Source organism: Anolis sagrei, chromosome 2, assembly GCF_037176765.1.
Source record: "Anolis sagrei isolate rAnoSag1 chromosome 2, rAnoSag1.mat, whole genome shotgun sequence".
Classification (NCBI taxonomy): domain Eukaryota; kingdom Metazoa; phylum Chordata; class Lepidosauria; order Squamata; family Dactyloidae; genus Anolis; species Anolis sagrei.
Window position 1 is genome coordinate 221,270,874 of NC_090022.1, and position 288,358 is coordinate 221,559,231.

A 288,358-nucleotide genomic window follows, 5' to 3' on the forward strand; every position below is an offset into this window, starting at 1 on the left:
GCAAGCGCTGCCTCTTTCAGATGTCCTCTCGCCAGAGTCTCTGACGGGCAGTGACCTTGGTGAAAAGCTGCTGCGTTACTGTGACAACATCAACACCATGTTCCTGTTCTCAGGGGGTGCAACAGATGTCTGCATTATACAGTAGCCTCTGTATAATGATGTATCTAAACAAATGATGTGTCCCCAGGCTGTTCTTTCTAAAGCAACAACACAGGTTCAGCTCATCGGCCTAACTCTTCTTACTGAGTAAAAATTATCTTGCCTGATCTCTGTACTTCATAACTTTTGCAGATCTTGATCTCTTGGCTTGGAAATAACTTATATGGTGAACGTGGGCAGATACTATACAATAACCAGCAAAGAGTGCAGAGTTCAGTTTCTGAAAAATTCATCCTAATTCATAATCTAGTGTAGACATCATGCGCTTTCTTGATATTGGGGAATCTGAGGTGATAGGCTCAAAAATAACCCTCAGTTGGGGTGATTCCACGATAAATATAGCAGCGTACCAGAAGTAAACTTCATAACCAGCAGAAACTTACATGAGGCAAGCTGGGATAGGCTTCTATTCTCCAGGATGGCTTAGGATTGCAGAGTCAGAACTTTAGGTTCAAACATATTTATTGAAGTAAAAGTAATACATTCTTGATAGAAAAGGTCTTGGAGTTCACTAGCTTACAAGTCTCATCTTCTAAAGGAGGTAAAAGGTAAATAGTAAATCCATGCAGCTACATTTTGCCTTTATCCAGGCAAAATGTAGCTGCATGGATTTACTATTATCCTTATAGGTAGAAAGAAGGGCAGAAGTCTGAAAATGGTGGAGACCACATAGTCAACCCAGGGGAGTTTATACTTAAGAGGAAGTTCCCTCGCAGAATTCCACTCCTACGTCATCAAAAAGGGAGGAGACAGTGGATAGCAGAGAAGAGGAAAGACAAAGTATTAAAAAACTAAAATTATAACAGTAAATAAAAAACAAAACTCAAGCACAGGGAAACTCCAGAGAAAAAACAATGTCATGTATCATGTTCTGCAGTTGATGGTGGTTGGTGGTGGTAGGCCTAGCAGTTGGCGATGGAAGGCTTAATGTAAGTCTTAGTTCTAAAGGGTTGAGTAACCTGGACGTAAGAGTTCATGGGTGAAAGCAATTAAGGGTGGGGGTATGCAAGAGATGGTTTGCAGCTGGGTGTTTCTGGATATAAGGAGCTAGCTTTGGGACTGATCTTCAGGAGAAAAGTATTTGTCTAATCTTGGTGCTAGATGCTGCTGGTTTTCCCCCGGGTTTGTGGATTTTTTGGTGTCATGACCTGTCTCCTGAACCTTTGGAATCCGGGGACCTTGAATCTTTGGACTGGCTTTTGACTACGGTATAGACTCTTGATCCCTGGACTTTGCTGATTGAACTCTCAGCGTTTGACCATTGGACTGGACCTTTTGACTTATCTTGAACCTGCAACTGTTTTTGTTTTATATTCTGTGGCTGAGTGCAATCTTCATGTTTTAGATCTTGGACTATTAAAGCAGCCAGAAAGTAAGTGCTGTTTTAATTAAATTGCTTGAAACAAACTGGGTATTGGTTTGGTTCATCTCTACCTGAATAAGGCAGAGCCCTTGCATCATGACAAACAATCAGGAACAGCTAATCACCTCTCAACTAAGAATTCCCCCAGGCAGTAAAAAGGCACACCTAAAAACTGTCAGGCCATCAAATGCTAATCAAGTTGGCCAGTTGAAACATTCACACCTAGTTCCAACAGATAAGAATTCTTTCTCCCACCTTGGACCTTCCACAGATATATAAACCCAATTTTCCTAGCTTCCAACAGACCTCACAGCCTCTGAGGATGCCAGCCATAGATGCAGGCAAAACGTCAAGAGAGAATGCTTCTAGGACATGGCCATACAGCCCGAAAAATCTACAACAACCCAGTGATTCCAGCCATGAAAGCCTTCAACAAAACCTTTAAGGAAACCTGCATAGGAATGTGGGGAAAATAATCCCTCATCTTAGCCCTGTCTCTAGCCTAGCTACTCATTGAGGACTGGAAACTTGATGACACTTGGGAATATTCCCCACATAATCCAAATAATGAGCCAGAATAACGTAGTGGTTGGAGTATTGGTCTAGGACTCTGGAAACAGGGTTCAAATTACCGCTTGACCATGGTAACCCTTTGAGTGACCTTGGACATGTCTCATTCTCTCAGTTTCAGAGGAGAACAAAACTTGCGGATAAAACCCTGTGAGCAGATCATACTAAGCCAAAAATTATTTGAAAGCACCCAACAACAGCAAAGCAAATAAATGTCCTTATATGTAATCTGTGTGGATTTCATTATCAGAGTGTTAGTATAATGTTAACAGGAACTGCAATTTCCTTTGTAGCCTTTTTAATTATATTTTATAATGCAATTTGTCAAATATGGTCGTGAAGAAAATAAATCAATTCCCAGATGAAAGAGGATGAAACTGGATAATCTTTTAAAACATATTTGCATAGTACACTCGGAGACACGTTAGCTATTATTGGTCATGGTTTATAATACAGGGTTAGTCAAAATGAATAGGCCAATAAGAAAATTAATTGTAGCCGAATTGGCCTATTCATTTTGACTAACCCTGTACTGCTATTTAGAGCAGTGATCCATGAACTGCTCCCTGTCCACAAGCCATTGGTTTTTATTCTGTGCCAAGTTTTCAGGGGGGAAAACAGCAGCAGTCAAAGGGCACAAATAAGTTACCTGTCCTGGGCACACTGAAAAAAATAGCCTGCTAGTCTGCCTAAATATTCTAAAAGCATCAGATCTCATCTGCTAAATGCTAAATACATGTATCTTGTTGAAAGACTATGCTTAAATCATGTCACATACACCGTACAGTTAAATTACTTTCTGAAATGGAACTAATGTGTATACAAACATGTTCTAAATTAATTACAGAAATTGAACAAATGTATATGCAAGTATTTCTTAAACGATTGTCTGAACTCATTCCTGTATGCATGAATGTATATATGAATGTAATATCCGTCTAGTATTCTAAAGGCCTCAGATCCTTTCTAATCTTGGAAAGTAAGCATAGAGCCATGGCAGCGCAATGGGTTAAACTCTTGTGTTGCTGACCTGAAGGTTGGAAATTCAAATCCGCAGAACGGGATGAGCTCCTACTGTTAGCCCTGCCAACCTAACAGTTTGAAAACATGCAAATGTAAGTAGATCAGTAGGTACTGCTTCGGCAGGAAAAGGCAAAAAGACACTCCAAGCAGTCATGCTGGCCACACGATTAGGAGGTGTCTGTGGACGCAGGCTCCTCGGCTTGGAAATGGAGAAAGAGCACCTCCCCCAGAGCTGGAGAGGAGCACTGCCTCTAGAGCCAGAAATGAAAGGAGAAGCCTTTGTCTTTGTGTATTTGTATCTCATTGTATGTTATTGTAAACAAGGCATTGAATGTTTACCTTTGTCTGTTTATATACTGTAATCCACTCTGAGTCCTCTCAGGGGGGATAAGGGCGAAATATAAACTACTTCTTCTTCTTCTTCTTCTTCTTCTTCTTCTTCTTCTTCTTCTTCTTATTATTATTATTATTATTATTATTATTATTATCAACACAACAAGATTAGTAACCAGCAAAGAAGATCACTATGCTGGCTGTTGTATTGGATCACATGCAGACACTTCCCAAGTGTCTAGGAGTGTGTGATGTGTCAGCGAATAATGTGTGCAGATCCGAGTAGGAAGGCCTTTTGCAGCTGACAGATGGTAATTTTGTCAGCAGAGGCGGCCCTAGGTAATTTTCAATGGTAAGCAAACAGTATTTTGCCCGCCCCAACCAATCACTGATATATATTTTCTGTTCGTCATGGGAGTTCTGTGTGCCATATTTAGTTCAATTCCATCATAGGTAGAGTTCAGAATGCTCTTTAATTATAGGTGAACTATGCATCCCAGTAACTACAACTCGCATATGTCAAGGTCTATTTTCCCCCAAGAGCGCCTCAAAAGCGCCCCTGGGCAAAATCAACTATACTGCACATGCTTACTTTGCATAATGGATTGAGCCACCCCTACTTGTCAGCGCCTGTTGTGTTTAAGTGCGGGCCAAGGTCTTTAGGCACTGAACCCAGTATGCCGATCACCACTGGGACCACCTTTATTGGCTTGTGCCAGAGTCTTTATTATTATTATTATTATTATTATTATTATTATTATTATTATTGCCAGCCCTGGTTGGATGGGAGACAATCAGCAAATTATATCTTGTACAAGCTATACATTGTTCCAACAGAGAGAACTGGGGGGGGGGGGGGGGGGACTTCTGAGTATTTCTTGCCTAAGAAAATTCCTTAAAAATGCAAGGAGTCACCTTAGTGTCTTGAAGGCAAACATTTCCACAACAGATAGGTAAAAAAAAACCCACACTGATTTGTAATACGGATGCCATCCTGAATTCCTCCTTCCTTCCATGCATCATTGCTTTATAAATAATGTCTGAGAGAGTAATTGGTGGTGGTGTCTAAAAGATATGACCATTGTAATTCTACAGCTCTTGTTTGGTTGCATTAGAAAGTAGTTAACAAGTAAATCCATAGTTCTCTAACAAGTGGCTCACAACAGATACAACAAGTGCCTACAGTATGAGAAGACTTGGCCTTTCATTTTCTGATTTGGATGTACAATGTGGCTGGTTGATTAAGTAATGCATATTGTTCTCCTACTGACAAAAGATTCAGCGTATATGTGTGTGTGTGTGTGTGTGTGTGTGTGTATGTATGTATATATATATATATATATATATATATATATATATATATATATATAATTTCCTGCATTTATAGTGCCATCTTGGGATGAATCTACACTATAAAATGAATGAAGTTTGACACCATTTTAATCGTCATGGCTCAGTGTTATGAAATCCTGAGAGTTGCTCACAACTTTTACAGAGTTGTGAGCATTCTCTCTCAAAGAGACGTGGTGCCTCACCAAACTACAGACTCCAGGATTAGACCGTAGCATTAAACCATGGCATATAATGTGGTGTCAAACCACTTCAATTCTACAGTGTAGACGCACCCTCAGTAGGCCATAAAAGGTTATTTGGATTCTTCTTTCTTTCTTTAACAGAAGTTTCCCATGCCCATAAAGAATGCAGTGTTTTTCCATCTTGACATTCAATATTTGAAAAAAATCTCTCACAAGAGATTCAGCTGGGTAATACATTTTTAAAACCATGATGTGACTATGACGCTTTTGAGGCATTAGCCATTCCTCCAACCACTTAAGCAGCAAATCTGTGCCCTGTTACGTACACGTCAACATTTATTTTAAAACTAAAAATATCACAGGAAATCCATTTGAAATTGAAAACTGATATTTTTAGAAAGCACTTCTAGGTTTGGCAGCCTTCAGCAACACTTTGCTTACACACATCTTTATTATTGTGATGTATTTAAGCTCAGAGCATTTTAATAATTTATGCATGAGTTTTCAATGGCTTAGAAAAGGAAGGTGCATCCTTCTTACAAGTCTGGCTAAAGCAACAAGAAAACGATACAAGTTAAGTGCATGCTGATTTTGTTTGTGAACATTCCCCAATGCATTCTCTTAGGCGTAAGTTCATCTAATTTCTAATTAAAATAACTTGTCCTATATATTCATACAAAAAATAGATCTGTGTACATTCACTGGGGCTTGTATCTCAGAATGCATAAGCCCACCAAATGATACAGAATTGCACTTAGGATTGGGTGGGATATTGTCTCATAAAAGGCTTAGCAGTGACCCAATTATCCCAAGTGCCTATGTGAGTAGCAGCTCAAAGGTCAGGTCCTAAGACTAATAAATAAACAGATGAACTCATACATCATAAAGAACAGAGGAAGGCCAACAAAGCAGCCTCTTTCTTTTTGACTCAGTCCTTTCATTTAGAAGCTTCCAGCAAGTGACAGCTCTAGTGGGTGGAACTGAAAAGGAAATCAATGGTAATATTCCCTCTATAGAAGCTTCAGGATGTGAAGGCGTTGCAGAAGGGGGGAGCGGGAGCAGATGTTCCTGAGATAAGCAGTGTGGACCGAGGAATATACACTTAATTAATTGTGAATTGCCGAGGGTTGCTTGATTGCTTTGGACCTAGCATTTGCCTCTCCATTATACATGAAGACATGAAGCTGCATTATACAGAGACAAACCATTGCCAATTGTTATTTATTTTATCTGGTTTCCCCAGATTTAAGATGGATGAGGAAACTTGGAAATTTGTGACTGTTCCAATCAGCTCCAGGCAGCATGACTGATGGTCAGAGATGCTATTGTAGTGGTGTTTTCCCACTAATGATCAGGTTTCATCTCTACCACCATAAACTTGTAACTCTGTCTTAGGACCTCATGAAATGGGCAAAATTGTCCATCCAATGAAAATTCAACTTCACTTGAGACATGGAACCCGCCAGCTCCCATCACATGACGCCCATCTACTTCCGACAGGGCTTCATGCCTCAAGTGAAGTTAAAGTGTCGATAGCATTCATGTAGAATCACTATTTGTTTCTGCTTGTTTGAATCAGAAGCCCCCATACCTGTTTTCCAGTGCCTCCTGAAAAAGGGCTCACTGCCAAATGGGGTTTTTGTTCAGCATCCAAAAACCCCCGTTTTTTCTGGCCCATTGACAGCAACAGGGTTAAAAAAGCACACATTATTGGGGAGGGGGGGAGGGACTTCCCACAGGATCCTCTTCCATATCCTTCACTAAGACCTGGATTTAAAAAAGCATCAGAGTTACCATTCTTTCTGAATCCGTTCCCCTTTGTAGAGGAGGAGACTGGATTTAATGCTTCTTAAAGCTGTTCTACTCTAGAGGGCTTGGCTTTAAGGGTCCTGCAGTGCCGGGTCCATCTCCCTGAGAGATAGGCTGAGGAAAGAAGGATGGGAGAGCTCCTTGGCCCTTGGCTCTGTGCACTTAGCCTTGCCCCCCCCCCTTCTGCCAACGTGAGCTGGAAGCCTGGCTGTTGCTGCTACAAATGTTTTCCATGTTGGTGGTGGTGGAGGAGGAGGCCAGACCTGGAAGGGTTAAAGATACCCCTTTTTCTGGGATTATTTGTCCTTATCCTTGATTAAGAACTGGATTTTTAAAAAAGCATCAGAGTTAGGATACCACTCTTTCTGGATCCTTTACTTTTTGTTTATAGAGGAGACTGGGTTTAATGCTTCTTAAAGCTGTTTCTACTCTAGAGGAGAGGCAGATGGACCTATTTTCTCTCAACAGCACCAGAAGCCACTCAGTTTTCCAAGAGGCATTTCATTGTTTCTGCAAGTTACAGCTTAATGGAATCTTGCTCCCTTTTCTTGAGGCGCAGACTCTTCTCAGATTTGCTTTCTTCAGTTATTTCAACTGTAGTCTGACTGCTGATCACAGGCTACTTCACTCAGTCCTATGCCTCCATTCTGGGCTCTTCTAATGCAGAGTCACTCCCTGAGATCTTTATAGTTAGAGGCCCAGTGATCTCCTCCCCCTCCCCCAGCTCCGGACACCACCTTTTATACATCAAAGAACCCAAATTGCAAGCTTCCCACCCCATGTGAGGACATCCTCTACTAGTTAAAATCCATTGAATGTTGACCACTCTACCAATCAGTGAGGCATAGTTTAGGTCATCTCTAATCATAAAGATGTTCAAACAAGAACTGGCCTGCAAATCTCAATCTCACAGATAAATTGTAACAAAAACTCATATCTGTGTAATGTAGCCCTTAGATCTGTGCTTCCAAAACTTTGACCCATCAGGTGTTTGGGACTTGAACTCCAGAATGTCCCAAACCTGCTTAACAAACAGTCAGGAATGTTGAAAGTGGAAGTTCAAAACATATGGAGGGCAAATGTTTGGGAACCACCGGTTTAGACTTCAGTTCAAAATGCCTACCATTAGATGGAAAGGCACAAGAACATTCTCCACAAGTTGATTATTGGATTGTAATTGTATGTCACAAATGTAAAGAAAAGGAAAAAAAAGGGCAATAACCTGGAGAAATAGTCTCTAATGCTTCTTTAAGTTGAACTTGCTTTAAAAATCAGTTTAGTTTTGGGCACTGCAACCTGATATTTTAAAAATGTAACCAGAGGTAACTAAGGGGGTCTGAACCCACATTTTAAAATGTGCCATTTTTGCAATTTGGTTGATTTGTTGTCACTGATCATCGGCCACACATCACTTAGTATATACATTTGAAACTCAGTAAATATGAGATATTTTAGCAAGTGTCAGAGAAACTTGCCAGCAATTCGTCTGATGCATGTCAAGGCTGGTGCTTGCGAATGACTGTTTCTCAGGTTTCCCTCTCTTTAAAAAGACCTCTTTCATGATACAATAAGAATAAAACAGCCCTGTATCCCTTAATTGTATGTCTGAAATCATGGACTGCTTGGTTGTGATTAATTCAATGGAACACTGATGACAGAATGACAATACAGTTCTAATTACAGCATGACGTGGCAGAATCATATTGTAGCCGGGGGGGATTTTTAGTGCTGCACATTTATTGAACAAATCCGGCTATCATATCAACATTAGCAAGGAATTTAAATACAGTTGCTATATGCTTTTTAAAATTAGGTTTGTACATATTTCAACCAAATATCTGAAACTACAAGTTGAACATACTTTATCTTCTTATTATTCAGCATTTTGACTTATCCAATGTTCTGCCGGCCTGTTTATGTTGGATAAGCGAGACTTTACTGTAACTGAATTTTGTGTTTAGACTTGGGTCTCCAGGATATATTATTATTATGTATGTGTGTGTAAAGACAGTTATTCCACCTTGTGGAAATTCAATTTAATCTTGTTTTCAAATTAGAAGGTATTTTAATACAATGTAACTTGGCCTGGGACAGAGATGAATTAAAAATAAATATGGAAAAACACCAGTGGAAATGTTAGGAGGCAATAGCTTCAATGGAAGAAAATCAGTTTCTTTCTTGCATCAACCAGACTCTTATCCATTTAAATGCTAGCATGATTTGAGATCTGGATTATACAGCAAAGTACCAAAGGAGTCCTATTGACCACTTTTTGTGGTGGCATCAAGTAAGCAGTAGAAATAATCAGTCGCAAAGACAGAGATTTCAAGCAGCAAATGGAAAGTGGGTACTGTTCCATTATCCGGGTGGAGAACACAACGGGGCCGAGACAGAGAAGGATAGTCCATTTTAGTGGGGGTGGGGGTGGTGGTGGTGGTGAAGGAGTTAAACCATTTCCCCCATTTTCCTGTCCCCCCCCCCATGTTGTTGTTGTTGTTGTTGTTGTTGTTGTCAAAACAACCATTGTTTATGACATGGGAAGGGGAGTGGGAATAACCAGCAAAAATGGGGAAAATTGTTATCTTCCTTCAACTCCCTCTCCATAAAATGGACTACCCTTCTCTACCTAGGCCCACTTTTGGAGTCCACCTAGATAATGGAACAGTACCAGAAACTGTATCTACATTGCAGAATTATAGCCATGTGTACATTAACTGCTATGACTCAACACTATGGATTTCTGGAATGTCTAGTTTTGTAATATATTTATCTTTCTCTGTCAGAGAGCTCTGGTGCCAGAAGAAACTACAAATGCCATGATTCAATAGGATGGCTCTATGACAATTAAAGTAGTGTCAAAATGCTATAACCGTGCAGTGTGGATGGGCTCTTAGAAGCACATGATCCACTGCAGCTACCAGGATATTGCCTAAGTGAAATGGCTCATGGTAGGTCCAGCCATGCTAGGTTCTTGTCCTTTGTGAAGTAATTTCTATATGTGCACAAGATGAATATAAAACATCTAAAAGTTAGACTTGTTCAATTGCCAGAGTTGAAAAAAACAAGGAAAAGCTTTAAAATGTTAAAATTGTCTCTTGATTGTCTTTCCTCTTTGCTTTGTAGAAAAAAGGCAACTTCTGAGAACATCGCCTACCTGTTAATAAATAACTCCACAGGTTGTACCTTTCTGTTTGGGAACTTAACATAATATTTATTTATTTATTTCCAACATTTCTACCCTGCCGACAACATACAAAACACATTACAACAACATTATGCAAGAGATAAAACATTAGATTAAAATACATTAAAACATTATTATTCGTCATATAGCCAAATCCAGAGACCAACGACTCGTCCAAAGCCTTTCCTTGTCAGAGTTCAAACACTGTGAATACTGGTTGTTTGAGCAGGCATTTGATTAGGCAGTGTAATGAATATAGGAACACGGAATAACAGATGATGAGATTGGATCTTGATTCTACTGATGAGACCCTAATGATTTGTTATATTGATGCTTAATTGTTTATTATGCTACTGTTTTAACTGTCCCTTAACTGTTTTTATGATGTTTAGCATTGAATTTTTGCTATTGTTAACCGCTTTGAGTCGCCTAAGGGCTGAGAAAAGCGGTATATAAATGAAGTAAATAAATAAATACTGCCAAACCTACTGTCCGATTTAATGCACACGAAAGACCGCAATGCATTTGTATCACAGTTTCCAGGATTTGCAATAGGGCTGACTTTAAAAGGCAACACATGTCTGACTGTCCCTTGAGGAAATGAATGCAGAATTACCTGCAAAGTGTCTGACTTTCAACAATTGCAATTTCGCCACTTAGGATGGGGTTTATTGGTGTTGTGTCTGCAAACTAGATCGTATCTAATGTCCCACCATTAGGCCTATGCATATCCATGCCTCAACAATCTGCTTGATTCGTGCATGAATGTGCAAGAATGCCATTCCAGAAATCATTTACTAGGCAGACTGTAACTCCTTTCTTACTATATTTAACAGAACCTTGTCAAGACTTTCCATCCCCAAGGATCTGGCCTCTCATAATAGTTTATAATGAGCTCTTATTACAGTAATTAGTCAGAGTTGCAACTCAGCATAGGTCCAAGAATGCATATAATATTGTTCCTGAGTTATCGAAGTCGCAGAATGGGGAGAGAGCCCTCTAGGTTATCACCATCTATGTTATTTTCAAAGACTATAATTTTGGAGGTTTTATTAATAAGAGTGTTTTTCTCCTGCTTCACAGGATCTAGTGGGCTACTAGAAAGAAAAAACAAAACAGACTCTGTGATAATGATGGGTATGTGAGTTGTAAAAAAATATTTACAGTAGAGGTGGGGAATCTTTGGCCCTCCAGTTATTTTGGTCCAAATTCCCACAATCCATTAGTCAATTCATCTGGGATTTCTACCAGTATAGCGTTATTCCCATCTACCCCAGTGCCCTACCACAAACTGATCTGGAAACCTAACTGAAGGGGCTGGGTAGGGAGAAGGGAAAACTAAGAAGTGACATTATAGCTTTTTAAAAATATCTGAAATGATGTCATGCAGAAGATGGGGCCAGTTTGTTTTCTGTTGCTCCTGAACAAGTAGATTCAAATTTAAAGAAAACAGATTTTATTTAAACATTAAATGTAAGATACACCTGCCAGTGGAACAGAGTGCCTCTGAGAGGGTGGTGGACCATTTTGGAGGCCTTTAAATAGAGGTGCAGTTTAGTAACAGCAGTGCAATATGATATACAAGTGAAGTATTTTGGATTTTTTCAGATATTGGAATACCTGTACATAGGTGTATAATGATATATCTCGGAGATGGGACCCAAGTCTAAACACAAAATTCATTTATGTTAGACATATTCCAAATTGAAGGTAATTTTATAACTAATATTTTTGATATATTTAATAATAGAGGTTGGATGTGCACCTTTCAGAAGTGGATTAGTTGTGCATTTCTGTATGGCAGGAAGCTGGAAAAGCCGACCTTTGTGGTCCTTTCTAACTCTGAGAGTTTGTGGCCTCATCTACACTTCCATACAATGCAGTTTGATAATGGAATTTGACTGCGTTGAACTGTGTTATGTGGCAGTGTGGATGAGGCCCAAGACCCACAATGTTTCAAGACCAGGATTTGTAGTACAGGAAGCTGGGTTTTTGGGCTCAATAAGTGATGCCAAAGGAAAAACTGTTCCAACCGTAGAATATAACAATGCCTTCTATACCTCCGATACTGCCTGCTAACAGCGGAGTTAGTGAGACATTCTGAGTTTGCCTCTTAACCATCATCATCTCTAGAGCTAGGCAGAGGTGAAATAAGTCTTCTCATTTGAGAAACATCATGGGCTGCCAGGAGGTAGGCATCAAAACAATACCAAGGTGCAGAGCTACACCTTTGGAGATCCCTGTGATTTCATGGGTTTCTATTTGGAAATGTTTGATTTATGAGTTGTACATTAGAATGTGAGTCAAGGGGTTGTTGGGGGGGGGGGGAGGAGATAATGCTGATTGGTGGGATGGTTAAATGACATTTGGAAATGCAAGTTTGAGTTGAGTGTTCAGTTAGGCTACAGTTTGAGAAGACTGCAGCTAGGAAAATTTGAAAGGGGTTTTGAGTTAGATTAGGGTTGGATTGACAGACGAAAGTTTGAGTTGAGTGGCTAGTAAGGGTCTGAGTTAATCTGAGATCAATGTGAGAGTATATGTGAGGTCCTTTAAATGTAATAAATAATCTGTTGCATTATATTTAACTTTTGTGAAAAAATATTATTTTTATACACCTTTGTCCTCTGGAACCACTGTCTATCTTGTGAGCTTTAATTCAGACAAGGTGTCTCTGATGGCAGTATTGAACACAGAGGGTTGATATCTATTAAGGACAGAAATTACAGAAACTCTCATAGGTTTCTTGAGGGAAATGGGATGGTCTCCAAAAAACTGGTTTCACAGGTGGGATAGGAAGAAGTCCTTACATGATGACAGAAGTGGTGATTATGGAAAGAAGTCTTTACATTTGATGGGTGAAAAGGTAGAGATCACATTTTGTGATCACAGGAGTGGAATAATGGGTGGAACCCTCATATAAAGGGTTGGAGAACTCTCATGTTTGGTGGCATCTTGGTAGGATATAAGATGGAATCTCTACACTCCCCCAGATAAATAAGTCCCTCACATAATTTTTAAAGGGGGCAAAGCTATGGAAACTAGTTTTATTACTATTACAGAGAATAACTATGTGGAGTTAGCAGAGACAATAGTACTAGGCCTCTGAACAGCAGGCACTGGAGATAAACAACAGAATACTGCTTTTGTGCTTATTTATCAACTTCTTTGACATGCCTAGCCTCCCTATCTCTCCGTATACAGTCACTCTTGACCTTCAAGAACTGCTCGATTTGTTTTGCCTTGAGATCTACTACCCTCCTTTTCCTTCTATTTTTCTCCTTCACCTGCCCTTTCTTCATGCTACTCTAGTTAATTCAGTGATACATTCCCAGGCTTCTAGGATTTCTAGTAATATTTATTTACAGTCTTTTTAACTCGGGGGGGGGGGGGGGGCTTAAAGCGGTTTACAACATACTAATGGCAAAATTCAATGCCACATACATGTAAAAAATCATAGTAATAAAACAATAATATATAACTATGGATTAGAATAACTAAAACCATTAAACATAAGGCATAAACAATATTTAAACATTAAGACAAAGCATTAAAGCATCCTAGTAGAAACATTAAAATCACATGATCCAAAATCATAAACCGTAGCTGTTACAATTGTTATTGCATTTTTCCCCTAATTATTCTTTGCACTGTATTACTTTACTGGCCAAAGGCTTGGTCCTACAGTCATGTCTTTGTTTTCTTTCTGAAGACCAGGAGGGAGGGAACTGATTTAATTTGACGAGAGAGAGAGTTCCAGATCTGAAGAGCCACCATTGAAAAGGCCCTGTCTCTCATCCCCACCAACCGTATTTGCGAAGGAGGCAGGATCAAGAGCAGGACCTCCTCAGAAGATCTTAACCTCTGTGATGATTCATAGAGGGAGATACATTCAGACAGGTAACTTGCAAGTTTCCCAAGCTCTAGGAATAGAGTGCTTTTGCTGTGATCGAAGTATTGCAAATACCCAATGTCTGTTGGAGCCGAGAGCATTTCTCACACAGAAGGAATCAGTAAGCTCTCTAAACCTGTTCTTTTATTGGACGTTGGATCTACCCACCCCAAGTTTTTCTCCCCCTTGCCATGATTTTTTTCCTGGGAAACAGTTCACTGCTATGCTTTCTCCTTTAGGTCATCTTAACCCTCTTTGTTGGTTTGTACACAAATTCAATGGATATATGGAGATGCCAGAACACAAGCTATTCTGAAATGTAGATGTAACACATTAGACGTAGTAATGTTACTGAGCTACCAGCACATTCCTTAAAAGCACACAGAAAGAAAATGAGAGAGGGAAATAAGTAACTCTTCAATGCAGCGTGTAACAAAATGTTCTAAATTCTACATATCAGATTTCCTCATTAGTTGGTCCAATAAATGAATTGCTGTTTTGTGGATTGTAGATTTTGTTGTATTTTTATGAACATAGTAGTCTGAACATATTCCATTCAGTATCTTCCAGCAAAAGGACACAAGTTGGGGAAGGAATCAATAAGTCTGACAACTCGTGACTGCTTTGTTTTTGAGTAACTAAAGTATTTTTAACAACATTCTGTACTATTCACACAACTAGTTTAAACAAGACTGCTGTTATATGCACAACGTACTTGCAAACATTTTAACATCACGATGCCTTTTTTCAGTGTCAAAGGCATTTCTTTGTGGCTATTGACCGCTTCTATCTCTCTGGTTTCAGCTATCATTATTTAAAAATAAAATATCTTTTTCTATTATTCTCCAGAGCTTTAAGATTCAAGAGCAAGTAGAGCGTTGATGGCTTCACTCCAAGCTGCTGAAAGATCTGCAACCTCTGAAGCAAGCAACATCAGCTTATAATGATTGTACGACTGTTCTCCCTGCCAATTCCTCTCATTCTTCTTGTACTGTCTTCTGGGAAAGATGCCACCTTATTTTCAAATGAAGGATTGTATGTGTTAAACGAAGGAACACTAAATTCACAGGGAACGTTTCCAGGCTCTTTCAATACCTGAATGAAGACTGTTCAGCTATTATCAAAGGTGACCCTGGAACAGGGATTCAATTTGGCTTTGTGATTTCCTTCCTTGTTTGTACTGTAGCATTCAGAGGAGGCCTGAAAGGTTATGTTTGTTGTGCATGTGTCCCTGTACCCTCAGAACTACTGGGAATTTTAGACTCTGAGAGCAGAAAGGGTTTTTTTTTTTAAAGGATGTCTGAACTTTTACTATGATTTATTCAGATATTTGAGTCAGCTGTCAAGAAAGGCAGACCAAGCACAGTATTGTAAATAGTTGGAATAAAATCTCAGATGTTCACATCACTATTAGTTCTCCTGTCCCTCATGAAAAGAAGTCAACTAAATATACGGTAACCTGTTGTGAACTAAAATAGGGGATTACTTCAGATTCAGAAAAATCATAAATCAAATGAACTGATTAGGAGATAGCAAAATCAAAACAGACTTGGTAAATGCCTCACCAATGGGGATATTAATAACTTTTTGGGTTTTTTCCCCCTACTGACTAATAGATTTTAACATGAGATGTAATTTCCCCTTGTTTAAACAAGTTAAAACAATGGGTTTTAGAACATTGTAATTTGTTGGGGGAGTGTCTTTAATTTATTCAATTCATTTTAATTTGTTGGAAGGCCCTTCCTCTGGTATCTTCAGGAATACAGAAATGCCCAAACAGTTGATCTTTTTCTTGATTTCTATAGTATAATATACAATATGTACTGTTAATTTAAAGAAGTACATTCTCTTCCTCTAGAGTCAGAACAATGCCTGTTCTTTACTCTTTTCCTCAATGACTTTAAATAAGCGCCACTGTTCTTTAACTTAGAAAGGATTGTGCAATCCTGAGAGAGAACGGAAAACCACAAGTTCATTGTTTTCCCCTGCAAACCAAGATTTCAAAGGGACTTGCCTAAAACAGGGCTTAGGTAGTGTGTCCTCAGCAAAAATTTATAGAAGCATTGATTGAACTGGTGCCCTTCATTCAGTGTAAGTTGGGAATGATAATTTGATTTAACCCTTATTTCTTATCTCCATTGTGCACTAGAATGACTGCATTCCTTTCTTCAGGAAGCTTCACATCCTTTGAGGCAAGCTTACCATCAAGAGGTCTTTGAGGGTGAGAACATTCCCCTCTCAAGCATCTTCCTTTTTTCCACATAAGAACTGATATATGTGCCAAAGTAAATATGAGAATCTAAAATAAACAGCCTTTTGTTTTTATTCCTGTCCACCTTGCAAATGCTAGGATCAGGGACTTTTAAAAGTCTAATTTACCTTCTTAACATTTTAAACAGAAAAAGAAGACAAACACTCTCAAATATTTGGCTGTAAGCTTCCAGTGGCAATATATGAACATTATGTACAATAACTAATATTAAGCTCTTGATGATGTCCTATAAGAGAAGTTCTTGTACAGAGTGTTCCTCTTCAACAGCACATTTCACTGCTATAAGAATGCAATAAAGCTATTGTTTAATATAATGACTGATCCAATTTTAGTTCTTTGTGGGTGTCCACCCAAACAAGTGAAACATTTCACTTCCTACTATCATCACAAACATCCAAACATACAAAATGTCTACAATAGTTTCATTTGCTATGAATTCATCTGAGAGTCCATATGGTGTAATGGTTTGAGTGTTGGCCTAGGGCAGTGGTTCTCAACCTGTGGGTCTCAAGGTGTTTTGGCCTACACATCCCAGAAATCCCAGCCAGTTTACCAGCTGTTAAGATTTCTGGGAGTTGAAGGCCAAAACATCTGGGTACTCACAGGTTGAGAACCACTGTCCTAGGGAAACCAGGCTTTTAGACATGAAAACCATGGCCATGGACAAGTTACACTCTCTCTGCCTGTGAACAATTATTTACAATAAACCCCTATGATGGGATTCCTCAGGCTGTTGTAAGTTGGAAATGACTCAAAGGCACACAACAGCAGCCAGTTTCTCTGTATCTGACTTGGGAATAACTGCATTCCCATGTTTGTCAAATTTGACTTGCAAAGAGTTACGCATCTTTAAAAATATCTGAAATATTAATTTTAAATTTTGTATAGAAGCAGCAGGGTTTCAGGAGGAAATTGGGTGAATTTCAGGGTGGGTATGAGCATCCAAACCAAGAGGGCTCAGGTGTTGCTCTCCAATTATCTAGAACTTAAAGATATGATACCATTTCTTACCTAGTTAGGATGCCTGCATTGAGCTCCTATCATTATAGAAGTTTCCTATATTGAAAAGCATTTCTGTCCAAATGTGTAAGTTAAAAGACTGAACAAAACTTGGATTTTTTTTGCCTGTTCGGGAGGAAATGCCTTAGAATCCTAGGAAGAGGAAAAAGTGATCACTTCAGCCTGTGGAGGTGATGATAAGATGGCAAAATGGACTTTAGTATTCTCCCAACACTGCTTCTGGGCAGAGGAAGGCCTTCTGGGGTTCATGCTACAGGGACTTCTTTCCCTCTATCTCATTGCCAGACTTGGAAGGCACTGAACAGGCTGTGCTCTGGCACCACGAGATGCAGAGCCAAACTTAAGAAATGACCACAAAGTGGAGTCCACGACATGCAAGTGTGGAGAGGAGCAAACCACAAAACACCTATTACAATGCAGTCTGAGCCCTGCCACATCCACTATGGAGGACCTTCTTATAGCAACACCAGAAGTACTCCAAGTGGCCAGTTTCTGGTAAAATAACATTTGGTATAATAGCAAGTTTTTAAAATGTTGTGTTCTTTAAACACATTATAACTGTATCCTTGGTTCGCTTCTGATACGATAAATATAAATTGCCAGATAATGTGGAATCATGACTTCCATGAGCCGGAATGTATGGGCTTGCATTTCACCTACACCCTCATTCTCCCAGCAGCCATTCACTGCTTTTGCCAATGGGAAACATTTTAATGTTGGGTAGGGTAGTAGGAGTGGCCAGAAAAAATCCCATTTTACCTTTCAACAGAAGCTAATAATGTGCTCTACCCAAATACAAGGAAGTTGGATGTGGCACCTGACTCAACCCATTATCTTGCATCTACCTGCTTAGGACTTCTTGTTGTTTGGTAGAGTGTTTGAAAAAGGACTGTGAAGGAATGGAATGTAGGTGAAGTGGTAACAATTTTTTGACCCAGAAGGTAAACATCATGATCTGGTGGGCAATAATACATGGAAAAATTCATTTTAAAACTAATGATAGATCTGCTCTCTTTCCCCATGCTGGATATGTTGAATTGTGTTGTATCTTACCTTCATTTGTTATCCATTCTTTCCCAAGATATTTTTTTTAAAAAAAATGAACAAAGTGAATGACAGCAACATTGAAGGGAACTAGAAGATGTGGCAAAGAAATGGGCAAGTCAAGCTTTATTTTTGAATGTATTCAATGTAATGAAGCTTTATTAATGCTGAGGTAGAGATAATGAAGTACGGTTTTTCCATCTGTGGTTATACCTACTGCTGACACTGGTAACTCTGGTGATATTATTTCTTTATTGCATTTTATGCCACCGTTTTCCCACAAGAAAGGTAAGGGCTTAACTGCCAGCCAAAGCTGCTAGGTCAGGGATTATGTGCAAAATTTCATCCACTGCCTATTTCGACATAGCAGATGTTGTCTGAAAACACACGCAGTTGTCTTTCTTTTCTCTCTAACCTGAGATTTCCCACAGTTAATTGTAAAAAACAAATATTGTATGAACAGCCAAGGTAAAAAGGAGAGGGAACAAAGTGGTGTGCTACCTTTTATACTACTCAACGTTCTTGTTTTAATTTTTATCCTTGAGGGTACTCCAACAATCTTTAGTGATAAAGGGCTAAAGTAAAAAAAAAAAAAAGAAAGAAACACAGAAGCAAGGTTGTGCCAAATCCTCACTAGATGAGTAGGTTGTATGAAACTGACTCATTGTTTGGCTTGTCAGGATTTGAAAGCAGCTTTATTTAAAGGTATGCCACTTTGAAAGGGCTTCTGTTGGCTTTTTATTTAATTGGCATATTTAGTTTTCTAGTTCAATCCAGATGCTGAGTACAAGTTGAACACTGAAGCAACCTCCGAAGGCCACAACTGCATTGATATCAGAAGACAAGAGTGACTTAGTTGACTGCTGCTGGCCAACAAACTATTATGTATATTGTCACACCACTGAAATGCATGACTTTGAAGGAGCTGGGGGTGGCCACTGCCAACGGAGCTCTAGTGTGGGCTGATCCATGAGGTCACAAAGAGTCAGAATTGACTGAATGAATAAACAACAAACTGAAATGCAGTTACATAATAGCTACATAGTATACCGCCGAACCACTTGAAAGGAATTGCTAGAACTTTAGATTTTTCTGCACTACCCTTTGGAAGACCATAAGGTTTTCCTTAGTACCATTTTTAATGTGATAACTTTAGAGGAGAAGTAGGCAATTTGTGATCCATTGTATATTGAACTGAACTCCCACATCTCTTCGACATTAGCTAGGCTGGCTTAGAGTTGATGGGGAGGTGAAGTCCAATTATATCCAGACTGCCATACATTGTTCACCCTGCTTTAAAAGTGTAAAAGGAAGTCTAAATTTAAGACCAGTCAACAATTTGTCCAGAACAGATATCTGCTGGTAGATAAAGGAATATATATATAGACATTGAAGCTGATTAATGATACTTTAAAGCCTGGCAGTAGAAGATGGGTTTGTGGGAAAGTTCTGTGAAAAATTAACTGCTCTGTATCCCTACGGAAAGGTGAAACTAAATTATTAGTTAGATTTAATAGAAACACAAATGCTGTAAATTATAGTTATAGGAAGACTTTACTGTAAATAATGGTACCATCAAGTCTTGTGTTTCTTGTAAAAATTGAGATGCCTCAAGCAAGGTAAGAGCAATTTTTTTAATAGAGAGAAATCCATCATCTAGTCCTGAGATGCAACCAGCCACGTTTCAGAGTATCTGAAATATGACAGCCACATTGTGTGTGGACCTATAGTAGGCCTGAAGGCAATGACAACATATCATAGCCAAGCATTTTCATATACACAAAGACCAGGCTGTATTCTGGTCTTTGTGTATATTCTTAGCTTCCAGGTGCTAATAATAATAATAATAATAATAATAATAATATGCTTGGGAAGGGTTCAGCTTGTGATTTTGTTACACGAAATCCATCATATATATCTTTTGCTTGTCATACTGCATTTTTGTGTCAGGATAATAATAATAATAATAATAATAATAATAATAATAATCTTATATCCCACCACCATCTCCTCGAAGGGAGTGGGGCAGCTTACAGATGGCACAAAATGCCTAAAAGCAAACATAAAAATGAAGCACAATATAAAATATAATAAAATAAAGCACATACGCATATAAAAACATCAACTCAGACTCAATAAAACTGAAATCATCAGCCTGTGCCAGTAAGCTGCTGTAAACATGGCCAAGCTGTAAACAACAGGAATGAAATAAGTACAAGCTGCAACAATGGAGAGAGGGTATAGGATAAAGGGCAAGGATGTGCGACTACTGCAGAGAACAACTAGGGACTAAGCATTCTCAGAAGCTTGTTTGAAAAGCCATGTCTTCAAATCCCTATGAAAGGAGGACAGTATCAGGGCCTGTCTAATCTGCCTGGGAAATGCATTCCAAAGCCATGGGGCCACCACTGAGAAGGCCCTCTCCCTCATCCCCACCAACCACACTTGTGATGGTGGTGGGACCGAGAGGAGAGCCTCCCCATGCATACTTAGCTCAGAATAATCTTCACATTGGACAATAATCACAACATAAATTGTCTAGTTTATTTTATTTCCTTCTTCTGGAGACACATGGTTTGAAAAACAAAAAGATGAGCATAGTAGGATCTAATTGGAAAAACAAAAAATATTTTTTATTAATATAGTCTCCCCCCTCCCAACTCAACCCCAGATTTTAGGAACAATATTAACAATTAAGTGCAAAATTTCCCACTAGCCCTTCCACCCTCCAAAATTGGAACATTTCACATTACTATATACAGCCTTATGTACAAGTCTATAGAGTGAATAGCCTTACCCCTGGATGTCAAGCTGGGCTGTATGAATCAAGTAGGAAAAATACCAGTCAAGCTACCAGGAAGCCAACTCCATATTTCAAAAATGAAAAGAACCACAGTGCCAGTTTTAAATAGTAAAATATAATAACAATTATAAAAATAATACATTCCGACAAGAATGAGAGTGCTTCCACATCTATGGCAGACCAACTGCACAATAAAAATCTTACCTGCAAGCATCAGTTCTCAGTAGTCTGTAAACATAATTTAGGCAGTTTAGGTACTGTCTGAATTTGAATATTCCTATGTAGCCCTGCTATTCTTTAGATCTCTATAGCTGAAGCAGATTTAAATATTACACATTGATTTCTCATCTTTATGTAAATTGTTCCTATGTTTGCATGAAAAAAAAGCTCTTACAAGGTCCACTGCAGTAAGATTCTCATCAAGAGATAAGATTGCTTTCTTTAAGTAATTGTTGGAATTATGCAGATTCATAAGTATCCTACTGCTTTCAATTTTTGTGTGCGTAACTTTGCCTAGAACATTTTTCCCTTTTCTAGTTGTAAATGTTGATATCCATTGATTGGTACAAATCCATGAGTTTGCCGAAGGAATTCTGGATTGATTTGCAATCTTTCTAAAAATCACAGAGCATGTTTCAATAATATTCAAAAATACCCACACAACTGATATGGACTATTGTATGAATTTAGGGAAAATATGGAGAGCTTTTCTTTCATATTCAAATGTCCATGTCAATATTTCAAATAAAAATATTTCTTCTCTTGGAGTCTCTGCTTCTTGAATCTAACACAGGCAGCTTTTTTGACACAATGTGACCATTAGAATTGTGGGAAATCCCTACTTGGCACATTTTTTTTCCCCATATCTTCACATATTTGACCCATAGCAAGGGGGTTCATTCTTAGGAGATTGTTCTTAAGCGCTTTGTGGAGGCAGATTTTCAGACTTCCGAAAGCTAGAATTACGGAAAGAATCCCTGAAATGAAAAATTAAAAATAAACAAACCCATGAATGAAAATTATTGGATGTGCCCTGAAATAAAATGTCCACTCTCCACAATACTGCAATTGTACAACATAGGAGATATGGTGAAGAAAAACATGCTATGTCTTGCTCTTTGGTTAATTCTATAATATGTGGTTCAGATAACTACTTATTACCACTTGTATTACTTATCACACATGCATTGCTACATGACAACTGCTGCATAAACATATATTTATAGATAGAAGCGTATGTGTCTATCTTTTTTTATATGGACAGGTTGAGGAATAACTTGTTGTAAAGCATTTTGCCTGTTAAAAAACATTAAGGTATTGTCGAAGGCTTTCATGGCCAGAATCACTCAGTTCTTGAGGGTTTTTTCGGGCTATATGGCCATGTTCTAGAGGCATTTCTCCTGACGTTTCGCCTGCATCTATGGCAAGCATCCTCAGAGGTGAGATCTGACCTCTGAGGATGCTTGCCATAGATGCAGGCGAAACGTCAGGAGAAATGCCTCTAGAACATGGCCATATAGCCCGAAAAAACCCACAAGAACTGAACATTAAGGTAGCGTTCAATATTGGATAACAGAAGGTATTGCCTATAAGAAAATCCCAATGTTAAGAATGTGAAAGCCTAGATGATGAGTGTTGTGCTATCAATAAGCCAAGACAATTAAAACAGAATGGATCTAGCCCAGTGGTTCTCAACTTGTGCGTCCCCAGATGTTTTGGCCTTCAACTCCCAGAAATCCTAACAGCTAGTAAACTGGCTGGGCTTTCTGGGAGTTGTAGGCCAAAACACCTGGGGACCCACAGGTTGAGAATCACTGAGTTCTAACTGGACTCAGGAAGAATAACTCTTTTGTCTTGTTGAAATTGAAATTCACTCAAATTCAAAATTCTTGTTGAAATTCACTCAAATTCAAAATTTGTGTATTTTCTCTGTGAATCTTAAGCTTAATTCCTTATTCAAGGGGTGAAAGAGTTATACCATTTGAAGAGAAACCAGAGTAAACTCTTTATTCAAGACTCATTTCATAATTTGCTACTTTAAATATTTAAAGTTGGTTATTTAAAAACTTAATCTCTCCCCTATTCAGTGCTATAGTGTAGGTAAAGGTTTCCCCTGACACTAAGTCTGACTCTGGGGGGGTGGTGCTCATCTCCATTTTTAAGCCAAAGAGCTGGCGTTGTCCATAGATGCCTCCAAGGTCATGTGGCCAGCATGACTGCATGGAGCACTGTTACCTTTCTGCAGAAGTGGTACCTATTAATCTACTCACATTTGCATGTTTTCCAACTGTTAGGTTGGCAGAAGCTGGGGCTAACAGTGGGAGCTCACCCTGTTCCCCGAATCTGAACTGCCAACCTTTTGGTCAGCAAGTTCAGCAGCTCAGCCATTTAACCCACTGTGCCACCAGGGGGCCTATGTAGTACTATAGTTTGGGCTTGAGCGTCAAAATTATACCTTCCATATGACAGTTTTTGGGGGACAACAAAGCAGGAAAAATGTCCAAGGTACCATTTATATATCTTAAATGAAGAACAGCTTGGTGTAGAATCCTGCCATGGTTTGTTTTCAGTACCATGGCTATTAACAGGGATTGTGCTATTTCACAGTAGAAAATTAGAGGTTGGTAGGTACGACTCACCATGAATGATCGCTTGAATTTACTGTATGAGTCATCTACTCTCATTGATTTTCCTCTTGTATCTGATCAAGGCAGGATTTCAAAGTTCTAACTCCACTTGCTCTTAGATCAATGATAAACCCTTGCCACAGATGTTTTATTAGATTTATTACTCAAAGTAGGTAAGTTTGTAGAAAACCATTTCATTTTAATATCCCGGGTGTGGGCAGATTACTCATAACATATGAAAAATGCAAGTTTTAATTCAGTTTACCAACATAATTTTTGAAGTGCTGTTTTCCAAAGTCTTAAGATAAGAGGAAACAAACAGGACACGGCACTGTTAGGACCTCTTGCCACTCTGCATCTATCCTGCCATCTACTGAAAATGTTTTTTATTTTGAATTCTCATCAGAAGCAGACAAGTCCACCTGAAATGGTCCCAGCAAGTTGTTCAATTATTCAAATACTTCCTGGTTTAATGACTATTCCCCTTGGTTGATCTTGTGTCTGCTCAAGTAATCTGCTTGAATATTTAATATTCCCTTCAAAAGCTCCATAGAGATTGCATTTACTGCCCAGGTGAATATTCTGTTCATTTCTCTGATTAGCACTGAGGAACATGAAACTCTCCTTGGTGACATGATGCAATTTGACTGCCATGTTGTCTGTGTTCACTTGTACATTCTGGTCCTTTATTAATTTTGAAAATCCTACCAGAGGCACTGATAAAATTATACAATTTCACTTTTAAAGATGTAAAGATTTTAGATGTAGCTCTGAAGTCTTTTAGTATTGAATGGTGTCTCGCATCCCAGGTCTATGAGGTCTTCAGGCACTGATAATTCAACATTTTGGGGGCTTGGCTTCTTTAAAATGTAATCGTTATCTGAAGGCTTATTATCATCCTGGCTCGTACTTTGCTTATTCTCTCAACCCAATACTATAAGTACAATTTTAGGGGATTTAAAAAAAAAAACCAGAATCTCAAATAATCTGCCAGAATTTCTCTATGTTTATCACCTTACAGTTGCTTGTCTTAATCATTAACCTGTACGTTATACAAATCTTCCCCTTCATAAATGAAATGTTCCTCCTTTGAATTTTTGGGGAACAATGAAGCAGGAAAAATGTCCAAGGTACCATCTATATTTCTTTTCCCTATTTTTATTTACTTAACCTCTTCTGTTTTTCAAGCAGTTCCTCTTCTTTTCCCTTGGGTCTTACGGCCTCTTCCACCTTATCTAGTCTTGTATTCATCTCGGCTTGTTGTTTTTACTATCAGCCCTTCTGTTATTTATAGAAATAACATTGTTTTTCAATACTGGTTATGACTCTTGATCAGAAACTCACTGAGAGGTGTCCAGCTGCCTATGTGATTTGAGAAATATGGAGAGCAGAACCATTTCAGATAGCGAGAGTGACACAGGTTCCACAAGGATTTTTTTAAGTGATCTGAGAAAGAGTGAACATTTTCAATAGAAAAGCCTTTTGGTCTCCTATCTTAATCAGCTGGCAAAAGGGAGAAACCCAGGAGTGTAGATTGCTCAGGCACTCACCCAGAGATTCCCAAGTGCTATTGTACATTGGATTACGACTATTTGAATTTGAGTTGATATAGACAATTGTGTCAGCTTTCAGAAACTCACTTCCATAATATTCCTGGATTGAACTTTATTCTATAGTGTCATTCTGTTTTTGTCATATAAAATGTTTTACCTTGAGATGTCAATTTTCACAATGGGCTTATACAGCTCTGGAATTTTCCTCTCAATCATTGGCCTGAGATTTTCTTTCAACTTGTTATAGTTCTTTTTGAGTTCTTGCTGGTATTCTCTTTGGTCGGCAGTAATTAGGCGCTTGTTTTTCTCTACAGCTTCACCGCACCTGTTCCCAAATCAGGAAGGAAAAATTGGTTTTCAGGCCATATTTATCTTGGAATAACTCTAAGCTATAAAATGGGTCTGGGAGCTTTTGATGGCACTACTCAGAAGGAGAAAATAGAAGATTGGAGACAATACCGTGGTGTTTTTTTTTTTTTTTTTACTGCTTGGTGTGAGAGAATTGGCCGTCTGCAAGGACATTGCCCAGGGGATGCATGAGGTTTTACCATCCTGTGAGGGAGGCTTCTCTCATGGGACTGACATAAGGAGCTCAACCACTCTCTCCGGATTCAAACTGCTGACCTGTCAGTAAGCAGACCTGCCAGCACAAAGGTTTGACCCATTGCACCACCAGGGGCTCATATTGTGCTTATTTTGTTTTTGTGTATGTGTCTGTGCTTTCAGGTCACCTGTGGATTAATGACAACCCCATTAATTTTATTGGATTTTCATAGGAAATGAATATTCAGAGGTATTTCTACCAGTTCCTTCCTCTGAAATATAGCTCACTGAAATTGGTATTTGTTTGAGGTTTCCCAACCAGGTACTAAGCAGGGCCACTTCCTGGAATTTGGTGCCTTTCGGATATTTAGATTCATATTTTATTCATATATTTATATTATATCCCACGTTTCCTCTAAGAATGGACTTCAAAGTGGCTTTGAAACAAATAAAACAAAAATAACTAAACCAGATAATGAATATAAGGATTACATAATAAAACAACTTCAAAACACAGCAAAAGAAGAAAGCAGTCAAAAGCCCCTTTTCACAGCATGTGAGGTCAGGTGTCCAAGGGCTGCCTGAAGGAAAAGGTCACTGCCTGCTGGTACAAAGAGAACAATCAGCTATATGGAAGAATTCCAGATCTGGAAGTGGCCACCAATGGCCTTTTGTGGTCACTGCTTTGGAAACAGCCTGACACCATTCTCACGAACGACTGCACAATAATACAGTAGAGATCCTATGATCTGTGTGGGCTTCCAAATAGCAAAGACTTCCTGGTCAGGCATGTTCTGAGTGTTGGTGCAGTGTTAACCAGTATAACTCTTTTTGCTTTTGCTTACCTCATTATGAACTCTTTGAAGCATAACCTCAGCTTGTTGTGATGCCGATAAAGTTTTGGATCTTCTGGAATTTCAGCCAGGAACACTTGGGCTACCTCTAGTGGCCCCTTATGAGAAAAAATGTAACGGTGCTTTAGAGCAGGGTTGCCCAAGAATTGTTTTAGGTATACACACATAAAATAAGTATAAAAAATCAAACATTTTTGGTAAGAAATCAGCATTTGCAAGACTTGCTAAGCAGGCTGATTTTCCATTTTGTGAAGCACAGCTAAAGCAATTTCTGCAGAGTCCACTGTAAACAGTGCACATATGTAAATGGGAATCTTTTACCATTGCCAGATTTTTCAGGACCCCAACACTGTGCTAAGGGGACCCCATTTAGGGTCAGGACTCACAGTTTAAGAAGCAATGCATTAGATAAAGTATGTTTCTTCGGGAAAGAAAGATTGAAGGTCAGAAATCGCCTCTGCTTACACAATCAGAAAAACTGAACTCATAACCCAAGAAAGCAGAAATGTAGAAGACAGAACCAACCATGCATGCCGGTTGCAACAGAAGAGAGTAGGATAAGATTTTAGTGGACCACTAGTTAACATGAGGAATCAATTAATAAATGACAACAGTCTTTTGAAAGTGATGTGCTTTGGATAAAAAACTGAAATCAGATTTCAACAAAACAGCAGACCAACAAGCCTGTTGGGACCTAAGAAAATATTGAGCTGGCATGTCATGTTGACTAATTCTTGTGATTTGATGCAAATGTACAAATGTACTGTTAGGCAGAGTTGAGATGATTGTCTCAGACTTAATATGAAGGCAGTATGGTGTTGGAAAAGAGAGTTGTGTACCATATCCTGTGTCCCCTAAACCAGCCTGGTGCCTTCAGGTATGATGGATGATGGTATCTTATTGCCAATACATGTTGAGCATTTCTTAAATGCTTGGAGCCAGAAGTGTTTTGGAATACTCTGTATGTATATACAGGCAGTAATAGAATTATAGAATCATAAAAGTTGAAAGAGACCTTGTGGGCCATCCCGTCCAGACCCCTGCCAAGAAGCAGGAAAATTGCATTCAAAGCATCCCCACATATGGTCATCCAGCCTCTGTTCGAAAGCCGCCAAAGAAGGAGCCTCCATCACACACCGGGGCAGAGAGTTCCACTGCTGAACAGTTCTCAGAGTCAGGAAGTTCTTCCTAATGTTCAGGGGGAATTGCCTTTCCTGTTGTTTGAAGCTACTGTTCCGCCTCCTAGTCTCCAGGGCAGCAGAAAAGAAGCTTACTCCCTATGACTTCCTCTCACATATTTATACATGGCTATATCATGTCTCCTCTCAGCCTTCTCTTCTTCAGGCTAAACATGCCCAGCTCTTGAAGATGCTCCTTACAGGGCTTGTTCTCCAGACCCTTGATCATTTTAGTTGCCCGTCTCTGGACACATTCCAGCTTGTCCAGTCCCCAAGGTATGTTCTAAAGTTTGTTCTAAAGTTTAATTTGTATGCAAGTCAGAACATATAAATTTTAAGTGTAACTCCAGTGAGAGATATACATACACACACACACACACATACACACACACACACACTTTGGATACAACAGGGGTTAACACCCATATGGTGTTTCCTTTGCTGTCTGTGCCCTTGTTCAGAAGTTTTCACCTCACTTTGTGTCCCCGTGATAATTGGATTTCGAAAAATGTGGCATGTTGTGGAAGCAAGGAGTGGTGACAAAGTTTCAGTGGAGACCCCTTTTCCTCATGATAACTCTTTCAGGAGTGAATTTCCCTTCCAAGGGGTAGATTTCTCTCACTTCCTTTTGACTCACCCCCGTTCTTAACTATGAGTACTTTTGTATGTCCAATGTTTATAATTCAGGGACTGCCTGTAATGAGATATCTTGAAGATAGGACCCAAGTCTAATGAAATTTACTGGTGCTTCCTATGCAACTTATGCACCTAAGTAATTTCATACCACATGTTTAATGACTTTGTGAATAAAATATTTGTTTTCAGGATAATTTAGAATTGTGTGTATGCATGCATGAGCACCATTTTAATATTTTGACAACAAAATTGAGTAAAGATCAAAAGAAAAATCAACTGTCCTGGAAAAGCAACTTTATTCTCTCATGAATCCCTGTATACTTACCTGATTTACTGTGGCTCCCACAGAGCCTTGAAGAACCATCTGGAGCATTTTGGCATCTGGAGGCACCTGGTTGGTGGCAACAGCTAGTTCCAGAGTTTTCTTCTGCATGTCTTCAATAGCTACTTCTATTGGCATCAAAACAAACTGAAACCACAGAAAGATAGGCATTTTGTAACTCATCTACAAAGAAAAAATCTTTCTCACATATTGCTGACATGAGGAAAGTGGACTGTTTTCATGTAGTAACACCAAGAATGGACAACATGAATGTCATTCATGCGGCCTTTTGCCACTTGATAGAAAATCAGCCAAAGTGTGAAAAAGGGAATGTAAAGGTAAAGGTTTCCCCTTGACATTAAGTCTAGTCGAGTCTGACTCTAGGGGAAGGTGCTCATCTCCATTTCTAAGCCAAATAGCTGGTGTTTTCTGTAAACATCTCCTAGGTCATGTGGCCAACATGACTGCATGGAGCACCTTTATCTTCCTGCTGAAGCGGTACCTATTGATTGACACACATTTGCATGTTTTCAAACTGCTAGGTTGGCAGAAGCTGGAGCTAACAATGGGAGCTCACCCTGTCCTGCAGACTCAAACTGCTGACCTTCCAGTCAGCAAGTTCTGCAGCTTAGTGGTTTATCCCGCTGTGCCACCATGGCCTCCATGAAAAAGGGAATTTATTTTATTTTATTTCATATCAAAAGCATTGCATAAACTAATCCCACTCACCATGCAATGTAAGACAAAAATGAGGGGAAATGAGATGAAGAAAAGTGCCTAACTAGATGAACAAGCCCACCAGTAAATCAGGAATAGAGTGTCCTCGTGCCATTTATAAGAACAACAATCTCTATATTTTGTAACTCAGTTTTGGCGATTAATATTCATTCTGACCAATTTATATTCATTTTGTTCACTGCATGACCCCCTGAAGTCCTGCTTGACTGCCACACATTCTGATTGTCACTTCAGAAGCATGCATTACCTCCTCCTTTTGAATGACATTGATTCTTGTTTTGATGTAGGGAAAAGCATGCATGGTGGTCAAAATGGTCTTCCTCTTATACTGCTCACTCAGTTCTCCTCGCGGGCGTCCATCCCGCGTGAAGGGGGTGGTGTACATAAATCGCCGGAGATTGAAGTTCTTCTCAAAGTGAGTTACTCTATCTTTCATCTCATAGTCATCAAAATAAGGTTCCACAAAGGTAATTTGTATGTAAGCCTAGAGAAAAGGGAAAAGAAACAACTCTCATTTCTTTAAAAAAAAAAAAAAACCTAAATATGAATAAATTTAAGAACACAGCATTCAGAAACCTTTGACTGTTGCCAGTCTTTTCATAATTGTGAAAGCTGATGTCCAAAACACCTGGAGGGCCAAAGTTTGCCCATGCCTGATTATATAGTAAAGACCAGTACTCAAAGCATGGAAAAGTTAGGTTTTTGAAAATGGCACAAAGGATTTCTCAGCCAGCATGGTACTAGCAATACTAACTGGGAGAATCTAGGCGTTAGCATCCAAACGTTATCATTTTGAAGCTGAAGTCTGTATATCTCAGCTTTTTGGAAATAGTATTGAAAATAGCTGTGAGAATTAGCCTTGAGAAGGCTGCTCAGTGAGGACAGAGTTGACTGCACATGAATCAAATGCAGTGAGAGGATGTGTCGACAGAAAGCTTTTGAGGAAAAATATTGAAAGAATTCCAGGTTAAATATCACAAAAGAAGCATTTATCTGTTTAATACTTCTGTTGAAGACATGCAGAAGTAATACATATAGTTGGAATTACACAATTTTACCAGTGTATATAATTAATTCCAGGTGCGGTTTGCAAAATTTAAGATTTCTCAGTTGAAAGTTTCAAATTCCATGCAGCAAATGCCTGACATACCTTACTGGGATCTAGTTTGCTCTTGTCTACTGGAGTGGAATCTTTAATTACTGTAACACGATCCTCCCCAAAGCACTGCCCATAAAACCCCTGAAAAGAAAACAAAATTAGGTGAACAGTGTTGTTTTTTTAACCAGCTTTATAAAAAACAGACAATGAATCAGCTCTAGAGCTGTGATAAGATGATGAGATAACCAGTTTACTACAAGTAAATTCCTGTTGCCACAATGTAAAAGGTCTCACCGAAATGTTAAAAATTTCCAATCCAATTCTATTCAACGTCATCAAAGGTAAGTCCTAGTTGAGTCTCTTCACTAGTGTGTATAAAGAGACCAAACAAATATACAGGGGGCTGCAGCTTTCATGCGTGTACAGAGCTGAATTGAGAATTGAATGAGACATCATTTTACTATTATGGCTTTTTATTCTAACATGGTTTGCTACCCCCTCAAAATCTGCACCAGTTTACAGCTAGAGAGCCATAGTTGCCCTCCCTTTAGTTCAATGTTTCTTAAACTATGCTCCTCCAGGTGTTTTGGACATCTGATCCCAGAAATTCAAGTCAGTTTACCAGCTGTTAGGAACTGTGGGGGCTGAAATCCAAAACAGCTGGCGGAGAAGAGTATGAGAAACACTGCTTCAGTTTGCAATTGAAAGACGTCTATTATTATTACCATCACCACCACCATCATCATTATTATACCCTTTTTTTCATGCCAGGAGCGACTTGAGAAACTGCAAGTCGCTTCTGGTGTGGGAGAATTGGCCATCTACAAGGACATTCCCCAGAGGATGCCTGGATGTTTGGATGTTTGACCATCCTTGTGGGAGGCTTCTCTCATGTGCCAGCATGGGAAGCTGGTGCTGACAGAGGGAGCTCATCTGTGCTCTTCCTGGATTTGAACTTGTGACCTGTTGGTATTCAGTCACCGGGGACTCCATCATTATACCCTGCTTCTTCAGGATCTAACTTGACTGTCCCCCTCCCCCCGCCCTTATCTAGAATACCCTCTTATCTAGCAATTCAAAATAGCTGAAGGTCTAAATACTCTAAAGGCACTGATATACTACCTTGTTTGGAAGATAAGCAGAGACAGATCAGCCCTGGTTAGTACTTAGATGAGAAACTGCCAAGAGTCATCAAGTGATGGTAGGCTATATTTCAGAGGTACTAAGAGGTTGCCATAAGTCAACACATGAAACATATACAGCATGGTGAATTATGAAACTGGAGGTCCCTGGTTGGATCTTGTCTCAGCTACAAACATTTTGACCTCAGGCAAGCCACAGTGTCAGGCAACTCATTAGTAATATCAGTTATTAGTGCTTACATTTTGTAAGAATGATTGAAATAATGTACATGAATGTATGCTTTGAATATGCATGCACTGGTGTATATGCTTCGAAAATGTGTACCTTGTAGTTATTTTCACTTGTGGCGACCCTATCACAGGGTTTTCTTGGCAAGATTTGTTTACAAGTGCTTTCTCATGGATCTCCTTTGAGGCTGAGAGAATGCATGACTCAAGGACATCCATCTAGTTAGTTTCCATAACTGAATAGCATCTTGGTCTCTAGAATTCTAGTCCAATGTGCAAATCTGTAGCCAGAAATGCAGATAGGTAATAGTATGCTGGCTCATGATAATGTATTACTAAGTTGCCATTTTTTGCAATTGGTGTCACCAAAGCAAAAAAGAAAAACTGTACATAATACAAGCAAGTGTACTAACTATATCATCATTTTGAGATTAATAGTTGCAAAAACACCACCCACATTTAGCATATTACTTGGACCTTTTTAAAACCTAAGGTTGAAGCACTTCCAGCAGCTGATAACACCTTTGAAGAATTCACAGATATTCTCTCTACCATGGACTATCTATCTAATGTAGGTCTGTGAAGGGGAGGGGGAAAATAGCTTCTTGCAATGACATTTTTGGGGTCCCACAGAAGACCCTGGGTTCTAGAGCGTACTGAACCATGTGCTCAACTTGCCCACTGGATCAAGAAACTTCATACTCTTTTTCCACAATAACCTGCTACTATGCCTCTGAGTCACATTCCTAAAGATGTTTTATGTACGCATGAAAGTCAGAGTTAGGAAGGACCTGACATCCATTGTGACCAAAACAATTCAGGTATTTACATTAACAAATATATTTATTTCTGGAACATAATTATAACAAGAAATATTTTGAAAGCACAAATGGAAGCAGAGGTGTCTTTATATTAAGACTCTTACACTTCACTCCTGCTTCTTGCCACCAGCAGAGTCTTTTCACTCCACTTTGACTTTCACTAGCCAGAAATGCAGATATGTAATCATCATGTGGCTGTGAGAAAGTGATGAGAGATCTACAGAAATGACAGAGCTGGGTGATTTCCAATTTCTAGTCACATGGGGATGCTTTTATTTGCAATCTATCATGTTAATCTGATAAGTTTATTTGTTGTTATTTATCTGTGTGATCTCTATGTGAATCTCAGAGATTTCATATAAATCACTCCTTCCTTAATGCTATTATTCTGCCAGTATTTCTTATGATTTATTTACTTATTTCATTTATATACTGCTTTTCTCACCCCTGGGGGGACTCAGAGCGGTTCACAACATTATCAGTTGCAATATTCAGTGCCTCACATGTATAAAACATCACATATCAAACTGACAACATATAGCAATAGATTAAAACTACTACAACAATCACAGACACAACATAAAACATTTAAATCCTGCATCGATCCCAGGATGTCTTTAGCTACTTCCATATTTCTGACATTCACTGAATGCCTGCTTGAATAACCAAGTCTTAAGTTGTTTCCTAAATGCTAAGATGGTGGGGGTGATCTAATCTCGCTGGGGAGGAAGTTCCCCAGACGAGGAGCCACCACTGAGAACGCCCTCTCTCTCATCCCCACCGATCGCATCTGTGAAGGCAACAGGACCAAGAGCAGGACCTCCCCAGCTGATCTTAGTATTCTAGCTGGGTCATAAAGGAAGATGTGTTCGGACAGGCAAGCTGGATCGGAACCATTTAGGGATTTATAGGCCAAAGCCAGCACTTTGAATTTTGCTCAGTAGCAGACTGGCAGCCAGTGGAGCTAACACAACAGAGGAGTTGTATGCTCCCTGTAAGCCGCTCTGGTGAGCAACCTGGCTGTAGCCTGTTGGACTACTTGAAGTTTCTGAACAGATTTATAACAGAAGTGCAATCACTTACCTCCAGTCTGTGAGAAATCTCTGGAAGTTTGGTAATGGCTGGTTCCTTATAAACAAATTCCTGTTCATCTAAATCTCCAAATATGGCTCCATAGAAACCAACGCGGAAGTAGGTGCCAAACATTCTCTTTTGACCCTGGTTGATAAATATGAAAGGATATAATTCCTCATATATATATACATATGCACACAACACACACACACACACAGCCATTTTTGTTCGGGGATAAAATTCGCTTTAGCGGTCATTATTATTTGTTCCATAAAGCAGTTGTATTTATTTCGAAATAAATGCTGCATCCCAGAACAGTTTCAGAGGAGGGTTTATCATGCTAGCAGTTAAAGGGCACCTTGCTGTTATTCCATTTTGCTCTTCTTAATGGGTTTTCCAAGCTAAGAAAAAAAGGCAGAAGAATTAGTGGACTAATAACAGAGGGTTAAGATAGAAGGCCCATGTTGTCTAAAAGCCTTCTAAAATCTTGGTAAGAAACCAAGGTGACATTGTGATGAAAGTTTATACTGGAGTAGCCTTAACTAGAAGTGAATGAATTTAAAGAAAAGAAACCAGAAACTGAATCCATAGATTGAAGTTTTCAAGTAACATGAAGGATCTTTTAAATATCTCAAGAACAATAGTTCTTGAAGAGCAAACAATGGAAGCAAGCACTATCAAAAAATAATCTGACCTCCTACACACAAGTGCATAACTCTGCTCCAAAGGAGTGTGCAAATGAGAATTTCCCAAGATATTATTATTTATTTATATTGCCCCTCATGCCCTAAGCTGGGATTTCAAAGCTGCTCACAAGAATTAAAACAAATTAAGACACTAAACCAACTACAGACAAAGCAGTATCAGTAAAATATAATAAAACAATTGATGTAATTAAAATAAAATTAAAACAAATACATTGAAAATTAAAAAGGACACTACATAATTTAATTTTTAATGTATGTATTTTAATTTTCTTTTCATTATATTAATATTTTGTATAAAAAGCACACTACACTATTGGGAGTCCCTGGAGGAGCGGTGGGTTAAACCCTTGTGCTGGCAGGACTGCTGACCAAAAGGTCGGCGGTTCGAATCCGAGGAGTGAGGTGAGTTCCCATCTGTCAGCTCCTGCTTCTCATTCGAGGACATGAAAATAGCCTCCCACAGGATGGTAAAACATCCGTGCATCCCATGGGCAACATCCTTGCAGATGGCCAATCCTTTCACACCAGAAGTGACTTGCAGTTTCTCAAGTCGCTCCTGACACGAAAAAAACCCCCACGCTATTAAATTTCCTTTTCTTATAAACAATTCAAAATCAAAACCGGGTGACGGGAGGAGAGCAAGTGGAATACTAGTCTAACTCTCATATGTACACGCTCTTCCAGTTTAATTATGGCAAGGGGAGATTGCTTTGGATTTAAAGCTATTGTTGTACCACAACTCTCATATGCTCTCAGCACTGGTTATATTGGATGGAACTAATGGGAGTTGCATTCTAACTATATGTGGAGGGCCACAAGTTGACTGGTTTTGTCTTATCTGAAGAAGAAGTGGTTCATAAATGTATGGGATCTCCTATTCTTGTGAAGCATTCTCTTAACTTGTAGAAGCCAACAGGAGAACTTCAGCATAAACATAACTCTATTAAGATACTTAGAATCCGCCTCTAGTGTGTAAATATTTTTTTCAATTTTTGAGAGAGCCAAGTGCCTTATGTCTTAATGAAGTCCTACATAAAATAGCTGGTAACAGGAATGCATTACATTACACTGCAACCAGTACCTAAACTACACCATGGACTCAGCAAATGAGAGTCCAAAAGTGGCAGGCTAAAACCTGGAACCGCAATCCATGGCTGATACTGGGTGACTTGGAAGGCGCTGAACAGACCACACTCTGGCACCATGAGATGCAGAGACAACCTTAAGAAATGGGCCACAAAGTGGAGTCCATAACATGCGAGTGTGGAGAAGAGCAAGCCACAGACTACCTATTACAATGCAGTCTGAGCCCTGCCACGTGCAGAATGGAGAACCTTCTCACAGTGACACCAGAGGCACTCCAAGTGGCCAGCTACTGGTCAAAGGACATTTAGTATAAGGCCAAGATTTTAACTTTGTGTTTTTAAATACATTACAACTATATCCTCAATTCCCTAAATAAATGGGCTCCAAGTTGAATGGAGAAAGCAAAGAGAGCTATCTTGTATGGCAATTAATCTCATTTTTACAATGAATAAACAAACTGCATCCTAACAAGGTAAGAGTGAAAAGTACCTTATTTATTATGTTTTCAAAGGCCTTCTGAAGTTTACTGTGAGTTGAAGAAAGCTTCCTGAAATCTCGATTTGCTTCTAAGATGGGAATGACAATCTTGTAGACCTCGTTGACAGTTTCACTCAAACCTCCCTTAAATGAAGTAAATCAAGGTGAAAATGGGCATCAATTCCTCAACCATTCATCACAGAAAATAACAAAGTTTTAGTACTTGTCATATGCTAGCATATTGGGACATGTTTGATATTTACAAATAAAAATAAATCATTTTAGGAGTGTGGTGACATCCAAACACTTTTAATTGTTTTAGCCATTAGATCTGACAACATTCATTATGCTATTTAGGCACAAATATGAACAGTGCCATCAAGTCATCTGTTAGATTATACTGATCTCATATATTTCACAGGGTTTTCTTAAGCAAGGAATTCTGAGGTAGCTAGTCATTGCCTTCCTCTGAAATATAGCCTACACCACCTAATATTTAATTGTAAGCTACTTTGAGTCTCCTTTGGAAGAGATAAAGTGGAGGATAAATAACAACAACAACACTGTTCTGCCATCCAAGTTCTAACTAGGGCTGATCCTACTTCACTTCTATTATTAGATAAGATCTGGTACTTCAATATATTTAGGCCCTGATAATAATGTTTCATGTTTTATTTAATAAAATGTGTTCAATCACACCTCTTTATTTAGACTGCCTTCTCCAAACATCAAGAGAAGAAACGATTTAGGTTTTATTAGAAGCTGAATATCAGTGAGAGGTAGAAAAGTACATTGTGGTATTATTTTAAGTGTCCTTAGGAGGAGAGGGTATTGCAAAACAGTCCTTTACACTTCTGTGGTAAACACAGCAGTAAGTGAAGAGGATTTCTTATACTGAAGTGACAGCATAAATAGTTGAAAAAGAAGGGAAGAAAAAAAGGATTATAGCAGCATATTTTAAAATTTGCATGAACTTTTGTGGCTATTAACCCACTTTTTCAGATGCAATATGAGGTGTATCGGACAAAGAGAATTAATATATGTGAAAATCATGCAAAAATAAAAACCAGTTAGTCTTCAAGGTGCTGGTACATTCCTTTTCTTACCCTCCCTCCTTTTTATGCTGCAAGAAATTAAAACTACTAAAACAGCAGATTAGACGTATCTATTTTGTTTACTGGTGGGAATCACAAATTTCCAAAGTGTCATCCCCTCCCCCCATCCCAAACTGCACTGGATTATACACGTTCTTGCACATTTAATGGTTTTAGGGGAAAATGTTACAGAACTCTGTTCATGCAAAATACATTGCTATTACTGATGGCAATTACAAAATATGAGCTTTTCCATTTCAAACTGCTGTCAAAATATGACAATGGTTGATAATTTCTGCAACAGGTTATCCAGATATGTTGGAACACTCTTTCTTCTCAAGGAAGACAATCCCTGTAGAGACTTAAATCTTTCTGGATATTCTGATTTTCCACTGCTCAGATTGTTTTTAATTTATTGGGAGTTCAAAGAAATTTCTCCTTACAAATAAAATAATTGGCCATCAGAGTTTGTGGCGCACAATGCATGGGATGTCTACTGTGGCTCCATGTTTTCACTACCCATTCATTAAGCCATGGTCTTTTAAACCATTGCAAACAATTCAAGCAGACAGAATAAATCAGTCTTGGCATAGTAGTTCCCAAACTTTGGGTCTCTAAGGATTTTAGATTTCAAATTCCAGAAAGCCCAGGTAGCTTGTCCAATGGTCGGGAATTCTGAGAGCTGAGTCCAAAACACCTGGAGGACCATAGTTTGGGGACCATTGTTCTAGAGCAGTGGTTCTCAACCTGTGGGTCCCCAGGTGTTTTGGTCTACAACTCCCAGAAATCCCAGCCAGTTTACCAGCTGTTAGGATTTCTGGGAGTTGAAGGTCAAAATGTTGGGAAACATAGTCCTAGAGTGAAACATCAACAGCTTTTATGTTTTAATACTGGTGGGAATTTTAGTTTATAGTACTACTCACAGTGCTAAAAAGCTCTGCAGCTTGTTCCAAGAGTCCCACCAATCCGTTCTCTGAGAAATACCTTCCTGAACATACTCCATCTTCATCTGGAGACAGAACATCATCTGAAACAGCAGACTCTTCTAGTACGTTGGAGGAAATATTCTAAAAGACAGAAAAATGGTGTGCCTGAGACAAAATTTAGCCACATCCATTCAAATATTTAGTTCCTGACTCCAGTGTGCCACCTTACAAGCCATTAGTGGTTCTAGAACAATGGTTCTCAGCCTGTGGGTTCTCAAATGTTTTGGTCTTCAACTCCCAGAAATACTAGCTGGTAAAAACTATCTTCCACTTTGTGCAACTGTAGAACAGAACAAACAACTCTGCATATGTATGCTTGTCCACAATGCCCTGCCGCATGCACAGAGGAATAATTGTTTAAAGCTACAGACGATGCAGTTGCTGTTGCCCATTTTTGCTCAAAAAATATTTAATTGCTTGCGTTCCCTCTATTTTAGCAGTTTTATTCTTATTTATGCAATCCTTTAGACATGAAATAAATACATTGTCCATAATTAAACCTGTAATTACACAATGATGGTACATGTATCTCTTCACAAATATGCACAGAGAACACTCTATCTTAATTTTCAGTTTTAGCCAATTATATGAGGTTATAGTATACACCCAGAGGCGGCCCTATGTAATTTTCAACGGTAAGCAAACAGTATTTTGGTGCCCCCCGCCCCCAACCAATCACTGATATATATTTTCTGTTCATCGTGGGATTTCTGTGTGCCATATTTAGTTCAGTTCCATCATTGGTGGAGTTCAGAATGCTCTTTGATTGTAGGTGAACTATACATCCCAGTAACTACAACTCACATATGTCAAGGTCTGTTTCCCCCAAGAGCGCCTCAAGAGCGCCCCTAGGCAACATCAACTAGACTGCAAATGCTTACTTTGCGTAATGGGTTGAGCCGCCCCTGTGTACACCTATGTTTTTCTTAGATGACTTTAAACCAGATTGTCTCAATTTTTAAAATTATTAAGAGGTAAACTCTGATAACATAATATTCTGCCCTATATCCATAGCAAAATTATACAGTCCCCTAAAGCAGAACTTTAGGGGAATGTTTGAAAATATTATTGAAGTCAAAATGTGAATTGATTTGCAGAAAGGGGATCTATTATCATACTTATCCCTTAAGTAATGTGAAGTCTAAATTCCACCTTAAAAAAATAAGTTAATAAGCAACACTGATTTTTTTAATAAGCAGAGAGACTTGAAAGTTTGTCCATTACTCATCTGCCATAAAACCTGTTATTGCTTCGGAGTCTGGTTTGAAAACATGTACAGGCAACATTGTTTTGGTGAGACAAGCTTATGCAAATGCTAAAATATTTCAGAATGACTTTAAGAACCTGGAATTTTTTCCCTTTCATATGAAGCAAAGCCATCTTCTAATAGCCTGAAGGAAGATTACACACCATATTATGACAGGAAGCAAGCAACACAGAGGACTGTTGGCATACCTCAACAGTAGGGTGTAGGAATGTGTACGGCAGGCCTGCAAGATCAGTATTGAGATTTTGCAGTAGACTTGTGCTTGAGAAAATGGCTCTTTCTCAACCCCCCATCCCCATCTATAAACTAGACTTGCCTAATAATGCCTAATGGGAGGAAAAAGACAAATCTGTTGAAGACATATTATTTAGTCATGTAAGTTCTTTCCTGTGGTTGGATGTGCCATAGCCTAGAGAACAATTCTCACTTTAGTAAGAACTACTCTGTGTCTCTTCCTGCCCTGTTTCACTTGCAGCCTGCTTCTCAGCTGCCTGCTCTTGACCTCTGTTGCAATGGTTTTTAACCCATCAGCCTAGCCAAACCTGTGAGCACCCTTAGGCTTCTTCAGCACAGCTGTATAAACTCTAGATTATCTACTTTGAAGTGGATTATATGGCAGTGTGGACTCAGATAACCCAGTTCAAAGCAGATATTGTGGGATTTTCTGCCTTGATATTCTGGGCCATATGGCTGTGTGGAAGGGCCCCTAGGACCCTTCTACACTGCCATATGGCCCAGAATATCAAGGCAGAAAATCCCACAATATCTGCCTTAAACTCGATTAACTGAGTCTACACTGCCATGTAATCCACTTCAAAGTAGATAATCTGGATTTTATACAGCTGTGTAGACTGGCCCTTAGTGTTCATCTAGCTTAAAGGAGATGCTACTCTAAAGCTGCTAAGAAAGGGCCTGTGTTACGTACAGAAAGCTGCTCTTACCTGAAAGCTGACACTACCAACAGGCAGGTAATTGTGGTCCTCCAGCATGCTCAGGTACTCTGCAACTAGAGCAGCAGCATGAACAAGGCACATGGCAGCCTCTGTGTAGCATTTCCGCTTGGCGTGCTTCTCCGCCATGTTCTGCAGCCAAGTAAGTCTTAAGTCAGGTGAGGTTTGATATCCTTTAGCTATTCTAAAAATAGAAACAAGGTGAAATGTCAATTGATTTGCTTTAGAGTTTATATAAGCAGGTCTGCCTCTTCGGCAGAAATGCTACATCTCTGTTTTAAGTTTGCATTCAAACCCGTTGTTATCATATTGCTTTCCTCACTAGCAAACCAATGTCCAGCTAGATTTAAAGGTATACCATACACAGACAGACAGACAGACAGACAGACAGACAGACAATTATTAACCCCAGAGGTCCATCCTGGAAGTCACAGTTCTGTAAAATTGACTGAAAATATCTGAAAACAAATTTTGCCTTTTTAAATTTAAGCCCCTGGATTCATTGTCAGAAGTCAAGATGCAGAACTTATTTAAATCTGTCATGAATATACTGTATGCCCTTAATGTTGTTATTATTAACTGTCATCGAATCGGTTTTGACTATGACAGCCCTATGAATGAGCTATTCTTCAAGTTCCCTTATTGTATACCGCTATGCTCAGGTCTTCCTAGCTCACCGTTGTCGCTTCTTTGATTGAGTCTCTCCACCTGTAATGTGGTCTTCCTCTTTTCCTAATACCTTCTATCTTGCCATGCCTTACTGTAATTTCTGATGAGATGCCTTCTCGTGATAAGACCAAAATACAACAGTCTCAGTTCAGTCATCTTGGCTTCCATGGATAGTCCAGATTTTATTTGCTCTAGGACAGTGGTTCTCAACCTGTGGGTCCCCAGATGTTTTGGCCTTCAACTCCCAGAAATCCTAACAGCTGGTAAGCTGGCTGGGATTTCTGGGAGTTGTAGGCCAAAACACCTGAGGACCCACAAGGTGAGCACCACTGCTCTAGGATCCATTTATTTGTGTTTTTAGCTGTCCATGGTATCCATAGAATTCTTCTTTAGCACCACATTCCAAATGATTTCATTTTCTTCCTCTCAACTTCCTTCACCATCCACTCACATGGAAAACAATTTAAAACCATAGTGATTCTGGCATATTCATTTTAAATTATTCAAAAAATAATAAATATTTCAACCTGTACATTAGATCCATGAGCATTTCTGGGTCTTCCTGAAACTCTCGCATTTTTACTGTATCTGACAATATGCTGTTCAAATTACACAACAGCTCTTCTACCTACATTAAAAGAAAGAAGAACATTTCTTTAGACATTTCTCTGAATAGTTTTAATGAATGGAAAACTGAGAAGAGGAGCACAAAGGAAACAATGTATTGTGTTATAATTAAGACCTCAGTGGTAATATTCAGGATGGAATTCCATGTTCAATTTTGGAACACAACAAGAGTCACTGGGTTAACATCATTATATCATACAATAATTTCTGAAGTGTCCCATTATGCCTTTAAAAATGATGTGGTGACTTTTTTTGTGTCAGGAGCAACTTGAGAAACTGTAAGTCACTTCTGGTGTGAGAGATTTGGCTATCTGCAAGGATGTTGCCCAGGGGATGCCTGGATATTTTACTATCCCATGGAAGGCTTTTCTCATGTCCCTGCATGGGAAACTGGAGCTCATAGACAGAAACTCACCCCACTCCCTGGATTCGAACCGCTGATCTTTCAGTCAGCAGTCCAGCTGGCACAAAGGTTAAACCCATTGCACCACCTGAGTATTTTTGGGTCTTCCTGAAACCCAGAAATACTCTGGGTTTCAGGGGCTCTGGTGTGATCACTATCTACTGGGGGCACAATGACCTACTTTGAGGTACAAGGATTGCTTATTCATTCATTGAGTTCGGACTATCATATCCCGGAATATGAATCACCAGCAATTACACTAACTTGAACCTATCATGGGTTTTCTGGAGCTGACAGTTTGTGACTTGCCCAAGCAGGCCCATAGCCAGGATTTTGATTTGGGGGGGGGGGGGGGGCTGAGTTTGATTCGGGGGGGGGCCCCTGAGGATCTACCCTAGCAAACCTTTTGTATTGTTATACCAATACCCCCATGTATATGGGATATATTGAGCATGTGATCAGATCATGGTATGAATAAACATAACAGTTTAAATAATGTACCAGTAAGGCCTTCTCTCGGACCACCCTGAGAATTTCGGGGGGGGGGGTGAAGCCCCAAATGCGCCCCCCCCCCTCGACTACATGCCTGTGCCCAAGGTTACCCAATGGGTTTCCATGGCCAAGTGGGGAATTGAACCCTGGTCTCCATAATCCATTACTCAAACCACTCTATCATGCTGAGCTGTTACACTGTGTTTTGTTTTGTTTTCTGTTTGTGTGTGAGCCCACATTATTTCATTTTTGTCCCAAAACTATCTAGATATGTGAATGCTTCTTGAAACAACAGGGTATCTTACCTGTGCTGGGAACAGAGTTGGTTGCATATCTGTATCTTCCTCTCCATATGCCAAAATGGTTCGTAGAGACTTTCTGAGATATTCCTCATTAAAATCAGATGCTTTACCAACCAGTGAAGCCAGTGACATCGTCACTTGCATTTTCACTCTTGCAAAGTTCTTTTGGAAAACAGAAAAAAGGATTATGCAAATCAAGAGTACCAAAATCCCATCAGCAGTAGATTGTTGTTCTGTTTCATAAGGATCACCGCTCCCACATTTTTATTATTGGCTTAGGCACAATTTGTTATAATCACCTTTAGAATTCAAAAAGCAGGACTGAAATCCTATGCATGCCTACATGGGTGTAAATCCCACTGAAATTGATTTATCATCCTTTCAGATAAGCATGGGATGACATACACATTATCCAAGTACACAATAAATGTAGTAGAACATTTCCCTTGGTTTTATGGGAACTGACTCTCATTGACATTATATCGAGTTTCTTAAAAGGAACCTATATTAGCCATAGGAAAACATTGACAAAAATGATACTATTTACATGTCATATAATCTCAATTCAAAGATTATGCCATTACTTTCCCCATCTATATTTTTTCTAAGTATAAATGCCAAATTAATAATTCTTGAAGGTTTCTATACAAATCATTTTACATGTACATAGTTCCATATTCTAGGACCGAGAGTTACAAATTTTGTACAAGAAGGGGATATATCAATGTTGATCGCACCCTAAGAATACATGATATTCCCCAAACCATATCAGTTATTATGTGGGAACAGAACTTGAAAATCTATGTATTTTAATGATAATTACCATAGATACTCAAGTATAAGCCGGGTTTTTCAGCCCTTTTTTAAGGCTGAAAAAGTCCCCCCTCAGCTTAAACTCAAGTCAAAGTTATTCATTATTTTACTCTGTTGTTATTATTATTAGTATTATTATTACATTTATTTTTACTATATTTATTGTTATTACTACATTTACATTATTTTGCTCTATTATTATTACATTTATTATTTTACTTTATTATTGTTATTATTACATTTATTATTTCACTCTATTATTATTTTTATTACATTTATTATTTTACTCTATAGTTATTGGAAGGAAATGTAACAACATTTATATTGAAGGTTAGAATAATGGTTTAATCAGAGTTGGACAGTCTTATCTTAAACTAGCCGTCCCCTGCCACGCGTTGCTGTGGCCCAGTCTGTGTATATGGGTTTTGTGTGTGTATATTTGTGAATATGTGTATATATGTGGTTTTGCACATGCATTGTAATGTATTTTTACTTTTTGGCTTTTTAAGTCTCTTCTGCTGTGTTTTTCAGTGTTTTAGGAATGATGGTCACTTGTTGCCCTGATAGGTATATTGTGTCCAAATTTGGTGTCAATTTGGCCTGTGGTTTTTTGAGTTATGTTAATCCCACAAACAAACATTACATTTTTATTTATATAGATTACTGTTTTATGTAAATATTCAAAAACATGTAACCTACTGATGCTTCAATTAATGTAATTTTATTGTTATCTATTTTATTTTAAAATTTACCACTAGCTGCTGCATTTCCCACCCTCAGCTTATACTCAAGTCAATACGTCTTCCCAGTTTTTGTGCTAAAATTAGGTGATTCGGCCAATATTCAGGTTAGCTTATACTCGAGTATATATAGTAATACAATGATGTATTAAACCTATCTATAACTGAGACCCAGAGCATCATGAACTTGGCACTGCTCAGATTTCAGCATTATCAATAGATGCATGCATTATCAAAAGCAACTTTCTATGGCCTCTCAAGAGAACATGAGAAGGTCATTTCCAACAGAGTGGAAAGAATGTCTGCAAACCAGAAGTTGTTACATCAGATAGAGACCATAAAAGTCAGAGATAATACTGCAAGTCAGTAAGTCAAGTCATAGAACTATACTTTAGGCTTCAATTATAGTATCTAATGTTAATATCGACTATCTCACATTGGTGGAACTGAAGCTGTATCTCATTAGGAGGTAAAGGGTGGCACAAGACTGGATCCGAGTGGCATCAATGCTACTGCTGCAGTGCTGCAGGACTCTCTGGCAGAGATCAGCACACTGCTCCACTTCCTCTTCAAACAGCAAATCTCCAAACTGAAGGAAAACAGAGGGGAAATGTAATATAGGGCACCTCAAAGTAAATGTCTTCTAGCATTGCTAAAACAAAGGACATTTTGGAAGTTTTGAAATGTCATTTCATTTTCTTTTTTAGGAAGAAAAAAAAGTCAGGGCCTAAGTATTTTAAAAACATCAGATCCCATCTGATCTTGGAAGCTCTGCAGGATTAGCCCTAGTTAGTACTTGTATGGGAGGCTGACAATGAATATCTCTCCTGTAGGCTATATTTCAAAGGAAGGAAATGGCAAAACCATCCCTAGGAAAACCATTCATTAGGTTGTTATAAGTCCACAGGCAAAGTGAACAAATATATACACACAAGACAAAAAGCAAGAAGAAGCCTTGGAAAAACATAGGAGAGTTAAAAATGGAGGACATCATCATCTAGACTCCTTCCCGCATAAAACACTATGATTGAAAGAAACAACAAAATCCCATGGCAGCAAATGTAAACAATCTGGACTGTTTTGATAGATAAAATGGAGGAAAGGCAATACAAATGCAGTTGTTTGTTTTCATATTGTTTTTCCTCCAAATTTCAATCACTGAAGTTTTCTCGCCCACTTTCTACCTGCTATCTGAACATGTGACCAAGAAAAAGCAACTTAGTAAAACAGGAAGATATTTTTTTAGATCAGCATAGTGCAAAAGGTACTTTTCAGCTACCCTCTCCACCATGTTGAATATATTTACATAAATCTTATTTTCCATGCTTTTGAATGGATGCACTTGTAGGTCCACAATTCAATATTTTAATTGTTTAGAGAAAGGAAAAGGAATAAAGATTAAGGAAGTCAAAGACACTAGAAACAGATCGCAAGGAACTGCCTATGGTGCAGTAGCCAGGAACGTCAAGAAATACTTCACTTAAGGGTCAGTGAGAAGCCTGTCCATATATATTCTGGCATGTTTCTCAAATCATAAAAAATAGATGCTGAAGTTCATAATATCTGAAGGCCAACAGGATGAAAAAGACTGAAGTACCACATATGTGTGAAGTATTCTGAAATGATGATGTTAAATTTAAGTTGAACTGGCCAATTAAACATGAGCAAGATGTTCCTAGGAAGACTTTCGGTGCTCATATTCTCCTGCTAAATTTACTCTGTTGCTGCTTTTAATTTCCTCCATTTCATTCTCGTTAGAGGACTGAAACATTTTCCTTAATTCCACTTTCTATTCCTTCTCAGAAACAAGCTGCAATTAACTGAATAGACTCAACTTTTGTTTTCGTCCTCTCAGAGATTTGTGTATAATCTTTAGCTTTCTTTTCTCCTCTCTGCTCCATTTCTCTCACTACCTTTCTATTTAGTTCTAATTATTTTCTGAATAAAAGGACTGTCGGGGAACAGGATTCACCATGTGTGGTTGGCACAGCAGGAAAGAAAAAAACAACAACCCCATAACTTTGTGCCTGGTTGGTCTGTCAAAGGGGGATTAGCCTATCAGTACATGGCTTATTCCTCTTGTGCCATTCTGAGAATGGTTCACCAAATTGTCTCGGCCATTTGAAATCATACATGTGGATCCAAGATTTTTGCATGGGCTGTTGCAGATGGATGGCACTACAATATTCAGTGCTCATGGGAATGGATTTTTTGACTTGACATTGCATCTTTCAAAAAACCTAACAAGAACAAATGCTTACCTTGATAATAAGTGCTCGAAGAGTAGCAAAGCAATGCATCAGGTAGGTTGTGCTCTGATCACAAGTCAGAGAATTGACAAGGACTTTCAGCACACCCCCCAAGATGTTATCTCTGCAATCCATAGCTGAGGTTGCCTACATAAGAGATAAAGAGTGTTTGTCAGAGCCTTTCACAATTATTTTAAACTAAGTTTATTCCACAATTAGGGAACCTCTAGCTCAAGCATGGGGAAACTTTGGCTCTCCAGGCATTTTGGACTTCAATTCCCACAATTCCTAACAGTCTACCCGCTGAAGTTTGCCCATACATGCTTTAGGTTGCAGATCAAACTCATCCTGACTTGGTTTTGGCCACAGCACTTTCCCCTCCCTGAAGCCAACAATCAAGGCTGGCCATACTGTTAGACTGTATGAGGCCACTCATGCAGCACTTGCTGGGGATCACAAGTCGCAGCCTCCTGGCTGTTCCCAAAAATCTCTTCTACTGTCCACTACTGTTACAAGAGAGAAAAGGCATTTCCATAGCCCACATAACCTGTTCTGGACTCATGAACAACAAAAAAAGGTATAGTGAACTTTGTTATCTTACCACTAATACAAAGGTAAAGGTTTCCCCTGACATTAAGTCTAGTCATGTCTGACTCTGGGGGGTGATGCTCATCTCAATTTCTAAGATGAAGAGCCGATGTTGTCCATAGACACCTGCAAGGTCAAGTGGCTGGCATGACTCCATGGAGCACCATTACTTTCCCGCAGAAGCGGTACCCATTGATGTACTCACATTTGCATGTTTTAGAACTGCTAGGTTGGTAGAAGCTGGGCCTAAGAGCGGGAGCTCACCCCACTCCCCGTTTTCGAACCGTCAACCTTTCAGTCAGCAAGTTCAGCAGCTCAGCAGTTTAACCTGCTGCACCACAAGAAGGACCTTCTTACCACCAATATTAAATCAATATTCAACCCACTAGTCCGGTCAATTTCAGAGGACTAGGGAAGGAGAATCATTTTGTCCTTTGCAACTCCAGGAAGACTATGCAGAATAACTATGGATGCACAAAATCATATAAGCTGTTCAAGATTTGTACACCAGTCAGCACCTCATTCCTAGAAATATTCTCACTCACATTTTGTTTGGTGCTGTTTTCACCAGAGTGAACAAAATATAGCTATTAACAAACACTGTAAAGAAAAACAATTTTAAAACTAGCCTAACTAATATGACTTGGCTCAAATGCTTGGGAATTGCAGCTGCATGAGGCGACTGAAAGTTCGATTGCACTGCCCTAAATGCCACACAAAATTACAATCATGAATTTCTGGAGTAAGATTATTTCAATCAATGTATAGGTAATGCAGTCACTGCTGCCAGAGTTATGATAACTGAACCACAAGGAAGCAATTTAGCATGTGCCTCCTGATACTGGAAAAACAATTGAAATGCATTTCTAAATATGTAAACCTATGAATTCGAACACTGTGCAATGCAATAAAAACAAAGGAAGAAAGAAACAACAATTTCTTCACTTTTCATGGGTGGAGAAACTCACACATAGCCAGTTAAGGCAGTTTCTCACCTGGATGATGTTTTCTAGCATATCCAGAACAATCAGATTAGCTTCCGTAGCTAGGTTCCCATTAACCAGAGCTTCTTGATCTATTTCAGCTTTTGTCCTGTGAAAGTAGCAGATCATGTTAACAAACATCCATGGATCAGATAATGAAACAAGTTATTTAATTAAAGTAGCAATTGTCAGAAACAGGATCCTAAACCTGGAATATGAAACTTTAAATTATTGTCAGAGATACTGTTTCTTTGACAATAAACTGATCCATCGGGTTGTTGTAGGTTTTTTTGGGCTATATGGCCATGTTATAGAGACATCCTCTCCTGATGTATCACCTGCATCTATGGCAAGCATCCTCAGAGGTAGTGAGGTAGCAATCCACGAAAGCCTTCAACAATAAACTGATCCATCGTTCGGAAGGTTCAATCATGGTTTAATGGAGCTGTGGTGGACTGCTGACCTAAAAGTCAGCGGTTAGAATCCACAAGACCGGGTGAGCTCCCATCTGTCAGCTCCAGCTTCCCATGTGGGGACATAAGAGAAGCTTCCCAGGATGGTAACACATCCAGACATCCACTGGGCAACATCCTTGCAGATGGCCAATTCTCTCACACCAGAAGCAACTTGCAGTTTAGCCAGCTGTTTCTGACATTAAAAAAAAACATGGTTTAGGGTAATGTCTGAATTGAGAAGCTTTGTATGCACAAGGAACTATGATCTTTACTCTGAAATTGGTTGGAAAGCCTGGTTTATGCTAACTATGATTTGGCAATATGTCGAGGCTTGTCAAATCATTTGCAGGTGGAAAAATAAAAGCAATGCAATATAATACCTTTTAATAGCAGACTTGATCTACATCATAAATAGAGGTTTATATCAAGTTCTTTAAAGATAAAAGCCCTCAAAGAAGGCAGAAAATACAGATTGCAAGCAGGTCAATAAAAACATAACAATTTCACAATTAAATGCAAAACAGAGAAGAGTTAAAGAAATTGTAGCAAGATAATTAAAACAGGGTGCAAGGTCTTAAAAATCTACTGAACCGAAGTCTGGACATATTGAGCATACAAGTAGAAAGAAGCCATGAGGCTCTGCCTCATCTCCCAACAAATCATGCTCCCAACAAATCATGAACAAAACCTATGGCCATTGATGATGACTGTAAGAAATAAATAAATCAACAAATTGTTTGTTTGTTTGTAGTACCTTTCATCTGATGCTCTGAATAAGGAATGACGAAGCTGTGCCTAACTACTCTCCTTTTCCTCCTAGGTCACAACATATTATAGTGTATTATTGTGCATTGTCTCATACTATTTTTGTGGTCTGTTGTTAGCTGTGGCTTGGCATTGTCTCACATGTATCTTATTCCTACCCTATCCTTCTCTTTATTGGTCTGATTTTATTAAAGATGTTTCTCAAAAGACAAGAAAAAAGAAAGAGACAAAGATGACAGTGCCTTCATTCAGGGAGGAAGCTACTTTCTGCAGATTGAGGCCCCATCTACACTGACATATTAAAATCCAGATTATCTGCTTTGAACTGAATTATATGGCAGTGTAGACTCATATAATCCAAATTATTTGCTTTGATAATAAAGGTAAAGGTTTCCCCTTGATGTTAAGTCTAGTCGTGTCCAACTCTGGGGTGTGGTGCTCATCTCCATTTCAAAGCAGAAGAGCTGGCATTATCCACAGACATCTCCTGGGTCTGACTGGGGCGTGGTGCTCATCTCCATTTCTAAGGTGAAGAGGCGATGTTGTCTATAGACACCTCCAAGGTCATGTGGCTGGCATGACTCCATGGAGTGCTGTTACCTTCCCATCAAAGCGGTACCTATTGATCTACTCACATTTGCATGTATTCAAACTGCTAGGGTAGCAGAAGCTAGACCTGACAGCGGGAGCTCACCCCACTCTCTGGATTCGAACTGCCATTCTTTTGGTCAGCAAGATCACCAGCTCAGCGTTTAACCTGCTGCACCATCAGGTCTGAGAAAATATCACAGAAGGGAAACCCTCATGATGAGGAAAACCAAGTCCAGATCAGGGTTTGTTTGTTTTTTTACCATGCCAGTCACAAATGAGACAGATGTTCCTGAGGCAACTTGCCCTAAGCATAAGTTGAATGGCTTAAGTTACTATTTCTGCATAATGAGACTTTGAATCTAAGTAACTTGCTGTGCAAGATTGCAAAAGTAATACATTAACCCAAAGCTTCCTTTAGTGTCCTGTTCATATGTCACGGGCATTTACCAGCCCCATTTCACAGGCTTGTACTGCTGAAAGATAAGCTGTTGTTTAGCAGCTGCAGCTGCATGAAATATTAGATATCAGCCCTGGGCCCCAACAGGTTGAAGGAGGGAAAATCCCTCTTTCATAACAATGATTAAGGGACTAGAAAAAGTGTTCTGTAGTAGGTAGTTTCTCCCTAAGCACACACTAACCAAGCTGTTGATGGAAATGAGGAAAGACTTCACTGCCTTGTTCTATCCCATCATGCTGGCTCTCACAGAACTACAGACTATAGCTGAGGCAGGTATATTTTTATTGTATGCTTCAATAAAAATATATATTTATATTTAAAGATGCCATTCACAAAGTAGGGAGAATTCTGCTGAGAGTAAGAAGACGCGAAAGATGTGAAGTATTTCAAAACCACAATTATAAAATTGCTCTGTGAAAGTTATTTGTGCATCTGTCCATGATGCTCTAAGGATTGTGTTTCCTAGTTTGGTACATAGCATGAAACTAGATGGCCCCTGAGAAAGAAAGAAAAAAACAATTCTGGAAAAAGATGATATAAATTCATTAAATTACTCACTTATCTAGCCTCTCATTCGCTTGCCGCCAGTGTGTCTGCTCTTTCTTCCATCGTAGATTCTCATTCAACCCTGGGAACCGCTCATTCCCTGTAAGGGCAATGAATATAAGTCAAATTGAAACTTTAATATCAACAGTTCTCCAGAGATATGCATTTTTGCAAGAGGCTACCTCCAATGTGGTGGTAGCAAGGAAAAATGTATCTTTTTACATACAAAGTAAAAAAAAGCACATTTGATATGGAATCACTGGAGTATGACTGAGGGAAACACTATGTCCCAAAGAACAAGGAGGCGTAGATTGGCCCAGAGCCAAGGAGGGAAGCCAACCTAAATGGAAAAGACAGATTGGAGGTGGAGAAAGGAACGAGGTGCAAATGTCCAGATATAGGGGAAGTGTAAGACCCGATCGCACATTTCCCTCTTAATGAGAGAAAGTGCAGATCCATTTCCTTCAAGTCACCTTCTCCCTCCAAGCTGATGGTTGGTGGCTAACATCAGCCCCAGACCAAAGTGTCTGACTACGCAGCCCTGGAGCCTTTATAAACAACCGAGACAAGTAATAGGAGCTTGAGACCATAAACCAACCCATAGGAAAGATCAAATTCAGAAACACAGACAATGATCAAGCCAACTTTCTGGAACTTTACTGAATGAAAGAAAATGATTTGTTTGCCTAAAGAATGGGTTGTTCAATATTAATTAAATCAGGAATTAGGGGCATGATCTAGAAGTTTTAACAAAATAGCTTTTATTAATGACTAGCCATCCCCTGCCACGCACTGCTGTGGCCTGTGTATATGCGTTTTGTGTGTGTATGTATGTGTATATGTGTATATATGTGGTTTCGCACATGCGTTGTAATGTATTTTTTTTGGCTTTTTAAGTCTCTTCCACTATGTTTTCCGGTGTTTTAATGAGTGACGGTCACTCGTTGGCCTGATAGGTGTATTGTGTCCAAATTTGGTGTCAATGCGCCCATTGGTTTTTGAGTTATGTTAATCCCACAAAGGAACATTACATTTTTATTTATATAGATTTCTGAACTTATGGTGAGGAAGAAAAGTCTAGGTAGATTCAGTGCATCATCTGATACTCTCTTCTGTCATACTTTCCATAAACAAATGTCCTTTTTCCATCTATTATAAGGGACTAGGTTTGACCAAAGTTAAACTGTTCTTCGTGGTTCTGATTTATACCCAAAAAATAGAATCTACCACTTTCTTTGAAGTTAATTTCTTCAATAACAACAGCAAAAAACTCTTCTCACAGAAACCCACTCTTCATTCTGTGGGCTCAAGCAAACTGAAACGAAATGTGGTATTTTTGCTAACATAATTATTTCCATTAATGAAACTGGGAGGAAAAACAACCTGTTTTGCTGAAGTTTTCCTGAAACACCTTCAAATTCTTGGCTTAGCTCAAGATGATAAGAGGAAAAAAGCTCATATGATGTGAGATTCTACCTATCTGCAAAACAAATGTCTGGGCCACCTTCCACAGATCATCTCTTTTGCTCTGTGAATGTACTTCTGTTACTGACATTTTTTGTCCCTTGACTTCTGTCTTTCCTTCAAGTGTCATCACTCCATGCCATTATAGCATCATAACAATGCATTTGCCCTGCTTCACCTCAGCCTTATTGCATTATATTTTTGTTCTCCGGGGTTGCAGGGTTGTTGAAAACATGGTATTTCTTGATGCCAGAAATAATCTGTTAGGGCCCCTCTTTCCTGCAATAATTCAGTAAGTAATTTGGGATGGATGTTTCATAGTGCTTTCTTGTGCAAATCATTGATTCCAGGGTGCAGTGTGTATGTTCATAAACCAGAATGAATTCCCAGCTATATATTCTTTGCTCCACCATTTTTGTCTGATTATCCTTAAGTGAATGGTAACATTGGAAGTGTGAATTTTCTGAGATCAATACAGTTCTTATCTATCCCTCCCCCAGTAGTACATTGATCCTATTTGGGCTTCCTCCAATTACTAGTCCTATACTACTTAGTAAGGTAAGGAGAATTGTACTACATGGCAAGAGTCTGTGACATGCTTCTCTTCCTCTCCAGTGTTGCTTCTATCTTTAGAACAGGATGGTTGCAAAGAAAGAAAGGATACCGGGGGTTCTTCCCCATGATCTCTTACTTTTGATTTCACCAAGTAGGATCGAATTCACATACTTATAAAGGTCACATCACCAAGAATTATATCAAAACTCTATTTTTTCCAAATAATCCCCATATACTACCTGACCCCCATAGTGATATTATTCACTGAGTTAAATAGCAGTGGCAGCTGTCCACAGGTATGGCAGTAATTTACAATAATACCTGCTGGAAAGTCCCCAAAGCCCTTTGGACAACTATTCAACACCGTCATTAAAAATATGGCTCCTATCACTTTCAATTATTTCTTCAGAGAGGTCTTGCTCTCAGAGTTGTTTTAGTTGCTCTGGAAAACTGGGCTTTGCTTCTTTTTTCATTACAACTTCTCCATGGTTCCACTGACAACAATGAGAATAAATAGCAAAGAACACACCAGTAGGCATCCTGCAGCGCTTCATCATTTCGCCTCTGGCTCCCTCTCCTCTTAATAAAGCCTCTTCTAGCCGTGCTTTTACATCTCTTGACTTCTGGAGGGCTTGAGTGCTGACTTTATCAGAGCTTTGCTTGCCCTGTGCAAACAAATAAGGGTTAAAGTCAATTACTCAAATATTAAAATGTAGACATCTGTTTAGTACGCCATTTTCAAATAACCTGTCACAAATGCTCTTGCTACGTCTGAATTAGAGAAAACTCATTACACTGGCCGACACACATTTTGGTGCTTCAAATGTTTGACATGTTTCTTGGTATATGTGATCCTCTGATTTCAAAAACGGCACCAGTCTAACCCTATCAGCTCTAGGTTTTAAGATACAGGACATATGCCATCTACCTGTTGTCATCTGCCTGTCCATAGAAAATCATGATAACCATGTCTAAGAAACTAGAGCTGACACAGTCTATCCAAACCAATTTTCTGAATGAGTGACCCAAATAACCCCAGGAGCAGGCCTAAAAACCAAGAAACTTTGTTGTTGTTCTGTGTTATAGGTTCTAAGAGTCTTCCTGTTAGCACTGACAATTAGCTTTAATTTTTTAATCCTTTGGAAAATTCAAAATTATGTACAAAGATAGAAGCCAAGTTCAACAAAGAAAATTTGCAAGAAATTATATATTTTATTATGCAATGAAGAAGCTATCGGATTACATTATGTTCTTTCTACCTTATACTCAAAAGCTGAAACACAGATGAAAAGGAGGTCTAGAATCTTGTTTAGTTGCATTGATGGTAGATCTGAAATCCACTTTTGAATCAATTTCTGATCAGCATTTTTCATGATCCATAGAAAACAGATCAAAAGGTGCCGTGTCGTTTCAGGGCTTAATGTATTGAAGTATTTGTAGGGCTGGGAAAAGATAAAAGGAAGTTATCAGGAAATTCTCGAGGAAAAAACATTAAACATTGCAATAAAGTCCACCAATATTAGGAGACAAGCAGCTTGGAAAAATTACTCCTTTGACCTAAAATTCCTCAAAATCCTGTAGCTAACATGGCAAATTCTGTACCACTTTGAAGGTTTTAAAATACAACATCAACAATTGTATGCACATTTGTTTCTTTTGCTTCTCTTCTGCACCCTTAATCTCTGACCTTCAGATGTTTGGATTTCAACTCCCAGAAGCACTAACCTACATAGTCAATGATAACACATTCTGGGAGTTTTAGTCAAAATCATATGGAAAGTAAATGGTAAAGATTCATTGCTCTAGAGCTTTATTCAACCTGATACCATTAAAAGGATTTGGACTACAACTTCCATCACCCCCAAACATTCTATACTCTGCTTAGATTAATATGGATTGTAGTCCAATACTTCTGGAGGGCACTATATTGGGGAAGCAATACAAGAATGGCAGTCAGGAAGGAATTATGTATTCCTCATTCTTTTTTTTTTGAGAAAATGTGCATGCAGTCAAATGAGCAAAAAGCCCACAATAATCAAAAACATTTCGGTTTTGAAGTAAAATCAAGGGATGTCCTAAGAAAAGAAATTTATGATAACACTGGGTTGCTGTGAGTTTTCCAGGCTGTATGGCCATATTCCAGAAGCATTCTTTCCTAACATTTCACCCACATCTATGGCAGACATCCTCAGAGGTTGTGATGCCTGCCATAGATGTGGGCGAAACGACAGAAGAGAATACTTCTGGAACATGGCCATACAGACCGGAAAACCCACAGCGACCCAGTGAGTCTGGCCATGCAAGCCTTCAACAACACTGTGATAATACTAATTATAAACAGACCTACCACTGTTGACACAGAAGAGCCAGAAGACCGTAAAAGATTAAATTGGTTCCCAGCAATGGCCAGAGCAATATTCTGGTTAATTTGGCTGGCAGCCTCCTGTTCTTCATCAGGAGATCCGGAACGGCTCTTCCCATTGCGGCCATCTGAAACTACACAGGAAAAGATAGCTATTACATCTTTAACCAAAATAATTTGCATCACACTGGACAACACACATTATTGTGCATCTACCAGTCACCATCTGCTTGATCAAAGGAAACCATGATAACCATATCTGAGAAACTAGAGCTTATGTGATCCATCCAATGTAATTTTCTGAATCAGTGCCCCAAATAACTCCACAAACGATAGAACTGGGCAAAACTTCCCACATAGAACCCCCATGTTTTGAAGGGACTTTCTGGCGTGAGGCTCCCTCCAACTTCGCAAGCTCTCCCTCATCCGCATATACTCACCATGTTGCCATGTGCCGAACATGCTTGCTCCCCCCGCCCCAGCTTGGAGTCTCAGAAACAGCCCTCCCCTAGGCTGGGAGGCTGGCCAATCACTGTGGAGGAAAGCTTTTGGTGGGAGGATTCGCTGTCTATTTCCAAAAAGGAAGATAAGGACAGACAGAGAGATCTTTGCCAAAGGGGTTCCTGAGACCAGCAGAAATATATGTTTTCTAATGGTCTTTGGTGACCCCTCTGAAACACTCCCCCCGGGTCCTGACCCCCGGTTGAGAAATGCTGATGTCCAGTGATGAATACCAAACTTCCTCAGTCAATTCAAAGCTTTTTTTTTTTGTCGTGTCAGGAGTGACTTGAGAAACTGCAAGTTGCTTCTGCTGTGAGAGAATTGGCCGTCTGCAAGTACATTGCCCAGAGGACACCTGGATGATTTGATGTTTTTATCATCCTTGTGGGAGGCTTCTCTCATGTCCCCGCATGAGGAGCTGGAGATGATAGAGGGAGCTCATCCACCTCTCCCCGGATTCGAACCTGCGACCTGTCGGTCTTCAGTCCTGCCGGCACAAGGGTTTAACCCACTGCGTCACTGGGGGCGCCTAATTCAAAGCTATAGTAGGTCCTTTCTGCTGAATGAGAACATATGAGGCCATTTCCTTTGGGATATTTGTGCATTGGATCTATAAGGGTGGATCCTATTGTCAACAGTTTCTATGGCCTAACTTTCAAATAGTCAATTACTTTGCTATATAGGTTTGTACCTTTATGTTTACTGAAAGAACAAAAGTACCATATTACCAAGAATCAAATCTCAGTATCTTAAATGTGAAATGTACACATTTCTCTTTAAAGAAATATCAACTAATAAATACTATGTAGTCTAGCTAATATTATTTTCTTTATCTTATAAATTAAAGCAACAAATAAAACAATGGACAAGTAACACAAAACCCGCATAGGATCAAACCACTGATGCATGTAGAACAGTCATTCTCCTTATTTCCCTATCAGCAGCAGAGTAGACCTCCCTCACTCAATGTGGTTGCTGGATGTTAAGGTAGACTGGGATAGAATAGACCAGGGGTCCTCAAACTAAGGCCCAGGGGCCGGATACGGCCCCCCAAGGTCATTTATTTGGCCCTCGCTCAGGGTCAACCTAAGTCTGAAATGACTTGAAAGCACCTAACAACAACAACAATCCTATATCATCATCCAAAAGAAGGCCTACACTTCCCACTGAAATACAAATCAGTTTATATTTGTTAAAATTGTTTTTCATTTTAATTATTATATTGTTTTAAAGTGTTTTTTTGCACTACAAATAAGATATGTGCAGTGTGCATAGGAATTCATTCATTTTTTTTCCAAACTATAATCCAGCCCTCCAACAGTTTGAGGGACAGTGACCTGGCCCTCTGTTTAAAAAGTTTGAGGACCCCTGGAATAGACAATTGTGACAACAGTGATCAATCATGATCAAATAGTTATATTGAAAATGGAACAGTTATGGACTATAACTCTAGGTTATGAATCTGTAACTTCAGTGTAGAACGCCAACCACTACTATCTCCATCATCATCATAATCATCATAATCATCAATATAATATATCTTGCCTGTAAAATCATGTAACTGTGGAAGCGCATCCAATATTATCCCAACCAAAGGCAGGTAAAGGGCCGCAACTTTCACTTTCATTTCTGGTTTCAAGCAGGATTTGTCCAAGTCGTGTGAATTTAGCAGGCTGTGAATAGCACTGACAGCTTTCCTCTGAACTCTGCTTATTCTGACACCACAAACAGAAGAACAATGTTTATGAGTGAGGCATATGTTGTTTGTATAACTCAAAATGGCACAGAGGGATATTCAAATTAAAGGGCTTGAAATAGATACAGATTTTATTTTATTTTTCAAGAAAGGGAACTAGCTTACTTCAGCAAAGGAGTTCATATTACATTTTATGTATAATAAGCCACATATCTTGAAATAAAACGACTGTGGGTTAAATCAAACCAAAGTTCTACCAGCAACATTGTGCACACTGAATCTCACATAAATGGTATTAGTTCCATTGTTTTCTCAGAGGCAGCATGGCTTGCACCCAGAACTTGATCTTCTGCTTTTGGGAATTCTAAGCATGCCTCTCTATGTAATCAAACTGGAGACATATATAGGGCTTGAATCAAGAATTGTAGTTTAAAAGCCTCCGAGATTTGTGGATTAACAGCATGTGCTTAAGCCTAAAGCACATACAGAAAGACTGTGCAGCACTAAAAAGGTAAAGGTTTCCCTTTGACATTACATCTAATTGTGTCTGACTCTGTGGGTTGGTGCTCATCTTCATTTCTAAGCCGAAGAAATTGCGTTGTTTGTAGACGACTCCAAAGTAATGTGGCCGGCATGACTGCATGGAGCATCGTCATGTTCCTGCCATAGCAGTACCTATTGATCTACTCCCATTTGCATGTTTTCAAACTGCTAGGTTGGCAGAAGTTGGGACTAACAGCGGGAGCTCACCTCACCCCCCAGATTCAAACTGCCAGCCTTTCGGTCAGCAAGTTCAGCAGCTCAGCCATTTAACCCGCTTCACCACGAGGGGCCTAGCACAGCACTAGTCCTTGTGAATTAGTATAAAGCATTTTCTTGATGATGTTGTTTTTTTCATATTATTTCTGACTTATGGTGACCCTATGGCAAACGTATCATAGAGGGTTCTTGCAAATATTTGTTCAGAGAGGGGTTGGTTTTGCCAGTCTCTGAGCCTGATAAATGTGACTTGCCCAAGGTCATTTAGTGGAGCTAAGTGGGCATTTGAACCCTGTTACTCATCATAGCAGTTCAACACCATGCCGGCTCTCCTGCCTGGGCTAGGCTGCTAGAAATGTTAGGACCCTAGCAAAGTGGTCCATACATCTTGCTACAAATTATAGTAAATTTAGTTTATTCAAAGGCCCTATAGGAGTGGACTCCAGGCTCATTGTATTGATTCTGTCACAGTAAGGAAAAGTAAGTTAAGGGGTTATTTCAAGAGAAGTGACTGAACCTTGGTGTAATTACAACATCACTGCTCACCCGGATAGGTCTTTGGAAAAATGGAAACCTACCCTTCTGCCTCCGTGTCTAGAGCAGCTGCCAACTCAGTAAAGAGCAGCCCTGTTAGGAAATGCTGCTGGCGATAATCTGCTGTAAGGTCAAACATGCTGGCAAGTTTTTGATCTTGGAAACTTGAGCAGGAACTTGAATTCTGCAAAAAAAAAAAAATAGAGGGGAGGAAATGAAGAGGAAGAGAGGATCTCGGTGCATTCAGTTTAAATGTACAGCGTCGGTGATATAGTTAGCACAAGTGTTACAGGGAATTGCTCTTTAAGGTCATCATGTACCTACTGATAATACAGCTTTTGATGAGAGCCTCACAATTGTTTCCTAAAAGAGCAGGACACAATCCCAATCTCATGACTTTTCATTTTATCTTGGTGTGATAGTCTTTATTTCTCAGATCAATCTCTCCTGCATGTGTTTTGCATGTTCGCAGTACACATACAAATGAAAGAAAAGAAACAAAAGGGAGACAGTGAAGGTTATAAATGATTTCCATTATGCTCATAGGCAGATGAAACATATTTCCTCCATCCCAGCTGCCGCTGCCCTGCCCTTGGAGGGACAGAAGCACAGGTCAGCATCATATGTAAGACCAGAAGCAGATGACAGTCGCCTCTATCATCCCAACTGCCATTGTCCTGACCTTAGAGAGAGAAAAGAAAAAGCAGGCAAGCTACATCATACGTAGGACAAGAAGCAGACGACAGTCCCTTCTATCATTCCAACTGCCATTTCCCTGAACTTAGAGAGAGCAAAGAAGAATCAGGCAAGCTCCAACATGTGTTGGTCAAGAAGCAGATGAGAGTCCCGTCTATCATTCCAAATGCCATTGCTCTGAGCTTAGAGACAGAAAAGAAGAAGCAGGCAAGCTCCATTATGCATAGGACAAGAAGCAAATGACAGTCCCTTCTCTCATTCCAACTGCCATTGCCCTGACCTTACAGAGAGCAAAGAAGAAGCAGGCAAGCTGCATCATGCATAGGACACGCCATTGCCCTGAGCTCAGAGAGAGCAAAGAAGAAGCAGCCAAGCTCCATTATGCAAAGGACAAGAAGCAGATGACAGTCCCTTCTATCATTACAACTGGCTGGAGGTGTAAATAACAGCAATACTATCCACTGCCATCAAACTCATAGGAACATTCGACATCTGCCAACACTGCCATCTCTGGCTGGAGGTGTAAATAACAGCAATACTATTCATTGCCATCGAACTCATAGGAACATTCGACATCTGCCAACACTGCCATCTCTGGCGGGAGGTGTAAAGAACAGCAATTTATCCATTCTGCTGCAGGAAATGGTGCTACGCTTTTCAGCCATTGCCCACGTTATAAAGACCATCTCCCACTAACTGTACCATCTCTTCTCCTGGACAGTCAAGAAGATACGGGGTCCGGGCTGAGGGTGCCGGTTTGCTCGTTCACGGGCTCTGCAGCTGGGTCCTTTGTTTTGAATCGACTGCCCTAGTTGAGTGACTTTAGGAATCGACGAGGGCACTGCTCTGTTAAAGCACTTTAACCCAGCACTTTAAGTCTGTTGGTCCTATCAGTACTGTGTCTTAGATAATATCAAGTATTACTGTTAAGCACTTTAACCCAGCACTTTAATTTTGTTGGCCCTATCAGTACTGTGTCTTAGATAATATCAAACATTGCACTGCTAGCCTGCACTTTAATCCGTCTGGTTTTGCCTGGTCCCAAACCATCATTACTGCTGCTAGATTGATTGCACTACAGCACTTTAGACAAATGTTGTGATTTACCTGGCCTTAAGTCCTTGCTGTGATTTACCATCTGTTTCGCGACAGCGCCCTCTCTGGCTGGAAGTGCAATAACACCTACCTTTTGGAGCCACTGCCCACAATATATAAGACCAACTCCCTCTGACTTCCATCAGATTCTCTGGACGGCCAAGAAGAACTAGGGACCTGGCCAAGGGGTGCCGGCTTGCTGTCCACGGGCCCTAGAAGCGGGGTCCTTGTTTTGATTGGCCCACTCTAGTTGAATGACATTGGGACATCTATGTGGGCACAGACCTTGAGCTACTGAATTATTAAGCACTTTAGTCCAGCACTGAGACCAAATGGGTCATTAGAATCTGAGCCATAGAAAGTCATTCAGTACTGTAATCTAGCACTTTAATCCTGCACTTTAGTCTGCCTGGGTTGCCATAAGCTATTAACTGGTTCAGAGCCAACAAGCTGCTGTGAGGTGTGGTATTATAGCACTGTAGCACTTTACTACAGCACTGTGAATTTCAAAATCGCCTGATGTCATCGCGGTTGTCATTTTTGATAACGCTGATAGTCCTCTCTGTTAATACTACTCAAATGCACTTTACTGGAAGCAAGGATGGGGCGGACCCTAGGGGTTTAGAGTTTTATAACCACAACAATGTCTGTTATGATTATTATGCATTAACATCTGATACTGCAAGTGAGGAAGTGAGAGTGAACTCCCCTGGGACGGATGGTTCTATGGGTGTGGGGGCTGCTATAGAGGTGGTGACAGGTAGAGGAAGATACGGGAAAGGGAGAACAAACTACTCAATCCGATCCAAAATTTTCAGCAATAATTTGGCAAACCTAAAATGCTCTAAGAATGTAAGACAAAAACAAATCCGGCCCAAAATTCACAATAGAACATTGGCAATCCCAAAGATTACCCATATTACAACTTCACAATCAATTCGGCCTGAAAATAATAGGAATATATTGGCGATTCCAAAAAAAAAATCCTCCCGACAAGATACAACTGAGATGTCAGGATGGTGGTCCTTCTGGGCTAAGGGTGGTGCTGTTCAATGCCAGGTCGGTAAATGGGAAGTCCTCCATTATTCGAGATCTAATTCAGGAGGAACAGGCCGACCTGGCATGTATAACGGAGACCTGGCTGGACGAGGGGGGAGGTGTGAACCTCTCCCAGCTTTGCCCGCCAGATTACTCTGTCCAGCACCAGCCAAGGCCCGGAGGGCGGGGAGGAGGAGTGGCAGTGGTCTATAAGGTTTGTATTCCCCTAATCAGGTGTCCCATCCCACAATCATCTACATTTGAGTGTGCCGGCTTCAGGTTAGGTGACCGGGACAGGATAAGGATTCTGTTAGTGTACCGACCACCCCGCTGCACGACAGTCTCCCTTCCTGAGCTAGCAGGAGTGGTCTCGGACATGGCGTTGAGCTCCCAGCGGCTTATAGTCCTGGGGGATTTCAATGTTCATGCCGAGACTGCTCTGTCAGGTGCAGCTCAGGACTTTATGGCCACCATGACAACCATGGGCCTGTCCCAACTAGTATCTGGTCCCACCCATATCGCTGGGCACGCACTGGATTTGGTCTTTTCGCAGGGATGGGGTGATAGTATCGGGGTGGAGGAGCTAACCATCGCTCCTTTGTCATGGACCGATCACCACCTGATTAGGTTTAGACTGACTGCTCCTCCCAACCTCCGCAGGGGTGGTGGACCCATTAGAATGGTCCGCCCCAGGAGACTTATGGATCCTAGTGGTTTCCTGACGGCTCTTGGGGAATTTCCCACCTCCCTGGCTGGCGACCCTGTCGATGCCTTGGTCTCTCACTGGAACACCGAGATGACTAGGGCAATCGACACAATCGCTCCAGAACGCCCCCTCTCGAGTAACCGAGCTAACCCGGCTTCTTGGTTTACTGAGGAGCTGGCAGCAATGAAGCGAAAGAAGAGGTGGCTAGAGCGCGTGTGGCGCAGTAACCCGACTAAATCAACCCAAACACATCTGAATACCTTCTTAAGGTCCTACGGTGTGGCAATAGAGGCAGCACAAAAAACATCTTTCGCTGCCAATATTGCATCTGCGAAGAATCGTCCAGCTGAGCTCTTTCGAGTTGTCAGGGGTCTGTTAAATCCGCCGAAAAGTGAGATCCCTGACAGCTCTGGAGCTCGCTGTGAAGCGTTTGCTCGATTTTTCGCAGATAAAATTGGGCGGATTCGGTCGGGTTTTGACACCACTTTACCTGCAGTCTCTGAGAATGTAACGAGAGCATCTGCTTGTCAAGTTTTGTTGGATTCTTTTCAATTAGTTCAGCTTGAGGATGTGCACAGGATCCTTGGAGAGGTGCGGCCTACCACATGCATCCTAGACCCCTGTCCATCCTGGCTTATAAAAGAAGCCAGAGGGGGTTTGGCGGAGTGGGTGAAGGTGGTGGTTAATGCCTCCTTACAGGAGGGCAAGATTCCAGCGAGCCTAAAACAGGCTATTATCAAACCGCTGTTGAAAAAACCATCACTGGACCCCACTCAATTAGACAACTATCTGCCAGTTTCCAATCTCCCCTATTTGGGCAAAGTCCTGGAACGTGTGGCAGCTCAACTCCAGGGATTTCTGGTAGACACTGATTATCTTGATCCGGCACAGTCTGGCTTTAGACCGGGACATGGAACGGAAACAGCCTTGGTCGCCTTGGTAGATGATCTGCGCAGGGAACTGGACAGGGGGAGTGTGTCCCTGTTAGTTCTCCTGGACCTCTCAGCGGCCTTCGATACCGTCGATCACGGTATCCTTCTGGGACGACTCACAGAAATGGGACTTGGGGGTACTGCTTTGCAGTGGCTCCGGTCATTTCTTGAGGGACGGTCCCAGAAGGTGTTACTGGGTGACACCTGTTCGGCTCCACAACCATTGTCGTGTGGAGTCCCTCAGGGATCTATTCTGTCCCCAATGTTGTTTAACATCTACATGAAGCCGCTGGGGGAGATCATTCGGAGTTTCAGACTGCGGTGTTATCTCTATGCAGATGATGTCCAGATCTGTCACTCCTTAACAAATTGAAATTGAATCCAGACAAGACAGAGGTCCTACTGGTCAGTCGGAAGGCCGAACAGGGTATAGGGTTACAGCCTGTGCTGGATGGGGTTACACTCCCCCTGAAGACGCAGGTTCGCAGCTTGGGAGTGATCCTGGACTCGCCGCTGAGCCTGGAACCACAGGTCTCGGCGGTGGCCGGGAGAGCTTTTGCGCAATTAAAACTTGTGCACCAGTTGCGCCCGTACCTTGGGAAGTCTGATCTGGCCACGGTGGTCCACGCTCTTGTTACATCCCGGATAGACTACTGCAATGCGCTCTACGTGGGGTTGCCCTTGAAGACTGTTCGGAAACTCCAACTAGTCCAGTGTGCGGCAGCCAGATTGCTCACCGGAGCGACATACAGGGAGCATACCACCCCCCTGTTGTGCCAGCTCCACTGGCTGCCGGTTCAATTCCGAGCACAATTCAAGGTGCTGGTCTTATCCTACAAAACCCTATACGGTTCTGGTCCAGTGTATCTGTCCGAACGTATCTCCCTCTACGTCCCACCTCGGAGTTTGAGATCATCTGGGGAGGCCCTGCTCTCGACCCCACCACTCTCACAAGTGAGGCTGGTGGGGACGAGAAGCAGAGCCTTCTCAGTGGTGGCCCCCCACCTGTGGAATTCACTCCCGGGGGAAATCAGAACAGCACCAACCCTCCTCTCCTTCAGGAGGAGGGTGAAGACATGGCTGTGGAACCAGGCCTTTGGGCAACCAGGCAATTAGACAATGACAACCAAATAAGACAATCAGATGTGTAAGATCGGCAGGATTGTCGAAATGGAACCAAAACAGATCTTTGAGTTAATTGTACACTGATGGGTAGGAGGAAGATCCAGGTTTGTATTGTTTTTACTGATTTTATCATTTTACTGATTTTATTGGATAATGTTGAATTGTGGGAATTTGTACTGTTATATTTTTTGTGATGATTGTTTGTGTAGCAAGCGTCTAAGTGCGCCTTGCAGCTGTAAGCCGCCCTGGGTCCCCTTCGGGGTGAGAAGGGCGGGGTACAAGAACCCCAAATAAATAAATAAATAATAAACTGCCATTGCCCTGACCTTAGAGAGGGCAAAGAAGAAGCAGGCAAGTTCTATCATGCTTAGAGGCCCTCCATTCTAAATGCCAATGTCCTGACCTTGGAGGGACAGAATAACAGGCAGGCACAAATCTATCAAGCATAAGCCCAGAAGCAGATGAAAGGCTTTCCCTCCATTATTCTGGCATTAGACAGGGACGAAGAGGCAGGCACATTTCCATACTGCCTAGGCCCAGAAGCAGAGGCAATATCTACTGTACATAGCCCCTTTCCACACTGCCACCCCCTTTTTTCTTTCATGTCATGTCTTAATTAAATCGAGAGCCTGAGGTTTATTTTTTTGATTAACTTTGTTTTTATCCCGCCCTGGATCAAGGGAAGGGTGGGATAAAAGTAACATTATAAACAAAACAACAACAACAACCTGTGCTGAGACTTGTCCTAACCTGCTTGCTTGGTGCTGATTCCAAGAGCTGGAAACTAAATACTAACTTTAAAAAAACCCATCCTTTTAGTAAAACACAACTTGAGATGGTTTGAACAAAGAAGGTAGCAATTCAAGACATCTCTTTCTGTTAAGTCAGGACTCCATCTCTTTTTGTGTGGGCAAGAATGACCTCAAAAGGAAAGGTGAACTAAACTCAGCAATGCCTTTTGCTTTTATTGTGCCATTTAATACTGTAGTTGGCTACCAGCTGAGCAATGCTACTCTCCTTACAAAATCTCTGCCAACTTGGATTGTATCTTCACTGCAGCTAAAAGCAGTTGCTGCTTTGTGCAGTATTTGTTCTTGAAGACTGCTGTGTGATTGTCTATTCTTTGTTTGTGCAACACTTGATCTCAACTTCACTAATGCTGTCCTAATATACTTTGGATGCCTGGGACATGTGAAATTATCCAAATGGGAACAGTATCTCTGAGCACAGTTATTTTACATTTGCTTTCCAAATATTAGAAATTAGGAGAACTTAGTACCATCATTGTTACGTATGTGTGTGTTTTACTAAAAAAAAACCCACTCAAAATAAACTGCTATTGATGCCTTTCCAGTTGCCCATTAAAGGAATTGTGTCCACACAACTACTTTCTCTTTATTCCTTCTTTTAAATTGTTGAGCTAACATATAATGCTTACATTTGTATTGGGGTGGTTTGCATTGTTACCGCACCTGAACCATATGGGATTCAAATGATTTTCAATTATCAAGTTTATTTTAATATCTTAACATGGCAACTGCTCCAAAGAAACACAAAATGCCAATAATATATAGCTTTAGAAACATGGGGTGCATATATACTGTAGAAATAATTTAGTTTGACACTACTATAATGTGCCATAGCTGAGTGCTACAGAATCCTAGGGTGAGGCACCAGGACTTTTGACAGAGAGGAATAAAGACCTTGTAAATCTACAATTCCCACTGTTTAGATGTGGTAACAATGCAAATCATCCCAGTACAAATGTAAGCACTATGTTAGCTAGACAATTTTAAAAAAGAAAGCAAAAGGAATAGAGATTCAGTGGGTTTAGTGCAGGCATGGGCTAACTTTTTTGCCCTGAGGCCACTTTGTGGACCTGGCTGGGAGGGAGTGTGGGTCATGGTCCGGAAGGGGTGGGCCAGGGTTGGAAGGGGCAGGGCTGAAAGGGGCAGAGTCAGGGCTGGAAGGGGCGGTTTGGGGCAGAAGGGCAGGGGCCTCGGAGGGACTGGGCCAGGAGAGGAAAGGGGCGGGTCTGTCTTCAGGGAGACAATCACGCCGCCGCTGCTTGATAGCTGCTTACTTCTCTCCCTGGCTCTTATCTAGGCCCCAGGAAGGCAGCGGCCTGCTTTCCTTGGGCCCAGAGGAAGGAGAGAAACACACCGTTGTGAAGCACGCTTGGAAGCTACATGTTTCTCTCCCTGGGCCCAGAGGAGAGAAACACACTGCTGCTGAGTGCTCTCCAGTGAGCGCATGGCACAGGCGTGTCTCTGCCTTGCCCCCCCCCCCCCCCAGGGATGTGGTGCGCCACTGCAACCACATACTGAAGGGGAGGCAAAAGCAGATGTGGGCCTGGGGCAAAGAACCCAAAGGACCACATCTGGCCCACGGGCCTGGGTTTCCCCATGCCTGGTTTAGTGTTTAATTCAAGGCCATGAATTCATAGTTGAATTCAGATGCATTGCTTCTCTATAGAGTAGTGATGCCCAACCTTTTTGACTTGTGGGGGCCTTTTTAGAATCAATTTCTATGGCAGAGGCCCTTAGACCTACCATATGTCTTACAAGTTAATGGTGTTTAGAAGTAGTGTTACCGTGGGAGGAAGAGGGGATAGATAGCAATAGAATGTAAAGTAAAGAGATAACTAAGCAATTATGGAATATCCTTGCAATTAAACTATTTAAAACTTTGGAATATACCATAATATCTCAATTTATTCTCTACCTCCAATACACGTTATTATCAAAATATGGCTGTACATACAAATTCTTACAAAATTCAATAACTCAAACTAGATTTCTGCTCATCATGTTCAGAATGTAATTTCTAGTTTTCTTATTTTGATTCTACTTTTTGTTTCTTATTCTTTAATTTTATTCAGTTTTAATTTATTTAATTTCCTGGAGCAGCCACAGAGCTCCTTGGAAGTGCCTTAGCCCTCAGAGCTCCATGGAGCACAGGTTGGGAATCACTGCTTTAGAGCAAATTAAAATCTGGAAACTTGAGATGACTTCAGTTTTTTAACATTGTTGCCAGAGGGAATGAAATCTGCAAAACCAAGGCTTGTGCTCAAAGAGCAACAATTTTGGCAGGTGCTCTTGAATGAACGTTGTGAGGTATGTGCCATAACAACCCTTCCTCCCTGCTGCATACCAATCCAATTTGTATACACAGACTAGGAGTAGAGCTTCTGTATCCCACTCTGCTACTTGCAGGAATGTCTGCCACAATGCAAGTAACCTGGTATATTAAGAAGAGATGGTGTCAATTCTTGGAACTATCTATAGACAGATAGCCTTCCCTGTGTGTAGTAAACATGATGAGGAAAAAGTGGTAGATTTATACGATCTGAAGAGAAACAAGTCTGGTTTCTCTTCAGATAATACAAATCTTTCGCCTTTTAGTAAACATGATGAGGAATAATGGGATCACTAGTCACTGCAAGTTCATTACAAAGTCAGAAGGGCTGTGTCTGACATACACTTTATATACATTGGTTCTTTATAAGATCAGAAACTTGAATCAAGCAGGGTTCTCACCCAAGTCCCTACGTGTATACAGTTGTCTACCCACAAATAAACTCTTCTCAGATCTTTTAATGAGCTGCCTCATGTGTGTACCATATTTGGCTAACTGACCTGAAGGATAGGATTATGCCTTATACCACACCATGTAGAAAACCTCATAAAGCCAGGATTTAAATATAAACCTGTTTGCTCGTCATCCTTCAGCATCTGACACTGTTTGCTGAAAGTATTAGGGAGAGGAAGTGTGCTTAGTAAGTGTGTCCCCAATGTCCCTATGTCCCACAGCTATATGGAAGGAAATAAAATAAAGATCCCAAAAGCTTTATTATTGTGTGCTTAAGGATTCATCAATAAGAAGCAACATGTAGCTATGTCCCACAGCAACATGTAGCTATGTCCATATAGCTATGTCCCACAGCTATATGGAAGGAAATAAAATAAAGATCCCAAAAGCTTTATTATTGTGTGCTTAAGGATTCATCAATGAGAAGCAACATGATGCACTGTAAATCATTGTCTATATTGTAGGTTTACACAACTTTCACCATACAAACATCGTTTGCTATATAATTCAAGTAGAATAATACCTGGGACGAAAGTGAAGGAGAGGGTGATGTTGGAGCAGAGGATGAAGTCAAGAAGAAAAGATTCAGGTTGAGGTAATGTTCATGACTGCAGAGAATTCGCAGAAACTCCAGTCTCATGGAAATCAGCGTTGGAACAGTGTTCAATTTATTTGACAACTGAAAAGTAAAAAAGTACAAATAAAGAAAACACAAAGAATAAACAGTTGCATAGAGAGAAATATAATGCTTTTGTTTACTAATATTAGCCCAGAAAATTCAAATACAGAAAAAGTAAAGGTAAAGATTTTCCCCTGACATTAAGTCTAGTCATGTCCGACTCTGGGGGTTGGTGCACATCTCCATTTCTAAGCCAATGAGCCGGCGTTGTCTGTAGACACCTCCAAGGTCATGTGGCCAGTATGACTGCATGGAGCACTGTTACCTTCCCACTGGAGCACTACCTATTGACCTACTCACATTTGCATGTTTTTGGACTATTCGGTTGGCAGAAGCTGGGACTAACAGTAGGAGCTCACCCCGCTCCCCGGATTTGAACCTGTAACTGTTTGGTCAGCAAGTTCAGCAGCTCAGCACTTTAACCCGCTGTGCTACTGGGGGCTCCCATATATTGAAAAATGCTCCCTTAAATCTTTGCACATTCTATTTTGCTATCTATTAAATGCTTTCTGTTGGAATGTATTTTTTTTCCTGTCTGCTTGTCCATTAATAAAATGCTTCAGCAAATCTGTCTGGAAAATAATTTTGCATTGTACTTCCCCATCTTGTTAAATTAAAAATAACTCCAGAAATTGTTATCTGTGTAAAACAAACAGATAAACTCCAACATAGCAGTTTCTCTTTGTACTATTGTGTTACACCTGTTAGCTCTACCCAAGAAAAGTAGCTAATCTGTCATCAGTTCAATTTTGGGCGCAGAAGGTTGATTAAAGAACCTTTCTTTCTTTTGCTTGGATGTCTAAAACGGTATGTGGACAAAAGATAGAGCTAAGTGACTTGCTTTGATGGAGCTAGAAAGGGAAATTCTGGGATACAGCCACCAGCAGACAAAGCAGCCTTGTTTCTTTGTGGCATTCAAATGCAAGTAAACATTTTTGCCTTGATCTATATTTTGCTGGGGCTTCAACAGAGTATAAGAGGGATTGACAAGAATTAGAGCTGAACAGAGATCACTTAGTCTGGATTTTGGGTTCATGGAGGAAAACATTATTTTGTTATCATTCATTTCAGAGTAGATACACACATAAACTTCATTTTAAACAAGTGGTGGGAAGGCAAGCACAATCCTATAGCAAAGGGTGTAAATAACAGATTTGCTCCTCCGATTCCTTCAAGACTTTGCCATTGTCAAACTGTTACATTGGCTATTTATTTATTTATCATGTCAGAAGCAAATTGAGAATACAGTTATATTGTATAGAGAAACCACAAACAAAGTTAAAAACTTGGCATTATACTACATGTCATTTCACCAGAAGCTGGCCACTTGGAGTGCCTCTGGTGTCGATGTGAGAACATCCTCTACAGTGCATGTGGCAGGGCCCAGGCTGCATTGTAGTAAGTAGTCTGTGGTTTGCTCTTCTCCACACTCCACATGTTGTGGTCTCCACTTTATGGCCCCATTTCTTAAGGTTAGCTCTGCATCTTGTGGTGCCGGAGCACCCTGTTCAGCACCTTTCAAGTCACCCAGTCTTCTGTGTGCCCAGAAGGGAGTTTCTCATCGAGTCTCAGCACTGATTGAGGTTCCGGGTTTTAGCCTGCCACTTTTGGACTCTCACTTGCTGAGGTGTCCTGAAAGTATCTCTGTAGATCTTAGGAAGTTATTTCTTGATTTAAGGCATTGGCTTGCTGGCTGATATCCGAACAAAGGATGGGCCGGAGATGTCATTGCCTTGGTCCTTTCATTATTGATTGCTACTTCCTGATGGCTGTCAGGTGCTGTGATACTGGCTAAACAGTATAATTTCTCCTGTGATAATGTGGCACATCCCATTAAGAGCCACATCCACTGTTTTGACATGGTGAGATGTATTCCACACTGGGCATGTGTATTCAGCAGCAGAGTAGCAAAGCGCAAGGACAGATGTCTTCACTTGGTCTAAATTCTCAGATATATTAGATGACGAGAACATAACTGTCACCCCAGTCCCTGAGGAATATGAGTGCTTTTTCGAAATAGTTACATGGGCCGCCCTACCATTTCATTATGGATGTGGAGACAAACTCCTCTCCCTCCAATTTTCTTTTGAAAATGAATTATGTTGGAAGCACAAACATTTTTTTCAACACATATTTGTATTTCTGATGGCTTTCAAGATGTGAAAATCTGTTAAAATAGAAGGTGCATTTCCCATGTTGCCTTTTGTTTTTTAAATGAAAATGTTAACCCTCAACTGTAGCAAAAACTATGTTTGGGAGTCTGTGCAGACTCTGTGAGCCATGGGTTGCCCGTCTCTGTTCTTCAGTCTAGAATTTAAAAAATGTAGACTCTTGAAGAACCTGAAAATATTTGTTTGAAGAAGCTACCTATCCTTGAGTATTAGTGGAAGAAAAGACTGACGCTGAATCTGACAATAATTGAGCTCAAGAAAAATGTGATTACATACTGCTCTCTGTGATAGCACTCTACTAGACAAAAAGCTCATTCAGGAAGACAATTTTCTTATACTGTCCTGGGCCTATACCACTTTAGAAAGCATCCAGAAAACTTCAACTATATTACCTCATGTCTTCATGCCATATCTATAACTATCCTGTCTTAGGTAGGATAGTAATACTTAACCTATCTAGTCTCCCATTTTCAAATGTCCCAATTTAACACTCCTAAATCTAAGCACAATATTTCATTAAAGGAACGAAAGGAATGTAGTTAGAGTGTCTACAGTTCCACTATCTGGAGCAGGTCCTCCTGAGGCAAAGGTAAAGCATGTCCACTTGCCTTGTTAGCAAAGGCAGAGTGAGGAAATAAAAGCCAAAAAAGAGCAGGAGGGGGGTTACCTAGTCCTTAGCAATCTTTCAGGTGGTAGATGCAGCAGCCGCAATAATGAGAACAGCTACTCAGGTTTTTGGCAACATTATATTGCTGATGCTCAGCAGTGATGGAAGTTGCTCTTCCCTCCTCTTCCTAGCGCACAAATTGAAGTGGGATCAGCCAATACCACTATTTCCTTGGCTCATTGATGATTTCCTCCTCCCCGCAAAAAAGCAACCATGAAACTAGTGTTGAGGCAAGTGTTTGTGGGAGTCTGTGTAGAGTGGTGGCTGCTGCAGAAAGAAAAAATAGGAGGAAACAGCAGGTGCCATCATCATGGTCACTGCTATGCACCAGTAACAACACAGGAATGTCACTACCATTCTCATTGTCTTTGTCATTTCCTTCACCTGACTGAGTGAAGCTTTCACCAACCATGCTAATCTGCAGAGCCTTAGGAAGAGATAGCTTTCTTCTTGATGCATTTGCCCTGGCTCCATTTTGGCAAGTCAAGCCATGCCCTGTGATGTTCCTACAGCCAAGCAAGTGGATGGGAGCAACAGCCCATGCTTTGGTAGGTCTCAGAGGGAGAGGAATAAGGATATAGCAGCAGAAACTGGCCCATAACAAAAAAGTGAGAGCAAGGGTGGTTGCTCTGAGATCAAGCAATGCACTTGAATTTCCATAAGGAGAGAAAAAGCGTGATATAAATAAACATAAACATAAACATAGTAGTAGTAGTAATAATAATAATAATCATAATAATAACTGATGTAGGAAAGAAGATGGTGGTGCTGATTTTCCTCTCTGAAATATTGGAAAGTATGTGTAGAAGGTATGTCTGGAAGTCTGACAAGGGTTCTCCCTGATGAGTTATTGTGCCATCTATAGGAAGAGTTTGATGTTGGAACATTTTTCAGAAAGTGACTCTGCTGCTCCAAAGAAGCTAATAGACAAGACTGCAAATCAATTTTAGCAAATCAAATTACGAAGAACAGATACTGGTTTGATCCTTTGTTATTGTGGAGGGAAAGCTGACCAGAAGCTGGTCTGTTGAGGATGGGGCTCATCAATCCATGATTTATCTTATTTCCCCCTTGATGGACTGTCACCTTGTCATGGTGAGGGGGCTTGCGTGTTCCAATGAACCTGCGGGCACAACGACTGGAGTCATGCACTCCCAGGAGTGGCCGCGGGGGAGGTTCCAGACCAAGCACAGTCCGAAGACCAAAAGACCTCAACGACGGAGCAGGCAGAGGATAACATGGTACATGTTACAATGGCTGTGAAGGCGGAAGAAGGCTGCAACAGATTGAGAAGCCATGGCCATCTTGTTAAACTATGCCAGCCGTGGAACCTCACTCTGTGAAGACTGTGTGTTGATCAGTTGTGCACTGACCTCCACACATTAAAAAAATTCACGCACAGGCGTCTTCCAAGGGAAAATAAAAACAAACCAACAGAAGTCCCATGGCGATCAGCGAGTGGCGACGAGGGCAGGACTGTGAAATATGGAAGTCCCTAGTCACAGACTGGCACATGGGCAGTGGATACGGACTCAGTTGTTCTACCTCAAGGTCCGAAGCAGTTGAGTAGCTCGGCAGCTGTATCCATGACTGAGCAGCCCTTTTGAGGATCCACTCTGCTCACCCCACCTAGGGAAGGGGATAGAAAATGTGCCCTAAACACCGCCTGAGCTCTGCGAGTGCAGCATTTTTTCTGAATGAAGCAGAGAGCGTTTGAGGACTGGGACATCCATAGGGATACCAAGGTGCTTGTTTATAAAGCTATTGTCCTCCCAACCCTGCTATATGCCTGCGAAACGTGGACTGTCTACAGACGTCACATGCAACTCCTAGAATGATTCCATCAGCACTGCCTCCAGAAAATTTTGCAAATCTCTTGGGAAGAAGCGATGGTCCTCTGCCATCAACTCTGCTGGAGCGGCCACATTGTCCGGATGCCTGACCGTCTTACAAAGCAGTTGCTCTACTCCCAACTCAAGAATGGAAAACGGAATGTTGGTGGACAGGAAAAGAGATTTAAAGATGGGCTCAAAGCCAACCTTAAAAACTCTGGCATAGACACTGAGAACTGGGAAGCACTGGCCTGTGAGCGCTCGAGCTGGCGGTCAGCTGTGACCAGCAGTGCTGCAGAATTTGAAGAGGCATGAATGGAGGGTGAAAAAGAGAAACGTGCCAAGAGGAAGGCGCGTCAAGCCAACCGCCTTCCACCTGGAAACCAATGCCCTCACTGTGGGAGAAGTTGCAGATCAAGAACAGGACTCCATAGTCACCTACGGACCCACCCTGGAGGATTATCCTACTCAGGCAATGAGGGATCGCCTAAGTAAGTAAATTATCTTATTTGCAATCTTCTGGTCTGTATTTTCATGACAATCTTGAAAAGGAAGGTGAATGTTCTTAAGAGAAAACCCAAATTAAGTGTCCTTGTGGGAACAATCCCCACTGAATATGGTGGACACTATAGCATTATGATTCACATTCAGGTGAGGCCTACCTGATTGCAGTAGTGTTTGATGAGATTAAACACAAAACCACGATCCATTAGAGAAAGAAGATCATATAGAAAAAATGCCAAGCTAATGTTCATCTTTTCTGCTTGTTCGTTTTCCTTTTAAAATAAAATAAAAAGATATGAGTTTTCAAAATTAGATTTTATTTTTTAAACATAGGTAGGATCTATACAATAAAGATATTATTTGACCCATGTGCCAACCTCCTATTTCCTACCTGCTCTACTTACTTGGTGAAGCCCAGCTGAGCAGGAATAACAAGCGCAGTTATAAGATATAAACTGAGTTTATGAAAGTTACTTTTTATTACAACTCCCGGAATCAGTTATCTGAAAGATTCTGAGGATTTAGTCCAAGAAAATAACTTTTCCATGCTGTAGAAATTATACCTGTCTTGATAGTTAACAGCAATTTGAACAGTAGTTTGTGGATTTTTTAACTGCTTCTGGACTGTATTTCCTATCATTCTTCCCCATTGGCTATGTTGGCTAAGATTGATGAGAGTTGTAGTTCAACAATCTTTAAAGAGCCAATTTGGGTGTTCCTAATTTACAAGTAAAATTCTTTACAAAAGGGAAATTAATATGACTATCTATAAACACCTCCACATCAATCCATTAAAGACTCATTACAGATGTCAACTGGGAAGATGGCAACTCTGAGCTCTATTATAATATGTCAGATAGGCCTCTAAAGTAAGTAATCATTAGCATGTGTGTACTTCGATACATAACTGTTAGGATATTTTAAAGTATTCTTATCCTGCTATTATTGGAAATATAAGAAGTTAGACTACAACAGGCAGGAAGAGAGTGCCATAGTCAGAAGTGTGCTAAAATGCATTTGCGCACAGTCGTCTCCTTAAACAACAAATGACTTAGAATGCACCAAGCGTATGTCCAAATGGTTATAGACATGCATGAGAATATCTGTCTTACACTTGGTGTAAGAAGGTAGATCGAGAGATGTTTTTTCACCTTCTCTCATTATAGCAGAGCCCAGAATTATCCAATGAAGTTGATATAGGGGAGAGTCAGAACAGACAACTGAACTACTTGTTCTCACAATGTATAGGTACATTGTGATATCTGCTACTTGATATAGTAATGGTCATCAACTGAGATGGCTTTTAAAGAGCACAAGGCAAACTGAGAGAAGACAAATGTAGTACCTAACAGTCAGTATGTTTCTGAATTCCATCTACCTGAGAATAAAATGACTACAGAGACTTATTGCCTCCGCATCCTACTCTGGGATTCCCTGGAAGTATCTGCTTGATCACTACAGGAAATTTGTTACTAAATTGGGCAAACCGTTGATCAGAGAACTTTTCTTATGTGTTCTTACTCTTGCTTTGTTTTCCCCATAGTGGTGCCCTCCCAAAGTGTTAATTTGCAACAGCCACCAAGAAAATCATCTGGATGCTCTAGGTTGGGGATGATTGCCCTTTGTACACAGGAATGACACAATAATCCAGAATTTCGACAGAAACATGACAGAATGAAAATTAGAAACTGATTTCAATGATGAGAAGGGTATGTCTTGAACAAAACTAGAATGTCATCTCTTGGTGACAGATTTATTTGCTTGTTCTAAGGCCAGGAAATTACCTTTTGTGGTTTCACTAAAAGTGCTGCAACCTCAGAGGCAACCACATTGACTATAGTGGTGATGTCATCCTTGAAGCGACTGGAGAATCGACTTCTGCGGGGAGTATCCCGTTTCTCCATGTTATCAACATACTGAGCCATGCTCTTGACCTTCAAGAGAACAAACACGTTTTACTAAATTTGACTATTTCAGTCAAGACCAAAAAGGGAGACATCCAAGAATTAAAACATTTGGAAGCATTCCTAAAAAGCCCTCCCCATGCTTTCCCCTCACTCTACAGTCTCAAAATCTCTGCAGCTAAATACAAGCATGCAAAAATAAATGAAAGCACGTTCCGAACTTAGAATCTTGGGATTAAGTTCAAGAACTGAAGTATATAATAACACACCAACTCTCCAAATTGATTTAAATATGGTGTTGGATATGTTTAATAACACTATTTTTCCACTTGTGAGAGTTCAAGAGAGCGCTTTTAAAGTTACTTTCTAAAACCTGCAACCGGGAACTATATTTTCTGGGGAATTACTGTATCATCTAAAAAAGTAGCTTTCGAAAGATCAAACTGAGCTACATTTATAGTGCTATATATGTATGCAACAGTCTTTCACTTTATGGTACACCTCTGGCCCATAGTTGTAGAAAATCTTAAAATTGGTGGCCTGACTTAAGTGTGACACTAAATGTGTAGAACTTCATATAATTGGTTATTTTAAGTACACTTGTTTGCCTGTTACAGTGGTTCTCAACCTGTTGGTCCCCATGTGTTTTGGCCTACAACTCCCAGAAATCTCAGTCATTTTACCAGCTGTTCAGATTTCTGGGAGTCTGAGGACCCACAGGTTGAGAACTACTGGCCTATTGTATCTTACTGTATGAGCAGTCACTTCTCCTACATCAATTTCCTTGCTGTGCTCTTTTGCTGACATACAGATCATTAGAAGCTTAGCAATGAAAGGGTTTCGCCAGGATACTAGTAATGTGGTGAAACAAAAGTTGTTTAAGTGACAGGGACAAATATGTCTGCTACCTCTTCAGGTTTCCTGGTTCCCTCTGAGATTGTTTGAGCATGAGTGGGCAACAGGGAAAAACAGGTTTCTCTTATCTGGAATCTTGGGAATTAGAAGTGTTTGGATTTCAGGCTCCTTTTTCCAGATTTTGGAATATTTGTACTTGTATATATGATATAATGAGATATCTTGGAGATAGAACCCAAGTCTAAACACAAATTTCATTTCCTGTATACCTTATACACAAAACATGAATGCACTTTTAACAATTTTGTGCATGTCAGTCCTGGTTAGTACTTGGTTGGGAGACAGAGAAATCCTATATTTGACTATTATTTGTCTAAGAAAATCCTATGAAATTAATGGAGCCTCTACAGGCATTGGAAAGACCAGGTTTTTAGAGAGGTGTTCTCTAGGAATAGATAGATCTGCCCAGTGGTTCCCAACCTTTTTTTGACCAGGGGCCACTTTGATCAGAGACCATTCTCCAACATTAGTACCAAAGGGGTTACAAATCAGTTTTTGGTCAACTTTAGATTTGGTTTGGTTATTTGAGATGCTGATTCAGAAATCTGCATTGGATAGACCACATCAGCTATAGCTTCTGGCATAGAACATGTGCCATTCAGCAGTTGGCCATAGAAAACCATATTTAATAAGCCTCGTCACTATAAGAAGATTTTGCAAGGCCAGTTGCTCTCATTGCAACAGTGTAGTAATGAAGAGGCTGCTGACCATATTTTAGTTCTTGCAGCCCACTGGTGGTCCATGGCCCACAGGCTGGGAACCACTACACTAACATGACTGAATTCCCTTGCTACTAAAAGTAAAATTCCAGTTTAAATTCTTACCAATAATTCAAAGAAGAACCAGGAATACTTGAAGACAGATTCTCTCACCATGCCAGCACTGACCACCATCTGAAGTGCTAATTCTTCGTGGAAATGCTACAGGGTATATTTAAAAAGCAAAATGTACATGAACCCTGTTTTTACCATAAGTCATATCTGAGAAGAGCAAATCCAAAACTGAAGCACATAGAATTAATGTATGCAAACATGTACAAAGGAACATGAAATAAAAGGTCCCATGGCAGCAAAAAGTTATACTGTAGCTTTCAACACTACAAAGTTAGAGATCAAGGAGAGTTGAACAGCACACAGAAAAACAGGGTAACAATTATCGCGGTCATGCTTTTTCCAATGGCAGGAACAAAGCACGTCAAAATTTAGAAACAACTATCAAAGCTCATTTCTTCAAAATCACTCTAAATGTGCACATCTTAAACAGATAATAACATGTGGCAAAGAGCTAGCGTAGAAAAGCTGGTTTATGCACATCCAAGCTGCCACTAGGTAGTTCTACAATGGAAATCTTTTGGAAAAGGAGACTGTCACATAAAACAACACAAGAGTCTTAGGTTTTAGTTAAAGCAGAAAGATACATTGTGCAGGCATCATATTTGAAGCAGGTACATGTATTTCAAATATGGCTTTAATAGGAAACTGAATGCATAGCTGACTGGTTGTATGAACTGTTACATTTAAGATTAAACAGCAAAACAGTGCAGTACTAATTTCCCCTTCATTTGCCTGTTGGCAAGGCTGGCCTTTCCACACGCCTCTTAAATATTGAACTTATGCTGAACCTTTTATGTTAAGCCACTTTGAGTCCCCTTCTGAGGAGATAAAGCGGGGTATAAATAATAATAATCATAACAACAACAACTTCCAACCATTCCTAAGTCCCAGAAAAACATGAAAAATACATCTTAAGATGTTTTCCTGCCAAATCTCCTAATATTATCTGTTAAAGAACTTGATTCTGTCATAATTTGACTTTTGCTCTTTTTCCTGCTCTACTATGGAAAGATGAATGTGTTCTGAATTTTGGAAGAAATCTCTAAGATGATACGCCTCTAACACTTTTACATTGAACAAGACACCTGGAAAACAATCTACAATCCAATCCTCTCTGCATTTATGCAGGAGCATATCCTAGTGTACTCAGTGAGGGTTACTCCTTAGTAAGAACTATAATGAACACAGCTCAAATTATTTCAAATGTATATAATGTCTTCCAACTTCATATTAGGGGCAGACAAATCACTTTTTAAATAATGTGTACATTGATATTTTTATTAATGCTAGTCTTGAATCCAATACTGGGAGAAAGGCAGGATATAAATAAATAAATCTACTATGTTGGTTCCAAAATGGATGTTGGTGTATTTCTCCTTCATCTCTACATTATGTATCACTATTCTGGCTCAAATTGATATTTAATGAAAAATTGTGTGTGTGTGTGTGTGTGTGTGTGTGTCAGGAGCAAGTTGACAAACTGCAAGTCGCTTCTGGTGTGAGAGAATTGGCCATCTTCAAGGACATTGCCCAGGATGCCTTGATGTTTTACCATCCTGTGGGAGGCTTCTCTGAGAAGCTAGAGCTGACAGACAGGAGCTCACCCCACTACTCGGATTTGAATCACCAACCTTTCAGTCAGCAGTCCTGCTGGCACAAGCGTTTAACCCATTGTGCCACCAGGGGCCCCAATGAAAGATATGGGATGGCTGATGAAAGTTTTGATATCTGAATTTTGACTGGCAGGTTACTGTTTTGTCCAAATATTCCTCTTCTGAAAAAGAAAAATCCTTACAATGTCCTCAACCCCCAACAGGAATATTTGTTATAAAAAATGGCCTGCAAATAGTATTTGAGCTCTATTTATAAAGTTTGACCATGACTGGTGTTGCATTATGTGGCAGTCTACCTTTTTACTGGATGACCGAGGGCTTGTACAAGGGCTGGACATATCACTGCTGGGCGCACTATAGTAAGACATCCGGTTGTAGCTCCGATCTACAATCTGGAGAGAATGACCAGAAGCCATAGATAAAAAGAATGATTGGATGGGAAAATGAGTCAGTTGAAGCAGGAAAGGAAGAGAGAAAGTAGTAACCTGGAGAACAAGGCCTTCGTCTCATTGATTTAAGCTGGACTTGCTTCTAAGTAAATCGTTTAGGATTTAGGTATTAGAACTCAACAATTTCAAAAAAGAAAAAGACAAAAAGAAAGACAAAAGGCAAGCTTCTGGGGAATTATATGAAGTGTGCATTGGAAAGTGTTAGATTCTCTTTAAACATTATAAATACTTGACTGCCCTCCTGTGGCCCGATTTATTACTGTATTTCTAATATTTACACTCTGCATTGCAACAAATTTCATGAAATTCAGAATCAGATGCATTTATTACACTATGTAACAAAATGTGAATTTTTTTCTGTTCCTTTTTTGAAAGTGTTTTCTCCTGTTTAATTGTGTGGTACCTACTTTGTAGTTGTTACTCTCTAGAAACTTTGTTTTTGTAGCTGCCACAAACTACAGTATAGACTTGATTATCCGACTTCCACTTATTCCACTTCCATATTACCTTACGCTGACACCGTTGCCGCCCTCCATCGCTCACCTGTCCTCAGTCCTCCCTACCCCACTTGTTCTGGCAGCAAAGGCGGCGGTGGCAGTGCTGCTGCCCTTGCTGCCCTCTCTTGCTCACTCCCTTGCCCTTTCCTCTGTCGCTCGCTTACTCACCAGGCCGAGTCCTGGTTCTGCCACTGGGAAACGTCCCGGTGAGTGAGCAAGTAAGGAAGGTGAGTAAGTGAGCGAGGGCGGCAAGGGCAGCAACGGTGGCAGAAGCAGGAGCTTGGCCACCTCTTACAGAAGAGCCTTGGTTATCCAACATTTTCACTTGTCCGACACTCTGCCATCCCGTTTATGTTGGATAACTGAGACTCTACTGCAGGGGTCCCCAAACTTTTTAAACAGAGGGCCAGGTCACAGTCCCTCAAACTGTTGGAGGGCCGGATTATAATTTGAAAGAAAAAATGAATGAATTCCTATGCACACTGCACATATCTTATTTGTAGTGCAAAAACACTTAAAACAATACAATAATTAAAATGAAGAACAATTTCAACAAATATAAAATTATTAGTATTTCAATGGGAAGTGTGGGCCTACTTTTGGCTGATGAGATAGGACTGTTGTTATTGTTGTGTGCTTTCAAGTCATTTCAGACTTAGGTTGACCCTGAGCGAGGGCCGGGTAAATGACCTTGGGGGGCCGCATCTGGCCCCCGGGCCTTAGTTTGAGGACCCCTGCTCTACTGTATGTTGAATGGGCTGAGACTCTATATTTATTGAAAAACTATAGGAAATGCAGGATGCCCTGCAAAAACAAAATTTTTGTAGTTTAACAAACTTTTTCCATGTTTTTAATGATAGAACCAATTAGGAAATGACATTTATAACCCAGGAACAAAAATCATGTTGCATAGTGTTAATTACTATAAGAGTTGGCATGGTGCAGTGGTTTCAGCATTGTATGACAGCTTTGGAGATATTAACAGAATTATTGACAGGAGTGGTTTCTTTGTCATACGGAGCCTCGGAGTTTCATAAAAGAACAGCTCATTGATTTACCAAATAATTGTAAACTTTAGGAACATAATGATTCTTATAGAATCATTAAATAATGCATGTGATGTGCTTGCTTTATGAGGCAACGCTGGCTGTCTAGAAGTGCAGGACTTTATTGTCTCCTCTTACCCTTGAGGACATGATGTTATGAACTTCTTCATCAGTAGCAGTCTGCATCCCTGCAATATCAGGATTGCTGCAGCTGGTCGCCCGGCTCTGAAGGAGTCGAGAGCCCACAGAAACAGCTGTGGTTCGGCCATATGTGTAATAACGAGACTCAGGTAGACTTGCACCTCCTGATGTACCTGCCAAGAGGGAAAACATTCTTGGAACTTAGTAAAGAGCCATAGAATTTGACTACAAATGAGTAAGAACTGCATCGATGATATCTCCTCAAAACACACCAACAGAACATTCACGCAACAGTTACTGTTTAGAAATGACCAATACCTAGTTTGAGAACCTCCCTTTGAATTTCAGGAAGACGGAACACATAGTAGACATAAGACGCTAGGAGACAGTTTCTTCCATGCTGGTCCTTGCTCAGATCTTTACTGTTGTGAAGGCTGTTCACTGTGGCAACAACAGATTCAAAGGCAAATTGGGAGAAGTTGGCTAGAAATAAAAAGGGACATTGTCAGTTTCTTCTGCTATTCATTGTCATAAATGGGTAGAATTATTTAAAGACTCATACTGGGCATTCTCTCTCTTTAATCTCATCTGTAGGTATTTGGACAGTTGCACAGTTGGGTGTCCATGTGCTGATTTAATCTGAGACTATACTCTAGTTAAACCTGGTAATGAAATAGACAGTTTGCCAGGTAAATCCATACAAGGCTTACTTAAACTCTCTTCTTTATTTTTAAGCAGTGTTTATAGAGATAGAGCTACTATTGTGATTCATCTTCCGTCAGGTGACAACACAGTAGTGGGTTCTGACCCATAAACTGAAGACCCATGTCTTAATTGGGTGAGATTGGTCTCACCTGGCTGAGTCCATAGATAATACTGGCATTTTTCTTCTAAATCAGACATAGCTTGAGAAATGAACTTAATTCTACACTGAGATAAACTTATTTTCAGTATCTCTAGCATAATGCTTTTCACTTCTGTTTAGGAAATGGTGAAAGAATTATCTGTTTAAATAGAACAAGATGGCAGTAGAGGAATACAGAATGAAGACATTCGGAAGGCGATGTGACAAAATCACTAACAAATGCACAATCCATTATGTTCAGGGCAGCCAACATCATTAACTTTACAGTTATGCTAGAAACCAATCTTATACAGTCCTCTTTTATAAATTCCATAGGCAAATTAAGAACTTTCATCCCTTTTCAATGTTGCTTGATCATCCAGCAAAGTGTTGGTTTATTATCCAAAAGCGAACTCCAATTAACACAATTTCTTCACCAGCACACATTGTATTAATTGTTCCATATTTTCAGAAGCCTTTAATGGAGCTCTATTTCTATTTGATTTATTTTTTAACTCAATATTTATTTATTTACCCTGCCTTTCTCATCCCGGAGGGGACTCAAGGTAGCTTTACATAAGGCAACGATTTGTTGCCTTAAAACACAATGTAAACTTAAATAAATATTAAGATAGAATTCAAAAGTAAATTAAAAACAATTAAAACATTTAAAAACAATAAAAAAATGTAATCCATGAGCGTAATCCAGGCTGTTCCAATGGTCATTGCACATTGTTCTTAGTCTATCTATTGCTCAAGTTCTCTAAAGGCTTGGTCACAAAGCCACGTTTTCACTCCCTTGTGGAAGGTCAGGAGAGAGGGGGTTGATCTAATATCCCTGGGGAGGGAATTCCACAGCTGAGGGGCCACCACTGAGAAGGACCTTCTCTGCCAATGCACCTGCCCAGATGATCTTAAACTCTGCGGAGTTTAAGGCTTCAATACCATAGTAGTGTATTTATCTGTGTTTCAGCATGATATGTTTTTTGCATGTTTTTATCCATACCCATTTCTATTTGATTTTATTTTTACCTTTTTTTATCATGTATACAACACTAGGGCTCTCTGTCCTTGGGGAAAGACAGGATACAAATAAATATTATATGTATCTATCAGCAAGTTTGATGGGTTTTGCGATCAACAGAACAGTGTAGTAAACAGTTACCTGTCTGTCCAGCTATAACCATGGGTTGGACAGATAGTTGGAACAGCTTATCTAATACCAGGTGCAGAAACAACACAAGAGGCTCAAGTCTGGAAGAATTCAAGCAGATAATACTGAGTTTCAACTCATGTTCAAGAGTAGCTTCTGTGATCTTCTCATTCAACACTCTGATGGGAAAGGCAACTTGGTTCTCCAGTGCATGGCACAGAGTGAAGAACTTCTCCAAGTGATTGTCCTATAAAAAGAAGAGTAAAAAGGAAAAAGGAGACAACAAACTTTTCAGACCAAAATGCCACCTTCTCTCCACCCTCTTGTTCCTCTTCTCCTGCAACAGGTTCCTTTTTTGCCATTATAACTACAAACCTACTGTCATATATACTGTATATCTAAACTGCATATTACAGACACAAGCAACTATTCAATGTGTTGTTGAAAGCTTTCATGGCTGGAATCACTGAGTTGCTGTGAGTTTTCCGGGCCATGTTCCAAAGGCATCCTCTCCTGACCTTTCTCCTACACCTATGGTAGGCATCCTCAGAGGTTGTGAGGTCTGTTGGAAACTAGGCAAGTGAGGTTTATATGTTTGTGGAATGTCCAGGGTAGAAGAAAGAATTCTTGTCTGCTTGAGGCAAGTGTGAATGTTGCAATTGGCCATTTTGATTAGCATTGAATGGCCTTGCAGTTTCAAAGCCTGTCTGTTTCCTGCCTGGGGAATCCTTTGTTGGGAGGTGTTAGCTGGCCCTGATTGTTTCCTGTCTGGAATTCCCCTGTTTTTAAGTGTTGCTCTTAATTTACTGTCCTGATTTTAGAGTATTTTAATACTGGTAGCCAGATTTTGTTCATTTTCATTGTTTCCTCCTTTTTGTTGAAATTGTCTACATGATTGTGGATTTCAATGGCTTCTCTGTGTAGTCTGACATGGCAGTTGTTAAAGTGGTCCAGCATTTCTGTGTTCTCCAATAATACGCTGTGTCCAGGTTGGTTCATCAAGTGCTCTGCGATGGCTGACTTCTCTGGTTGAATTAGTCCTTGTTTCGTGTTTGAGCAATGCTGCTTTTGGTGGTCTCAAGGTAGATTTGTCCACAGCTGTATGGTATAGGGAATGTCCATGGTACACCCTGGACATTCCACAGATATATAAACCTCACTTGCCTAGTATCTAACAGGCCTCAAAACCTTTGAGGATGTCTGCCATAGATGTGGGCAAAACATCAGGAGAGAATGCCTCTGGAACATGGCCATACAGCCCGGAAACAGCAACCCAACAAGTAACTATTGTTGAAACATTAAACACTCAGGTAATTCATGACATATAAAATTAACATTGAGAAAGTAGAAATTTGTTTTCTATCTAAATACAAAACAAAAAGTATTACTGTAATTTCAGTTAACTTAAGTAATATATTCCTCTGTGAAGCTGACACATTGTCCACATTATAAATTACATTATACATATAACTCTGTCTTCATTATGAGCTGAAACCAAAAATTTGGGATTTTTAGGCATCCAGCTAAGTGCATATAAAAGAAAAACTTTTGACTCCCAGAGAGAAGACATCCCTTATAATAAAGTACATATTCCTTATAGGAGACATGTTTTCCATCTATTATAATAAGACATTCCCAGCAACCTTACTAAGTGCAAAATCTTGTAGAGAAATAAGTTATAACATAAGCTTTCGTAGGCTTAGTCGATTTTTCAAATGCACCATAGTTGCAAACAGTAATATTTCAAGTGTCATTTCCACTAATCTCAGCTGGTATAAAAAGATTAACAGGACGTCAAGTCTATAGAAGAGGGATGTTTGCATTGAAGTAGGTGCCAGGTTTATGTGGAAATGAGAGGTTGCTTGCCTGTAACCGTAGTTTCCCTAGTGATGTGCTGTGAATTCGCACTAATGGTACTTCTGCGCATGCGCAGCATCGCTCTGGAATCTTCAGTTAAAAATTCAAAAGAATCGGCGGTTGGCCCCGCGCACACTCCCCAGTACATTATAAATAGACCGCGGCTGGTCAACCGCCTCCAGATCTCTTCATCCGCGCTTATAGCAGTAGCTCGGAATTCTTCTTTGTCTAGTATTCCTACTTCATTGCTAAGATGGCAAATACCAAGGGATTTAAACGTTGCTCTGCATGCCAGGGCAACTTCCCGGATAACGATGCACATTCTCTGTGCATTGCTTGCCTGGGTGGAGGACACTTAACTCAAACATGTTCAATTTGCCAGTCCTTCACTCCGAAAACAAGAAAAAATAGAGAGATTAGGTGCCAGGTTTATGTGGAAGTTTGCATCTTCTCCCCAGTCCATGTCATTGGCATTTCTACAGAGATGTCTGTACTGGGAATTATGATACTGTTTCTCCCCAAGGAGCTTCTTTGACACCCCTGTTTGGAGCACAATGGAACTCTATATTATAGTCTTCTTTTTCAAACTGCAACTTAAATCCTTGCGATGCAATTGCTTTTAAAATACTCTGAGAGAGAGATCACAGAACTACACATATAAAGAAAATATACTGTGTTTCTGGTTGAGTTTCTTGAGATTGAAATATGAAACTTACATGAATTCTAAACAGAGTTCTTGGTAACTTAAGATATTTGTTCCAATTGTGAAGCAGGAAGTAAGGAGTTCCAGCTGAGTCTGGCCTGGTTGGGATCAGAATGCCAGGTTTCAAATACAAATGAAATCTCTTACCTGTGTATGAACAGACGATATTGCTTGTACTTCAACATTGAACACTCCTTTGTGTCCTTCAACCCATTTAATTGGTGGAGACTGTGGAGGAACTTTCTGCATTGAAGAGACAAGTCAATCAGATGGTATAGAGACAAAATTGATTAATAGCTCACTCATAATACATTTATCGCAAGTTGAGAACAATTGTAGTACATTGTATTAAATTAATGTGTTCAAAACCTCCTTTGTTTTGAGGAAAAACTCTTTGAGGATTTTAAAAGAAGTTATTTGTGCTAAAATGCCTTTTCATGTGCAAAAAGAATGCTTTTTGCACATGAAAAGGATTTTGGCACAATTTTTATACAAAGAATTTCCAAAATATAAAAAGTTGTAGAATTTGAGCATTTTAAACAAGTGTCTTGGATACATCAGAATGGTCCTTCTCACTGAGGACAAGGAAATTCGCAAGTACTCTTTATCTAAATGAAGGATGAAGACTGGGCCAAAGGAAGTCAACCCTATCTCTTTAATTTGTTCAACTGTTTCTTTTACTGGCTTGGCCCCATTACCTCTGCTGAGTGCATTGAATAGTTGGCAGGCAGTTTATCCAAGGCAACAGGGAGGCAATAATGACCTGTCTGGAGACGATCATTTAACAGAATTGGCAGCCACTGAAACAAATGAAAGGGAAAACAGAGTGTTATATCATTACTGCACCTGAGGCTAGATATTGATCTAACATAATTATATCCCAAGTAAAAGAAAATTAGAGCATGTGTTCCTCCTCACAATGCTTACTATAAAAAGCTTTATAGTTGAATTCCTTTGATAGCTACTTTGTAGTTGTGTAGCCAGACAAACTTGCTGCTTGTAAGAACAATTAATTCTGAAACCAAATATGTGTGTGTGTGTATCAAAGCTTTTTGAGAGTTCAGCCCAATGTATATACATTGCTGGAAATAGTGATTTTCTCAAGCCTCCACTAGTTATTTGTTATGTATGTAATTGCTTACTGTATTGTATGTGCATATTGTTTTGCTATTTTACCTAACCTCTTTGTTGTGGGAGGGGCTGCAGACCATGCGACCAGAACTAGACATGTTCAGGACTCAGACTCCATTTTAGTTGGCAGAACCCATAGAGAGAGTAGAAGCCATCTGTATGCTTTTAGAAGTCAGTGTGTGTTTGCTTTCAGAAGCCTGCAGGAACGGTATGCTAGAGACTCATTAGACTCTCAAAACAGAGAGATGCTTTGGATTATGGACTTTTGATTCTAAGGAAGATGCCCTGTGCTACCTACACAGAGAAACTACTTAAAATCCTATTGTAACTGGATTCATAAACAAAGTGCCTGTATGCTGTATACATGAAGTTTTGTGAATAAACCAACTCGCTTACTTTTAAAGAAGACTGTTTATTTTGTCTCCTAAGAGCATGATTTAAAAGTAAATATATTTTAAGGAAAAGTAGATATTTTTTGAGCAGTTAAAGGGACACTTCTGAAACTCTGCTGAACATATATGTGTTTGTGTTTGTGAGTGTGTACACTGGCATATATTTTTCCCTAGCATTTCAAAGTCATACCTGGGTACATCAGTTTAACAGCTGAGAGACCTAGTCGCCTTGCATGAATGCTGGTGAATGCCATTTTACCAAAAATGTTGTGACTTCTAACAAGGTTGTGCCTTTCCTGTGACTAGTGGTTTCTCCGAAAGGTTATGAATCCCATTTCCCAAATGGTTATGGAGATTTACATTTTACAAAAGTCAGAGAGCCAGTGTAGTGCAATGGCCCAAGTATCAAACTTGCAGGATTTGATTCCTCACTTGGCCATGGAAACCCATTGGGTGACTTTTGGTGAGTCAGAAAATTCTGTAATAGGGTTGCTTTAGAGTTAATGTAAATAAAAATGATTTGAAGGCACAGCCCAGCAACATAGACTGTGAGTTTTACATTCTTACTACAAAAACTTAGTTGTCATTGGACAGGTCCATTCCCAGTTTGTGACATGAGACATACATAGGATACATTTATGAGAATTGTGTCAGACACATATGTCATGCATCAATGTCAAATCTATATGTTGTGTGCTTGCATCATTTGCACCACTCTCAATTTGTCTATCTCATACCTATAAGCATGTAAGGAGTAACTTGCCAAAATCTGTGTTATAGTAATAAAATCTCATGCTTTACAGACATATGAGACTGTTCCAGTCTTTTGAAATCTATGCATAAGAAGTTGGAAGAGTTTTGTGTTTGGCTGTTGCATGTTTTCAAGGAGAACATTGCTGTAATGAAATTCAGGAGGTAGAGATGACTATACAGAAGATGTAGCCTATTTCTTTTCGCCAGAAGCCACAGACACGAACCAGACATTACTTACTGAATATCCCAGGAGAGTCTCTACACATCCTCCTTGTTTGGCCTGACAACTGATGTGGCAAAATGTGAAGAGCAGGTGGTGTTTTTCTGTCAGTCTAGCAGGAAGCTTAATTTTTACTTCTTCATAGAAGTCGGGAGACCTGAAGTTTTATTTTTAAATAAAACAAGCATTTCTCATCAAGATATCCTTGACAATTGGAAACACTATCTATTCACTCAAAATATAAAATTGAATTGTTTGTAAATATCTTAAACTAAATTTTGACAGTCTTCTTGGATTTGAGCAGACCAGGAGCAAATGAAGATTTATGTAATACACACACCCTTCCAAACCCACACTTCTGTGGCATGGGTTCCTCATGTGATGCCTAACCCACAATTACTCAACAATGGTAATACTACAGTGCTGTTTACCCAACATCATTATAGATAACAGGAAGCGTTTACTGGACCATCCTTGCAGAAATGTTAGATCTGGGGTAATGAGCCTTTTCTAGTATTACTATCAGCACCACAAGCACAATCAATTTTCACTCAGACAGATGCTCTATCCACTGACATAGCCCTTCTCAAGCGAGGGCTAGTCAATGTCCTGTAGCTATAGGTTGAGTTTCCCTTATCCAAACTGATTGCGGCCAGAAGTGTTTTGGATTTGGATTTTTTTCCCCAGATTTTGGAGATTTCTTGAAGATTTCTTCTGAAAGCATGCACAAATTGAACTAACAGAAAGCAAAGCCATCAGCGTCATCATCTCAATCACCCATTTTGGAGTATTTCAGATTTTGGAATTCTGGATAAGAGATGCTCAACCTGTATAAGTCGACTTTCTGTGTTCCTAAAAATGGTAATAAGGTTCTCTAAAGGTTCCTGCCTATGTTGCCCCGTCACAGGCAAACAGTTCTCCACTAAGACTTTTCTAATGGTAACCTGCTTACATATGCCAGAGATATAGGACTAGAACACTCCTAGTGCTCTCTATTCATAATGAAGTCTTTCTTCCTATCCTTAAAGGTGTAAGGACAAGAAACATTAATCAGCAATACAAATACACACCTTCTTAACCTGTAATCTTCCTTGACTTAGTCTAACTTTTTTTAAAGACAGCATTTCCTAACATTCAATGTTGCACAAACATTCTCATATCCAAGATAATCTTACTTGTTATGATATGTAACAGGTGTGCAAACCTCTTTAACAAATTCTGGACCTGAGGATTTTCCAAAGATGATCTGCATAACAAAACAAAATGTCACAAAACAGAAAGGTGATGATTCACAGCTTACAGTTGAGAAATTATACCACATTAGCATTAACTACACATCTGAAGTACTAGAACTATTGGTTTCATTTGCTGTCAATATCAAATTATTAGATCTATTAAATTAGAATGTAAACATTAAATTGGCACATTAGGGGTCTATTTAATGAACGGCACCGGAGCATCTACATTTTAAGATTATATTGAGCTCATCAAAGGGCAGAATGGAAAATTGCCTTGTAAGTCTGGAAGGCTTCTGGAAGAACTGAATTAAGGCCAGAAAAAATTGGAAGGCTCCAGTAGAAGGAAATGAAGTTCATTTCAAATAGGAGACAGAAAAAAGATTTTCATGCTTCTATACAAAAAAATGCATTCAAATATACATGGACTCTCATACCGGCATTGCACAAGAAGGATCTTCTCCACACATAAACTGAATCTTAATAGTAATATTTCTTCCTGAAGCCAGTCGGTTTGCAAAATTTAGCCGTTGCGGATACACATAAAGAAGATTTCTAAGGGGAATATTAAACAGGAAAACCACACATGATAAAAGTATTATAATATTAATGCATTTGTTTTGACGTAAGCAATTTAAATTTTTGTATTTATTTTAAATAAATAAAAACAGACAATTACAGAAAGACTGGTGCAAACTTAAGAAGTGTCCTGTCTGTATATAAAAACAATGTTACAAGCATTTCAGAAGAAACACTACTTTCTTAGCTAGTTGATTCTTAGAGTTCAAAAAGTAACTTCTCCAGACTTGGATATATTTACAGAATCACTGGTTGAAGTTATGCCTTCCACTAGTTCACTGTGGTCAAGAGGAGCACTATGACACAGAGTGACATGTACATTGAGGTCTCTGTTACTCAAGCTTATGACAATATATGGATTCAGGCAACAGTATTAAGCATTTTTATTCAGAGTGATTAACCTACTAAAATTAAATAACTACTTCCAATAAAATCTGTAAGGAGCTACATCTTTGCTAGTCCACTGTATGTAAGACTCTTATTTTTTGAGAAATGACAATGGGTACAATCTCCTTGAAATGCATGCACACTTCATGTATTTACAAAAAGAGCTGAATAACAGCTTTGGAATGTTCTGCATGTTTCCCAAAACTCAGAAGGAGCTTTACCATATTCTGAGTTTTGGGAAACATTCCTGCATTATGCATTTATGCATTTTAGTGGGTCAATAATGGTAAAGAAGATGCTGAAATCTTGGGAGGTGCAAGAGATATGTTGACCACTTTCTCTTACTCATATAATTACTGTGATCTGAAACTAGTGGTTGTTTCTGAACCGTTGCCAAAGACAAGCCCAAGTTAGGATATTTACTGTAAACCAATCTAGAAATATTAAATACATGTGGTTTGGGATCTAGTAAGAAACTTTTTCTCCTACCTATACACAGTGTGAGGTTCATAGACTTCTCGTACTGGGAACTCCAGGATCTCTCTATGAGGACGGCTGCGGTTCTCTGGGAAGGGCTTCACCGGTAATAATTCTGGACTGAGACTACAAGTGAGAGCTTCTGAAGCAGGGGAGATCTCCAGTTTAAGCAATCCTTTGAAAAAAAGAGAATTCAGAATGCAACATTTTAAAAAAGGACAGATGAAAAACTTTTTCCATGAATATGAGTGGGTGGGTGTTAAGTGGGGGGGGGTGTTACTTTATTTCTTTGTTCTACACTTAGTGTGTTCCAAACTATTTTTTAAATGAAGTATGGTTTATTATGTGACATTGTGCCAGACTTCCCCCCAGCAGTCTTTGCAAGCATAGCTGATATGAGAAATGGTGAAATTGCAGCTCAAGAACATCTGGAGAGCCGTATCTTGCTAACCAACTGTTGCCTATCATTGTAAGAGTTGCTTCCTTATCCCAGATCATCTTATTCATTCTCCCTCAGTTGTCACCTTTGCTAGTCCTCTCCTCCAAACTGGGTGTGTGGGACCCACCCTGATGCAGAAGGATTTATGTTTGGATCAGTTCGATCTGAATAAGCAAAGTGTGTGATATAAAAATGAGCAGTATGTCACAGTGGTTTGAGTTTGGGCTATAAGTCTGAAGACTAGGATTCAATTCCCTATTTGACTATGAAAAGCCACTGGATGACACTCTCAGCTACAGAAAACCCTGTGATAGCTTGGCCTTAGAGTCATCATAAGTCAGAGACGAATTGAAGGCACAGAACAACAACAAATGTCTCTATATGTAAACAAAAACTTTATTTATTTATTATATTTTTATCCCGCCCTTCTCAAGCCCGAAGGTGACTCAAGGCGGTTTACAGATTGGCAGACATTTGATGCCATAACAATCCACAATATACAGTTAAAACATATACAACATTATAAAACAATATAAAAACCATTAAAAATATAGTAACCAATGTCGTCCTTTATAACCTTATCCATTTTGATAAATTTGGGGTTCCCAGCTGAAGCACTGTACTCAAAACTGCAAATATGACCTAATGCAATTAAATAGCACAACATACAGTCCTGGAATACCATAAAGTTGTGTTCCTAGAGAGAGCATTTCCCTCCATGTGTAGGTAAGTGAAATCGTGGATATGGGATCTGTGATTCATGGGGGTCCTGGAACCCAAACCCATGTTGAGGCTCACTCCATACCTGATATAGACTTCACTCTTCTCTGCAAAGATGATGACCTCTTGGAATCGGCTAGAAACTTGAATAAGTCTTCATCACTTAGTTTATCTCCTTCCTGTGAAGACCAAGATATTTGATAATGTTCTATTGAAAGTATTTTTATATTTCTTTTTGCCTTTTAGTTACAAAAGAACTATACAAAAGATTTGAAATAATCTGAGGATGTGTAAACAAGAGTCATAATATTCAGTATTCTTGTATACTTATAAGCTAAGTCAGAGCAACTTGGTTTATGCTTTTGTGAGCATGGAATCCACTATATCAGGGGAACATGCATTCTCTACTTCTCATTTCAGCTCCTGAAGCAACTGAAAACAATGCCCCCGGATGATTTGAAAACTGGCACTACCTGGTAGAATCCTCCACTTTGTTAGAGTGTGGAGCAGAACAAATAATTCCACATCTGTATGCTTGCGCACAATGCCCTGCCTCATGCACAGAGGAAGGACTGTTTAAAGCAGGGGTCCCCAAACTACGGCCCGCGGGCCACATGCGGCCCGCCAAGGGCCTTTATCCGGCCCGCACGGCCTGTCCTGGCCTATCCAAAGCCCCTCGCCGCGCGGCCCGTCCAAAGCCCCTCGCCGCCGTCAATGGCGTCTGCTCTGCTGCGCTTCTCCCTCCACACAGGATGGAGAAGCCTGTGGAGGGAAAAGCGCTCTCTGCTCTCCCGCGGAGAACAGAGAGAGAAGCAGAGCGGACGCCATTCCTCTGTAACAGAAAATCCCTGGTGGCGAGGAAGGCGTCCCGAAAATGGTGGAGGCGGAGCCGGGTGGGCGTGGCCAGGCTTCTGGGCCGGGGAAGCCAGCATCGCTTGGCCACGCCCACCCGGCGCCACCTATACCATTCTCGCCACCAGGGATCTTCTGTGGTAGAGCAATGGCGTCCGCTCTGCTTCGCTCTCTGTTCTCCGTGGGAGAGCAGAGAGCGCTTCTCCCTCCACAGGCTTCTCCATCCCATGTGGAAGGAGAAGCCTGTGAAGGGAGAAGCGCAGCAGAGCGGACGCCATTCCTCTGTAAGAGACAATCCCTGGTGGCAAGGAAGGTGTCCACAAATGGTGGAGGCGGCGCCGGGTGGGCGTGGTCAAGCGATGTGGCCATGCCCACCCAGCGCCGCCTCCACCATTTGCGGACGCCTTCCTTGCCACCAGGGATCGTCTCTTACAGAGGAATGGTGTCCGCTCTGCTGCGCTCTCTGTTCTCCGTGGGAGAGCAGAGAGCGCTTCTCCCTCCACAGGCTTCTCCCTCCTGCGCTGCTCTGGAAAGGTTTGGCCCAATTCTATCGTTGATGAGGTTCAGAATGCTCTTTGATTGTAGGTGAACTACAAATCCCAGCAACTACAACTCCCAAATGTCAAGATTCTATTTCCCCCATACTCCACAAGTCTTCCCATTTGGGCATATTGAATATCAGTGCCAAGTTTGGTCCAGATCTATAATTGAGTCCACAGTGATTGATGGAGGCAGGTGAACTACAACTCCAAAACCAAAGAACACTGCTCACCAAACCCTTCCACTATTTTTCAGTTGGTCATGGGAGAAATGTGTGCCAAGTTCGGTTCAATTCCATCGTTGGTGGGGTTCAGAATGCTCTTTTATTGTAGGTGAACTATAAATCCCAGCAACTACAACTCCCAAATGACAAAATCATTTTTTGTGTGAAGGACATACATTGGGTTATTAGGTGTCTTGTGTCTAAAATTGGTGTCAATTCGTCCAGTGGTTTTTGAGTTCTGTTAATCCCACAAACGAACATTACATTTTTATTTATATAGAAGTGTGGGTCTTTGTTTTTTGATTGGGGGGGGGGGCTGCACTGCAAATAATATATGTGCAGAGTGCATAGGAATTCATTCATGTTTTTTTCAAATTATAATCCGGCCCCCCAATAGTTTGCGGGACTGCGACCCGGCCCTCTGTTCAAAAAGTTTGCGGACCCCTGGTTTAAAGCAACAGACAATGTGGTTGCTATTGCCCATTTTTGATCTAAAATTATTTAGTTGATTGTGCTCCCTTTATTTTATCAGTTTTATACTTATTTGTTTATTTATGTAATGTTTTGACAATAAATAAATAAATAAATAAATAAGAAAACTCTTTGAACTCTCTGCTGCAAAGGGTTATGGGTGAGAGAAGGAGATGCCAAATAACCAAACAAGTCTACAAGCATTACATGAGATTTTTTAAAATGGTATAGAATACAATTAAATACATGGAACACAATTTTTTGCTTTAAAATCCACAGATTATGCAAATTACTTCAGACACTAACAACTACCACTATATTTTTAGATTTTAAATTGTATTTCATTTGGTTTTACTTTAAGCCGCTTTGAGGCTTTTTTGTAGGAAGAGAAACCAAAGTATAAATCAATATAGTAATAATCATATTACCAAATGATATTATTTCAATACTAGCCTGAAATGAGAACATGATAATAATAACTGGGAATGGAAAAGTCATGATAAGATTTCTTAACATTTTTCTTTTATTTTTGACAATTATCAATCAAGTTACTGTCTAAGCATTTTCTCATGGAATTGTCCTTCTGCTATACATTACTTATTTAAGGTCGGGGGCAGAGGGAAAATAATCGTTTGATACTTTCTGGGATCATTTCTGTCCTTTTAGAGGAGGGGAGGCACTACTCTTGATCCCACCTCCATCTCAAGTGTGGTTGGTGGGGACAAGAGTAGAGGCCTTCTTGGTGGTGGCTCCCCGGCTTTGGAATGCCCTCCCTAAAGAGATTAGGGTAGACCCCACTTTCCAAGCTTTCCAGAAACATCTGAAAACATGGCTTTTTAAACAAGCTTTTGGCCATGTTTAGGGATTATGGCCTTAGCCACAATATTCAAGGATGAAGTGAGTGATTACTTCTGTACTTTATAGGGACTTATATTGTACACAGGCACTATTTTTGTAGCTCGCTGGGTTTTATAGTAACCTTCAAAACTGATAGGGGCTTTATTGCTGTTTTTAATATAATTGGGTCAGTTTTATTGTTATTAATTTTACCTTGCTGTGTGTTGTTGTATTTGTACTTTGTAGAACTTTTGAGTGCTTTCTGTGAGCTGCCCCGAGTCGAGATGGTTGAGGGATACAAATAAAGTTCATTATTATTATTATTATTATTATTATTATTATTATTATTATTACTTCTAATCAACCAGAGGGCAGGAAAGTATGATTTTTTTCCTTTTGGCAAAAAACTAAAATCCTACTCACACCAGTTAATGATAATTTATTGTACCTGCTTAAAAAATGTGTTGACTGTCAGAGTTGTAGGTTTGAAGTATGTCATGCTAGAAACATCCTCTGTGCCAAGACTTCTTTCAGATAATCTCCTGGTCTGCATTGTCATCATTTTTCTGTCCCCAGTAGACCCTTTGCCTACAGAATATAAAAATTCAAGTAAATTTTATTTTGGTTCCATTTAAAATGAAGCACAAGTATTCCTAGTTTATGCATTTTGAGCAGAGTACTGAAAAGTTACTCTTTTTAATTAGAATCCCAGATTCTCCCAGCCAGTGACACCTTCCCAAACTTCAGTTTATGCATAGTTCATTGAAATCCTCAAGTTATATAACTATGGTGGGATGATAATTTGTAGAGGGTACAAATTACTTTAAAACTTGGAAGCCAAAACAAAGTCACTTTCTCAACTGCACTATTATTAAAATGCCTGCTTCTATTAACGAATGTATATACACAAATATCTACATGACAATAAAGAAACATACCATTTAAAACCTCTAGCTCTGCTATATCTCTTTCAAGTGTTGAAATACTGAAGAAACTTGCTAAACTTATTGGAACCCAAGCAAAAGGCATGCGATATGTCCCCAAACGATGACAAAAAGACTCTGCTTGTGTTTTTAATTTTTCAACCTTTTCTTTGGTCTGGAAAGTAAGCAATAAAAGGGGTTAAGTAAGAATAGGAAACAACACGAATATAAATAAATAAAGACATGAATAGAATGAAAGGTAATTTCAATACATACATTTAGTCAAAAGATGCCCCCCTGGATCTAATAGTACATACTCAAAAGTAAGTATGCAAATTCTTTTTGGTCTGAGCTTCTTGATACAAATTTTGTCGTATTTTAAAACCCATGTTATCTTACACTTACCTTTCCACCATCACTTTCTTTTAGAACCATGTAGGGTTCTGCACATTCTCCAATTTCTCCTTGCTGAAGGACTTTTTCAATCTACCGCCACAAAAGAAAGGAACCAAGTAAAAGAAAATAACAGTAAAGGATTTGACTGGGACTTCTATTTCATTATACAATCAACTATTACAAAACCAATATAAATATACAAAGCCACAGATATGAGCTTTGCACCCTGATTTAAGGATGTGCGGACACAGCCCTGAACTCAAGAGAAAGGAAGTTGAAAACCAATGTTTTTAGATCACAGCTCCCATGCATGCAGCCTTGTTTTGAACATGGGAACTTTACTAAATGGCAGATGCCACAACTGTGTACTCATGGCAGTACCACAAAATTACAAAAACATGAGTACAAGCAGCCCCTGAATTATAAACATCCAACTTACGAACAACTCATAGTTAAGAATGGGGATGAGACAAAAGGAAGTGAGAGAAATTTGCCCCTCAGAAGGGAAATTCACTCCTGAAAGAGTTATCATGGGGAAAAGGTCTTCACTGAAGCTTTATCACCAAACCTTGTTTCCATAAGCCACATTTTTCAAAGACCACAAGGGTGTGAACCTTTATCTATGCTATCCAAAACTTATACATGCATATATATATATATATATATATATATATATATATATATATATAGTTGGAGTTACACTTAAACAATGTACCTGTTCTAACTTACAAACACATTCAACTTAACAACAAACTTACGGAACCTATTTTTTTCATAACTTGGGGGTCTGAAATCCAAAAGCAATCTCACAAGTCCAAAACCAAAGTGGGAAAAATAACATTACAGACCTGTTAATGTCGCATATATGAACAAGAAGCTATTACCAAACAGTACAATTACAGACAACAGAAGCAACAGAAGCAGAAACTCCAGGGATCAGAGAAGGGAAGGGGGAAAGGACCTTTCTTCTTTCTTTCCTCCCCAACTTCACATCACTTGGTCACTCTGGCGATCATCACTACAGGCGCCAAATGGCAATCACAATTATTTTCTGGTTGTTGCTGAAAAGCTCAGAACGGTGGCAAGGTCAGGGCAGAACTGAACTGACTCTGGTGCCACTGGGCCATACAGATGGCATCCAGGTCAAGAGCGTACAGTGTGGACACCTGCCAGGCAGTCCAGGTTAACACACAAACGTTAGGAAAGTCAAACAGTCCAGGTCAAAGCACATAAGTCAGGAAAAACAGACAGACGAATCAATAGTAAAAATATGCTAGTCAGGACGAAGGTTCTCTAGCTGCTGCTAATGGCGGCAGAGGAAGAGAACTGAGGGCAGTAGCTCCACCCACAGGCTACTTATACCGAGAGGGGAAGGTGGGCGGAGCTTCTGCCAAAAAATGTTTTTTATAAAATGTCTAGAAGGTTCCGAAAGCTGCTCTGCGCAGGCGCAGAGATTACTATATGTGCGTATTCACAGTTGACCACGATGGGAAACTGCCAGTTCCCAAGCCAGCTTGGAGGCCAGCCAAGCCAACCATAGTGAGGCGGATACTGAGTACCCCACTCCATATCAGCATTGCTATTTGTGATACATGTAAATGGCCCCTCATATACTGACATTCTGTTTGTTTAAAACTGCTTATTTCTTGCTACCTTTGCCCTCTCCCTCCAGCCTTGGAACCCTGGACTTTGACCCTGAGGTCTTATTGCTCTTACTGAGCAGAATCCAAGGAATGTCAAAGTACCCCCAATGTGCACCATCTTGATTCTATTCCACTGCCATCATCACCAATTAATTAGGGTGGAAACGTGACTTACCTTAATTACTAGGTAGATATCTGGAGAGGGATATGTTACAGAAAATACTGCAGACCTTGCCAGACTAGAGGAATCAACACATGGTATGTGAGATCGCAAAAACCCTTTGAACTGTTCAGAGTTCAAATCACAATGAAAATTTTCTGAGATCTGAAAAAGAAATGTTAAAAAGACATTTCACATTCCATACAGGAGCTAGCATGCAACATAAAATTACAAATCGACAGTTACACCTGTGATAATTTAAACATGGGCTCATTTTACTGCTTATGTCTGCCTATTAAAGGGCAAATACAGAATTAAATCCAAGTCAGAACTAAGCATACCTTAGCTCACTGAAATCAATGGGTTTAAAGTTGCATATCTTTGTTGGATTTAGGCCATAGAACAGGGTTGTGTATCATGAAGCTGTAATCCATATGCAACTACTAAATGTGTTTTTACAGCCCATGAGTGCTGTCCCAGAATGCCCATATATGCAGAGAATATTTTTTCCACCAAATTTTTATTTTTCTTCTCCTGAAAATTTCTAGGAGTGTCAAAACTCTAATGGAAATAGGACACAGGGAAAAGGTGAATATGATAATAGTCATTTAAAATCTAGGGAATAATAGAATCTGTCATGTCTATTTCTTTTTCTGTAACATTCCTCCCACAGGACAATGCAAGGATTAAAAAAGGGCAGCAAACCTCACAGAAATCAATTTACAGAATCACAGAGGTTCAGAAGTTAACAAAAAATATCCTCCACTCATTCCTCCTTCGGTTCAAAATGTGGCAACATGCTTAATCAGCTTCAAAAATCCATTAGAAATGTACAAGACCAGTACTAATTCTAGGTTGGCTGCTTTGCATTTCACAAACCCTTACTGTTTATCAAAACAGGGCCAAATCATTTGGGTGCTTTATTTTTCATTTATTTGTCTTTATATGATGGTTCCATGAAAGATTTTAAAGTTTCATGATTACCATCTGTCCTAGTGGGTTTTTTAAAAAAAGGAAATGCGTATTATACATTTTAAAAAGCAAGTAATTAAAATGACAGTTGACACTGTAGATCAGGCATGGGCAAACTTCAGCCCTCAAGATTGAACTCCCACAATTTCTAACAATTCCTAACAACCTCAGATCCCATTCTTTTCCCCTCTCAGCTGCTTGTAAATTACATGTAAATGATATTAAGATAATAATAATAATAATAATAATAATAATAATAATAATAATAATAGGTAAAGGTAAAGGTTTTCCCCTGACATGAAGTCCAGTTGTGTCCATCTCTGGGGTTTGGTGCTCATCTCCATTTCTAAGCCAAAGAGCAGGCGTTGTCTGTAGACACCTCCAAGGTCATGTGGCCAGCATGACTGCAAGGAGCACCGTAACCTTTCCGTTGGAGTGGTACCTATTGATCTACTCACATCTGCATGTTTTCGAACTGCTAGGTTGATAGAAGCTGGGGCTAACAGCGCAAGTTCACGCCACTCCCAGGATTCGAACCTGCGACCTTTCAGTCAACAAGTTTAGCAGCTCAGCGGTTTAACCCATTGCACCACTAGGGGCTAATAATACTTTATTTATAGCTCACCCTATCTCCCTGAAGGGACTCAGGGAAGCTTACAACAAAAGAAAACACAGTGGCAAACTTTCAGTGCCGAGGATAACATATAACAAATCATAAACAAACTCAATAAAATTATAAAAGCAACTTAAATAAACAAGAAATAATACAATCCACACAATTTACAACATATTAAATTCTTAAAATCTCTTAAAAATTTAACTAAAATTTGAAAAGTTGAAATGAAACATTTCATTGGTCAATTTCATTGTTAAATCAATGAATCAACAACAGCAGAGTTTTCTCTCCCAACTTTTAGTACATTCAGCTGTACTCTTACCTTCTTCCTTTCTTTTATATCATAGAGGGATAAGCTTGCAAACAATGGCTCAATCTCGATCTCAAATCTGCAAATGAGAATAGGGGGCACTAATTATTAATTAAGCTTGTTTAAGATATGGAAGTATAATAAAATATTACAGAAACATGTAAAGTAGTTGCACTGTCAACATCACTTTATAACCTAGATTTTTGGAGAAGGGATATGATTTGAGATTTCTCAGTACAGGCAGTCCCCAAGTTATGAACAAGATAGGTTCCATAGATTCGTTCTTAAGTTGAATTTGTACATAAGTCGGAACAGGTACATACAAAAAAAATCAAGAAGAAGAAGAAGAAAATTGAACATCTTGTTCTAATATGTTTCACAATTAAAAGGAAACTCACTCAAGGGTGGGAATGAAATACTGCTATTGCTGCCAAAATCTATCAAGAAAAGATCTGGTACAAATCTGGTTATTTAAAAAACCTGAAAACTACAGCAATAAATACCATAACTTCAAAATATTTGTCCCATCTAGAGGAGCCCTTACTTATCTTCTTCAAGCCTGTGCCAGCACATTCTATCAAAGGCCACTCATTCAAAAAAAAATCCAGCCGCATTAATGAAGATGAAATTTTTAATTCATGAAGCCGGTTCTCCTTTTATAGCTTCCATGCCTTAAGAGAACCAGAGCATAGCTTTGACCTGAAATGAACTGAAAGTACAACTTTACAGGACAGGTCTTGCGAAAGGCTACTCAGATAGACTTTTTGGTGACTTGAAAAGAGTCAGGATGGATATACAAATGTGTAGTAAAGAAGGGAGGATGCGGAAGAGTCCAAAGCTACACATTTTGATACCAGTTCAGACTTGCCAACCTGTACTTTTAAAAAATGCTTCCTTGCTATGAAAAACACTTCCTGCAAGTAGAAAAATACTTAGAGGGGAAAAAAAGTTGCATACTTGTTCTCTCCCCACCATACTAGTTTTTGCCTATATATATTTTAAAATAAGGGAACTACCTTACATCTTGTTTTTTGTGGGGAAACAGGTCGTACATACAGTCAAAAGTAGTAACAGGAACAATAAGAAGAAAGGAAGGAGTAACAAATTTGACGACAAGTTTATTTCATTCTGCTTTCTCAGAAATCTTTCACCATATTCTGTACTTCTAGTTTCAACTTCTCATGGTCATATGATAAATATATGTTCAAGAAACAGAAGAGAAACTTACTTCAGTGTTTGTATTTTCACCAATATCCTATTCCCTAGATACTCCCTTGGGCATTCAGGCACTGGTCGAATTTCCACAGCATCTTCCTGTTATGAAATATATTTTGGAGTAGTTATTTCGAAGTATTTAGGATGCTTTTTTTGAAATCACATAATATACAATGAAAAGTAACTTAAATCTCCCACAAAAAATACTATGGCAGATATTACTATTCACAATTCTTCCAAACACTCCTTCAAGCAATTCAAGCAATATGCCCACCCTGAATTAGTGGAAACAGCATTAATTATTGTATTGTCGAAGGCTTTCATGGCCATAATAACTGGGTTGCTTTGAGTTTTCTGACCTCACAGCCTCTGAGGATGCCAGCTATAGATGTGGATGAAACATCAGGAGAGAATGCTTCTGGAACATGGCCATACAGCCCGGGAAACTCAAAGCAACCCTACTGTTAAGTATTATTTATGGAATTGATAGGTCGCATATTAACTACTGCCATGGCAAAAATCCACAAGGCAAAAATCATGATGATTCAAGTTTCATTTGCACATGGGATTTTTTTCCCCACTGGATGCAGTTGGTTGGATCTGCATGCATGTGCTCAATAAAGGCATAACATCAAGACTACAAAGGCAGCCAGAACGGGGTTTTTTAAAACAAAATTTGAAACTTCTGGACTTTTGTAACGCTATCGTTCAAATTCACCTAAAAATACCACAAGCATGGGATATAAATTTCATTCTTGTATCCAGGAATGACGGCTTTCCAAAATTCTCCTCCACTGGGTTTTTTGTGCATTTTATAATGATTTTTTCACTCTTTGCTGTGCAAAAATGTTGTGTGATTTTTGCGTAAAAAGCAAGTAAATTTTTTTGAATTGACAAATTTTGTGAACAAAATATCCCAAATTGTGAAAAAATTCATGGCCACTGATTATTATTTCTCTTAATGGGCAGTCTCAATGAGACAGCCTTTCCCACCTAGACAACCTATCAAGAAAAAAAAATCATTTCACAGCAACTAAGTTTAAAGCACAGATTTTCAACTCACCTCATCGATACTAGGATACAAAGCAAATAGTTCTGTAGGCCTGTTGCTTTGCCGTGCCTCTTCGTTCTGCCTCTGCAAGTCTTCTGCACTGACAGGCTGCAGCAGACTTGGTAGATGAGGATCGGGCTGCAGGCTCCGCAGGTCAAAATCTCCAGATGTCAGTGTGGCTCTATTAGACTCGTCACAGGGGACCTTGAGGTGCCTGGGACATGCCTACCCAAGAGGAGGTGAAGTAGGAAAAAATCATTTTTGGTTCTTAGGTGTTTTGCATCTTCAATCCTTGTTTGCCCTATTTTTCTCTTTCAATTCATTGTGTTGACCATGCCTATAAAAATATTCCCGGGACCAACTAGTAGAACAGGGTGGACGGTGGAGAGGTGACACTAAATATCCCTTCCCTTGCCAAAAACATTGAGAACTATGTGTCCTGTGTGAACACTGTAACAATAGCAACCTGGAGTGATATGAAGTTTTAAGAAAAAGTGGCCTAGTCATTAATGCTATGGTGGTCAGAAGCATAATAATAAAGAAAGTTTCTGTGCAATGTTAAGTATCAGGTAGACTGTCATCAGCAGCCCATTTTAATTTGGAGCAAAACACCTAGATGGGAATGGTACTATTTACCACTGGAATTAAGTCCTATATGGGAGAAAAGCAATATATAAGTTACATAAACAAGCAATAAGCAAATACAATTAACTCCCAAGAACATTATTGGGCATGGGAGGAAATGGTCATTCCCCTTCTTTAGAGATTTCTGCCTCCTTCTCTTCCAGAAAATGTCAACAAAATAAAACATGACCAAACACGTCAACAAGTGACTAGAACATTTATTTCCCAAGAGCAATGCAAAATCCTTGTATGATGCAAAATTACTCAATAGACTCATGAGAAATTTTTCTGTGGAACTCCTACACAACTTTGTGTTAAACATTACCATCATATGAACAATGCATTAATTGTAATAAGGCAATTGATTCATATTGAAAAATTACGGTTATAGAAGATAATATATTCTGCTTTAGGAACATAGGCATTGCTGGTTCATTTAGCAATGAGTAAGTGACAGGCTGATATTTTATATGCAGCATACAATAGGCAAGAATCCCACACTTTGACCATAGTGTGAAAAGCGCAGCATACAATAGGCAAGAATCCCACATTTTGATCATAGTTTGAAAAGTGCAATACAAAACTTAAAAATAATTACACAGTACAGTGTGGATTGAAGTAAAAACAGATCAAAATATAATAAATACATTTAAAAATAGCCTTTAAAATTCAGCTTCTATTCGGCTCTTATTTCCCCAGGTAGTTCCCAAGAATACCTGATAATTTGAATTGCTGTAGTCCAACACTTCAGATTCAAATGTTTGCTTTTGAAGGGTTTTGTGGAAATCTCTTCTAGACCCCCTTTTAGTAAATGTATAGGCCTCATTATTTCCTTGGTTTCTTCAATAAATAAATTAAAAAAGTCAGATTTCAGTTCAAATGTGAGAAAACCAAACATTTAAAAAAGCATCTATTATAAGCAAGTCAGGAAATCTGGCTGATATATTATGCCATTCAAGCAAAGGTGCAACTGTAACAAGCTTACAAGGAGTATGCATTTATGGCAATATACTGAATTACTACATCCTTGGTATCTAGTGTACAGCTAACATAAGATATGGATGGCACTCATGTAACATATTATTTTCCCAAAGCACATTCATTATGTATACTCTTTACTAAAACAACACAACCCAAAATACATATGTAATTGATAGACCGGTAATTTCTTGAAGAACAACTAAGGGTCAAGATAGACAATGGTTGGCATCTTTTGGTTAATCTCAGAGGAGACTCGTTCAAATCAATTGCTGAATGGAGAACTAACGTAGATAGCAGTAATGTATTGAATGATCTATTCTAGTTAAGACTAGAATAAAATTTAAGATGACATGTGTTCGGAAATAAGTGAAGCATTGCTCCCTCAAGTTGGAGAAGAATCTGTTCATCATAGCACATGGCAGTCTTCAACTGCATATCTTGCTTTTAGTGTTTTTTAAATGTGTCCCTCAGGAAACCCTATTGTGAAAGAAGCTGCTTCTTAAGCGCAGAGAATACACATTATCCTTAATGTTTAGTTTGATCTTTAAAAGGGTCAGATATAAACATTATTAAGTGAAGAGACTCAATAGCATCCATACAGTTGTTGAGATATTGCCCACATGACTTTTTAAGGCAACATGCATGTTCTAACTGAAGCTATAAGTAAGCTACTGCTGCCACCTAAATTCTATCCAATCCTATATTCTACCTACCATATAAGTCAACCTCATGTATTAGTTAAAGGGCAGGTTTAGAGGCCACCTCCTCAAGTATATTCATATGTGCCAGCTGCTTGTAACACTATGCCTTACAGAACATTCTTAATAGATTTTACCCTTGAGCAAATGATCCAAGGAAGCTACCCTCCAATTACATATAACTGGGAGCCAGAAGCTCCCACAGTTGTGTGCAAGGCTGCTTTCATTTTCACACATTGGAACACACGTTTTGCAACTGATGAGGAGATATTGGGAAAATAGATATTTATTGATTGATCTATGCATAAAAATCATATGTATCTTACAAGCACTGAAATGCATAGGAAAATCTCTGTGTGTGTGTAAGAAACCTAAGCTGGCAAAACAAGCAGGCTACCTCCAAGGTATGGCAGGAGGGAGGAGAAGGGGGGTATGCATTCCAGAAGAGAGATAAGACACGGGCTGGTACGAGAAGGCCCCCTCTAAGTAAGAAGCCTCTTGACAAGGCAGAGGGCCCCTTTGATGGATGACTGTAAGCACAGCCAAGAGGGAGGAGGGACACAGACATGCTTGCTCTCCAGCTAGACACACAGACATGCTTTTTGCATGTTGGAGGGGGAACCTGATATTCTTATGATGCCAGGATGACGTAGGGATGATGATGATTGTATGAAGACGTATGTTCTTTGTCTACTTGAGTCTGAAAATTATAAAAGCCATCGTCTACGCCTGTTTCGGGGCTCTGGGTTTTGCTTCTGGGACACGAGTCCCACCAGAGTCGCCAGCTGGAAATAAAGTCGTTCTTTTCTATCTCCAGAAAGGATGTCTCTTGGTAATTATCTCTCCTTTCCTCAAAACCTATTTCCCTGCCATTTCATTTTGGCGAGCCAGCCAGGAGTAACAGGCAGAAGATTTGAAGGAGGTCAAGAGAGAGAGAAGCCAAGAGAGAGATTTTGAGATCGGGAACGCCTTCAGGAGTCAGCCAAGCCGGCGTCCAACCAACAACTGAACCCTACCAGCTGGGGTGTCTCTGTTTGATACCAGGGATCACTTGAAGCTTGGAGCAGGGCGGCTGCTCCTGACGGAGTTCTTTCCTTTCACCCGAGGAGGCAGAAAACGACGGACAGGCAAGTATGAATGTGAAAAAAGAACATTTAGAAGAGTGCAGACGTCAGGACAGGTCATAGCTGTGTTTGCTAGTGACCAACCCAGGAGTAATTAACCTGGAAAAGGCAGTCCCGAGTAGACTTTTTGGGATTTTTGGGTGTGCCAGAAAGGGAAACCGACTGCCTAGAGAGAGAGAGAGAGAGAAAGAAAAAAGGTTGGGAAAAGCCTAGGTACATTGTTGTATAACTGATTGTCTGTATGAGTGAATCAATGTTGTATGTTGTATGAATGAATTGAATGAATCAATGTTTGTTTGTCTGAAACCAGATGCTGTGTGGTTAGGTCCCACATACCTTTTCCCTTCTTTTATGTATTAGTTGTCTGTTTGTCTAAAACATGTGATGGTCATTCAGAAGCAAGCTTAAAGCCCTGCTAGGGTACATGTTAGCAGATTTTGAGAAAAGTTTTGCAAAACTAGATTTTGGGCAGGAATAAATGAGATCAAATCTCCTATCCTGCCCCACTCTTTTGGTTAAGAAATGCCTAACCTCCCTACTCTACTGAGATGATGGGAGATCCACAGAAGTCCTGCAAATCCAGCCCTCCAGCCAGCAGCAGCAGGAAGCCCTCCATCACCACCCAGTGTCCCTACATAGAAGATACCTGAATCTTTCCCCATCAGATGATATAGATGACCCAGATTCTATGCCGCCTGAGTCCACAGCCACTCATTTCTAACAGACGTAGCTAGCTGAGTGGTTGTGAATAAAGATTAAAAGGAGAAGATAAGCAGTGACAAATGAAGGCTCAAGCCATTTGCTTATCAGCAGCATTAAGGCAATGGAAAAGAGGGCGAAGCAGAGGGTGAAGTATGAGCCAGAAAAGAGGACAGCTTCTTGAGCCAAATCAATGTCCGAACTGTAAGAATCGTGGACATTGAATGAGAAACTTCTCAGATGATGAGAGGAAGAGAAAAAGGCTACTAGGAGCAGATAGGAAGACCCAGAGAGCTGCCCTTCTATCAAGAGTCACAGGAGCAGCCAGGGGAAGAAGAAAAATCATTGGATTGGCCAAATGCTCCCAATGAAGAGGGCCAGAGGACCCAAGTCAGTCAAGAGTTCTAACCTTAGGATCCCAAAGAAGAAGAAAAAAACATTTTTAGTAGACATAAGAGCAGAAGAAATCAGTTATTACCACCCCAGTGGCACCATAACCCAGAAAGCCATAAAGCTCATGGGAGCCACTGGAGATCAATGCCTACATCCTCTCCTAAGCAAGAAATAAAGAAAGAGGAATAAAAAGTCAGCTAGCAACAAAAGAAGTTACCATCAGTTTTCTATATATGCATAACTCCCCAGTTCATTGCTGGGAAAGACTTTCTATGTAAACTAAAGAGCAAGATTATACTTTGAGAAAAATGAATTTGCTAAGATGGCTTTAGAAAATAACAAGCCTTTTGCACCTCACCTGTCCCATGGTGGAGGCTGCTAGTAGTTTAAAAAGGCTCAGAGAAAAATGAATAGGAGAAAGTTTGAAACTCCTGAGGTATGGGCAGAAAACAACCCCCCCGGAATAGCCAAATGCATACCTCCAAAAATAGTACAGCCGATTCCAGGAGCCTGACAGTCAGTCTGAAGAAAACACTCCAATTCCTAGACCCAGCCGTGCAAAAACTGAAGTCAAATACTTAGGATTCCAGATAAAAGAGGGTCATAGGACTAACAAGCAAGCCATTTGCCAGATCTTAGTCCCCAATACAAGGAAGCAAGTCCAATGCAAGTCCATAGGTGCAACAAGATTCTGTAAAATTTGGATCTCTATGAAGTAATTGGCAAATTCTTGTGTCAAGTTACAAAGGGGGGGGCGAAGGAGAGCCCTTCCAGTGGACACAAGAGTAAAATGCTGCCTTTCAGCAAATAATGTCTGCGTTAAGGACAGCACCCTGAAGTAACTAAATCCTTCACTTGTTATGTTGCTGAGAAGGAAGATGTAGCAACAGGCATTTAACTCAAACCATAGACTGTTAGAACTCAAAAGAAAACCAATTGTTTAGCACCTCAAGAATGCAAAAATATCAGGCACTGTTATGTGCAAATCCTTAAACGTTCAGCAATGCGCTGCTTTTAAACTTGCTACCCTCCTGCAAAAGGAGCATCATAGCTGTATTGAAAAATGGACACAATTTATACCAGTTGTCCTGACTTGGCTGATGTTCCATTGCAAGAAGTTCAGCTGAACATATACACTGATACAAAGCATGTATTTTCAGTACTACATATCCATGGTGTGCTTTACAAAAAGAAAGAGGACTTTTAACTGCAGCATGCCAACCAGTCAAACATTCAGAAAAAGACATTGCATTTCTTAGAAGCTGTATGGGTCCCAAAACAGGTGGTTGTAATGTACAGGGCAGGGCAGGATCCTTTAGCCAGAAATCAACCAGAGAGCAGATGCAGCTGCCACAAAGAAGCAGATGCCAAGTCTCTCCAGGTGGCTATCCTACTTCCTTTGCCCAATCCCAGTGTGCAGCCCACCTATAATTAAGAAGAACAGCAATGGGCCCAGGACAATGGTGCAATAGACTTAGCTAACTCTATTGGTTGGTGAGCTCTTTTCAGATGGAAGAATAATTGTCCCCAGAACCATGGCATGAGAGGTAGTAAAAGGAACTCATGAGTCATTTCAGGAAAATGACACTAGCTAAGCATTTAGAAAGACAGTTAAACATAGATTGTCTTCACATTCCTTGACAATGGCGGCTTCAGCTAGGTGTCATACCTGTGCCAAAAACACTCAGTGTCAGGGGCAACACCAGCCCCAGGTACTCAGCATTGTGCAAATGTACACTTTGAAGCCATAGTGGTAATAGTGGTACATATTAGATGCATTCCCACCAGAACCATTAGACTGTCTTCTTTTGCAATGTTGTATGAGAGGCCTCTCCTTAATTCCCAAGGTCACAAGGGGAATAGCATGAGAAGGGCCCAGGCAAAGAGACAGGAAATGGTTGCTTTGGGAAAATGCTGCAATAGTTATGGCAAATGCTTAATGAGTTCAGGACACATACACACCTGAACCCCTAATATTTGTGTAAGCCAGGGGATGAGGTGTGGGTTAAAGAGTGGTAATGAGAAACTTTGCAACTCAAATGAAAAGGTCTTTATGTGGTGATTTTTACATCACGTAGTGCAGTTAAGGTAGCAGAAATCAAACCTTGCTCCCTTGGAGTAGAATTGAGTCTAACTGCTCCCAGTTACCAAGCTATTCTAGATTCAAAACACCCACTAAAGCTTAAATTAACACAGGATTGTGGTTGTTCTAACCAAATGGTGGCAGAAAGAAGATTCAGACTAGACATTACTGCAAGACAACCCGGAAGCTCTTGCCCTGCGTACTGTCAGATCTGCACCTGCTGTAGGATGAGAAAACTGGGCTAGACACTGCAGCTTATTCCATACCTGGAAGCGATTAAGCTCTACGCACTGTCAGACCCACAACTGGAGAGGAAAGAAGACGGAGCTAGGCCTTACTGTAACCCACAGGAACGGTTACTCAACGTACGGCCAGATTCCAGAAGAATGAGAGCTTTGTGGGTAATATATGTGTTTATTTGTGTGTCAATTTTGTGAATTGGTAACTGGTTCAATAAGCATGCCAAAATGTATGTTTGATCAATAATGGGAGAAATGCTAACTTGGGATATATGAGCATTATGAGTCAGTTGTAAAATTTTCATTTCTGTCTGCCTTTGATTAATAAGGAAGCTATAGTTTGGCTACTCTAGTCTTATAAGAGCAAACGTCAGACCATTGAGTCTTAAATCCTCCTAGTCTTTTCAACGGTTGCAACATAGATTAACACAGGTTCTGAAAACACCCCCAGGTAAATATTTTTGAATAAAAGAAAGGAATTATTCTCAAATAGAAGTTAAGTAGGTGCATTTAGACTTATTTAGACTGGAAAGAAATAATAATAATACCAGAAAAAAGTCTTAAAAGCACCTAAAGGGGGGAATTGATGAGGAGATATTGGGAAAATAGATATTTATTGATTGATCTATGCATAAAAATCATATGTATCTTACAAGCACTGAAATGCATAGGAAAATCTCTGTGTGTGTGTAAGAAACCTAAGCTGGCAAAACAAGCAGGCTACCTCCAAGGTATGGCAGGAGGGAGGAGAAGGGGGGTATGCATTCCAGAAGAGAGATAAGACACGGGCTGGTACGAGAAGGCCCCCTCTAAGTAAGAAGCCTCTTGACAAGGCAGAGGGCCCCTTTGATGGATGACTGTAAGCACAGCCAAGAGGGAGGAGGGACACAGACATGCTTGCTCTCCAGCTAGACACACAGACATGCTTTTTGCATGTTGGAGGGGGAACCTGATATTCTTATGATGCCAGGATGACGTAGGGATGATGATGATTGTATGAAGACGTATGTTCTTTGTCTACTTGAGTCTGAAAATTATAAAAGCCATCGTCTACGCCTGTTTCGGGGCTCTGGGTTTTGCTTCTGGGACACGAGTCCCACCAGAGTCGCCAGCTGGAAATAAAGTCGTTCTTTTCTATCTCCAGAAAGGATGTCTCTTGGTAATTATCTCTCCTTTCCTCAAAACCTATTTCCCTGCCATTTCACAACCAGTCCATGAAGTTACACTGCTGTGATTTATTCAGGTTTCTTGCCAAAGCAATAGCTTAGGTGCCTAAGTGCTTTGTTGTGCTGCATAGCAAATATGCCACAATAAGCAATTATTGATCACACAGACACTTTTTTATTACATTTTTGGGAGGAGATGAATTATATGTGATGGTGTTTGTATTTTAATTGTTTGAATTTTAATTGTTTGCCAGTCAACTGAGAATGAAAAATGAAGCCATAAAGCAGAAATCACCTTCCTTGACATGCCTGCTCTCCTTGAGCATGACCTTGTCCAGGAAACAACTCTTAATTACAGTGCAGGAAAGGAAAGAGCTCTGGGTTGTTTTATTGTGAAGTTATAACATCCAGGACCTGTTTTCCGGTTGATGGATTAAAACATCACATTTGTAAGCTGTGATTTTTTGCCTAATTCTAAGTAAAAACTTAGGATAAACTGGATGTTTGAAAGCCGGTTAACAGGGTTGATCCTGCAGGATGAGGTCAGCACCTGCAGCAAAGCAATTTTGAATACAGTAATGCCCCCATAACTGTGGAACCCTTCAATTGTTTCACTTATCTGTGCCTAAGAAAAATGCTCTCTCTAGGCATTTTCTAGGTCCATCCAGCAATTCTATGGCATTTCCCCCCAGAACTTACTATACATTTGCACTTGAGAGTCTAGCAACTTCCTACAGGGATACTTCTCTAAGAATTATAGGTCCTCCAATGTAACTTGATGATATGCTGAATTGAGATAATTTAATGGTGTTCAGCCATGTCCACAGTTTCATGTAACCAATCAGGCCAGAAACATGTTCCCTGGTCTTACTGCATCATGTAGGGACAAGAAAAAGATATTTATTTTACCAGTTTACTGTCATGGGAAGATATGTACATGAAGACCTACAAGCCACTTTAAACATCTTTGCAGAAGCATATGAGAAGCTCGGCCTGTCATTAAACATCGAGAAAACCCAAAATGCTCTTCCAGCAGGCACCAGTCAATCCCTCTATAATGCCAGAAATACAGCTTAATAGTGTAACGTTAGAAAATATTGACCATTTGCACTACCTTGGCAGCCAAAATCCTGCAAATCTCTTGGGAAGACAGGAGGACAAATGTCAGCATGCTGGAAGAAACAAAGACCACCAGCACTGAAGTGATGCTCCTTCACCATCAACTCCACTGCTGACTGGCCACGTTGTCCAAATGCCCGACCACCGTCCCCCAAAGCAGTTATTATACTCCCAACTCAAGAATGGAAAACAGATGGTTGGTGGACAGGAAAAGAGATTTAAAGATGGGCTTAAAGCTGACCTTAAAAACCATGGCATAGACACTGAGAACTGGGAAGGCCTGGCCCTTGAGCGCTCTAACTAGAGGTCAGTTGTGACCAGCAGTGCTATGGAATTTGTAGAGGCATGAATGGAGGGTGAAGGGGAAAAACATGCCAATAGGAAGGCACTTCAAGCCAACCCTGACCAGGAATTCCTTCCATCTGGAAACTGATGTCCTCACTGTGGAAGAACAAGTGGATCAAGAATAGGGTTCCACAATTACCTACGTATCCACCGCCAAGACACTACACTTGGAAGGCCATCATACTAAGACAGCGAGAAATTGACTAAGTTAACAAGTAAGTTTCTGACTTGTGTCAAAATAGCTTGGATCAGCTAGAAGACACTGTTTGCTGTTCTGTCTGAGAAAGTAATATACATATTATGGGCTTGCTATGCAAATTAATATTTATTAGTGGCTAGCAGAGAAGTCCACTGGAAATATGGAACACTACAACCTATACATTTGCACTGGTTTGTTTCTCTGAAGTGGCACCTCAGTATTAGGATGGACAATGCATCTACATGCACATTTGCAATAAAGAGAACAGTCTCAAACTATGTCAACTGATACAACTCTATCCTGGGATTTGTAGATTGGTGAGATATCTAAAATTCTCTCCTGGAGATTTTTCAGTCCACCCCCGAACTATAATAGGAGAGTTCTGTAACAAAGAATTTTAAGTACCTCACTATAAATTCCCAGATGCCCTAAATTGGGCCATGAGAATTAAAGTCATATTCAATTGCTATGGCAATGTAGCATAGTTCATAAAGTGTACGTACACTACATAGTCACAACAGTTTGTCACCACTGTGTGACTGAATTTCTGCAGCAACTGGATAGAGAACCAATTCACCCTTCAAGTCATGTTTATTTACACTAACAGGCCCTTCACATGACCTCACCAACCCATTCCTCCACTTCCATGGAAATGAGCCTCTAATCAATGTACACTTCACAACATAGATGCTGTGACCACTAAATATTAAAAACAAGATTTCAAGCACCCTAAAAACAGGAGAGCATCCATATTTGGTAGAGATTAACTATTTGTCCAAACAACTACTCTAATGGATTTATTATTCCTAGTGTGATCTGCATGGTGGGATTTGCACAGGCAGAATGAGTGCACTGAATATGCAAACAAAAGATGACTTCCCATGCTGTGAAATTAGTACACAGTGTTACTTCTGCATCTGGACAAATGAAGAACCAGTGGGGCTACCTGTAACTGTATCTGTATCCAAATTATATAACATATTCCAGACAAAGTATGTATGCGATACTGGTTACCTGTGACACTTTCCAAACTGGGTTCAGCATATTTACCTTATGAGATAAGAACCTTACCTTTTTAGATAAGCCAAAATAACAGGCTTTTAACTTACTAAGAGAGATAAATCTGAAATTGATGTGTTAATTCTTCAGTTACAAATGTGGAACTTACTTCCGATTTACAATCAGCCAGTCACGAACATAGGTCTGCACACAATCCCGGACATGAGGATCCAGTTCAGCTCTGGGGAAGGAAGAAGATAAATATGTACAAGTTATTCCAGTGTACATGTCTGTTCTGGAAAATAACAGCAATGGGGTTGTGTTCACTTTCCTTCTCAATACACCTTTGCATATGCTTTGGTTGCACTTTGAAATTTGTATGCCCAGATCAAATCTGTTTCCCAAGAGCATTTTGTGAGAATATTGTCTTAAAAATGTCCCAGTTTCTTTCTGTATAATTCTAACTAGGTGTTTTGAACTTCAACTCCCACAATTCCTAACAGCCTACTGGCTGTTAGGAATTGTGGGAGTTGAAGTCCAAACACCTGGAGGGCCAAAGTTTGGTCATGCCTGCCATAGCCTCACTCTGGAAAGATAGTGCAGTGGTGTGCAACGTTAGTTACAGCCTGGCTACTTTACAATAGACTACAAGAACCAACAATTGATCTATTAATATGGAAGAAAAAACAACTCATGTATGTCCCCACCCCAGCCAGCATGCACAACCCTTCTCTGAAAAAAAAACAAGTCATCATTAGAAGTGCAGTGAAAACAGAAGTGAAACTAAGAAGAAATGAAACAGCAATTTTAAACAAAGATATAAAAACCTCAGATCAATTACATTTCAATCTTTAGCAATATTTCAATGCTAAGCTGGCAGACAAGCGTGTTCCCATTAAATGAACTCATTTTATATTATCCAAAGCAGAGTTTTCCCAACAGTGTATCATAACATATTAGTGTGCCAGCTGGAGTGTGTAGGTGTGCCATGCAAAGATAATGAGAAACCTCTGAGTCTATGAGAAACAAGCAATACATTGTGTACATTATATTTAAAATATAAATGAAAGGTCTTCATGATATGCTCTGTCCCCATATATTTTGCTATGGCAATTTATGTGTGTGTGTATCTCTTTTAACATATAACCCCTGGTTTGTTAGTAAAACTGAATTACTGTGTCGTGAAATAATGCATGTCTATAAAGCATGTCATCAACATGAAATAGTGAGGAAAAAGCTCAGGTCTAAAGACATACGCAGCAGAATAAGAGGGGGTAGTGATGGGAAAAGGCCACATGGTGTCAGCAAAGAGTCACAGTTATTGACAAATATTCAGGTTTAGCTTTTTTGACCAGGCAGCAAAATACTATACAATAAAATTCAAAATTCCCAAAACAGCAATGCTTCATACTTCACAAGGTTTTTCGGGTTGTATGACCATGTTCTAGAAGCATTCTTCTGCTTCTGCTTCTAGAACATGGCCATACAGCCCTAAAAACCTACAACAACCTTGTGAAGTATGTTAGTTTGAGAGAATGATTGGTCCAAAACCAGTCACTGAGTTTCATGGCTGAGTGGAGGTCTGAGCCTGGATTTCTTTAGACCTCGGTCAACTTCTACGTCTTGGGTTTTAAAGCACACCCTCTTCTCATCCCTACCACCATTCGGTTTGCTTACCCTTCTTCTGGTAAAGATGGCTGCAAAGTCCTGTGCTCCTTTGGAGTAAAGACCACCTCCAGGTCATCTTCAGGGAAATCCCCAAGTTCCTGGAGTAATTCTGAATCCAAATTATTCAGCTGCATCATCAGGAAGCCTTCAAAATCCACTGGCTCTACTGCATCATAGAACTGAGGCTAAATGTTACAAAAAGAAAATGAATGGTATTTGCTTGCTATTAGCGCACAATGCACAAACCTATTTCACCTTCCTGTAGGTCTCTGGGACTGTTGAATTTACCATGATATCCAAAGGCACCACTCATGCTTTACATTTTCTGCCATGCTGATACATTCACCGATTATGCGGCAAACACCACTTAAAACGAAGCAGGAATAAGCATGCCAAGAGGAAGGCATGGCATGCAAACCATTGTCGTAATCACCTGCCATTTGGAAATCTATGTCCTCATTGTGAAAGACCTGGCTGCCTGTCTGCTACCAGGCACAATTCAAAGTGCTGGCTTTAGCCTATAAAGCCCTAAACAGTTCTGGCCCAACTTACCTGTCTGAATGTATCTCCCCTTATGAACCCTCCAGGACTTTAAGATTCCCTGGGGAGGCCCTGCTCTCAGTGCTGCCTTTGTCACAAGTACAGCTAGTGGGAATAAGAGACAGGGCCTTCTCAGTGGTGGCCCCTCGGCTATGGAATGCCCCCCCCCCAAGGATATCAGATCGGCCCCTTCAACATTTTGAAAGAGAGTCAAGACTTGGTTCTTTGAGCAGGCATTTCCAATTACAGTGTAATAGACATAGGAAAATGGAATGGTTGGACGATGTGATTGGACAATGTTTTTAATAGGAGACCCTAATGTTCATGTTTTATTGATTTTGTTATGGTTTTATTATCCGATTGTTTTTATTGTATTGAAATTGTATTTTATGGTCTTGGCACCAACTGTTAACCGCACCGAGTTGCCTGCAGGCTGAGAAGGATGGTATATAAATATAGTAAATAAATAAAATAAACAAATAAATGTAGATCCAGAAGAGATCTGTACACTCATTTACAGATGTTGGAAATAGGCAAACGTCTCTAACCTCTTTAATGATTTGTCTCTATACAATATGCTGTTTGATTACTGAAGTGTATATGTGATCTTTGGTAGGCAGTTTTTCCTAACTCTATGTTCTTGAGGTTGTGGGCGTGTCCAGATCAGGGTTTAGAACACGGTTAAAAGATGACAGTTGAGGGATGACCGTTGAAGATGACAGTTGGAAGTAGACAGTTCAAAAGGAGAGTTGTACAGAGCTGTGTAGTGTTGAAGAGGCTGACAAAGACTAAGAATTACAGACACAAACCAAAATGTTTTAAAGTTTAAACCATCAATAAATGTTCTTGTATATTGAAATGCATGAAGTTCTGCTCTCTCTCTCTCTCTCTCTCTATCTATATATATTGTGCATTGGCATATTCTCTGTTTCTAATAGTTCAGAGTCACCTGGAAATCAGTCTAACAGTTGAAAACCAATTGCCAAGCATAAATACACATGGATATCATTTCTTTTCTTAAAAGATATAAAGATTATGGTTTTCCCAATTGGTCATAATCCAATAGGTTATGATCCAAATAGGTCATAATCCTCCATTTGGTTATGTGACCAGTGGTTATCCAATAACGGATCCACCGCCAAGACTCTACCCTTAGAATACAATCATACTCGGCCACAAGTGAATGGCCCATGATGTTGATGATAACAAGCACAACTATTTGAAAACAAGGTACAAGGTACTCCATTATCTGTCTGGTTTTAAAGCCATGCTAATCTTCTCTGTATCGTTCCAATTTTAGTATATATGCTGCCAAAGCAAGCACATCTGTCTGGTTTTAAAGCCAAAGGGCTTGTATTTAGTTGGCCTTAAAATTGTTGGATTTTTTTGGGTAATATTTATTTATTTATTTATTTTATTTATTTATTTTATTTATTTGCTTTATTTTTATACCGCATTTTTCAGCCTAATTTGGCGACTCAATGCGGTTTACAATGCAATTTATATAACAGAACAATTAGTTAAAACACAACATACACGACAAACAATACAAGACAACACATATGCATTTTGCCCTCTGGTGGCACAGCAGGTTAAATCGCTGAGCTACTGAACTTGCTAGCCGAAAGGTTGATGATTCAAATCCGCAGAGCGAGGTGAGCTCCCACTGTTAGGTGCAGCTTCTGACAACCTAACAGTTCAAAAACATGCACATATGAGATCAATAGCTACTGCTTCTGTGGGAAGGTAATGGTGCTCCATGATGTCATGCCGGCCACATGACCCTAGGAGGTGTCTATGGACAAGGCCGGCTCTTTGGCTTAGAAATGGAAATGAGCACCATCCCTCAGAGTTGAACACGACTAGACTTAATGTTGGGGAAAACCTTTACCTTTTTATTTATGTATTTAATTTGTGATGTTGGGTTGAAATCCTTGTAAGTTAGAGATGGCAGTAGCTCTTTAGCTCCTCTATTCTGCATTCTTTCATCCTTTCTAGTTACCTTGCTTGTCTCTCAAAACTTCATTTAAGAGCAAGTCCTTGTGAGCATAAATTAAAATCCAGAAATAAGCATCATTTCCTCTTGTTATTAGAGACCCATCCTAGCCTTCATTCAGAGAAGGCTTGGCATTAAAATGAAAGGTTGTACTGAGATGGATGGGGGAAACAATCGACTCACTGATGAGGTAAATTCCCACAGGCCAAAATGACCAAGTAGGAATCAACATTCTTTTTCAGTTTATACCATTAAGACTTTTTCCTTACCTTCCCCAACCATTTTTTGCTTTCCTACCCTGCTAACTATATGTGGCAGTTGCAGTTCCCCATCAGTTCTTTGAATTTATAGAAAAGTGAGGTAGTATACAATGGAGAAGCAAAGGGAAAAGAAAAATAAAGATGATAGCTTCTCATTAAGCGGACTGAGGGAAGAACAAGCATATAATTTGGGAGCCTCTCAGACCAAGGTAGTACATCCTGCCTCTGAGGGCCCTTCCACACAGCCCTATATCCCAGAGTCTCAAGGCAGAAAATCCCACAATATCTGCTTTGAAGTGGGATATCTGAGGCCCCTTCCACACAGCTGAATAAACTCCCACATTATCTTCTTTGAACTGGATTATATGGCAGAGTGGACTCAGATAATCCAGTTCAAAAGCAGATATTGTGAGGTTTTGTGCCTTGATATTCTGGGTTATATGGCTGTGTGGAAGGGCTCCCAGTCCACACTCAGAAATTCTGGGATATAGGACTTCCGTGGAAGGACCCTGAGTCCACACTGCCATAAGACCCAGTTCAAAGCTGATAATGTGGGATTTTATACAGCTGTGTGGAAGGCACCTGAGAAGGAAAGGAAGGCAGAACTGAGGGCCCTTCCACACAGCCCTATACCCCAGAATATCAAGGCAGAGAATCCCACAATATCTGCTTTGAACTGGGTTATCTGAGTCCACACTCAGATAATGTGGGAGTTTCTGCCTTGATATTCTGGGATACAGGACTGTATGAAAGGGCCCTGAGAAACCCCCATTAGAAAACAGACTGGTCCTCCTGTACCATCCCAAAAATATTAATTCTACCCCAAGCATCACTGAAAAACAGTTTTTAAAATTCTACTTTTTTTACAGCAAAGTTGTGATTTTCTTTTCTGTATGAACATCATGTTATTAACAACCACCTGCTTTTCAAATTCATTGACAAGCATCTACTAAAATGTTTAAATATAATATTGTTTAAATATAAATATATGTAACATCAAAAGGAAAACCTAAACTACAATGTTACAACGTCCTTTTTCTTTAACATGCTTTATGACATGTCATCATGAAAATGGGGAGTACAGAAGCAACATTTTTGTTCTCTTAAGGCCCTTCTGGGCAGGCCCTATATCCAAGGATATGATCCCAGATTTTCTGTTTCTCCCAGATTATCTGGCAGTACGGACTCATATAATCCAGTTTAAAGCAGAAAACTTGGGATCAGATCCTGCGATAGAGGGCCATTTTACTGCTTGTCAAAATGACAAGCCTTCCTCATGGGCAAAGTGTAAAAAAAAAACACCGGAAGTTTTTTAATGGCTTCAAATAACTGAAACTTTGCAAAGAATTAGGAAGTAGAAATGTCCCGCTCCTTTGCCAAACTGCAGACAATATTTTGCAGAGTCTGACAGTTCCTTTTACAAATATAAACTTTCAATTGTATGTCACTCTTTTAATTGTTTTTGGTACAATCACAGGAAGTTATCGAAGAAGCATTTTGCTTGAAAGCATTCACTGAAATTTGCGATAATAAATGTGTTAAGTCTTTCGGGGGGCATGAAACAGTGTTTTTGCCACAAAGAACTAATATAAATATATCAAGAGAATTCATATACATGACTCCTCAATCTTAAACTCACTTTAAGCCAGGTCTCTTCCACATAGCTGAATAAAATCCCACATTATCTGCTTTGAACTGGAATATATGATAGTGCAAACTCATATAACGCAGTTCAAAGCAGATATTGTGGGATTTTCTGCCTTGATATTCTGGGTTATAGGGCTGTTTGGAAAGGCCCTCAATGAAATCTCTTGTCTTAGGACCCTTCCACACAGCCCTCTATCCCAGAACATCAAGGCAGAAAATCCCACAATATCTGCTTTGATCTGGGTTATCAGAGTCCATACTCAGATAATGTGAGATTTTCTGCCTTGACATTTTGGGATATAGGGTTGCGTAGATGGGCTCTCAGGCCACTTCCACACAGCTGGATAAAATCCACACTGAATTGGATTATATGGCAGTGTTGACTCAGGGACCTTTCAGACAGGCCCTATATCCCAGGACCCGATCCCAGATTTTCTGTTTATCCCAGATTATCTGGCAGTGCGGACTCATATAATTCAGTTTAAAGCAGAAAGCCTAGGATCATATCCTGGGATATATGGCCTGACTAGGGTTCCTTCCACACAGCTGAATAACATCAGCTGGAATATTTGGCAGTGTGGACACAGATAACCCAGTTCAAAGCAGATATTGTGGGATTTTCTGCTTTGATATTCTGGGTTCTATGACTGTGTGGAAGGATCCTTAATGAAACCAAAGATCTTTATGAAACCTTTAGTAATAAAAGTCAATAAGGCTTTAAGCATAACTAAAGTCAGGATTGTAATCATTTGTATTACTGATGAATCAAGAAATGAGCATATAGTAATATAGAACAGTAAAGACGACCAACTATTTTGTCAGATCATCTTTTTTAGACCACGCCACTTTTTATCCCATTTGGAATTTTTGTCAGAATTGTGTGCTCGATCACATTCACTTGAAAACAGTTTCTGCTTTAATAATTGGAATTTAAATGTGCACATCAGTACCTAACAACTGGTCATACCAAACATCTTTGCTTGTAACAGGTCATAACGTTTTGCAAACAAATTTTTTCTTGATTATTTAATAAAAAAGATCAAAGTGACAATGTAGAACCAAGCTTTCTTACCATCCAAATGAACTTTGCATACATTTTAGATTTAAACAGCAAAGTCATCACTTCAGTTTTACAAACAAAAAATACAACAATGACTGGACTAACTTGTGAAAGAGTATTTCTAACCAACTGTTAAAGAAAAGATAAATTGTGCTGGTTTGAAAATGCTGTCTGATTAATCCACTGAAAAGCAAATTAAGCATCATACAAAAAAAAAGAACCCTTACAAATCCCGTAAAGCAAACATACCTTCTTAGTATGGTGCAATCAATATCAAAAGCATGTGTCAGAAATCAAAATGGTGGAGAACGGAAACAAAAAAATGAACTTCTTAGCCAAAAAAAAAAAAAGCCAAACATTTTTTTCAAGCAAGAGACCAACTCCCACCACCCTCCAATGAGTAACCAGCAAAGGAAGAGTAAACCACCGTCACTTCACAGATTGAGGAAGTGAGCAGAATGATGGCGGAGCGCTTTGACAGACAGGAAGCATATATTTCTTACAGTGTTCCACTTTCCAAAACCGTAGCTTTCGAAACATCCTGAACGTTGTGATAAAAATGTAGTAAAAACGTCTGGAAAAGAACTCATTATGCTCAACAAAACAAAATGTGCAATCACCACATTCACCTTATTGTTAACATGGACTGAAAGCAAGAAGAAAAAATGTCCTTTGTTCTGAACAATAAGAGTTCTCATGGTGTTTTGAGAATGAGATTGTTCTTTTTAACAGAGTAGCTATTCTAAAAGATTGTGCTTCAGTTCAAACATTATCAAATCAGAGTAGAAAAAGTGAAGCTCTAAGCAATAATTATGTGAGGCTCCACTAAAAAACCACACCATTAAACATCACTTTATAATTTTGAAATTATAATCTAGCCAAGATTATTTTGCCTACTGAAAGATGGTAACCCCATTAATTTCATACGGTTTTCTTAGGCAAAGAACAATAATAATAATAATAATAATAATAATAACTTTATTCTTCTATCCCACCACCATCTCCCCAAAGGGACTCAGGGCAGGAGAACATGTCATATTCCTAAGCAATTGCCCATTGAATCAAATCTGCATACTACCAAATGGAAGGACCAGCCCTATCTCCTGCATATACTAACATGTCTGGGCTTTGAAAAGATACAGTTACTAGGGTTATGCAATCCATTTTAAAAAATATGTTCAAAATCATTACAAAACTGGGGGGGGGGGGGGGGGGTGATGGCATTTCGTTTCGAAAGTGTTTCTAAAGGACAGTTAGTGGAAAAAAATCACAAAGGTGGTCCCAGTGGTGATTGGCACACTGCGTGCAATGCCTAAAGACCTTGGCTTGCGCTTAAAAACAATCAGTGCTGACAAAATTACCATTTGTCAGGTGCAAAAGGCCACCCTACTTGGATCTGCACACATGATTTGTCGACACATTACACAACTCTGGACACTTGGGAAACAATCCTAGATGTGTGATCAAATACAAAAGCTAGTATAGTTATCTTGTTTGCTGTGTACTAATCTTGTTATATATCTAATAATAATAATAATAATAATAATAATAATAATGATAATAGCAATAATAACAATAATAACAATAATAACAATAATAAACATATTCCTAGTTTGAAAGTGTTATTTCCTGTTTAATCGTGTAGTCCTTGCTTTGAAAGTAGTGGTTCTACTCCAGGAACTTTGTTTTTGCATAAAAAACTATGTTAAATGGGTGGATGATAATGTTAAGTTGGTGGACTGGATAGTATACTACAGTAAAATGTGCTATAACATTATGTCCCTCGTGCAAAGATAAAGTTTTTGCAATTTTGTTAACTTCTGCCATATCTTTATGATAGAACCAATTAGGAAATGACATTTAGAACTTAGGAACAAAAATCATAGTGTAGAATATTAAATTTATTGGACTACGAAGGGGCAAATCTCTCTGATGCTGAGCACTGCATTCTGGGAAATGTAGTTTGGTGCAGGGCTTTTTGAATTCTCTGGCATAGGGCTCCTCACCTTCCCAAACTACATTTCCCAGAGTTTTGTGCTTTTCCCAGCAAACTTGCTTTCTCCCTCCTTTTCCGGCCTCTTCTAATGGCGTGAGACCATTAATTTACAGAGGAAAGACAAAGCACTAAGGCAGCCTTTTTGGCTTTGCTTTTAGCTTTGCTTCTTTGCACTGAATATGAAACTGACTTTGGGAGACTTCCGAAATTTACAAAACAAAAACAAAAAAGTATGGGATAAGTTTCGATGCTTAAATTTTTGGCACGGGCCATGCCCACATATCGGATATTGTCTCGCAAGTACAAATTTAATGAATTTGATACAACTTACGAGGACAAACGAAAAATTGCGCACTTTTACCTTTGTTCATGCTAGCTGAGATTAATCTCATGCAATAACAAAAATGCACAGCAAGCTCCATACTTACTAGATGAACAGTAGAGAAACCGGGGCTACTGATACTTCGTTGGGGGAACTGTCCGAGGTTTGGTTGGTTTACAAACTGCTTTCGAATATCTGCTGAGGAATGCCTTTCATATAAAAAGAAAGAAAGAAAGCTAGCTGACATTATTTAACAACATTTTAACTCCCGAATTTCCTTAGTGTATTTAGTAAGATGCAAAACGATATGCTTAAACCATCTTTATCAGGCATAATGAGCTTAAGATAGGCCTGCTGACTAATAGGTCAGCAGTTCAAATCCAAGGAGAGAGAGTTGAGCCCGCTCTGTCAGCTCCAGCTCCCCATGCAGGGACATGAGAGAAGTCTCCCACAAGGATGGTAAAACATCGAACATCCAAGAGTCCCCTGGCAACGTCCTTGCAGATGGCCAATTTTCACACACTAGAAGCAACTTGCAGTTTCTCAAGTCGCTCCCGACACACACACAAAAAAAACTTGAAATAAGATAAGTAAACAGAGTTTCATTGTCTATAAGACAACCCATGGGACATAGGTACATGCCACCAGGACTGTTTTTGTGGCTCCTGGGGTCCCAAATTCTTTAAAAGCAATTTTTCTCTAAAACACTCTTCTAGGCAATTTTTCCATATTCCCCCAATATACCCTCAATCTGGAAGTTACCCAGGAATTGATTTCCAGGTAGTGCCCCGTTGAAAAATACATCAAATTGCACTGAAAATGTAGAGAGGTCCACAGATACTTCCAGGGGAAATATCTTTTGAAGCATGGGTAAGTGAACAACAGTATCGAATCTGTAGCTAAGACGGTTGTGCTGTATATGGAATTTTCAGTTTTGGTGATACTCTGATGTTGGGCTAATCTTTTTGCATCCAAATCAGCCATGGTTACTTATGACTAGATTACACCATAACCAATAGAACATATATTATCCAGTTAATTTGAACATAAATATATACTCTTTTTCTTGATCAAGATAGTTCAATAAAAATGCTGGATAAACTCTGCCCTTGATGATGGTCAGTCTCCTGCTTAAAGCAGCAGCCATTAGAGCAGGTTCCAATCAATTTTCCAGAAAAGACCAGATGGAAGAAGAACTGTTGTCCGTGGTCAGGATTTACGAGGGAGAAGATTAGTATAAATTATATACAGGCAGTCCCCGAGTTACAAACATCTGATTTATAAATGACTGATAGTTAAGAATGGGGGTGAGACAACAGGAAGTGAGAAAAATCTACCCCTAGGAAGGGAAATTCATTCATGAAAGAGTTATTATAATGGGGAAAGGAGGTTTCCACTGGCGCTTTCTTGCCAATCCTTGTTTCCACAACAAGTCACATTTTTTAAAAAAAATCCAAATATTACAGGGACAGAAAGTAAGGTGAAATCCTCTGAACAGAGGCACAGACAGCAAGACAAACACTACAGGGGTGTTAACCCTTCTCTGTGCTATCCAAAGCTTGTGTGTGTGTGGCTAGAGTTACACCTAAAATGTACCTGTTCCAACTTAGATGCACATTAAACTTAAGAACTAACATACAGGACCTATCTTGTTCATAACTGTACATACACACATATATATTCACAAACATAGATGCATAGATAGATAGATCCCCAGCTAATGTATATATATATATAGCTAGAAAGCAACATGTGATGCAAGCCAAAGAATGAATGTAGTACCAGAAATGTTTTACTTTGCACAACCATCAGGTAGTTTTGTAAGTTATATGGATCCTCCCCTCCTGCATTTTCCACTCAGTCCCATTGTGCAAAAAGGAGGATGCCAAGGAATAAACTCTGTTAGAGCTACTTGAAGAAAGAGATCATCTCAGGTTCTTGTTTCTTTTACATATAGATCAGTTATTCATTCTCTTAGCTAAATAACCTTTCCTCCCTTCCTTCCTACACTATTGTAAAGAAGTATTAATGCCACCGAATGCCACCAAAATTGTAAGGAAGTTCCGAGACTGCTAATTAAACCTGCCACCAATATGTATAGAGACGCTGGTATTAAAGTCTCTGTTTAGGTTGTGAGGTAACTTTGGTAGAGTGGGTGCACTGAACGTAAAATCAATGGAGATGAGGCAGTTTTAAAATAACAAAGAGAACAAGTTTATTGTTAAACAAAGCGTATTGTTGCAATATGAAGATGTTGAGCTTGGCATATGCTTGATGGTTACAATATGGCTTGGTTGAGATACAATTCAGGCTTTTGATGTTACAACCTATAAACTCTTTCTGTAGTGAAGCGCTTTATTATTTCAGTGTTCCCTGTTGTGAATACTCTCACTGTTTGACCTATACTGGATCAAACCACTGATCTCCAGTCCTCCACTACTGGCGATCCTAAAAACGCCTCTGTTAGATTCTTTTTACTCAAAGTAATCTAACGAGGTTTTCCCTTCAGCTTCCTTGCTGAAGAAATATTCACGAACACTAAAAACCTAACTGACTTTACACTGCTTCACTTCTCAGAGTCCCTATCTGACTCTGCTACTCTCCTCAGAGTCCCTAACTGACTCTGCACTCTCTCAGGGTCTCTTCCTCCTGACTGAAACTAACTGGCACTTTCTAAACCCTTTTCTCTCTAAGCTCCTCCCACCTCCTCTTCTGCCTTGTCTCCATGGCAACCTATCTCTCACAGCTGGGCCGCTCCAGCCATAGGCAACCAATGTAAAACACAAATACAGTTTTAAACACATAATAATAAACACTTTATAATAAACACTTCTGTACACTATAATTCTTTTATAGCTGGCAATGTTGGAGGAGTACACATTCCTTCTGATATCAGAAAACTGGGTAGTTCATAATGGCACAATTACATCAGAATCTCATCTTAAAATTAAAGCAAATGAAATGAAAGTGGTGTCAAATTGCATTAATTTTACAGTATAGATCAGTGGTTCTGGGAGTTGAAGGCCAAAACATCTGGGGACCCACAAGTTGAGAACCACTAATATAGATGCACCCATGGTCTCACAACTGTAACTTGACAGCAAAGTTCTGGAGAAGCAGGAAGCAATCAAACATCTCATTTGTTAGACAGCTTCTTATAGTGAATTCCTCCAAATGGCCTGTGGCAATAAGTTGAGATAATGAAGGTAGGCATGAAGTTGTTAATAGGGTAACACATTTTGGAGCAGGCATGATATGGGACCTTTGGAGTTGTAGTTTGGTGAGGTGGCACCAGTCTTTGGCAAAAAAGGCTAATGACTTTGTAAAATTACAACTTCCAGGATTCCATGGCATTGGTCATTAGTGTCAAACTGCATTAATCCTACAGTGTAGATGCACCCCATGTAGACCCACATCAATCATACACTTTTGCTCCCCGTTTTAAGAAAAAAACTGACCTCTTTCTGCCTCTGATTCTGCCATTGCTCCAGTGTGGGAGAGAGAAAGAGAGAGCCAGGCATTCTATCCACATGTTTATGCTCTTCCTCTTGCTGCTTGCTACCATGAAAGACTGACCAATGTGTCCCCAAACAAATGCAACCTGCCTGAAGAAATGAGGCTAACTATTGTGACCTCATGCTGATGCTCCCTGCTGGAGAGGCAAGCCATTGTGACCTCCTGCCTGACAGGCTGTAAGCTCCTATTGGACCCCAAAGCATCTTTCTTCATACACGTCTAATGGCTAATCTATCAACTGATGAAAGTAGAATTTAATGAGATATAAGGCTTGTGCAGTTTTTTAAAACTTATATAAATTTGGAACTGGGGAGGCACTATTTTAGTCTGGTATGCCTACACTAGTCCAGCATGTCCTACACTCCCAGGCCATTTTGTAAATTTTTAAAAAGAATTCCCATTATTTAGAAACTTCTTCATTGTGTTGTAGCAAACATAACAGCCGTATTTTAGTATGGGTTACGCTACCTAATTTGTTACAATATGTGACTTCTATATCTCATGCTGAAGATGCATGCCCAGTGTGGAATACATCTCACCATGTTAAAACAGTGGATGTGGCTCTTAAATAGACATGCTGCATTATCACAGGATGTCTACACCCAACACTTCTGGAGAAATTATACTGTTTAGCGGTTATTGCACCACCTGACTTCTGTCAGGAAGTAGCAGCCTGTAATGAAAGGACCAAAGCATTGACATCTCCAGCCCATCCTCTGTTCAGATATCAGCCAGCACGCCAATGTCTTAAACCAATAAATAGCTTCCTAAAATTCCTAAGATCTACAGAGTTAATCACAAGAACATCTCAGCATGCAAGAGTCCAAAAGTGGCAGGCTAAAACCTGGAACCTCAATCAGTGACTGAGCACACAGATGACTGGGTGGCATGGAAAGTGCTGAACAGGCTGTGCTCTTGAACTACAAGATGTAGAGCCAATCTTAAGAAATAGGGCTACAAAGTGGAGTCCACGACATGCGAGTGTGGAGAAGAGTAGACCACAGACTACTTACTACAATGCAGTTTGATCCCTGCCACATGCACAATGGATGACCTTCTGACAGTGACACCAGAGGCACTTCAAGTGGCCAGCTTCTGGTCAAAAGGAAATTTAGTATAATGCCAAGTTTCTAACTTTGTTTGTTTTTTTAGAAATACATTATAACTGTATTCTCAATTCGCTTCTGAAACAAAAAATAAATAAATCTCTCATTCATAACAATTAGTGAATGTCCTTCAGTGGTTTGAAAATTATTTGAAATTTATTTATTTATTTATTTATTTCATTTATATACCGCTTTTCTCACCCATAGGGAGACTCAAAGTGTTTCACAACATAGTAAATGGCAAAGATTCAGTGCCTCACATCCATATTAAAAACAGGTCTAAAAATAATCACATATAGCCATAAATTAAATCATTAAAAACTATGCAAACCATCAGCATAACCAATTTTTATAATTAAAAAAATCTAAGTTTCAGTGAGTCCAGCAAACTGACGAGTTCCTCCAAAAATGGTATCGGCTATTTGTGAAATGATTTAAAAATATTTGTGTTTTATTGTAAAATTGGTTTTATTGGGTTTTGTTTATGTATGGTTGATTTTATTGTTTCAAAATGTTGTGAGCTGCTTTGGGTTCCGTTTAGGGAGAAAAGTGGGATATAAATAAAAATTTGTTGTTATTGTTGTTGTTTTGATGCTATTATTTATAAGCCTTCAGTAAAAAGAGGATTAACATTTATTAGCTAGGTTCAAGATAAACAGCTAAATATTTTAATACAGTACTGATAGCTGTCCTTTATATATCATAGTTATCAGAAGCATGTTTGGCCCTGAGGAATAATCACACAGGACTTCCAGAGTAAAGTCTCTGGCATTTACCCTTCTATTTATTATTTCTTCTCGCAATCATACATCTATTAGATTTATGAAAATTCACAAAGCAGCCTTTTCCATATGAAAAGATAACTTTCTCTTCTTCATATATCACATTAAGATGATCTCTTATGCATCTGTTATTAAAAACATCACTAACAGGAATGCTATATTTTAAACTCTTCAAAGGATCTAGTGATTATCTAGTGATTAATAAGAAAATTGAAGGGAAGAATATAATTTTTTTTGTGGATTGTTTGGAAACACAACTGAAGTTATGACAGATTGATGTTTAATGGAGAATTAATTAGACAACTAGGAGAAATATATATAGTTAAAAAGCAAAGAGATAGAGTTTTGTTTTGCTTTGTTTAACGTTAAGTTAGAGAAAAAGTAATATTGATAGTCGAAGATAACCTTTTTAAATAAATGTTAGACTTTCTGAAAGGAATATACAGTATAACCAACACTTTGCCTTATAGCAGTTTATCCTGCAGAGTCAAACTATTCCTATCAGCTACTAGTTGTGACTGAGTAGTCACCTTATTTCAGATTTCAGCCCAAACTTCAAAGGAGTTATCCAAAGTGCTGAACTCTATCTTACAAAAAGGTTCAGCCTCCTGGAGCATTCTTTTAAAGTTCATATTCAAACCTGGATTCACTGCCTAACAATATGGGAGCCACTAGTCATGGTTACTGTAGCAAATAGTAAAGGAAAATGTAGAATACACTTGGTCCTCTACAGTAGTGGGTTCGACTTTTGAAGATTTGATTAGTATGCTCCCTCTAGGAATCTTTAGGTCCTTCAAGATGATTTTGTGGTCAATGATTAAAACAGATTCTCACTGGAGAGCCTAAAGAGTCCGAGAGGGAACACATATCTAAGTTCTCCAGGGTGATTCTATGGGCAACATCCAGTAGAAAGAGGTCTACTACAGAGTTACCCTGAGGACTTAGAGACTCACAGAGAAGAATTCTCTCAGGTTAACATAGCAGTGTTTTTATTCATAGTTTTTCCACTGTTGCAGGGGATCTGTACTCCTAACTGCAGTGAAAGTGAAGGAACTATTGTAAGATCAATTGCATAGCATTAAAAAAAACCAATGTCCTCAAATTCAATAATGTTTGTTGCATTTCTCTATCATCTCTTTTTTTTTAAAAGTACATTGTTCCAAACAAATTTTACACTGGAGGAGGGAAGGAGTGACTTTACACACAATAGATAGGTTTCAAGTGTTTGTTTGGTCTCTCACAACTTAAATGCAGCTTACAACTATACAAGAGGATAGTGAAGTGTGTTTTTTGTAATGTAACACAGTGAGAATCTGTGTTCATCACTGACCACAAAATCACCTTGGAGGATCTAAAGATTCCTAGAGGATCCCCATTCCATGGGGGAAAGTATATATTAGAACTACTACGTTCCTCTTCAAAGAAATAAAGAAATAATGCCCAGACAACATTTCACTGATCTTTTATTGAACTCTCCTCCTCACTGGATGTTCACCCTGGCATGGGCTTTATCATTCAATACAGCTCCAGACTCTAGGATGTGGAAAGGAGGACATGCCCAGGACCCTCTAATCATGAAGTGTTTCATGAATGGAGCCTGGTGTGAGGCCCACAGTTGAGGAATAATGCACAAGGTCAACCTCAATACTAAATCATGTCTCAAGGGAGATAAATCCACAGGGTGAGAAGAGTTGCATAGGATCAATTGGTTTTGTGATGTTTTATACTGTTTAATGTTTTTTATCTATATTATGTTTTATGTATACTGATTTGTTGGAAACCACCTTGAGTCACCAATTGGCTGAGAAAGGTGGTATACAAATACAGTAAATAAATAAATAAATAAATAAATAAATAAAATGTCAAAACCAAAGTAAGCTGGGTTCCATTAGGACAGAAGATGCATGAGATCAGGCTCAGCACAGATGTAGGTTTCTCAGGATCAGTCCCTTCCATAACATACTACATCCTTGAAGCTGATGCCAAGCATATTGTATTCCCCATAGCTGAGTCTCAATCTCATTGTTGGCTCTTAATTCCTTTGCCAGTGAAAGGTGGAAAGAAGGCTTGTCTGACAACAGAGGGAAGTTCTCGGCCAGTTCCAAGATGTCTCACTTCCTTCCTCCACATTTCCTTATTCATCCCCTACCAAGCTTCTTCTCAGCTGTGTGTTTTCTATAACCACAACATACACCACTCCTTCCAGCTTGAGGCACAGAGAGAAGTGATGATACTTCTGCCACCCATCCCTTTCTACCTCCCAGAATTTCCTCCCTTTCATCAGCTTTGGCTATGGGTTTTATTCCCTCTTCCATTAAAATTCCTATGACCAAATAAGCAGTCATGAATCAGTTTTCTCTGAGTCAGTATTAGGATAGGAAGAATGTAGCAATCCCCAACATCCCACTATCAACTCTTGTCACTGTTCTTTTAAGCCTAGAGACATATAACTGCCATGTTCACATATAAGGATAACCCAGTGGTTCTCAACCTGTGGGTCCCCTGGTGTTTCAGCCTACAACTCCCAGAAATCCCAGCCAGTTTACCAGCTGTTAAGATTTGTGGGAGTTGAAGGGCAAAACATATGGCGATCCGTGGGTTGAGAACCACTGGGATAAACTATATTGTCAGAAAATCTTGGATTATTCCAAATATCCCAGGAGGAAAGGCTGAACTAACCAGAAATTGGAAGCTTATTGTATCATTCAAACTGGAGTTCTTGGTTTGTTATCCCCAAACTAACAAAAATGTGTAACCAGGACTAACTCTTGTTTACAATCCTGGTTTGTAAAAGCTGTAAGTTCCAAGTGTGTCAAGATGGCACAATGAAGTTTCTACTTGGTTTGGCCTCTCATGTTGGTGAAAGAATCCAGATCACAGAAAACAGGTTGTAGGTATCAGAATGTAGTTAGCTAGGATTCATCAGCAATGAGCATTCTGTCTTATTGTTATCCTTACTTCATAATAACCAAAGATACAGGAAGGTCTGGAATAAGGTGGACGAAAGACTTTGCCCCATCCCCATAGATTGGATCCTTTGGAAATAAGGCAAAGACAAAAACTGCAAGATAAATGAAATTTAGGTGATGTATTAAAATGGGCCTACTGTAGATCAGCAGTGTCTTTAACATAATTAATTTATCTTCACCTTGACAGCTGTGCTTTCAAATCAAACTGAAAAAAATATTTCCATTCATGAAGTGCCATCTCATCATTCATCAGATCTGATAAAATCATGAGAATCCAAAGATAAAACCTACATATATTCTGAGACTTCTGACTTTTCTGTACCTTATTGCTCCCTAAGTCAATGAATATGAATATTATTATTGCTATGAAACTTTGATTTTGTATGATTCTGAGTGACACAAAAAGAAGCATGACATAGTAATGCAATCTGGAATTTTTGAATGCGAGGTTTGTTCTAATGAACATCTAGCCGCAAAATACATCTAGCCTAGCATCTAGTCTGCACCAACTAGATATCCCTAGGGCAGTCATCTCTTTACATGTATTCACCGTATTAGGAAATTGAGATCTTCCACATGACTATTCCCAATGAAATTTTGGGAGAAAACACGAAGGTCTGTGGAGAGAGTTGAATGTCTGAAATCATTTACATCATCTGCAGGAACTCTGGCTTTATGCAACAGTCAAGCTAAAGATTTCTGTCAATTTCCCCATAGATTCATTCTCCTGATTGTTGTGTCATTCAGCTAACTGCTTAGCAACAAGACAACAAAACTTCTTCAGAAGTTTCACATCATTCAATCATTTGTCAAAAAAGCTTAGACTTGGATACCTACTCTTTCATTAACCTTTGAAGAAGCACCAATAAGATGGAAAGTTTTTGTTGCTGCTGCTGCTGCTGTTGTTTTGTTCAGTAAACAAAAAAGCACCATCCTTTGTTTTGGCACTTCTTCAAGGATTTTTAAAATCCAAAAGTTTCCTTCAACTATCACCAAATACCAAGACTTGCAACTTGTACACGACTTTAAACAGTTAATATAGTGAATCTTGCATAATAGTGTTACAAGATTCTGAATGTACCAATTTATCTCAATAGTGGGGATACTAAATATATACTACTTTTTTCTATGAGACACTGTATGTCAAGGATAATACCCTAATGATATGTCTATACTGTAGAATTAATGCAATTTGACACCATTTTAATTGTTGTGGCTCAGTGCTATGGGATTATGGGAGTTGTAGTTTGGTGAGGCACACACACTCTTGGGCAGAGAAGGTAAAATCACAACTTCCAGGATTTCATAGCATTGAGCCATGGCAGTTAAAAGAGTGTTAAATTGCATTAATCCCGCAATGTAAAGGCACCCTGCATTGAGGGTGAGGAGCATGGACTCATCAAATGTTTTACACTACAGCTCTATCAATATATTACAGTTGTCCATGCCGACTAGGACCTTTGGAACTGAAGTCTAAAACATCTGGAGAACTAAAGATTCCTTAATTCTGCAGTTGACATTAATCAGTAACTCAGTTTTTCGCTGGTCAGCTGTTATAAAACAGAGGTAAGAAAAACAGAGCCTGGCCAGAGCCATTTTTCTGACTATGAGGAATCCCTGATTTATTTTCCCCCAAATGCCCTCCTACATGATGTGGATACAATTTTGCCATATATTTGTACCCCCGCCTCCCAGGTTATTTTTGGTCCAGAAGAATCATTTTTCAATAGAGAGTGATCCAGATGTTTATTTTTAATGATAATATTCTTAAATGTTTTTCATGCAATCTATTCCTGGGTAATATTTGCAAAGCAAAATGCCCTAGAAGTAGAATCGTACACGAGGTATGTATTCAAATATTACATTGGTTCATCTCCAAATAGCGTTATTGCTCTCTGTGGTGACATAGATTGCATGTAATCAGAGAGTATAAATATTCCTTTAAGGAAGTCTCTACTAAAGCAATGGGATTGTGAAAACATGTACCAAATCAGAAGTTTGTCCGATCAGAACTTGGGGACTTTTTCCTGCAAGACATTTGTTATCCTGGCTGGTTACTTTATTTTGTGTGTGTGTTTATTGCTTCTAGCCATTACTTGAGTCTTCCCTGTAGGATACATACAAATGTTGAAGCACAACAGCTCATCATGATACTCTGTCTAAGGCCCCTTCTACACTGCCATATAAAATCCAGATTATTTGCTTTGAACTCGATTATATAGCAGTGTAAGGTAAATGTAAAGGTTTTCCCTGACATTCAGTCTAGTCGTGTCTGACTCTGGGGGGTGGTGCTCATCTCCATTTCTGATCTGAAGAGCCGGTGTTGTCCATAGACACCTCCTAGGTCATGTGGCCAGAATGACTGCATGGAGTGCTGTTACCTTCCTGCCGGAGGAGTACCTATTGATCTACTCACATTTGCATGTTTTTGAACTGCTGGTTGGCAGAAGCTGGGGCTAACAGTGGGAGCTCACCCTGCTCTCCAGATTTGAACCACCAGCCTTTATACCAGCAAGTTCAGCAGCTCAGCAGTTTAACCTGCTGTGCCACCAGGAGCCTCATGCTGTTGATAAAGACCATAAAATTGCAAATCAACCTTGCTTGACACTTATCGACTATTTTCACAGGTAAGTCAAAGAGTAGGTGGATATGGAACTATTCTGGATTGGAGACTGCTAGTAATTGAAAGAACAATACAATATTCACAGGAGAACCCCAGTTAATGTGCGTCTACACTGTAGAATGAATGCAGTTTGACATCACTATCTGCTATGGCTCAATGCTATGTAGATCTGGTAGTTGTAGTATGGTGAGGTAAAACTATAACTCCCGTGATTCCATTATATTGAGCCATGGCAATTAAAATGCTGTCAAACTGCATTCATTCTACAGTGTAAATGTACTCTTTTGGGCTATATCTGAGACTGTTTTCAAACCCACAAACCTTAGCAAAAGCAAAAGGGGAAGCTTGTTAATCATAAAGGCGTAAAATTCACTGCCATTTGTAAACATGCTCAGAACAAGTCCTAACCCAGCACTTGATATTTCTTACTTGTCAAAGCTATTTTTTTAAGCCACTGTACACCGTTAATACCTTCCTATACAAATCATTCAAACGTATTAACATTTGTGTTGTTGAAGGCTTTCATGGCCAGTATCACTGGATTGCTGTGAGGTTTTCTGGCTGTATGGCCATGTTCCAGAGGCATTCTCTTCTGACATTTCATCCACATCTATGGCAGGCATCCTCAGAAGATGTGAGGTTTATATATCAGTGGAATGCCCAGGGTGGGAGAAAGAACTCTTGTCCGTTGGAGGCAAGTGTGAATGTTGCAATTGGCCACCTTGATTAGTATTGAATAGACTTGCAGTTTCAAAGCCTAGCTGTTTCCTACTCTCCCCCCCCCCTCCCCCAAGGTGAGACTTCTGAACCACACAAAAGAACATGTTGAACCTAGAAGCTATTCCAGAATCAACGTGATAGGGAACTTTCCTCTCAACTCATGCCATGATTGGCATCTCCTTCAAAGTACCATGAGCCACTGGTATCCACTGGGGTTTAGTGGCAGTCCCGCAGCCCTAAGGGTACCAAAATCCATGGACACTCCAGTCTCATTATATATACATTTGATATAATGGTATAGTAATAGGATGTCCTGATATTAAAATGGGAATTGAGCATCCACAGATTTTGGTATCCACGGATGGAGGTTCTGCAACCAAACCACAGTGGATACCAAGGGCCCACTGTAGTTTTAAGGAGATCTCAATCAGAGTGTTATATACAACAGGGAAGTAAAACGGTGCCCCTGGGTGTATCCACACTGTACAATTAATGCAGCTTGACACCACTCGACTGCCATAGCTTAATGCAGTATTTCTCGACCTTCCTAATGCCGCGACCCCTTAAGACAGTTCCTCATGTTTTGTTGAATCTCAACCATGAAATTATTTTCCTTGGTACTCCATAACTGTAATTTTGCTACTGTTATGAATCGTAATGTAAGTATCTGATATGCAGGATGTATTTTCATTCACTGGACCAAATTTGGCACAAATACCCGATACACCCAAATTTGAATATTAGGTGCGTTGGGGGGGGGGGGGGGGATTGATTTTGTCATTTGGGAGTTGTAGTTGCTGGGATGTATAGTTCACCTACAATCAAAGAGCATTCTGAACTCCACCAATGATGGAATTGAACCAAACTTGGCACACAGAACTCCCATGACCAACAGCAAATACTGGAAGGGTTAGGTGGGCACTGACCTTGAGTTTGGGAGTTGTAGTTCACCTATATCCAGAGAGCACTGTGGAGTCAAGCAATGGTAGATCTGGACCAAACATGGCACAGATACGCAATATGCCCAAATGTGAACACTGGTGGAGTTTGAGGAAAATAGGCTTGACATTTAGAAGTTGTAGTTGCTGGGATTTATAGTTCACCTACAATCAAAGAGCATTCTGAACTTCACCAACAATGGAATTGAACCAAACTTAGCACACAGAACTCCCATGACCAACAGCAAATACTGGAAGGGTTTGGTGGGCATTGACCTTGAGTTTGGGAGATTTAGTTCACCTACATCTAGAGAGCACTGTGGACTCAAACAATGATGGATCTGGACCAAACTTGGCACGAATAGGCAATATGCCCAAATGTGAACATTGGTGGAGGTTGGGGAGAATAGGCTTGACATTTGGAAGTTGTAGTTGCTGGGATTTATAGTTCACCTAGAATCAAAGAGCATTCTGAACCCCACTGGGAGAATTGGGCCAAACTTCCCACACAGAACCCCCACGACCAACGTGTTTTCGGATGGTCTTTGGAGACCCCTCTGACACCCCCTCACAATCCCCCCCTCCAGTGGTCCCGACCCCCAGTTTGAGAAACACTGGCTTAATGTTATGGAAGTGTATGATTTGGGAGACGGTAGAGAAGGCCAAAGACCCTGTGAAACTACAACTCCCAGGATCCCATAGCCTTGAGCAGTGGCAGTTAAAGTGATGTCAAACTGCATTGCTTCTCCAGTGTGTAGAGATGCACCCTTGGTGATTAGAAAGCTGCAGCTCCCTCCACGCCCCAATGTGCAAGCTGTAGATAATATGCTGCTAGGCTAGAGGCACCTCCAGCCGCTTCATTAGCTGCCTTAAAGGGGCAGCAACACCCCCAAACCAAGCCAAGCCAAGCTGGTTACCTGTTAATTTTCAGAGCGAAAGCCCTCCGATCAGCGGCAGGCAAGGTGGCCATGCAGGCGTCCGCGTCAAGGACTGCCCCCGGCTGCCCACTCCGCGCGTGGAAGGGCGGTGGGGCTGAGGCATGGAGCCCGGCCAAGGCAGCCAAAGGAGCAGAAGCTTCCGCCTTTGCACCCTTCCTTGTTGAAAGCAGCCCAAGGCGAGAGGGAGGGACTAGCTCCACTCAGCCGCATGCGAGAGCCTTCTCCAACTTGGGAAGTGAGGCATCCATACTGTAGAATGAATGCAGCTTGACAACGCTTCAACTGCCCGGGCTCAAAGAAGGCTCAAAGACCTTGCAAACTACAACTCCCAGGAGTCCATAGCCTTGAACAGTGGCAGTTATTTAGCCTTCTCTGGCAGAGAAGGCTAAAGACCTTGTAAAATTGGGACTCTTATGATTTCCTATGACTGAGTAGTTAAAAGTCATGTCAAGCTGCATTCCTTCTACAGTGCAGATGCAGCCATCGTTTCTGGGAATGGACGAGAAACATATTCGAGAAGCACAAAAATATCCACAAGCAAAGGCTAACCAACCAGGGATGCCTCTACACAGGGCATGGGCAAACTTCGGCCCTCCAGCTCTTTCGGACTTCAACTCCCACAATTCCTGACAGCCGGTAGGCTGGCTTGCTGTGAGTTTTTCAGACTGTGGGGCCATGTTCCAGAAGCATTCTCTCCTGACGTTTCGCCCACATCTATAGCAGGCGTTCCTCAGAGGTTGAGAGGTCTGTTGGAAACTTGGGTTTATATATTTGTGGAATGTCTAAGGTGGGAGAAAGAATTCTTGTCTGTTTGAGGCAAGTGTGAATGTTGCAATTGACCACCTTGATTAGCATTGAGTGGCCTTGCAGCTTCAAAGCCTGGCTGCTTCCTGCTTGGGGGGAATCCTTTGTTGAGAGGTGTTAGCTGGCCCAGGAATTCCCCTGTCATCTGAGTGTTGTTCTTTGTTTACTGTCCTGATTTGGAGGGGGGGGGGGGTTAAATACTGGTAGCCAGATTTTCATGGTTTCCTCCTTTCTGTTAAAATTGTCCATATGCTTGTGGATTTTACAAAGGATCCCCCAAGACAGGAAGCTGCCAGGCTTTGAAGCTGCATGGCCATGGATTTTGATATCCACAGGGCTATGGGATTGCCACTAAACCCCAGTGGATGCCAAGGGTTCATAATACTTCAAAGTAGATGCCAGTCATCCCATGAGTTGAGAGGAAAGTTTGTTACAGTAAGTCGTAACAGATTCAAGTATGTGTGTGTGTGTTAAAGAAAACCTTATACTGTTTATTATTGTGTGCAGCTGCTAATGTAGATCAACTAGTAAGTTTGGACCACACCCGGTGGGGTATAAGTGTATGGATTTTAGAATACAATTCAGCTTTTGCTCTGAGGAGTCTTTGCTCAGGCATTTTGCTCAACCATTTGTACTGCTCTCTCATTCGAATATTGTTGTTTTTAAATTGTTTTTAAATTGTGTTAGATTTTAGCCATTCTTGTAAGCTGCTCCGAGCTCCAGGGGAGTGGCGGCATATAAGTTCGAATAATAAATAAATAAATAAATAAAAAGGCCTTATTCTGTATTGCTCACAAGGACTATGTTGCACTGTTTGTTTTTGTTTGCCACACTGCAAGTTTATGTTTTAATTCTGCTGATAAGAGTAAAGATATTCTGTTCATTTTCCTCTTACCTGTGTGGTATGTTATTGTGTCTTCTGCATTGGACCTGACTGCAACCCGCTATGCGCAACAAAGTTCACTAGCGCTTTGATTCTGGAATAGCTTCTAGTTCAACTTGTTATTTTGTGTGGTCCAGAAGTCTCACCTTGTGGGGAAAAGGAAGCAGCCAGGCTTTGAAGTTGCAAGGCCATTCAATGCTAATCACGTTTGGCTAATTGCAACATTCACACTTGCCTCAAATAGACAAGAGTTCTGTCTCCCACCCTGGACATTCCACAAACATATATAAACCCCACTTGCCCAGTTCCCAACAAACCTCACAAACTCTGAGGATGCCTGCCATTGACGTGGGCGAAATGTTAGGAGATAATGCTTCCGGAACATGGACGTACAGCCCGGAAAATTCACAGCAACCCAGTGATTCCAGCCATGAGAGCCTTCAACAACACATCCGGTAGGAGTTGTGGGAGTTTAAGTCCAAAACACCTGGAAAGCCGAAGTTTGCCCATGCCTGATAGAATTAATGTAGTTTGACACCAGATGCCATGACTTAAAGCTATGGGGCCCTAAGAGTTGATAGTTTTACAAAGTATTTAGCCTTCTCTGCAAGGGTGCTGGGCCCTTGCCAAACTACAGATCCCAGAATTCCATAGCTTTGAGGCATGGAAATTAAAGTGGGGGTCAAAAAGTTTTAATCCTACAGTGTAGATGTATCCTACAAGAGTTTATGCTAGCATCTTTGTTCTCTCAAGAGGCATCCACACTGCAAAGGTAATGCACTTTGACTCCACTCTAATTGCCGCCATAGAATTCTAGAAGTAGTAATCTGGTGAGGCTGGATGCTATGGAACTGTGAGAGTTTGGAGAGGCACCAACATTCTTGGGCAGAGAAGGTTAAAGACCTTGTTAAACTACAGCTCCCAGGATCTCATAGCCTTGAGCAGTGGCAGTTCTGCCAGAGAAGGCTAAAGACCTTGTAAAATGGGGACTCGTATGATTTCATAGCTTTGAGCCATAGCAGTTCAATTCTGCAGTGTAGAAGATGCACACTTTGTGGTTGTTTTCTCTCTCTCCTGTTCCTCATGGTTCTTTGGAAGGAGGGGAATAATGTTGTTGTTTTCTTGCAATAAGGCGATATGACCCATGCATCCGCTTCCAAGCCATGTGAGGATTTTTGTGGGAACGTATGACCTTCTTGCACAAAGGGCTGTCTCTGGGAAGCCCTGGAGTGAAGAAACTGAGCGCATTCAGCAACTGCCACTCATCATACTCTTAGTTCAAGCTCCAGCAAGCCTTGGTGCCTGCGGGAAGTGCAAGCGGGGGGAAACTGACGCTGTATCTGTAGCAAGAAGGCTTCAGGCCAAAGGAAATTGTGGTTTCTTGACTGGAGGTGGGGGAGGTTAGTGAGATGTAGTTTGACACAACTACAAGTTGCCCTGGCATCGTGAGAATTGTAGTTTGTTGAGACATCAGTACTCTGAAAGAGAGGCCATGTAAAATTACATGAGCCATGGCAATGAAAGTGGAGTCAAACTGCATTCATTTTACAATGTAGATGCAGCACTTTTCGAGATGCGCTACTGGATTTTGAAGGTAGCTGCAGATCTTGCCTTCAACCACATATCAAGGTAGATCAACACAAAACATAGTTTCCAAAGCCTTTGCATTTATCCCAGGCAGGAGTTAAAAGGAAGCATACCGGTGAAAAGTTCCATAAACAAATGAAGACAAATAAATTCAGATTAGAGGAACACCAATCTGGACATATGGCAAATAAATAAAGAGTGCTAATTAGCATGGTATCTGGAAAAATATGGTGGGGGGAAAACAGGCAGCAGCCATGCAACAACATACAAACAAAATAGGTCAAGACAGTGACTATGATTAACAGACTCCAGATTACTTCCTGACTGGTAGCTGCCAAAGCATTAGAAAAATGCTGTGAATGTATCTTTCTCTTAGATGTATCCGCATTAGCTGCAGGCTCAAAAATAGAGCAATAAGCCTTCAGTTGTTCTCCACAGTCTTAGGATGCAGCTACACCTAGAATTAATCCAGTTTAGCATCACTCTAATTGCCATGGCTCAATATTATGGGATCATAGGATATGCTGTGTGGTGGGGCACCAGCACTCTTTGGCAGAGAAGGATAAAAACCTTACAAAACTACAACTCCCACAATTCCATAGCATTGAACCATAGCAGTTAAAATGATGTCAAATTGCAATAATTGTGCTGTGTGATGAATAATAATAATAATAATAATAATAATAATAATATACTGTATTTATATTCAGAGCAGATTACAGAACACATACATGGCAAACATTCAATGCAGTTATACAATTAGCAAAGACAGACAGTACATAGACAGAGGCAAAGCTTCCCTCTTTTTCATTTCTGACATCTGGAGGCTGTGCTCAACTCAGCCATGAGGAGGTGCTGTTGTTTTATTTTCCATGCCTTCCTGATTGAATTGCTGGCATGACTTCTTCAGGGGTGCTTTTTACCTCTCCCCCAAAGAGGTACCTATTAATCTAATCACATTGCTGTTTTCAAACTGCTAGGTAAGCAAAAGCTAGGGCTGACGGCAGGAGCTCACCCCAACCCACAGCTTAAACTGCCAACCTTCCGTCCGGCAAGATTTTCTGTAGCTGGCAGCTTAACCATCTCTGCTAACCACAGCCATTTCATTAAGGGTACCCAATATATTCAATCATTAAGTGTATGTAGACATACCCTTAATTATTATAACTTATATCAAATTGTTAAGGGGGTGAGAGTATGAGTCTCCCAATTGCCTATTCAGTTATGACAACCACATTAATTTCCCACAATTTTATTGGACTACAACTTTGGAGACTAGGATTTGATTCCCTGCTCAGCCACAAAAACCCACTTTGGGCAAGCTATGCTCTCTCAGCCCCATAAAATGTAAAGATAGGTCACTATAACACATAAAGGCCTATTGTTTCATGCGGAGGGAGGTTCCACTGTACTACATTTAAATTGAGTTTCTAATACTCTTAATTGACCAACTGAAGTGTTTCCACACATGTGGTAGTATAACACTTACTGTAGTCAAATATTCCCATGTTCCCCATATTACACAGAATAAAATGTATTTAGTCCTATTTCATGTAATGGGACTTCTGACAATACAATCGCTTTTAAATAGGCCTCCAGCTATTACTGACAATCAGAATGTCTTATGTCAGTCAATTATTATGTAAGGGTAGATGTAAGTCTTCAAACCGCCTATGACAATATGGTGAGCCCATCAATTACATAGCCTTCTCTTAAGGAACCCTCAGGAGTGGTTTTGCCAATTCCTTCTTCTGAAACATAGCCCACAGCACCTGGAATTTATTGGTGATCTCTCTTCCCTGCTTAACTTGCCAGAAGAGACAGGGTATTTTTGATATTTAGGCAGGTTCCTCCAGGGTAGGCTCTTTGAACCGGTTGGATTCACATAAATATAAATTTAACATGTTTCCTTGGATTCATTGAGTTGTTTCTAATTGGGAATCATAATACACCATTGCGATGTATGGTTTGAACATTGGACAACTCTGGAGACCACAATTTGATTTCTTATTCAGTCATGGAAACTCACTTGGGGACCTTGAGTAAGTCACACACTCTCGGCCCCAGAAAAACCTAATAAAAGAGTTGACATAAGTAGAAAAAACATATTGCTCCATTAGGTAGGTTCAACTGTACCAAATCTGAATTGAATTTTTGTCTGATGTTCTTAATTGATACATTATTTTTGCATATTAGCAAGGTGATAGTAATAATAATAATAATAATAATAATAATAATAATAATAATAATAATTTATTTGTATTCTGCCCTATCTCCCTGAAGGGACTCAGTATAGTATAACAATTAGACACATATTTACATGTTTTTTTCTTATGCCAAGTTTAATTAATTTTATACAGCTCTAGGACACTTAACAGAGCTTTAAATAGCATGCTTTCTTTCACAAGGTTACTTTATACCTTCCTAGTTTATATTCTTTCTGTCTACCTGGAACATAGTTTGCAGCATCAGCACTGAAAGAATAGCAAAGAAGAGGTGGGGAAATACAGAGGTTTGATAAGTGTAGTGCTTAACAGACTTCAGATCAGAGAAAACCTGATTCCCGACTAGCAAATCCTAGAGTCTCAACACTAATTATAACTTTCTGAAAGACCAATAGGCTTCCAGATTTTTTTGATAAATGTAATGAGCATCAACCAAATTGTTAATGAGGAAGAAATGTATATGTCTTCAAACCACCTAAAAGATATGGTGAGCCCATTAATTTCATAGGCCTTTCCTATGTTAGGAACTTTCACAGGTGGTTTTTCCAGTTCCTTCTTCTGAAATATACCCTTCAGCATCTGCAATTTGTTGGTGGTCTCTCTTCTCTGCTTAACTTTCCAGAACAGACAGGGCACTTAGGGTATTTAAGCAAGTTCCTCTAGTTTAGGCTCATTGAATCAGTTGAATTTACATAAATGTAGCTTTAGGGGCTGTGGTGGTGCAGTGGGTTAAACTGTTAAGCTGCAGAACTTGCTGATCAGAAGGTTGGCAGTTTGTGGACAGGGTGAGTTCTTGTTGTTAGCTCCAGCTTCTGCCAACCTAGCAGTTCGAAAACATGCAAATGTAAGTAGACAATAGGTACTGCTTTGTTGGGAAGGTAACGGCACTCCGTGCAGTCATGCTGGCCACATTACCTGGGAGGCATCAACAACACCAACTCTTCAGCTTAGAAATGGAGAGGAGCACCCTCCAGAGTACAACATGACAAGACTTAATGTCAAGGGGAAACCTTTAGTTTTAGCTTTAGCTAGTTTACCTGAATTTATCTGGAGTTGCTTCTAGTTGGGCACAATAATACACCAATGTAGTGCAGTGGTTTCAATGGTGGGCTACAATTCTGGAGACAAGAGTTTGATTCCCTGGTCAGCCATGGAAGAGTACTTGGTGACCTTTGGCAGGCAACCCACTCTCAATCCCCCCTCCCCCCAAAAAAACCCCTTAATTATAGGGTTGTCAGAAGTTGGTAAGCTCTGTAACTCCATGGCTAAGTAGGTTCACAGGCTCTGGCTGTGCTGTTTCTGATTAATGTTTTTAGTTGGCCAAATTATATTAATGTGTACAAGTTGCATAGATTATACTGTAACAATTGGGCTAACACTGAGCAGAAGGGATGGAGAAACAGGGAGTTCACATATCAGGTTTCAGTAATGAACCTGTAGTAAAAAAGTTTCTTCTGCTTCTGGCACTAAATTTTCTGTGAAGAACCAATTCCCACCTACTTGTTTTTGTGAATAGAGGTGCACCTACACTGCAGAATTCATGTAGTTTGGGATTGCTTAAACTGCCATGGCTCAATGCTATGGAATCAGGAAGCTTTTCAAGGTCTTCAGCCTTATCTACTCAAGAGTGCTGGTGCCTCACCAAACTACAACTCTTAAGATTTCATAGCATTGAGCCATGGCAGTGAAAGTGGTGTCACACTGCATTCATTCCACAGTGCAGATGCACTCAAGGACTCATGTAAGCCTGCAAAAAGGTTCCTGGCAGCCTCTCAGCCAATGCATTCAGAACAAAATCAGTCTTTGAGTCAATGTGTCAAATAAATATATGGCACACAATATATGCTAGGAAGCGGGTGCATTTCATAAGAAAGCCTAATGAAGAATTTGCACATTATATCTATTCATAATTACAAGGTATGGAATTGCCCCATAAGTTCTACCAGAAACACTTTCACAACCCATCCAAGTGTCTTTAGTCTGAAAAAAATTAAAATGCTCCTTGGATCTACTGCCAAGTTAAATGTGTATAGGACTGCAGTTTCATTCATTAGGAATGAAATATCAGCTCAATCATGTATGAAAAGTAATGAATTCAAAACTAAAAAAGAAAGCAGTATAATTGGTAATGGCACATTCAACTGTGCCATCTAGTGGATTCATGAACAATTACAAACAATGCCAATATTTTGTTAAGGCTATTATGGCTGGAATCACTGGGTTGCTGTAGGAACATGTTCCAGAAGCATTCTCTCCTGACGTTTCGCCCACATCTATGACAGGCATCCTGAGAGGTTGTGAGTGTTGAAAACTAGGCAAGTGAGGTTTATATATCTGCAGAACGTACAGGGTGGGAGACAGAACTCTTGTCTGCTTGAAGCAAGTGTGAATGTTGCAATTGACCACCTTGATTATTTATTTATTTATTTATTTATTTACAGCATTTATATACCACTTTTCTCACCCCAAAGGGGACTCAAAGCGGCCTTGCAACTTCAAAGCCTAGCTGATTCCTGCCTGGGGGGAATCCTTTGTTGGGAGGTGTTAGCTGGCCCTGATTGTTTCATGTCAGAAATTCCCATTGTTTAAGTATTCCTCTTTACTTACTGTCCTGATTTCAGAGTTTTTTTTAAATATTGGAAGCCAGATTTTGTTCATTTTCATTATTTCCTCCTTTTTGTTGAAGTTGTCCACATGTTTGTGGATTTCAATGGCTTCTCCGTGTAGTTTGACATGGTAGTTGTTAGAGTGGTCCAGCATTTCTGTGTTCTCAAATAATATGCTGTGTCCAGGTTGGTTCATCAAGTGCTCTGCTATGGCAGACTTCTCTAAGTTCACAGTGTCTTTAATGTTCCTTGATTTGTTTTTGAGCTCTGCATTTGGTGGTCCCTATGTAGACTTGTCCATAACTGCATGGTATATGGTAGACTCCTGCAGAGGAGATAGGATCCCTCTTGGGGAAATCCCAAAAAAGGATTCCCCAAGGCAACAACCAGCCAAGCTTTGAAACTGTAAGACCATTAAATGCTAATCAAGGAGGCCAGTCACAACATTCACACTTGCTTCAAGGAGATGAGAGTTCTGTCTCCCAATCTGGACAATCCACAGATATATGAACCTCACTTGGCATGTTTTCAGTATTATTCTATCACATTTCTTCTTTCTGTTTGCATTGCTTTAGCAACAGCCACAGCCTCAATAATGGAAATAAAGGAAATGTGTGCATGAAGTGTGTGTGTTCTCTTGCTTGCTGGAGTCTCAGACACAATTTGAACAAAGTCAACGGCTGCACCCTTAAAGCTGTAAATTCCAAAGTAGTTCCACTGTTAGCTTGAAGAACTGTTTGAAGTTGTGGCTGCTGATCTGATCTCAATCTTGATCAAGAGTATTTTCTGCTGAATTCCATCTAGCTCAGTTGTAGAAAGTAAACTCTACTAAACAGAGAAAGAAAGAATGAGGAAAAAGAAGAACTGAGCTAATGTTGTAATTCTCAAGCTTAGTTCCTTCTTTGTATGTGGACATTACAAATGATTAGACCAGGCATGGGCAAACTTCGGCCCTCCAGGTGTTTTGAACTTCAACTCCCACCATGCCTAACAGCCAGTAGGCTGTTAGGCATGGTGGGAGTTGAAGTCCAAAACACCTGGAGGGCCGAAGTTTGCCCATGCCTGGATTAGACAAACCACTTTGGCTGGATCGTTTTGTTGTTGTTTATTTGTTCAGTTGCTTCCGACTCTTTGTAACCTCATGGACCAGCCCATGCCAGAGCTCCTTGTCCCTTGTCGACCATGGCCACCCTCAGCTCCTTCAAGGTCAAGCCAGTCACTTCAAGGATGCCACCTCTCCATCTTGCCCTTGGTTGGCCCCTCTTCCTTTTTCCTTCCACTTTCCCCAGCTTCATTATCTTCTCCAAGTTTTTCTGTCTTCTCATGATGTGGCCAAAGTACTTCATCTTTGTCTCTAATATCCTTCCCTCCGGTGAGCAGCCGGGCATTATTTCCTAGAGTATGGACTCATTTGATCTTCTTGCAGTCGAAGTTATTCTCAGAATTTTCCTCCAACACCACAGTTCAAAAGTGTCTATCTTCCTTCGCTCAGCCTTCCTTATAGTCCAGCTCTCACATCCATGGTTTACTATGGGGAATACCATTGCTTGAACTATGTGGATCTTCGTTGCCAGTGTGATGTCTCTACTCTTCACTATTTTATCGAGATTGCTCATTGATCTCCTCCCAAGAAGGAAACGTCTTCTGATTTCCTGGCTGCAGTCTGTGTCTGCAGTAATCTTCATGTCTAGAAATACAAAGTCTGTCATGGCCTCCACATTTTCTCTCTCTATTTGCCAGTTCTCTTATAAGTCTGGTTGCCATAGACTGGATTTACACTGCCATATAACCCTGTTCAAAGCAGATAATCTGGATTTTAAATCGCAGTGTAGATTCAGCCTGTTATGTCAACTCCACTGGTTGCTGGTCCATTTTCGAGGACAATTCAAAGTGATGATCTTGGCTTATAAAACCCTATACGGCTATGGCCCAGCTTACCTGTCCAAACATATCTCCTTCTACGTTCCACCTTGTAATTTAAGATCAACTGGGGAGGCCCTGCTCTCTGTCCCATCAGCTTCGCAAACGCATCTGGTGGGGAAGAGGGACAGGGCCTTCTCGGTAGTGACCCCCCACCTGTGGAAATCACTCCCCAGCAAGATCAGGTTGGCTACATCCTCCTTTCCTTTAGGAAAAAACTGAAATCATGGTTTTGGAACCAGGCTTTTGGCCAGCAGGCATGATAGTACTTTGGACATTGAACATATAAGGTAAAGGTAAAGGTAAAGGTTTTCCCCCGACATGTCCAGTCGTGTCCGTCTCTGGGGGGTGGTGCTCATCTCCATTTCTAAGCCGAAGAGCTGGCATTGTCCGTAGACACCTCAAAGGTCATGTGGCCGGCATGACTGCATGGGAGTGCCGTTACCTTCCCGCCGGAGTGATACCTATTGATCTACTCACATTTGCATGTTTTCAAACTGCTAGGTTGGCAGAAGCTGGGGCTGACAGCAGAAGCTCAAACCGGTCCCCAGATTCAAACCTACGACCTTTCGGTCAACAAGCTCAGTGCTTTAACCCACTGTGTCACCGGGGGCTCAATGAACTGGACTATATGACTATGATAATACTCAATACTATGGGTTCCTGGGAGTTGCAGTTTGGTGAAGTACCGGCACTCTTTGGCAAAGATGGCTGAAGACCTTGTAAAACTACTAATCCCAGGATTTCATAGAAATGTGCATTGGCAGTAAAAGCTACATCAAAGTGCATTCATTCTGCGGCATACATGTAGTCTGACTCTTTTCCTCCACTTGTAAACAGAAGCGGCTGAGAAGCCTCCTGGATAGGCGCCTCCTCCTGATGATTTCCGGACTCTGACGTCTGCAGTGACGCCCTTAAAGGCGACGAGCGAGAGAGAGAGAGAGAGAGAGAAGGAGGCGGGTTGATGGTCGCTCCCAAACAGAAGAAAATAATCCCCTTGCATGGTGAACCCGGCGGCGGACGGAGGCGAGTGGGCTGAAATCTGGAGAGGGGAAAGAGAGTGCGCGTGCCCTTTGGAATTAGAACGTTCCCGGATTTAAAGGGGAAGGAAACAAGAAGAGGTACCAGAGGGGCTGCCTAGGGGTGCCTTTCTACACTGCAGAATGAATGCAGTTTTGACACCACTTGAATCCAGTGCTGTAGGAATCTTGGGAGCTGTAGTTTGGGGAGGCACCAGCCTCTCTTAAGTGGAAAAGGCTCAAGACCTTGTAAAACTATAACTCCTGTGATTTCATAGCAATCAAAGTCGTGCCAAATTGCATCCTTCTGAAATTCACCTGCCTTGGGATGACGGCAGTGCAGTGGAATGTCTTTGCAATTGCCACCCCTAGTTGAAGTCAATGGGGGAGCACATAAAATAATAATAATAATAATAATAATAATAATAATTTTTAAAATGAGGATTTAAAGATCGAGCTGCAAAGACTCTGGGACAAGCCAGTAAAGGTGGTCCCAGTGGTGATCGGCACACTGGGTGCAGTGCCTAAAGACCTTGGCTTGCACTTAAAGACAATCGGTGCTGACAAAATTATCATCTGCCAGCTGCAGAAGGCCACCTTACTGGGATCTGTACGCATTATTCGCAGATACGTCACACAGTCCTAGACACTTGGGAAGTGTCCGATGTGTGATCTAATACAACAGCTAGCAGAGTGAGCTTGTCTACTGTGGACTCACCTTGTGTTTCAAATAATACAGAAAATAATAATACAGAAAATGAACACATCAAACTACTCTGGGACTTCTGAATTCAGACTGACAGAGTTTTGGAGCACAATACTCCTGACCTCATGATCGTGCTAAAAACCAAGTATGGCTCGTAGATGTTGCAATCCCAGGCAACAGCAGGATTGAAGAGAAACAACTGGAAAAGCTGACATGATACAAGGATTTAAAGATCGAACTGCAAAGACTTTGGCACAAGCCAGTCAAGGTGGTCCCAGCAGTGATTGGCACACTGGGTGCAGTGCCTAAAGACCTTGGCCTGCACTTAAACACAATTGGCCCTACTCTGATCTGCACACATTATTTGCCGATACATCACACAGTCCTAGACACTTGGGAAGTATCTGACATGTGATCCAATACAACAGCCAGCATAGTGGTCTTGTTTGTTGTGTACCAATCTTGTTGTGATTCAAATAATAATAATAATAGTACTTTGTTTATATCCTGCTCCCTCTCCCCAAAAGGATTCGCTGCAGCTTACAACATAAATAAATGCAATGACTAATATAAGCAAAATACAATACAATAAAACAGGTAAATAACATGACAAATCAATATAAAATACAAAATAAAATAAAGCAAAATGGACAATTTAAACAATAAGCATATGACACCACTTTTGAGTGAGCTACTTTAAGATGTACTTAAACCTTTGCTTTCTTTTCTAATCCTATAGCATTTTGTTGGGTAATGCTGGCCTTGCAGAAATGATGCTTGTCAAGCAGCTGTTCATAGTAAAAAGCATCTGTTGGAAAGTTACAAACCAAGCATTGACTTCCAGACCTCCGGATGTTGCTTTCTGCACTTGGAGAGCAGGTTTTGAGCCCTGCGGGAATATTCCATGACGGGTGGCTAAATCTAGTAGCTAGTAAAAGGCTTGCTTCTGAGGAAGTAAGATTTAATCTATGAACATTGATGCTACCAATATCTTTCTGTTGTGGTGCATCTGCAGCAGGCATGGGACAAACTTTGACCCTCCAAGTGTTTTGGACTTTAACAATTCCTAACAGCCAGTATCTCCCCCCCCCTCTCCTCGCCCCCCTCTATATATTCAAGCTGTGGATAGCGGAATCTGTGGGTGCAGAAACCATACATTAGGAGGACCTATTGATTCACCATCCAACAACTGATTGAATGGCTCTCCTGTAGTTAGGACTAATCAGCAGGATGCTATCCCAAATGTGCTTGTGAAGAGTTTGGCTTTTAGGGTCTTTTTTGACCCATTTTAGTTGTGGTTCCCTATATTTAAATACACCATTTCTTACTTGCTGTCTTTTGTTTGGCAGTTGATTATAGAAACTGAGAGATGGGAGATTCTTCTATCGAGGAAGAAGATGATTGTCCTGAATTGGTTCCAATAAAAGCTCCAGAAATTAAGGACAGTGTGGAAGGAGACATTTTGTCTAGCAACACTGCAAAGATACCTGTCACTATTATCACAGGATACTTAGGTAACAAGAAATATATTGCAGAATGAGTTGTCACTAGTCTACATCACAGTAAACCTTTCCACTGTTATATTCAGTTTTCAGTTTTTTTAATGTAAAGTGATCTTACATCAAAAGAATCATGTTTTCTCTCTTGTACATGTTTTGTGTATTCTATGTACAGTAACACATAGCAAAAACTGAGTTTTACATTTAAATCTTTGCAGAATATTTTGTGCCAATCTCCTAACTAAATCTGGATCTCAAATTAATCAGACCTTGAGTTGAACTGAGAAATTGACACCTTAGTTACATCCAGATTAGATTACTGTCATGCATTCTATGTGGGGCTGCCTTTGAAGATGGCTCGGAAGTGGCAATTTGTGCAAAGACTGACAGCCAGGTTGCTAACTGGGGCTAACTTCAAGGAGCATACAACACCCCTATTAAAGCAGCTCCACTGGCTTCCAATAAGTTTCCGGGCCCAATTCAAAGTGCAGGTTATTACCTACCTATCCAACCTATCTTCGAGACCAGAACTCTTTCTATGAGCCATCGTGGACTCTTGAGATCTGCCGGGGAGGCCCTTCTCTCGGTCCCACCACTGTCCCAAATACAGTTGGTGGGGACAAGAGAGAGGGCCTTCTCAGTGGTGGCCCCCGGCTCTGAAATGCCCTCCCTAGAGAGATTAGGCTAGCCCCCTGGCTTCAAGCCTTCCAATCCAGTTTAATACATGGCTTTTAAAACAAGCCTTTGATCTTACATAGATTTTTAAGGGTTAGTCCAAGGACTTACTCCTGCTACTTCATCACACTAGAGAATTAATCCGGTTTCTGCCTCCTGCAGAATTCTGGGGTTTGTAGTTTAGGGAGGAGCCTTTAACAGCCATCACTGGTGTCACTTTGGCACTGCGTGTGTGTCAATTGAAAACAGCCTGTTTTAACCGCAACTGTGACTGCATGTAATGATTTTCAGTTTGTTATAATGTAATTATGTGTGTGCGTGATTGTAAGTTCATGGTTTTATCATTTTTAGATCTGTGTATTGTTTATATGCGGCACTTCGCTCTATGTTAGCTGCCACAAGTCCCTTTGGGGAGATGATGGTGGCATAGAAATAATTGTTTTTATTAGTAGTAGTAGCAGCAGATTATCTGGGACAGCCACCTCAGAACTGGGAGGACCTGCCTTTGCCGGTGCCAGCAGTGGGCATGTGTCACTTCTGAGTTCCATATAAAAAGTGTTATATTCATTGCCTGAAAATCATTTATAGCCATTGGTCACCAGTTTCTTTAAAGTATTTTTGGAGTCATGTTTTGGTCTCTAAAATTTAACTTTTTTTCTTTTGAGTTTTTCTTTTTATATAATAAAATGCCTTTTGCTTTTTTAGGTGCTGGGAAAACTACTCTTCTTAATTATATTTTGACAGAACAACATAATAAAAGAATAGCAGTTATTCTAAATGAGTTTGGTGAAGGTATGTAATACTTTTTCCCCTGTTAGGTCCTGTCTATGTTATTTCTTACAGCCAAGCCCCTGCAATGTCAGACATAACTATGACAACAGAGCTCTGTAATTGTAGCTACATCTGATGATGCCTGCGCCACAAAATTTAGCTTTTTGGTGAGATAGCACCCCAGCCAGACTGTTTCTAGGGTGCTGAGAAGTAATGTCTGCAGTGTTACTCTGCTTATGGGGTGCACTGAGAAATAGCAGCTGGACACCAGACCCCTGGAGACTTGCTACACCTGTTTTTCTCAAAGTGCTCTACAATCGAGAGAGACCCCTTCTACACTGGATTAACAAATGTGAAATCCAAACATTACAAGATCATGTTTTGTCATTTAAGTGCTGAACAGGATGCCAACCTAAATCTATGAATGTTCTTGAAACATTTCTTGCACTCACATCCTCTAAGGTGGGAAGCTATTGTTAGCCTCTTAAATTATAGAAAACATAATTTGGGGCTTAGAAACATCTACCCTTGCTGACCCATGATATCTCATTAGGAATCACATTGGCATTTCTACTCTTTCCTATAGGACAAGTGTGGAAAATATGCATTCCTTCTGCTGTGGTTAGACTGCAACTTCCACCATGCCTCAACATCTGCATCCACATCTGGGAAGCCATATGCTATACATACACAACTGTTGGCTGGGCCAGAAAAAAAAGGAGAACAGTGGGGGAAAAAGCCTGAGAAAGTTTTGGAATGCAATCTTAATATTGAGAAGAGTGTATTTTTTCTTAGTATAAGTGGGCATGTTTTGGACTTCAGGCTTCTGGGAATAACCACTTTGATACCGACATCTCCCTTTTAGAGAATTTTCATTTTATTCAGTGACTAGCTTGGGGACCCGGCGTTGCCCGGGTTATTAGAGAAAGTGGGTAATGGTGGTTCTGTATGCCAAGTTTGGTCTTTATTGGTCTTTGGATAACGGCTGCATTATTTTCAGGAAGTGAGTGAAGGTACTTGAAGTCCCATCATCCATGGCCCATCCTCCTACAAACAGCAGCAGGATATAGAGTGGGTCATGGGGGCTCTGTGTGCCAAGTTTGGTCTTTATCAGTCATTAGATGAGGGTGGCAGTGGTGTCAGTAAGTGAGTGAAGGTATTGCAAGTCCCATCATCCATCCCCTTTCAAACTGCAGCAGGATGTAGAGTGGAGCATGGGGGCTCTGTGTGCCAAGTGTGGTCTTGATTGGTCATTAGAAGAGGGTTGCAGCAATCTTTGGAAGGGAGTGGAGGTACTTGAAGTCCCATCATCCATGGTCTGTCCTCCTCCAAACTGCAGCAGGATGTAGAGTGGGTCATTGGAGCTCCATGTGCCAAGTTTAGTCTTGATTAGTCATTGGCGAGGGTCTCAGTGGTCTCAGGAAGTGAGCAAAGGTACTGCAAGTCCCATCATCCATCTCCAAAGTTTTCCAAATAACACCAGGACGTAAAGTGGGTCATGAGAGGTCTATGTGCCAAGTTTGGTCTTGATCCGTCATTGGATGAGGTTTGCAGAGGTCTTAGAATGTGAGTGAAGGTACTGGAAGTTCCCTCATCCATTGTCCACCCTTCTCCAAAACTGCAGCAGGATGTAGAGTGGGTCATGGGGGCTCTGTTTGCCAACTTTGGTCTTGATTGGTCATTAGATGAGTTTTGCAGCAGTCTTGGGTAGTGGAGGTACTTGAAGTCCCATCATCCATGGTCTGTCATCCTCCAAACTGCTCCAGGATGTAGAGTGGGTCATTGAAGCTCCATGTGCCAAGTTTAGTCTTGATTAGTCATTGGCGAGGGTCTCAGTGGTCTCAGGAAGTGAGTGAAGTGACTGCAAGTCCCATCATCCATTGTCAAATTCTTCCAAACCGCACCAGGATGTAGAGTGAGTTATGCGGGCTCTCTGTGTAAATTGTGGTCCTGATCCATCATTGTTGGCAGTTATAATGGTCTTAGGAAGGGAGTGCAGGTATTGCAAGTCCCATCATCCATGGTGCATCCTCCTTCAAACTGCACCTGGATGTAGAGTGTGTCATGGAGACTCAGTGTGCCAAATTTGGTATTTATTGGTAATTGGATGAGGGTTGCAGTGGTCTGAAGAACTGAGCAATGGTAGTGCAAGTCCCATAATCCACGGTCCATCCCCGGCCAAACCACACCAGGACGTAAAGTGGGTCATGAGAGGTCTCTGTGCGAAGTTTGGTCCTGATCAGTCATTGGATAAGGTTAACAGCGGTCTCAGAATGTGAGTGGTGGTACTGCAAGTCCCATCATCCATGGTTCATAGTCCTCCAAACTGCAGTAGGATGTAGAGTGGGTGATGGGGGCTCTGTGTGCCTATTTCGGTCTGTATTGGGAGTGTTCTGACCCAGGCCCCGGCCTTTCCTTTCCTCTCTTTCTCATCTCGGAATGTTGGATTTGAGGCTGGCCAATCAGAGACCATATGAAAATTTCCTTCTGTCATGCCCCGTTTCTGCCATGAACCCTCTTCTCCACCAGGGGCTCCTATTGAAGCTGGCCAATCAGAGACCATATGCAAATAGCACCACAGCGGCAGCCAATCAGAACGCTGCCACATACACCTTCCACCCTCTGTCCGCCCTCTGTCCTATACAAACAAACACTCTTCTTTATTATATGTATAGATAGATAGACATACGGTACTTTGTCTTGTACTCTGCATTCCTCAGGAAGTGCCTTGGAGAAATCATTGGCTGTAAGTGATGGCGGAGAACTGTATGAAGAATGGCTGGAGCTCAGAAATGGTTGTCTATGCTGTTCTGTAAAGTAAGGATTTTTTTAATTGGCACTTTTTACATTATTTTATCTATCATGTCAGGGGCAACCAGACCATTGTATTACATTTCTAACAGAACAAAACAAACAAACAGACAAGATACAAAATGTGCAAGCTTGGTAGTTGATCAAATTTCCTTTGACCAGTATCTGGCCACTTGGAGTGCCTCTGGTGTTGCCGCAAGAAGGTCCTCCATTGTGCATGTAGCAGGGCTCAGGTTGCATTGCAGCAGGTTGTCAGTGGTTTGCTCTTCTCCACACTCACATGTCGTGGATTCCACTTTGCAGCCCCATTTCTTAAGGTTGGCTCTGCATCTCGTGGTGCCAGAGCGCAGTCTGTTCAGCGCCTTCCAAGTCGCCCAGTTTTCTATGTGCCTAGGGGGAGTCTCTCATTTGGTATCAGCCATTGGTTGAGGTTCTGGGTTTGAGCCTGCCACTTTTGGACTCTCGCTTGCTGCGATGTTCCAGTGAGTGGCTCTGTAGATCTTAGAAAACTATTTATTGATTTAAGTCATTGACGTGCTGACTGATACCCAAACAAGGGATGAGCTGGAGATGTCACTGCCTTGGTCCTTTGACTATTGGCTGCTACTTCCCGGCGGATGTCAGATGGTGCAATACCGGCTAGACAGTGTAATTTCTCCAGTGGTGTAGGGCGCAGACACCCCGTGATAATGCGGCATGTCTCATTAAGAGCTACATCTACTGTTTTAGTGTGGTGAGATGTGTTCCACACTGGGCATGCATACTCAGCAGCAGAGTAGCACAGCACAAGGGCAGATGTCTTCACTGTGTCTGGTTGTGATCCCCAGGTTGTGCCAGTCAGCTTTTGTATGATATTTACATTTTTACATTTTTACATGAATTTTTACAGTAATGTGTGTGTTCTCACACAAGTTCACTCTTCTGTCTGATTATCTTGCAATAGGTTTCGTGTTGCAGGAACTGGTTGTGTTAAGAAGAATTTCAGTATTCAATCATTACAAAACCAAATATCCTTAATATTCTATTTACTTGAAAGTGAATAAAAGTATTCTGGTTCATTTAAGGTGCTGTAACTTTTTCATACAGGGATAATGGATTGAAGGCTATTGAAAATCTAATGCAGAAGAAGGGCAAATTCGATTACATTTTGCTAGAGACAACAGGATTGGCAGATCCAGGTAGATATGTTTTGGGGAAGGAGATGGAATAAGAAATGGATGGTAAAACTGAATTGTTTCAATATGTTGTCGAAGGCTTTCATGAATCACTGACTGTGAGTTTACTGGGCTGTCTGGCCATGTTCCAGAAGTATTCTCTCCTGTTAAGTCTTTCGGGGGGCATGAAACAGTGTTTTTGCCGCAAAGAACAAATAGAAGTATATCATGAGAAATCATAAACATGACTCCTCAATCTTAAACTCCCATTAAGTCAGTCCCTTTCCACACAGCTGAATAAAATCCCACTTTATCTGCTTTGAACTGGAATATATGGCAGTGTGGACAGATAATCCCCTTCAAAGCAGATATTGTGGGATTTTCTGCCTTGATATTCTGGGTTATATGGCTATGTTGAAGGGCCTGCAGATACATTTGTTGAACCGTAATTGACATTTTTTGCTGAGGGTTTCAGCAAAATCAAATACATGACATTGTAATATTTGTATTATGATAAAGATATGGGGACATGCTTCTGTTTTGCCAGTCCAGCAAAAAATCTATGTTGCAAAAACTCACATTGTTTATAGTGAGTAAACATCTGTCTAAAATATTATGTAAATGCTTTTAATTGAAAAGTACTGCTAGAAGTTTGTACTAGAAGATGAAAAGAATTCCTTTTGGCAATTCAGTTGCTTCTTGTTAAGGAGACTGACACTCTCCAGTTTAAAGCTAAATAATTGTCATGGTAAAGTAATTTTCTTAAAAGAAAGGACATTGAATCAGTTCCTGTTGTACACAAATCCTATTTCGGTTAAGTTGAAAAACTATTAAGGCATTTGAGGGGGAAAAATCAATAGATAACTGGAAACTATTAGATTTTGTGGCCCTTGCTATATCTTGCATGAGTAATCACTGTAAACAGCTGACAGGTATTTTAGTCTTGACATCTAGTGATGCTTGGGAGATCACATCTTGTCAGTTCAGGTGGACAGCTTCTGACTTTGGAATGGTTTCAGCTTTCATTGTTTTTGCCTGTGAGCTTCATTTTTTAAGACAACCCGACATCAAATAGATTTGTGAGTTTTTAAAAATCAAATGCTTTAGTTGCTGTCAGGTCCTCTCATCCTTAATGCTGTGGCATATGTACATATTAAATCAGCTTGTGACAAAAAACATTTTCATTTATTACTTTTCAAAACATAATATCTCATCAAATCTTTATTAATTTCATTATTCCCAGTTGAAAATGTTACAGTGAGCCCTTGGTATCTGCTGTGGTTTTGTTCCAGGATACTCCTTTGGACACTAGAATCTGGGGGTGCAGAACTACCATTATAAACAATAGTAAAATGATGTCTCTTATATACATTGGTTAATTTTATGATTTTTTTGTTGTGTGCCTTCATGTTCTTCCCAACATATAGCGATCTTAAGGCAAACTTATCATAGACTTTCTTGGCAGATATTTGTTCAGAAGGGGTTTGGTATTGCTTTCCTTTAAGACTGAGAGTGTGAGTTGCTCAAATTCATCTAGAGCAGGGGTTCTCAACCTGTGGGTCCCCAGATGTTTTGACCTTCAACTCCCAGAAATCCTAACAGCTGGTAAACAGACTGGGATTTCTGGGAGTAGTAGGCCAAAACACCTGGGGACCCACAGGTTGAGAACCACTGATCTAGAGGGGGTTCCACGGCCAAGTTTGGATTGGGACTCTGGACTCCAGAGTCATGGTCTGATAACACTATGTAAACTTGGTTTTTGTGGCTTCCACACACTATGTCGAATTGGTTAAGACTATGAGATATTCACCCGCAAAAACATTTTTTTTAAGTTTAATAAAACTTTTTCCATGTTTTTAATGATAGAACCAATTAGGAAATGACATTTATAACACAGGAACAATAATCGTGTTCTGTAGTATAACAACTACTTTCAAAGTAAGTGCCACACAATTAAACAGAAAATAACCCTTTCAAACCAGAAACAGATTTTTTTTCTAATTTTGTTACATAGTTTAATCAAATTAATGATGCTGACTTTTGTGAACTCTTAACACAACTTAGTTCTTTTTACTGTTTGAAAATTGACCCTTTTTAACTGGTAGTGATAAAAGGAATTTACTTCTGTTTCAAACTGATAATTCCACTGCAAGATTAAAATAATACTGTGTACAGTTTGAGACTTTTCCTTAACCCAGAATTCCTAAAATACTACTAGTCTCTGTCTGAAAATATGGACCATTGATTTCTATAGATATAACTTCTAATAAAGTAGACATATATTGTCCTGTGCTTGAATTTAGATGTAGGGCAAAGGAACCAAAAGTGAAGTAGTTCATCTAGACAACTAACTCAGCTCACAAATGGCAATCGTAATATTAAAATCACAATGCATAGTTTTGTCATAAAATAGACTGGTCCCCTGTATTCTTCTTCTTCACATAATGCTGTTTAATGTGTAGCAACATCATGACAATGCCAGTGGTCATAGCTTTTATTACAGACAATGCAGGTCAAATACATGTTTCATATGCCTTGGATAGTTTGCATTATTAGCAAATGCACTGTGTGTTTAGGTCTAAATGCAGTTACTAGAATTTCTTTTCTTGTTCTCATAGTATTTTTCAATCTAGCAATACAATTTTTAATGTTTTCTTTGCTAGGTGCTGTTGCTTCCATGTTTTGGGTTGATGCTGAACTAGGAAGTGACATTTATCTTGATGGTAAGAAAATTAATGACTTTGTGTGTATGTGGGGAGGGGGGGGTAGAGAGAGCTAGAGAGAGTGGTTCCATAAATGATTAGGCTTAATTTGAGTTATTTGGTTCTCTAATTTAGGAAGTAGTGATGGAAATTCAGAAGTCAGTGTTTTGTTTCCAAGGCAGAGCAGTTAAGTTTTTGTACGAGCAATCTTCAAATCTTATTGAAAATCTTCTTTTTTACAGGCATTGTATCTGTTGTTGATGCAAAGTATGGATTGCAGGTAAAACACTTTATAGCTTTAAGGAGGAAATAAAAGAAATGTGTGGTAGTTCTTCCACTTCTTATATACATAATTATGGATGTCGTTAAGTATTGCTGTTGTTGTTCATTTGTTCAGTCGTTTCCGACTCTTTATGACCTCATGGACCAGCCCACTCCAGAGCTCCCTGTCGGCAGTCGCCACCCCCAGCTTCTTCAAGGTCAATCCAGTCACTTCAAGGATGCCATCCATCCATCTTGCCCTTGGTTGGCCCCTCTTCCTTTTTCCTTCCATTTTTCCCAGCAGCCTTGTCTTCTCTAAACTTTCCTTTCTTCTCATGATGTGGCCAAAGTACTTCATCTTTGCCTCTAATATCCATCCCTCCAATGAGCAGTCGGATTTTATTTCCTGAAGTATGGACTGGTTGGATCTTGTAGTGATCCAAGGCACTCTCAGAATTTTGCTCCAACACCACAGTTCAAAAGCATCTATCTTCCTTTGCTCAGCCTTCCCTGTGGTCCAGCTCTCACATCCGTAGGTGACTTTAGGGAATATCATTGCTTTAACTGTGGATCTTCATTGCCAGTGTGATGTCTCTACACTTCACTATTCTATCGAGAATTATGCTATTAGTAATTTGCACATTCACTTAGTCCAGGATCTCCCTAATAATTTTTGTATGGGACAGACCAGTGTCTATTCGACAACGTGGTTGTCTTCAGGATCCTCTTAAATTAGTGATTCTCAACCTGTGGGTTCCCAGGTGTTTTGGCCTACAACTCCCAGAATTCCCAGCCAGTTTACCAGTTGTTAGGATTTCTGGGAGTTGAAGGCCAAAACAACTGGGGACCCGCAGGTTGAGAACCGCTGTCTTAAATGAATTTGAAATGAGTATGATCTCCATTTCTTCATTGCACTGCCCAATAATAAATACTGAATCATTGTGGTTTTCTCAAACAAACATACTAACTAGAGGAAAGGCACTTGAGTCCCAAGTATTTCATCATTATTTGTTTGTTTGACTGATGACTAGCAGAATGCCAATCATTATGGTAGGTGATATATGAACAGAGATGGATCCTGTGTATTGTAAGGGCCACTGGTGCTGGAGTTTTCAGTTGGATTTCCAGTGGTAGTTGTCAGAAAAAAATGTATGAAATGTATGGTGCAAACAGTTTTCCATATCTGAGTAGCCAATTATGGAGTAACCTTTGCTTTCACAAAATTTCTTTTAGTATTTCTGAAAAAAAAATATATTTAAAACTTCTAGCTGTGTTCCACATCTTGATGCTTGGAAGTCAAAGTATCAAAAAGGAGTTCTATTGAATGAAGTTATGAATACATTAATATGTATTCATAGTCACTTGTATGGGAATGTAAATTTATTTTAGTTAAGAAATAAAACATGTAAATCTTTTTTGAAATAATGGAAGTGTAGTGTTCAATATCTCTGGGATTCAGTGCCACCTGCATTATTAAATCACAAAATATGTACAAACTTGGACATGCTAACAGTATGGTAGGAGCTTTCAATTTTCTCAGTCGTGTGCTAGATAAATAACTTTTTTTTTCTTTGTGTGGAGAATTTGTGAACTTGTCCAATTTCTCTGCTTTTCAAAGCTTGACCTCTGCCTCGGCTTGTCATTTAATGTATCCTGAAAGCAATGCAAGCAGTGACACTAGGATAATAGGCAGCAATTTAAGGGTGTCACGCTTCGTGGATCCAACATAGTCTATGTAAAGCTGAGAGATTGTGCCCTGTGGCTAGCAAGCCAAATTGAAATTGAAGCAGTAATTGATATCATGGACTATCACTTTAATGGGATTGTCATCCGGCAATCTGAAATATTCATGTTTTAATCAAAAGGCAAACGATTGGACAACTTGCAATGACAGGTCACAAGTCTGAGGACCAAAACCAAAACCACGGATGCGGCTCTTTGCAAATCTACAAAGCTTGACAGCATTTAATACAAAAGAATCAATGAACGTGGAGTTACAGAGAAAAGGTCAAAAAGGTGTCCCTTTCTAGTCCTCTGTTATTGCTCAAGCTCTTCAAACCATTTAGTCAGAAAAAATTTTTGACTGAAGAAGTCAGGACAAAAAAAATACACATTATGGAAATGGATCTTTTTTCAAGATGTAGTCAGAAACATTACCAATTGCTATTTACTAAAATAAGTATTTTCATGCACATGTGTATTCAAATTCAATAGAGACATACTCCACTTAATAAATGATATATGCTTCATCTGAAGAGAGTAAGTGAAAAATAAATACATCCCTTCGAGGCGAATCCCAAATGGCACCTAAGTTATTATACTAGTCTTGACATATAAATTACACTAGATATGAATGTTGACTTGCTTCAGAAGTGAAGGCCTTTCCATATGTGTTCCTAATCTGCCTTGCAAATGGTTCCAAGATGGCTCCCACAGGGCACTGCTCCCTAAATTCTCAACTCCAGAAATGCAAAGGATCCCCCAATGTGCTGTAAGCTTTTGTATTTGGGTAGGCAAGTGACACATGTAACAAGGGCTCATGCTATTATCCCTGATCCCAGTTTAAGTGCCTCACTGAATTTTAATGAGGTTTATTTCTGTGAACACAGAAAATAATAAAGTTTTAGGTTGGATCTACACTGCCCTATATTCCAGGATATGATTCCAGATTATCTGCTTATCCCAGATTATCTGGCAGTGTAGACTCATATAATCTAGTTCAAAGCAGATAATCTGGGATCGGATCTGGGATATAGGGCAATGTAGATCCAGCCATAATCTTGGAGAAACCATCTACAGTTTTTATGAGTTTCAAAGATGAGATTTATACAATTTCTGTGCATGTTTATGGCTGTAACATAGATTTTCCTTTTTATTTGCCTTTTAATTTGGAATATGCATTTGGAACATTTAAACAGTTAAATGGGATGCTGGGTTCTTGTTTCATTGTTTGCTTTCAATATTAGTCAGCAATGTAATGTACACAGAAGTACAGTATGTATTTATTGCCCTAAAATCTCATGGTATGTTTTTTTAAATCTTTTTCAGCATCTGACAGAAGAAAAACCCAGTGACCTCATCAATGAAGCAGCTAGGTATCAGTACAGCTGCATTTTTTTTATTATTCTACAATTACAAGTGTGATATTGTAATAAAGTACAGTATTGATTTTAAAAAACAAGTATAATACAACCACCATATATGTGGGGATATGTTCCAAGACTCCCTATGGATACCTGAAACCAACAAATCTGAATATATTTGAGTAGAATTCATACCATACAATTCCACAAACACTTCCAGAAGGCCGGGGGTGGGGTGGGGGATATCTTTTAACACATAACAGTCTAATATGCAGTCAAATTAAATAAAATATATTCCAGAAAAGAAGAAAAAAGAGAAAGAGAAGGGAAAAATATATAACTGAAACACAATAGAAGTTCCAAGGGTTTCCACATCTCTAAGCAAAATCCAGTCCTTCAGTCATACAATGCAAATTGACACTAAGAACTCCCAAGCCCCCCTTTCCTTACCATCATACAATGCTTTTCTTTACTTGCCAGAGAAATCTGGAAATCTCTTTCTGCCACTAGACAAAATAAAATAAAATAAAAACCTTTGTAAAACATTTGTTTTTCTACCACAATTCTAGTCAAAAGAGATAAACTTTCCATAATTTGATACATCTGTTTTAATTTCTAGCCAAATTTTCTCATAGTTGTTTTGAAGTAATGAGATATATCCCCCAAATATTTAATCTCTTTTTTCTACTTTAAAATTTGAAAGTGTAAGTATTTCATTTTCCTCTTTTGGGATCATGTTTCTAATTATCAACTGTTTTATCACAATTCACTTTAAAAACATTGTTATTATTATTATTATTATTATTATTATTATTCTGCCTTATTTCCTAAAGGAGACTCAAAGTGGCTAACAATGCTAAAAACAATACAATTTAGAATTTAAAACTTACAGGATACAAATGCTGAAATAGAATTAAATATTGATTTTTAAAATAGTTTAAACCATTACAAATATTAATGCCAGTTTGTTTCCAGGCACATTCACGGTGCTGGCTTTAACCTATAAAGCCCTAAACGGTTCAGGCCTAGTGTACTTGAGGAACAGTATCTCCTCCTACCTTCCCACTCACACCCTGAAATCATCGGGAAAGGCCCTTGTCTCGTTCCCTCCACCATCACAAGCACGATTGGTGATAATGAGAGAGAGGGCCTTTGCAGTGGTGGCCCTGTAGCTTTGGAACTCCCTTCCTAGAGAGGTGTGATCAGCTCCTCCTTGCTGGCCTTTCGCTCTCAAGTTAAAACCTTCTTATGGAACCAGGCCTTCCTGGATGAATGATATTAGGCAACCATCAATTAGCGCCCGGTAATAAATACCTACCTCTTAAATGCTTTGTTGGACCTAAAAATGTAACACAGCCTAATGAAAATAGAGTCTTCTTAGGATCTAGGAAAGCTGTTTTTACAAATAACCTCAGTGGATGGAGGTTAGGGAAATTTAGTGGTATTTGTTGTAAGTTATTAATTTATTTTTTATAGTTTGGGTAATTGGGTGTCTGTGTTAGTTGTTTTATGATGTCTCGTTGAATGTGTGTTTTTTGTAATTTCTGTTTTTTAGCTACTGTACGCCACTTTGAGTCTCATCCATAGGAGAAAAGCCAGATAAAATGAATTATTATTATTATTATTATTATTATATCTATCAAAATACATAAACATGTCCCAAGTGTCTTAAATTTAATTTGTTTAATTCACTCTTGTGTAGACAGATTGCACTTGCAGATCTTGTAATCATCAATAAGACTGATTTGGTTTCACAAGAAGCACTGACAAAACTGAGAACAACTGTCAGGTGAGTATAAATAAGTTATTTGCAGCTATTGGATTTTTGTTTGAATATTTACTGTTTCCTTTCTATGGTTTGTAGCAATTTGAATTGCACATCACATGATAACTGAAATAAATGTTAGGACTCAAGAGAAAGACTTTTTTTTTTGTTTGGCAGATGCTCTGCTATATTTATTGGCTGGAAGCTTAATATTTTCTTTGTGTCAGGCAGGCTTTACTATGTCTATATAGTGTAGTGGTGGTGAACCTATGGCATGCGTAATTACTATCTTTCTCACCTTTCTCAAATTATTAGGTCAATCAATGGACTTGCCAAACTTTTGGAAACTCAGCGATCAAGGTAATGAGATGTAAAGCAAGCATAGAGGTTTCTATCTTTCTTCCCATTGTGATTGTTCTTTATTGCTCTTAGATGTGTATTTTATCAAAGAAAGCAATCTCATGGTCCATGGGTGTATCTTTGGGCTTTGTTTTCTTCCCTGGCTGTTCCTGATGCATGAACTATGGAGACTGGGAGAAAACAACTACTCTGCTGGCTGGTGTACTTAAAATTATAGCTGGTTCAGCTGGTTCAGCATACGAATCATTCAGCATATAGCTGGTTCAGCATACGAATCATTGAATCAACCAGTGCACACTTTCCTTTTAAATTCTTTAGGGAATCATGTGACAAAACAAAGAGAATTTAATTCAAAATGGAATGTACTCCAAGCATTATGAAAAAGGAATTTGTTTTGGCTGCATTTCAGTCCAGTTTGAGAAAAAAAGATGTCTTCAAATTATTGTGAATCATGTTCTAAAAGCAGAATCTGATCTTGCACCTGGATTGAAAAGCCCGAGTATATTTTAAATTGACTTTCAGCTCAACTTTCCATGGTGAACGTATATATCATAGCATTCATTCTTCATGTTTACCATTTTGCTAAAGCAGTTGACTAAGAGAACACTTCTTTAGGCATTTGCAGGATCTCCACTAAAGATTGACCACAGAATCGTATTGGAGGACCGAGAGAGAAAATATTTTCCTGTGGCAGTAACGCCACCACAAACATTTGAATGTATGAATGCCTTACCCAGAAATGTGTAGGAGTGAATATCATACATAATTTTTGGTCTACTCTCTGGGAGCAGAAATCTTTCCTAATGGAAGGAAAACATCCCTTCAAAAATAATTAAATGCTAAGACCTAGCCCAAGTTCACATTAAAATTAATTTATTAGTGGTTTGAAGGGGTTCTTTAGAATTTTTTAGGGCCCGAATACCCTAAAGGCATCAGATCTTGGAAGCTAGGCAGGTTGAGTGAGGCCCCTTCTATACTTCCATATAACATCCAGATTATTTGCTTTGAAGTGGATTATATGGCAGAATAGACTCATATAATCCAGTTCAAAGCATATAATGTAGGTTATATTCTTTGATAACCTGGATTATATGGCAGTGTGGAAGGGGTCTGAGAGACTGGTAAAGCCACCTCTTGAGTATTGCTGCTTGAAATACATTGGGTTTCCATAGGTTGACAGGACTTGAAACCAGGTATGCACATGCACAACGCTAGTTGGCCCTCCAGATATTGTTGAAATCTCAATTCCTGTCAATTCAAACCGTCATGGCCAATGTTAATATTTGCAAGCTTCCCACTCATGCTTGGATTAAATATTTTCAAACATAGGTTGATTTGGAAATGAATAAAATGCTGGCACAAAAGCCAGCAAACCCATCCACATATTGTGATGCTATAGAGTAGCACTGCTTTTGTTTTGTTACCTAGATGAACTGGGATACCCAAAATATGGTGCAGGTAGAAACCTGTTATTTCTTTATGCTACATGCTTGTCAGAATTTTCTAATTATCAGAATATTCCAAGAATTTTATCCTTACCATTATATGTGCAAGCATAACAAAAGGCTCTAGTAGTGGAGTTCTCATCCTTTTATCCAACATTCACTATGAAATAAAACAACATAGTGTATTTTGTGGTGTATTGGAGGTTATGCTGTTCGCTTTTACTACTACTACTACTTCGCATTCTTCCTCCTCCTCTGTGAAGGTCACCAGCTAAATACTCGACTTCCAAATATTTTAATCCTGTTAACAGATCCATTCATATAACTTATTAGAAATGTGGCTTTCAGTGCTCTCTATGCTGGAGTCTTTATGTCCTGCTGCTAAACAGTTGCGGCATGAAAATTCTTCTCTGTAGTGATTGTCATGTTAGTTTATATGGATTACTGTCTCTGTGGTTCTTTCTTTTGTTCAGATTGGGAGGAATATGTTAAAATAACTTCAGCAGTTTGGCACCCTTAGCTTCTAAAATCCTTTTGAAGGAGGCTTGGAATTTAAAATACTGTAATACTAAATTTCTTTCTTAATGCACTTCTGCTAAAGGGGTACCTTGCATTGTCAATTTATTGCCTTTTATTATTGTTGATCAGAGCTATTCTACCAGTATGACATTTTATTTAAAAAGATGCAATTTTTATGTACTGGCAAAAACTGAATTGTGAAGATGGATGTCCAATCAAGCGATAGGCATTACTGTAGTACAGAAAATTAGAAACTGATTATAAACATTACATTTTGGTGAATTGATGTATTAATATAGAGATATATTGTTTTTAGGTTGTGTGATCTGGGAATGTATGACAGATTTCTTCCTTCTCTTCCACCTCCTGCTCCTCCTCCCTTTTTCTTCTTCTGTTAAAACCACTCTATAAAAAATGCTATTATTTTGGTCATGAAAAGAGCTCAGTACCCAGGATTAACAATTCCAAATAATATCTTTTCTAGCTATTTTTTCAACCCTGTGTCTATCACCCCAAGTGTTGCTTAGGATACATCTGTCTCCCCTAATTCTCAACAGAGGCCTTTAAGGAGGTGGGGCGCCAGGGTCTGCAGAGGGGTGCTTTTTGCTTTGCAGCCTTTGGCATCTATGAAATGCTTTAAGCAGGAAAATGAATCCTATTATGCTTTTTCCCCTTAGAGTTGATATCTCTGATGTCTTGGACCTCCATGCCTTTGATAGCTTTTCAGGGAAAAGGTAAGGTTTTGCTTATAATTCAGCAGAGTTGATACCTCTTATGTGCATGTTACAAACGAGATGCATGGATGCTGTCTTAAAATGCAGCTTCTGTTGTTGTAATTTTTACATACCCAGCTTTGGCAATTGCAGAATTATTAATAGTCTAAGTATCTGGGGGTCTACACCTTTACACAAGTAACATTAATATTTGTTGATAATTATGAAAGGGAGATAAATTCTGCAAAGATTAGCCAGCTGCAAAGTTACATTGACTTCTGAAGGGTGAATCCTATTAATTGGTGAAGTTAAGGGAGACATTTGTATCACTCTTGTCCAGGGAAACCAGGGCTTGAATCTTCACTTGGCCATGAAGCCTACTTGGGCCCCTTCTACACTGCCACATAAATCAGATTATCAAAGCTGATAATCCACATTATCTCCTTTGAACTGAATTATATGAGTCTACACTGTCCAAAGCAGATAATCTGGATTTTACTTTAGGATTCCTAAAATCCGAAATGACTTGAGGGTACATATCAGCAAGTAGAAGAGTGACCAATACTCCCAATTGGGAGAGGGAAGAGAGCTGTCTTTAATCCTGTTGTGACCCATCACTTTCATTTGGCATTATCTGTTTTACTGCCCTACAGCTTTTGCATTTGGGAATCCTGTCTTCACAGTATGAATGATAGGTGCTTTCTCATTTTTCATAACATAATGCTAAATGTGTTTTACTTGTTCTAAGCTTTCAGCAGAGACTGCAGCTTGAGGAAGCACCTCACCCACATCTAGACAAGGTAATTGCTTTTTTCCACTTTTGTCTGTGCAGTAGTGCCACATTAAGCATGATTTGGAAGGAAAGTGCTCATTGCCACTTGCACATGGAGTGCTATCATAATTTACTGTTTCAGGACAAGCTTTAAATCAACTTACTGCTTCTATGTTCAGATGTATTTTACATGGGCCAAGTTTAATGACTCTCTGTTTGTAATCATGGGAGGCAGGTTCATGTGTGATCCACATATTTAAATAAATATGTGATGGCCATGTATAAATATGTGAGGGGAAGTCATAGGGAGGAAGGGAGCAAGCTTGTTTTCTGCTGCCCTGGAGACTAGGACACGGAACAATGGCTTCAAACTATAGAAAAGGAGATTCCACTAGGAAGAACTTCCTTTCTGTAAGAGCTGTTCAGCAGTGGAACTCTCTGCCCTGGAGTGTCGCTCCTGACATGAATAAAAAGAGCACATAAGTATACTTTTGGTTCAGTATTCTACATTTATTTTATAGAGAGCCCTGATCCAAACTAATTCCTCCACTGCTGGAAACAGAGTGTATCCCTTTGCAGAATACTCCTTTCCTTCTGGTGGCATTTCTTCAGTAACTAGAGTTGTGCAATCATGAAATGTGAAGCTACTGTTTCACGCTGTTTGCTCTAATGATTTTGGATATGATTTTGTGTGCTGTATCTTGTGATTATAACTCTATGGGCAAAAATAAACATTTGTTCACATGTTGACTTATTCAGTTAGAAGAGTAGATTCAAAGACCAAACAGAATTCATTTAATTCAGATCTATAATATATGGAAACATGTCTAAAGAGATTATTGCCACTTCAAGAGGTCTGTGTACTGTATGCTGTGTGAATAAGCAATGGTCAGAATAGGATTCAATGGTAACATTGCAATAATTGAAATTGCCTCCACAAAGTCCTTCTTGGTTCTATTGCACAGACACATGGAGCTGTTTTATAGCATAAATGAAGGTAGGCATCAAGGAGAGTCATTTATGTCTGACTTAATTTTTTCCATACAACTATGTCAGTATAAACAGTATGCTTAATAATTGATAAGTAAATATTTGCCTGGGATTCCAGCTGGCACAAGGTGTTGGAGATTGGATTTGCAGGACAGAATCTTTATTACATGTCCTAACACTTCATTTGTCTTTAGTTACTAAACTTGGTGATTAATTTTAATTAATTTTATATTCATTGTTGGAAATACTGTGCAGTCATTTTATTTATTGGGCTTTATCTTCTCTTTGTTGAAGAATTAAGTATACAAATATGTCCGTATGTATTTTCAGAGTATTGTTACATCAACATTTGAAGTAGCTGGAAGTTCAACTGAAGAAGACCTAAACGTGTTTGTTCAAGTAAGTATTATATATCTTGCCTCCAATGACCTGCTCACTATTTGTTCTTTCTCCCTGAAAGCACGGTTTTAACTTTTTCGCCCAGAGGGTATTTATTTTTTAAATGTATTTTAATGTATTTTTAAAATTCATCTTTTCTTTGTAGAATCTACTGTGGGAGAAAAATGTTAAAGACAAGAGAGGTAACCCCATGGAAGTCATAAGACTCAAGGTTCAGTTCTTATTTTTACTTAATTTCAGAAACTTTGTTTGTTTTAGGTTTATGCTTGGGCACAAAAAGTAGCTTATATGCACATCAACCAAGCCTAAATTAATGTGTTGATTAGGATATTAACTGTTGATGCAGTGTCATGCTTAGAAGTTTAACTTTATTATACTGAAGCCTGTGCATCAAGGTTCCTTACCATGCTTTCTGGGCAATAACAATCCTTGACTTTCTGGAAATAAGCTGTGACATAGCTCCTTCTTGTACAAATATTACAAGTCATAATCTAAGAGAGTTGATAAAAGAAGGTGCCATATTGTAGGCTAATCTAGAGTTGAGGTGGAATATGTGGAAAGCAGATATAATGCAGTGGTTTCCATGGCATGAAGATAACATCAGGACAGTCCCTTTTCCACTGGATAATGTTCTTTATTGTTAGTATGTCGAGATGGACTTATTTTTATTTATTGATTTCTCCTTTTTTTGCTCAGGATTGTCCTCAACATTTTTAATGTAAAAACAATATACACTATTTTTGTTCATGCGTGATAAATGTCATTTTCTAATTGGTTCTATCATAAAAACATGAATAAGGTTTATGCAGGACATCCAGCAACACATTTTGCTATATTTTTTCAATAAATATCTAATTAAGTCTCAACCCATTCAAAATAGTTTGTGTGAACCAGAAAAATGAAGTTTCTGTTGTATAACAACTACTTTCAGAGCAAATACTACACAATTAAACAGGGAATAAAATTTTCAAACCAGGAACATAATTTTTTTCAAATTTTGTTACATGGTGTTGTTGTAATAACAGGGTTGCTAGACTAAAATACAACTGTTGAATAATTCAAAATTATATTGTAAAGAAGTTGAAATGCTTCAAAATACTTTTCTGTATTTGCTATTTGTTTAGCCGCTATCTCCATATTTAAGAAATCTAACTGTAGAATGCTTCCCTTATTTTTTGGTGTTGCATATATAGTATTTGGATGCCTGAAATTAAATGTATAGAAATACTCATTTTCTAGCTTCTAATTAATTTTTTTTCCAAACCAGGGACTTGTTTCTATCAAAGACAAACCTCATCAGGTGATAGTTCAAGGTGTCCATGAGCTATATGATCTAGAAGAAACCACTGTCAAATGGACAGAAGGAAATGAACGAACGAATAGATTAGTTTTCATAGGTAAGGGGAATGCATAATAATAATAATAATAATAATAATAAATCACACAGTCCTAGACACTTGGGAAGTGTTCGACTTGTAATTTTGTGATACGAAATCCAGCATATAGATCTGGGTTGCTGTGACATACTGTGGTTTTGTGTCAGTAAAATAATAATAATAATAATAATAATACTTTATTTATTTTCCATCCTTCTCCCTGAGGGGACTCAGAGTGGATTACAGTATAGAAACAGACACAGGCAAACATTCAATACACAAACAAAGGCAAAGGCTTCACCTTTCATTTCCGGCTCTGGAGGCAGTTCTCATCTCCAGCTCTGGGGGAGGTGCTCATCTCCATTTCCAGGCTGAGGAGCCTGCTTTGTTCTGGGTGTTTGGCTAGCATATCTACATGGAGCATCTTTTTGCCTTTCCCACTGAGGCGGTACCTATTAATCTACTGACATTTGCATGTTTTTGAACTGCTAGGTTGGCAGAAGCTGGGGCTAACAGCAGGAGCTCATCCCGTCCTGCAGATATGAACTGCCAATCTTCAAGTCAGCAGTTCAGCAGCACAAGGGTTTAACCCATTGCACTACTGTGGCCACACACACACACACACACACATTTATACACACATACACACACACACACGTGTCTCTTATATAAAATCTCTAACTATATGTAATATAATCAATAAAATTGTTTTGATGCAGTAGATGTGCTAAAATTTATGATAATATTTTGGGATATATCTACTGAATTAAATATGGTATTTTAGGAACACTGAGTATCCCCTTTATTTGTGATGTTTCTCTGGTTCAAACTTTTGTAATCTGGATGAATATACATGTATTCTTTATATAACAACAGAAGGGTAGGGATTGGAACAGTTTTGCCCTTCTTTTGTGAATGCTGCTATTCTTCCCACTTGCCAAAACAAAAGGCATGTTTTAATAAGACACTTACCCTTTCCTCTTCCATTGAGGTCAAGCCAAAAAGACTGGAAGAGATTTTAAAAGAGGAGGGTATGGCGCTTGGCTTCTGCCAAGGTTGCAGAGCATCTGGTTAATCCATTTTACCTGGCTGGTCTATTTGTCTTTCTTTCAATAGCACGTGCTATTCTTAATAACATAATTCATTAATAATGTTATCCTTTTCCTCTTGTTCTGTCCATAGGAAGGAACCTGGATAAAGATATTCTTCAAGACGTCTTTGTAACAAGTGTGATAAAGAGAGAGGAGAATGGTTGATGTCACCTTCCAAAGAAAATCTGTTCAGTACCTCGTTTTTAAACAACTGAGTTTTTAAAACATTCTGGACTCTTTTGGTTTTGCTTGGCTGTTCGATATAAATTTGTCCACAGTCAGCATCTCTTGTCTTTCTTCATTAAAGACGTTTGATAAACTAGTTCATTATGCCTTGGAATGTGTGTTTGAGAATTTCAGAAGTTATATTGTGAAATTTGAAAGAATATTTGTAATCATAAGGAGCCCCCGGTGGCGCAATGGGTAAAACCCTTGTGCCGGCAGGACTGCTGACCGAAAGATCAGTGGATCAAATCTGAGGAGTGGGGTGAGCTCCCTTCTGTCAGCTCCAGCTTCCCATGCATGGGCATGGGAAGCTGGAGCTGACAGAAGGGAGCTCACCCCACTCCTTTAGTAAATCAGTTACTCTGCTGTCAGAGACATCTGCTGCCACACCAAACTGCAAATCCTAAGATTCCATAGTATAGAGTTCTGACAGCGAAAGAGGTGCCAAACTGCTACAAGTCTATGGTGCGTGTATGAAAGGTTACTCTAGATCAGGAAGAGGCCAGGGTTAAAACCATACTCAATAAAAACCCAAAGAGAGCTCTTGGCCCCAGGTCACACTCTCTAAGCCTCAAAGGAAAGGATTCAAAACCCCTCTTAATAAATCTTGTCAAGACATGTGCAAGGCAGGGAAGTTAAAAAGGATTTGAAGACACACAAGAGCCACACGTCTCAAGAGAAGGGGACTGCTTTTCATTTAATGTTGTGTTATTATTATAATACCTATAATATCATTTTCCTAAAACATTTACATTTCTTGTGAAGTAATCTCCTTTTCTAATTTTCAACTCCTTGTTTAAACAAATAATAATAATAATAATAATAATAATAATAATAATATGGATGTGGCTCACAAATGAAACTTTGAAAAAGGAGACGGAGGGCTTGATTCTGGCAGCCCAAGAACAAGCCATTAGAGCAAATGTCAACAAAGCCATAACGGAAAAGTCGAGGACAGATCCCAAATGTAGACTCTGCAAGGAAGCAGATGAAACAGATCACATCCTCAGCTGCTGCAAGAAGATCAGGCAGACGGACTACAAGCAGAGGCATAACACCGTTGCTCAGATGATCCATTGGGACTTGTCCCACAAATGCCTGTGACAAAGAACTAGTGGGATCACAAGCATGAAAAAGTTACAGAAAATGAACATGTCAAACTATGCTGTGACTGCCGAACTGAGACTGACAGAGTTTTGGAGCACAATACTCCTGACCTCAATTGATCATGTTAAAAAACAAAGTATGGATTGTTGATGTTTCAATCCCAGGTGACAGCAGGATTGAAGAGAAACAACTGGAAAAACTGACACGATATGAGGATTTAAAGATCGAATTGCAAAGACTCTAGCACAAGCCCGTAAAGGTGGTCCCAGTAGTGGGTGCAGTGCCTAAAGACTTTGGCCTACCCTTAAACACAATCAGCGCTGACAAAATTACCAGCTGCAAAAGACCACCTTACTGGGATCTGCACGTATTATTCAATGATACATCACACAGTCGTAGACACTTGGGAAGTGTCCGACATGTGATTCAATACAACAGCCAGCATAGTGATCTTGTTTGCTGTGGACTCATCTTTTGTGTTTCTAACAATAATAATAATAGGTGCAGTACCTAAAGACTTTGGCCTGCACTTAAACATAATCTGTGCTGACAAAATTACCATCTGCCAGCTGCAAAAGGCCGTCTTACTGGGATCTGCACACATTATTCTCCGATACATCACACAGTCCTAGACACTTGGGAAGTGTCCGATGTGTGATCCAATAAACAGCCAGCAGAGTGATCTTGTTTGCTGTGGACTCATCTTGTGTTTCAAATAATAATAATAAAAAAATAAAACTTTTTTTACATTCCACATATACTCTCCCTCAAAATATATTGCGTTCAAATCAATTTAATATCGTTTGATGTAGCTTTCCCTAAATTATCAAGAGACACCAAGTGAAAGCCTCCCTTGAATGTTTTTTAATCTACTGAATAAAAAAGCACATGACCTGACAATGATTACAATGCTTGAGAGTCAGAATTAAGACAGTTCAACAGGCAGAATAAAAAAAGAGTAAAGATAGATAGAGAGTGTCAGGAGTGACTTGAAAAACTGAAAGTCGCTTCTGGTGTGAGAGAAATGGCAGCCTGCAAGGACGTTACCCAGGGGACGCCAGATGTTTTACCATCCTTAACCCATTGCCCTCCCTCCAGTTATCTAGGACTTCAACTCCCACAATTCCTAACAGCGTACCGGTTGTTAGGGGATGCCAAGATGTTTTGAGGTTTTACCATCCTTGTGGGAGGCTTCTCTCATGTCCTTGCATGGGGAGCTGGAGCTGACAGAGGGAGCTCAACCCGCTCTCCCAGATTCGAACCTCCGATCAGTTTGCTGGCACAAGGGTTTAACCTATTGCGCCACCGGGGACTCCAATAAATAAATGAAAAGCAACATAAAGAAGTGTTGCGTTTGCTTGTTTTGAAGAAACACGAGCCTCCCCTCTTCGAAGGAGCCCCGTTTCCGAAATGGGAAAAAAAAACTAATTCGGTCTGACTCTCCAATCTCAAGCGACGACTTTGTGAAACAGGTGTGCATTTTTGGATGAATTAAGTTAAATCATTCCGAAATAAGGAAGAAAAATATAGAAAAACGAAAAAAGAAGAAAATTTTCATAACAAAAGCACTATACCCGACAAAATTAAACATAAAACACACCAACCTAAGGCAAAGCTACCCTAAGAGACACGTAGGAGACACACAACTACTTTTTTTCGTGTCAGGAGCGACTTGAGAAACTGCAAGTCGCTTCTGGTGTGAGAGAATTGGCCGTCTTCAATGACGTTGCCCAGGGGACGCCTGGATGTTTGACCCTCCTTAACCCATTGCGCCACCGGGGTTCCAAAACTATTCTCTAGTGCGATGTACTAAAACTATTCTATGAACATCACACTCATTGCGTGTTGTTGTCCCTAAGATCAGGCATGGACAAACTTCGGCCCTCCCTCCAAGTGTCTTGGACTTCAACTCCCACAATTCCTTCTTTTGATACACTGTGACATATTTGAATCTGCACCAGGCAGCCAACCTCCTCATCACACTCGAGAATGAATTCACTTTAAATCCGGTGTCTGCCTCCTGCAGAATTCTGGGGTTTTTAGTTTAGGAAGGAGCCTTTAACAGCCTCACTAAACTACAAACCCCATAATTCCTACCGACTGCTAGGAATTGCAGGAATTGAAGTCCAAAACACCTGGAGGGAGGGCCCAAGTTTGCCCAGGCCTGCCTTAGATAAGCACGGCTTCTACTTGGAATAACACTCATCCATTCCATAGCTGACTCAGCTCCCGTCGTTAAGGTGATGAACAAGTCCCAATCTTTCCTAAAGTTGGGTTGTGAGTTTTCCGGGCTGTATGGCCGTATTCCAGGAGCATTCTCTCCTGACGTTTCGCCTGCATCTATGGCAGGCATCCTCAGAGGTGGTGAGGTCGGTTGGAAACTAGGAAAACATTGCCTTGGTTAGACCACACCTGGAATACTGTGTCCAATTCTGGGCAACACAATTGGAAAGAGATATTGACAAGCTGGAATGTGTCCAGAGGAGGGCGACTAAAATGATCAAGGGTCTGGAGAACAAGCCCTATGAGGAGCGGCTAAAAGAGCTGGGCATGTTTAGCCTGAAGAAGAGAAGGCTGAGAGGAGACATGATTAAGGCCATGTATAAATATGTAAGAGGAAGTCCTAGGGAGGAGGGAGCAAGCTTGTTTTCTGCTTCCCTGGAGACTAGGAGGCGGAACAATGGCTTCAAACTACAGGAAAGGAGATTCCACCTGAACTTTAGGAAGAACTTCCTGACTGTGAGAGATGTTCAGTAGTGGAACTCTCTGCCCCGGAGTGTGGTGGAGGCTCATTCTTGGAAGGCTTTTAAACAGAGGCTGGATGGCCATTTGTCGGGGGTGTTTTGAATTCGATTTTCCTGCTTCTTGGCAGGAGGCTGAAAGCTTTCGACAATACATTTCTCTCTCTCTCTCTCTCTCTCTCTCTCTCTCTCCCCCCTCTCTATATATATATGTATATGTATTTGTATATGTATATATGTATATATATTAGCGATCCCCTGCCACGCGTTGCTGTGGCCCAGTCTGGTGATTTGGAAAATAAAGTAATGAGAAAGTGTTGGTTCCTAATATATGTAATTTCTTTATGCTTTTGAGTCAACAGTATTTCTTGCTGTTTCTTTGCCAGTGTTGATGTGGAGAGTGTCTGGTTTGCCTCCTCTGGAACATGCAACATATCATTGCCCTTCTTTAGGGGTCCCTTTCAAATCTTTGATACTGCATCTGTCATATACATATACGTGTGTGTGTGAATGGCTGGATGGCCCTTTGTCAGGAGGGCTTTGATTATGTTTTCTTCCTCTGGTGAAGGGAGTTGGACTGGATGGCCTTAAGGAAGCATTTCTCAACCTGGAGTTTGGGACCCCTGGGGGGGGGGGGGGTTGCAAGGTGGTGTCAGAAGGGCCGTCAAAGACCACCAGAAAACACAGTATTTTCTGTTGGTCATGGGGGTTCTGTGTGGGAAGTTTGCCCCAATTCTGTCATTGGTGGGGTTCAGAATGCTCCTTGATTGTAGGTGAACTATAAATCCCAGTAACTACAACTCCCAAATGTCAAGGTCTATTTCCCCCAAACTCCATCTGTGCTTATATTTGGGCATATGGAGTATTCGTGCCAAGTTTGGTCCAGATCCATCACTGTTTGAGTCCACAGTGCTCTCTGGATGTAGGTGAACTACAACCCCAAAACTCAAGGTTAATCCCCACCAAACCCTTCTAGTGTTTCTGTTGGTCAGGGGAGTCCTGTGTGCCAAGTTTGGTTCAATTCCATCGTTGGTGGAGTCCAGAATGCTCTTTGATTATAGGTGAACTATAAATCCCAGCAACTACAACTCCCAAATGACAAAATCATAATTTTTGAGTGATGGTCACTCCTTGTGTTGTGAGACGTTTTGCTGCCAAATTTGGTGTGATTTCGGTCTTTTGTTCTTTTGTTTTTAAGGCACTCATTATGCACAGAGCATTTTATATATAGATAGATAGATAGAAATGTATTGTCTAAGAATTTTGTTAAAAGAAAAGAAAAAAGGGAAAAGAGAAATAACAATAATATAGAGAAATAATAATAATAATAATAATAATAATAATAATAGAAAGGGGAATGGAAGAAGGAAAAGGGAGAGGAAAAAGAAAGAGAGGAATATATATATATATGATAAAAATAATAGAGAAAAATAGAGAAATAGATTAAAAAGTTGTTTGTTGACTTCTATAGTATCTTCAGAGAAGGAGGAGGAGGAGGAGGAGGAAAAGGTGGCTTTCTCAGTAAGGTTGCAGCCAATGGGCAGCAAGAAAAGGCGATCCCCATCCCACCCCCCACCCCTTGCTCTTAAAGGGGTACGCAAAGGTAATAAAAGACGGGGCGAAAAGTGGGCTTTGGGGGGGGCATTTCTCCACGGCCTCTTCCTTGCGATCCTCTTGCTGTCCGTCCGTCCTTTCTTTGCGCCTCGATGAGCCTCTCGAGCGAGCGCCAAGCCCGTCGGGGCTCCGACGGGGAGGAGGAGGAGGAGGAAGAGGAGGAAGAAGAGGGTGTTTCAGGAGAGGAAGGCAAGCCAGGCGGGCCCCCTGCTCCGGAGGAAGAAGAGAGGCCGGCGGAGGGTGCCGGGCCGGCCTTGCCCAAGCCGCCCTTCTCCTACATCGCCCTGATCACCATGGCCATCCTGCAGAGCCCGCGGCAGAGGCTTCCCCTGAGCGGGATCTGCGCCTTCATCCGCGCCCGCTTCGCCTACTACGGCGCCCGCTTCCCGGCCTGGCAGAACGCCATCCGGCACAACCTCTCGCTCAACGACTGCTTCGTCAAGGGGCCCCGGGAGCCCGGCAGGCCCGGCAAGGGCGGCGAGTGGAGCCTCCACCCGGGCGCCCGGGACATGTTCCTCCACGGCAGCTTCCTCCGGAGGAGGAGGAGGTTCAAGGGCGCCCCCAGGACGGACCCGAGCCGCCCCCCGGGAAGCCCCGCCGGGCTCCTGCTCCTCCCGGCCGCCCTCCTGCCCCTCCAGGCCCTGGCGCCTTCCTGCTGGCCAAAGGACAAGCCGCACGAGTTGGGCGAAGACAAGGCAGAGCCGGGCTTGCGCAGGAGCAGGAGTGCATCCTCCGGCCCTTCCTCTTCCTCCTCCACTTGTTCTTCCACGACTTCCTTGCAAGAGGACAAGTGGCACATGTCGGTTGCAGCACGGCGTGAAGAAAAGTTCGAGGTGGCTTTGCGCCACGGCAGAAGCACCAACTCCTTCTCCTTCCCTTCTTCTCTTCCTTCCTCATCTTTCAGCATCGAGAGCATCCTGGCCGGCAACCAAACGACCCCTGCTCTGGTCCCCTTCGGGGCGCTGCTCCCTCCCATCTCCTCCCCCTCCTCCTCCCCCTCCTCCTCCTCGCTGGATGTCCTGTGGAGCCGATGCCCAGCTCTGTTGCCTCGCCCTCCACGCCTCTTCTCGCCCCCCAGGAAGCCCTCCTTCTCCCACCACCTCGCAGCAAACCCGGGGCTGATCCCCACCACAGAGGGGGTTTCCGCCTCCTTCTGAAGGAGCCCATGCCTTGCCACAGCCTCTCAGCGGAGGATGTTGGCACCTCTACTGAAGTTTTTGATTGGGAACCCCTTCTCCAAAGGCAACAAGATCTTCAACATCTTTATTGATGACATAGATGAGGGGTTAGAAGGCATGATCATCAAGTTTGCAGAGGACATCTAATTGGGAGGGATAGCTAGCTAATACACCAGAAGACAGGAGCAGAATTCAAAACGATCTGAACAGATTAGAGCAGTGGTTCCCAACCTATTTTTGACAGGGACCACTTGACCAGAGACCACTTGACCAGGGACCCCTTTGACCAGGAACCACTTGACCAGGGACCCCTTTGATCAGAGACCACTTGACCAGAGGGCCACATCCCTTCCCTTCTTTCCAATGACATTTATGTGTTTTGTTTACAGGCAATCTGCTATTATATTTGTCATTCATTTTACTGTTTAAGGGCATAAACATACCATAGTATTGTTGGAAGTAGCCACACAAAAAATTACCTCTGTTAGTAGTGGAAAATTGTAATAATACTATTGGGAACAACTTTTATTGTTATGGTTACTGTAAAACAGAATGTAGATTAAAGATTGCAGTAGTGTTATTAGAACATTGTGTGAGTTTGAGTGCTGGACCAAGACCAGGGTTTGAATCCCTACTCATCCATGGAAACTCCCACTGTGACTTCAACCTCAGAGGAAGGCAATACCAATGTCCTCTGAGCAATTCTTGCCAAGAAAACCCCTTGATAACTTTGCCCTATGGTCAGAAACAATTGGAAGTACTTTCTATTTCTTTGTCTCATCAGAAGTATGTTACATACCTATGTTATATATATCACTGACAGAGAAACACTACTTGTCTCCATGTCTCCTCTATAGTACTGCAATTTGGTGGAAGTGAGATATTTGCAGTGCCAAGACTTTATAAGATGGTTTTGTATTTCTGATCTTTTTTTAAAAAAACAGTATCCTATGGCATTTAAAAATGAACAGATTTATTGTGGCATGTGAATATTTGAGAACAACAATGGCATAATTCTGTTACACTTTAAGGTATCATCACAAAGCCTTCATTTGCCAGGGCAGGGAGACTAACACTGACAGAAGCTTTCTTAGAGCATCAATTGGGTTTAGTTTACCTGCCACTCCAGAATTATTTATTTATTTGTTTATTTACAGTATTTATATCCCACCCTTCTCAACGCACAGGAGACTCAACACAGATTGCAATGCACATATGGATGGCAAACGTTCAATGCCATCAGACATACAACATATATACATAGACACAGGCAATCTAATATTCCAGCTTTCTGGCTTCATGAGGGTATGCTTGATTCTGGCCACAGGGGGAGCTGCCGCTTCACCGTCCACTTGTGACACCAAGTCCTTGATGGAGTACTTCCTCATTCTTATGCACACTGCTGGAAGGTTTTTATGGTGTCGTAAATTAGCTAAATTAGCTTCCCCACATAAAGTAGTATCTAAATTTCCTACTTGACAGGTGCAACTGTCTTTCGGGCTGCATAGTTCAACAGCAAGCTAGACTATTAATGGTCGGGAGCTCACTCTGACCCGGGCTGGCTTCGAACTCATGATCTCTCAGTCAGTAGTGATTTCATGCAACTGGCTACTAACTAGCTGTGCCACAGCCCCAAAGAAGGACTTTGTGACAGTAGTGTATCTTAAATATCCTTAATTCTTACTTAGCACAAAATCAACTATGAGTTGTTGGCAATGGAAACACTATGTATCACTCGGTATCCGGTAGACTGAGGAATGATCTAAAATGTCAAACCAATTTTGTTTATACTTGCTGTATTTATTACTTCTTCAAACAGCTTTATTAATTTGAATAGAAAGGCCAGTTAAAAAGTGATTACATGTAACCTCTGTCCTAATTTGTAATGCAACATTGATGTGAGTTGTATTTGGAACATTGCGTATTTGTAATAAAGCAATATAGTAACTTTCTTTCTGGTTTTGAATGAGAGCTGGAGCTAAGGTTTGTTGGAAGTTGAGAGGTCTGCTGTTAAACTGTGGAGATCTGATTTTAAGAGCAATGTAGGGGCCACTGGTGTTCAAGTCTTCTACTTTACTTCCCTGAAGTTTCTTCTGTGTATTCCTCTCCGATTTACATAGAATCAAGTATCAACGTTAAGCTAGAGAGAAAATGGGGAGGTAAGCTGCGAGGAGAATTCCCTGTGTCTCTCTTCTAAAATTCTACTTTATATTTTGCATTTTATTATTTTTTAGTAAAAGGGGATGTTGGAGTAACCTTTGTTTTGTCCTAAGAGCAGATGTGTACATTATGGAGATATTCAACTGAGATGATAAAATACACTAGCTTTTAAAGTTCTTATATATAATCCTCTTTCTGTTTATATCACTACCATGTTCCAACCACAAAACAAATATTTAAAGTGTGTATCTGTGTTTGTATAGACAAAGGTAAAAGGGATGCATGAAACAGTATTTAGATTGTCTGAACGTATTTATTTATTTATTATATTTATATATTGCCTTTCTCACCCCTGGGGGGATTCAAGGCAGTTTACAACATATTAATGGCAAGAATTCAATTCCAACATACATATAATAAAATCAAATCAAAATAACGAAAGACAACAACAACAACAACAACAACAACTTTATTTTTATATCCTGCTACCATCTTCCTGAAGGTATTCAGGGCAGCTTACAAGTGGGACCAAGCCCAGTAACAACAGAGTTTGCCAACTAAAAAACACATTTAAAAACATAATGAACATATAGCAATCTAATTAAACAATTAAAAACAGCAGAATATCAAAAACATCATTAAAATGAAACAAGCCAACCTCAATAACCAGAACCAGGAATATGGTGGACAAGATTAGAAACTGGGAAGGGCTGGGCATGGGCTTGAGCAAAGAGCACATTATAGGGTGCTGAGTTCAATCTAACGGTCAGTTACAGCTGACATTTAACTATAAATTAAAATCATTAAATCCATTAAACATAGACATATACAACATGTAAACACAAAGACAAAGCATTAAAAACATCCTAATATAAATATTAAAATCTAAAATTTTCCACCATGGCCATTCCAAATGTCATAGCACATATTTCCTGGTTATTCTTTGCATTGCATTGCTGGCCAAAAGTCTGGTCCCACAACCACGTCTGAAGGCCAGGAGGGAGGGCGCTGATCTAATCTCACTGGGGAGAGAGGTCCAGAGCTAAGGAGTCACCACTGAGAAGGCCCTGTCTCTCATTCCAACTACCCGCACTTGTGATGCAGACAAGACCAAGAGCAGGGCCTCCCCAGAAGACCTTAACCTCCAAGATAGTTCATAGAGGGAGATACATTTGGACAGGTATGCTGGGCCAGAATCATTTAGGGCTTTATAGGTCAGCACTTTGAATTGTGCTCTGTAGCAAACTGGTGGAGCTGATGTAACAGGGGAGTTGTGTCCTTCCTGTATGCTGTCCAGTTAGCAATCTGGCTGCCGCTCGTTGGACCATTTGAAGCTTCTGAACAGTGTTCAAAGGCATCCCAATACAGAGTGTGTTGCAGTAATCTGTTCTCAGTGTAACAAGAGCGTGGACCACTGTGGCCAAGTCTGACTTCCCATAATGGGCATAAGTCTTAATTGTATGAAATCTCTCCTGGCCACGGCTGAAACCTGGGATTCCAGGCTCAGTGATGAGTCAAGGATCACTCCCAAGCTGCGAACCTTATGTATGTCACTCATGTGCTATGGAATTATGGGAGTTATAGTTTGGTGAGGCATCAGCCCTCTTTGGAAGAGAAGGCTAAAGACTTTGCAAAACTACAACTGTCAGAATTGCATAGCACTGAGTTAGGGCAGTTAAAGTGGTGTCAAACAGCATTAAATCTACATTATAGATTTTTTTGGTCATGTCAGGAGCGACTTCAGAAGCTGCAAGTTGCTTCTGGTGTGAGAGAATTGGCCGTCTGCAAGGACGTTGCCCAGGGGACGCCCGGATGTTTTGATGTTTTTACCATCCTTGTGGGAAGCTTCTCTCATGTCCCCGCATGAGGAACTGGAGCTGATAGAAGGAGCTCATCCACGCTCTCCCTGGATTCGAACCTGCGACTTGTCGGTCTTCAGTCCTGCCGGCACAGTGTTTAACCCACTGCGCCACCAGGGGCTCCTACATGATGGAATGGGGTGGTGAATCTATTCCAGGTTCAGCACCTTTGACAGCTCCTGTAAAGTCCAGATGAAAGCCCAGAGTGGATTTGCAGATCCACACTCATGGAAGTCACTAGATAGCTCAAAAAAGTTAAGTGATATCAGTAAGTTATAGGAGGAGAAGCTGCTTATATTCAGTTACAAATGACAACTAGGTAGATATACTGAATATTTGTTAAATATTAAATCAACCTGTATGTAAACTCTATTGATTCAGTGAGTTTACTGTAATCAGGATAGGTAATTGATTTAGGGCAATATCTACCTGTATAGTAAATTTACATATATTTTCCGATTTGCAAAGTAGCAAATTATTTTGGGGACAGCTTCCTTTAAGTGGCTTCAGTGTAGAAAAGAATTCTTCAGTAGGAAAAACATCCTTAGTCTGCATATAAAGAAGTTTCTTATTTATAGTTATTAGAATACTGTCTGAAATGCAAGCATAACCACAGTATTGGAAAACAGTGTTTTTTTGCCACCCTCTAGTGGTGACATGGATTAAATTGGGCAGGGAAAATCTTTCCTTGAATTCCACCACTATGTAACAGAAGTTAAAATATTAATGTTAAATATCCAAGACATTAACATGTTTATATTAGAACTTTGTAGACTAACCTATCCCTTGATGGGTAAAAGCCAAGCCAGCCTAGAACAATTTCCTATTTCCAATTATAATCAAGATGTCATCAGGGTTGAAGATACCTCCTCCATCTCATATTCAAATTTATGCCACCTTTCAATCTTGAAATTCTATTTCATTGTCACAGAAATAATTGAACGATTAAAACTATTTAAACCAAGAGTCAGTTCTGCATTATTTTGTAACAAATTCCACAACAGTATTTAATTTTTTTGTATTTGAACCTACTGCACTCCCAATCAACGTCATTCCAGTTTCTAATATTAGAATATAGCAAAATAGAGCAATTTTCTGTCTTCATATCATGTATCCTTTTATAAACATCTGTCATTGCCTCCAGTCATCTTCTCTTCCTCAGACTAGCCAAGTCCCAAATACTACTACAGTAGAGTCTTGCTTATCCAACATAAATGGACCGGCAGAATGCTGGATAAGCAAAAATGTTGGATAATAAGGAGGGATTAAGGAAAAGCCTATTAAACATCAAATATGTTATGTTTTTTTACAAATTAAGCACCAAAACAGCATTTTTATAACAAATCAACAGAAAAAGCAGGTTAATAAATGGTCATGTTATGTAGTAATTACTGTATTTAGGAATTTAGCACCAAAACATCACAATGTATTGAAACAGCTGTAGATCCGGGCGGGAGGCAGATTGTGTTGGATAATACAGAAGGTTGGGTGAACGAAGGTTAGATAAGCGAGACTCTACTGTATTTGCAGTGACTTGCCAGGTTAATAGCACTGGTCTTCATATCCAAATTGCACACCATTACAGCAAAAATTAGTTTCTGACTTGCAGTGATAAACAGTCCTCTGCATGGTCTGCATTTAGCACACTGGATAAACAAAGCCAACTGTTCTGTAGAAATATTTACAGACAGTTACTGCCAAGACTTTACTGTCTTTGAGGGCACATTTACACTGAACAATTCATACAAGATGAAAGCAGCAAAGGAGGCAGCGATGCTCCTCACACATCAGAAACTGGGCTGAGGCCTGGAAGGTGCTTATACTCATCAGAGCGGTCGGCTCCAATCTGGTTTCAAGATCTGCAAGATCTGTGGTTTCACTACCATAAGGTTTGTTTTTTTTCAACCTCTGCAATAAATGCATGCAGATCACTGGAGTACCCATCCCTTAACTGGTTTCACTATACAATTTCATTTACACCTAGGCACCCTGCATATTATGGGTTCTATTTCAGAGTATCCTCTGATTTTGCCTATCCCAGTTTAAGGCCTCTAATTATAATTTGTGTTCCTGCATACATTGGCTCCATGTGTCATTTAAAAACCATGTTTTTGAGATCCCTTCAATCCATATTAAGTAGCCAGTGTAGACATGCCCTGAAGTTGCTGAAAAGCCCAACTGAATGAACTGGGCATGTAATTTAACCCCGCAATAGCCACATTCTCTATGGTCCCTTCTACACTGTCCTTATATTCCAGGACCTGATTCCAGATTATCTGCTTTGAACTGGATTATATGAGTCTCCACTGCCATATAATTAGGGAGAAGCAGATAATTTGGGATCAAATCCTGAGATATAAGGACAGTGTAGAAGGGCCCCCTGTTAGATTAATTCATCCCATCAATGTTTAGTTGGCTCTCCACATTTGCAGGTTTCACTTTTTTGTATTTGATTATTTGCAAGTTTGTAACTACTGCTTAATTAGTTCAACTTCCTTGCCTCAATCTTTTTGCTTCTCCACTGCCATTCCAACAGTGCCAGTCTCTTAGTCTCTTCCCCATCTTCCCAGTGGAGTCTTATCAAGACTTTAAACTCCTTCCTTCATTGATCCCTTCTCACTTTCTCATCAAAACAACTTCCAACTTTTAAAGCTTTCCTCCTTTGCTCTCTCCTCACCTTTCCATTGGAGCTTCATCAAAATTTTAAACTATTTCCTAGTATATGGTGTAAGACTTTCTAGCAAATACAATTTTGATGACAGACATTTGTGTTGCAATAGAGGAATAAAATATGCATCTGAATTTAGGTTACCAGGGGTAACACCTTTTAAGAGAGAATAAGGCAAAATGGCATATGAAATTGCCCCAGTTTATTCTTCCAGTGCTCCTCCTCAAAATAGGAGCCTCAGCCTTAGTTTTTCAAACAGAATGGAATTGTATGAGGAATTCTCACTCCAGATGGCGCTAGTCAACCTTTTTCAAAAAAGGAAAGCTACTAAAAAGAGGAAAAGAAACAACTCTTCTGAACACTGAAGGCTTTTCTGAACACTTCTTGCCACAAAAACCTGCAGGAAGAGTTGCCTTACGGTTGCCATAAGGTGAAAATGACTTGAAGGCACATAGAAAAACAACAACAATTACAACTTAGAATTCTGGTGGTCTGAAGAAAGTATACAGAACAGATCTTGTTTATGCAGTTCATTTTCCCCCTGGAGCCGCAGGTGGTCCAATGGGTTAAACCCTTGTGCTAGCAGGACTGTTGACCAAAAGGTCAGCGTTTCAAGAGTGAGCTCCCATCTGTCAGCTCCAGCTTCTCATGCAGGGACATGAGAGAAGCCTCCCACAGGATGTTAAAACATCCAGGCATCCCCTGGGCAATGTCATTGCAAACGACCAATTCTCTCACACCAGAAGTGACTTGCAGTTTCTTAATCCACTCCTGACACGAAAAAAAAAATTCCCCTGATGACAGAAGCTGAGTCCACAAACTTTTATGCACACAAACACACAGTACAATTCAAAGGCAAAGCAACAATTAGCCCACATACTCCTGAGGAGTCATATTCTGATGTAGATGCCACAAATAACTAGACATACAGTAGAGACCTATTATGACATTGTCATCTGAACTGTTCGTCACAGACAATTTTCTCACATTACACCCGTTTGCCATGTGCAGGATATTTATTGTTCCTGTTTGATTAGGACCACCACCATCCTAATATCCCGTTTCATTGAATCTAATGCACACTTCCCCCACACATCACTGCTGTCTCTGGTACATATAATAACATAATAATAATAATAATAATAATAATAATAATAATAATAATCTTTATTTGTACCCCGATACCATCTCCCCAAGGGACTCTGTGCGGCTTACATGAGGCTGAGCCCACAATACATCAGCAAAAACAACAACAGCAATACAAAACAATATGAAACTCATAAAAAACAGTAGTAAACATTAACAAACATAGTCTAAGAAGTGCCAATGCTTTGACTGGGGGTGCTTCCATGCTGTCTTAAGCTTGTTTTTCTGGTGGAAGAGTGTGTTTGAGATGACAGGGTTGCATTCCACACATTTGGTGAGAAGTAGAATGCCTTTTGGGTTGCTGTTTCCAACCCCATTTTTTCCTATGGCCACAGTTCAAACTCATGTCCAACTCTTGTATTAAAATCTCCCAGGAGGATGATTTTGTCCTCCTTAGAATGGTATCCAGCTGACAGTAAAAGTTTCCTTTGATGTCTTCATCAGCCTCTAGTGTTGGTGCATAGGCACTTACGATAGTTGCCTGTAGGTTTTTGGCAAGGTTAATTCGGAGGGTTGAGAGTCATTCATTAATGCCGATGGGTGCTTCAGAAAGATGCTTCACCAGGTTGTTTCTGATAGCAAAGCCGACTGTGTATTCTTTGTTTTTCTTCAGGCAGTCCCTTCCAGAAGAAGGTGTAACCTCCTTTTTCTTCCTTCAGCTGCCCCTCTCCTGCTCTCTGGGTCTCCTGCTATGTTGATGTTAAAACATCCCAGCTCCCTTGTGATAATAGCCGTCCTGTGTTCAGGGTGTTCTCTGTCTGCATTATCCAACAATGTCCATACGATCCAAGTTCCAAACTTCAATTTTCATTTTTGGTCACAAGGTGGTGACCCCTCTGGACGTGGTAGTCCAGTCAGGGCTAAGAGAGGCTGACTATGTTTAGGACACCTTTTCAAGCCCCCTCCCCATATGGGGTGAGCAGAGTAGATCCTTAAAAGGGCTGCTCAGTCATGGATACAGCTGCCGGACCTTGAGGCAGAATGACTGAATCCATATCCACTGCCCATGTGCCAGTTTGTGACTAGAGGCTTCCAGATTTCACAGTCCTACCCCCATTGCCACTTGCTGATCACCATGGGACTTTTGTTGGTTTTGTTATATTTTTTCTTGGAAGACGCCTGTGCGTGAGGTTTTTTATGTGTAGAGGTCAGCGCATAGCCAATCAACACACAGTCTTCACATAACGAGGTGCATATCCAGTGGCATAGTTAGCACGACAACAGTGGGTTCTGATCTGTTGCAGCCTTCTTCCACCTTCACAGCCATTGCAACATGTACTATGTTGTCATCTGCTTGCTCTGCCACTGAGGTCTTCAGATTGTTCTTAGCCAGGATCCTCTCCTGCGACCTCTCCTGGGAGTACAGGACTCAAACGGTTACACCCGCAGTTTCATTGGAACACCCAAGCCCCCTCACCATGATAAGGTGACACAGTGGGTAGCTATTAGGGTAAGAATATATAAGAAATGTACATTACATTGTAACCCTAAATATATTGAAATTATCAGTAGGGTCAGAATATACTCTTCAACTCACTTTACACAACTACTTCTTCTTCTTCTTCTTCTTCTTATTATTATTATTATTATTATTATTATGTTTATTTATACCCCGTTTTTTCTTTTTACAAGGAAACTCAAATCTTAGTGCAACAGATTCAATGAAAGATTAGTTATATATATATGTTTTCATTAGTCAAACAAACTACATAGTTTAAATGGAATGCCACACATCCGAAGGAATTTTTAAGTCTTTTTTTTTTTTTTTTGAAGTTTCAGAACCACCCTAAGTGGTCTCATGGGTATGGAGAAGTTCAGTTTTTCCTAATAAATCTTGCTTCCCACACACTTTAATTCCTTCCTTTGGTGGAAGCCAACATGTTTTCCCATGAAAATACATTCTTATCTACGTGAAATGGGAATGAATAATGTGCTTGTTCTAGTTGTTATCAGAGTGCAATTCCCTTCACCCCAGCGATGGTGAGGGGTGATGGGATTTGCAGTCCATCCACATTTGGAGGGCACCACATTCTCAGCTTTTGATTTAATGTCACTTTTTCATTTTAAAAGGAGAACATAATATACTTAACAGGGAGTGTGTGTGTGCTAGCACTACAGGTCCTAAAGCAGTGTTTCTCAAGCTTCGTAATGCTACAACCCCTTAATACAGTTCCTCATGTTGTGGTGTTGCTACTAAAACTTTCCCCTCTAAGAGTTGCAGGCTATATGCCAGGAACTCCCCCCAACTTGAAATCAACACAGCAGGTGAATTACATTGCATTTCTAGCTATAACAGTGGTTCTCAACCTTCCTAATGCCGTGACCCCTTAATACAGTTCCTCTTGTTGTGATGACTCCCAACCATAAAATTATTTTTGTTGCTACTTCACAACTGTAATTTTGCTACCATTATGAATCATAATGTAAATATCTGATATGCAGGATGTATTTTCATTCACTGGATCAAAACTGGCACAAATACCTGATATACCCCCAAATTTGAATACTGGTGGGGCTGGAGGGGAATTGATTTTGTCATTTGGGAGTTGTAGTTGCTGGGATTTATAGTTCACCTACAATCAAAGAGCATTCTGAACTCCACCAATTATGGAATTGAACCAATCCTGGCATACAGAACTCCTATGACCAACAGAAACTACTGGAAGGGTTTGGTGGGTATTGACCTTGAGTTTTGGAGTTGTAGTTCACCTACATTCAGAGAGCACTATGTACTCAAACAATGATGGATCTGGATCAAACTTGGCATTAATTCTCAATATGCCCAAATGTGAACACTGGTGGAGTTTGGGGGAAGTAGAACTTGACATTTGGGAGTGGTAGTTGCTAGGATTTATAGATTACCTACAGTCAAAGAGCATTCTGAACCCCACCAATGATAGAATTAGGCTAAACTTCCCATTCAGAACCCCATGACAAACAGAAAATACAATGTTTCCTGATGGTCTTTGGTGACCCCCCAGGTTGAGAAACACTCTCCTAAAGCAAAAGGTCAGAATCTCTGTGCCAGATGACTATTAGTAGGGAGTACCATTATTCTGCAAATAATGGAAAAGTTTTATAAGAGGCAGGCCCATAGCCAGGATTTCGATTCGGGGTGGGGGTGGGGGGGGGCTGAGTCTGAGTGAAAGAGGGTCTACCCTAGCAAACTTTTTGTATCGTTACCCCAATACCCCCATGCATATGGGATATATTGAGTATGGTGATGATATGCATGATATGAATAAACATAACAGTTTAAATAATGCACCAGTAAGGCCTTTTCGCGGACCATCATGAGAATTTCGGGGGGGGGGCTGAAGCCCCCCAAGCCCCCCCCCCCCCAGCTACATGCCTGGTCAGCAATAGTGGAAATTACATGGGAGAAGTATGACTGGTCACTGATTGAAATAAATGAAGATAGATAGATAGATAGATAGATAGATAGATAGATAGATAGACACACACATGCCCACATACAAATCTACATATATAGGTGAATGTTTCAAAAGTACAGACAGGGAAGAAATGGAAAACAGGTCAGATAGGTGGGTCATTTCCCTCCTCCACCACCTCAGGTACTCCATTTTTATTGTTATAATTATTATGTGTGTCATTTTATATAATGTTGGATATAATACTTCCCAATAATCTACAATGTCCCCAATTTTGAACAAGATTTCTTCACCCTTGGCCCGGCAAATGTTCTGGACTTCAGCTTCGAAAAGTTGAAAATGGTGAAGGATTCAGGTAGCTGAAACCTCGAATATCTGGTATAGTTTCAGATTAAGGTCAGTAATTTCAAAATGTCTTCCTGAGTCTTTTTAATTTCTTTTCTTTTTCCCAGCCAAATTTCTGGGGACTGAAAATCAGCAGCTTTTTTTTTAACTGATGCACTGTGGAAGAAATCCAATATTGTGAGATAATTCCAACAAAAGGTGCATTTGTCCTACTATTATCATAGTTTATTCAAAGGTATTCAGGTCATCAGATGCATATCTAAGAATGTAACTGAATTGTGTGTATGTAACAGAGTATCCAGCATAGAATGTCACCAGTTACATTGTTGGTAAAGGATACATATGCTGTTTAGGGATTATTGTCTCCACTGAAGGTTTAGGCTACTATTTCATTGGATTCACTTGGGTGCGGGTTCCATGGAGTTTGATACTACTTGCACCGTACAAACATTTGTACAGTTTACAAACACTGTACAAATGGATGATCAAGATGGTTTGAAACTGTATTTTAATGTTTTTAATGTTTATATATGCGTATAATGAATTCTTGTACCAGAATGGAATGTTTGCCATATATATGCTATGCTATGCTATGCTATGCTATGCTATGCTATGCTATGCTATGCTATGCTACGCTACGCTACGCTACGCTATGCTATGCCCTGAGTCCCCTTCGGGGTGGGAAGGGCAGAATATAAATGTTTTAAATAATAATACACAAATAATTATTGAATTATATAGTAAATAATGTTTTTTTCTTTTATCAGTGTGATAAATTCCATAAAATGCCAAATGTTACAATTAAATATTAATACTTAAAAAATGTTTTACATTCATATTTGTAGGCATTTGCCTTGTTTTTGAATTTGATTATCTTGTGTCATCTTATTGTTAGCTGTTGTGAGTTCAGTGGAAGAAAGGGGGGGATAAATATAAAGATGATGACCATAATAATAATAATAATAATAATAATAATAATAATAATAATCTGAAACCACAACGTAGCCATTTCTTAATTAATATGATCATTGCATTTATTTAGTCCTCACTTTCCTCTCTTAAACAAGACATACAAATATTCCCAAAAGGAATTCAATAGTATATATCAGCACAGGAGCTTTCAAATATAAGCAAGATACCTGCATCTCTCACATAAACACAACATCATGCAAGCATCACAGTGGACTCCTCCTGAGGTCATAATATAGCCATGTATGTATAAAAGTTAATGTCTGTGGGTTTATATTTACTTTTTTGCAGGGATGTCAGACAGAAAATGTATCTTTCACTTCAGTCTCACTTGGGGCTTGATTCAGGAACATCACAGAAGGAGATTCAGACAAAGAAGATGCCAGACTGGAGAATGGGGTCATCTTAACTTGACACAAATCTCACGTGAACAATAATTCTTATTATTTTTTCTTTCTTACAGGAAGAAAAAGAAAATCTGAAATGTGTCTACAGGAACCTAGGGATGGATGAGATTTTTTCTTTGAATTTGAGCAAAATATGGATTATTCTGGAAGAGATTTTGCCTCTTGAATGTTCCTTTGCTCACTTGCATGAATCCAGGAACGTATCTCTGGTGCCTTCCTTCACAGAGGTAAGTATGTCCCAGCTGGGATAAGGCTGCTTCTTAGACTTTGTCTCTGGAGGGCGTCATTGTCTAAAAGCAGTTCTTCAGCTTATTTCATCGGGATCCCCATGCCTACGGGTTGAGCCCCATTGGGCTAACTGGGCCCCATTGGGCTGAAGAGACGTCAGATTGCATGGGATCCCACCCCACACACACACACACACATTGGAAGGCCAAGAAACCAGAGGAGAAGATGGATGGAAGGAAGGAAGGAAGGAAGAGAGAGGAAGAAGAAAAGGAAGGAAGGAAAAAGGAAGAAAGGAAGATGGATGCCATCCTTATTTGGGCCTCCAAATGGCTGAAACTGAAGCAAGAGATGAAGCTGACGACCTATAGCTCAAGACAAAACAGTTTCCTGGAGAGAGGAAGCCTACCACGAATGCAAGAGGATCCCAGGGCTCAATAATGGATTGTTTTTCAGCACTCCCATCTTTTAACCTGACAATGCAGGCCGCAGCTGGTTGCCTGAATTGGAACCGAGAAGGAATTTTTCCCCATTGTCCCCAAATTGGCTAAGGGTGGAAATGGGTTTTTTGCCTTCTCTGCATTGCCTTCCTCCTGGATTGCTGCAAATGTCCTTTGATTTGTAGCTCAGGAAGAGTTAAAAGATCGGTTTTCCCAGGAAGAAGAATGGATCACCTCTTTTTTGTTCAATAAAGTTCATGAATCCATGCTCATTTCATACTAGTGTGTTGTGTTGTTGCTTGACGTAAACATTCAAAGACAAATAAAATAGATGGCTGCTGAGCAATCTTTTTCACCCTCACTTCTAATTATACTCCCTGTGAGCAAGTTAAAAATATTCCCCTCAAAAAAGGATTATTTTTTTTAAAAAATGCACCTGATTTTTTTCTCTGCTGGTGAGGAACTATTTTGCACTGTCCTATTAGAAAATAAATATGAAAATGGGAAACATATATAACATTAGGATTATTTAAAGCTAAGTTTTCTAGCATTTTTAGAACCATGGAACATTATTTTAGCAGAGGTAATTAAGATTTTTGCATGGTCAGAGCTCTCTACCCAATACACAACCTAATCATAAACATATTCTTGGTGTCTTGGTTTTTAGGCCTATTCCTGGGAATATTTGGAGCACTGATTCAAAAAAAATAGCATTGGATAGACCACAACATCAATTTGTTCATAGAGAAGGTTATCGTGGTTTTCTATGGGTGTGCAGGTGGCGAATTGTAGATGCCATATTTTCTGTATCTCAAAAACTGGAGCAGATACAGGAAAACTAGTGCTATGTTTTGGAATCAACAGGTCAACCAGACCCAGCAAGAGGTCAAATATTGGATGCACCAAAATGTGTGTTGCCCAGTGTGGCTTCTTTGCAAAATGTTACCACTTATGGGTCCCTCGTTTCAAGATTCTTATGATCAATTCGTACTTGCTGTGGGCAATTTTGTTGACAAACCTTTCTTTCAGATTGAGAAAATCCTCTAAAACTAAAACTTAAATGGAATCACACACAAAACTTTTTTCCCCAAAAATTTATATTGAGCAGAGAAATTAGGAGGCCCTGCTGGACTGCCTCGTCCTTCCACCCTAGATAGTCAGGTGATGAATGATGGGAAAGGGAGTCTAACACTATCTGGAGGCAATAGCATCTGCAAAATACCAGATTTCATTAGACAAACATTAAAGCTATTTAGATGAATGTTGCATATATGTATGTATGTCATATATATATATGGGATATATATGAGACATATGATATATATATCTTTCTAGATATAAGTAAATGGTCAGCAACAGGCCCGTAGCCAGGATTTCGATTCGGGGGGGGGGGGGGGGGCTGAGTTTGTTTCGGGTGGGGGGGGGGCTGAGTCTTAGTGAAAGAGGGTCTACCCTAGCAAGCCTTTTGTATCGTTACCCCAATACCCCCATGCATATGGGATATATTGAGTATGGTGATCAGAGCATTATATGAATAAACATAACAGTTTAAATAATGCACCAGTAAGGCCTTCTCGCGGACCATCATGAGAATTTCGGGGGGGGGGGGGGGGCTGAAGCCCCCCAAGCCCCCCCCCCCCCCCGCTACATGCCTGATAAGAGGCAAGAGTCATATTGGCTAGAAGGCAGATATGAGGTAAAATTAAAAGGAGGCTGTTAGATTTTGATAACACATGAGAATTGTTTCCCATGGAAGAGGGCTTTGAGATTGTACAGACTCAGATATTTCTCTGGCCTGCTACAAATAACTGCATACCATGCTGTAAGCTTGTTGTGATTTACTAAGTTGAAACAACATTTCAGTAAACACTCTTTTTTCCTGCAGTAAATGTAAGCTCAACTGAGATCTAAGATGGTTTGGTGACCTTTGCTTAAAGTAAATACCCTTCTTTGCTAGAACAAGAATCCCTCTGACGAAACCAATGACTAACCTAGGTCAGAGAGCACTTGCTTTGGTATGCATTAATTAATGTTACTCAAAACTCTTTCCAAGACTGATGTGCCATTTATAACATTGTGCTTGTTTCTTTGTCAGCTCCTGTTACATGCATAGCAAGTGTTTCGGTAGCAAACTAGCTTCTTTATTATGCTTATAATATCCTGAAAGCTAAGATTTTCATTTATCTAACAAAGAAACAAAGAAAATTTGTTTTTTATCCCCTCTTTTATCCAAGAGGTTGGCCATGCTTGGATAAAATACATACAAGAATGACTTGTCAATAGTTAAGGGTCTTGTCTTCATCTGTGAGCTTGCACAAATGGGTCTTTAGTTTGTACAGAGGCTCTTCTACCTCTTGCGTACACAATATTATTCCCCTCTGTTCTGTCATCTGACACAAATAATCCCAGCAGAATGAGACGAAGGGAAGAGGATAAATTATGAACATCATAGATGACCACTCAAAGAACTACATTAACAGATAAGCAAACTGTTATTCTCCTTTGTGTTCTCTGACTTACATAAATGGGTGAACCGTTAGCTCATTCACTGGTTGTAGTTCACTCGCTAATGGTAAAGCCCTGCTTGACTATAGGAAGCATCTCTTCTTGCTCCACTATCCAAATGGTAGTAAAGGTAAAGGTTTCCCCTTGACATTAAGGCTAGTCGTGTCCGATATAAAGACTCACTAGGACCATCTGGGCAGGGGGCAAACACAATCCCACCGCTGCCCCACCAAATTATAATAACTAGGCAGATGGCAAAACAATCCCCACCATCTACCCCTAATTATAAAGGCAGTCTTTATGGCCAAACAATATGACTGGACAGGGGTAAACAGATCCCAACACTGTCCCTCCTTTAATAAGGAATTCACACCACTTTGGCACTTAGATAACACTTGAGGGGATGTCTCTTTATTAAAACCTTCGCTGCCACCATAAGAATAAATGAACAGGAACCTTCTAGCTATTTGAGATGTTAAAAGGTTGTTTAAAACACTACCAGGTACTGTCTATTAAAAGGGCTTCTTTGTAGGAAAATAGATGAGGTTGATTTTTAAAAGAAAAGGAGCTAACTCCACAAATGGCACTTGACTCAGGCTTGAGTTTTAAAAATAACAAGAAAGGTTTATTGAATAAAAGTTACAGAATGTAGAGAATGCAGTTTCATAAGCTTGGCTGTTACAATTAAAGTGTTCTTGTTCTTAAAAGCGTAACGGTTGCATGAGAGAATGGTTCTATCTTTGTTACAGTTCCTATACACAAAACCCAGCTATTTCTTTCTTAAATAGCTGTAACTAGTTTGCCACAGCCCACTTCACTGTGCAAACTTCAGACAAACTGCCTATTTTAATCAGGAACTCCTATAAGCTTCTCTGATCCCACTCTGACTCTAACACTAACCAGAACTGAACTGAACTGACTAAAAGCAGCTTCTCACTTTCCCTCCAACAGTCTAACTCCGCCCCCCTTCTACACACCAATCCTGGCTGTTTCAGGGCTGGCCCAGTCCTAGGCCACTCCCCCTCTCTGAACTGGAGCTTTTCCCTAAACCAAAATGGCTCCTGCCGCTCCCTGCCAGGCCTTCTAAACTGAAACTACCTAGCCTGTCTCTTCTAGGCCCTGCTACCCCAGCTGGCAAGGTAAGGGATCTTCACATCCGACTCTGAGAGGTGGTACTCATCTTCATTTCTAAGCCAAAGAGCTGGCATTGTTCGAGGATGCCTCCAAGGTCATGTGGCTGGTATGACAGCATGGAGCACATTTACCTTTCTGTCAAAGTGGTACCCATTGATTTACTCACATTTGCATGTTTTCAAACTGATAGGTTGGCAGAAGCTGGGGGTAACAGTGGAAGCTCACCCCACCCCCCAGATTTGAACCACCGACCTTTCGGTCAGCAAGTTCAGCAGCTCAGTGGTTTAACCTGCCATGCCACTAAGTAGTGCTTCACAAATATTGAGAGTTGTTCTGGAAGCCTGTCATGGGATACCATGCATCATGGCCATAGGATTTCAAAAGAACCAACAGCACAGTTGGGTACTCACTTTGTTTGTCTGATAAATATAGGTAATTGGCTTACCAAAAAAGGTAGTACTGTCTGAGTCAACCAGACACTCTGTCTGACACTGTGTGGGTGAAAGAAATGCCTAAAATGGGGATTAGAGGTGGGATTGTCATGGGTGATGTTTAGCAATATAACCATCCTGATAGGGTTGCCCCACACCAGTTATGAACATGTGACCCTTCTGTTACAGAGGAAACATTGCCCCAATTATCCATATTTTGCTAACATCCAGACTTTACTGGAATGTGATATACAAGAGGCTGCCTTTGAAAGTTCAGAATTTGCAGTTAAAGCAATATACAGCAATGAGAATGCTCAGTGGAACCAGCGGATTGGAACGCATCTCAGAAGTATTTTATTTTCTCTATGTATATCCCCCTTTTTGAAGCTCTTTACAAGGTTACTAATATAATTCAAAAGCATCAATCAGTTAGTAACAAGAATTTAATGTAAACACAACCAAGTCTCAAAGCAATAAAGCCAAACATTGATAGTGCTTCTCTTTGTTCATTCTCAACTCAATTCAAAGTGCTGATGCTACACTTATGCTTCATGGCTTGGGACTGAAGTATCTGGTGCATCATTTATCTTTATATAATCATTCCCATCACTGAATTCACCTTCTTCAGTTGTCCAAGTCACCTACAACATTACAGAAGGTGATCATTCTGTAAGGTGACACTTCAACTGTCCACAAAAAACCTTGCTAGAACTCTGCTTGGGTTTTATTTGGCCCTAAGAAAAATCATTTGAACTGCAATTGTGTTCTTTCCAGCATTTGATTTTTATGTTATTTGTTATCTGCTGTTCCAGATTTCATTATTATGGCATTATTGTTTTTTACTTTAATATTTTGGCTTATTTTATTTCCATTGTAAGTTCCCCTGAGCATGTGCAGGATATAATTCAAACAAAGAAACAAAGAAAAACAAATTGATTTAGAATCAGTTGAGATAATCCAGCAATTTTATGTATATTTAGTTGAAAGTCCTATAGTGGCATTTTCTTAAGAACAATGAAATGATATTGTCGAGTTAATGATAGAACTTTCTCCCCCAGATTGTGTAATCTTTTCAATTCAATAGGAAGTCACGATGGAAATGACTGCTACATGGCCGGAATCACTGGGTTGTTTTCCAAAGACCTCACCACCTCTGAGGATGCCTGCCATAGATGCAGGCAAAACATCAGGAGATAATGCTTCTAGAACATGGCCATACAGCACAAAAAACCTACAACAATTCAAAGTCAGTTTCACATTTTCATGAGCCATTAGGTACCATAATGTCCATGGTAGGAACTCCATACCACCCCATGTACCATCAGTTGCTGCTTGCCTATGTTTACTGGTCATGTTTGGCTTGCAAGTACACAACACAGGTGCACCTTCACTGTAGAATTAATAAAATTTAACACCAGTTTAGCTGCCATGGCTCAATGTCAAGGAACCATGGGATTTGTAGTCTGGTGAAGCACTGCCACTCTTTGGCAAAAACGTCTAAAATCCTTCTAAAGCTACAACTCCCATGATTTCCACAGCATTAAAGCAAGGCAGTTTAGGTGGTGATAAACACACAGGAACTCTATTGTGAGATGCACCCTAGGAATACATCTATCCCTTCTAAACATAGAAGAACCTCACACAAATATGAGACTTGCTGTTCTCACATATTTCTCTCAACAGGAATAAACCAAAAGTAGGAATCATTGTTTAGGTATTACCTTTATATTGCTGAGATTAACCCACTCTTCCGTCCCTCTTTTGTTCTATCATATGATGATAATTTCAGGCTACTCTTATCTTAACCCACCACTGCTATCATTAAGTAAAATGGGTGACTAACACAATTGGTGTCATAAATATATTTTATATTTTGATATATAAGGTTGTGTTGTACCACACCTTGAGCCATGAGAAGTGGACGGTAATTAATAAAAGTTATTCTTATTATTATTATTAGTGGTAGTAGTGGTAGCTACTACAATAATATCATGAGAGAAACACAAGTAATGTTGGGTAATTTTAGACTCTTAACTCAATGGATTTGGGAGGGTAGGCAATAGATGACAATGTCTATTATTGCCTATACTTCAGTATGTGTCAAGCTACAACTGTATTTTGGGGATTCTATTGATCCTTACACTTTGTGTATCTCTGAACACCCAACTCCAAGTTCTGCCTTGGCAGCCAATTCAAAGGAAGCTTTCAGGAAGATGGAAAAGGAAAAAGGTACCCCTTTTTTTCTCCTGAGAAGTATTTATTATTTATTTACTACATTTATACCCTGTCCTTTTCACCTCAAAGGGGACCCAGAGCAGCCTTAAAAATAGGCAACAATTGCACTACTCCATATTCATTTATTGCACTGAAAGATTATTGTCCGAAAGCTTGGTCCCATAGGTGGTGCAGCGGGTTAAACCACTGAGCGGCTGAACTTGCTCACCGAAAGTTTGGCAGTTTGAATCTGTGGAGCGGGGGGTGGGGGGGAGCTCCTGCTGTTAGGCCTGGCTTCTGCCAACCTAGCAGTTCGAAAACATGCAAATGTGAGTAGATCAATAGGGACTGCTTCTGAGGAAATCTAACAGCACTCCATGGAGTCATGCTGGCCACATGACGTAGGGGATGTCTACAGACAGTGCCACCTCTTCAGCTTAGAAATGGAGATGAGCACCACCCTCCAGAGTCGGACACAACAAGACTTAATGTCAGGGGAAACCTTTACATTTACCTTTGTCCCATAACCATGTTTTCACAAGAAAGGGAGCTGATCTAATTTCACTGGGGAGGGAGTTCCACTGAGAAGGCACTGTCTCTCGTCCCCACCAACCGAAGGAGATATGTTCAGAGAGATAAGCTGGGTCAGAAGCGTTTAGGGCTTTATAGGCTAAAGCCAGCACTTTGAATTGTGCACTGTAGCAAACTGGCAGCCAGTGGAACTGGGGTAACAGGGGGGTTGTATGCTCCCTGTATGCCAACCAGTGAGGAATCTGGCTGCCACCCATTGGACCAGTTCTGAATAGTCTTCAAAGGCAGCCCCATGTAGAGTGTGTTGCAGTAATCTATTTGGGATGTAACAAGAGTGTGGACCACTGCTCTTGTTACATTATTGTCTTCATAAAGTTTCCATTGAATTGACTTTGTAATTAAAAAAGAAAATGTACAGTATCTACAAAGCTCCATTCTGAGTTTGTAACCAAGCAGATGCCAAGGGTCACATGAGGAAAAACAAAATAACACTAGTGGAAGACATGCTTTCCTGAGGCATAACAACAAATGGCACCTGCCACAATCCCAGCCAGTCTATAGGACCTAAAGGGCAAATGAGTTATTTTGGGACATCACGCAGAAAATCCCTCAAGCACTTCTTTCCCTCATTGGCAGTAAAAATGCATTTAATAAATAGCAATGTGTTACCCTTTCTTAACCCCTCCCCCCAAATTTTCTGCTTAAAGTGCCCACTTTGCCAAATGATAGGCCCTAACAAATGTTCAAGACATTGGCTACTGTGCTAATATCCTGGAGTTTGTATTGATTTGGAAAATACAGACTCTCCTGTCCCAATTTTTTGGTTTCCTTTTTTTATCCTACTGGAGTAAACAGAAGTGGAGGTCACGTGAGTTAAATGCCTTGAGCCCCAAAATAACTGGGGAAGGGGAGGAGATCCAGGTCAAGCTCCAAAACCTGAAACTGTCCACATGGATGGCTGAGATAGTGACACCTTTGCTCTCTGATGGTTCAGTGCAGGCATGTAGCCGGGGGGGGGGGGGGGGGGGGGAATTATCATGATGGTCTGCAAGAAGGCCTTACTGGTACATTATTTAAACTGTTATGTTTATTAATATCATGATCTGATCACCATTCTCAATATATCCCATATATATGGGGGTATTGGGGTAACAATACAAAAGGTTTGCTAGGGTAGACCCTCTTTCACCCAGACTCAGCCCCCCCCCCCCCCCCAATCAAAATCCTGGCTACGGGCCTGGTTCAGTGTGCACAAGTTTTATTTCATGCACAAAATCATTGAAAAATGCTATGTATAAAGTTACCTTCAGGCTATGGGTGCATCTCTACACTGTAGAATGAATGCAGTCTGAATCCACTTTAACTGCCATGGAATTTGCAGTTTGATGAGGCAAAAGAACCCTTGGGTAAAGGAGGCCAAAGACCTTATAGAACTACAACTCTTGTGAATCTATAGCATTGAGCCATGGCAGTTAAAGTGGGGTCAAACTGCATTTATTCTACAGTATAAATACACTCAGGTGTATAAAAATATGACTTGTATTTTGACTTGGATCCCATCTCCAAGATATCTCATAACCTATGTATATGTAAATACGTGGAAAGTAATCCAAACTCCTCTGATATGGAACCTGTACTGCCTTTTTTTTAGTGTGGAAGCCTCTTTTAGATTGTTGTTGTCGTGTGCCTTGAAGGGCTGTATCTATCTAACCTGTATAAAGAATGCAGTTTGACACTCCTTTAAGTGCTATGGCTCAATGTTACGGAATTTTGGGAGTTGTAGTTTGGTTAGGCCACAACACTCTTGTCAAACTACAACTCCCATTGAGCCATGGCAGTTAAAGTGGTGTCAAATTGCATTTGTTCTACAGTGTGGATGCTCCCATATGTACAAAAAATAAATTACTTTGGTCTCAAGATATCTGGTGATGTACCTATATGCAAATACAGCTATTCCAAAATCCAGAGATGGGGCAAACCTGAAACCTTCTGATATGCAACCTGCACTAGCTTTCTAGCATAGCAGCTTCTTTTAGCTTGCATTTGTTGTGCACCTTCAACTCATTTCTGAATTTGCTTTTGCCTTCTTCTGGGGCTGAGAGAGTGTAGTCCCATCTATACTGACCATTTCAGGTTGGTAGAGAAGAAAGTGGTTTCACTGTACAAATAATTACATAGGGAATCCTGGAACCAGTTTCTGGCCTGGATGGTACTGACACCAACCACAGCGCACTGGATGTGCATTAAGGGCTTACACGTTTGTGGGAGTTTGTTGTCTGGCTGGTGCAGTCTGGAGCTAGCTTTGAATGGCACTAAATGCTCTGTGTAGATGGGGCTACAGGTGATAAATCTGCAAGATTTACCATTCCCTGTTCCTGGAGTTGATGCCTAAAGAGGACTAGGAAAAAAAATCTCTCACCACACTTTTATGGCAGATGACAGGTGTGATAAATTTGCTTTCTTTCATGCACTTTTGCTGTAGTTTGTTTTCTGGTTGCCACAATTTGAAGCCATCTTCGAAGTGCCTAAAATGGTCAGACTAGATGGGGCCGGTGCCTCCCCCAAGGTCACCCAATGGGTTTCCATGTCTGAGCAGGGATCTCAACCCTGGGACCCATCTACACTGCCATATAAATGCATCTGAATCCGCACTGCCATATAATCCAGTTTCTAAATCTAGATTATCTGCTTTGAACTAGAATATATGAGTCTACACTGCCATATAATCCAGTTCAAAGCAGATAATCTGGATACAGAAATTGGATTATATGGCAGTTCAGATGGGGATTGCATTGAACTGCTTTATATGCGTTTCAAACTATTTGTTTTGTTGTCTGTGCCCCTGTTCAGAAGATATCACTTCACATTCTGTCCCTGTGAGAATTGGATTTTGAAAAAAAAAAAAAGCTTGCTGTGGAAACAAGGATTGGCAGAAAGCTCCAGTGGAGACCCCTTTCCCCCATGATAGCTCTTTCAGGAGTGAATTTCCCTTCCTAGGGGTAGATTTCTCTCACTTCCTGTTGTTTTACCCCTGTTCTTAACTAGGAGTCTTTTGTAAATCGGATGTTTGTAACTTGAGGACTGCCTGTATTGTACCTCAGGTCAGTAGAAGCAATTTTTAAAGCTAGTATACATTTTACCCGATCCGTGAAATGGACTAATTTGCAACGAACTGCATTATATGCTTTATAAGGCGGGGGGGGGGGGAGGGGGGGCTGGTCTGCAGAGTCTTTAGCATCAAATTATTCTTCCTATCCATCCTTCTTTTTTCCCCTTCCTCTTTCTTCCTTCTCTTCCCCTTTCTTCCCGTCTCCTTCCTTTCCCTTGTCTGTCTTCCTTTCTTCCCTTCTTCTTCCTTCTCTTCTCCTTCTTTCCTCTTGTCTGTCTGCCTTCCCCTCCCCTTCGTTTCCCTTGTCTGTCTTTCTTCCCTGCGCCTTCTTCTCCTTCCTTTCCCTTGCCTGTCTTTCCTCTCTTCCCCTTCCTTCCTTCTTTACCCAGAGGTCCCTTCCATCAGCAGAGCACACCCAAAGCCGACTTGTAGAGCTGTGGCCGGCTTTGTCCAAAACGGACAAGCCGGGCGAAGGGCTGACACCAGCCAGCTAGCCAGGCAGCCTGTGATCCCTTGGAACAAATGTGTTTCGCAGCAGGGAGGGGGGAGGGGAGGAGCGGGAGGGAGGCCCCCCTCCTTCCTTCCCTCCATCCCTCCCTCCCTCCCCTGGCTCAGCCCCTGGTGACCCCTCCCTGGCAGCGGGTCTTTGCAAGAGTTATTCTTGGCTCAGGGCGAAGAGGAGGAGGAGGAGGAGGGCTCGGCGGGCCCCACTGGCGTCCTTGTTGGCAAGAGGGCCGGCCAGGGAGGGCCCCGCGGGAGAGGCGGGGAGGCCCACGAGCCGCCCCCTCGGGCTTCCCGAGGAAGGAAGGCAGGCAGGAGAGCCGGGAGGAGAGCATCCCTCGCGCCCTCCTCGGCCCTTTCTTTCTGCCCCGGAGGGCTCGGGCTGGGGCCCCGTGGGGGCGGCATGGAGGGCAGCCCCATCCCGGTGCTGACGGTGCCCACGGCGCCCTTCGAGGACCAGCGCCCCACGGGCGGCGGGGGGCTGCGCCGGCCCACGGCGCTCTTCGAGGGGCAGCGCAACTACCTGCCCAACTTCATCCAGAGCCTGCTCTCCTCCGTCGACCTCCGCGACCGCCAGGGCTGCACCTTGGTGGTGGGCAGCGACGGGAGGTACTTCAGCAAGGCCGCCATCGAGGCCGTCGTGCAGATGGCCGCCGCCAACGGGGTAAGCGAGCGGGGTCCCGCCCCAAGCCCGACACTCCCCCACCAGTAATCCTCAGCTGTAGCGGGGCCTAAGGGCCCTTCCACACAGCCCTATATCCCAGGATATCAAGGCAGGAAATCCCACAATATCGGCTTTGAACTGGGTTATCTGAGTCCACACTCAGCTAATGTGGGATTTCCCCCTTGATATTCTAGGATACAGGGCGGTGTGGAAGGGCCCTGAGGGGGTTCTTTCTAGTCCTCTTTAGGCAGTAATTCCAGGAGCAGGGAATGGGAAATCCTGTAATCTTATCACTAATATCATCTGCTGTAGGTGTGTAGTGAGGGGGTCAGAGAATGGGAAATCTTATTTACTTTAAGCAGTAATAACAGGGAATGGGAAACCCTGCAACTGTATCACTAATATCATCTGCTGTAGGTGTGTGGGAGGCCAAGAATGGGAAATCTTCCCATTTCTAGTCTGCTTTAGGCAGTAATTCCAGGAGCAGAGAATAACAACAACAACAACAACTTTAATCTTGGAGGACCATCATACTCGGACCTGGCACAAGCCAGTAAAGGTGGTCCCAGTGGTGATTGGCAGTGTAGTGCCTAAAGACCTTGGCCTGTACTTAAACACAATCGGCACTGACAAAATTAACATCTGCCAGCTGCAAAAGGCCACCATACTGGTATCTGCACGCATTATTCGCTGATACACCACACAGTCCTAGACACTTGGGAAGTGTCCGGCGTGTGAGCCAAAACAACAGCCAGCAGAGTGTCTGCTGTGGACTCGTCTTGTTGTGTTTCAAATAAGAACAACAACAACAGCTTTATTTTTATACCCTGCCAACCATCTCCCCAAGGGCAGCTTACAAGGGACAAGCCCAAAAATTACAAATAAAACACAAACAATTAAAAACATCAGATAAAATATAAAAAACAATCACAGTTGTAAATTACATCAAAACAATATGGCTGAGAAAAAGAACATAGCTGAGGTTCAGGCTCAATGAGGACAATACATCCTGAAGGGAGTGCAAGGAAAGTGCAACAATCATCCTGCAACTGTATCACTAATACCATCCACTGTAGGTGTGTGGTGAGAGGGTCAGAGAATGGCAAATCCTTTTATTTCCAGTCTGCTTTAGGCATTAATTCCAAAACCACAGAATGGCAAATCCTGTGAATTTGTCACTGGTATAGGTGTAGGTGTGCAGTGAGGAGATTCATTCTACTTCATTTTAGGCATCAATTCGATGGACCAGAGAATGGGGCCCCTTCCACACAGCTGTGTAACATCCACACGGAACTAGATCATATGGCAGTGTGGACTCAGATAATCCAATGAACAAAATCTGGCTACCAGTATTTTAAAAACCCTCTAAAATTATAACTGTAAATAAAGAACAACACTCAAACACGGGAACTCCAGAAAAGAAACAATCAGGGCCAGCTAATCACCTCTCAACAAAGGATTCCCCCTTAAACCTGTCAGGCCATGATGATCAAGGTGGCCAGTTGAAACATTCACACCTAGCTCCAACAGACAAAAGATCTTTCTCCCACCCTGGACCTTTCACAGATAGATAAACCCAATTTTACTAGTTTCCAACAAACCTCACAACCTCTGAGGATGCCTGTCATAGATGCAGGCGAAACATCAGGAGAGAATGGCAATGGCAATACAGCCCAGAAAACTCACAACAACTCAGATAACCCAGTTCAAAGCAGATATTGTGGATTAGGGTGAAGGTAAAGATTTTCCCCTGACATGAAGTCTAGTTGTGTCTGACTCTGGGGTGTGGTACTCATCTCTATTTCTAAGCCAAAGAGCCGGCGTTGTCCGTAGACACCTCCAAGGTCATGTGGCCAGCATGACCGCAAGGAGCACCATTACCTTCTCGCCAGAGCTGTACCTATTGATCTACTCACATTCACATGTTTTTGAACTGCTAGGTTGGCAGAAGCTCGGGCTGACAGCGGAAGCTCACGCCACTCCCTGGATTCGAACCTGCGACCTTTCAGTCAACAAGCTCAGCAGCTCAGCAGTTTAACCCACTGCACCACCGGGGATTATCTGCCTTGATATTCTGGGTTATATGGCTGTGTGGAAGGGCCCTGGGAAATCCTGTGAATTTCTCACTGATAACATCTGCTGTGGGTGTGTGATGAGGGGATTATTTCCAGCTCTCTTTAGACATTAATTCTAGGACCAGAGAATGGGAAATCATGCAAGTTTATCACTAATCACCAGCTGTAGGTGTGCAGTGAGGGGGTTCTTTCTAGCCGTCTTTAGGCATTAGCTCCAGGGCCAGAGATTGGCAAATCCTGCAATTTCCACTCTATTTTACACATTAATTCCAAGACCAGGGACTAGTAAGTCCTGTGGATTTATTACTAATACCTTCTGTAGGTGTGCGGTGATGAGATCCTTTCTAACCCTCTTTAAGCATTAACTCCAGGACCAGAGCACAGCAAATCTGTGGTTTCCAGTCCACTTTAGGCATTAACTTCAGGACTAGACAATGGTAAATCCAGTGAATTTTTCACTGATATTATCTGCTGTAGGTGTGGGATGATGGCAGTTTTGTCTACCCCACTTTCAGCAATAATGCCCAGAACTGGAAATCTGTTTAATCTTGTGAACTTATCACCTATTTCATCTGCTATAGTCATGTCGTTTAGGGATACCTTCTAGCCTTCTTTAGGCATCAACTCCATGACCAGAAAATGTTAAACCCTGTGAATTTATCACTGATATAATCTGTGTTGGTGTGTAAAGAGGGGACTTTTTTCTAGCCTTCTTTAGGCATTACCTCCAGCACCAGAGAATGGTAAACCCTACTGATCTCATCTGTCAGGATCATGTAATGTAACTATATTGAGTCAACAGTGTGATGCAGCAGCTAAAAAAGCCAATGTGATTCTAGCCTGAGTCAAAAGGAGTATAGTGTCACTCTAGATTGAGTTAAGTAATAGCACCCCTCTATTCTGTGTTGGATAGACCACACCTGGAGTACTTACATACTTACTTAGGCGATCCCTCGTAGCTCGAGGATGATTGCCTTTCAGATGTGGTGTCTTGGCGGTGGATCCATAGGTGGCTGTGGAGCCCTATTCTTGATCTGCATGTTCTCCCGCAGTGAGGGCATCGGTTTTCAGATGGAAGGCTGTCCCGGTCAGGGTTGGCTTGTTGTGCCTTCCTCTTGGCACGTTTCTCCCTTTCACCCTCCATTCTTGCCTCTTCAAATTCTACAGCACTGCTGGTCACCGCTGACCTCCAGTTAGAGCACTCAAGAGCCAGGCCTTCCCAGTTCTCGGTGTCTATGCCACAGTTTTTGAGGTTGGCTTTAAGCCCATCTTTAAATCTCTTTTCCTGTCCACCAACATTCCGTTTCCCATTCTTGAATTCGGAACAGAGTAATTGCTTTGGGAGACAGTGATCGGGCATTCGGACAACATGGCCAGTCTAGCAGAGTTGATGATGAAGGAGCATTGCTTCAATGCTGATGGTCTTTGCTTCTTCCAGTATACTGACATTTGTCCCCCTGTCTTCCTGTACACCTGACATTTGTCCGCCCATACACCTTGAGTACTGTGTACAGCTCTGGGTATTTCAATTCGAGAAGCTGTTCAAAGGAAGGCAACCTGAATGGTAAAAGATTTAGAAGCCAAGCCTTGTGATGAGCAGCTTTGGGAGCTGGGTATGTTTAGCTGAGGGACATGATAGTGATGTTTGAATATTTGAAAGGATGATTCATTGAGGAAGGGGCAAGCTTGCTTTCTGTTGCTCTGCAATGGATTCAAATCGCAGGAAAAAAAGATTCCACCTAAACATTAGGAAGAACTTCCTGAGTTGTTTGGTAGTGGAACATGCTGCCTCGTAGTGTGATGAACTTCCATTCTTTGAACATTTTTAAGCAGAGCCTGGATGGACATCTGTTGGGAGTGCTTTGTATTTTCCTACATGGCAAGGGGTTGGAATTGGTGGCCCTTGTGTTTTCATCCAGCTGTAGGATTCTTTTTTTTTTTTATTTCACTGCCCCAGGGACATTCTTTAAATGCAGGGCATAAGTACCATAGGCAAAGAAACAAATTACTGTAGAATCAGTTGGATTAAGTAAATACTGTGGATGACAGAATCCATGGATAAAGAATCTGTGGATACAGAGTGCAGACTGTATTTCCTTCAAGGTTCTATAATGGCATTTTCCTCCAAGCAAATAGATGTAAGACTTACTTTTAGGTCAGCTAAGATAAACTACACTAGATCGTCAGTCAAGTGGATTATAATTAAGAGCTCTCCCTTTAAAAACACCTCATGTGTAACCTTTCCAATTTGATAGGAAGTTATGAAGTAAACAATATATTGTTTAGTTAGCAGTCAAACTGTTCGCAAGAGCTCAGTGCCAGCTTCATGTTTTCATGGGCCCTTAGGAACCACAGTGTCCATTGTTGTTTCTGGGCTGCTTTTTTGTATTCCCATGTGCCCCATGCACTTACCATAAAGGCCATGTATTCCAAACCCTGCACACCTGTCAGCTATTGCCCCCACTCATTCAATCCCTCTATCCTCCCCCTCAAAAAACCATGTGTTGTATGCTGAAGCTCTTATCTGCGTATGGCATCAAATTATCTGACGCCACTTGCTTTCTCACTCTTTCTTGCAAAGCCTTCCTGAAATACTGTATATGTGTCCCTTGAAAGTTGTTGTGCTTCTGTATGTTGGAGTAGAAGGAAAACTGTGTGAACAAATCAATTCAGTGGTGCCTGTTGATTGGCATGTTCTAATTTCTGAAAGCTTTGGTTTCAGATGGAAGATTTCCTCTTCCATCTGAAATTCATGTTAAAATAACATTTAGATATCATACATATGTTTATATTCCATTGGTGAGTCATACAAACGTATCTTATACACATTTGTGCTAGCAAGGAAAGTTGTTAGCTCCAAAAGCTTGTACTCTACAAGCAGAATATAGATGCAGGTTCAGTTATGTTCCAGTGTTGTGTACAAATCCAGTGGATTCACTGGCAAAGTGCATACTTTACATGTGAGAAGAGGCAATAATACTTAATTCCTAAGTATTTATTCTCTTTTTTTCTCTTAATACCCACCCTTTACTATGCTCAAGAGATTCCCAGATAATTTGTTGCTTTATTTTATCCTTTAATCTACTGTAACCACTCCTGTATGATCTAAATGTTCAGCTTTCTATGATACCAATTGCATGAACCCCTCCCATGGCCCTTGCCTCACCCATTCAGGCGCTATGTCCATTAATTTTTTTCTCATGTATTTTCCTACAGGCTGCATATGAGCATGCCCATCCTTATGTCTGGCTTCCAGAAAACAGTAGAATTGAAAAATAAACAGTAAAATTACTATAAGAAGGTGACAGAGTGGCATTGGGACAGGAATATAGCTTTGGATCAACATTTGGTGCAAGATGGTACTTTTAATACAGACTATAGTGGTTTTTTGCTGGTTTCTTATCATGCTTTGGATAGAGAGAGAGAACACCTAAAGGATATGTGCATAAGTACAGTACTTAGAGCTGATAATGAGACATTCAGTTTTGTGGTGTATATTTTGGGAATGGAAAGCCTAAGAGAATAGTATCTAATAGGCCTGGGTAACAACGGAAAAATTTGTTTCTAATATCGTTTCGTTTTTAGGGTGCCTCAGCGTTTTGTATTTAAAAATATATCCGAAATTTTCCATAAAAAAAAGTTTGGTATTTACGAAATTTCGTTAATATTTACAAAACGTTTTGTAAAGATGGCACCCACGGTTGCGCATGCGCAAAGCATCAACGAAATTTTTTTCAATATTTTTTCAATATTTTTAAAATTTAATTATTATTTTTTTTAAATAATAAAAAAAATATTTGGCAGAAAACGCTTGCCAAAAAGAGCCACAGGGCAAACAGACTGAGCCTCCCCGCTGCTCCCAGCTCCGTCCCACCCTCCTGAGTCCTGCGGGCTCTCTCTCTCTCTCTTTCTCTCTCCACCAAGAGGAGGGAAAGGAGAAGAAAGAAAAGAGGAAGGGAAAGGAGGCAAGGCAGGCACTCACTCTGGCGGGCCCTCAAGCGCTGCCGCTGAGTCGGGCCCGGCTCCTCCGAAGCACACCCACCGCAAAGGTGAGGAAGGAGGGACGGGGCCGCTTTCCCGCTGAGGGTCGCTCGCCCTCTCGCTCGCTTGCTCAGCCGGCGCCTTCCCCGCCCTCTCCTCCTCCTCCTCCTCCTCCTCTTTCAGGCTCTGACTGGCTAAGGAGAGGAGAGAGAGGAGAGCTCCCAGCAAGCATCTAGCCATCTTACGTATTTCCGAAATGGATGGAAATACAAAAATATTTGGCGCATGCTGTTTCGATTTTGAAAATACACTTCCGGGTTTGGAAAAAAGTTTGATATCGTTTCGTATATGGGAAATTAACGGAAAAAAACTATATACAAAATTAACGAACGAAACCGCCCAGCCCTAGTATCTAAAACAACTAACCTCTTTTTTGATAATCTGTTACATTGTTTGGCTGTTTCATTTTGCAGAGTTTTGGAATAACCTATCTTGGTAGTTTTATAAGGATTTCAGCCACAACTCTAGCCATTTAGCCTGCCAACATGTCAGACTACTACTCACATCACTCTCCTCAGTACTTTTCTCATGAAGTAGTCTATCTGGACCAGCTGTGTTTTCTTCATAACATCTCAAATTGGACTATCCCTCTTCAAGAAGCATAGGCAGAAGGTGGTATGGCAGGTGGTCTGTTGCAAATCACATTTTGGAAGAAGGGATGATAAGCAATAGCTATCAAAATATCAATTAGCTATCAAATAGCAATTAGCTATCAAAATATCAAGGTCTGGGCTAATCCTGCCCAAAAGATTTTTATGGATTTTAGTTTATCAGAAGTGTTGGAAATCAAGAGGATTGCTAGAGTTCGTTGGAGAAACAAAGGCAAGCAGTTTGTGTTCCTTGCTGATCCTTCTGTTTCGGACATGATGCTTGCCCCATCACTTGTTCAAACCTAGGATGATCCTCAATTGCATGGTCAATTGCCAGGGCTTATAAGAACAGTAGTTACACTAGACTGCAATGTGATTGATCTATAGATAGAAATGCTTATCCCAGTGGATCTACAAGGAATAATTATTCCTCTCCTTTTCAGCCTCTTGTCCTGTATACTATGGTTCATGATACGCCCCCCCACCCCACCCCCACCCGAAGAACTGATTCACCTGTAGCTGGGAGAGCTGGCATTTGAATTAGTCCCTAAATATGGAGAGCATCAGGTTACCTACCCCATAAAATATCCTAAGAATATATTCTCACGCTCACTGTATTGGGAAACCCCCTGGCAAGATACATGGATAGTCAACTTCCAACACAGTTTTCTCTCTAAAGCTGGTAATTTGTTATTCAGGGTATTTCTTATCCTGCTGTTCAAACAAGATTTCAGGTAATTATGCTGTTCTGAACATGGAAGTTTTATGTTATTTGTTTATATGAAAATAGTTTATGCAGCTGTTTGGTTTAACATAATTTTAGGGTATCTCAACACAGTTGTAAAATAAAGTCAAATATCAATTTAAAATAGGTGCATACACACAAAAAGCATTAGATCAAGTGGTGTATACTCTGAGTAAAGTTGTAAACAAGTTACATGTCAACATTCAAATTGCTGGTTGTATGCCTTGAATTCCAGCTGCTCAAAGCCTTTGTAGGCTACGAGTTCATCAGAGATCCTTCTCTTAGTTTTACCACTTTCAGAGCATGCTTGGTGAGAAGAAGAGAAAACAACCTTCTCTTTGACCACTCCTCTTGCTGACCTTAAGTGCTAATCAGTGAGGTTTCTAATTGGGCAAAGCCTTCAGCATTTGCCTGCTTAATGCAGACAAGAGTTTCACATACACACATGCATGCACATGTTGGAAGAGACCACCAAGACCATCCAGTCCAATACCCTGCCATATAGGAACACACAATCAAATTGTTCCTGATAGGTATGTATCACCTTTTCTTTGCCCAGAAGATCATGCAGGCACTCAGACAACCCCTAACTCCAGATATATATAAATATATAATCACAACTTTGTTTGTATTGGTATAGCCCCCCCCCCCCCGGCAATGCTTTTTGTTTAATTACTGTTCTGTAGATTGGATTTTGAACTGTTATGATGAATCACAGCCTTCCTACCTGCTTTTTGTTTTTATAGGAAATTGACATAAAATACACTTTGTACAAGCAAACAATGGCTAAGGCTAAAAAATTACAGATTAATTGCAAAGATCAACTGTGGCATTCTATCAAAAATTCCTTATAGTTTCTCCACCCTTTTAATACAATTTGGCAGAAAGCGTGGGCTAAAGACAGCACTAATAATCTAGAGGCAAGTGGCAGGATTTCAAAAACAGCTTCATGGATAGAAAAGAAGCCATAAAAGGATAAAACTCCTCCAAAACAATTCGTTGTATAATTTCCTTTTTTTTTAAATCATCTGTAGAAATATGAAAAGAATGAGAGATGCCTCCAAAGGTCTCAAAATGTAGAGTTAGAATGAATGTCGTAGAAGCCTCTTTAAAAAGCTCAGATTAAAATTCAAATAGAGGAAAAATACCAATTTACCCGTCGATAGCTCCGCAGGAGCAGTAGTAGAGGCACTCCAGCAGCAAGAGAAGGAGAAAGGGGAGAGGGAGAGATCAGAAACTGCTCTTCTTTTTTCCATCCATAAAAGTGGAGGGCCAATTGTACCACATTTCCCAAGGTTTACCCCAGCATACTAGCAGAATGTCAGAAAATGAATTTATATATTTCATTTTTATGTCTTTCCAAAGGTGGAATGAGTGACTCCATTTTTTTCTGCTTCTCTAATAGCATTAATAAGTTTAAAGGTAGGACTTCGTGACATGTATTGAAAATCTTTGAAAAATGAATGAGTACAAGGTACTGATAACATTGGAAGCGAGATTGCTTTGGAAATATTCTGAATTCTCCCCTCTTCTTGGGTTATTTTCCTAATCAATCTAATCTGGAATAGGAAAAGGTTTTTCACCACTAAAAACCAATAAAGAATTAGTAGTGGGTTTTAATAGGGAAAGGATTTGCTTGAAACTGCTCAGAATAATTCCCAGATGGACAGATCTTTTTTAATTTACCTGTGTCTGTGTAGAAACTAATTTATCAACAATCAGATTGCAGTAACTGGAACTGGACTTGTTCTGTATCATATTACAAAGCTTGTTTTCATCGTTTCTTATCCTGTTACAATACCATCGACCATGGTATCCTGCTGGGAAGACTCGTTGGGATGGGACTCGGGGGCACAGTTTTACTGTGGCTCCGGTCCCTCCTGGAGGGTCGTTCCCACTTGGTGAAGCTGGGGGACTCTGCTCGGACTCCTGGCCATTGACCTGTGGGGTCCCACAAGGTACTATTCTGTATTTAACATCTACATGAAACCGCTGGGAGTGGCCACCTGGAGTTTTGGAGTACAGTGCCATCTCTACTCAGATGACACCCAACTCCACTACCCGTTTCCACCAGATTCCAAGGAAGACTCTTGGATACTGGACCAGTGCCTGGCTGCTGTGGCGACCTGGATGAGGAAGAACAAGCTGAGGACCAATCCTGACAAGACAGAGGTCCTCCAGGTCAGTTGCTCGGCTGACCGGGGTATTGGGTGGCAACCTGTGCTGGATGGGTTGCACTCCCCCAGAAATCACAGGTCCGCAGTTTGGGGGTCCTCCTGGACTTGTACAATAGTTTCTAATAATATTGGCACCAGTCCTGGTTAAATGAGGATGAGGACTATTCCTGGTTAACCACCTCATCCTAATTTAACCAGAACTGGTGCCAATATGATTAGACACTATTGCACAACTTTTGAAATCTACACTTTAAACTGGAGATCTCATTCTCCTCAAACTTGAGGTCTAGCTTCACTAGATAAAACTCCCATACTCACCTTGAATGGAAGATTGGCTACCTTCATGATACCATGCTATTTCCAATGACTATCCCCAGGTTTGGGGTATTTATTTATTTATTTATTTATTTCAAAGTTTTCTATACCGAGCTTCTCACCTCTTAGAGGGACTCAGCCCGGTTTACAACCATAAAAACATACCATCAGTAAAATATCATAGTTCATAATTACAATAACACATTTAAAATAACAGCTATATTTAAACTTGCTTTGCCCCACTTCTGGGCAAAGTCAGGGTTTTTCTGGAATTCCAAAATACTCCTTAGCTTCAGAGCAGTGTGACAGATAGATTGGGTCCCATTCAGCCTGATTTGCTGTCCAGATGGGATACTGGCACCAACATCCTTTCCATGCACTCATCAACACAGGGAAAAGAGATGGATCGTGTCCATATTGCCACATCAGCCCACAGAAAGCTATGGTCCTTCCACCTTGTGAAGCATCATAGCATTTTCTGGTTTTCATGTTATGGCCAGAGTATGACAGCCTCAGTTTTGTCATTTTGGCTTCTACAGAGAGTTTAGTCCTCATTTGTTCTGAGACACATGTATTTTCTAGCAGTCCACCATATCTGCAAAACTCTTTTCAAAAATGACATCTCAAATGTGTTTGTTTTCTTCTTATCATATGCACTGCCCAGCTTTTACAACCAATTATACAGTCAAGTTCTATGCTTTTTATTTCTTGTATTGGTTACTATAATATTCTGCTCGCAGACTTTCCTCATTATTCAGTTGCCTGTGTTGGCTTCCTGTTTCCTTGTTTGTTTTTATGTTAGACTTCTCATTTTTTTATTCTTACCTAACTCTTCTTTAATTACCAATAGGCACACATTTGCAGCAACTGATCCTTTTTTTTTTTCTTTTTTTTTTGCTTTATAGTATTTATCAACTTACAGATACCTTCCTTCGGGGGGAGAAGGGCAGGGTATAAATATAGGAAATAAAAATAATAATAAGTGGGTGCTTCCTGGTGCTACTTCTGGTGCATCCTGGGAGAGATAGATAAACCTCTAGGCAATTTAAAATTACTCACCCCTCTTTATACTTTTTATCATCAGAAGTATTTGATACTTGTTGGGAGGAAGGGTTGAGCTTATTTATTTATTAACTATATTTATATACCGCCCCTCTCAGCCCGAAAGGCGACTCGGATCACACTGGTTTCATTCACTGAAACCAGTGTGATCCCTTACTATGATGAACAGTGTTGAGTGATCAAACTCTGTGTATGCTACTGCTGTTGGCTTATTTTCTAAGACAAAGATTGCTATCATAATAAAATATATGTTGTCAAAGGCTTTCATGGCCAGAATCACTGGGCTGCTGTGAGTTTTTCAGGCTGTATGGTCATGTTCCTGTAGCATTCTCTCCTCTCTCCTAGGAGAGAATGTTACTGGAACATGGTCTTACAGCCCGAAAAACTCACAGCAACCTATAATAAAATAGTTATACCTGTTATATAACAGTTATTTATCGTGTCAGTATCAACCAGACAATTGTATTACATTTTAAACAATTTTTTAACAAAACAAACAGAGTTTGCAAGCTTGGTAGTTGATTAAATGTCCTTTGACCAGTATCTGGCCACTTGGAGTGCCTCTGGTGTTGCCGCAAGAAGGTCCTCCATTGTGCATGTGGCGGGGCTCAGATTGCATTGCAACAGGTGGTCTGTGGTTTGCTCTTCTCCACACTTGCACGTCGTGGATTCTACTTTGTAGCCCCATTTCTTGAGGTTGGCTCTGCATCTCATGGTGCCAGAGCGTAGTCTGTTCAGCGCCTTCCAAGTCGCCCAGTTTTCTGTGTGCCTAGCGGGGAGTCCCTCATTTGGTATCAGCCATTGATTGAGGTTCTGGGTTTGAGCCTACCACTTTTGGACTCTCGTTTGCTGAGATGTTCCAGCGAGTGTCTCTGTAGATCTTAGAAAACTATTTCTTGATTTAAGTAGTTGACGTGCTGGTTGATTGCCAAACAAGGGATGAGCTGGAGATGTCTCTGCCTTGGTCCTTTCACTATTGACTGCCACTTCCCGGTAGATGTCACCATATAACAGTTATCATATAACAGTTATGGTAAGATGAATCTCTGGGATAGCTATGCATTCACCAAGGACACCGTAGAAAATGAATTTCTTATAATGTCTTGGCATTCAACATTCAATTTACTTTTAAGTCACTCTGAGTTTATACACAAGGCATGAAAAACGCATACATGTTCTATTAGAGACTCTATAATGGAACATGTATGTGTATTACAATATTCTTCAACAATTTTCAATGCCTTGCCCTTTCAAAACTTACGTACATTTTCTCTTTCTGTCATGTTGCATTATCATACCAGATAAATGATGTATTAGACTCTAGGACTATTTCCATATTAAGTGAAAGTACTAGTTAAACAATACTGTGAAATCGTAGGCCTTAGTTCCCTTCTGCTTAGTGCCAAATATACGGAGTCAGTTGTTAATAACTATGCACTGAAATGCTATCATATTAAAAGAATGAGATGAGACATGCTTTGGTCGAACAGTATTGATTCACACTATCTTTGGCAAATGTAGTCTCGCAAGCCAGAGTGTTCTGAAATGCACTGTACTCCTGGCCTTTATTTATAACACCGAAATCTGATTCGAGGGAAGCAACAGGTCCTTGCAGTTAGTCATCTCTTTGATCCAGCTAAAAGGCCACCCTGAAAGGCAGATGCTGTCTGTTCCTTCTTATGCCAATTAAGGATCTGAGCTTACAGTTAAATTCACATGCTTCAGATTCTTGCATCTTTGTGGGGAACTGGCTGATTTCCACTTAGTACTACCTATTCATTTGTCACTGTCCTGGGGCTAACTAGGTATCATAGCTGGTGACAGGTTGCTGGTATGATCATACCGAGCATGTTTGTACATCATTTTTGGCACATCCATAGAATCATTTTTTCCTCATTTATTTTAGTGGAGATAGTTCACTGACCAGGATAACTAAGGTGAGACTTTTCTTAGTAATATTAGGTGCTTAATTTATGTCTTGGAGAAATTAAACTGTTGCTCTGAAATATTTTAAATGAATGTCATTTTTATTGTGGACTGTTAAGTCATTTCTATCTTTTGATTACCCTAAGGCACACCTATCATGGGACTTTCAGGGCCTGAGAGCGTGTGATTTGGCTGAGGTTATCCAGTGAGTTTTCATGGCTGAGCAAGTAATCGAACCCTAGTGTCCAGCATCCAATGCTCAAACCACTACACTACACTGGCTAGGTACACTACACTACACTGGCTAGGTTAGTTAAATTAAACAAAAAGTTATATTAGGGAGCCAGCATAGCATAGTGGTCTGAGTGTTGGACTAGGATTGTTTATTTATTTATTTATTTAATACCCCACCTTTCTCACCCCGCAGGGGATTCAAAGTGGCTTACAAACTCCGGCAAAAATTCAACAATAAAACAAGACATATCAAACTATAAACAGTTAAAATATATAAACAAATTAACACACATAAAAGCAATAAAACAAATTAAAAACATAGCAGATTAAAAACATAACAAAGTGCTGAATCATTAGTTTCCATACATATTGATTTTAATAAGGTCATTATTCAAGCTATTGAGGTCGATTCCATAATATCCTATTCTCTGAACACCAGTGTTCAGAGCCAGGTATTTTTCTGAAGACCAGGAGGGATGGGGCTGGCCTGATGTCACTGGGGAGGGAGTTCTACAGCTGAGGGGCCACCACTGAGAAGGCCCTGTCTCTCGTCCCCATCAGTCATACTTGCGAGTGGGTTGGGACCGAGAGCAGGGCCTCCCCAGCAGATCTTAACACTCTAGTAGGCTCATAAAGGGAGATACGTTTGGACAGGTAAGTTGGACCAGAACCGTTTAGGGCTTTATAACCCAAAGCCAGCACTTTGAATTGGGCCTGGTAGCAAACTGGCGGCCAGTGGAACTGAGAGGTTGTATGTTCCCCGTACGTCACTCCAGTAAGAAATCTGGATACTGGGAGACCAAGGTTCGAATCCCTGCTTGACTATGGAAACCCACTGGATGACACTGGGCTAATCACACTCACTTAGAGGAAAGTGTGTGTGAATAAATTATGTCAAGAAACCCCTGTTATATGGCCACCATAAGTCAGAAATTAATTAAAGACACACACCTGATGTTAATATTTGTTTTCCTATAATGTTTTTGTACATTTAGGTTTATTTTAATAGACCACTGCTTAAAATTTCATTTGATATTGGTAGCCCACTGGAAAGCACATATAATTTCATAGGCTCCGATCCAGGAATAATTGAACATAACAAGTAGTGGCTTGGGGTGTCGAAGCCATTCATATTTGTGTACACACTTCAATTATGCCTGCATAAAACTAGTTTGTGCATACAAATCACTTGTTGAATCAGAATTAATGAGTTTAAAGCATTGTTCTTACAGGTTGATTTTCTATAGCTTTGCACTTTTCATTTAATTGTTAACTGTAGTTAATGGACTTCAAGCTGTATTGTTATGTTTGGAGTCAAATTTTCTTCTTCTTTTCCTTTAAAAAAATCAGGATAGAATAAGTTTTAAAATCATCCCATGTTTAGCTAAATGTGACTTTATTCTTTTTCCTGGACCATGTAGATTGGAAGATTGATTATTGGTCAGAATGGCATTTTATCGACCCCTGCTGTATCGTGTGTTATCAGAAAGGTCAAAGCAGCTGGAGGGATTATTTTGACCGCTAGTCACTGTCCTGCAGGCCCTGCAGGCGAGTTTGGTGTCAAGTTTAATGTTGCCAATGGAGGTATGTATGAAAAACAAAGTAATTATAGTTTAGAAAACAGGTTGAAGAGGAAATCAGCTTGGTTACAATTCTTATAGCTATGTATAGCTTTGAATATAGGTATCCTCCCCCCTTCCGCAAAGAATCCTATCTTTTTAATAGCAATAGGCTATTTTGTGCAAAATATTCAGTATTCAGAAGATCTGGATGTTCTGGCAGCTTCTTTTTAGAAAGTTCATATTTTATAAGCCTTTGTCTATCTGTGTATTTGGCATCTTTTGCAGGGAGTTGGACTAGACATGGGGGTTGGACACGTGGTCTCTTCCAGCTCTATTATTCTATGATTCTATACTTACTGAGACATTAAACCCAAGGGGTTTGATTTATCTTTCCAAAAGACTGGAGTTATAGTTCAGGACAGTTCTAATGGGAAGCATTTCAGAGGCCAAAAGATCTATGTTAGAGCTTGAATGTCCTGAAATACTATTTTACATCTGCATTTAATTATACTTAATACACCATTATATGCATCCCATCTTGGGAGAAAAGTCAGTTAAAAGTTCAATAAGTAAATAAACAAAGAAATGTATGTTCTTATCAAGAATTTTTTTTCTCCATCAAGCAATTTTTCTGAGTATATTTCGTTACTAATACTTAGTTTATGTATATGTATATATTTAGGACCAGCTCCAGATGCTGTTTCTGATAAAATTTACCAAATAAGCAAAACTCTCGAAGAATATGCCATTTGTCCTGACTTGAGAATTGACTTATCTCGGCTAGGAAGACAAGAGTTTGATCTGGAGAACAAGTTCAAGCCTTTCCGAGGTATTCTGTCCTTTTTTTTTTTTACAACATGGATCTATATGTTTTTATTCCTAAAGGAGTTTGATTGTTGGCTGGTGTGGTAATGTTTTGCAATTGAAATTGGAAATGGTTGGTGGGAACTGTGGCTTTTTTTATCACACTGTCTCCCAGCCTTCTGCTCTTGCATCAACAAAGTTGGAATCTTGGCCCTTCATATCGTTTGGAAAATTTTCTCCCATGATCACATGGGAAAATAATTGATCAAGGGAATAATTAGTACAGGATGTACCATTTTAGCTGACATTTCTCAGATTATGACCAACCGACAACTAGCCAAATCTCTGTTTGTGTTACCTTGTTTTGTTTCACTAGTTCATGCATTCGAATTCTAGAGCTTTTTTACCAGTCATTATAATTGTTAGTTTTAGCTTGATAGCATTCCAGCTTTAGATTTACATTCTGCAGCATTTGTTTTATTCTACAGAATTTTCTTGATTGTTGGCTTTGTTGTTGCATTACATTAAGCTCCGGAGTACATTGTTTGACTTTTTATAGCTCCAGTTTGTGTTTTCCACATTCTGTTGTTGTTTTTAAATCCTCTTTTATTCTGATGTCAGTTGTGTGCTGACTTGAGCAATTTATTTTGAAAGACAACAGACTAATTTTGAAAAAGACATGATCCAGCCACAACTAAGCACCACATCTGATTTGATATCATGGGAAAGATTTGAGCATGTCCTTAACTTTTCCACATACCTGGTGTGTTGGATAGATTGTGCTCAGTATAAACAAACAGTTCACGCATGTCCTTTGTCTTGCCTTCATGTTTAAACTCAACAACAAACATTGACTACATCGGTTGTTTGACATATTTGACAGTAATAGCTTTATGTGCATATGCTTGCTGTATTTGATTAATGAGTTATTGTGTAACTGTTTGGTCCAATTGGGCTTGTGGAACAGATTCAAAAGTTAAATATATTGACCGACTACAAATTTCTCTGATTTTACATGTCTAGTTGAGATCATAGACTCAGTGGAAGTCTACCTCAACCTTCTGCGGACTATCTTTGACTTCAGTGCCATTAGAAGCTTGCTAACGGGGCCAAATCAACTCAAGATCAGAATTGATGCCATGAATGGAGGTAAGGAGGCCCATTTTTGATGCAACATATAAAATATCAATATATTGAAAATGAAATGTTGGTTTAAAGCATGAGATTAATTGCTAAATTATGCTGAAGAAGAATAATTTCTTTTTGCAATCATGAACGTGCTTGAGAGTAAGCTTGTATTAAATATGTATATTAGTTTGACTTCCAACTAAACCTGTTCATACTTGTGGTGAAATATGTACCCTGTATGTTTCATATGTATTAGTCAAGCAATCTCTATCTATCTTAGTATTATTGTCAAATGGTGAATATTGATGAATAGGCTCCATCTACACTGCTATATAATGCAGTGTAATGGCATTGAACTGCATTATATATTAGTGTAGACTCATATAATGGAGTTTGATACAGTTAAACTGAATTATGAAACTGCATTATATGACAGTGTAGATGGGGCCATAGTTAGGGTTTTATATTGAGTCCATGGCATAGGCCTCATCATAGGTGAACATTACTGTGTCTTCAGTTAAAAGTAGAATGGTTTTTAATTGGCCATAATAAAGTAGTTGTTATTGAAATACAGTGTGAACCCAACATTTGTTTGTTTAACTTTTGTAGATTTGATTATTTGTGGATTTGATTGACATTTTCTCTCAAGGAATCTCTAATCCTCCAGTGAGACTCCATGGTTCTGGTGGAAGTCATGCTGGTGGATCTAGTGATTCATACACAGGTTTATTTCAGGCCTGTCTACATTGCTATATAATGAAACTGTATTGCATGATTAGGATAGACTCGTATAATGCAGTTTAACTGCATTGAATTTCAGATACCATCTACACTGCCATTATAATGCAGATAGAACTACATTATATGGTCAGTGTAGACTCATATTATCCAGTTCAATGCAGTTTATTAAAATCCATGATGGTCATATAATGCAGTTTGATCTACATTATATAGCAGTGTAGATGAAGCCCCAATACTGGGGGGGGAGGGGTTATCTGTGGTTATTCCATGTTCACAAGGGTCTTGCATCCCTGCACTCCAAGGAAGCGGAGAACCTCCTGTACAAAGGACTGTTACTGTTTGAAGACAGAGATGCTTGATAGCATCAGTTTATTCCCTGTACACATTAAGATTATGAATTATATCTGTGAGGTTGTAAATGTTCTAAATTGCCTAACATAGCAGGTTTCTGGCATCTGTAGGTGCAAGGCTGTAACACCCTTTCAGTGACTTAAGATTTAAAATATACACTAGTGGAATAATTTTACATGCCTGTGTAATCTCGGGAATGTATATGGCAAGTCCTGTAGTTAAAGGTTCTTCCACGGCAGAAGTTTTCCATGGGTAGAATGACTCTACAATGAAGACATTTTCAGATACATACCTCACTCTCTGCTTGTTGTTATTTTTCTGTAAAGGAGTAAAGGGTTTTAAAGAGACCCCAGTATATGCTGCCAAGAAGCTCATTAGGTGGAAATGGACATGTTCAGTGCCATTGTAGATTTTTGTGCTGATGGTTCATCAGACTCAAAATAGACATCATTCACAAAAACCAGTTCTGTTTGTTTTTAACCTCTTTCATAACTTGTAGAGATGAACATGATATCCTGTTTAATATAGACTGGTTCCAGTTCTGTTATATAAATACAGGATGTTTATTCTGGATGTAAATTCAAAGGGGGTTTCTAAACTAGAAGGCAAATTCTTTTTGCAGTGATGGGTCCTTATGTCCGGAGAATCCTGTGCGATGAATTAGGAGCTCCTGCTAATTCGGCAGTGAACTGTGTTCCTCTGGAGGATTTCGGTGGCCAGTATCCTGACCCAAACCTGACATATGCAACTGCTTTGCTGGAGGCAATGAAAGGAGGAGAGTATGGATTTGGAGCTGCCTTTGATGCTGATGGAGTAGGTATTTGAGGAAGGCTAAATTTGGTTCTAAAGAATTGTCGTTATTGTTCTATTCAGGAAAGACCTTTCGAAGGAATATCTAGCCATTTTTAAAATTAAGATAAATTGAAGTTCTAAGTACTAAATAACTGAAACATTGAAAATCTCCCTGTTTGTGGAAATGCCTCTACTCCTCAGTTTTTCAGACTTTACTTACCGTAGGTCTTATCTATACTGTAGAGCAGTGGTTCTCAACCTGTGGATACCCAGATGTTTTGGCCTTCAACTCCCCAAAATCCTAACAGCTGATAAACAACTGGTAAACACCTGGGGACCCACAGGTTGAGAACCACTGCTGTAGAAGAAATTATATTCACCTTAGAGGTGCTGCAATCCTGACACACTATGTTCTTGACTATTTGTTTCCAACTTGGTCCTCTGGGCTTTAATCTGATTTTTAAAACATTGCCTTTTACCTCACAGTTTTACAGAAGACCCAGATTTTTGAGTATGAGGTTACTTCAAAACTTGCAAGTGAAAATTGTGAGCCAGACCTCTTGGGTATTATAAGTAAATAATGCTAATTCAAAATTTCCTACTAACATCTTCCTACTAAGATGTCTATAAAATGGTATTCCCTACATACACATGTAAGTATTAGGTGGCTTATACTTGGAATCCACCATGTAAGTCATCAGGAGTAATAAACACACGGGGTTATTTATTGTTATTGTCTTTCTTTTGCTTTTATTTGTAAATGGAAAATCTGCACAATAAAAACTATTAAAAAAAAAGGAGTGATAAACACACATACATTTGTTTGGCTGATACCCAAAGATGAGCTTATGTAATGGAATAATGAGTTAGAGAGCACTAGTTAGGTATCAAAATGATAAGCACAGTTTAGACAAAGGGATTTTGGAGACTTATAGTTTTGGCATGGGGCTGTGGAGAAATGCTTTGTATACAATTGTCTTTTTTATATTATGCATCACGGTGTTGCCAGTCTGTGTGGTTATTGATAGATTCTGAAAAAAGAACAAGACCACTTGAATATTCCTAGATGGCAGACAAGCCAGGCAATCTGATTCTGATTGGTCCGGATAATCATACCGGGAAAATTAGTTTTGATTGGCTCAGGATGTTTCGAACCTTGATTGGCTAAGCTTCTACCCAGTTTTTAAAAATGTAATACAGTAGAGTCTTGTTTATCCAACCTTCGCTCAGCCAACGTTCTGTATTATCCAGAGCAGTCTGCCTCTCGCCTGGATCCAGAGCTGTTTCAATACATTGTGATGTTTTGGTGCTAAATTTGTAAATACAGTAATTACTACACAACATTACTGTGTATTGCATTGCTTTTTCTGTTAATTTGTTGAAAAGAATGATGTTTTGGTTCTTAATTTGTAAAATCATAATGTAATTTGATGTTTAATAGGCTTTTCCTTAATCTCTCCTTATTATCCAACGTTTTCACTTATCCAATGTTCTGCTGGCCCATTTATGTTGGATAAGCAAGATTCTACTGTATTTGAAAGCATAGTCAGTTCATTTGCAGAGTTAGAATAATTGTGAATTGGTTATAGATGTGTGAGCCAAAAAAGATGAAAATCTGAATGGAAAATTTTAAAAATGTGTCATTTACTGATAAGGTAAAGGTAAAGTTTTCCCCTTGACATTAAGTCTAGTCGAGTCCAACTCTGGGGGGTGATGCTCATCTCCATTTCTAAGCCAAACAGCTGGTGTCATCAGGAGATGCCTCCAAGGTCTTGTGGCCAGAGTGACTGCATGGAGCACTGTTACCTTCCTGCTGAAGTGGTACCTATTGATATACTTACATTTGCATATTTTCAAACTGCTAGGTTGGCAGAAGCTGGGGCTAACAACAAGACCTGACCCTGTCCCACAGATTCGAACCACTGACCTTCTGGTCAGCAAGATCTGGAGCTTAGCAGTTTAACCGTCTGCACCATTGCAGCCCCGGTCATTTACTGATATTTGTGGGCAAATTTTAATTTTGCCAGATGAATTTAGGGCATTTCATGGAAGTAAAATAGTCATTGAAAGGGTTGTGCCAACTCTTTGTAGTTATTGAAAAAAATTCAATTAATTAACAACAATTAGTTCTGTGAAATAGTATTGCTTTTATAAATATTACTTTTGCCTTTTCTAAGGTCATCTTGTTCCATCTCATACTGAAGCTTAGAGCACCTGGCTGCTAGGAAACTTGAAGGAATGGATGACAGTAGAAATGATTTGGATTAAGGCATTCTGGGCCACAGTGAAAGGCAGTTCTATAACTTCTGAGGGGCAAAGGGCTTAAAGTGTCTGTAAACACTAAACCAAGATTAGTGTTTCCCCTAGAGACCCACACTTTTAATTCCTTTGGTAAAGTTGCAGACCTTTTCCCTTCAGGTTGCATTTCCATTTTAGGGAAACTAGTCATAATGTTGGTACTGCTTCTTAAATGCCATTCTTGCCCTTCTACATACTTCTGCATTCTGCACACTGTAAGTAGGTATGCAGAGAAATAATTTTTGCATTGCAGATGGGCAATTGCCAGAGTATATGACAGGCAAGAACTGTTGGAATCTCTCCCTTTTGAAACCAAAATAGGAAGAAAAGGAGGTGTAGATCTACACTGCTATATAATGCAGTTTCATAATACAGTTTAATGGCATTGAACTCTGCATTTCCATATAATGCAGTTCGATGCAGTTAAATTGCGTTATGTGGCAGTGTAGTTGGAGCCTAAATGATAGCATAAGATACAAAATTTATCTCTTATACTCTGGTAAACATTATTGATAAAAGATATCCTCTTATTAAATTTGACGAGCTGTTTTCTGATGTTTGTTGTTTATTCATTCATTCATTTTCTACTGCATGACCTCACGGACCAGCCCACGCCAGAGCTCCCTGATATATTTTCTAATATAAACTGCTAATATTATTGTGCATTAATACATTTCACTTGTACAGTAAAAGAATATGAGTGAGAAAGAAGGTTTGGACTGCAAAACCTACTATAAATATTTTCTTATCTGATTTAAGTCCTTCTCCACTATATTCAGGCCAATTATAATTCTTCTTGGACTTTTTGAGCGAAGTGTGATCTGTGAAAAGATATGTACCGGAAACAAATAAAAGTAATGCAGTGTTACCAGACAGACTGGAGCCAAGAGGGGATTACATTTTTTCCTCTTGTCAGATTGCAAAGGAAGGGGTAAAGGAATAAGGAGTTCAACCAGGAGATGATCTGTTTTGCAGTAACATTGAGAACAAGCTCCTCCACCTAGAGTTGAGACAAGCAGATAGGCTAGCTGGAGAGGCCTTTGGAGACTTATCCCACCCTTGACATGACAGTTGTTCTGCAGTCATAGGAATGAGTGTCTCCAGAAAGGAAGCTGTCATTTTGAGGTTTGTGATTCCTCACAAAGGCCGCATGTTTGATATCCTTCTGTGCCAAGAAGGCACCTAAGGGGGATAGGCTTATGACAATAGGCAATGTAACCATCAGAAATGTTGATAGGTGTTATATATGGTAGGCACATAAATACAGGCAGACATGTCTGCCTTCTGCAAAGGTTGTGGGCATAAAGTATTACTTTGGTAACTTGGTAGATAGCACTTGGGGATATTCAATTAGTGTGGTAAATGTTGGCTCACTTGTATTGTAAGATGTAGTTGTCAGGCTTAGGAAATCAAGATTTGGTTGTTAGGAAGGAGGTGGAATGACTGAAATGCTGCTTTCTCAGGGTCGGCATGACATTAAAGTTGAGCAATGGAAAGCTCTAAAACTATCAGGAATGCTCAATAAAGTTCTGTAATCTTGACGAGTGATCTGCAAGTTGAATACATTATTTACAGGAGTCATAAAAATAAGAAAATTCTGGAATAATTTTGAAAAATAATATTTTGGAAAAAGTTACCTGAGAAGTATTCCTGCCTCACATTATATCTATTCCTAAAACGAGTCTGTATACCAGAAGCCAGTGTAACACCAACTATAGAAAGGAATTTAGGGGAGATGTAAAACTATAGGCTAGTTCATTGAATGTCTGGTCAAGGTAATTTGGTAGAAAGTAGAGGTGTACACGATATCATTTTAGTGTATTGGATTTGGGGGATTCAGCTGCTAAATCCACAAAAACAAGCCTGGAGAGCGGCAGCCGAAGCCTTAGCTGATATGGATCATACTTAAGTTACATCCCTTCCACAAATATGATTTCTTTTCTTTTCCAGGACCGCTATATGATCCTAGGTCAAAATGGATTTTTTGTGAACCCTTCAGATTCATTGGCCATTATTGCTGCCAATCTTCCCTGCATTCCATATTTTTGTCAGATGGCTGTGCGAGGTTTTGGTAGGAGCATGCCAACTAGCACTGCTTTGGACAGGTAAGAAGGGGTAAGACTATTTTTGTGATAATACATAAGGGGAGATAGCTGTAGTTTTTCAGAAGTCTAGTTACTATAGTTCATATCAGCCATAGCCTTATTTAAAACCTTATTAAAATATGGGCTCATTTTAATAAGTCTTGTGACTCATGATAAGTGTTTTCAGATTGCAATTCACAGGCAGAACTTTTAGCCAGCATCTCTCAGATGAACTGTGCTAAATAATTAAAAATCTAGAAGGACTGAAAGGTGGGCTGAAATATCCTAATTATAGTATGAACATCTCCTGTTCCTCAGAATAAATTTTTGATGTAGTTGTTGTTGTTCATTCGTTCAGTCGTCTCCGACTCTTCGTGACCTCATGGACCAGCCCACGCCAGAGCTCCCTGTCGGCCGTCACCACCCCCAGCTCCCTCAAGGTCAGTCCCGTCACTTCAAGGATGCCATCCATCCATCTTGCCCTTGGTCGACCCCTCTTCCTTTTGCCTTCCACTTTCCCCAGCATCATTGTCTTCTCTAGGCTTTCCTGTCTCCTCATGATGTGGCCAAAGTACTTCGACTTTGTCTCTAGTATCTTTCCCTCCAGTGAGCAGTCGGGCTTTATTTCCTGGAGGATGGACTGGTTGGATCTTCTCGCAGTCCAAGGCACTCTCAGAACTTTCCTCCAGCACCACAGTTCAAAAGCATCTATCTTCCTTCGTTCAGCCTTCCCTAAGGTCCAGCTCTCACATCCGTAGGTTACTACAGGGAATACCATGGCTTTGACTAGGCGGATCTTTGTTGCCAGTCTGATGTCTCTACTCTTTACTATTTTATCGAGATTGGACATTGCTCTCCTCCCAAGAAGTAAGCGTCTTCTGATTTCCTGGCCACAGTCTGCATCTGCAGTAATCTTTGCACCTAGAAATACAAAGTCTGTCACGGCCTCCACGGTTTCTCCCTCTATTTTCCAGTTGTCAATCATTCTTGTTGCCATAATCTTAGTTTTTTTGACGTTTAGCTGCAACCCGGCTTTTGCGCTTTCTTCTTTCACCTTGATTAGAAGGCTCCTCAGCTCCTCCTCGCTTTCGGCCATCAGAGTGGTGTCATCTGCATATCTGAGGTTGTTAATGTTTCTTCCAGCAATTTTCACCCCAGCTTTGCATTCATCCAGTCCCGCACATCGCATGATGTGTTCTGCATACAAGTTAAAAAGGTTGGGTGAGAGGATGCAGCCTTGCCGTACGCCTTTCCCAATCTTGAACCAGTCTGTTGTTCCGTGGTCAGTTCTTACTGTTGCTACTTGGTCCTTGTACAGATTCCTCAGGAGAGAGACAAGGTGGCTTGGGATGCCCATCCCACTAAGAACTTGCCACAATTTATTATGATCCACACAGTCAAAGGCTTTAGAATAGTCAATGAAGCAGAAGTAGATGTTTTTCTGAAACTCCCTGCCTTTCTCCATTATCCAGCGGATATTGGCAATTTGGTCTCTCGTTCCTCTGCCTTTTCTAAACCCAGCTTGAACATCTGGCAACTCTCGCTCCATGTATTGCTGGAGTCTTCCTTGCAGGATCTTGAGCATTACCTTGCTGGCATGAGAAATAAGGGCCACTGTACGGAAGTTGGAGCAGTCTTTCGCATTTCCCTTTTTTGGTATGAGGATATAAGTTGATTTTTTCCAGTCTGATGGCCATTCTTGTGTTTTCCATATTTGCTGGCAAATGGCATGCATCACCTTGACAGCATCATCTTTTAAGATTTTAAACAGTTCAGCTGGGATCCCGTCGTCTCCTGCTGCCTTGTTGTTAGCAATGCTTCTTAAGGCCCATTCAACCTCACTCCTCAGGATGTCTGGTTCTAATTCATTCACCACACCGTCAAAACTATCCTCAATATTATTATCCTTCCTATACAGATCTTCCGTATAGTCTCGCCACCTTCTCTTGATCTCTTCAGCTTCTGTTAGGTCCCTGCCATCTTTGTTTCTTATCATACCAATTTTTGCCTGAAATTTACCTCCAATGTTTCTAATTTTCTGGAAGAGGTCTCTTGTCCTTCCTATTCTGTTGTCTTCTTCCACTTCCATGCATTGCTTATTTAAAAATAGTTCCTTATCTCTTCTGGCTAACCTCTGGAATTGCGCATTTAACTGGGCATATCTCCCCTTATCCCTGTTTCCTTTTGCTTTCCTCCTTTCTTGGGCTACTTCCAGTGTCTCAGCAGACAACCATTTTGCCTTCTTCGTTTTCTTTTTCTTTCGGACGTACTTTGTTGCCGCCTCCTGAACAATGTCTCGGACTTCTGTCCATAGTTCTTCTGGGACTCTGTTTACTAAATCTAGTCCTTCAAATCTGTTCTTCACTTCCACTGTATATTCGCTAGGAATATTAGTGAGATCATATCTAACTGGTCTGTGTATTTTCCCTGATCTCTTTAGTTTTATTCTAAATTGGGCAATAAGAAGTTCGTGATCTGAGCTACAGTCAGCCCCAGGTCTTGTTTTCACCGACTGGATGGATGTCCGCCACCTTTGGCTGCAAAGGATGTAGTCAATCTGATTTCGGTGTTGACCGTCTGGAGAGGTCCATGTGTAAAGCCGTCTTTTAGGTTGTTGGAAGAGAGTATTCGTTATACACAGCGAGTTTTCCTGGCAAAATTCTATCAGCCTGCGTCCCGCTTCATTTTGTTCTCCCAGACCATGCTTGCCTGTGATCCCTGTTGTCATTTGACTTCCCACCTTGGCATTCCAGTCTCCTGTAATGAAAATAATGTCTCTTTTTGGTGTATTATCCAGTAGTTCCTGCAGATCCTCATAGAACTGATCTACTTCTGCTTCTTCAGCAGCTGTGGTTGGGGCATATATTTGGATCACTGTAATGTTGAAAGGCTTTCCTTGCACTCGAATTGAGATCATTCTGTCATTTTTTGGGTTGTATCCAAGCACCGCTTTAGCGAATTTCTTATTAATTATGAAGGCTACTCCATTTCTTCGATGTTCCTCTTGTCCGCAGTAGTAGATCTGGTGGTCATCTGATGTGAAGTGGCCCATTCCAATCCATTTCAGTTCGCTGACCCCCAGAATGTCTATCTTTAGTCTTGACATCTCACCAATAACAACATCCAATTTGCCCTGGCTCATAGATCTTACATTCCAGGTTCCTATGGTGTGTTGATCTTTAGAGCATCGGATTCGTCGTTCACCTCCAGTACCGTCGGCCGCTAGCCTTCCTTTCGGCTTTGAGCTAGCTGCGTCATCACATCTGGGGCTAGTTGAACTTATCCTCTGCTCCTCCCCAGTAGCATTTTGGCCATCTTCCGACCTGGGAGTCCCATCTTCCAATGGCATACCGACATATCTCTGGTTGTACTGGTCCATTTAGTTTTCTTGGCAAGGATACTGGAGTGGTTTGCCATTGCCTTCCCCAGGGATCACGCTTGGTCTGACCTCTCTGCCACAACCGTCCCGTCTTGGGTGTCCCTTCACGGTTTCGCTCATGACATCATTGAGGTGCTCAAGCTCCAGCGCCCCGACAAGGCGGTGATCCTTTGCTGGAGATGTAGTAGTTGGATAAATTTAATGAACATTCAGAATTTCACTTCAGCAAGATTTTTTTATTCACATTGCCTTCTTGCTTTTAAAAAACATGTATTAGCAATTAAATAATTACAGTCAGTCTCAAAATAATTGGATATATTATGCTTTTGAACAATATTCCAGATGCTTTAAGCTATTGTTCCCAATCTCATGAGTCCTGTGTAGTAATTCTTATCTAGTAGGCCAGAAAAGAAGCCTGGATAACAGTAGGGCAAACCTCCATTTTGAGAGTGTATGCCAGGGAAGCAGCCATCTTGAGTGGGGATAGCTAGATGGGAGGAGTTTGAGGATAGATGGGAGGAGTTTGAGGTCTCCTGGGATTGGCTAGAACAGATGGGAGGAGCCAAGTCTTAGGAGGAAAAAAAGATTTCAGCTTCTGAGGAGAAGAGAATTGGGAGCTGGTGGGAGCAGAAGTATATTTGACTTGCTATTTCATCATTCTTCTTCTAAAATAACTACTAACTTTTCATCAAAATCAAACACCAGTCAGAATGAATTAATCACCATCTTTCTATATTTGTTTTAAAAAGAACAGATAACCCCACATTCCTAGTGTGTTTTATCAGGAATGGCTTTGCTATGACTTTTGGAGACACACTATAGTTAATTCCTTGTGTGGTAATGTTGCTGCCATTGCTTTGGTTCACCAGAAGGGTTATGTGTAATCAGTTCAGCATGTCTCAACACCTTTTGTGAATGTTATATAGCCATCCAAAATCCAGTGTGTGTGTGCATGCTAATTTTAGAGCCAATGTTGTCATCCTGTTTTGAAATCAATGGTTTGTGTCTATGTATTCTGTGAGATTGAATGAAAAATGTTTAGTTAAATAAAATCTTGTATATAAACCAATTCTAGATTCTTGCTATTTAGGCAGAGCATCAATTCAGTAAGAGAACCAGTGTGGTGTAATGGTTTCAGTACTGAACTACGACTCCAGAGTTTAAGATACCAGCCATGGAAACCCAGTGGGTGACCTTGGTTTAATCACATTTTCTCAGCCTTAGGAAAAGGCAATGGCAAAACACATCAATCCAAGAAACCTCAGTGATACATCCAGCTTATCTTAATCAGAAATTGCAAATGACTTGAAGGCAGAAAACAAGCAACAATAAATCCACTCATAAAGACATGCATAGATTCCATTTTATGAAATTAAGGAAAAACTCATGTTGTTTTCAACCAGTGGTTCCCAACCTTTTTTTCACCAGAGCCCACTTGACCAGGGACCATTTTGACCAGGGACCACTTTGACCAGGGACCACTTTGACCAGGGACCAACTTAAACAGGGACCACTTGTACAGGGACCACTTTGACCAGGGACCACTCTCCAACATTAGCACTCAGTGTTGGAGCAGAGCTAGTCAGCTCTGCTGAAAGGAGCAGAAATAAAATAAATTAAGAGAAAAGAGGTTCGCAGGCTGGATTTTTGTTCTCCTAGCCCACTGCTGGGCCACAGCCCACAGGTTGTTAACCTCTGTTTTAGACACAGTTGAAGATTATTAGAAGAACAAAAACAGCTCACTTTCATCTGATTTGTGGGATATTTCTTTTTTAAACGTCTTCCCAATATGTTGGAAGAGCTAAGTACCCTTTTGATACCGTGCACTGTTGCTATTTCAACTTTGTCACTTGCTTACTTCCATTGGTGTATATAGCTAGCATACTAATTACGTGTAGTGTGACATGTCTCTCAAGAAGAGTAACCTAATTGTTTCCTGCTGTGTTTGATTCTAGGTGTTGGGTAGCTTGGTGCCTCACATAACATTTACTTAAAGGTCTTAGATGCTTGACTGGATAAGCCAACTGTACTTTTGGCAGCCTGTTCGCAGTCTCATTATGTCAGCCTGTAATGATGAGTACATTCCTTCATGTCATGATCACAACAACCCACATGTCTTATGTGTACAGGATTTTCTTTTCATTTTTAGAAGATGGATTTTCTGCCTAATGCATTAATGGCTGTACTAATATGTCCAAAAACTCTCCACAGATAGCAGCAGCAAATAAATAAAGTGCCCATACTGAGAGATATCTGGAGCCTGAAATCGCTCTTAAGATAGAGAAACAGACACTACTTTGTAGATTATATTGGTGCACAAGTTCATGTATCATAGCCACAGCCAGTCTTATCTGCAGAATATTTGATGTCTTCAGTATTTTCCAAAGCTGACTAGACTCTAGCAGCTTATATTCTTTTGATGTCTGTTGTCTAATTTATTTTGGACTTTGCGATAAAGACATTTCAACTGAACATCTGAAAAGGGCTTACTTTCAGTGGTGAAGAACCCCAATAAATTACTGAATAGAAGAGGCAAAGAATAACCTTGCTACCTATCTTAACAACAACAACCCAAAATAATAATGATGGTTAAGACCACTGCTCTCATTTTTGAAAATACAAAATCCAGTTGTAGCCAAAAGAGTGATAATTAACCAATGGATTGAATATAGAATCATAGAATCATAGAGTTGGAAGAGACCTCATCTATCCAGTCCAACCCCCTGCCAAGAAGCAGGAAAATCGCATTCCAAGCATCCCCAACAGAGGGCCATCCAGCCTCTGCTTAAAAGCCTCCGATGAAGGAGCCTCCACCACACTCCGGGGAAGAGAGTTGCACTACTGAACAGCTCTCCTTACAATTACGTTCTTCCTAATGTTCTTTCCTGTAGTTTGAAGCCATTATTCCATGTCCCAGTCTCCAGGGCAGCAAAAAACACGCTTGCTTCCTCCTCCCTATGACTTCCCATCACATGTTTATACATGACCCTCATGTCTCCTCTCAGCCTTCCCTTCTTCAGGCTAAACATGCCCAGCTCTTTAAGCCGCTCCTCATAGGGCTTGCTCTGCAGACCCTTGATCATTTTAATCGCCCTCCTCTGGACATATTCCAACTTGTCAACATCTCCCTTCAATTGTGGTGCCCAGAATTGGACACAGTATTCCAGGTGCAGTCTGACCAAGCCAGAATAAAGGGGTAGCATGACTTCCCTAGATTGGCTTTTTTATCTGCAGCATGACATTGTTGCTCATGTTTAACTTGTCCACGAAGACTCCAAGATTCTTTTCACACGTACTGCTGTCAAGCCAGGCGTCCCCATTCTGTATCCTACAAATTAATTATAGAAATGAACATTTCAGTGTATGAGTTTAATAGCAAATAATGCAGTAAACATGCATTAGAGATGGGGATAGAAAATAAGGTTTCAAGAACTATAGTTGAGGTTCCGATATTAGCTCACTTATCCGAAAGATGTCAGGGTAAGCACGAGGTTAGAATATCTACCCTTGATTATTGGGGTGGGAGGGTTCTATTTTCGTTTATTTGATTTTGTGGGGGTTGCTTTGTTTTTGTTTTATATTTTGTAATGGATGTTTCTTTTGATGGTTGCTTAATATATTTCATGGATTTTTTAAAATTGTAAGTGGCAGAACTGCTTTTTAAAAATGTGATACATGTTTTTAACACCAACAACAACAATTGGAAGTGAAATTACCTAAGGTTAAGTTGTTCACACGTTGTGGAAAAGATTCACAGGTATGTAAACTTTCAATTAGTTTGCTGCTTGAACCAGGATTGCTAAACGAAGGTATGCCTAGTTTGGCATTGTCCAGAAGTTATGAAAAAAGGACTTTCTATCTTTAAAATTTGAAAAAGAAACCCCTAATCAAAACAGATAATTCAGCTCCCATATACATGGGGATATGCTCCAAGACCTACCTATGGATACCTGAAACCATGGATAATCGCGAACTCTATATTTGAACTATAGTTGAACTGAAAGCAGACTGCAGAATCACATTGTAGGACCTAGAGAGCCCCACAAATATTTGGGAATGGGGATATATTTGATAAACAACCATGGTAAACAAAACCATAAGTATTGAATCCATGGTTATACAAGGGTCATACTGTATTTCTGCACTGGAATGCTTTGGAGTAAGCTTTTGTGTATTACAGCTGCAAAAAAAAAGGTCAGATCCCTTTTAGCACAGGGTGTGCCTCCTCTGCTGCAGATCATAAAACAGTTGTCAACACTACATAGACTTGGAATGGACCCAGGATATTTCAGGGTGCTCTGTTACCATGCATACATCTAAAATACATTGAGCACGATTGAATTCATGAGTCATAGCCACCACTGTATTATTGTTCATGGTGTTGTTGGTACAAAAATATTATCTTTTCAATGCAGTACTGAGGAAATCGTTATATTCTAAATCAACTGACAGATAGAACAGGATACAGGCATCCCCCAAGTTATGAACAAGATTGATTTTGTAGGTTTGTTCTTAAGTTGAATTTGCATGTAAGTTGGAACAGGTACCTTTTTTAAAGTGAAACTCCAGCCAAATATATATATACTGTACAACTTTGGAGAGCATAGGGAAGGGTTAACACCCCTGTGGTGTTTGTTTTGCTGTCTGCGTCCCTGTTCAAAAGATTTCACCTCACTTTCCATCCCTGTGATAATTAGATTTTGAACAATTTGGCTTGTGGAAACAAGGATTGGTGATAAATCTTCATTGGGAGTTCCCCGTGATAACTCTTCCAGGAGTGAATTTCCCTTCCAAGGGGTAGATTTCTCTCACTTCCTGTTGTTTCATCTCTGTTCTTAACTATGAGTCATTTGTAAGTCGGGTGGTTGTAATTAAGGGACTGTCCCCCCTCTCTTTATTTATATGTATGTATATGTTAAATCTCTCATTCTATTGGAAACATGTAAAGTCGGGAACCCAGCTATTGGTAATGTGCCCTGTTTGTGTGTGCAGTTTCACACAATAGGAAATAGGAGCTATAAGCCAAGTGCTTTTGTTTTTGGAAAGCTGCTGCCAAATCACAAGTCTTTGTTTTAAAAGAGCTAGAATTTTCTAGCTGTTTTTCTCCTGCATTAACACAAGCTTTTTGTGTCTGCCATTGATTTGAAGCAGTCATATGCATGTTGTTTCAAAGACTGATAATGGTTTTCATTGGTTTTATTTAAGTCTTTTTGTGAAGTTTTGGGGAAACCAAAGAACCTGTGTTTTCGCATTCTAAAAAGCTGTATTTTGAGGGATTGGCAATTTTATGGGAGAGAGACATGCATCAGTTCATGCAGGTAGATAGAAGGATGCAATTTTTGTGTATGTCTCCCTGGAAACAAATGTGATAATGTATACAGTCATAGGACAAGCACATCTTACATATAGATGATCTATAGCTTTTGTAACTATGAGTCTGAACATTAGCTATCATGTGTCATTTGTTTTTATGTAAAACATCAGTATCCAACTAGCCTGCAGGAGAACTCTAAAGTGGCTCAGTGTTAAAATGGGAAACAGTTTAAAAGATTGTGATCATCTAGTATCAAAGCACTTAAACAACAGTAGGAAACAATGCTGTACTTACCCAATAAAAGGCATTCATAGTCCAGAGGCGGCAGAACAGCTATGTACAACACAAATTCCTTCCAAAAAAAAAAAAAAGGTTACACTTTTTAAAGAATACTTGGAAGAATGGCTGGAATTACTTGAGGAAGAAGTGTCTTGCCTGTCTCCTTAAGAGTGGTGTTGCTTCAGAGTTGGGGTTAAAGGCTTAACTGGTGGCTGCTGTTGCAGAGAGAATCTGATTATAGGTTTTGGCATATCTAAGGTTAGAAACATTTAGGTTCTGTGACTACATTTATCAATACACAGTGTGATTGGGGATTAATGTGGTCCATCGCAATAGGCCCTTTCTGGAATTCTGCTGAGTGTTCCAATATATTAAACATAGCTAAGACATGATCCATTCTTACATGCATACATATGCCCTATAAAATTCTGACAGCTGTTGTGCTTTGACACATAAGCTTTGAAGGACCCTCTGATGATCTCTTTGGCCTAAGTTTTAGCTTTCAGATTTGGTGTATGTTCTGCGGCTATAACTAGGTACTATGTCCATTAAATTAAACCTTTTTTTGACCAGAGACCACTTGACCAGGGACCATTTTGACCAGGAACCACTCTCTAATATTAGTACCAAAAGGGTCACAAATCAGTTTTTGGTCAACTTTAGATTCGGTTTGTTTATTTGGGGTGCTGATACAGAAAATTGCATTGGATAGACCACATCAGGTCTAGTTTCTGATACAGAACATATGCCATCCAGTAGTTCCATTTGCGCGCCCACAGAAAATCATATTTAATAAACCTCAGCACTATACGGGGGTTTCGTGAGACCAGCCATTCTCATTGCAATGGTGTAGTAATGGTGAGGCTACGGACTATATTTTAGTTCTTGCCGATCACTGGTGGTCCACAGACCACAGGGTAGGAACCACTGTCATAGAATCATAAAGAAATCACAAGGGCCATTTAGTCCAGTGCTTCACATCACAGTCAAAACACCCTCAGCAGATGGACATCCAGCCTGGGAAGGAGACTCCACCATCCTCCCAGGCAGCTTATTCCACTGTCAAACAGCTCTTCCAGTCAGGAAGTTCTTCACAATGTTTAGATGGAATCTCTTTTCCTATAGCTTGAATCCATTGCTCTATGTCAGTCTTTGAAGCAACAGAAAACAAGCTTGCTCCATCTTCAATATGACATCATTTAAAATATTTTAGCATGTCTATCATGTCTAGCCAAGGCATAAAATTGATGTACTTAAGACATTGGACATTTCTAACAGCATTGTTTTCCATCACCCTGATGACGTCTTGGAGAAGTGGCAACAGCACTTCAATATCATTTCTAACTAAGAGTTCCCGTATCCACCTAACCAGTCTGCAGCCATCATAGAGGGACCTGTCCCACAAATCGCATAGGATGAAATCAAGCAAGCTATCACAAAAATGAAGTCAAATAAGGCTACCAGTTCTGATGACTTGCTTGCTTGTGTTTGGAAGCTGTTGGGAGAGTGAGGATGTGAGTGGCTCGCTGAGCTTTTCAACAGGATCATCACTGAGAGCAAGCCGCTGGACATCTGGCAGCCAAGTGTGACTGTGCCCATCTGGAAGGGGAAAGGAGATGTTGCTAAATGCGCTTTGTATAGACCAATCCACTTGCTCTGTTATACTAATATAACCATATTATATAACCAATATAATTATTATAAAACCTAGTACTGGAGTCTGTGTCTATTTTTTTCTCTGAAAGTGCCTAATGCAACCTGTCTCACTAAAAGCGGAATAAAAGAACCTATTTAATGTTTTTAAAGGTACTTATGACATATTTATGATAGATGAAGATGCTATACTTATATATTAGGAAATTTATCGGGATTAAAATTAATAGAAAGAAGTCAATGATCATGACAAAAGATATTAAAAAGAAAGGGCGAGATGAACTTGAAAAAGTAACAGGAATCAAGATAACAAATTTTTAAAAATATTTAGGAGTAAACATTACAGCCAAGAATGCCCAATTATTGAAGAATAGCTATGAAGAAAAATGGAAAGAGGCTTGTTTGCTCTGTAGTTGTTCCCCACGATTGCTTTCTTGGTTCCACTTCATTCTTGTGTTATTTTCTGCAGTGTAGTGCTTCAAGAAGGCCATTTGGGACTTGTCTTACTTATCTCTCAGAAGTGTCCTGGTTATCTATTCTATGTGTTAAGGCCTTCCATTCCAATGTCTTTTTTTCATTTCATAAATTAGAGATGACAGGAGTAACACTTGGTAAAAGACCTTGGGAGTAACAGCTGTAATACTTAGCCATATATGGGGTATTGGCAGTTGTTTAGGGTCACTCTTGCAAGATGCACTTGATGCCTTTTAAGGGAACACAGTGCATGCAGAGTGAAAATATCCAGAAGCGAAACATCTACTTCATAGACCTGCCACTGTTAAAATGTTAACAGGATCAAATGAGCAGTACAAACACCAGAGTCTGGCATTTAGAACACAGGAAACATAAACGAGAAAGTTAATCTTAATTCAGAAATCTTAACTAACATATGAGGAACATTTATTTAAAGATTGAACATTTATTGAAATATTGTACTTTGGGATTTTTTCCCCTGATGCTCCACATATTACAATAAGACCCAATACATTCAAATTATATCATTTTTAATATTTATTTTTTATTGAAGAAATAAAATAGTCATTTTTTAACAACATCTAAAAAACGGGGGGAAATGGTAGGTCTATTAACAATCAGAGGAAAAAAATATTTAAAAACCCAAAAACAAAAACAAGAGCTTTTTAAATGTATGAACTGTTAAATAGAAGAATGGACTGTCTCAGATGGAAGGGAATTCTTTTTCTGAGGTCTTTAAACAGAGTTTGGTATCTTTCAGGAGCACTTTAGTTGTGTATTCCTGCATGGCGGAGTGTTGGATTACTTGGTCTTTATGGACCCTTTCAGTTCTAAGATTCAATAATTCTGTGGCTTTGCATCTGGAGACAGTTCTCTACCCCACCTGTTTCACTAGACAACAGCTGCCACTGCATATTGAAATTAAAGAACAATATCCTTTAGTTAAATTTTGGCAACTCTGTTCATATATGCAAACAGTTCAGTACATTCCAAAGGTAAAAGTGCATTCAGACTGAGGACTGTACTGCATGAGGCTTTTAAAATGGGCCCTGGTGTTGCAAGCCTGTCTTTCTTTGAGCAGAGCACGTCAGGAAAACTGAAAGCGCTTTTAGCTTACCCCAGCTGCTGGGACGTAATATGCCCTCCCCTTTTCCCCAAAGGAATTATGAAACTCCAGAAGTTCAAAATTTCAAGAAATTGAGGATTCGCAGTTAATTACTTCTACATTTTCCAAGTTCACAAGAACTGTCCCTAAAAACGCTTAAAATATTAATAAAAATAAAGACACATTTTGCAGTTACAAGTCTTTTCCTATTTTGCGTATTCTGCAAGGGGGAGTTGTACTTATGATCTGGGTGTTTTAAATATGTTGTACCCCACCTCGAGCTGTGAGGAACTTGAACAAATGTGTTTTTATGCCTGAAATATTTTTATTTATGTATCTTTCATTGCTTTTTATTCCACCACCCACTTTTTTTTTTGCTTAGAACTCCATTGTGTTTTATAAATTAAATTTATCGGATTAGTTTTATAGTATCATGGTTTCTAGGGAATATCTATTTAGATAATCTGTTTGTAATAGAAAAAGACCATGGGACTGGTTGACATAACAGTGCGCAAGTGACTGGGTAATTAATGCTGGCTCTGTGTAGTTGTGATCATCCTCAATCCACAGTTTGTCTCAAGTATCAGCAGCCCAAATGTGTATTGTTACTTTCTTTTAAGGGTTCTTAACAAAGGGAGTAAGATAGGATTGATGTGAATCATAATGTTCTTAAGAAGGTTTTAAGTTCGACATTAATCATCTAGGAATACCCTGTTTCTCTGGTTTCAGAACCATAGAATCATAGAGTTGGAAGAGACCTCGTTGGCGATTCAGTCCAAACCCCTGCCAAGAAGCAGGAAAATCGCATTCAAAGCACTGCTATAAGGTTGTTTTGATTTGAGACAGACTTCCAGAATATTACTTTTGGGTTTGGGGGGTCCATCCATGAAGGCTAGTAACTCTTAAAAGGAACACTGTAAATTCCAAAGTCATTATGTTTTTGTTGTGTTTCGTCGAGTTGTTTCTGACTTGTGCTATGAGGTTGTCTCAGCAAGATTTGTCCAGAGAGCGTTTGCCATTGCTATGTTACTGTATTTAAAATACTGTTTTAGCCATGCCTGCATTCCTATGGTACAGTATATGTGAATAGGTTCCACAACTGCATTTTAGATCTTTCTTCTACATCGCTCGTCTTGTTTTGGCTGTTCGTTACCTGTATCCTTAATTTATTATACTTTTAGATTTAGGTCTGTTTAGAATAAACTGTTTCTTCTTCCTTTCATTCCAAATCCGAGGAACTCTGAATCCTACATCTTTCTTCATAGAGTTCCACAAACCATTTAGTTTATTGTGTAGGGTGTCTTCCATTTCCTGGACCCTCTGGGATTGAAATGTATAACATGAAGGGCTGGTTTATGTTTTGTAAATGTTTCTGGCACTATTCTCCCATCTTGACATGAGCATTTTTAAATGTGCAGCTGACACCTGGAAGACAGGAAAGCCAAGAGAGACAGAGCTGTAATGTAAATACATCTTCATTATTTTTAAAACTGCATTTCATACTCCAGAAAAGATCAATGTTAGATGAGATTGTATTGACTCAGTGTCACCTGCAGCAGTTATTTAAAGAAGATGTGAATCTTTGGAGGGTGGGATGGATATTGAAACTTTTACAGCTGCTAGCTAACACACAAGAACATCCTCTTTTACAGTATAATCAACTATTTTTGTAAACATTTAGATCAGGGGTCCTCAAACTAAGGCCCGGGGGCCGGATACGGCCCTCCAAGGTCATTTACCTGGCCCTCGCTCAGGATCAACTTAAATCTGAAATTACTTGAAAGCACACAACCACAACAACAATTCTATCTCATCAGCCAAAAGCAAGCCCACACTTCCCATTGAAATACTAATAAGTTTATATTTGTTTAAAATTGTTCTTCATTTTAATTATTGTATTGTTTTAAAGTGTTTTTTGCACTACAAATAAGATATGTGTAGTGTGCATAGGATTTTTCCCCCCAAATTATAATCTTGCCCTCCAATAGTTTGAGGGTCTGTGACCTGGCCCTCTGTTTAAAAAGTTTGTGGACCCCTGATTTAGATAATTGTAAAGGCACTTACAGCTTTGTAAATCATATATAATGTGTATGTATGTGTGTATGTACTTTTACTTGTCTGTCAACTTAAAGAAACCCCATTAAGTTTTAGATGCTGTCCAAACACAGTCAGTTTATATAGACCAGAGTGCTCTCTTTGGCAGCACATATACTAAAATTGGAATGATACAGAGTTTATATAGACCAGATTGACTTATTGCCAATTGCTGGGGGAAGGGTCACCTACACTACACTTCATTCCACCCACTTTTAGTGATATTTTGGCTGCCTTAAACCTAATAGAAGGTCTGGGGCTTAAGTGAAAAGAAATTTCAATTCAGGGGAACTCTACCACTGATCTCTATATTCGAAAATGAAAAATGAAAATTTAGTAAATAAAAACTTTATATCACTCATGCAATGTACTGCAAGGCTCAAAATATTCCAAACCTAGAAAAAATGAGAAAAAATTTCAGGAAAGCATTGGCTAAATAGGATATGAGCTACAATGCTGCCTTTGTGACCGCATCTCCCTCCATAAACCTGCACAATCTCTTTGATCCTCTGGGGATGCCCTCCTTTCACTCCCACCTTCAGCACAAGTACAACTTGTGGGGGACAAGGGAGAGAGCCTTCTCTGCTGTAGCCCCTCGGCTTTGGAGCTCGCTGCCCAGTGAGATTAGGCAAGCCTCTGTCTTGGCAGCTTTTAAGAAAGAAGTGACTTGAGAAACTGCAAGTCACATCTCGTGTGAGAGAATTGGCCGTTTGCAAAGATGTTGCCCAGGGGATGCCCAGATGTGTTACTATCCTGTGGGAGGCTTCTCTCATGTCCCTGCATGGGAAGCTGGAGCTCACCCCGTCTCACGGATTCAAAGCACAAGGGTTTAACCTATTGAGTTACCATGACTCCTTAGCTGTATTAGTAGTAGCTGTACTAATAGATCATAAGAATCAGAGTTGCTAATATTTTTTAAGGAGAACATGTGCTCCTAAGCTTAAAATATTTAGCATTTTAAAATGTTTGCAAAATATCTCTTTATATGAATTTCCACATTTTCTCCTTTTATTTGTGTTTCCACGTATCTTGAATTAATTTTCTAACACCATATCATTCCTTCACTTGGCAGGTTCAGTCCTGTTGAGTAATTTTTTTTAGAAATGTCATACATTATCACCAACTTTTATATCAGTTATTTTATCTGCTACCCACAGTGCAAATATAATTGTGTAAGGAGGAAGAGTGGGTTCTCAAGAGCAGAGTGTTAAGTTATCAGCAGTGCCAAATTTCGGTATTTGATAATATTGTGTGATGTCCAAAGTAAAAAGGAGGATTTATCGTGAAACTTGAAGCAACCCATTAATGCGGGTTATGCACACCTGAGGTCAAGAGTTGAAAAGAAAAGACATTTTTGCAGTCAAAAATTTGAACTGCTTTAGGGCTCACTGTGATTGGTGTACAAATGTAACCAAGTAGGTGACAGCCCAGATCTTCTTAACAATCTAATCTCTCATTCTTCAACAAAACTTCAAGCTATAACAAGGAATAGAATCGTGTACACACATATCCATGACTAAATCCCTCGATTTGACAGGGTAAAATTGCATCCAAATATGTAAATATCTGGACTATCCCAAAACTGTGGTGTCATATGATTATCTCTTTTAGAGTCGCAAAATCCATGAAGGTCCCTGTATATGAAACACCAGCAGGTTGGAGGTTCTTCTCAAATCTGATGGATTCTGGTCGATGTTCACTGTGTGGAGAAGAAAGTTTTGGCACTGGTGAGACATAATACAATATACTATATGAATATACAGTATACTATATGATGTGGCCACGGTAGTCCATGCCTTAGTTCCCTCTAGACTGGATTATTGCAATGCACTCTACATGGGGTTGCCCTTGAAGACGGCCCGGAAACTTCAATTGGTCCTGCATTCAGCTGCCAGAATTCTAACTGGAGCAAATTACAGGGAGCGGTCTACCCCCGTTTAAGGAGTTCCATTGGCTGCCGTTCATTTTCTGGTCCCTATTCAAGGTGTAGGTTGTCACCTACAAAGCCCTGAACGGTTTGGGACCAACCTACCTTCGTAACTGCATTTCTGTCTATGCACCTGCACAATCCCTTTGATCATCAGGGGAGGTCCTCCTTTCGCTCCTGCCCCCTTCTCTGTGGTGGCTCCTAGACTTTGGAACTCGCTACCCAGTGAGATTAGGCAAGTGCCCAATTTGGCAGCCTTCACGAAGAGCCTAAAAACTTGGCTGTTCCAGTGTGCCTTTGAGGATTGAACAACAAGTTCCTTACCTTGACTAACTCAGTATATAATGTCTTTCGATGCACTTTATCTCACCCTCCAGTTAATTGAATCCCATTGTTTATCCCATCCGAACTTCCCATCAGATACATCATCCAACTCATCCATCTCACCCAGGGTTTTAAAAATTCTATTCGTTGTATTTGACCCTGCCCACTAGGTTCCAGTGTTTTGTTATTTATGTTATACTCTGTGTTTATCTTGTATTATTTTTGTATTTATTTTATTGTATTTTATTTGATGTATTATCATATGATTTTTTGTTGTATTCTTTTGCTCTGTTGTAATTTGTTGGGTTTGGCCTCATGTTAGCCGCCCCGAGTCCCCTTGGGGAGATGGAGGCGGGGTATAAATAAAGTTGTTTATTATTATTATTATTATTATTATTATTATTATTAAGAGAAAATATATATCAAGTATAATCCCATGGTGATTTAAGTTTGTACTTTTTAAGCCATGCTTGCAGTCAGGCAGTTATGTGTGCTGGTCCACCAGAGCCCTGGTAAACATTCTCATTTTGCAGTTTGCTTTATCAAAACAAAGCATGTACTTAATGGATTTCCCTCTTCCTGTTGGCCAAAAGAAGTGAAGACTAACAGAATCTGATTCATTCCACTACATAACTGCTTGACAATCTGTCAGAGTTCAGGAAGGTCTCAAGCTGTTTCCAGGAATACAAACTGTGAGATGCCGACCATATAAATCCTCTGATATTGGTTTTTTGTATTAAACCAGCTTGTTACTCCCATCCTGGAATACAAGGATTTCTTGAAATTGGCCTTCTAACTATTTCAGTTAAATGCTCTGTTTACAGTTATCTAAAAGTACAAATAAATAAAAAAATATTGTTTTCAGCATATTAGCCTGGGTCAACACTTAACTGATTAATCTGGGGTAAACTGTTCAGAGTTGCTCTAATGCAGCCTGGGAGTATCCCTTGAGCCCTTTGGCTATTTAGACAGATGAATAGGCTTGCTGGTGAAGTGGCATTTCCTGATCACTTGACTCGACGCCATGATGTGAACTCACCTGAAGTGACACCTACAGCAAGCCTCTGGTTGGGAGCTGCTTGAGGCCAGCAATGCAGCAGTGAGGCGGCTGAATATTTAGACACTGGATTGGGCCAGATCCAGTCTGGAGCTACTTTGAGTCTCCTGTGGACGAGATAAAGTGGGGTATAAATAAATATAATCATCATCATCTAACTGCCTACATTGCCAAAACTCCAGGATGATTCTGAAGCTTCATGGAAGCTCCAGAGTAATTCCCATTTCCCCTTTAGCTGCATTAATGGCTGGATGCAGTGCTTCTGCTGGGAATCCAGCATCTAGATTCCTCGCAATGCCTGGGAGATGAGTTTACATTTGGCCCATGTAGTTATGACCTGCTAAGGTGATTATCCCAATCTCTAGATATGCTTGCATGTTGTATTCCGTGAAGTCTTTTCCAACTTATGACAACCCTAAGCAGACCCGTAGTCAGGATTTTGATTCAGGAGGGGGGGGGGTGAGTTTGATTTCGGGGGGGAGGGGGAGGGCTGAGGATCTACCCTAGCAAACCTTTTGTATCATTATCCCAGTACCCCCATGCATATGGGATATTTTGAGCATGGTGATCAGATAATGATATGAATAAACATAACAGCTTAAATAATGTACCAGTAGGGCCTTCTCGCTGACCACCCTGACCATGCCTGACCCTAAGGCAACCCCATCATTGGGGGGGGGGGGGTTGCCCAGAGTTGTTCAAAGAGGGTTTGCATTTACCTTCCTCTGAGGCAGAAATAATATGACTTTCTGCATCTTTCCAAAAGTTACACATGTGGGTTTAAACCCTGATCTCCAAAGTTTAGTCCAACCAACACTCAAACCTTCCAGACCTTTATAACTGTAGTAGGTCTGTAGTGCAGTCCTAGCTATATTTCTTTGGATGTTTTTGCTCCAAGTTCTAAGAGTTTCAGCAATTATTGATGTAAGATTGTAGAATAAAGTAAAATTGTCAAATACTTTTTTAAAAGTAAGTATTTGCTTTTGTTGTATATATACAACAAAAAGGGGGAAGAAGAAAACAAGGAGGGGAAGTAAATAAGACAGCAATGTAGACTAGGCATGTACTTTAAAATTAGGCAACAGTCTTCCAGACTATTACAAAAAAAATCTGCTTTTGCAACATTTGCTGCTGAGATTTGTCAGTTTGTGTAGCCTCTATCTCTGCTCATAGCCTGTCATAGCTAGCTTTTTCAGTCTCTGTAAAAAGCATTGGGATATTTGAAGGCGGGTATATGACATCACAAGTAACCTCACCAACCATTCTCTTTAATGGCTTTGCTTACCTAGTGGGTCTGAATGATTTGAGACCTTATAGGGACACTTATTTTGAAGGAATAGTGTTCTATAAATCCTTTTTTGTAAATTGTAAGGGAACATGCATCCTGGGTTGCTGTGAGTTTTCCGGGCTGTATGGCCATGTTCCAGAAGCATTCTCTCCTGACGTTTCACTCACATCTATGGCAGATATCCTCAAAGTTAGTGGAGTTTATATATCTGTGGAATGTCCAGGGTCCAGGGCCTTTGTTTGAGGCAGGTGTGACTGTTGCAATTGGCCACCTTGATTAGCATTGAATGGCCTTGCATGTTCCCTGCTCCTAGTATTGGGGGGAGGGATGGCCAAGGAACCTGGTACAGATTGCATATATTAAACCATAAAAATCTCTTGGAGTTTTGTTGTTATTGTGGTATACAATATAATTTAAAATCCCACCCTCTAGGTGGGCATAAAATATTGTCACTGTGCCAGGAATTGCTAATGAGTTATCCAGGACAACAGAAATGACATCTACCAGTAGTATTATTTTTTTTAAAAAGGAGAACTACAACTACAAATACCAAAGCCATCAGCAACATTTACTTCATTCGAGGACCATCAGATTTCCAAAAAATGCATTTTCTTCAAGTTTCTATCTATAAAATTACATTCATGTGTAGTTAAAGCAGTGCCAATTGCTGACAGTGGAATAATAGGTGGAGAATGTTTATCTTTCCTTCTTGGAGTAATAAGCCTTTTCGCAAAGGGAAGGCATGCACAATGCAATCACACTGACCATCAGTTAAACTGTTTGTTGCAGGAATAGTGTTTAATTGAGTATCGGTATCTTCAAGTGCCACAGATCTTTACAGTACAAAGTTAATATTTTCTTGTCCAGTCAAAATGTATTGGTGGAAGGGAGTAAGTCAGACCTCTCCTCTCTAAGTTTACATTAGCTGCTCCATGCCATTTCCTACCCCATGTCTGAATTAAACTGACATGTTCACTTGTATTTGTATTTTGTTTATAGCAGAATATTTAGAATATGTAAAAATGATTCAGAGTATAATTTACTTTGGAAACAGAACATTTATTTAAGAGCTAGCAAGATGCTGCCTTAAAGTAAAGCTTCAGATGTTAAACCAGTGAGGTCACGTATTAATTCGATTCTTATGGAATCTCCCAAGGGGAAAAAGCTTCTGCTGTATTTCAGAGTAAAACATCTAAAAGGTTTCAGTATTACTTAAATTCTGAGTCAGTATCTTATTTACTGGTTTCAGTCTCTCCCCCCCCCCCCCCCGCCCCATTTTCTGCCTTTCTTCTCTTAAGTTCACTGCTTATAAAGAAGAGAAGAGATTTAAACAAATGCCCTTGTTGACTACTCTTGCTGTCATATATATATAATCCTGTGGTTGGACTGTCTTCAAAGAAATCTAGAAGGAAAATGATTAAATGTTCAGGAAAGGGAAGGGGTGAGGAGAGGGTTTGACTCTCGGGCAAAAGTTCCCAGTATATTCATTTGATAGGATACAAAAGTTCAGAACAATTTAATTTAATGTGGGTTAGTTAATTTTTTGTGACTGCTCGAAGAAATATATTGCTTCTTGGAATCATGTTTGTGTTACTATGTTTCATAGTAAATCCAATAAAAGTGTTTCCAGTAGGTGAGCCTAGAAGATAACTTGGCCAACACAATGCTGCACATGACCGGTCTTTGGCACAGTGCCATGTCAAACTTATAAGCCCATAAATGCATGGCCATATTTAACCAGCCTGTGGTCTCTGCACAAACTTCCCTGTACTCATTGGCACCCGTAAATAGCAAGAAGAGTTCACTGTAAGTAATCCCTCATTGAAAATATTACTCAGGGTTGGATTTCACTTGCATTTTGAATCCCTATGTTTCAGAGAGATCGCTGGTGATTCTGCATTGCCCATTCTTCATCTTCAAGATATAGAATTTTATTTATTTATTTATTTATTTCTCACATTTCTATCCCGTCCTTCTCAACCCCCAAAGGGCGACTCAGGACGGTTTACAATGGGCCCCATTCCGAAGCCATTACATAACAAATTACAAAATTAAAACCACAAATAGACATAAAAGCATAATTAACTATACATAAGCCATCGTTAAAACAGTAAAACAGTCTCATCAGCCATATCGTCATTCCAGTCATATTCCCTTAAAGTGGTGTTTGCATCTCTTGTCCAAAAGCCTTGTCCCAAAACCATGCCTTTAGTTTCTTTCGAAAAACTAGGAGGGAGGTGGCCGATCTTATCTCAGCTGGGAGTGTGTTCCATAGGCGGGGGGCACCACCGAGAAGGCCCTGTCTCTCGTCCCCACCAGGCGCATTTGTGCTGTTGATGGGAGCGAGAGCAGGGCCTTCCCGGATGATCTTAGGTTTCGAGGTGGGACATAGCGGTGGATGCGTTTGGACAAGTAAGCTGGGCCAGAACCGTATAGAGCTTTATAGGTCAAAACCAGCACTTTGAATTGGGCTCGGAGGTGGACCAGCAGCCAGTGGAGCTGGTACAACAGGGGGGTGGTATGCTCCCTATATGTCGCCCCAGTTAGTAGTCTGGCTGCCGACTATTGAACTAGCTGAAGTTTCCAAATCGTCTTCAAAGGCAGTCCTACATAGAGCGTGTTGCAGTAATCTATTCGGGATTAACTAGAGCGTGGACCACCGTGGCCACGTCAGACTTCCCAAGGTATGGGCGCAGCTGGCACACAAGTCTTAGTTGTGCAAAAGCTCCTCTGGCCACCGCCAAGACCTGGGGTTCCAGGCTCAGCGATGGATCCAGGATCACTCCCAAGCTGCGAACACCCAAGCTAGAATCATAGAATCATAGAGTTAGATGAGATCTCATGGGCCATCCAGTCCAACTCCCTGCCAAGAAGCAGGAAAATCACATTCAAAGCACCCCCAAAAGATGGCCATCCAGCCTCCTTTTAAAAGCCTCCAAAGAAGGAGCCTCCACCACAGTCCAGAGCAGAGAGTTCCACTGCTGAACATTTCTCACAGTTAGGAAGTACTTCTCCATGTTCAGGTGGAATCCTCTTTCCTGTAGTTTGAAGCCATTGTTCCGTGTCATAGTCTCCAGGGCAGCAGGAAACAAGCTTGCTCTCTCCTCCCTCCCTTAGGACATAAACTGTCCTAAGATATTGGCATCCATCTACATAGTAGAATTAATGCAGTTTGACACCACTTTAACAGTCATAGCTCGGTGCTATGGAATCATGGGAGCTGTGTCTTTATAAGGCATTCAACCTTCTCTGCCAGACTAGGGGCCCGTCCAGATAGGACCTTTATTGTGGGAACACCCTCAATATAGGAGGGGCTGTCCAGACAACGTTCTGGACAGTCCTGAATTAATTCACTACAAATTAGAAAAAGCGCTGGTTTGTAGCGAATTAATTTGATAGTGGATTTATTCCGCACCTTTTTGGAAGGCACAGGACAAATCCACTATTTCCAGGTCTGGACTGCAGAATACTGCAGTCCAGACGGTATTCCACAGTTTACCGGGCTAAATAAGCCTGTTAAATTGGGCGAATACTCACCCCCCCCCCACCAAGCTCCCAGACCCCTTAGAAAAATAATAAAAACTTATGTGGCCTCCATTAGAAGCCTTGGCCAGCTCTCCCAGCATGTAGAAATGATGTGCCAAGAGTGCAGGGGGGAGGAGGGAGGAAAATCCCCTCCCCCCGGCTCTTCTGGCATGTCATTTCTACATGCTGAGAGAGCCAGCCAAGGCTTCTAATGGAGGCCACATAAGTTTGTATTTCTTTTCTAAGGGGTGTAGGGGGAGGGGGAAGGGGTAGGGCCTCCACACATTCTCTCGGGCTAGCTCGTGCTTTCTGGGGTGGGTGTGGACAGGCCTCCAGAAACATCCACTTTTTTTAACGTGGATGCTTCTGGGATAAAGGCCTGTCTGGATCCGGCTTACAACTCCCATGATTCCATAGAATTGAGCTATGACCATTAAAGTGCTGTCAAACTTCATTAATTCTACAGTGTAACTGCACCCAGCGAAGTGTATAAGTAAAATCAGTTTAAAACAGGTTAAAATATAGAATAAAGATAAAGTCTGTTTTTTTGCAGTAGAGCAGACTAGTAGGAAAGGTAAGAGCTTGCATGTGTATTAGGGTTTTTTTCACGTGGAATTTGTAGGCCCTCGTCTCTGTCTAAAGAATCTAGTAGCCTTTGTGATTTTACCTTCTTCAAGAAGATCCTGATACCATATAAACTGGTACAATGAAAAGTAAACTTATGCTAGATTATGCAAAGAGCATTTATGAGGCTGGAAAATACAGTAATGAATAAAAACATGAGTTTTTCACCTAGCAATTACATGTTTGAACAGTACAAGCTTCTCTCTTTTCTCTTGGTTTTTGTTGTCTCTACAGCTCCTACAAATTTGGCAACTGAGCCAATATTAAGAGTATTGTATTCTCAATAGAGGGTCAGGCTCTGGCAGTTTTGAGGTTTATTAATGAGAACATTCTAATTTTCAACCGTGTAATGACAGACCTGTTCTCTGGCAGCTGATCTGACACTCAATGTTGTAACCTCTTACTTTTTGCAGCAGCAAAATGTAGTTTGTCAGATGAAGTTAGTTAGCCCTGTAAACTGACTTGGAGTTTGAAAAATAAGATGGTAGACACAGCCTTCGGTGTCCTGCAACATGTTAATCAGCATTAAGAATTCTCTACCTATGATTTATATGTGTGATTTAATCCTTTTTGGCAGTCATCAGAATGATTTTTACTCCATCTCTTAGCTTATATGAACTGTGGTCAGGCACTTATACAGTAAATAATGAAAGAAAAATGGTACTGTGCTTTTATCAGCTAGCAATATATTTTGGATAATTCAGCAACTCTTGACAGAATATTTGCCCAGACATGTGAATGAAAGAAGAAAAATATGAGAGAGGGGAACCACTGCTTTGTTCTAAAGCAGTGGTTCCCAACCAGTGGTCCCCAAGAAGTAAAATATGATCCATGGCCTCACCATTACTACACCGTTGCAACGGGAGTGACTAGTCTCATGAAAGCCTCTTATAGTGCCGACACAATGGGGATGTCGGGAAGGGAGAGGCTGACTACCTATGAAAGGCATGACAACAAGCCTCCTGACTGCTGCTTCTCCTCCCTCCCCATGAGTGGAGCCATTCTATGTGGCTCCTGGAAGAAGGGAGCCTTGGTATCTTCATTTTTAGGCCTGTTATTGGGGTTATTTGCATTGACGATACCATTGGATAGATCACATCAGCTGGCGACTACTGGATGGCATATGTTCTGTATCATAAACAAGAGCTGATGTGGTCTGTCCAATGCAGTTTTCTGAATCAGCACCCCAAATAACCAAACTGAATCTAAAGTTGGCCAACAACCGATTCGTAACTTCTTTGGTACTAATGTTGGAGAGTGGTCCCTTGTCAAAGTGGCCCCTGGTCAAAAAAAAAAGATTGGGAACCACTGCTCTCAAAAGACATGCATGATAGGTGTAATGGAAGTGCTTCTAGATATGACCAGTTAAGCTACTGAAGGTCAGGGATCATATTTTGCCTTCTCAATGTCATCTGCTATAGTCTTTGATCTGAGAACTGCATATTAGAGGTTCATTGTATCACACATAATTTTGTCACATACCTAGAAGCAGCTTCCATCTCCTGGTCTGTGTGTATGTTTGGGTTTTTAATTCCCATTATATGGAATGTAGGTACATTATATGTTTCAGTTTAATGTGTTCTTGGATCTAGGTCCTTTCCTTCTTAAAAAAAACTTCAAGGTGGTAAACACATTACAGTATTAGCTGAGTACTCACTGCTGCTACCTAGTACCTAAAATAAACAAACATTCTGGCATCCACACTGACAATCAGTGCTTTTATTAGTGTGAAGCACTATATCCATAAATAGTGAAAAGGTGTTTATGTTTTCCATTATTTTTATGATGCTACATGATAATGAGAGGAATGGAAAGAATGGGAGATTTTTTTTTAAAAAAAAAGCAGTCTGGAAATTGAAGACCCGGCCTTCTAGTGAAAAAATTGAACTGGAAAATGATTTAGCACATTTATTTGACTCACTTAAATTTACTAAATGGAACTTTTGAATATTCCAACAGGTCAAGTAAGTGTCTACATGATTACTGTGAAGTCAGATTTGTCTAATGCTATATTGGCATCTGTTATTGCTTATAAACTCTATGAAACAGTGATTTAAAAAAACGAAATGGTGAGTTTTCCACAGGAAAATTAGAACATTGGGAAAATGTTCTACTCGTGTCGTTTAGCGGTAGATTATAACCAATTTTGATGGAAGTTGACTTAACATGCAACTTTCATCAGTGTTCAGGCAATACGTCTTTCATGTCTTTTGAAAATATGCTGGACTGTTATGGCAATCAATTTTCAGGATGACTCCTGACAGTCACGAATGGTGTAACAAAAATGAATTAACATCTCCAAAATCTGATTAGGATTGCCATCAAATGTATAAATCTCAAAATATGGGCTTAGGCTTGGTTCAGCATGATTTCGCATCAGTTTCTGTTTATAATTGAGAAACAAGAGCTACCACATACCAACAACTGAATATTCATTTTCTTCTTTCACCATAAACACTCAATACACATTTAATATTTTGCTCTTAGGATCTGACCACATTCGAGAAAAGGATGGACTTTGGGCTGTCCTAATTTGGCTCTCAATCATGGCAGCTCGAAAACAGGGTGTAGAAGAGATTGTCAGAGAGCACTGGACAAAATTTGGCCGTCACTACTACTGCAGGTAATTTATAGCTGCTCTAGAGAAGGGTTAGTTCCATGAAAAGAGAAATTGTTTTGGTTTTTTGTAACATTTTTTGTATCCAATACAATAATTATGAAAACATTCATAAGTGTGATTGAATATGTCTCTGTATTCTCACCAAAGCATAAACTACTGGTATCTGTGAAGTTCCAATTGATAAATGTGCTCAGGGGTCTCAAATTTGTCAGTAGACTCATACAGTGACTTTAGTACTATAGGGTATGAGAGGTGACAACCTAACTTCCTTCAGATTAATATTCTAAGAAATGACCGTTTATCTTCAGTAATATTCTATGTAGTATGCATAAACTCTGATCTTGGAGTCTGACCTTAAAAGGAGGAACAACAGAAAAGAGGTTTCATTATTTAGAGTAAGAATAGGGTTCCACTAGAGTCCTAGACCCTCTGCCAAAGGAACTGAAGGCATTGAATGATTGATGTTCAGTTAGGTAGTGTGACATCACCAGCTGCTGATATATTGGTTTGGCCACTGCATTAAGGTGGCAGCACTGCTTGTACCAAGACACAGGATCAGACTGTTCAACAATACCAACTCCATATCTTGCAAGTACTTTGTCAGATACTTACACTGAACGTTTTCCCATTCACTGTAGCCTGTTTTGCCCTTTCACATTCCTTGGAGGAGATAAAGCAGGTGGAGGCTGTTCATCCTTTCTCTGGTTCTTATCATGCTTTATGGCAGGATAGCTTCTTACAATACTAGGTAGTATCTAAGATGCAGATTCTTCTCTGATACATGTATTTGAATAGAGATGAAAATCATGTTCCCTTTCTATAATTACATTAAAATTTGATATTACCGTGACATTTCACATGCATATTTTGTTCTTTAAATTTCTGCAATGCAAGATTTGATTATGAAGCGCTGGACCCTCGAACAGCATATTTCATAATGAGAGACCTGGAGGCTTTAATCACTGATAAGTCTTTCACTAATCAACAGTTTGCGGTTGGAAGCCATGTCTACACTGTGCAAAAAGGAAACAGTTTTGAATATGTGGATCCCGTAGATGGTACTGTGGCCAAAAGACAGGTATGACAAGCAAGCCCCCACCACCGCCACTTCCCCTGAATCTTTGAATGAGTAGAACTGGGAAAATACTTGTGGAAATAGTCCCTATTAATAGCACCTGAAACTGTAGTAATATGTGCATGCTTGTTTTAATCAACGTAATAGACCAAACATAAATGTGCAAGTTAAAAAATAGGGAAGAAATATATCAATGTGTGGAATTGTGGACAATATGTAGGGCATTGTGGACAGCATCTTTATGCTTGCCCACAATGCCCTGCCTCATGCAGAGAGGAAGAACAGTTTAAAGCTACAGACAATGCAGTTGCTATTGCCTGTTTTTGGTCTAAAACTATTTAGCTGCTTGTGATCCCTATATTGTATCAGATTAAACTTATTTATTATGCAATGCTTTTGACACGAATTTTTTTTACGTAGAATGATACTAAATAACAGTGGGTGAGTTTAAACATTCTTGAATAGACTATATTAAGAGAATATGTCACAAAACGATATTGGCAAATAATAATATTGCTTCCAATACCCATGTTATTGCTTTCCTCCCAAGGGTCTAAGAATAATTTTCTCTGATGCATCCAGACTCATCTTCAGATTAAGTGCTTCTAGTCATGTACGCGCTACTCTCCGGATCTATGCGGAAAGCTATGAAAAAGACCCCAGTAAACATGACAGAGAACCACAGGTACGTATAGAAGAAAAATGCTTTTAGCTCTCTCAAAAAATGAATATCTTGTATGCGGGAAGATGTCAGAAGGTAAAGAAAATTCATTCCTATTACATAAGAGGTTACATCTGTGTGCAATGTCTGTTCGTTGTGTTCACTGTGAAAGAGAGTAACACTAGAATGAGCTGTCTTTGGGAATCAGGTGCCTTGCTGGTTTCTCATACATTGAATAAGGATATGTGAAGCTTGAGAATTTTTCTGAATAATTACATTTGTAAACAGTAGCATTGTCTTCACTCAAAACATAACCATATAGTAACTGTTCATGAGGCAAGCCATTTCTGCAAAATTCAGTCAGCCCTCCACATTTTTGGATTTATTTTTGACGGATTTGATTAATATCTGGCAGAAGCTGACCATAGAGTTGCACTGGAAGATGTAGAGATTCCCAGAAATGTGCTTTATCAGGTTTAAAAATGCTGTTTTTAAATTCACATTTTTCTACTTTCTCAGGGGTCCTGCATCCCTTGCAAATGCATTGAGCTGGCAGTTGTTCCTTTATGTGTCCAATAAAATCCTTGTATTTACGTTGTTTGGATCCGCCTGATGATTACTTTTGCAGGAACTGCATTTCTTAGACAGCTTAGAACAGTGTTTCTCAACCTTCCTAATGCTGCGACCCCTTAATACAGTTCCTCATGTTATGGTGACCCCCAACCATAACATTATTTTTGTTGTTATTTTATACCTGTAATTTTGCTACTGTTATGAATTGTAATGTAACTATCTGATATGCAGGATGTATTTTCACTTACTGGACCAAATTTGGCACAAATACCCGATACGGCCAAATTTGAATATTGCTCAGGTTGGGGGGGATTGATATTGTCATTTGGGAGTTGTAGTTGCTGGGATTTATAGTTCATCTACAATAGAGCATCTGGACTCCACCAATGATGGAATTGAACCAAACTTGGCACACAGAACTCCCATGACCAACAGAAAATACTGGAAGGGTTTGGTGGGCATTGACCTTGAGTTTTGGAGTTGTAGTTCCCCTACATCCAGAGAGCACTGTAGACTCAAACAATGATGGATTGAGACCAAACTTGGCACGAATACTCAATATGCCCAAATGTGAACACTGGTGGAGTTTGGGGAAATTAGACCTTGACATTTGGGAGTTGTAGTTGCCGGGATTTATAGTTCACCTACAATCAAAGAGGATTTGAAACCCCAACAATGATAGAATTGGGCCAAACTTCCCACACAGAACCCCCATGACTAACAGAAAATACAGTGTTTTCTGATGGTCTTTGGCAAACCCCCCCCCCCCATGACCCCCCAGGGGTTCTGACTTCCAGGTTGAGAAACGTTGGCTTAGAAGGTTCCCTTACACCAGGGAAGATCTGTATTCTGACAGACTATGGCTCTTCAGGATCTTTATTAGAAGTTTTTCATACCACCCTATGGCTTGGATCCTTTTGAAAAAGTTGTGTGGTTGCACTTTAAGTAAGGAGGCATGCAGCTCTTAGAATGAGCCAAAGTACAATCTATATAAAGCAGATGCATACAGCAAATGGCCTGGTGGTGTAACGGGTTAAACTGCTGAGCTGCTGAAGTTGCTGACCGAAAGGTCAATGGTCCGAATCCAGGGAGCAGGGTAAGCCCCCCACTTGTATATCTCCACTTATTCCTCATTTTATGATCTTCGCTATTACTCAGCAGTCTCCTGCTTCAATACCACAACAAGATTTCAGTGCTGTTTCATCCAGAGGAAGCGAAGTCATATAAAACTTTCCCTGGGTTTCTCAATAGAACATCTAGTAGGCCCTGATCCAGGAGATTGCTCAGTCCCACTGAAAAAAATTAGGAAGCATTTAAAGGTATTCTGAAACATAGTCAAGGCACCATTTTAGTTGTCATGTGGTCAGAGGCATGTTTCTTTAACAAACTTTACTTTGCATTGTCCAAATAAGGCCTCCAATTTAAGCATAGTTACTTGGACGTGAATAGTAATTCCAAGTAATTATAGTTGGGATCAGGCTGTGTAAAACTAGCTAAGGAAAATGTGTTCTTTCCTTCTCCTTTCCCTGTTCCAAGGGAACAGTTCTGGAAAACAACTTCTATATGCTTAGTCTATGGGGTGAGAATAATTGCCTTCTTCCCTAGTAACATTTTCCCCTGGGGACAAAGAAGGAAATGTTCGTCTAGCAAGATATATGTACTGAAGAAAAGCCTGGATATTTCCTTTTTCTCTTCTTCGGTTCAAGTGCACCATTCTAAATTAAAATTTACCATTTTTAAAATAACTTACTGTCAGGCCAGTTTGTCTGGAGAACTGCTTAGCGACTGCAGCCCAGTGACTTGCCATAACAATCTTACAGTTGGGAAACCCAAATGCCAAAGTCTCTGCTAGTTTTGGATTCCTTGTAAGGAAGAAATGTGAAGCTGCCTGAGAGCTGAGAGTTCGCTTGTGTTTATAAACAAAATCTGTCCTGTACCAAAGAGGAATTAAAAGCCAAGGGAGTTTCAGCAGAATGAAACAAACATCTGCTATATCATATTTGCTTTACAGTTTTGTCTGATTGGTGGGAAACTTTACAAGAAAAGCCTTCAGTCATTCATGAACTGAAAAATTCAGAATGAAATTTTTCATTCTGACCTCACCTCTGAGGGTGCTTGCCATAGATGCAGGCGAAACGTCAGGAGAAATGCCTCTAGAACATGGCCATATAGCCCGAAAAAACCCACAAGAACTCAGAATGAAATTCTCACTTGAAAAGGTTTTTGGGATTGAGCAGCAATTGCAGAAAACCTCAATGATTACAAAAATAAATGTTTGACCTCTTGTGGATTAATTTTAGTCTGAAGCATTTGGTTTGAAAATGGGCAGACATATGCCCCAAACAATAAAACAGTCAGTCTTCAAGGTCGGATGAATATTTATTTATTTATTATTTACCCTATTTATACCCCGCTTTTCTCTACTCCGAAGGGGACTCAAGGTGGCTTACATATAGGCAATTATTCAATGCCTTAAAACACATTCTGGTAACATTAAAATTAAATTAAAATTAATACAAATTAAGCATTCAAAACATTTAAAAGCATTACATTCAATATAAAATCACGCCATCCATAATTGTAATCCAAAGACGTTCCGTACTTATTGCACATATTCCAAATCTGTTATTGCACTGCACTATTATCCAAAAGTCTGATCCCAAAGCCAAGTTTTTACTTTCCTTCTGAAGGCTAAGAGGGAGGGAGCCGATCTAATGTTGCTGGGGAGGGAGTAACATAGCTGAGGGGCCACCACTGAGAACACCCTGTCTTTTGTCCCCACCAGTCGTGCTTGCGAAGGAGGTGGAATTCAGAGCAGGGTCTCTCCAGATGATCTTAATCTCCAAGGTGGTTCATAGGGGGAGATATGTTCAGACAAGTAATCTGGTCCAGAACTGTTTAAGGCTTTATAGGCTAAAGCCAGCACCTTGAATTGTGCTCAGTAGTAGACTTGCAGCCAATGGAACTGGTGCAACAGGAGGGATGTCCTCTCTCTGCACACCCCTCTGGTGATCAACAAATACCAGATTCTTAGTGCTGAGATATTTAAAATCATCTTCCTTTCTTTAGTCAGTTGCTTCAATCAGCATTTATACACAGATGTTTATTCTGTTTTGTGGTCAACTGAGCTTTTTATTGAAGTTAAAGGAATAGGAAAGGGAGCAGAGACCATTGTTTAATTGCTGTGCATGCACAAACAAACTGTACAATACCAGTTTTTTCTGTAACAGTAAGGTGTCTTAGTTTGTGTTTAAACGTATAGATGAAAAGATTGATACATCCAGTCAGGCCCGTAGCCAGGATTTCGTTTCGGGGGGGAGGGGGGCTGAATTTTTTTTCAGGGGGGGTTTCGGGGGGGCTGAGTTTCGGGGGGGCTGAGTCTGAGTGAAAGAGGGTCTAGCCTAGCAAACCTTTTGTATCATTACCCCAATACCCCCATGCATATGGGATATATTGAGTATGGTGATCAGATCATGATATGAATAAACATAACAGTTTAAATAATGCACCATTAAGGCCTTTTCGCGAACCACCATGAAAATTTGGGGGGGGACTGAAGCCCCCCGAGCCCCCCCCCCCCCGGCTACATGCCTGCATCCAGTGTATAAATTCTGCAAATTTCATAATGTTAGAAGTCTTATAAAATGTTGACTCTTGGTTCACCGAGGAGCTGGCAGCGATGAAGCGAAAGAAGAGGAGGTTAGAGTGCGTGTGGCGCCAGAATCCCACCAATCCAGCCCAAACACACCTGAATGCCTTTCTAAGGTCCTACGGTGTGGCAATAACGGCAGCTCAGAAAATATTCATCACAGCCAATATTGCATCAGCGAAGAATCGTCCGGCAGAGCTTTTCCAAGTTGTCAGGGGCCTGTTAAATCCGCAAAAAAGCGAGGCCTTGGACAACTCGGTGGCTCGCTGTGAAGCATTTGCTCGATCCTTCGCAGATAAAATTGAGCGGATTCGATCGGGTTTTGACGTCATGTTAACGGCAGTCTCTGGGGATGTAACGAGAACATCTGCTTGTCCAGTTTTATTGGATTCTTTTCAATTGGTTCAGCTTGAGGATGTGGACAGGATCCTTGGAGAGGTGCGACCCACCACATGCATCCTAGACCCCTGCCCATCTTGGCTGATCAAGGAAACCAGAGGGGGTTTGGCGGAGTGGGTGAAGGTGATGGTTAATGCCTCCCTACAAGAAGGAATATTTCCAGCGAGCTTAAAACAAGCTATTATAAAACCGCTGTTGAAGAAACCATCACTGGATCCCACTCAATTCGACAACTATCGGCCAGTTTCCAATCTTCCCTACTTGGGCAAAGTCATGGAACGTGTGGTGGCAACACAACTCCAGGGGTTTCTGGTAGACACTGATTATCTGGATCCGGCACAGTCTGGCTTTAGGCCGGGACATGGAACTGAGACAGCCTTGGTCGCCTTGGTAGATGATCTTCGCAGGGAACTGGACAGGGGGAGTGTGTCCCTGTTAGTTCTGCTGGACCTCTCAGCGGCCTCGATACCGTCGATCATGGTATCCTTCTGGGTCGCCTCATGGATATGGGGCTCGGGGGCACTGCTTTACAATGGCTCCGATCCTTCCTTGAGGGACGGACCCAGAAGGTGTTATTGGGTGACACCTGTTCGGCCCCACAACCGTTGTTGTGTGGAGTCCCACAGAGTTCAATTCTGTCCCCGATGTTATTTAACATCTACATGAAGCCGTTGGGAGAGATCATTCGGAGTTTCGGAATGAGATGTTATCTCTACGCAGATGATGTCCAAATCTGTCACTCCTTTCCACCTGTCACCAAGGAGGCTGTCCAGACCTTGAACCGGTGTTTAGCTGCTGTGTCGGACTGGATGAGAGCTAACAAATTGAAATTGAATCCAGACAAGACAGAGGTCCTACTGGTCAGTTGTAAGGCCGAACAGGCTATAGGGTTACAGCCTGTGTTAGACGGGGTTACACTCCCCCTGAAGACGCAGGTTCGCAGCTTGGGGGTGATCCTGGACTCAGCGGTGGCCGGGAGAGCTTTCGCACAATTAAAACTTGTGCGCCAGCTGCGCCCATACCTTGAGAAGCCAGATCTGGCCACGGTGGTCCACGCTCTTGTCACATCCTGGCTGGATTACTGCAACGCACTCTACGTGGGGTTGCCTTTGAAGACTGCTCGGAAACTACAACTAGTCCAGCGAGAAGCAGCCAAATTGCTCACCGGAGCGACGTACAGGGAGCATACAACCCCCCTGTTGCGCCAGCTCCACTGGCTGCCGATCCAATTCCGAGCACAATTCAAAGTGCTGGTTTTGACCTACAAAACCCTATACGGTTCCGGCCCAGTGTATTTGTCCGAACGGATCTCCCTCTACGTCCCATCTCGAAGCTTAAGATCTTCTGGGGAGGCCCTGCTCTCGACCCCGCCACTGTCACAAGTGAGGCTGGCGGGGACGAGGAGCAGGGCCTTCTCAGTGGTGGCCCCCCACCTGTGGAACTCACTCACCGGGGAGATTAGATCATCATCTTCCCTTTTGGCGTTTAGGAAAAAACTGAAGACCTGGATCTGGGATCAAGCCTTTGGTCATTCGGACAGCTAACTGAAGGATCTGATGATAGACAAGGACAAATGGAATGGAATGGATATATGGACTCTGAACCCTGAGCATGAGACTGTTTTATTATTTTTATTATGTACTGATGTTTTTAATTAATTGTTGAATTGTTTGTATTTGTATTGCTTGTGAATTGCCTTGGGCATCTAATTGTGCCCCCACTGTAAGCCGCCCTGAGTCCCCCCCGGGGTGAGAAGGGCGGGGTATAAGTAAATGAAATAAATAAAATAAATAAAAATTGACATAAAGCAACAGCCTCAGCATTTGGTTTATAAATGAAAAACACAGGGAAGAATTAGCGTCAATGTCTGTACTAAACAGCTAATGGCAATAAGTTATAGTCAATTGTTTTTCTAACAATGCCTCCCTAATGCTTCCTTTCTCGTTTGAAAGTTTTGTTTTGTTTTTTTGCCAACACTGAAATTGTTTTGTATCTCTTTTACACAAAAATAAGTGTTTTATTATAAAGTTAGATGCATTTTATATCTTATTAGGAGAAATATTTCAATTTTACCCGGTGGCATGGTGGGTTAAACCCTTAGCAGGCAGGACTGAAGACTGACAGTTTGGAGGTTCAAATCCAATGAGAGTGTGGATGAGCTCCCTCTGTCAGCTCCAGCTCCCCATGCGGGAACATGAGAGAAGCCTCCCACAAGGATGGTAAAACATCAAAACATCTGGGTGTTCCCTGGGAAACGTCCTTGGAGACGACCAATTCTTTCACACCAGAAGTGACTTGCAATTTTTCAAGTCGTTTCTGACACAAAAAAATGTAAATAGAATTAGTTTACAGATAGCTGAAACAGGATATCATGGTTACTGAGTTTACAGATAGCTGAAACAGGATATCATGGTTATTTATCAGATTTGATTGACTATTCTGCAGAGATGCTAATTAGAGTTGTCCCTCCACATTTGCGGGATAAGCATTTGCGGCTTTGATTATTCACGATTACAGTATTTCCCACCACCTCTTCTGCTGCCTTCTGTGTATCTGAAAAAATATGTTTTCTCTAGGCATTTTCTATGTCCTCTAGAGTGATTCTGTGGCATCATAGAATTGTGTTAGAGAAAGTAGAGATTACTACAAGAGTAGTTTCTCCAGCCAAAAAGTAGCAATTGTGATTTTTATTTATATTTAGGAAGTTTTCCCCACTTTAATAGGAATCATGGTCCTCCAACTCTCCAAAATTGACGGGACTACTGTAAATTATTTTCTTGCCTTTTTTGTTTTTTTTGCCTTGGTTTGTAATCTTATTTTACTGTACTGCTATTAGTGATGGACTTTTTAAAAAGTCTTGCTGGAGAAAGTTCTAAAACTTAAGCTGAAAGTGTGACTGACAATGACCATTGTTTGTAAATGTGTATACTACACCACCTTCATGTTGAGCAAAATCATTTTCCATGTAGGCAGAGGTTAATTCATATTGATTTGCGTCATGGGGAGAGCAGGAGTAACTGGAGGCTTCCACTCCGGACACATCTGAGGAAACCTGTAGTGCATTTCTAATAAGTTTGCAGCTGTAAAACACACATAACCATCTGAACTTATTTCCTGTGTAACAAATCTCTGGTAGGAGAGATTATGGTGTGCCCCCCCCCCCCCCAGAAGAGTTGTATTTGCATTGTGTGCTGAACTGGAAAACAATACTGAATGTTCTGCCAATATGAAACACTAAATTATTTATGACTTTATGACCCATATGATTAAGATGACAGGAAGCACCTTTGAATAAGAGGCTGGGCTCAAAGAATAATCTCTTCCATGTCAGTTGATCAAAGCAGTTAGGAGATAAAAAGTGGAACAGTGAATTTGTTTTGATTTTGTTGTTATATGCCTTCAAGTCTTAGGTGCCCATAAATTGACCCTATCACAGGGTTTTGTTAAGCCCCTTAACAAAAAAAAATACCAAGAAATAAAAGGTAAAGGTTTCCCCTGACATTAAGTCTTGTCGTGTCCAACTCTGGAGGTTGTTGCTCATCTCCATTTCTAAATCAAAGAGCCGGCATTGTCCGTAGACATCATGTGGCCAGCATGACTGCATGGACCACCATTATCTTCCCACAGAAGTGGTACCTATTGATCTATTCACATTTGCATGTTTTCGAACTGCTAAGTTGGCAGAAGTTGGGCCTAACAGCAGGAGCTCAGCCCGCTCCTGGATTAAAACTGCCAACTTTTTGGTCAGCAAGTTCAGCAGCTCAGCAGTTTAACCTGCAGTGCCACCAGAGGGTCAGAATAGAGAAACAGAGGGTTTTTAAAAATAAAAAGCTTAGAATGTCTTTAGTTCTTTTTACTTTTGAAGCCTTATCCATTATTTAGAAATTCAGAAACTAAGACATCTGAACACTTCAGGTTCCTCAAATAATTTACCTAACGAAGAAAGGAAACACATGAATTTGAAGAAAGTTTACCTCTCAGTTTGAAATCAGAGAGTTGGAAGACACTTTGTGGGTCACCCAGTCTAACCCCCTGTCAAGAAGCAGGAAAATCGCATTCAAGTCTATACTAAGGCTATTGGGAAAATGTAACATTTTATGGATTTATAACATAGAGCTGTTCCTTTAATGTAATTGGAAATAAACAATGATTTGTAAGTATCACATAATTTTTAAAGACAGAAAATATACTTTCAATAACATTTGAAAAAATTCTGGATATTGTGCAACAATTAGAATTCTGGTTGTAGTAATTTATTCTAAATATCGCCACCTAGCTTCTTTTTTTCCTTACCTTCTTGTTTCCTTAAGGAACAGTTTTTAAAGAAACATTAATTAAACTGTCTTATCAGTGGCCGCAGGAACTCTGGTCCATGCAAGCACATTAAGAAACCATTATAGGATTTTATCAATGTACTGTAGTGTGCACTTCTGTCAAAAGTGGGGAAATATCCCTTCACTGAGATAAAACCTGGTCAAAATGCAAAGGTAATATGTGATATGTGTGTAGCTAACAATGCACTCTAAAATCTTGATTTCTATAAACCAAACTTTGGATTTTGAATATTCTAGCCACTGCAACCAATTGCAGTTTTCAAACTGCATTATATAGCAATGCAGATGGAGCCGTAGTCTCTTTGAGTAACAATTTGTTGTAATTCCCTTTCTAAGCTCACTTAACAATTGGCCATTGCCAAATCTTATGCAACTCAATACCCCACTTTCTTTATTTTCTTAATTCCATTTTCTTGAAATATTTGAAGAACTGGCTCTTCTGTAATACAGCAAAAACTGGGATAACGAAGAAAAGGGAGCCATTCAAATGGTTTCAGAGAGGCATGTGATCTCAATTCTGGATACTTGTCTTTGGATTGACATACTTCAGTTTGGAAAGTTTAAAAACATTCAAAAGAAAAGTTAACAACAACAACTTTATTCTTATACCATGCCACCATTTTCCCAAAGGGACTCGGAGCAGCTTATATGTGGGTCACAATGCCTGCAAAACATAAAAGCAAAACAATCCATTAAAGCAAAAACACAATTAAAATAAGAGCATAGTGAAATATAACAATCCAAATAAAAACATAAGAATATAAAACAGCAATGTTGAAACTCAAAACACTGCTCAACAAAACCAATAACCAGTAATACAATGGACATAACCAGACAATAAAAAGGCTGGGCATGGGATAGTGAAAAACAATAAAAGGGTCTGACATGGAATAGTGCCTCCTTTAAAAAGTGGCCCAGGTGGCATGATTGACAACCAATAGACGAATAACATAAAACCTTATATATTTCTTACGCCAAGCCATATGTGGTCAAATATTTAGTCATATAAATGGTATGCTGGAAAAATGTACAGAGAGGCACTTAATAAATTAATGTGATTTTTTTCCTGTTTGAAATGCAAAATGTTTTGCTATGAAGGTCAGTTTATTCCCAAAATATGAGTGTTGCTGAACTAACAACACTCTGCTCCCACCAGTCTAGTCATCTCTTTAATGTACAGTAAAGCAGTTCTTAATATGGGAGACATTCCTTCAACTGTAACAAATTGTAAACCTGAAGAAGATACTTTAGTTTTTAGAAGTTAAATGTATCAGCATTTCATTTACTTGAAATTAAGAGGCCAACACATTTTATGCTTAGTAAGAAGCAATACCACAATAGAAAAAGTGAAAAAACAAACATCTGCTAATCACGCTCCATGCTGCTCTGACTCACTGGGAATGACGGGGGAACTACGTGAGGATGCTTTTTGCAGACTTTATTTCCACGTTTAATACATTCCTCCCATATAGACTGGTGTCTAAACTTATAAATCTTGGATTGTCATATTCAATCTGTTCTTGGATTGTGAACTTCTTGCCTGGACATTTCCAGAGGGTTAGATTATTAGGTATTTCTTTATCGTGTCAGAAGCGAACTGAGGGTACAGTTGTAATGTATTTAAAAACACAAAGTTAAAAACTTAGCATTATACTAAATGTGCTTTGACCAGTAGCTGGCCACTTGGAGACCTCTGGTGTTGCTATAAGAAGGTCCTCCATTGTGCATGTAGCAGTGGCTCAGGCTGCATTGTAGTTAAGTGGTCTGTTGTTTGTTCTTCTCCATACTCCATACTATACTTTGTGGCCCCATTTCTTAAGGTTGGCTCTACATCTTGTGGTGCCAGAACACAGTCTGTTGAGCGTCTTCCAAGTCACCCTGTCTTCTGAGTTGTAACACATGCTGATGTCCCCTGGGCAACGTCTTTGTGGACAGCTGATTCTCTCTCACCCAAAGCAACTTGTAGCATGCAGCCAAACAAACAAGTTGCAGATTATTAGATAATCATACCTCTTTCACTCTCACTCTTAACACTGGGATGCCTCAGGGCTGTGTTTTGGGTCCTCTGCTTTATACTTTTACACATATGATTGCATCCCTGTCCACCACAGCAATATCATTACCAAATCTGCAAATGATATGAGTGGTGGGGCTTATTTCTGAAGGGGATGAGTCTGCCTATCGGAATGAGGTGGATGGCCTGCTCTTGTGGTAAAGGGACAATAACTTGGTTTTTAACATCAATAGAACCAAGGAGCTCATAGTGATCTACAGAAAGAATAGATGCAAAATTCAGCCCTTGGTCATAAATGGAGACCAAGTGGAACAGGTGGCCAATTTTAAGTTCCTGGGTGTCACTGTTAAGGGGGATCTGACCTAGGGCATTAATACAGCAGCAGATTGTACAATTTGAGACTTCTGAGGAACCAATAACTGAATGAAAAAACCACTGTGTTATAGGGAGTGTCCTAACCTGCATCTGCACATGGTTTGGTAACTGCACAGGGGCAGATAGGAATATGCTCCAAAGGGTCACCACTACTGTACAGAGAATCATTGGTTGCCCTCTCCCCTCTTTGGAAGGACTTTGTAAGCCCTGCAGCCTTAAGAAAGCTCAGAACTTCCTTAAGGATCCACCTTGCCCAGCATATTCTTTTTTATTCTTATTATTATGACCATCTGGCAGATGGTACAGGGTGACAAAGACAAGGACAAAAAAACTGAGAGATAGCTTTTTATCTTAGAGCTGTATATGTATTGGTGAAACTCCATGGTTTCACATTGATGGCATTGGGGGCTGTGTGGTGGTGGTTGGAGTGTGGAGGGATGGGTGTATTGATTTTGTGATGTGTGCTGGGGAAAGCATTTAATTTTGTTGTACAATGTACAAGGACAATAAAGCTATTCTATTCTAGCCAAAAACTCAGTGAAGACTTTTAGGTGGAAATGTGAGTGATTAATAATCAATCAATAAATGGGCACAAACTGCTATTTCAGATATCATTGAAGATGCTTCATTTGAATGTTCTTCATTAATGTGTTTTTAAGTAATAACTCTTTTTCAATGAACATCTAGGCTGTGGCACCATTGGGCTTATTTGAGCCCATTAAACCCAGATTTTAAGTGCATTGGTTTTATTTTGTTTTGTGGCCATTTCAATTGATATGTAAATCTGAAGAGTTTGGCTAAATTTTGAGGATTTGGAAACCCTCCCTCAGGTTCCTGCTTGTTAGTCTGGAATGAGGAATGTCTGGAAATAGAATCATTCATTAGACACATCATTTAGACATAGCTTATTAAATAATTAAAATAAATAAAACCTTGGACTTGTACATAGTGGTATAGTTTCATTACATGTCTTTATCAAGCCAAACCATGACTGTGCTTTTCCCTAGAAGATTAGTTGAAATGGAAAACAAAATAATAAAAGCATTACTAAGCATTTTGAATTGGTATCTAATTGATCTGAACTATTTTACTGTGCTTGATTGCGTTACCTATTCACGGACTGTACAAACTATATTCCGCTGCCCTAGTAAGAACGAAATAATCATGAAATTTAAAACGGATTTGGAAAGGTATAGAAAAGTTGTTTTTTGCAGGAATAGATTCAGAATAAAAGCATGCACCGTAACTTAAAATAATAAAGCACAACAAGGCACAATAGCGTTGGTCACTGGTTTTTAAAAGTATGCTTTCCTGCTAGTGCCTGCTGAGCAGCAAAATCTTACTTTGCCCTCCCCAGCAGACTCAGGGAAACACAGACTCTTGCACTCTCTCCTAGCTTGTGTGTTCTTCCTCATTCTTTGCCATCTTGACTACATTCTGATGTTGCTTGGCCACAGAGTTTTCATCTGTGAAATGACAGAATGCATAGAATCAGGGAGAGATCAAAGCCGACAGGAAGAAAGAGATTGAGGACTGAAATGGCTGGCAAAAAAAGAAAGAAAATGAGAAAGAAGGTGTTAGTGACCTGCCTGACAGAGGAGAAATGAATGGGTTGCGATAACAGGAAGCAATTTGGGGGTAAATACAGGGGAAAGGAATCTGTTTTAGAGAGAAATAAATTGGTTTGATATTTTAAATGGGAGCACTGTTGTGACAGATGTTCATAATAGTGTTTTTTGTGTTTTGGGACTAAAGCCCATTTCCACCATGTACTTGAAGCTGTATTATATAGTCAGTGTAGTTGAGGCCCAAGATGAACATAACTTACTTACATACTTAGACGATCCTTTGTTGTCTGAGTATGATGGCCTTCCAAGTGTAGTGTCTTGGCAATAGATACGTAGGTGGCTGTGGAGCCCTATTCTTTATCTGCATGTTCTTCCACAGTGAGGACATCAGTTTCCAGGTGGAAGGTGGTCCTGGTCAAGGTTGGCTTGACACGCCTTCCTCTTGGCACGTTTCTCCCTTTCACCCTCCATTTGTGCCTCTTCGAATTCTGCAGCACTTCAGGTCACAGCTGACCTCCTGTTAGAGTGTTCAAGGGCCAGGGCTTTCCAGTTCTCGGTGTCTATGTCACAGTTTTTAGAGTTAGCTTTAAGCCCATCTTTAAATCTCTTTTCCTGACCACCAACATTCCTTGGTTGACGGTGATGGGACATTCCGATGACAGTCCACATTTTGCAGGCATATAACAGGATTGGAAGGACAATAGCTTTATAAGCAAGCACCTTGATGTCCCTACAGACGTCCCGATCCTTAAACACTCTCTGCTTCATTTGGAAGAATGCTGCACTCGCAGAGCTCAGGCAGTGTTGTACTTTAGTGTCAATGTTGACTTTTGTGGTGAGATGGCTGCCAAGGCTTGTAGGTCTTCTTTTGAATGCGCGCAGACTACTTTATCATCAGCATATTGGAGTTCTATAACAGATGTTGTTGTGACCTTGGTTTTGGCTTTCAGTCTGCTAAGGTTAAATAGTTGGCCATCTATCCGATAGTTGATTTTCACTCCAGTGAAAATCGTCATTGCTATGATACTTCACCTTGTTGATGGGAAGCTTTCCAACACAGTGGAAATTGTCTATGAACATAACTATTTCAGCATAAAAATGTCACATATAGAATTTACGCAGCATGCCTCCCACTGTTAATTTAACAACAGCAATATTTGTGATACTGATATTTGAATCACTTTTCTAAATAGAAATTAAATGCACAATTTCCATTGTGTATTTCACAGCTGCATTTGGGCCTTTCCACTCTTCACCTATGATATGCTGCTGTGTCTCTGGTCATGTATACTTAAAAATTCAATAAACATTATTTTTTTTAAAAAAAATACACAACTTTAGCTGTGTAGATTTTCTTGGTTATACTAAGACTGGATCTACACTGCCCTATCTCCCAGATTATTCCAGATTATCTGGTAATGTAGATTCATATAATCTGATTCTAAGCAGATCATATCCTGGGATATAGGACAGTGATATGGATATATTACTGGTAAGTGTTTGTTGTTGTTGTTCAGGGCAGATGAGACATATGCTAACATCTTACAGATGATAGTAAAAGTAAATACAACTGGCTTCTTTTGTAAGTTCTTCTTAGCTGCAGTAGACTTTGCAAGTACATAAATACAAAAATTGGAAAGAAAATGCTTGGCAACAAAAAAATCTTCAGTTACTTGATCCCTAGAGATCATCTAATTTGTGTGTGTTCATGAGAAATAGCGCAGAAAATTCCCACAGTTTGTACTGCCAAAAAAAAAAGTCTGGCTTTACATGTTATCTTAACAGATCATACAACACTTAACAAAGAAAGTGGTATATACATTGGCTACTTAGTGGTACTCCTCATTTACACAAAACCTTTGATAAGCAATCTTTGATAAAGAGCCTGAGCCATGATGGGTGGACAAGCCTTTTCTGCCACTATTCCTTGAATTTTCATCACTAAGGTGGTGACACCATGAAAGATAAGCATCCCTTTCAGAAGGGAATAGGAAATTGCCCCCAGTTTTGCCTCTTTCTGGGTTCATTGTCAAAGACATTTAGCTAGCTATCTCTATGGCACCTGAGCATACATAAAGTACTTTCTCGGCTCCTTCGTATCATATATCCCTTGTCAGCAGTCAATTGGTAGGCTTCCCTTCTCCTCTATCTCTTCCTCCTCATGCTCTTAGGTGCATGCACACTGTAATGTGTTTCTTTTTTGAATACACAGCTGCCATCTCTTATTAAAATATCTTCTTTGGAAAAAAGTTATTCATCTTACTGGTACTTTCTCTTACTTAAAATACTTTTATTGTTCTTTTCCTTCTAGGCTGTACTGAGTCCTCTCATAGCAATTGCACTGAAAATATCTCAGATTCACGAGAGGACAGGTCGTAAAGGCCCTACGGTCATCACTTGAAGCACAGGAAGATCAATAACCAGGGCCAAGATTAACAGGACAAGAGAAAGAAGACGTTGTTACAACACATCAGCTGTTTGTGCCTTACATTATTTTAAGGGTTTGAGAGCAATTGGAGGGACACAAAATTAAATGCTGATCGTATTTGGTTTTATTCTTCTGCTAAGACAGTAATGCACTTATGTCCATACTACGGCTTCATTATATTCTTATACACAAAATTAACCAAAGAGAAAAAAAGCTTCCTGTATATCTATTCTAATATTATGTTCTGTCAGCTACATTCTCCCCTTTTGGGACTTTGTTACAATTTGCAGTTTCTTGGTGATACTGCTTTAGAATCTCAAATGTAATTCAAATGTAAGTTTGAAATTGTGAAAATAATGCTTTCAAAAAGGTTGGAAATAGAAGAAATTCTGTACCATATTGTTACCAAATTTACTTTTGATTCTAAGTGGCTGCCTTCATGGTGGAGCAGAATCATAGTCACTCCAGCAAAAATGTAGAGTTCATTTCTTAAGAGGCTGCCTAAAAGGTAAAGGTAAAGGTGTTCCCCTGACATTCAGTCTAGTCGTGTCCGACTCTGGAGGTTGGTGCTCATCTCCATTTCTAAGTCAAAGAGCCGGCATTGTCGATAGACACCTCCAAGGTCATGTGGCCAGCATGACTGAATGGAGCACTGTTACCTTCCCGCAAAAGCGGTACCTATTGATCTACTCACATTTGCACGTTTTTGAACTGCTAGGTTGGCAGAAGCTGGACCTACCAGCAGGAGCTCCCCCTGCTCCCCCAATTAGAACTGCCAAACTTTCGGTCAGCAAGTTCAGCACCTCAGCGGTTTAACCTGCCCGAGAGGTTGCCTATACCACCCAAAATACCACAAACGTTTCCTTAATATTAAAAGCCATACTAGGCTGTCAAAGCAATACAGCTCAGGTAAAAAAAAATTGCAAGGAAGAGTAATATAACTTCTACTAGTTCTGATTATGTCACTTGATCCTCTGCATGTTTAATTAGTATCAAACTCACCAAGTTCAGTGGATTTTTTTTTCTAAATCCATGCAGTGAAGCTTTATAATGAGATCATGATTTCCAAAGCATATTGGCAACAGCCATGCTTAAGCATCTAGTCAAACTTACACAAATAATAAAGGCTGTTTTCTGTACCACCTAAATCCTGGCATCTACTATTTTCTTGCATACTTTATATTAAGATTTCACCATATAAGAAGACATTTTAAATCACCATGCAGCCAATTCTTTGGCAATCAGTTTCTATTTTCTGCTTTTGTATGCTGTATTACTGACATATCCACCACCAGCACAAATGCTCTACACATGTGGCCTCCTTGCTTGCAGTGAAAATATGCAGTGGGTTTTCCCCCCACTTAACCCCTTTCTGAATCTTGATTTTGTACAGTTTTAATTTAAAAGAGCTATCTATTTTATTATAGGCAATGTTACAGGAGAAGTCCTTTTAGTATTGAGCGCCTTCAGCTGCTTTGGTAGAGAGCCGTGCCTTTTGTTAATTTAACTCTTTTTGGAGGGAGGCGGCCTTGACTATCCCCCGTTCTAAAAATCCAAAAGTGGTGTTACGAATTTGGGGTCAGAGCCTTAACAAATGGTATCTTGGCATGAACTTGTGCTCCACTTCTTTGAGATGCTTGGCCATGGCAGGCTCAGGCTTTTCTATTGGAAGTGTTCCGTGGCTCCGTTAGAAAGCTAAACTGTGAATTCAGAAAAATATGCCAGAAAAAGCCTCCCTGTGGAGTGTTTATTTATCACACAACTTTTTCACCAGGAGGCAGAGTGTTAAATGGCACTGCCCTCTGTTTCCTTAAGCACATGGCAACTCAGTGCTAACTTTTAGTGATATTTCAAGCATTTTTTGAGTTCACAGGTTGATAGTTAAGAGATTATGATCCATTTACAGCTATAGTGTGGGAGGGGGAGGGGTCTTTTAAGATGAGTCCAACAATAGGGCTCAACATCACTAGAAGAAATGGCCAGCACAGAAGTATGTGGCACTTTCTTTAGGTTGTTGCCACATAGTGCTAGAAAGAATTGTGGAACAATCAGTGAAGATCCTAAACTTTTTCCATCCACTTACAACACCATAGTAGTCTGGTTCCTTTCTTTTCACACCTTCAAGGGGATGGGTCAGAAATGGTCAGCAGTCTGTAGCCTTTAAGAGGCTTCATTTTGAGTGCATTAATTAACCAGCGAAATGCATTAACCTTTTCATTTTCATATAACTTTGGTTAAAGGAACTTCAACCTTGCTGTGACAGAAAGAGGTGCTGTGCCTCTTGAGTGTTTTCATTGGAGTGTGGAGTCTAGGCAGCTAACAATATAAAAGGTGCCTGTGAAAGTATAATTAATGGAATGACATTTCAAAAATATTTTTCTAATTCACTCAGAAAGCCTACCAGATACCTTATCAGAAGGTCATAGAATGAGTCATCATTGAACAAATGAAATCGAGAGGAGAAAAGGTGGCTCAGTGAATGCCTGGGCACAGCAAATGGTGCTTATGCCTCTTAAGGAATGGTTTGGTTCCAACGATGGCACAGGGCACTGACACCATGAGAACTCCTTGTGCATGTGACTCATTTGAAAGCTATTCTTCCTTGGGAACAGCATTTGTGCAATCTGACATGTGTAGCATTGCAGCGTCTATTGCGGTGGCCAAATACTTTTTTTTTCCTTTTAAGTGCAATCATCCAATAGCCTTTTGCTTTAAGAAACCTATCTGGTTTCCTTTTGAGATTGGTTGAAATTTGCTATGACATGTAGTAGTACAATGCAGTGTCATACTTCTGCCTTGCATGAAATTGCTAATGATCGGATATGGCATACCCTAATAAAACAAGACTTTTAAAAACGTGTGTCTAAGTAAATGGCGCACCGAGCATTTCTTCACTTCTAAGAGCATAGTGTTTTGCTGCTATTTTATTAAACGACTTTTTTTTCTGTAAATCAAAATGGATTTTCTGGGTCATTTTTATATAATGCTAGTACATGCACACACATGTCCACACACAGAGCAGCTGATTTGTAGTCCGCATGATCTTCCTTTTCTAAGGCTGGATCTACACTGCCATATAATTCAGTTTCAAAATGCAGATTAACTGCTTTGAACTGGATTATATGAACCTACACTGCCATATAATTCAGTCCAGTGCCTTCAGAAAGTGGATTATATGGCAATGTAGATGGGGCCTCAGAAGAGGTACCCCAGTCTCACTAGTTGTTATTGGCCTTATTACGATGACAAGGGACAAAAAAAAGCTGAACACTGAATAAAACTTTGGAGACCTTTATAACTTTTTCAAAAATTAAACTATGTAGTATTCTTAACTTGTCATGGGTTTTTAACCATTGTTTTGCTGCTGCTTCTTTTTTTTATGTGTGTGTCAGGAGTGACTTTAGAAACTGCAAGTCACTTCTGGTGTGAGAGAATTGGCCGTCTGCAAGGACATTGCCCAGGGGACACCCGGATGTTTTACCATCCTGTGGGAGGCTTCTCTCATGTCCCTGCATGAGAAACTGGAGCTCACAGACGGGAGCCCACCCTACTCCCCGGATTTGAACTGTCCTGCCAGCACAAGGGTTTGACCCATTGTGCTACCAGGGGCTCCTCGCTGCTTCTTTAAGGAACCAATTCAGGGACTGAGTATTGTATATTGTTTCCTCTTTTTTACAAGGTATATTGCTTTGGCTCAAGGCATGAAACCATCAAACTGGAATGCTGTAAAATGCTTGGACCCTTGAAAATGCTCCAAACAGTGGATGTTGGTGTCAGTCAGTCCATGCATCATAACCAGCTCCATGGTTGGATGCAGAGGATAAACAAGATGAGTGGACGGTTCATTGAACCAAAGCAAAATCATGACTGTGTTCCCAGGGTTTACTTTAGGAATCCTGTTCTTCCATGCATTCTAATTTTCTCAGAAACTGAGTAGGGAGGGTTCCAAGGTACATAAAAATCTCAAGGCAAGTTTCCAAAAAAGGAATCTGCATCCAAAGTTTTGCTTTTAAACAATCTTGCATATTGCTGTGAACATAAGGCATTCATGCACCATGTGAACTGCAGTTCAAGAACCTCCCTATATCAAAAGCTGTTTTTGTTCTGCACCTTAGATAGATAGAGAAGGGCTCCTTATTTTAGGAAGTGCATTCCACAGGTTTCTTAGGCAAAAGTAGTTTTACAGTTCATTCATTTCTGGCCAAAGTAATGATTTTTTAAAATGTAATAATCAAGGATGTTGTAATTAACAATATAGCTTAGGACCAAATTTGTTAGGACAGCCAGGCCTTGAAACTGCAGGCCATTAAATGATAATCAAGGTGGCAAATTGCAACATTCACACGTACCTCAAGCAGACAAGAGTTCTTTCTCCCACTCTGGACATTCCACAGATATATAAACCTCACTTAGTTTCCAACAGACCGCTCAACCTCTGAGGATGCCTGACATAGATGTGGGCTTCTGGAACATGGCCGTACAGCCTGGAAATCCCATAGCAACCCATTTGTTAGGTTTGCTGTTGAGGATTGCAGCATAAGAACTGTGCTCAGATCTAATGTTTACTGGGAATATTGCTGGCTCTTAATATAACCTAATTTATCATACTGACTTAAGGATATATAAAATGAATAATTTAATTTTATATTGATTACTGCTATATAGAAAATAGTAAGATGATTGATCTGGAGTAAAACTCTCCAGAAAAATGCTTTAATTTTTCTGCACAGGAATGTTGAGAAAAGTAAGGAAACCTTGAATTCAATACTTTTCAAGGCTCCCAACAAAGGATTCCTCTGGGCAGGAAGCAGCCAGGCTTTGAAGCTGATAGGCTATTCAGTGCTAATCAAGCTGGTCAATTGCACATTCACACTTGCCTCAAACAGACAAGAGTTCTTTCTCCCACCCTGAAAATTCCGCAGATATATAAATCCCACTTGCCTAGTTTCCAACAGACCTCACAACCTCTGCCATAGATGTGGGTGAAATGTCAGGAGAGAATGCTTCTGGAACATGGCCATACAGCCTGGAAAACTCACATAGGCCCAAACCTTGAATTCCTTGAAAAAAATTAAAATGTGGGAAGAAGAGTCCTCATATGATAATGATGCAAGAAAAAAAAAGTATTACAAGGATATACCTTTTGCGGGATTTCCCTTTTGTGGGATTTTTTTGTTCAACCATGAAGCACCCTGTTCAATTCTAATGCACTACATTCAGTGTTGGATCTTCTTTGGTGTATAATACAGAAACAAATGTTCATCTGCTTTCTTAAAAACACTAAGTTTCTCTGAAACAGTTTTCAATACAAAACTTTATTATAAGAAAGTGCAATGCAGTATGTAAACCAAATAGTTTCAGAACAGAGTATAAACACAAAATAACTGGCTGTTAGATTACATTACAAAATGCGGTTAGATAATTCATGAAAAGAATTCCTGTCCCTCTGTTAGCGATTACTAACCAAAAACAAAGGAAGTAGATGTCAAAACTCCATGGGATACGTAAACAGAGAACACATATGGACTTCAGATGCATCAATGCTGGTAATCCTATATTTCAAATGTCTTAAGAGCTCCATGTCTAGTTGGGTGACATTTATCAAGTTCGATATACATATACATTTATCAAGTTGAGTCTGACATCGGTAACTGGGTACATAATGGAAAATGACATTATTAATACCAACATTTTTTTCAAAAGAAAGACTATTCAAAGAATTGCTCTCACCATCACATTTAATCCTAAACAATACCTTCTCCACATGTTGTGTCACTGAGAGTCACCATATATATCAGGTATGGGCAAACCCGGACCCAGGAACCAGATGTGGCTCCTTGGGCTCTTTTCTCTGGCCCTCCTCTCACCATCAAATCCTTCCTTCCCTCCCTCCCTCCCTCCCTCCCCTTGTGCTCTTTCCTCCCTCCTTCTCTCACTCTCTTTCTCCTTCCTTCCTTCCTTCCTTCCTTCCTTTTTGTCTTTCCTTCCTTCTCTCTTCCCTCCCTCCCTCCTTCCTTCCATTCCCTCCCTCCCATCCATCCATCTATCCATCTATCCTTCTCTTCCTCCCTTCCTTCTCTTTAGCTGGGAGAAGAAAAGGTAGAGAGTGAACACGAGAACCATGTTTCAAGATTTAAAAGGGTGTCCCATTGAGGAAGAGGAGAGGGAGAACTGTTTTTCTGCTGCTCTAGAGACCAGGGCACAAGGGAGCAATGGTTTCAAATGGCAGGGAAAGAGATTCAACTGAAAAGATTAGGAAGAACTTCCTGGAGAGCAGCATAGGCTGCCTGGAAGTATGGTGGAGTCTCCTTCTCTGGAGCTTTTCCCGCAGAGGCTGTCTATCAGGAGTGCTTTGATTATGCCTTCCTGCATGGCAGGGGGTTGGACAGGATGGCCCTTGGGGGTGTCTTCCAGCTCTAGGATTCTATATCAGGAGTAGGCAATACAGGGTCTAATGGGTACACTTTTTAGTTCCTGCCAACCATCTCATTCTGACCAAGACTAACCCTTTTGGGATCCAAATGTTTTCTATCTTTCCTTCACTTTCTGCCTCCAAAAGAGAAGAGGAAGGGGAGGAAGGGGCAGGGAGGGGACTTGGGGAGAACCCCTTTCTTCCCAGCCCACCATGCGACCCCCAAGTTGTCCATGCCTGATATATATGTATTGCACAAAAATGCCACACAATAATTAAATACAAACTAAAGCCAATCCACAACCTAAACATTCTGTATCCATGTTGCTTGGCTTTATCTGTATATATTTTAGTGGAATCACTTGTGTTTAAATCCAAATCTTTGTTTACCTGAGCTGTAAAATTAGCCTGCCTGGTACAATCAAGGCTTAGTCTTATTTAATCACCACAATTGGCTCTCTGTTGCAAGATGTATTTACCCTTTTGTACGCAGAAATACTTGCAAAGCAATTAAGGCAGCTCAAGAGTTTATCTTTGGAAAAATGCCTCCCGTCCTCTTCGTAAATGCCGAGGGAAGGATAAAGTTCTTCCCTACAGCAATAGCATAACTGATCTCACTAAGTACGTCTGTGTGTATGTGCTTCCGTCACTCATCATTAGGATCTCTTTTTTTCATTCTCTAGGTCTTAACATTCACTGCTCTGCTCTTTGGAAAATGGTACTAGTTCTTGTTACCTTTTCTTAAGGCAGGCAGAGTGAAGCAAGCCACGACAGTGTAAACAAGCCTATCCAAAGCAGGCAGCAATACTGTTTTTAACCCAGTGACATCAGTCATAGCCTTAGCAACACCAGGCTGTATTCCTGGTTGAAATTGCCACATGATTTCTGAAATAACCTTTCTAATTGCAACTCTGCCAGTCACTGAGTGCTACCCAAAGGGCTCTCTTGGCACTTCATGCACACTGAGAGAGGAGACCTGTCCTCTTCAACAGCACTTCGCACACAATGCCATGGCCGTGGACTGTTCGCCAGAACAACAGACATTATTTCATGTCCTCCTCAAGCCCTCATTAGCAGCTGGTCTCTGACCCAGGTGCATTAGGAATCTCTTCCTCAGTCGAATCAGGCTCAGCAGCTTGATGCCTCTGGGATGCTTCATACGAAGGCGGCTGTTCGTCCTGCACACTCACTTCTTCAATGAATTCAAGGCTGCTCTCTGTGTACAGAGGGGGAGGTATATTGTAAGGCTCCTTTTCTCTTTCCAGTGGGTTGATCGGCAGTGGATATGTCTGTTTTTCAGGATCAGTGCTGTCCTCATAAGATGGAGGGTAGAAGTCAGGCCTGAAAGTGACACAAGATAAAAACACAAATTGTTGGAATGGATGACAACAGATCTGCTTTGGATTTCAGTTCCTGTATATGGCCACCACATTCTCCTTTCTCTTCAAAATTCAAACAGCAATACAGAGGAAGACGTCTTGTATTGAGAGACTATTAAATCATTGATCTATCTAGACGAGGGGTTCTCAAACTTTTTAAACAGAGGGCCAGGTCACAGTCCAGTCGGACTATAATTTGAAAATATCTTATTTGTAGTGCAAAAAAACACTTAAAATACAATAATTAAAATAAAGAACAATTTCAACAAATATAAACTTATTAGTATTTCAATTGGAAGTGTGGACCTGCTTTTGGCTGATGAGATAGGATTGTTGTTGTTGTGTGCTTTCCAGTTGTCTCAGACTTAGGTTAAGCCTGAATGAGGGCTGGGCAAATGACCTTGGAGGGCCCGTATCCAGCCCTCGGGCCTTAGTTTGAGGACCCCTGATCTAGACCAGGCATCCTCAAACTGCGGCCCTCGAGCTGTTTGGGCGTTCAACTCTCAGAATTCCTGACAATCGAACAAGCTCATTAGGGCTTCTGAGAATTGGAGGCCCAAACAGCTGGAGGGCCGCAGTTTGGGAATGCCTGATCTAGACCAGTCAACAAGTCTTGGGTTTCAAGCAGAATTGTTTGCTAGCCCCATCTAGAGCTCCTTGGTATTACTAGATGGTCTGTCTTCTAGGTGCTAGGAGGTACCTACATTGCACAATGAATGCAGCTGGGTGCCATTTTAACTATCAGGTCTCAATGTGATGGAATCATGGGAGTTGTAGTTTTACAAGGTCCTCAGCTTTTTCTGTCAAAGAGGGCTGATGCCTCACCAAACGATGCCTCCCACACTCTGTAGCATTGAGCCATGGCAGCTAAAGTGTTCAACTGCATTCATTCTGCTGTGTAGATGCACTTCTAAGTGGGTCTGAGTTTGCTTAACTTCAAAAATCACAGAAGATAAGATATTTTCAGGCTAGTTTTCAGAGTTCCTCACAAATACATTCATTGATCTGAGAGCCAAGTATGGCCTACATTTATAGAAAGTTAGAAGGGCAGGTACAGTGCATTTGGGTAATAGTTTTTGTCCAAAGGCATTTACAACTCTCGTAAGGAGTTTTGATATGTCTGCCACTGACAGTGAGATAAGACTTGGAAAAGTTGTGCCCAGTTTTTCTATCCTTGTCTTCTATTAGAATCCTGCAGTCTGTCTAATCTGATTTATTGAGCAGTGCAGGCTACAAGCAGTCTCCGTGTCAAATATTTTTGCTTATCTAACTAGGGTCCATGTGGTGTTGTATTTATAGAGCTGCTACTTCGCCAATTGGGAGTGTTTATGATGCTGTTACCACAACAGAAGAGGAAGTGACATTTGTATCCATGGCCCATTAACAAACTTTACCAGGCAAGAGGCCACTTTGACATCCAGAAACTCTTACTGTGAGAGCATCCGCCTTCACTTCTAAGAATGGCTGAGACATTGACACAGAAGTATAAACAGCAGATGTGCAAATAAGAGTGAACAGCTCTAGCTTTTGTTGGACAATATGAAGTCTAGCATTTTAAGAGCCTAATTGAAAAAAACCATCCAGAACCATATTGGAGTGTGTTTTAGAATCACAAGTGCTTTTCATATTAATCTGTTCATAATATTATACTATTAAGATACTTAAAAGACTACAATTCTACTTTAGAATGTACAATATTCTGGAATGATTTTAAACTAACTACTTTGCCACTCAGAATCCTTCAATCGCTGCAGTCTAGCTGATTAGGATGTGTGCCGCATTGTCATCAGCAATCTTTTAATCATCATTTCCATCATGAAGGTGTTTGCTTAATAAATGAAAGCAAACTGTATGTGCTCTCGCAGATTTATAGCTTCTTAAAATATTGCCAGTCAGGCATTGTTTTTTCACATTTTGAATGCTATGCTTCATCCGAAGAGCATGCCATAGTCTCCCTGTGCTCATAATAACTGAAAGTTAGTCATCTGAGAGTTAGTCATCTGAGCCACTTTTTCACTGGGCTGGAAACTTAATTTGATTTTTCTGTCTCAAAGCCCCATTGCTATAGCCCTGGACCTGCTTTTTGATTGATAAGATACTATCAGTAACAGAGAATGTTGTCCAGAAGTAGAGAAACCTGATTTTTAAAGGAGAATAATAAAATTAGATGAATCATTGAGAAAGTAAAGGTAAAGGTTTTCTCCTGACATTAAGTCTAGTCGTGTCTGACTCTGGGGATGATACTTATCTCCATTTATAAGCAAAAGAGCTGGCATTGTCCATAGACGCCTCCAAGGTCATGTGGCTGGAATGACTGCACGAAGCACCATTACTTTCCCACAGAAGCAGTACCTATTGATCTACTCACACTTGCATGTTTTTGAACTGCTAGGTTGGCAGAAGCTGGGGCTAACAACAGGAGCTCACCCCACTCCCCAGATTCAAACCTTTGACTTTTTGGTCAGCAAGTTCAGCAGCTCTGCGGTTTAACCCACTGCATCACCGGAGGCTCCAAATCATTAAATAAGCCCATTTTTCCCTGAATTGAACGATTTATAAAACATTCAAAAACAGAAAGGTAACTGCTATTGCAGTTATTGGCCTAAAAGTATTTTTTAACCTTTCTTAAAATGTTATGCTGCTGAAAGGAAGAATACGTTACACAAAAAGAAAAACACTATAAAATCTAAACATGGCTTTCTGGACTTTATATAGAATAAATGATATATTTCTCATTTGATATATTTCTCAAGCAATTTCTCATTCCTTGTTTCCAGTTCAACAAGGAAAAATGTTAATTTGTTTCTTCACTTACTGAAACCTGCACTATGTCATTTTTTAAAATAAATAAATGGAAGGCAATGTTGGCTTTACAACATTAAAGGCAAAGGTGCAAGTAAAGGAGCAGAATATATTGGGATCTTGATATAAGCCAATTGAGGTCCACTTTAATTTGATGGTCATGGCTAGTTTTTCACACTAATTTTAATAGTAAAACTAGTTTAGTCTGGATTGAGCCCACTCAATCAGGTTTCACTGGCATCTCCCACTAAAGGAAGTGTTGGAGGGATTCTCCTGCATTCCCATTTGCCATCTCCTGCATCATTCTAGGGAGCAGCAGTAGAGCATCCCATGAATAGAACTCAGTTTAAGATAAATGAAGTTGAAACAATTTATTGTACAAAGGTGTAAAAGCCATGAAATGAAAGAAACTTATTAAAATATCAGATTATTACCTTATTTCTTCAATTCCAGACATTATAATTTCAGAACCACCAAAAGAAAAAGCTGTTTTTATAAATATGAAAAGCACTTGTGCTTCCAAGGCCTCATCACGCTAGAGAAAAATCCACTTAAAATCCAGTTTCTGCCTTCTGAAGAATTCTGGGGTTTGTAGTTTAGGGAGACCTCACTAAACTCACTAAACTATAAACGCCAGAATTCTGCAGGAGGCAGAAACCAGATTGTAAGTGGATTTTTTTCTCTAGTGTGTTGAAGATGTCAAACACACCCCATTTTAGAGATGTTTATATGGAGGAATGCATCTTACAATTGAAGGAACAGAGGATAAAATACACTTTTCAGCCAAATTGACAAATATTGGATTAAATCAAGACAAAGAGAGAAGAGAATGGAGGACATAATAAGAAATGGTTGCATATTTTGATGTTTTTAGTGTTAGCCACTCTGGGTCTGTTTTTAGAGAGGAGGAGGAGTTGGCATCATCATCATGGGTTAGTCACTGATATAACTGAAGAGGTATTGGAATTAAAAACAGCAAAGACTCGGCAAATAAAATAAATGTAAGAAAAGGAAAGGAGATAGTGACGTGCAAGATGAAGAGCTGCACAGATTCAAAGACTGGAACCATGAGTTGAAACCCAGGAGACATACCTGTCTACTGTATTGATGTGGCTCTCCCGAATTCTAGGATGTCCAGGCAAAATGCTGTGAAATAGGCTTTTGTGCTTACTGGCCTCGTGATAAGTGCTCCAGAAAATCCCACAGATGAGAAGGAAGAACCCCAGGGGCAACAGAAAGTACGCAATAGGCATGTTATTGCACTTGCAGGCAGGGGCACCTGTAGAGATGCAAAAGGCTCCTAAGCAAATAATTAGGAAGCCTAGTAGGAGCACAAAGTAGCGGAGGAAGCAGAGGAAATTCTTTGACATCTTGGCAGTTGGCTCCAGTCAGTTATTCTCTCTCTCTCTCTCTCTCTCTCTCTCTCTCTCTCTCTCTCTCTCAGTGCTCTTTCCTGTCTAACTCCTTCAAGGCTTTTTATACACACGGAGAAAAATGCTCACTGGACACCTGTTCAGGTATTCATTAACCAGACGCATTAACCATTTGAAGCAGTCACAATATCTCAAGAGATTAATTTATAATCAAAACACTGCTGGGGAAAAGACAACACATACTTCCTGTATCGTTTCGCTGCCAGCATAAACTCTGCAAACTTTGTTGCCTGTGCTGCTGCTGCTGGCAGTTTGGACTGGAACAAAAGCGTAAAACTCTTCCCAGAATCTAGGCAGCTTTTCCCACAGGGTAGGCTTTTACCAGGAAAAGAAAAAAGACACATTAAAATTTGACATCTGAATGGTCTCAGTGTGTGTGTGCTAAAAGTTTTGGGACCTATCACACTGGGATATATTCCATTTTTGAGATGTGTTGAACGCGATTCCAAATGGATCCTATCACATGACGCTTGTCCCATTCCACCAGTAATCCATTGGAATCAGTCTGCGAAATGTCGCAGAAATGGAGTAATTGCATATGGGATTCTAATCGTGTTTTTTAACAAAATAATAATAATAGTATGGTTTTAACATGCTGTTTTCATCTGTGATCATAAAGTTAGTATGAATTCTATCAGGTAAAATCTTGTGAGAATGGTAGTTCAAGACTTCCAGGCTACATTATAAATATTTTTTAAAGTGATGTAGTGAGGTATTTTAATGGATTGAGAGAAGCCAGACTTCCATGATGTGATGAATCAAAGTGTGGTATTTTTTAAAAGTAAAAATTGGCTGTGATTGGGTCAGTATGCATCTCATCTGAATACAATCCTTAAAAATATGGGATGCATAAATTGTGTATATCCCAATGTGATAAGGTTCTAGGTTTTTTAAAAAAAAGGAAATCCCATTGGTCCCTCCTTTTTTATTTCATAGTCTATTACAGGCATGGGCAAACTTTGGCCCTTCAGGTGTTTTATTCATTACAGGAAAAGCCATTTAGAATCATAGAATCAGAGTTGGAAGAGATCACATGGGCCATCTAGTCCAACCCCCTGCCATGCAGGAAAAGCAAAATATCCAGCCTCTGCCTAAAAGCCTCCAAAGAAAGAGCTTCCACCATACTCCAAGGCAGAGAGTTCCACTGTTGAACAGCTTTTTTAGTCAGGAAGTTTGTTCAGGTGGAATCTCCTTTCCTGAAATGTGAACCCATTGCTCTGAGTCTTAGTTTCCAGGGCAACAGACAACAAGCCTGCTCACTCTTCCTTATGTCATCCTTTCAAATATTTATACATGGCTATCATGTCTCCTCTCAACTTCTTTTCTGCAGGTTAAACATACCCAGCTCTTTGAGCCACTCCTCATAGGGCATGATCTCCAATATTTGATCATTTTAGTCACCCTCCTCTGGACATGTTCCAGCTTGTCAATATCTCTCTTAAATTGTGGTGCCCAGAATTGCACACAATATTCCAGGTGAGATCTGACCAAAGCAGAATGGGGAGGCACCATGACTTCCCTTGATCTCAACACTATACTCTTTTTGATGCAGCCCAAAATCTCATTCGCTCTTTTTTTAGCTGCTGCATCACACTGTTGGCTCATATTCAACTTGTTATATACTGAGACTGCAAGATCTTTTTCACATGGACTGTTGTCAAGCCAGACATCACCCATCCTGCATCTGTGCATTTTATTTTTTTTCTGCTTAAGTACAATATCTTATACTTCTTTTTGTTGAAATTCATTTTGTTCCTTTTGGCCAATCAGCTCTCTAATCTGTAAAGGTGCTTTTGAATTCTGATCCTGTCTTCTGAAGTATTAGCTATTCCACCTAATTTAGGGTCACCTGCAAACTTGATCGGTATGCCCTCTAAAACTTCATCCAAGTCATTAATAAAGATGTTGAACAGTACTGGGCCCAGGACTGAATCCTGCAGCATTCCACTAGTCACTTCTTTCCAGGATGAAGAGGAACCATTGGTGAGCACCCTTTGGGTTTGGTCACTTAACTAATTCCAAATACACCTAACAGTAGTATTGTCTCATCTACTACTAAATGCTCTTATTGTTGCCAGCCTAGCATTTGGGTCCATTTTATTGACAGTACTTCAATCTCGAAAGCAAAAGCCCCTCTAGAAAAAACTTGCTGCTTAAGTCTACAGACACAAATGGTTCCACAGCAACATTGTTCCTTGGTGGTCACTTTCTAATGCAGCTATCATCCTATTCACATTCTCTTCCAGCAGATGAGAAATACACACAAATCAGGGTCACTGGGTTGAAAGAACATATATTACCCAACTGCCAGTCCAACTGTAAAACCTGTTATAAATCACCCTCATCCTAGCTCTGCCAATGTTCGTTCCACTGTTCTCACTTCTCTCTGTGCCGACTTATGAATGACGCAGAGTGTCTGTCTATAAAGTTGTCAAGGGCACAGGAATGCGCTCAATGTCGTAAAAGAACAGCAAATGTATGCAAGAGAACACCACCTTCAGTGACATCAGTAGAGAAAAATACTCTTAGGAGTTGCAGTCAGTTTTAAAATTACTGTCCTCTCGCACCACAGATGACAATTAAAAGATACAGTAATGATAAATTAAAAAGATATTACTTTATTTTCTAAATAGCTGCAGTTAACCAAGGCAAAGTCTTTTAAACTCTAGATATGCTTTGAGCTTACCAAAGAATTGGAAGTAGCAGGCAAAATTTTGACTGTAACTTCCCAGAATTCCTGTTGGCACATGCAGAGTGGGAAATCTTGGGGACTGTTATTCAGAAAACTTTCTGTACATTGAGAAAAGGGAGCTAATTGCAGGGAACAAATATCTGGCAAAATGCTTAACCCTGATTTCTCCTCCAAAACTCCCTGCAATCTCCCCCTCTCCCAGGTCTGAAATTTGAAACAACAGTGAGGGCTGCCAAGGACTTGCTTCCAGAAAAACTGATTGTGACTGCAAGTGGATCAGAATCAGGAGTGTGGTCCAAATGGAGTAGGGGTTAAGACCTGAAGTAGCAACATAAAATCAAAGAGAAAGAGAAATTGTTGCTTCATCAAATGTGTTTTGCCAAAGTAGCAGTGCAAGCCATACACACATACGCATACATATGGAAGAGAAAGCTGACAACTGTATAGACAACAAATTATCTTGGTCCTGCTAAAATTTAAAATGGTATAGACACAGCTATCAGAATTTTACTAACCAAAGGGACGAAGCCAATTCAAAACTTTCTACAGGTCCTACTGCAATATTACTGAAATATGGGGCATCTATTCTGCATAAATTGCCAAGTGTTTTTTTTTTTTTTTTTTTTTTTTGTAATGGCAACTTTTGAAACCTCCTTCCCATAGTAACTTATGGAGAAAGGTTTGCTTACTGATTGTATGCCAATTTCTTTAATTTATTTAAATGACTTTGGCTAGTATTGTGATTTTGGTATTTCTTGCTGTGGGGTTTGTTCTTCTTCTTGTAATTATGTTGTCTAGCCACAAGACCCCCCCCCCCAAAAAAAAGATCTTCCACAATAAATATATTATTTTTATTAATTTTTAAAATACTTTTTTGATCTTTTGCTATTTTAAAACATCGGAGACTGAGAATGGACCACTGGCAGCTTCACGGCCAGAAAAACTTTATCATTCTAACTCCTTAATACATTTTATCTATTTTTCTTGTCTTTCTGTGTAAATCATATATTTTCATTACTGTATCTATTTCTTTTATATAAAATGTATAAACTTCTTAATGAAATGTAACAAGATGTAGCCCAGAGACAGTTACCTCTTCATAACCCCACTGAGGTATTTCCCTGATAACAAAAAGGTTGGGCAAATCCCTCTAGCTATTTCCCAACAGATAATCACCAAAAATCCATTGTTCATATAGGCAAAGATAGGTAGCTCCCCGTGTCAGCCCAGATAAGTTTATAATTATTAACCTAGTTCAGCAGTTCTCAAAGTGTCCTCCGTGGAGCCCTTGAGGCTCTGCGAAGCATACTAAAGGGCTCCAGTCTTCCCTTTTCCCCCCTTCAAGCTTTTCATCCTCTTTCCTGCTCCGCCCCCCATCTCTCTCATCCCAAAAGCCTTTTTTCTTGCCTTCCTTGCTGCCCAGATCCTTTCCCCCCTCGCCTTCCTTGCTTCCAAAACCCTATTTCTCTCCCACCGCTCGGGGGAGTGCTTTGATTATGCTTTTCCTGTATGGCAGAAGGGGTTGGGCTAGAGGGGATCCACAAGAAACTTTTGCTTCAAAAAGTCTCTGCAGCTGAAACGGTTTGAGAACCCCTGGTCTAGTTAAATGGTCCACTTGAGGCAGAAAGATTGCTGACCTTGGAAATAAAGGCTCGTTGTATGTACATTAATTAAAAACGCTTTCTTGATAGCTCAGTCCTTGATTCCCAAGATTGCCTCAGGAGCCTCACACCTTTGTTATTAAGGAACTGGACAGTTGAGCTAATCAAAAGTTAGTTATCATTTCTTTGACATTGTCTTCGTGGATGACACTGCCTCCCGGGGGAGGGGGCGCGTCCCACCAGCCGATTGGTTCTCCAGCTGTCTAACCTCTGGCTATAATTTCCCTACGAAAAGGAATCCCCACCTGGAAGCAATGACATCATTGGAATCGCAAGTGCTGAACCTGAATCAGCACATAGAAGATGGCTTTGAAAGGCAGCAGATCACAGGAGCTGTCTTCATAGACTTGTCAGCAGCCTATGATACTGTGAACCACCGCCTCCTCCTGAGAAAAATGTATAATATCACAAAGGACTACCACCTCACCCGCCTCATAGGAAACCTGCTACAAAACAGGAGCTTTTTTGTTGAGTTCCAGGGCCAGAGAAGCAGATGGCGGAAACAGAAGAACGGCCTGCCTCAGGGGAGCGTGCTTGCTCCATCCATGTTCAACATCTACACAAATGACCAGCCACTGCCAGAAGGGACAGAGAGTTTCATCTATGCTGATGATCATGCCATTACTGCTCAAGCAGGGAGCTTTGAGATGGTAGAACAGAAGCTCTCCGAAGCTCTAGGGGCTCTTACTGCCTATTACAGGGAAAACCAACTGATCCCTAATCCATCTAAAACACAGACATGCACCTTTCACTTTAAGAACAGACAAGCATCCCGAGCTCTGAGGATTACCTGGGAAGGAATCCCACTGGAGCATTGCAGCGCACCCAAATACCTGGGAGTCACTTTGGACTGTGCTCTGACCTACAAGAAGCACTGCCTGAACATCAAACAAAAAGTGGGCGCTAGAAACAACATCATACGAAAGCTGACTGGCACAACCTGGGGATCACAACCAGACACAGTGAAGACATCTGCCCTTGCGCTATGCTACTCTGCCGCTGAGTATGCATGCCCAGTGTGGAACACATCTCACCACACTAAAACAGTAGATGTGGCTCTTAATGAGACATGCCGCATTATCACAGGGTGTCTGCGACCCACACCACTGGAGAAATTACACTGCTTAGCCGGTATTGCACCATCTGACATCCGCCGGGAAGTAGCAGCCAATAGTGAAAGGATCAAGGCAGAGACATCTCCAGCTCATCCCCTGTTTGGGTATCAGCCAGCACATGAACGACTTAAATCAAGACATAGTTTTCTTAGATCTACAGAGACACTCGCTGGAACACCCCAGCAAGCGAGAGTCCAAAAGTGGCAGGCCCAAACCCAGCACCTCAATTCATGGGTGATACCAGATGAGAGACTCCCCCCTGGGCACTCAGAAGACTGGGCGACTTGGAAGGCGCTGAACAGATTGCGCTCTGGCACCACGAGATGCAGAGCCAATCTTAAGAAATGGGGCTACAGGGTGGAATCCTCGGCATGCGAGTGCGGAGAAGAACAAACCACTGACCACCTGCTGCAATGCACCCTGAGCCCTGCCACATGCACGATGGAGGACCTTCTTGCGGCAACCCCAGAGGCACTCCAAGTGGCCAGATACTGGTCAAAGGACATTTAACCAAATACCAAATTTGCAAAATCTGTGTGGTTTTTTCTTCTTCTTTTTTTTTCTTTTTCTTTTTAATCTCTGTGTTTGTTTTGTTCTGTTAGAATTGTAATACAATGGTTGCTGATGACACGATAAATAAATAAATATTGGAACTCCTGGGCAATCAGGGTGTGGATCCTAGCTGATCCCCTTTCTAACCCATCAGGGAAGGGAGCGGGAGTTGAATAGTTGAATAGCAGTCAAACTATATAAGATGACTGGCTCTCTCTGTATGTTTTATGCTTCTATACTTTGAAGCATCTGCTTGTACTTGCATCTCTGAATTGAATAAACCTCTGTGACTTGTCTTGAACCTGGTAAGTGTTGTATTGTACCGATGCATTCAGTTTTGCTTGTATTTGCCAGGTACAGATCCTTTTAACCATGGTCCTCGTTAAACCACAACATTTATATAAAAGTTTTTGGAACAAGTAGCCTTAAAATCAAAGGATGTCCTTGAGTTTTGCAAAGGTAAGTGGGACAAAAGTATCTCAGAGGGGGAAATGACATGCTTTAAAGAAATGGAGTAAAAAGAAAACATTGCTGGAGGAAAGCTATACTGATCCTTATATAAGTTGCTATTCTAAATGAAGAAAACAAGGCGGTAATTGGGAGGTGGAATATTAGAAAAAAAGAGGAAGGGACTAATTAGATCCTAATTTAGAAGAGAAAACTGAAAATGGTGAAAACTTAGCTAAACTTGTTCAGAAAGGCATGAAAAAAGCAGCAGTAAACCTTCTCGAACATAAGAATCAAAGACTTGGAGTCAGCTTTTCTCTCACTTTTCAGAGTTTAGCTGGTAATAAAACAAAGTATCAGTTGTCACTTGTGATGAGGACCCACTAGATATGAGGTGGTGAATTTCTAAGATGTTATTCTCCAAGTGAAGAAAGATTGAAAGGCCTCTTCTTTTTCTTTCCTGGTATGAAGTGAGAAGGAAATAAGAGTTCTTTCTGTCAGTAACCAGGACATAATCCATAGCTACCAAAGAATCCTTATTGTGATTATTTTGCACAAAAGTGCTGACCTGAGACAGGTGACAAAAAGGCAATCACAGTAAAATTGCCTTCCTTAGAGGCTTTGGGCAGTTCCACGCAGCAGGAAAGTCTGTGTCAACCCAAGTTTTAAAAAATCATTTTTGCCTGGACATCATTTTAAAAACTCGGGTTGGGGCAGACCAGTCCGCACACCAGCCCCAAAAGCTTTTGTGGCTGGGTATCTAGATGCCCTCCTGGAACCTTCTGGGAGGACAGGAAGACACTCACAATCCCTCCCCAAAACCCCTTAAAACGGAGGGGGGGCGGGTAGATGAAATAACTTAACCAGCTGCCATTAAATTGCTGCCAGCCCTCTCCTGGCACCTAAAAATGCTGTGCCAGAACTTCCAAGGGGGCAGTCCAGACAGGGCCCATACTGGGTTTGACCCGGGTCTTTCAGGAAGACCTGGGTTTTTCCAGTATCAATTTACCAAATTCATTTTTACCTGGGGAGTTGTTAGGACAACCCAGGCAAAAATCCAGATGGGCATGCATTTTCTACCCTGTGTGGATGTGCCCTTAGTGTTTTCAGGGAACTTCTACCTTTTGCCTGCTATTTCTATTTTTACATAATGTTGAGGTTAAAATGGCAAAGCTAACAATGTTAATAAATTAATTTTTATTGATTTTCGTATTTACAAGGGTGAAAGAAGGAGAGGAAAAAAGGAAGGGGGGGTGATAGGTTTTAGGGGTACAGGGATTGGGGAAAGAGAGAAAAGGGTATAGATTAAAAGGAGAGCAAATCAAGATGAGAGTCCTGATTTTAATTTTTTGGTGTTGACTTCCAGGATTCTTCGAGGATGATATTCTCCTTTTCTTTTTGACCTCGTATTCCTTTCCACGTTCTTCATTTCTGGGTATTGTTACCCGGATATATTAAGTTGTTCCTTTGTGGTTGATTTAACCTTTGTTCCATTATGTGTTTATTTTAAGTATTCTTCGAATGCTGTCCAGTCCGTTTCTGTTTCTAGAATTCCTTTGCTCCTTTGTAGAAGGTAACTCAGTTTGTCCATATTCTTCACTTCCAGCAGTTTCTTTTCCCATTCATCAATTTTTGGTATCTCCTTCTTTCTCCATACCCTTGCGTAGCATATTCGTGCAGCAGTTGACGCTAGGAATATTAACTTTTCTGTATTTTTTTCCATCTTTTCTGTTGTAATTCCTAATAGATAAAGTTCGGGTTTTAGGGTAAATTTAATTTTTAGAATTTTTTGTAATCTATTATGTATTTCCTTCCAATAGTTCCTTACTTTTTCACACTTCCACCATGTGTGGAAGAATTTTCCTTCTTCTTTTTCACATTTCCAACATTTGGGGTTTACCTTATTATACCACTTGTTCAGTTTATATGGTGTCATGTACCATCTGAAGAATAGTTTTGTCCAATTTTCCCGCATATCATAGGCTTTTAAGTATTTGTTTTTTTTCTTCCATACTCTCCCCCATTCTTCCAAACTTATTGTTCTGCCTATGTTTTTAGCCCATTTTGTCATGCAGTCTTTCACTTCCTCTTCCTCTGTACTCCATCTCAATAGTTCTTTGTATATTTTGGATATCTTCTTTTTTTCTGTGTCCCAGATTTTGTTCCATTTGTTCTCTTTTGTTTCGAATCCTATTTTTTTGTCATTACCAAAAAATTCTTGTAGTTGCCAATAATGTAGCCATGTTATATTTTTATAACACTTTTTAATTTCTTCTAGGG

General features: G+C 40.2%; 5 protein-coding genes and 1 pseudogene across 7 annotated transcripts; 3 read left to right on the forward strand and 3 right to left on the reverse strand.

Moving 5' to 3' along the window:
* Positions 1–20,718: 20,718 nt before the first annotated feature.
* Positions 20,719–136,382, reverse strand: DOCK8 (dedicator of cytokinesis 8). 2 transcript variants are annotated; one of them, XM_060762249.2, is made up of 48 exons: positions 136,200–136,382; positions 122,735–122,837; positions 114,817–114,992; positions 113,309–113,380; positions 103,811–103,934; positions 102,483–102,695; positions 101,433–101,518; positions 100,217–100,283; positions 98,322–98,471; positions 96,513–96,593; positions 96,123–96,282; positions 95,633–95,772; positions 92,347–92,440; positions 91,115–91,277; positions 90,097–90,214; positions 89,600–89,670; positions 88,443–88,581; positions 86,627–86,728; positions 86,076–86,171; positions 83,381–83,615; positions 81,690–81,854; positions 81,369–81,544; positions 79,535–79,630; positions 77,617–77,712; positions 75,758–75,907; positions 74,132–74,245; positions 68,644–68,799; positions 58,982–59,121; positions 57,494–57,663; positions 55,433–55,581; positions 54,345–54,527; positions 53,615–53,750; positions 51,079–51,166; positions 48,265–48,361; positions 46,694–46,828; positions 44,869–45,021; positions 42,883–43,041; positions 41,583–41,683; positions 40,378–40,570; positions 38,107–38,250; positions 36,102–36,233; positions 33,829–33,963; positions 30,606–30,695; positions 29,703–29,939; positions 28,721–28,864; positions 26,573–26,679; positions 25,342–25,509; positions 20,719–21,981 (listed from the first exon to the last, which is right to left on the reverse strand). In XM_060762249.2, the coding sequence occupies exons 1-48, from the start codon at positions 136,250–136,252 to the stop codon at positions 21,921–21,923; spliced, it is 6,318 nt and encodes a 2,105-aa protein (XP_060618232.2). In that variant the 5' UTR covers positions 136,253–136,382; the 3' UTR covers positions 20,719–21,920. The 2 variants fall into 2 exon arrangements, with proteins under 2 accessions (XP_060618232.2, XP_067320524.1); XM_067464423.1 differs by lacking the exon at positions 79,535–79,630.
* On the reverse strand, positions 116,571–116,671 carry LOC132769543 (U6 spliceosomal RNA; annotated as a pseudogene).
* Positions 136,383–147,151: 10,769 nt separating the features above from the next.
* Positions 147,152–170,678, forward strand: LOC132767372 (zinc-regulated GTPase metalloprotein activator 1A-like). Of its 2 annotated transcripts, none has more exons than XM_060762247.2 (16): positions 147,152–147,366; positions 149,320–149,484; positions 150,850–150,936; positions 153,636–153,732; positions 154,813–154,904; positions 157,544–157,603; positions 157,825–157,862; positions 160,892–160,938; positions 162,629–162,715; positions 163,007–163,051; positions 165,693–165,749; positions 166,477–166,528; positions 167,821–167,889; positions 168,035–168,100; positions 169,157–169,286; positions 170,448–170,678. In XM_060762247.2, exons 2-16 carry the CDS (start codon positions 149,340–149,342, stop codon positions 170,519–170,521), a joined length of 1,146 nt encoding a protein of 381 aa, XP_060618230.2. In that variant the 5' UTR covers positions 147,152–147,366; positions 149,320–149,339; the 3' UTR covers positions 170,522–170,678. The 2 variants fall into 2 exon arrangements, with proteins under 2 accessions (XP_060618230.2, XP_060618231.2); XM_060762248.2 differs by having other exon boundaries at positions 147,152–147,271.
* A 5,457-nt stretch (positions 170,679–176,135) lies between these two features.
* Positions 176,136–177,364, forward strand: LOC132765401 (forkhead box protein D4-like 1). The gene has a single exon (XM_060759693.2). The coding sequence runs from the start codon at positions 176,136–176,138 to the stop codon at positions 177,198–177,200; it is 1,065 nt and encodes a 354-aa protein (XP_060615676.2). The 3' UTR covers positions 177,201–177,364.
* Positions 177,365–201,415: 24,051 nt separating this feature from the next.
* Positions 201,416–270,542, forward strand: PGM5 (phosphoglucomutase 5). The gene is made up of 11 exons (XM_060762246.2): positions 201,416–201,921; positions 216,508–216,670; positions 217,331–217,477; positions 218,476–218,601; positions 220,295–220,485; positions 224,713–224,867; positions 240,756–240,871; positions 250,377–250,512; positions 251,404–251,587; positions 252,135–252,269; positions 267,469–270,542. The coding sequence occupies exons 1-11, from the start codon at positions 201,661–201,663 to the stop codon at positions 267,556–267,558; spliced, it is 1,704 nt and encodes a 567-aa protein (XP_060618229.1). The 5' UTR covers positions 201,416–201,660; the 3' UTR covers positions 267,559–270,542.
* Positions 270,543–275,020: 4,478 nt separating this feature from the next.
* On the reverse strand, positions 275,021–279,548 carry TMEM252 (transmembrane protein 252). Its single transcript, XM_067465577.1, has 2 exons — positions 279,271–279,548; positions 275,021–275,338 (listed from the first exon to the last, which is right to left on the reverse strand). The coding sequence occupies exons 1-2, from the start codon at positions 279,546–279,548 to the stop codon at positions 275,068–275,070; spliced, it is 549 nt and encodes a 182-aa protein (XP_067321678.1). The 3' UTR covers positions 275,021–275,067.
* Positions 279,549–288,358: the final 8,810 nt, after the last annotated feature.

Bases quoted from the DNA above. Each gene is read 5' to 3' on its own strand.
- DOCK8 (XM_060762249.2), bottom strand. From the start codon at position 136,252: ATGGCCACCTTGCCTGCCGCTGATCGGAGGGCTTTCGCTCTGAAAATT. The intron at 113,381-114,816 runs GTAAGCAAACCG...TTCCTTCCCCAG, and splicing joins CCATCTTTACCAGAAGAAGG to AGCTGAACTGGATCCTCATG. The intron at 74,246-75,757 runs GTAATTTCCTGG...TTATTTTAAAAG, and splicing joins TTTTAGTGAAACCACAAAAG to GAAAACGAACAAGCAGAAAA.
- LOC132767372 (XM_060762247.2), top strand. From the start codon at position 149,340: ATGGGAGATTCTTCTATCGAGGAAGAAGATGATTGTCCTGAATTGGTT. The intron at 160,939-162,628 runs GTATCAGTACAG...ACTCTTGTGTAG, and splicing joins CTCATCAATGAAGCAGCTAG to ACAGATTGCACTTGCAGATC. The intron at 168,101-169,156 runs GTTCAGTTCTTA...TTTCCAAACCAG, and splicing joins TGGAAGTCATAAGACTCAAG to GGACTTGTTTCTATCAAAGA.
- LOC132765401 (XM_060759693.2), top strand. From the start codon at position 176,136: ATGAGCCTCTCGAGCGAGCGCCAAGCCCGTCGGGGCTCCGACGGGGAG.
- PGM5 (XM_060762246.2), top strand. From the start codon at position 201,661: ATGGAGGGCAGCCCCATCCCGGTGCTGACGGTGCCCACGGCGCCCTTC. The intron at 201,922-216,507 runs GTAAGCGAGCGG...TGGACCATGTAG, and splicing joins AGATGGCCGCCGCCAACGGG to ATTGGAAGATTGATTATTGG. The intron at 250,513-251,403 runs GTAATTTATAGC...CTGCAATGCAAG, and splicing joins GGCCGTCACTACTACTGCAG to ATTTGATTATGAAGCGCTGG.
- TMEM252 (XM_067465577.1), bottom strand. From the start codon at position 279,548: ATGTCAAAGAATTTCCTCTGCTTCCTCCGCTACTTTGTGCTCCTACTA. The intron at 275,339-279,270 runs GTATGTCTCCTG...TGTCACTTTCAG, and splicing joins CACATCAATACAGTAGACAG to GCCTGACTTCTACCCTCCAT.